The 224,635-nt window shown below is 44.8% G+C and overlaps 4 protein-coding genes across 6 annotated transcripts; 3 read left to right on the top strand and 1 right to left on the bottom strand.

The window, feature by feature from the left end:
- Nucleotides 1–23,283: 23,283 nt before the first annotated feature.
- MDM2 (MDM2 proto-oncogene) lies at nucleotides 23,284–72,321 on the bottom strand. Of its 3 annotated transcripts, none has more exons than XM_033951649.1 (11): nucleotides 72,196–72,321; nucleotides 57,951–58,035; nucleotides 57,764–57,838; nucleotides 50,765–50,898; nucleotides 50,036–50,085; nucleotides 43,681–43,742; nucleotides 42,261–42,360; nucleotides 41,396–41,556; nucleotides 40,235–40,396; nucleotides 25,365–25,442; nucleotides 23,284–24,629 (listed from the first exon to the last, which is right to left on the bottom strand). In XM_033951649.1, exons 2-11 carry the CDS (start codon nucleotides 58,014–58,016, stop codon nucleotides 24,072–24,074), a joined length of 1,446 nt encoding a protein of 481 aa, XP_033807540.1. In that variant the 5' UTR covers nucleotides 58,017–58,035; nucleotides 72,196–72,321; the 3' UTR covers nucleotides 23,284–24,071. The 3 variants fall into 3 exon arrangements, with proteins under 3 accessions (XP_033807540.1, XP_033807539.1, XP_033807541.1); XM_033951648.1 differs by lacking the exon at nucleotides 72,196–72,321 and adding an exon at nucleotides 58,246–58,391; XM_033951650.1 differs by lacking the exon at nucleotides 72,196–72,321 and adding an exon at nucleotides 58,128–58,220.
- Nucleotides 72,299–166,923, top strand: NUP107 (nucleoporin 107). Its single transcript, XM_033951647.1, has 28 exons — nucleotides 72,299–72,441; nucleotides 72,535–72,617; nucleotides 74,639–74,734; nucleotides 83,732–83,847; nucleotides 88,390–88,534; nucleotides 89,592–89,695; nucleotides 91,666–91,793; nucleotides 92,631–92,679; nucleotides 99,884–99,955; nucleotides 104,903–104,991; nucleotides 106,702–106,780; nucleotides 107,743–107,856; nucleotides 109,034–109,124; nucleotides 121,246–121,322; nucleotides 123,564–123,623; nucleotides 124,118–124,263; nucleotides 125,610–125,658; nucleotides 128,713–128,782; nucleotides 129,570–129,688; nucleotides 131,213–131,251; nucleotides 133,194–133,344; nucleotides 142,088–142,200; nucleotides 143,333–143,435; nucleotides 147,327–147,487; nucleotides 148,098–148,223; nucleotides 149,216–149,329; nucleotides 155,307–155,474; nucleotides 166,632–166,923. Exons 1-28 carry the CDS (start codon nucleotides 72,434–72,436, stop codon nucleotides 166,737–166,739), a joined length of 2,778 nt encoding a protein of 925 aa, XP_033807538.1. The 5' UTR covers nucleotides 72,299–72,433; the 3' UTR covers nucleotides 166,740–166,923.
- Nucleotides 166,924–169,443: 2,520 nt separating this feature from the next.
- LOC117363794 (solute carrier family 35 member E3-like) lies at nucleotides 169,444–184,889 on the top strand. Its single transcript, XM_033952136.1, has 5 exons — nucleotides 169,444–170,006; nucleotides 172,838–172,948; nucleotides 181,587–181,745; nucleotides 182,353–182,435; nucleotides 183,531–184,889. The coding sequence occupies exons 1-5, from the start codon at nucleotides 169,623–169,625 to the stop codon at nucleotides 183,715–183,717; spliced, it is 924 nt and encodes a 307-aa protein (XP_033808027.1). The 5' UTR covers nucleotides 169,444–169,622; the 3' UTR covers nucleotides 183,718–184,889.
- An 11,854-nt stretch (nucleotides 184,890–196,743) lies between these two features.
- Nucleotides 196,744–208,950, top strand: LOC117363793 (solute carrier family 35 member E3-like). Its single transcript, XM_033952135.1, has 5 exons — nucleotides 196,744–197,140; nucleotides 202,298–202,408; nucleotides 204,260–204,418; nucleotides 204,818–204,900; nucleotides 208,570–208,950. Exons 1-5 carry the CDS (start codon nucleotides 196,757–196,759, stop codon nucleotides 208,796–208,798), a joined length of 966 nt encoding a protein of 321 aa, XP_033808026.1. The 5' UTR covers nucleotides 196,744–196,756; the 3' UTR covers nucleotides 208,799–208,950.
- Nucleotides 208,951–224,635: the final 15,685 nt, after the last annotated feature.

The raw sequence follows: 224,635 nt of genomic DNA, 5'->3' as shown, positions 1-224,635 counted from the left end.
CCAGGACCTGGCGAAGTGGTGTATGTACTCTTATATATGCATAACTGAATGCCAAATGTGTATTTGTTATATTATGTACATTGCTGAAGGATTGTCCCCCTTAATGCCTCATTTGGAGATGCAAATTCTCCCTCTTATGTTTAATTTCATTTTATTCTCTAGATTGTTCACCTGTCCCCTTCAATAAAATTAGAAACACGTAAAGCTGTAGATGGTGTATGCTGACATAAAACAGTGAACAAATCTTTACTTGTCTGACTATGCCCAGCTTAAATCATCCCTGTAGAAAACCAGGAATGAAGTCTTGGGTTGTGTGCTGCTTCGTGGCATCCAGGTTTAATAGCTAATGTACTCCTAGGACAATTTGGTGCAATGCAGACTGTGTGGAATTTTCCAACTGTGCCGGCATTGGTGCCTGTGGCTGTCCTTAATCCCTCTCCCTTGCGTCCTCCTCTTCTGTTGTCCTAGACCCTGTTGTTCCATTGTCCAAAGGACGTGTGGTTCAAATTGTCAGTCCTAGGAGAGCACAGGAGGCAGAAGACAGTGTCCAAGTCATTTCGTTCATCTTTTCCACCTTGATTTGTGATCAGGGCAGGGTGGGAAGTGGAAAACAGACCAAACTCAGTGGGGTAAGTGCTACTGAGAAGGGGCGCTGGAGCAGGCTTCAATACTGATGAACCAGCAAACGCAGCTGCATGTGCTACTGAAGATGGAGAAGCTCGCTGGTTTGATCCATACTTAAAAAAAAAAAAAAGAATAAATATAATAATAACAACTTTATTCTTCTATACCGCCATAGTCAAATGACTTCTAGGCGGTTCACATCGAAGAAGGCTGGACAATCAGCAGATTACAGAATGCAAGAAGTGAGGGTACAACTTCTTAACACAAGAAATAGATAAAATGAAAATATACATCTTAAGTATGTTTTGGCACCTGGTACAGCTGAACCTAGATTGCAGGGGAACGATTTTGACAGGTGGAGGGTATGGAAGAAGTGGCATTACGTTAGTGATTGTGTACAGTGGATTATTGTATAAATCCATTACAAATTTTACACTAACTTCGAATGTAAGCTGTGGATTATAGACCGGGGCTGAAAAGAGGTCAGGTTTTCAGGATCACTAAACTAAACTAAACCTTGGGTTTATATACCGCACCATCTCCACGAATGCGGAGCTCGGCACGGTTTACAGGAAGAAGGATGAGAGAGGAACTACAGTGGAGAGATTAAAGAGTTAGGTGTAAAGGGGAAGGTGAGAGGCCTAAGAGGGGGGAAGTGTTACAGTTTTGAGAATAGCCAGGTTTTTAGGTGTTTGCGGAAGAGTTGGAGGGAGCTTGAGGTTCGGAGAGGGGAGGGGAGGTTATTCCAGATCTCAGTGATTCTAAAGGGGAGGGATGACCCAAGTTTGCCTGCATGGGAAATACCTTTTATGGAAGGGAAGGATAGTTTAAAAATTTGGGAGGATCTGGAGGAAGTAGGGGTTGGGGAGTTCCAGGATAGAGGGATAATGGCAGGAAGGATGCCATGTAGGATCTTGTAGGCCAGACACGCACATTTGAAGTGGATCCTGGGGATTACTGGGAGCCAATGGAGCTTAGACAGGAGTGGTGAGATGCGATCAAATTTGCTTTTCGCGAAAACAAGCTTAGCTGCGGCGTTCTGAATCCACTGAAGTCTGTGGAGGCTTTTCTTGGTTAGGCTGAGGTAGATAGAATTGCAATAATCCAATCTGGAGAGGATGATGGATCACCCTGATGAATATGCTTAAGATAGATTTACATAAAATGGAGGAATATGGAGACAGATCCATATAAATCTGCTTTGATAATACCTTTTTTTTTTTTAATAAAGCTATCCTGAAAACCTGACCTTCCAGTGCACCATTCCTCAAGCTTGGTTTACTATCAACAGTGAAAAAGCAAACAGGGCAGGGCATAGGAGGTGTCCACCTTGGGCAGCAAAGTTCAGGTGTTCAAGGCCTGCTCCTGTCCCCACTCCAAACCTACCTCTGTCCAGCTGTACCCTAAAATCCTCTAAAGCAGTAAACAGAAGGCAGATGCCTTCTCAAGCTCTGCACACACATGTGTATCCAGATGCTCCGTGCTGTACTCACCAAGGTACAGGACTTCATCGTTGGTAGGCTGGTAGGGGCAAAGGCCATGGACAGTGTGGGAGTGATGCTGGACTTGCGGGTGGGGATTGTGAAGGAGAGGCTAGTGACTTGGGGGGGGGGGGTAGTTGAGGGCTGGGTTAAGGCACAAGGTTCACCTAGGGCAGGAGTTGGCAACCTTTGTACAGCACAGAGCCAATTGATCCAAAATGTTGGACCCAAGATTTACAAAGAGCCGCAAGATGTAGCTTCTCTCCCTTCCAACCCCTTGCAAGTCTCTGCACTTCTCATCCCTCCCTCCCCCAACCGATAGCCAAAGTTTTCTTCCCCTCTCCCCTTTAATCTCCGTTCCAACCCTATGAGCCTCCTCCCCAGGCCTACCGAGATACCTGGTGGTCCAGCAGGGATTTTTGTGGCAGGAGCATGATCTTCTCGCTCCTGCCTCCTTGTGGCTGCCTTCTAAAGTGGCTGCCGCAACCTTTCGTGGTAGCTCACGCTACTACGGGAAATGCCCCGAGCAGCTGCGAGAGATCACAGCAGCTATTTTAGAAGGTAGTCACGAGGAGGCAGGCACGAGAAGGTTGTGCTCCTGCCACAAAACCCCCTGCTGGACCACCAGGTACCTTGATAGGCCTGGAAGGTGGGGGGAGAGGGATCATTGGGTTGGGAGATTAAAAGGATTGGGGCCTGGAGAGCCACAGTCAAATGCATGAAGAGCTGCATGTGGCTCGCGACCCGCAGGTTTCTGACCCCTGACCTAGGGTGTCTGGTATGCTTGTAGCTTCCTCAAGGCCATTTGCAATATTTCTTCCAAATATCTTGAAATTATCACTATAAAAGATAGCTGCTAACATGTAAAATTAAACATAACCACAAAATACATGCAAGCATTTATTTATTTAATTAAAGTATTTGTATTCCATTCAATCTCAACAATTCTCATTGGATCACAATTATTACATTAAACACATATGGTAATAAAAATCCCAAATAAATATTTGCTGCTGCTTCTCTTAGTACCATACCAGACCCTGCTAAATGCTTGACAAAATTAAAAAAGGTTTCAATTCCTTTTTCAAACAATTCCAAACTCTGAATCTCTCGCAGGCTCATTGGCAAGAGGATGTTTCATAGTTTCAGGCCTACTCTATTAAAACCAGAATGATGGTCCTCATCCCGTCTCACAACATGCAAAGGAGGAGTTTGCTCACCTCGAATGTCTTAAAACACGTTAAATTCGTTCACAAGATCATCACGTGAATCGGATCATTTGGCACCTTTACAGCGACTCATGAATTAAAAACCTCTATGCATTTCTTTCCAAAATCCAAAAGGCCATTATTTAACTCTTTGTCTCCTGCTATCGCTGTTTCAGCACATCTACTTTTAGTGAACGTTGTAAAAAGAAAGGAAAGAAAGTAATGTAGAACAGATTCAGCCTGAGGCCCAGTCTCTGCAGCACATACCTGGCCTATTAATGTTGTTTTGATTTATATTCATTTTACGTAATTTTTGTTGTCTCTTTTACATTTTTGCACATATATTCTTTTAGACAGACTCCATCACCCCTGAGGCAGGAATAAGAACAGCCTTACTGGGTTAGACCAATGGTCCATCAAGCCCAGTAGTCCGTTCTCACAGTGCCCAATCCAGGTCTCTAGTACCTGGCCAAATCCCAAAGAGTAGCAACATTCCATACAGAATCCCAAGGAATAGCAAGATTCCAGAAACAACAAAGAGTAACAAGATTCTAGAATCCTAAAGAGTAGCAAGATTCTGGAATCAACAACGAGTAGCAAGATTCTAGAATTCCAAAGAGTAGCAACATTCCATACAGAATCCCAAAGAATAGCAAGATTCTGGAATCAACAACGAGTAACAAGATTCTAGAATCCCAAAGAGTAGCAACATTCCATACAGAATCCCAAAGAATAGCAAGATTCTGGAATCAACAACAAGTAACAAGATTCTAGAATCCCAAAGAGTAGCAACATTCCGGAATCCCAAAGAGTAACAAGATTCTAGAATCCCAAAGAGTAGCAACATTCCATGCTACCGATCCAGGGCAAGCAGTGGCTTCCCCCATGTCTTTCTCAATAACAGACTATGGACTTTTCCTCCAGAAACTTGTCCAAACCTTTCTTAAAACCTGGAGGCTGAAACATGGACCGTGTCGAGTCACCAAAGACTAAGGACATTATATTTAAGTATTTATATATGTGTTCAGTTTTTAATTGAGTTTACCCTAATAGGTTGATGTGTACAGTCCCATTCCCCACTTGTTTTTCTTTTCTTGGACCCCCCCCCCCTTTTCCTCAGCGTAGTCTCCATTCCCATTTCCTTTTGTGACCTTCCAGCCAACCAGTCTCTTTAGAATCCATCACTAGGGCAGTCATTTTATTTTTAAGTTGCCCTGGTGAAAACTGTGTCGAAGGCCTTTAAGAAAATATCTGAGGTCATTCAGTGAAATAAAAATAAACTTTTGTCCAGTTTCAAGCATTCCCCAGTAAAACTACTGTCAGGAGAGACAGTAGGTGATGATTGGTGGGGGGAGCGATTGGGGCAGGGGGTCTCTGTGGCAGGAGGGAGTGGGCATCCCTCCTGCTATTTGTTTTGGGTTTTGGGGGGCAGTGGCTTGGGGGTGTTTGGCTCATGTGGGCCATGTTTGTTGGGGGTCATCGGGGAGGTCTGTCATCAGTGGTGGGAGACTTTTTTTTTTTTTTTTATGGGACAGATATTTTATGTGTGTAACAAATGCAAAATATTTGTGCCATTGAAATAAAACAAATCCAGGCAGACTTGTCGGTAATACAGTTACCGACAGGTCTAGACAAATTAAGGGGTTTATGATTGCTAAAACCCCATTTGGAATAGCCAAGCGCTGTTAGTGCATCAATTGCATGGCTATTTTGCATGGGGGTTTTAGCTAATTTGCAGGGCTGGATCGGAAAATGGGCGATTGAGGGGGAAAAGCATGTAGTGGACCATGTTGTACATCAGGTTGGTAACGATGATAGTCAATAAAGCTGTGAAACAGGTTTAGCGACAATCGTTGACTTTAGTGCATCTGGGCCTATAATGGCAGACATTGTCTGGGGAAAGCAATTTATGAACATATCAACAGGTGCTAGAACTCTGTGCATCGGAGTGAAAAGCTGTTGATGTCTGCACTGAAACTGCATGCTAGTGTAACCCCACCCTGGTCACTGATGCAAAATGCTGACAATCTTTGCCCAAATACAGAGGAAGTACAAACTAGAAATAGACTCATGCTAATACAGAGCCGGAAACCACAAGAAGTCAGACTACAGAAACAGGAATGCCTTTCCTCCCGTCCCCTGCCACATACAAAGAGATTGTTTGCCAAGGGTGACAGACAAAATCAAAGATGCCCCCAAAACAATGAGAAGTAGCTCCATTAAAGCCTAGAGGAAACAGGAGAAGCCGTAACTACGGCAGCTAGATGAAAAAGAGGTGGGATGCGGTTGCAATGTTCTTTTGTTGTCATATTTTGATTATAGAACTTAAGAACAATTCTGTAAAAAAAAAAAAAAACGCATAGTAATACACAAAGGGGAATTTCCCAAAGCTATTTACATCTGTAAATGGTTCTTTGAAAACCACCTTTGCTATTGCTAAAAGTGTGTCTGAATATACTGAGTTCTGCTGCTCTTCGCTGCCCCTACATGCTGCAGCCTCAGGCAACAGCCTAGTCTTGCCTAATGATTAAGCCAGCCCTGTAAACATAGGCCTGCTAGCTGCCCTTCTTTTGAGGGAGTGGGAAGATAAGTCAAGTTTTATTAAAAATCTGGGTGACGGGATAATCGCGTGCCAGACGCCAGCGTGCTGACAATCCAGTGCCGACAATTCAGCGTAAGACAGAAGCGCGCAGGGGAAAAATAATTTTTAAAGAGCTCCGACTGGGGGTTTGGGGTGGCAGCCCCCCCCACTTTATTGGTTAGTGTTCACGCTGCTGTTGTGGGGGGGGGGGTGCACATTATAGAGAAAGCAGAACTTTTCCCGAAAAAAAATCAGAAAAAGTTTCATTTTCTCTATAACGGAGGTTTCCAGCCCCCCCCCCCCCCCACGAACCTCCCTCCAACAGCAGCACGAACACTAACCAATAAAGTGGAGGGGTTTGCCACCCCAAACCCCCCGTCGGAGCTCTTTAAAAATTACTTTTTCTGTCTTGTGCCGAATTGTCGGCGCTGGATTGTCGGCATGCTGGCATCTTGCGCACCACTGACTATGAACCAAAATCTGTTATCCCGCCTTCTCAAAATTACAAAGCAGCTTTGCAATGAAAAGCAAAAACAGAGTAATACGGACAAGTTAAAATTAAAAGCCAATTCAAATCCCATAAAGACGAGTACAAAAACTCACAAACCAAGTGACACGAAAGGAAACGGGGAGAACTAGAATAAGTTCAAAGGAAAAAACAAGAGGTAAGGGGTACTAAATTTTTTTCCCTTTTTCTGAGCTGCTATAATTGCAACGGACATTGGGCTAATGAGCAGTTAAATTGTCCTTAAAAGGTCAATCATACTGCAAAGGCATCTTTAAAAAGCATTGTTTTTAAGCTGGTCTTGAAATTATCTAATGTGTGGGAATTCCAGAGTGTGATGGTGGTAACAGAAAATATTATTGCGCATAGTATTAATAATTTTTAATGATGGAATTGTTAGCAGATTTTGATTAAATGACCGAAGAGTACATTGAGAAGTAAGAGGTTTGCATGTTGCTAAAATGGGGGAGGACACTAAATTATCAGATATTTACCTCAAGGGACAGCTGCAGTGTTTGATGCCCAAGTCCATCCTCACCTGCTTTCTGCTGCAATGCTTTCAACTCCAGTGTAAATATTACAGATGCCTGACTTAGGTTGTGGCTTCATTTGATTTCACTGAGCAGTATTTCCAGTGGCAGAGACTTCTTCACTTTACCCAGCATGTGGTGGATACCTGGAATGCGCTTCCAGAGAGCGTAATAGGGCAGAGTACGGTACTGGGGTTCAAGAAAGGATTGGACAATTTCCTTCTGGAAAAAAGGATAGAGGGGTATAGATAGAGGATTACTGCACAGGTCCTGGACCTGTTGGGCCACCGCATGAGCAGACTGCTGGGCATGATGGACCTCAGGTCTGACCCAGCGAAGGCATTGCTTATGTTCTTATGTTCCTGTAGCAGATTCAGGAATGACGCATGGCCACATTAAGAACAGTGTGTGGTTGTGCTTGTTGTACCTTAGAGGGAACACTGGACAGTTGGCCCTTTTGTCAGCTGGGAACAGAATCCTAAAATCTACAAGTTCCGAGTTACATACAAATCCAACTTAAGAACAGCTTTAAAAACGTAACTCGTTCTTAACCCGGGAACTGCCTGTATAGGAATAATCAAGCCATTGCGACATCACTGATGAAGTTGGCTCTTAGGCATTGGTGGAATGAAGCATTATGACATCACAATAGGAGCTCTGGAATGTTGCTACTTAAGAAAGTGCTTGCGGCTTCATTTGATTTCACTGAGCCGTAGTTCCAGTGGCCGAGACTCCTACACCGATTCAGGAATGACGCATGGCCACATTAAGAACAGTGTGTGGTTGTGCTTGTTGTACCTTAGAGGGAACACTGGCGAGGGACAGTTGGCCCTTTTGTCAGCTGGGAACAGAATCCTAAAATCTACAAGTTCCGAGTTACATACAAATCCAACTTACTTTAAAAACGTAACTCGTTCTTAACCCGGGAACTGCCTGTATAGGAATAATCAAGCCATTGCGACATCACTGATGAAGTTGGCTCTTAGGCATTGGTGGAATGAAGCATTATGACATCACAATATGAGCTCTGGAATGTTGCTACTTAAGAAAGTGCTTGCGGCTTCATTTGATTTCACTGAGCCGTATTTCCAGTGGCTGAGACTCCTACACAGATTCAGGAATGACGCATGGCCACATTAAGAACAGTGTGTGGTTGTGCTTGCTGTACCTTAGAGGGAACACTGGAGTGACAGTCGGCCCTTTTGACAGCTTAAGCAGCAAGAATCTTAAAATCTACAAATTCCGAGTTACATACAAATCTGATTTAAGAACAGTTTTAAAAACGTAACTCGTTCTTAACCTGGGGACTGCCTGTACATGTTTAAGGCTTTTCAGAACAGCAGACAGAGAGCTTGTGAACACTTCAGTGTTTCCACAGCAGTGCAGCTAAATGCTAGGGCTCCTTGGCTTTTCTGAATGTCCTTCAGCTTCTGCAAAAAGCTCATTACAGCACATTTTTCTAAAGAGAGTCATTAAATGAGACAGCCTGACCCCCATCAGTAATTACAAAATATGTATTTTCCTAGAATCTTTCTATGTTATTTCAGGGGCAAGTTGAGACAAAACCCTTCCCAAAAAGCTATCTGCGTAGTTTTTAAAGTGTAGCCAGTTGGCATCAGCTGCTTGAGTGCATCTATAGTGTTCCTTCACCAGCACCAGTTGGGAGGGGGGGGAGGGGGGGCAAGGAAGACAAAGATTCTAAGCTATTGGGGAGAGGGATGTCGCTTCTGAAATTTCAAACCACCAACCAATTCCCTTGCAGCAAACAAAGGTTTTAAGTGTGGGCAGAGGGTTTTCAATGGAGGAAAAGCATTTAAAAACCCCATACAGCAAGTGGTTTATATAGTTTGTGAGGGAGCTCTATTCCTCCTCAGATCCTGGGTCTCCTGCAATCTTCTTCCAATTCCCATTTTAGGGTCTTTTTCTCCTTTTCTCCATCTCAAGTACACTTAAGAACATAAGAATTGCCACTGCTGGGTCAGACGAGTGGTCCATCATGCCCAGCAGTCCGCTCACCAGCGCCCTGAGACTAGCCCTACCAGCGTACGTCCTGTGTGCAGTTCTGGAGGCCACATTACTGCAAAGATGTGCTTAGAGTCGAGTCGGTTCAGCAGATGGCCACTAGGAATATCTCGGGGCTCAAGGGTCTCTCGTACGAAGAGAGACTGAACAAACTGCAGCTCTACACTCTGGAGGAGCGCAGGGAGAGGTGAGACATGATTGAGACGTTTAAATACATCACGGGTCGTGTCGAGGTAGAAGATGACATCTTCCTATTCAGGGGACCCTCGACCACAAGAGGGCATCCGCTCAAACTCAGAGGAGGGAAATTTAGGGGTGACATCAGGAAGTATTTCTTCACGGAAAGAGTGGTGGGGCACTGGAATAAGCTTCCGGAGCAGGTGGCCAAGGCCAACAGCGTGCTTGACTTTAAGAATAAATGGGACATCTATGTGGGATCCCTACAGAGGTCTAGTAAGGCACTCAGACTTGATGGGGTGGGTCAGTAGAGTGGGCAGACTTGGTGGGCTATAGCCCTTTTCTGCCGTCATCTTTCTATGTTTCTATGTTGTTCAGCAGGAACTTGTCTAGCTTTGTCTTGAATCCCTGGAGGGTGTTTTCCCCTATGAGACTCCAGAAGAGCGTTCCAGTTTTCTACCACTCTGGGTGAAGAACTTCCTTACATTTGTACAGAATCTATCCCCTTTCAACTTTAGAGAATGCCCTCTCGTTCTCCCTACCTTAGAGAGGGTGAACAACCTGTCCTTATCTAAGTCTATCCCCTTCAGTACCTTAAATGTCTCAATCATGTCCTCTCTCAATCTCCTCCATTCGAGGGAGGAGGCCCAGTTTCTCTAATCTTTCGCTGTACGGCAGTTCCTCCAACCCCTTAACCATCTTAGTCGCTCTTCTCTGGACCCTTTTGAGTAGTACTGTCCTTCTTCATGTACAGCGACCAGTGCTGGACGCAGTACTCCAGGTGAGGGCGCACCATGGCCCGGTACAGCGGCATGATAACCTGCTCCGATCTGTTCGTGATCCCCTTCTTTATCATTCCTAGCATTCTGTTTGCCCTTTTCGCCACTGCTGCACATTGTGTGGACGGCTTCGACTTGTCGATCAGAACTCCTAAGTTCCTTTCCTGGGAGGTCTCGCCAAGTATCGCCCCGGACATCCTGTATTCGTGCATGAGATTTTTGTTACCAACATGCATCACTTTCTCTTCAATTGATAGAACCCTCCCACTGCCCTTACCAATTTTTCACAAATCTAGTTCCTTTTTTAGACCCTTATGTCCCAGCTTCTTTTTCATTCCCAAGTATTTCCCCTCGTCCTCCATCTCATTTTCAAAACAATAGGGAGTGTTCTTTTTATGCTTTTTAAGGGTAGAAGAGGAAAAAGCTTTACTAATTGTCAAAATGAAAATCAAATTTATTGTTCAAATCTCAATTATTATGAGACACTGAAAACGGGATTCAGGGTTTTGGTTTGTATAGCATGCCTGCAGTCATTCGCTTCTTTCCCCATGTTACACTCCGAGATCTTTTTGCAGTCTTATCTCTGTGCTGCATAATTCATAAACAAAAAAGGATTGATGGCTTCAATTTGATATCTTTATACATATTCATTTCTGAGTAACCTTCAACTTTTTTTCCTCCCCTTGATGGATAAAGTTCTCACTTACAGTATCTGGCCTTTTCAATTTTCAACCCTGCCTCTTTTACCAATTCAGGACACAAATTAACCTTTTTAGACAATTTGCACAGGAAGAAAAGTCAATTACACAGGCACACTCCAGAGGAAACTTCCAAAAAACAAGCAGAACGACAAGACACCTCTTTCTTAAGTATTTATTATTATTTTTCTATGTATATTTACAAATACAGATCAGCAAAATAAAAAGTACTCAGCTTAACCTTTCTATACAGATCGACCTCTGTACAGTACATACAATGAAGCAATTACATAATATAAATTTTCTATACATATAGAAATAAACTCTCTATATATCTGTACACACTTCTCTCCAAGTTTGCTGAATGGGGAGGTAGGTACAGTAGTCAGCCACTGGGTGCCCATATTAAGAGTCTCTATGATTGCTTGTTCCCTAGTCTTGAACCTAACCAATATGTCTATCAAGTTATCTAGCGTGTTAGCTCGAGTACAAGAATGTAAGATACCATCTTAAAGTACTATGGTTTGGGCAACACAAACTTAATTCCTCTAATCAAATGGAGCTAACTTCAACATTAAGAAATTCTCTAAGGTTCTGGAGTCACTTTAGACAGCTTGTTGAGTTTTGAAGACCATGTCAACAATCTAGTCCGGAAATCTTCTTTTACACTACAAAAGCTAAGAAGGATCAGATCCTACTTTTATCAACATCACTACAGCGTGTACAGTTTTCTGGAAGCAGCTATAATGGTTTATATGGCATCAACTATTCTATCGCTACTGGACTAAAGTAATACACTGCTTTCAGGAATTTCGGTGAAATTAAAAAAACTTCTGCTAATACAGAATACCGCAGCAAGACAGCACAGTTACTTACCGTAACGAGTGTTATCTGGGGACAATAGGCAGATATTCTCACATGTTGGCGACATCATCCATGGAGCCTGGTACGGAGTGTTAAAAATGAACTGTTACTTTAAGTTTTAAGAAACTTCACGACTGCCCACACCCTTCCGGCCCATTAGCTTGCAGTTCCGTAAGCGAGCTAGGAAGCCAACTAGGAGAGGCGAGAGGGATGTGAGAATATCAGCCTGTAACTGTGCTTTATCCTAGGACAATTACAGCAGCATATTGTCACATGTGGGACTCCCTAGCTGAATGGATGGAGAGTTGGCCATTAAGAAAATAAATTCTGTAACACTGCTTGGCTGAAACGATCATCTCATCTAGAATAGAACTCTAGACAGTAGTGAGATGTGAAAGTATGGATTGAGGACCAAGTTGCTGCTTTGCAAATTTCATCAATGAGTGGAACATAAGAAAGCTCCTGATGCTGCCATAGCTTGGACTTTGTGTGCTGTTACACGACTCTCCAGCTGCAGCAGAAAGAAGTACAGGCTGCTAGCCATGTGGAAATAGTTATTTTGGTTACAGGCTTGCCCAATTTGTTAGGATGAAAGGAGATGAACAGTTGAGGTGATGTCCTGTGTGGCTTAGTCCTTTGTATGTAGTAAACCAAGGCATGTTTACAGTCAAAGGTGTGAAGAGTTTTTTCTCCAGGATGAGCAAAAGGCTTTGGGAAGAAAACTGGAAGCATAATGGATTGATTTGAGATGAAATTCCGTGACTTTTGGGAGGAATTTAAGATGGGTGTGAAGAACTACCTTATCATTTATCATGATGAAATACTGTGAACTGTGGGTCCGACACCAATGCTTGGAGCTCACTCATTCTACGGGCAGATGTGAGAGAGATTAAGAATACCACTTTCTACTTGAGGTGAGTAGAGGCCATTGGTTCAAAATGGTGGTTTAATCAAAGTGGCTAGGACTATATTAAGATCCCAGATAACGGGAGGCAGCTTGAGTGGAGGTTTGGAATGAAAAAGTGCTTTCATAAACCTGGAAACAAAAGGAGGAGAAGCCAGAGATTTATTGTTGAGAGGAACATGAAAAGCATTAATAGCACTGAGGTGAACTCTGACCGAAGCAGTTTTCAGTCAAGAATTGGAAAGATGGAGAAGATAATCCAATACTGATGATAAAGACGAAGATGGAGCATCTTATTGGTGGAGAGTACACCACGTATTGAAACGTGACCACTTCTGTTTATAACACTGCTGGGTAGAAAGTTTTTGGGAAGCAGCTATAATGGTTTGTATGGCAGCAGAGAGATTATGATCTGCTGAAATCAGGCCGAGAGGTACCAAGCTGTGAGGTACAGCGATTTCAGATTGGGATGTAATAATAGAGACCCTTGACTCTGAGTGAGAACAGATGGAAAGATTTGTAAGGGAACTGGATCTTTAACACTCAGCTGAAGTGTCTTGAGAATGAAAGGGATTGGAGGAAATGAGTGTAGGAACTTGTCTGTCCAATTCAGAAGAAAAGCATCTGCTTCCAGACGTTGAGAATACTGCTTGGAACAGAATTGAGGCAATTTGTGATTGTAGGGAGAAGCAAACAGATCTGAGGAGTTACCCATAGTGAAAAAACTGTAGCATAATACTTTGGAATTGAGTCCTCACTTGTGAGGTTGAAGAAATCTTCTAAGTTTGTAGGCTAGAGTGTTCTGAGATCCCTGCACATACACAGCCTTGAGAAATATGTTTCAAGCAATGGCCCAGTTTCAAATGTACTCGACTTCTTGACACAGTAAGAAAGAGCACGTCTCTCCTTGCTTGTTGATGTTATACATTGCTACTTGGTTGTCTGTGCAAACCAGGACGACTTGATTGGATAGGCTGCTCTGAAAAGTTTGAAGACCATATCGAACTGCTCTGCATTCTAAGAGATTGATGTGAAATATATTTTCTTGAACAGATCAACAACCTTGTGTGCAAAAACCATTCAGGTGGGCTCACTAAGCATACATGGACGCGTTTGTGGTAAGTATTTTCTGATGTGGAGGAATATGAAATAGTAGATCGCTGGAAAAATTGGTCGGTTCCATCCACCATTGAAGAGACTGATGAAGAGATGAGGTGACTGCAATCTTTTGAGAGAAGGGATCGAGAGGCTGAGACCATTGAGAGACTAGGGTCAACTGAGCTGGTCCAAGGTGGATAGAGTAGGCTCACACTTGGGAGTCAGTATGGTGAGGAGAAAGGTCAGAATCCCCTACAAGTACCATAGGTACCCTGTAGGAAGAGGAGCGCTGAGAACGACGGGATTGATAAGATGATGGCCTACGATGTCTCCAGTACCGCTCCGATGAAGAGGAACGATGAGCAGGTCTCTTCCATCCTGAAGCAGAACGATGTGAAGTAGATCGACGATGTCTCGATGCAGATCATCTGGTTGATGAAGACTGACAATGCCCTGAAGAAGTACTTCAATGTCTCTTCGCAGAACGATGATGCTTTGATGCAGAGTGTCGCTGCGATGAGGAACGATGCCCTGATGGAGAGCATCGTTGCTCACCGGAAGATCAATGCAAAGTAGATCAATGCTTTGGCAGTGATCCAGATGTGGTACCCTGTGGCCTCGACATACTATGCTTAGGCTGGGCCAGTACCAAGGGAATTGATGTAAGCAGCGGTGTTGCATATAACTTGAACATGTCACTGATCTCCCTCTTGAAAAACTAATTTAACTGCTCTTTAAAGAGTTGCACCAGTACCCTTGGCTCAATAGCCGGTATCATCGGTGCAGCAGGATGTCTACGGGTAGGGTGATCTTGAGAAGGATGCATGCCCTGGAGAGACAACCTGCAAGGATGGGGAGCGGTGATGTCGTTTTTTAGCTGCATCAAGGGACTCGATGCTGAAGAGGCTTGTGACCCAGAATGGGAAAAGGATGGCTTCCTAGCTGGCTTCCCCTACGCTGGAATCTCCTCCGATGTCGCTACCGCTGGTACCGGAGGCTCAGAATGTTGTTCCATAGCTGACATAAAGAGTTTTTCCTGTTGAATGTGACAAGCTTTCAATGAGCGCTTCTGGAATCCACCCAATGTCCAGGGCCTAGACACTGTTAACACCAGCTATGGGAGTCAGTTATGGAAATAGGCCGCTGGCACAGACAGCACTTTTTAAAACCCATCAACGGCTTCGACATGGACAGAAATATAGCGTCAGCCAAATTAAACTCAATGATTAGAATTGAAAAAACCCCAAAGGAAATATAACTGAGGCTGAACCATCAGAAAAAAAAAATCTCACATGAAGTGACCAAAGACCCACACTGGGGGAAGAGTCCGAGTGAGGAAATAAATTGGGGGAGAAAAAAAAAAAATTTTGACTTTTGTTTGTTTGTTTTAAGGAAAAAGATAACGAAAACAGAGGCCAGAGGTCAAAACCTGTAATTGAAACGTGGGTAGAAGGCATGTTAACTGGACAAAGCCCAAACACTCTGCTCTGCGGAGAACAAAGAACTGAGGAACCGCAAACTGATGTCAGGTGGGAAGGCACTCGCAAGGTTTCTTAAAATTTAAAGTGACAGTTCACTTTTAACACTGTCCGTACTGGGCTCCGTGGATGACGTCACCTACATGTGAGAATATGCAGCCTGCTTGTCCTAAGGTAAAGCAATGTTACTTACCGTAACAGTTGTTATCCAGGGACAGCAGGCAGCTATTCTCACTAGTGGGTGATGTCATCCGACAGAGCCCTGATACGGACATCTTGCAAGCATGTCTTGCTTGAAGAAACTCAGAAGTTTCGAGATGCCCGCACCGCGCATGCGCCAGTGCCTTCCCGCCCGATGGTCCGGGCGTGTCTCCTCAGTTCAGGTAGCTAGCAGAGAAGCCAACCCAGGGGAGGTGGGTGGGACGTGAGAATAGCTGCCTGCTGTCCCTGGATAACAACTGTTACGGTAAGTAACATTGCTTTATCCCAGGACAAGCAGGCAGGTATTCTCACTAGTGGGTGACCTCCAAGCTAACCTCAATGGGATGGAGGGAGAGTTGGCAACTTAGGAGAACAAATTTTGTAACACAGTTTGGCCAAACTGCCCATCCCGTCTGGAGAAAATATCCAGACAATAATGAGAGGTGAACGTATGAACCGAGGACCAAGTGGCAGCCCTACAAATCTCCTCAATCGGTGTCGATCTGAAGAAGGCTACAGAGGCTGCCATTGCTCTGACCCTATGTGCTGTGACCTTACAGGGAAGAGGTAATCCAGCCTGGGCATAGCAGAAAGAGATACAAGTCACCATCCAGTTGGAGATGGTGCGCTTCGATACAGGTCGTCCCAACTTGTTTGGATCAAAGGAGATGAAAAGTTGAGGAGCAGTTCTGTGTGGTTTGGTGCAATCCAAGTAGAAAGCCAAAGCACGTTTACAGTCCAGAGTGTGAAGAGCTGATTCTCCAGGATGAGAATGAGGCTTTGGAAAGAACACTGGAAGCACAATGGATTGGTTGAGGTGAAATTCAGAGGCCACTTTAGGCAGGAATTTCGGGTGAGTGCGGAGGACCACCTTGTCATGATGGAATACTGTGAAAGGTGGGTCCGCCACCAAGGCCTGAAGCTCACTGACCCTGCGAGCAGATGTGAGGGCCACCAGAAAAACCACTTTCCAAGTGAGAAACTTTAGTGGAGCCTTGCTCAGAGGCTCAAAAGGAGGTTTCATAAGCTGAGAAAGGACATTTAGATCCCAAACCACTGGAGGCGGTTTGAGAGGAGGATTGACATGAAAAAATCCTTTCATAAATCTGGAAACCACAGGATGAGAAGAGAGAGGTCTCCCTTGTAGAGGCTGATGGAAAGCCGCAATAGCACTCAGGTGGACTCGTATAGATGTCGACTTGAGACCAGACTGAGACAGATGTAAAAGATAGTCCAAAACAGAGGATAGGGAGGCTCGCTGAGGCTCCTTAGAATTGGAAATACACCATGAAGAAAATCTAGTCCATTTTTTGGGAGTAGCATTGACGAGTAGCAGGCTTCCTGGAAGCCTCCAAGACATCCCTCACCGCCTGGGAAAACTGGTGCGGAGTTACGTTGAGAGGAACCAAGCTGTCAGGTGGAGAGACTGCAGGTTGGAATGAAGCAGAGACCCCTGATGCTGAGTAAGCAGTGAAGGAAACACTGGAAGTAGGTACGGTTCCCTGCTGCTGAGTTGAAGTAGAAGGGAGAACCAAGGCTGCCTGGGCCACCGAGGAGCTATCAGAATCATGGTGGCATGTTCGGACTTCAGTTTGACTAGAGTCTTTTGAATGAGAGGGAATGGCAGAAACGCATACAGAAAGCGATTCCCCCAATCCAGCAGAAAAGCATCTGCCTCGAGGCGATGAGGAGCGTAGATCCTGGAGCAAAACTGAGGCAGCTTGAAATTGTGGGGAGCCGCAAAGGTCTATCTGAGGCGTTCCCCACTGAGCAAAAATCTGATGAAGGGGCTTGGAGTGGAGTGTCCATTCGTGAGGCTGGAGAAGACGACTCAGTTTGTCTGCCAAGACATTGTCCCTCCCCTGAATGTAGACAGCTTTGAGGAAGGTGTTGTGGCGAACCGCCCAATCCCAGATTCTGAGAGCTTCCTGGCAGAGGGAGGCCGAGCCCGTGCCCCCTTGCTTGTTGACATAATACATGGCGACCTGATTTTCGGTGCGAATGAGGACCACCATGTCGTGAAGCAGATGTTGAAAAGCTTGAAGAGCATTGAAGATGGCTCTGAGCTCCAGAAGATTGATTTGATGGAGTCGGTCCGCACAGGTCCAGAATCCCTGAGTGCGAAGCCCATCCAGATGCGCTCCCCAGGCATAGGTCGAGGAATCGGTTGTGAGAACCTTCTGGTGGGGAGGAGAATGAAACAGCAAACCTCTGGATAGATTCGAAGAGGTTATCCACCAGAGCAGAGACTGCCGAAGAGCAGGAGTGACTGTGATGTGTCGAGTCAACGGATCCGACACCTGAGTCCACTGAGATGCCAGGGTTCACTGAGGAATTCTGAGGTGGAGTCTGGCAAACGGCGTCACATGAACTGTAGAGGCCATGTGGCCCAGGAGGACCATCACGTGTCTCGCTGAGATGGTCTGGCGAGAAGACACAGACTGGCAGAGATGAAGAAGAGCATCCATGCGCTGAGAAGGAAGGAATGCTCTGAGACGTACGGTATCCAGGACAGCCCCGATGAAGGGAAGAGACTGGGTCGGCTGTAGATGAGACTTGGGAAAGTTGATCTTGAATCCCAAACTCTGCAGGAACAGAATCGTTGACAGGGTCGCTGAGAGGACCCCCGAGGCCGAGGGAGCCTTGATCAGCCAGTCGTCGAGGTAGGGGAATACCTGAAGACCTTGGTTCCGGAGGGCCGAGGCCACCACCACCAGACATTTGGTGAAGACTCTGGGGGACGAAGACAGGCCGAATGGAAGCACTCGATACTGCAGATGGAGATGTCCCACCCGAAATCTGAGGAACTTGCGAGAGGCCGGATGAATGGGAATATGAGTGTAGGCCTCCTTGAGATCCAGAGAGCATAACCAGTCGTTCTGCTCGAGGAGGGGGTAGAGAGAAGCAAGTGTCAGCATGCGAAACCTCTCTTTGACTAGGAATTTGTTGAGGACCCTGAGGTCCAAAATGGGTCGCAGGTCGCCCGTCTTCTTCGGAACAAGGAAGTACCGGGAGTAAAACCCCTGGTTCAGTTGGTCCGTCGGAACCGGCTCCACGGCACGAAGCCGGAGCAAAGCCTGAGCTTCCTGAAGAAGAAGGGCGGTCTGAGTCAAGTTCGAAGGATACTCTCTTGGAGGGTGGTCCGAAGGGACCCGATGGAAATGAAGAGAGTATCCTTCCTTGATGATAGTAAGGACCCAGAGGTCGGTTGTTATGGCCTCCCAGCGATGATAAAAATGATGGAGGCGCCCTCCGATGGGAAAAACAGGGGGAGGCAGAACGAGGTTGGTTATGCCCTCGACGAGACAGTCAAAAAGGCTGAGTGGTCTTAGGGACAGCAGGCGACTGAGACTTAGGCTGACCCTTCTGGGGAGGCTGACGCTTCGCCGGTTGCCTCGCAGGTGGAGTTTGCCTCGGCTGATAACGCCTCTGATAAATCAACGGCGGACGAGAAGGTAGAGACTGCTGAGGCTTAGGCTTCGGCCGAAGGATAGATTGGAAGGACTTTTCGTGGTCAGACAACTTCTTCGTGACAGTCTCGATGGATTCGTCAAAAAGATCCGCCCCAGCACACGGGACGTTCGCCAGGCGGTCCTGAAGATTCGGGTCCATATCAATGGTCCGCAACCAGGCCAACCGGCGCATCGCCACCGAGCAGGCCGCAGCTCGGGCTGAGAGCTCGAACGCATCATAGGCAGATTGCATCAACTGAAGCCGAAGTTGGGACAGCGAAGCAACCACTTCCTCAAACTCAAACCTAGCCTGGGACTCGATATATGGTGTGAACTTCCGAAGCACAGGTAGAAAAAATTCCAAGTAGGCTGCAAAGTGGAAATTGTAATTCAGGACTCGAGACGCCATCATCGAATTCTGATAGATGCGTCGACCAAACTTATCCATGGTTCTGCCCTCGCGGCCCGGAGGCAGTGAAGCATAGACCTGGCCAGGATGAGACCGCTTGAGCGAGGATTCGACCAGGAGGGACTGGTGAGAAAGCTGAGGACCCTCGAAGCCTTTATGATGCACCGTGTGGTACCGCGCATCCAATTTGCCAGGGACCGCAGGGATGGAGTAAGGAGACTCGAAGCATCGCATGAAGGTCTGGTCGAGGAGCTTGTGCAGGGGAAGCCGCAAGGACTCTGCCGGAGGACGAGGCAAGTGCATGGTATCGAGGTACTCCTTGGAATATCGAGACCCAGCATCGAGAGTAATGTCCATGTCATCTGCCTGAGGAACGATGAAAAGGACAGTTGGTCTGCCGTTGCCGGTCTGCGAGACGGACTAGAAGAAGAAGAGGCTTCAGGCTCCAGAGAGGCCTGCGAGCAACAGGACGAGTAGAAAACCTCAGGGTCCTCGAACTCCGGGCCCGGAGGAGGAGACCCAGTCGAAGCAGCATACCCCAACCGAGGCAATTTCTTCTGAGGCGAGACGGTCGAGTGCCGAGAGGAATGCTTCGAAGAATGTCTGGATCGATGCCCCTCCCAATGCCTGGAAGGGGATCGAGCCCGTCTGTGAGAAACTGGGTCAGACGCCTCCAAGGAGCAGATCGGACTCGATGCCGTCGATCGCAGAGGCGGAAGAGTCGGCGCCTCCCCCGACGACGCCCAGGTTTGATAGGGGGTTCGGAAGAACTCGTCCTGCTTCCTGCTATGCCCAGGACTGGGTGGCCCCGAAGGTGGACGCCACACTGAGTCATGGGGCGGAGTAATCGGTTCCAAGGGAGGCAGGTCACTAAACGAGGCTTTCCTCGAGGGGATGGGCTCCAAGGGAGGCATATCACTAAGGGAGGCCCTCCTCGAGGGAATCGGTTCCAAAGGAGGCACAGCACTAACGGAGGACCTCCTCGAGGACCCGGACACCGCTCGCCGCTCCTCCTCGCCGAGCAACGAGGTCGTGCGGCGAGGAGGAGGAGGAGGGGGGCGGTCCGCCCCTCGAAGCCGAAGCTGGGAGGTCACCCTGGATGGTGGCAATCAGCCGAGGCCCCATGGTCTGCATGAGCTCCACAAACTGAGCCTCCAGAAGGGACCGCAACGAAGCCGATATGGAGGGATCCGCACCAAAAGGGGGCCCTTCCGCACAGTCTCCGCGCTCCTTCGGTGCTGCGTGCTTCTGCTTGCCAGTCTTCGGCACCTTGAGCACCACCGGTGGAACTGTCGGGGTCGATACCTGCTCCGAGGAGACGGAGGAAGGCTCTGGCGCCGAAGCCGAAACCGGTGTGAACGATGCCAGTTTCAGGAGGCCCGAAGCAGCCGGGGAGGCAGAGGGCTTCGCGGAAGGAGTCGAAGCACCCGTTGATGTCAAAGCTGCAGGATCCGATGAAGCTTCCATCTTGAACATGGACTCCCACAGTAGACAGCGGCGCTTAAACGCTCTCGCCGTCAGAGTGGAGCAAGGCTGGCACGATTTCGGGAAGTGATCCGGTCCCAGACACTGTAAGCAGCGTCGATGAGGGTCCGTGAGCGAAAATCGCGTGCTGGCACTTGCTACACTTTTTAAAACCGGTAATCGGCCAGGACATAGGCCGGAAAAGCTCCGCCGCAAGGTCGAAGGCGCGGGGCCCCAGCCACGCGGCCGACCCGGTATCGGAAGGAAAATTTTTTTTTTTTTTTGAAAAAAGAAATCAAAGAAAGAAATAAATGCACAGGAGAGCCAAAAGAACTCAACCCGCGGCAAAATAGAAGGCAAAAAAGAGATTAAATGGGCGCAAATTGAAGATAGACTTCTCAGCTCTGCGGAAGAAAAAGAACTGAGGAGACACGCCCGGACCATCGGGCGGGAAGGCACTGGCGCATGCGCGGTGCGGGCATCTCGAAACTTCTGAGTTTCTTCAAGCAAGACATGCTTGCAAGATGTCCGTATCGGGGCTCTGTCGGATGACATCACCCACTAGTGAGAATACCTGCCTGCTTGTCCTGGGATAATTATACTTTACAAATCTAGATTTAACCATTTCATGTCGCTATTAATGGAACTACAGTGACTCCTGATAGAAAAGTAAGTTGAATTCAAGTTATGCTGCTTGGCATTCAAGACCTTACATAGAGACGCTCCTGATGTTTTTCCCAGATTTACTAAATTATTAGGCAGATCTGTTGATCACCGCAATTCTGACCGCTTGATTCTATCATTCCCAACAATGAAGATATAAAATATAAGACTTATCACTGCAAATAATTTAACTATCACGTTACAAAACTTGGAACTCACTTATAGAGCAAATACCTGAAAACACGGCTTTTTCAGAAGACTCTACTAGAGGTTTAATGCAATTCAGATTTTGCGTTGAATGTCTATTCTGAGTAACAATAATGCAATTTGTATCTTGCTGATTTAGAAGACTGTTAGGGTTGTAATCTGATTTTATCTCATATTGTATATATCGGTATATTTTTATGTAGCAAAAACGTTGCTTGTAATTCACCTAGAACTCTGTCTTGGCGGGATATAAGATTACATGTAACATAACATCCTGATAAAACCTGAACCACCTCTTTCGAACAAGCATCTATTTTAGTGCTATGCATCTCACCGCTTTGGATATGAGGTGACTAGAGCGCCATGTTGCTGCTTCAGTGCTTGGCAACTGGTTTCCATGTACCAGGATGGGCCAGCTTTACCTGGTGTCCTTGCTACAAAGAGGCAAGGCTGTGTTTTGACAGAGAGAAAAATGTCATGGGTTTTGTTTTTTTACCTTTTTATTATTATTATTTCACTCTGACACATTTTATAGCACAGCTTACCACTCCTTGAATTTCAAACATATTATGTGAAAGAATGTAAAGCACTCAACTTGTACACTAGTCATTTATTTTTTTAAATTACATTCAGGTCTACCTGGTGCAATACGTGTAACTCCAAGGATTAGGTGTACAAGCTTGGAAAGCCCTTTTCTCATAAAAGGCACAACACTGAACACTCTGGTTGTACTGGAAAGTCTTCTTTTAAAACCCTGCATCAAGGGCTCTTTTTACTAAACTGCAGACTGGCAAGGTAAATGCGCCGACGCTCATAGTTATTCTACGAGCGTTGGAGCATTTACCTCGTTGGCCTACAGTAGAAACCTGTACCGCAGTTTAATAAAAGCCAGTGTAAATCGGGTAAAGCATAAGAAGCAGCTGATTTTAGAGACAATTAAACTTAGCCTACACATATGTGTGGATGAAAAGATGCTATGCCAGGGACCACTCCTTATAGGACTAGCATCTGTTCACTCTTTCCCTAGGGCATGCCTGTTTATCCAATATGAATAGATATATTCAATAAATTAAAAAAGATCCACAGCCAAGCAATTATACAATTCTGTAAAGCTATAAAGAAAATAAATTAGAGAGATTTTACATATATTAAATACACGGTTATAAACCGTATCATCAGTGCGTTAAAAGTTTATGATGCTTTAATGTTGGACTTCTATACTGGAGCTATAAATAAAAGATCAGTAAACACTTTGATTTTAGCTTAGTTGCCTTAATAAAAGCAGTTCTCAAAGGCTTCCCCCCAATTATATGACGAGTATGGGCCAGAACACTTCTCTATGCTAGAAGAGCAGGACACAGACAGCCTGTGTTTTCTTCTAGCTGATACGTCGTCTTATGGTAACAGGGCAAATTGCACTTTAGTATCAATTTAATTCACCCCCACTTTGCTGGGACACTGTGAGGCTTTGCGCTCAGACACTATATGATGGATGCAGAACATCCTGCCCGAGCCCAGTTATTCACCAACAGAGATATTTGCTAATGCCCTTACCATGCATGCACTGTTTGTCACTTCCACAGCTAGCAAGTGCCCATTCTTTTTTCCCAGCTTGTGTAAAGGTGCATTCTGGACAGAATAAGCAGAAGGCATAGCTGCTTTAGCAGCTCCAGTAATTGCGCTGGATTTTGAATAGGTTACGCTACGCTAACCTTTATCCAAGAGAATGTGTCAAGGACAAGGTGTGTGACAAGGAGAGGCTGCCTTGTCTCGTAAATTCTCCCACTGCTCCAAGCTAGAAGAGCCTGCAAGAGACTGGAATCTGGAGTGTAATTCTTATGTTTAGAAAACTCAGCAACTAATGGGGAAAGCAAACTACAATTACCATAATGAGATTCACTATTCACTTTAAAGGCATTAGGAGGACTGAAATTTGAATTATAGCATTGCTTTAAATATTTATTTCACTTAGTTAATGTTTTACTTACTTTACTGAACTAACCCCTAAGGTGAAACACAACACTTCAAAATAATAGCAATTTGCCAAACAGAATTTTCAAATAACACACAGGATTTCAAAACAAATGACAATTTAACAAATTAATAAAATACATTCAAAGGCCTCATGAGATAATATATGATCGTATTATGTAGTTTTTATTATGTACTGTATTAAATGTAATGTATTTTTAATTTTTTTGTAAACCACTCTGAGTAACTTGTGTTAGGTTTGATAAGACATGGAAGCTATTAAATTATATTTCTTGTATGCTTTTCCCCCCAAATATTCACCTTTAAAATGTTTAGCATCTTGGGAAACTTTTTCCTCACACTTTTCATGCTCTTTAAATTTGTTTTTTGCTTCTCTGAACGGTAGGTATCCAGGTCACTGGATGCCTAGGCAGGGCTTCATTTGCAGACAAAAAGCAAGTGGAACTGTGCATGAAGGGGTGGGGTGGGAGGGTCAGAAACAGCAGTTTAAGAGCTGGACTAGGGGACTGTTTCTTGCTTGGCTCACCTCCTTTTCCTGCAGGTTGCCTGAAAGGAAAAGGCTGTAGTACAAACCCCTGCTGCTCTAGAGTTTAAAACGAAGTAGCAGAACTGCGTTCCAGGCTGTTCCTCCTGGGATTTTTCCAGCCTAGTGCCTCCTGCACTGAAGCATCATTATCTGCTTTTGGAAGACATATAAAAATAAAACACTCCTCTCTCCTAGCATTGCTTTCATTCTAGCTGAAGTAAGTCAGCACTATCATTTGGATCGGCTGCCTGCACACAGGACAGGGCTTGTTGTGCTTTTTCAGCTTCTTGGCACATGTGAAGCAGGCCATGAGGTGGCCAGTCCTACCGTGGACAATACAGCCATTCTTGGGCCTACTCTGACAGATGACACAAGGCTCTGTACTGCTGAGAGGAAGGCTGCACTCCACGCTCTCCTCTTTGTCCCGGGTCTCGTCTCTCTCCGTCTCTTTGCAGGAATCCTGACTACTACAAATAATGCTGCCAGATGTGGATGGCTGGGAGAAGTTCTCCGTTTCCTGGGACTCTAAGCTTAGTGCTCCTGCATCCTCATTCTCTTCAGCAATTGGCTCTTTGGTATCACTTGCCTTGGGTTTCTTACAGTCAGGAACATCAATGCCCTCTTCTGCATCTGGCTCTGCAGAATTCTTCAACTTCTGGCCACCTTTCTCCTCTGGAAGCCAGTCCTTGCGCAGTGCCCAGCATCTGGTGCAATGGGGTGGAAGAGGAGGGTTAATCTCTTCACACTCTGTACACTTCCAGTAATCCTGCAATGGGTGGTAGGAAAGAAATACAATGAATCTTTGCTTTGCTAATACATTATGTACATATATTTATTAAAACTATGTTATCAAATATCTAGCACTCAGAAAGCAAAGCAGGGCAATTCTTAAGGTCCATTAAGCTCAGTATCCTGTTTCCAACAATGGCTAACCCAGGTTACAAATACCTGGAAAGACCCTAAAATGTAAAACAGATTTTATGCTGCTTAGCTTAGGATTAATCAGTGGAATAAAGAGGACAAGCAATTGAAGGACAGGTCAGATTGTTCAGCTGTAAAACCATGCTAATTAGCAAATGGATCTTAGATCACAAGTTACAGTTTGCTTTTACTGTATCTCTAAAACATAGGTACAAGAAGGGGTTCAGTCTCACCGACAACCTTGTCCAGAAGGTTTTCAGGTTATTTTCAGAAACCTGAACTATCAGGCAGCGGGGGGATTTGACTAATTTATAGGCTTATTAAGTCTCTTTAATGGAAATATCTGTAAAATGTGCTGTTGAGTGTTATGCTCAGAGATGCATGGGTGCCTTGCTTTATAGGTTTCTAAAGCTTCAGGTATAGATTTGGATGTTATTTTAAGGTGTTTTGAGGTGTCCATCTGCTTTGAAAATGAGCACCCTTATTTCTTAATATTTCTGTATAAAAAGTAGAATGCAAATGAGATCTCTACGTGTAAGAAGCTGCCAGCAACCCAGAAAGCTTGGGAGAATTCACTTACAGCTGCTGAAATTTCAGGATCTCCATCAAAGGAATCCACATCACTGTCCTGCGCTTGGTATATAGTTACTTGGTATACCTAGTGAGAAAAGAAGAGAAGAAGTGATGACTATTCACGACAATATTTTGTTTGTAAATTTAGGATAAGTCCCTCTTTGTATTGCTATTGCTTGTTCCATTTTAAATATATGACATAATGTATTCCACCAAAATGTATAACTAAGGTTTCTCTGATTCTTCCAATTGTTGGTTATATGTTGAATGGCTAATAAAAGCTTGTTATTCTCTGATGATATTTGACTTTTTTTCCTCATCATCATGCCAAATAGCATTGTGTCAGAAGAGAGTGCCACATGATTTTCCAATAATACGTTTATTTGAGGCCATATTGCATTCCAAAATATCTTAATATAGGGACAATAATAAAGTAAATGATCTAATGTCCCAGGCTCCAGATTACAATGCCAGCATCTATTGGACTTAGGGGTCCAAAACACTCTATGTAACAAAAAGAACCAAGTTTGTCTCATAGATGCTGACACCGTACATCTCATTCTCCAAGACCATAGGGGGGAGGGTGTTGGGAACAATCTTACATAATATGTATGTTCTATAATATGTGTATATTCTGATTGAAAATATAGATGAAGGTTGGGAGGTAGGGGGGTTAAATGTATCATTAGATTTTTATGTAGTAGATATCAAAGTGCTATTGTGTAATAACTTGTTGAATTATATTATTTTGTGCACTTGTTGTCAAATTTGAAAATGAATAAAGAATTATTAAAAAAAAAAAGAGAGAAAAGAACAATTCTCAAAAAAAAAAAAAAAGAGGCTGCACACATTTTTCTTGCTATGAAAGATGGGTCTGTGGCACCTGCTGATCCTGATTTTATAACCCTCTGTTGGTTGCTGTAAGAAAGTCTGATGTATAGTCTAGTCTGGCAATTTATATTCCACTTTTTCAGTTCAAAGGATCACTCAGTGTAGTTCATAATTAATTAAATATATGCAGTAAGGAAAAAGGAGAAATTAGGTTCTTACCTGCTATTTACTTTCTTTTAAGCTTCTCCAGACCGGTATAGGTTAATCTTACAAGCGGGTATAATTCCAATCATGACCAGCAGGTGGAGACTGGAAACAAAACTGGAATAGTACATAAGAGATACCTTTCCCTATTCTTATCAGTCTGCCAAATAGCCAAGCAGAACTAAGAACTGGAAACAGAAATAAACAATACTCTGAACAGGAGTAACAACTAACATACCCATATGCTGTTGGAAAATGCAGAGGAGAGATCCCAGAAAGAAAATGTCCCCACAGCTCGCCAGCTAAGCCACAGCTCCTGTTCTTCAATTCTCCCTGGCCCTAGAAAAATACTAGAACCCGCAGAAAAAACAAAAAGTGCACACACAACAGCCAAAAGAACAATATGACAATAGACAGGGTGGGGACCAGTTTGGAGAAGCTAAAAGAAAGTAAATTAGCAGGTAAGAACCTAATTTCTCCTTCTTTAGCACTCGCCAGATCAGTATAGGCTAATCTTACAAGTGGGACGTACCAAAGCAGTCCCGATCATGGGTGGGACCCCCCGAAGGGCCGACATCAGAACACACTCACCGAACACCGCGTCCCAACACACCTGAATGTCCACATGGTAGTTAGTGTCTGACAAAGGAATGCAAGGAAGACCAAAAAACAGCCTTACAAATGTCCACCGGAGGCATTAGCGAAGACTCAGCCCAAGATGCCACCTGATCCCTAGTGGAATGAGCCTGAGGTCGGACGGACCCCCAAACAGTGCCCACCCAAGCTCAATCTGGCACATAAACGGGGACTAGCATCCCTAAACAAATTCCAACAGCCCTACCAAGGGAGATGGGTACAGCTTACTCACACCTGCTGGAGAATGAAAGAAGACTGATGGGAATAGGGGAAGGTACCTCTTATGCACTATTCCACAGTTTTGTTTGTCATGGTCATGATGAGAAATACTTACTTTTTTTTTTTTAATTCTTTATTCATTTTACATCTTACAAGTGTATCATAAAATAACATTTAAACTTAAACAATATCACTTGATTCTCTATCAATTTAACTTACATCATAATATTTAAACCCTCCCTCCCAATCCTACTAATTCATATGTAGTACATATATCATATAAAGCACAGTTACTTACCGTAACAGGTGTTATCCAGGGACAGCAGGCAGATATTCTTAACGCATGGGTGACGTCACCGACGGAGCCCCGGTACGGACATTTTAACTAGAAAGTTCTAGTTGGCCGCATTGCGCATGCGCGAGTGCCTTCCCGCCCGACGGAGGAGTGCGTGGTCCCCAGTTAAGATAAGCCAGCTAAGAAGCCAACCCGGGGAGGAGGGTGGGACGTAAGAATATCTGCCTGCTGTCCCTGGATAACACCTGTTACGGTAAGTAACTGTGCTTTATCCCAGGACAAGCAGGCAGCATATTCTTAACGCATGGGTGATCTCCAAGCTAACAGAGAGGGAGGGGGGATGGTTGGCCATAAGGAAAATAAATTGTGTAACACAGATTGGCCGAAGTGTCCATCCCGTCTGGAGAAGGTATCCAGACAGTAGTGAGTAGTGAACGTGTGAACTGAGGACCAAGTGGCAGCCTTGCAGATTTCCTCGATGGGCGTGGAACGGAGGAAAGCCACAGAAGCAGCCATAGCTCTGACCCTGTGGGCCGTGACAGCACCTTCCAGTGAGAGACTGGCCCGAGCATAACAGAACGCAATGGAGGCAGCAAGCCAGTTGGAAAGCGTCCGTTTAGAGACAGGACGACCTAGGCAGTTAGGGTCGAAGGACAAAAAGAGCTGAGGGAACGAGCGGTGGGCCCTGGTACGGTCAAGGTAGTATGCAAGGGCACGCTTACAGTCCAGCGTGTGTAACGCCTGTTCCCCAGGATGAGAATGGGGCTTAGGGAAAAAGACAGGCAACACAATGGACTGGTTGAGGTGAAATTCCGAGACCATCTTGGGAAGGAATTTAGGATGGGTACGCAGAACCACCTTGTCATGGTGAAAAACAGTGAAAGGTCGGGTCGGCAACCAGTGCTTGCAGATCACTAACCCTCCTGGCAGAGGTGATGGCAATGAGGAAAAGCACCTTCCAGGTAAGAAATTTGAGCGAAGTTATGGCAAGAGGCTCAAAAGGAGGTTTCATGAGGGCAGATAAAACCACATTCAGGTCCCAGACGACTGGAGGAGGCTTCAGAGGTGGTTTGACATTGAAGAGGCCCCTCATGAACCGGGAAACCAGGGGGTGAGCCGTGAGAGGTTTTCCGAGGACAGGCTCATGAAACGCAGTGATGGCACTGAGGTGGACTCTGATTGAGGTAGACTTGAGGCCAGCGTTGGATAGAGAGAGCAAATAGTCCAGTACAGTTTCCACCGCCAATGAGGTGGGATCGTGGTGATGTAGTAGACACCAAGAGGAGAACCGAGTCCACTTCTGATGGTAACATTGGAGGGTGGCCGGTTTCCTGGAGGCATCCAAAATACGACGGACAGGCTGAGACAGATTCTCTGGAGAGGTCAGCCCGAGAGAAACCAAGCTGTCAGGTGGAGTGAGGACAGATTGGGATGCAGTAGAGACTGATGCTGCTGTGTAAGTAGAGTAGGAAACACAGGAAGAGGAATGGGTTCTCTGGAGCTTAGCTGGAGCAGGAGGGAGAACCAGTGTTGGCGGGGCCACCGAGGGGCGATGAGAATCATGGTGGCTCTGTCCCTGCGGAGTTTGAATAACGTTCGCAACATCAGAGGTAGTGGAGGAAAGGCATAGAGGAACCGATCCGTCCAGTTGAGCAGAAATGCATCCGGAGCCAGACGATGAGGAGAGAAGAGTCTGGAACAGAACTGGGGCAGCTGATGGTTGTGAGGAGCTGCAAAGAGGTCCACCTGAGGAGTGCCCCACCGAGCAAAGATGGAGCGGAGTGTGGGAGGATCCAGAGTCCACTCGTGAGGTTGAAGGATGCGGCTGAGATTGTCGGCCAGGGAGTTCTGGTCGCCCTGGATGTAGACAGCCTTGAGGAAGAGACTATGGGCCGTGGCCCAGGTCCAGATGCGGATGGCCTCCTGACAGAGGAGGGGAGATCCGGTGCCGCCTTGCTTGTTTATGTAGTACATGGCGACTTGGTTGTCTGTGCATAGGAGAAGAACCTGAGGGTAGAGAAGGTGCTGGAAGGCCTTGAGGGCATAGAACATGGCCCTGAGTTCCAGGAAGTTGATGTGATGTTGACGCTCTTGAGGGGTCCAGAGTCCCTGGGTGCGAAGATCTCCCAGGTGAGCTCCCCACGCATAGGGGGAGGCATCTGTGGTTATGATCATGGAGTGAGGGGATAGATGAAAGAGTAGACCCCTGGAAAGATTGGAGGAGTTCAACCACCATTGAAGAGATTGCTGAAGAGACGATGTCACAGAGATGGGATGAGAAAGAGGATCCGTGGTCTGTGACCATTGGTTGGCTAGAGTCCATTGAGGTGTCCTGAGGTGGAGTCGCGCCAGAGGAAGCACATGGACGGTCGAGGCCATGTGGCCCAGGAGGACCATCATCTGCCGAGCTGGGATGGAGTGATGAAGGAGCACCTGACGACAGAGGTGGAGCAGGGTCCGTTGTCAGTCGGAGGGGAGAAACGCCCTCATCAGAGTGGTGTCGAGAACCGCACCAATGAACTGAAGTCGCTGTGTGGGAAGCAGGTGTGACTTGGGGTAGTTGATCTCGAACCCCAGGAGATGGAGGAAAGAGATGGTGTGTTGAGTGGCTTGTAGCACAAGCGGAGACGTAGGTGCTTTCACCAACCAATCGTCCAAGTAGGGGAACACCTGGAGGTTGTGAGACCTGAGGAAGGCCGCCACCACAATAAGGCACTTGGTGAACACCCTGGGTGATGATGCGAGGCCAAAGGGTAGCACTTTGTACTGGTAGTGATGGTGCTGTATCTGAAACCGGAGGTAGCGACGTGAAGTCGGATTGATTGGAATGTGAGTGTAGGCCTCTTTGAGGTCTAGGGAACATAGCCAGTCGTGTTGAGAGAGAAGAGGGTAAAGCGTGGCAAGGGAGAGCATTCTGAATTTTTCCTTGACCAGACACTTGTTGAGGTCCCGGAGATCGAGGATGGGACGGAGGTCTCCTGTCTTCTTGGGAACCAGGAAGTAGCGGGAGTAGAATCCCTGACCCCTTTGGTCTGAGGGTACGTCTTCGATGGCATTGAGAAGAAGGAGGGATTGGGAGGAGTGAGAAGCAGACTCTATGGGAAGATTGTCTGGTGGAAGAGTCTGGAAGTTGAGAGAGTAGCTGTGGCGAATGATGTTGAGGACCCATTGGTCGGATGTGATGACCTCCCAACGGCTGAGGAAGAGTTGGAGGTGTCCTCCGATAGGCTGAGGAAGAGGCAATGATGGTGGGAGACTGGCTATGCCCTGGAGAAAGGAGTCAAAAGGGTTGAGATGGTTTTGACGGAGGGAGAGGCTTGGCAGGCTGATGAGACTGGGAACGAGCCTGAGGTTGATGCTGGTGACGAGGACGGCGAGGTTGTTGCTGAGGCGGGTTGAGAGGTCTGGCCGAGAACCTGCGTTGGTAGGAGGACTGCTGTCTGTAGGGGCGAGCAGGCGGAGTCTTCTTTTTGGGTTTGACCAGAGTGTCCCACCTAGTCTCGTGTGCTGAGAGTTTCTGGGTGGTTGAGTCCAGGGATTCCCCGAAGAGTTCGTCACCAAGACAAGGTGCGTTAGCCAGGCGGTCTTGGTGGTTAATGTCGAGGTCAGAAACTCTCAGCCAGGCCAGACGCCGCATGGCAACAGCCATGGCAGATGCTCTAGAGGTCAGCTCAAATGAGTCATAAATGGAGCATACCATGAATTTCCGAAGTTGGAGCAGACTGGAAATTTGCTGTTGGAAAAGAGGGACCTTACGTTCAGGAATGTATTTTTGCAAGGAGGAGAGTTGTTGCACCAGATGCTTCATATAGAAGGAGAAGTGAAAGGTGTAATTATTTGCCCTGTTGGCCAGCATTGCATTCTGGAAAAGGCGCTTGCCAAATTTATCCATCGTTTTGTCCTCTCTGCCAGGAGGGGTGGAGGCATAGACACTGGAACCCTGAGTTTTCTTTAAGGTGGACTCCACCAGGAGAGATTCATGGGGCAATTGAGGCTTGTCAAACCCTGGGATTGGAATGACCTGGTACAAGCTATCCAGTTTGCGAGGGGCCCCGGGGACAGTGAGGGGGTTCTCCCAATTTTTGAAAAAAGTTTCCCGTAGGATGTCGTGGACGGGTAACTTAAGGAATTCTTTGGGAGGTTGCTCAAAGTCTAGGGCATCGAGAAAAGCCTGGGACTGGCATGGAGGTGTTAAGCGGTACTGAGGGTGTCGACACCAATGGGATCGTGCGAGGCTCGGACCGGTCAGCAGTGTGAGGCCAGCAGTGCCGGCAACAGTTGTTGGAGTTGTTGCTGCAGCTGCTCCTGTAATTGGGTCTGGAGTATGGCCGCGATGCGGTCGTCCAGGGGAGGCACCGGTATCGCTTTTTTCTTTTTCGGTACCATAGGTGCCGCTCTACGCTCCGGTGATGAGGAGGCCGATGACGAGGCACTCACCGATATCGGAGCGGAGCGTTTTCGGGGTCGGTGCGGTGCCGGAAGGACCGGCGTCGCAACTGTGGCAGGAGGGCGCTCAAGGGAAGTGGAAGGCTTCTTAGCCGGCTTACCTGGGGCCAGCGACCCCGAAGAAGGATCTGGCGGTGTCGAAGTAGTCGGTGCCGACTTTTGAGATGCTGTCGACGTCGCGGCAGGTTCCATGGCAGATCCGGTGCCGAAGAGAATATTTTGCTGGATCTGCCTATTTTTTAATGTGCGCTTTTTAAGAGTCGCACAGCGGGTGCAGGTGTCAGCCCGATGCTCCGGACCCAAGCACTGCAGGCACCAATTGTGCGGGTCGGTGAGAGAGATTGGGCGTGCACACCACTGGCACTTCTTAAAGCCCGGTTGAGGGGGCATGAAGGGAAACACAGCCTCCGCAAAATCGAAGCCGTAGGCCTGTTTGGTGGCAGTAGGCCCCGCCGGGGCCGGGCCGAAAAAATAAGAAAACTGGACGAGTTTTAAAAAAAAAAAAAAAATAAAAGCAAAGGGATCCGAAAGGAAAAAAAAAGAATCAAAGAACAAGAAAAAATACGCGAGCGGGAAGGCAAAAAATAGTTTTTCAACGGCCGTTGAAAACACATGCGTCTTCTTCGCTCCGCAGAAACTGGGGACCACGCACTCCTCCGTCGGGCGGGAAGGCACTCGCGCATGCGCGGTGCGGCCAACTAGAACTTTCTAGTTAAAATGTCCGTACCGGGGCTCCGTCGGAGACGTCACCCATGCGTTAAGAATATGCTGCCTGCTTGTCCTGGGATAATATATTATATATTCTGTCCTATTAATCTAATTATTTAATATCAAATCAGAAATCTCACCCCCTCATACTTTGCAATTATACCTATTAGGGAAAAATGATAGTCCAATAACTACTCATTACAATAAGAACATAAGAAGTTGCCTCCACTGGGTCAGACCAGAGGTCCATCGCGCCCCCAGTGGTCCGCTCCCGTGGGACCCATCAGGTCCATGACCTGTGAAGTGGTTCTTGACCATTTCTATAACCTACCTCTACTTCTATCTGTAACCCTCAATCCCCTTATCCTTTAGGAACCTATCTATTTAATGGCCTCCAAACCTCCTGAAAGTTATTAAAATTACCTTTCTGCAAGGCTAACATTCTTTCCATCTTGTATATATGACCAAAAACTATAATTTAATCTATTCCAATTTTTCCAATTAAATGTAATCTGCTGAATGGCAACTCCTGTCATAATAAGTAATAGCTTATTATTCTTTGCAGAAATTTGACTTTTCTTCCTCATTGACATTCCAAATAATATAGTATCATAGGATACAGCCACAGGATTTTCCAACAAATAATTTATTTGGCCCCAAATCGATTTCCAAAAAGCCAAAATGAATGGACAATAGAACAATAAATGATCGAAAGTCCCCGCTTCGAGATGACAATGCCAACATCTATTAGACTTAAAGCTATCTAGTTTTTGTAAATGAACAGGGGTCCAGAAAGCTCGGTGCAACAGAAAAAACCAAGTTTGCCTCATAGATGCCAACATTGAACAACTCATCCTCCAAGACCAAATTCGTGGCCATTGAGATGCAGTAATTTGATGCTTAATCTCAATGCTCCAAATGTCTCTAAGACCAGTTCTTGGTTTTTTATTCATAAATCCAGATATCAGTTTATACCACTGTGTGTGTAAGATTAACCTATACCAGTCTGGAGAGTGCTAAAGAATTAGGTCTTATCTGATCATTTTCTGTCCATTGTCCGACAGAACTCTGACCGACTTGGCCATTAAAAGGGAGTGGAAGGCTAACAGCGCCAGATGGACGGCTCTGGTCTCCAACACACTGATCGACCAGGATGCCTCCTCCGTGGACCAGGTGCCCTGAGCTGAGTGACCTAGACACTGAGCTCCCCAACCGTGGAGACTGGCATCCGTGAGAAGCACTGTCCACTGCGGTAGATCCAGACTCAACCCCTGAACCAGATGGGAGGTCTGGAGCCACCAACGAAGACTGCAGCGCGCCAAACCTCGCAGAGGGACAGGGACATCCAAACTGTGCCTCTGGGGCGACCACCGCCGGAGCAGAGCATACTGAAGAGGACGCATGTGGGTCAGCGCTAACCTCACTGCGTCCAGGGACGCCGCCATCGACCCCAAGAATTGGAGGAAATCCTGTGCCCAAGGACACCAGGACGCCATAAGGAGGCGAATCTGAGATTGAAATTTGCTTACCAGGGCCTCTGGAAGGAAGACCTTCCCCAAGGGGGTGTTGAATAGCACCCCAAGTTATTCCAGACACAGAACTGGGACCAACCGACTCTTGGAAAGGTTGAACACCTAGCCCAGCAACTGGAGAAAATCCACCACCTGAGCCGTAACCTGGGTGCTCTCCTGTAACGACTTCGCTCGAATCCACCAGTCGTACAGTTAGGGGTGCACCAGAATGCCCTCCGACCGCAAGACTGCCACGATGACCACCATCACTTTGGTGAACGTCCGGGGAGCCGTGGTCAGGCCAAAGGGAAGAGCTCAGAACTGACAGTGCTGACCCAAGATCGCAAAGCGAAGGAAGCGCTGATGAGAGGCCTGAATGGGAACATGCAAGTAGGCCTCCGTCAGAGCGAGAGAAGTCAGGAACTCCCCCGGCTGAACTGCCAGAATGACAGACCGCAGTGTGTCCATGCGAAAAGAGGGAATTCTGAGAGCCCTGTTACATATGAACATAAGAGTTGTCACTGCTGGGTCAGACCAGTGGTCCATCATGCCCAGCAGTCCGCTCATGCGGCGGCCTTTTTGGTCAAAGACCAGCGCCCTAACTGAGACCAGCCCTACCAGCATACGTCCTTGTTCAGTAGGAACTTGTCTAACTATGTCTTGAATCCCTGGAGGGTGTTTTCCTCTATGACAGCCTCCGGGAGAGCGTTCCAGTTTTCCACCACTCTCTGGGTGAAGAAGAATCTATCCCCTTTCAACTTTAAAAAGAGTGCCCTCTCGTTCTCCCTACCTTGGAGAGGGTGAACAACCTGTCCTTATCTATTAAGTCTATTCCCTTCAGTACCTTGAATGTTTCGATCATGTCCCCTCTCAATCTCCTCTGTTCTAGGGAACAGAGGCCCAGTTTCTCTAATCTTTCGCTGTACGGAAGCTGCTCCAACCCCTTAACCATCTTAGTTGCTCTTCTCTGGACCCTCTCGAGTAGTACCGTGTCTTTCTTCATGTACGGCGACCAGTGCTGTACGCAGTACTCCAGGTGAGGACGCACCATGGCTCAGTACAGCAGCATGATAACCTTCTCCAATCTGTTCGTGATCCCCTTCTTTATCATTCCTAGCATTCTGTTCGCCCTTTTCGCCTCCGCCGCACATTGTGTAGACGGCTTCATCGACTTATCTATCAGAACTCCCAAGTCCCTTTCCTGGGAGGTCTCTCCAAGTACCGCCCTGGACATCCTGTACTCGCGCTTGAGATTTTTGATACTGACATGCATCACTTTACACTTATCCACGTTGAACCTCATCTGCCATGTCAATGCCCATTCCTCGAGCCTGATTATGTCACGTTGCAGCTCTTCGCAATCCCCCTGCGTCTTCACTACTCTAAATAACTTTGTGTCGTCTGCAAATTTAATCACCTCGCTTGTCGTACCTATGTCCAGATCATTTATAAAGATGTTGAAGAGTACAGGTCCAAACACTGAGCCCTGCGACACCCCACTGGTGACGCTCTTCCAGTCAGAGTATTGCCCATTTACCCCCCACTTTCTGTTTCCTATGCTCCAGCCAGTTTTTAATCCATGTGAGTATTTCTCCCTTGATTCCATGGCTTGCAATTTTCCGAAGTAGTCGTTCATGCGGAATCTAGTCGAACGCCTTCTGAAAGTCCAGATATACAATGTCGACCCCTGCTGAAACCTTTCCCTGTGTTTGCAATACAGGGGGAAGGTCACCTGAGGTTGCAGACAAAATGGAGGGAACTGTCTGTCAAAATGGTGAAGATCCCGCCAAAATAACCCCTCCAGGGCCTGTAGCGGCTGGAAATCCTGAACTGTCCCAGCTGCTAAAGCAAGTAAGCCAGCATCAGCTGTTAAAGCAAGTAAGCCAGCATCAGCTGTTAAAAAATCAGCTGAGAGGGAATCCTTTTTCCCCTACCATCGGCAATTCGGGGAATCCCTCCGGAGGCAGTGAGAGAAGACCGGGCTGCCTCACTGCTTTTAGCCGACTCGCGAGACACTAAGGCCGGGGAGCTCTGGACGCCTGCAGCCGCTGCTGACGGAGCTCCACAACCCCACCGGCCCAAACTGCTGAGTTCAGGCCGGCTGCGAGTGCCTCGCAGCTGGACCAAATTGTGTCCCACTCCCCCAGAGAAGGGCACAATTGCTCCATACGTGACCTAGCTAGAAGAAAAGTGCCGGTTAGTGCAAAAATAATAACTTTATTCTTCTATAAAATATAAAATACAGTAAACTGACAGGGAAGCAACCCTGCAGACTGGCACTACCCTCAGGATTTTTTTTTTTTCATAAGACTCCACAGGCTCTCTAAGCAATATGCCTTGCTTGATTTAGGGGGCAAGGCTTACTGCTGAGCCTCCTCTAAAAAAATGTGGAGAGGTGGAGAAGTGGGGGGAGGGACCCTGCTCGAGACCCGCCAGGTTTGACACCCCAGATGTCAGACGGATCCCAAACAGGGCCCACCCAAGCTCAATCCGGCCAAAAATAGGGACTAGAAACCCCTAAACAAATTCCAACAGTCCTACCAAAGAAGATGGGTACAGCTCAGTCAACACCTGCTGAAGACTGAAAGAAGACTGATAAGAATAGGGAAAAGTATCTCTTATGTACTATTCCACAGTTTTGTTTTCAGTCTCCACCTGCTGGTCATGAATGGATATATACCCACTCTTAAAGATTAACCTCTACTGGTCTGGAGAGTGCTAAAGAATTAGGTCTTACTGATCATTTTCTGTCCATTAGTCCTTAACACTATTCCAGACCAGTGGGATATCCATCGACCAGAAGGTGGAGAAAGATCACACTTAAACAGCTGTAAGATATAGGTCCTTTCCTCCACCCCCCCCCCATTTTTTTAAAAAATTCTTTATTCATTTTTCCATCTTACAACAAGTGCACAATACTACCGTATTTTCACTCATATAACGCGCATACGCGTATAGCGCGCGGGTCCAAAGCATTTCTGTAAAAAATTTTTTATATAGCACACACACGCGTATACCGCGCAAGCTGCTATAACCTCCTCCCACTCCCGCTTACTCTTCTGGCCTGTGAGCCGGCATCCTCCCCCGCGATCCTACATCCCCCCCAGCACCGCAAAACATCTCTTACCTGATTGGGCACCGGCACTAGCACCAATGCACAGGACGTGCCAGTGCCAGTGCCCGAAGATCCTCCCTCGTTGTTGCTGGGCTGGGCGGTGCGAGGGAGATCCTCCTTCTTCCTTGTGCCGGGCTGGACTGGGCTTTGAGCATTTGCGCATGCTCAAAGCCTTCTGGTCTCGCTCTCTCCGAGATTCTCAGATTGAGAATCTCGGAGACAGCGAGACCAGAAGGCTTTGAGCATGCGCAAATGCTCAAAGCCCAGTCCAGCCCGGCACAAGGAAGAAGGAGGATCTCCCTCACACCGCCCAGCCCAGCCCAACGAGGGAGGATCTTAGGGCACTGGCACATCCTGTGCATTGGTGCTGGTGCCCAATCGAGTAAGAGATGTTTTGCGGTGCTGGGGGGGATGTAGGATCGCGGGGGAGGGGGGGTGACGCGAGCAGGGGGGAGGATGCCGGTTCGCAGGGGGGATGCCGGATCGGAATGAAAAAAAAAAGTTGTAAAACGCGTTCACACGTATAACGCGCACGGTTATGCACGGTTTGTAAAAATCGTGTATAATGTGCACGGTTTGTAAAAATCGTGTATAGCGCGCGTTATATGCGTGAAAATATGGTACATTATATTAACTTTTACATATCACTTGATATTCATACAATTATGATTTTACATACATGAATTTATTCCCCCCATCCACACTTCCCACAAGTAATTAAATTCAAAATATCATTTATATATTATATTTCAATCTATTAATCAGACCTTTAAAAGAACTATTTGCCCTCCCCCCTCCTCTACATGTAAATGTACTTTCATTAGGAAAATGATGTCTATTCATTGCAATAATTTGCTAATGGCCCCCAAATCTTTTTAAAATTATTATAATTTCCTTTTTGTATGGCAATTGATCTTTCCATTTTATAAATATGACATAATGAATTCCACCAAAATGTGTAGAAATTGGCCCCCCATTCAGTATTAATGTAGACAAGCAGAGGGAAAGGATAACCTGAGAGTCTAGCAACCCTCTCCTATCTGTGTGCTCACTTCATCCTGTGACTATCCTTTGAGCTTGCTTGGCTGCAACTGCAGACACAGTCACACTCCCAACAGAATAAGGAATCTACTGCCCAGCTGCACCACAGCTCCAGTACAGGGAGGGCCCCTGGAATAGTGTGAAGGACTATTGGCAGGAGGGATGTCCATTTCTTCCCGCTGCCCGGGTCCCTTGACCCCAGCACCTTTAAATTAAAGGATAGCAGGAGGGATGTCCACTCCCTCCTGCTGCCAGGGTCCTCTGCCCTCCCCCCAGCCCCTCTATGATAAAGACAGGCTGAAGGGATGGTTAACAAGACTAAGAATGTTATAATGCCTCTGTTCAATCTAATTCTTACTTCACATTTAGGAAATCATTAAAGACCTATTTATTTGACAAATAAGAATACTAATTTTGATATATTTAAATGAGGTCTTTTGTTTCTATTCTTATTGTCATAGTATGTTTTAATTTTTTAATATTTTTTAACATTGTACTACTTTTATTATATAATTTTAGATTGTACTTAGATAGTATGTTCTATGAAACTGTACCATGTGCTGAAATGTCTCAGTATTCTCCTGTTATGAACCGCCCAGAACAACTGGTTGGGCGGTATACAAGAAAATAAATTATTATTATTATTGCTCCATTGTCCAAGCTCACCTGGAGTATTGCTTTCAATCCTGGTCTCCTGAGCTCAAAAAAGGTTATTTTACACTGTAGCAGTTGAACTTTGATTTATATTTTCTGTAAATACACCTGAGATTGTAAACAGAGGGCAGTGTCTCCAAATGGGTTAATTTGGTACATACCATGACAGTAAGTCAAAGCATGCTGTGTATAATCTCAGTCTCTCAAAGTTTACTAAGTTGTGCTAAATGCAATTTCCTTCTGAAATTTATAGCATTAACTAACTCTATGAAGAGATTCACCCAAGGCGGTGTATATTTAGATCAAGACATTTTCACACAACTACTGTAGCCAGTAGCTAGACAATTGACCGGGTGGGATAGATGGATTCTTTCTAATTAAAAATATCAGCACAAGCATCCTTTCCACTTGGTCTAGAGCAGGGGTGTCAAAGTCCCTCCTCGAGGGCCGCAATCCAGTCGGGTTTTCAGGATTTCCCCAATGAATATGCATGAGATCTATTTGCATGCACTGCTTTCATTGTATGCTTATAGATCTCATGCATATTCATTGGGGGAATCCTGAAAATCTGACTGGATTGCGGCCCTCAAGGAGGGACTTTGACACCCCTGGTCTACAGGCTGCAGCTGTATGTAGCCTTTAAAGGTGAAAGCTGACCTGGTCTGTAAATATACTCTAGGTGGACAGGTTGAATCATGTATTAAAGGGGCTGTTTCACCTCAGGTCTAGCTCACCTAATGTTTTCCCTTCTCAGTGGAACACCTGCCATGACTGAATAAACCATATCATGAAAATATACAACTATCCAACATAAACTTCTTCTCTTGCTTTTGTAGTTATGTGATGTATTTCACCTCTCCCCACCCGGGTGAAAACTTCGTACTTAAGTGTCACTTCAACTTTGAGTAACAATTGGGTTTAGCTAAGAAAATTTATTGCTATCATTTCCCCCCCCCCTCCAAATATAGCCCTCTTATAGAAGGATCCTTGCAGCACTAGATTGAGTGACAGCAGAGAGTGGATCAGTGTGCGCTAGAAATGTTATACCACGCTTTGCTTTATTATACTGGAATATATAAACTAGGGAAATAGCATCAATTCAAAATGAAATAAGGCCTCTGCTTTCTCTCTACCCACTCTACACCGGTACAGGCTTGTACACTGCCTGGGAGCTGACCCATATGAACCCTGCACAGTGGTTAACATAACACACACACCTCATCATCTTCATCTGTCAACTCCTGCCCTTCTTCATTGTGACTGTAGTCTTCTGAGTACACAGACTCGACTTCAAACTCGACACTGAACTGGTCTGAATCAGAATCCTGGTCAAACCAAGTGTCTTCTGAATTTTCACTTACTGATGCAGTGTCTACATCCTAAAACACAAAAATGTTCACACAATGCCAACAGTTACTTTCTGAAAGCAAGCAAAAAAGAAGATATTGCCGATAATATAGCTTGCTAAAAACTCTCTCCAGGCAAATCTACCTGCTGATATAGGATTGCTACACGTCTAGCCTCAGCACCATGCTTAACCGTTGCGACATTACCATATGCTCAAAAATCAGAGGTCAAATTGCCTCAGCTGATTCAGTAAAGCTGGAAGATTTTGCATTTCATAATATGTGGAAGAGTCAGACAAGTTGTAGGTGATATTAAGTTAGTCTAGTAAAAAGGTATCGCCTACAAATCTGTCTGTAATCCCACTTGTAAGATTAACCTATGCCGGCCTGGAGAGGTGCTAAGAATGGGTTTAGAAGTCTGTCACTACTCATCTGTCAGTCCTGACGCAGGAGTAAGCACATACTAACTACCATGTGCTGAATAAATGAGATTTCTACCTAATAGACTGAATTGTGTGTCCTTTGTACAATAATCTGATGACAAAGAAATTGCAAGGCTCAGTGGTTGCTGCCTAACGTTCCTCCTCTTGGGGTGTTTCCAGAGACCCTTGGTCACCTCTCACTTCCTCAGTACGAGGAATCCTCTTGTGCTTATTCCAGACTTTCAATTATGTCCCTGTTTTTCCCTCTACTGCCTTTTTTGTGGAGGAATGATGCTTGGCTTTATTCCAAACTCTGCTTTCTCCAGTCTTCCACTATAGATCACTGTTCTAGGATGTCCTGTCTACTGTCAAATGCTTCTGCATAATGCATTATTTAGACTTTTGAAGTATCCCAATGGTTAGCTCCTGTCGCTTCAGTTCACTACGTCTATGGTTTTATTCCCAGATGACCTCTCCAGGCTCCAGCACGATTCGCCAAAGCTCAGCACTGCCCTCTACTGCACCTAATTGCAAATGCTCTCCTACAGATTGAGTTAACACATCTTCAGGCTGCTCTTATACAGTGATAATACCAGTACATTTTGCTTACAGCATTTGAGCAAGAGTCAGTTGATTCACTGCTGTTTCGGTCTCGACGTAAACCACTAATAACACACCATGAGAGGCTCTCGTCAAATGTAAGAGAAATGCTGTCTGATTTATGCCGCTTTCTTTGTTTGTCACCAGGAGAATCGGACAAAGGATTTTCTTCTATTAAAAAAAAAAAAAAAAAAATTAACAATGGAGAAGTTAACCAATCATTTAGATAGTGCTGAAAAATCATTCTGCATAACATTCCAACAACATTGAACAGCAGACATGTTTCTAGCCTTTGTCCTGACACTGCTGCTTTACTGTTAGCACCATGAGCAAGTCTGTGGCACTCAGGGCAATATTCTAGAAATGGCACCTTAAGTTAGGTGCTGGTAGTGGAAAATGCTATTTAAAAATTTTTAAAAAAAAATTCTTTATTCATTTCTAAAAACTTACAATAAGTTTAACAGCATATATAACATTTTAAACTCAGATACAACACTTATTAGTCTGTTAAAATCCATATCAGAATTTATCCCCCCTAATCAATAACAGTCTTTACATTCAAGAAAACATATAATCCCCATTCCCATATACCTTACCTTAATAATCAGACCAAAATACCCTTCCCCCTACCTTGGACATGCATATTTAAGGGGAAAAATAATATTCAATCATTACAAAATTTTGTTAATGGCTCCCAAATATACTGAAATTTTCTAAAATTCCCCTGCTGTGTGGCTATTATCCTTTCCATTTTATAGATGTGACATAAAGAGTTCCATCAGAAATTGTAAATGTTTTAAAAAAATGTAGGTGCCCACTAGTTAACTAAGATTCTACTGTATCGAGATCCACGCAGAGAATCGTATTACGTGTACCTGTTTCACTGTGAGTTCTTCTCCTAGATGAGGTGGAAGCTGCTCTTGCAGGCAAACCTACTGCAGCAAGCTTTTCTTCATGGGAATCTTGTGTGGCTTCCTGAATGAAGAAATGACAACTGAGTCACCCAGTAACTACTAAGATTATAGTGGTGGCCTATTAGTTACAAGAATAGGTTAGTGACAAGCCACTATCTCATGTTGACTCAGGTAAGCTCTATAGAGCAGGGATCTGCTGTACCTAGTTTAGGGCACTATTTAAAAATGTTTAACTAAACATATAGCAGTTCTTAGTGATCTTTCAGTCTAGAAATTTAAATGTTTTATAGGATTCTGTAGTAACACTGAAAAGTAAATAAAAGCAAGAAGAAAGGAAATCAATATAGTTCTCCGGAAAGTGGATGAAAATAATTAGAGAAAGGCCAAAATTTACAAAATACAAAGAAAGAACACAGGGAAAGATGGACAAAAATGACACAGATGAAGAAACATCTGAAAACCATTTGCAAAGGAAAAGAAGTAGGGGATATAGAGTGAAGGTACCAGGAAACAGATGTAGGAGTACCATTAGGAAATATAGTTTAATGAAATGGAGGAGAATTTCTGGAACGCCTTCCTGGAGGTGGTAATGGAATGGCATGGGTTTAACATAGTAGATGATGGCAGATAAAGACCCGAATGGCCCATCTAGTCTGCCCAACCTGATTCAATCTAAAAATTTGTTGGGGTTTTTTTTTTCCTTCTCCTCCGTAGCTATTTCTGGGCAAGAATCCAAAGCTCTGCCCAGTACTGTTCTTAGGTTCTCTCTAATGAAATCTCCGTCAAAGCTCACTCCAGTCCATCTACACCAGGGATCTCAAAGTCCCTCCTTGAGGGCCGCCATCCAGTCGGGTTTTCAGGATTTCCCCAATGGATATGCATTGAAAGCAGTGCATGCACACAGATCTCATGCATATTCATTGGGGAAATCCTGAAAACCCAACTGGATTGCGGCCCTCAAGGAGGGACTTTGAGACCCCTGATCTACACCCTCCCAGCCATTGAAGCCCCCCAAAATGGCCATATACAGAAACAGACTGTGCACGTCTGCAAAGTACTGGCCTTAGTTCAATATTTACTATTCTTTTCTGATTCTTGATACTCGGTGTTCATCCCACGCTTCTTTGAACCCTGTCACCCTTTTCCTCTCCACCACTGAAAATGATGCCAGACAGACTATGCAGCCCACTCAGTCTGCCCTTCTACATCATCTAATAAGCATTACAAGAGGCTGAAGAAGCACTGAAGTAGAAGGAAACACACACAAACGCTAGAGAGCATGGTTACATATAACTAAATAATCCAATTTGTGGATCAGTTTCTGGGCTAGCTGAAGTTACAATTTCCCAGTTGCTGTGCATATATCTGCAAACAAGTTCACCTTAAGTCCATTTTCCAGTTGATGTGGGTTCTCATTTGTAGATGTGTTTGCATCTGTAGTTTCTGAAAAGGAAACAAGATTTGAGTTCAGTGTTATTAGACACCTATCTCTATATCTAGAGACAAATGATGATGGGGCGCCAGGGAAAAATCAGGTCTAGAAGGTAAGAGACATAAACAAAACTTCAATATTGTAGAAAGCAGCAGTTCTCAACCCAGCTCCTAGCCAGTCATTTCTAGATCTACTTCATTTTTGTCCCTATATTATGGCCTTTTGGAAATCAATTTGGTCCCTGATTAATTGCTTATTAGAAAATCATGTAGCTCAACATACGATACAATTCTATTTGGAACGTCCATGAGGAAAAAAAGTCAAATTTCATCTAATAATAATACACTTTTATTAATAACGATAGGAGTTGCCATTCAGCATATTACCAGAAATTGGAAAGACTATACTAGACTTAATTACACCTTCTAGTGGAACTCATTATGCCATATATACAAAATGGAAAGGACAATTGCCATACAAAAAGGAAATTATAACAATTTCAAAAAAATTTGGGGACCTTTGATAACATATTGTAATGACTAGACACCTTTTTACACTAAGGGGGTAATAATTAAAAAAAAAAAAAAAAAAACCAACGTCTAAAAAGTGTCCTAAGTGGCTACTTGGACGATCAAAAAGCCTTTCCCCTGCCTCTAAACGCACAAAGAGAAAAGAGGTGTGTTTAGAGGAGGGGAAAGGGCGGGCAGTGGGCCTGATCGGGGGTTCTGGGGGGGGGGGCGGACGTTGAGGGGAGGGGGGGTTCGTCGAGGGCAGGAGGGCCTGGGATCCCTCCTGTCCGTAATGTAGTGGGGGGTGTCGCCTGGGCCAGGAGGGCTTGGGCTCCCTCCTGGCCCAATCGAGTCGGGGAGGGGGGGGGTCGCGGCTTCAACGGGGCAAGAGGGCTTGGGCTACCTCTTGCCCCAATGTTGTCGGGGGGGGGGGGGGGTCGCAGTTTGCCATGGCAGGAGGGCTTGGCACCCTCCTGCCTGGATGGTTGTGGGGAGGGGGGGATTCTGTAACCGGTGTTGTTTTTGACAGACACCGGTTACAGAATCCAGCTTTTAGGCGAAGGACTGGCTCCTCCTTCGCCTAAAAGCCCTTCTGTTGGACGTTTTTGGCTTAGGCGTTTTTTTGTTTCATTATGGCTTAAAAGTGTAGACGTGCTGTGGGGGTACTTTTAGACTTAGTGGAGATTATGGCCTTCCCCTGCCTAAACGCCCAATCAAAACATGGACGTTTGTTTTGGTTATGGACACTTTCCCTGCTTCTGGGTTGAACGTTTAGGGACTTAGGCCAAAAGGGGACTTAGACGCTTTTTTTGATTATGCCCCTCCACGAGTATAGTTATAATAATGGGGAAGGGGGTATATTGCTACATTATTGGTTTATTATTATTTTGAATACATTACATGTTTGATTTATATTATTTGTGAAAAGGGAGGGGGTGGGGGGATTTAAAATAAGTATTGAAATAATATTAAGAAATAACTTTCAAGTGATGTATAGGAATTAATTGATGTAATATTGTTCACTTGGTGTAAGATGAAAAAATGAATAAAGAATTGGAAAAAAAAATTAAAAACAGCCCTGCAGAAAAAAAAATAAAAAAAGATTATCTACAATGAATATCCATGAGATAGATCTGTATAGAATGGAGATAGTGCCTGTAAATTTATTATAAGCAAATTCATCTCATAGATATCCTGAAAACATGACTGGCTAAGTGTGCCCCAAGGACTGGATTGAGAACCACTGGGTTAGACAAATAAATGGAAGTCGATAGGCAGTGCACCAAAAGGAATATAAATTCTTCTCGCAAACTGAAGATTTATTCTCAGAGCTCACCAGTTGCGTCTCTTGACTCTGCTACCTCTCATGTTATTAATGGTTTTACAATATATGAACATGTCAATTATACTAGTGGGAAATGGGGACAAATATTAGGATTCTGTGTCTTAAGAAACCCTGGTTTAATCCTTTCAAATAGAATGTGAACAAAATAAAGAAAAAAATAAAAAATCCCAACTTTCAAAGTAAATCAATCCTATTGCATTTAAACGCAAATCATGTAATCATAGTTCATGTAGTCATGGGCTGATCACAGTGCTCCAAAAACTCCTGTAATTTCAACAGATCCTCGAAATTTAAAGTTTTATTTGAATAAGTGACTCGCATGATTGCCGGGTACATCAATCCATATCTGGCACCAATCGATCTTAGCTGTGGGCATAGCTCAAGTAACTTTTTGCTTTTAAAAGCCGTTGCCTTCGCAAGGTCCAGCAATATGTGAATTTTTGAATCCTGGCATCTAAGGTTCTTATTCTCTTTTGCCAGCTTAATAATTTCTATAACATGTTGGTAACGGAGCAGCTTAAAAATTAAAAGGACGCGGACCCTTTTGATTATATTTCCTTTTTGTCAGGATCCTGTGTGCCCTTTCTAGATCCAGTGGGAATTTAGTTTTAATAATACCAGATTGGTTTTTCATATGTTATATTTAACAAAAGCCATGAAAGATCCGGCCTTTTCTGTAACCCTAGATGTAAAGGCCTTTGATCGGGTGGAATGGACCTTCGTGTATCAGGCTATGAATTGGTATAGCTATGTCCAGGATTTATAAGAATGATTCAAACATTGTATAGCTCCCCTGTTGATAGACTGTATATTAATAATTTCTCAGAGCGTTTCAATTTGCAACGCTTGTCTCCTTTTTTTTTTTTTATAAATCTTTATTCATTTTCAAATATTACAACAAGTGTATAATAATCAATCTGAAAGATTTTTAACTAATCACTTGACAATCTTATTTATATTCCTCCAAATATATAAATATAAAAGAATCCCACCCACCCATATATTAATAATTAACAATTACTATCATTCATAATCCCACTCCCCCTATATCTTATCCAATACTAAGGTGTTTAAGATGTCTGATCATTAGAATAAATAATCAATGGCCCCCAAATCTTTTTAAACTTATGATAATTTCCTTGTTGCATAGCAAGCACCCTTTCCATTTTATAAATATGGCATACTGAATTCCACCAAAAAGTATAATTTAGTTTAGTGTAATCTTTCCAATTTCCTGTAATCTGCTGAATGGCAACCCCTGTCAATATCAATAGAAGTTTATTATTATTTGCAGAAATTGGGCTTTTAAATCTCATTGATGTACCAAATAATATAGTATCATATGAAAGGGCAACATGATTTTCTAACAACGAATTAATTTGGGACCAAATTAACTTCCAAAAGGCATTTATATAGGGACAGAAAAATATTAAATGGTCTAATGTCCCAGCTTCTAAACCACAATGCCAGCATCTATTGGACCTCGAACTATCCAACTTCTGTAACCGAAAAGGGTCTAAAAAGCTCTATGCAACAAAAAAAAAAACCCCAAGTCTGTCTCATAGATGCTGCCCTTGTAGTTTTTATTCTCCAAGACCAAAAACATGGCCACTGAGAGGCAGAAATTCGGTGCCCAAGCTCAATGCTCCAAATATCCATATAACAATTTATATCACTGTGCGGCTTTTTCTTTTTGATATAGTATTAGAACCCTTGTTATTAGCTATTCAGCAAGTGAAGGAGATACAGGGTATTCCGTATTCTGGTAGGGAATATAAAGTTTCTGCTTATGCAGATGATATACTGCTTCATTTGAGGAATCTTGGAATAACCATTCCATATTTGCTTGAATTGTTAGAGAAATTTGGGAAATTTTCAGGTTATAAAATAAACTGGAATAAATCAGAAGTACTTCCTCTTAATGTACATTGCACAAAAGGTTTATTTGATTCATTTCCCTTTTTATGGAGAGGAAGGAATAAAATATTTAGGTATTTGGATAAAAAACACGCTAGAAGAAACAATGAAAGTGAATGAAAAATTTTTATTACAGAAGGTAACGGAATTGTGTGAGCAATGGAAACCTTTACATCTGTCTTGGTGGGGGAGAGTCCAAACTATTAAGATGATGATTTTGCCTGTGGTTTGTTACCAAATGGGTATGATACCAGTTTTTTTTCAGGAGTCTTTTTATAAAAAATTAAGTAGTCCCCAAAACTACTACTACATATATTTACACAATGGGGGTGGTATTAGTAGTATACATTATATTTGTATTTATTAATAGTGTACTATTTGTTGAACTTTTGTTTAAATTACTAGATGACATGGAAAGATTTTCAAGTGTTTTATTGAAGTTATAATGGTTGTATTTTTGTGCACTTGTTCTATGATTTAAAATGAATACAGAATTAAAAAAAAAAAATTAAGTAGTATTCTTACAAAATTTATTTGGCTAGGTAAAATTGTTAGAATTGCCTTAGTGTCTTTACAAAAGCCAATTGCAGAGGAAGGGGTAAATTCTCCCAAGTTCTATAGGTATCATCAAGCCTATATTATGCGTCAGAGTATGTATTGGGTCCTCCCAGAGCTCATGGAAAAGCTCCCAGACTGGTTGGGGTTGGAATGGCAGCTCTTGTTTCCTCTCAGGCTCGGTCATGTTCTTAGTATCAAAATGCCTAGAGTGTATAAAGAAAACAGAATATTAATAGATACCTGGAAAACTTTACGATATGTCAATAATTTAACACCTATTCCAATTCAAAAATCTACAAATCAAACTATATGGCTGAACTCCAAGATTCAAATTGGAGGGTTTAAGATTGCCTGGAAGAATTGGATAAAAGCAGGTATACGCACACTAGATGATGTTATATCTAATGGTAAACTGCTTGATTTTTCACAGCTGCAACATAAATTTGGCCTTGATAAATCACAAAGTTATAGGTGGTTGCAACTGAAGCAGGCTATTCAGGCGGGGTTCCCTGAATGGAAAAATCTTAATAATCAATTTAGTTTAGAGTTCTTATGCTTTCAGGCAGACTTCCTGGGGCACCAGGCCGCACAGTGGTACAAATTATTATCTGGATATATGAATAAAAAACCAAAAACTGGGATTAGAGACATTTGAAGCATTGAGATTAAGCATCAAATTACTGTGTCTCAATAGCCACGAATTTGGTCTTGGAGGATGAAATGTACAATGTCTGCATCTATGAGACAAACGTGGTTCTTCCTGTTGCATAGAGCATTCTGGACCCCTGTTCGTTTATAAAAATTGGATTGCTCTAAATCTAATAGATGTTGGCAGTCATCTCGATGCGGGGACTTTAGATCATCTACTGTCCATTTATTCTGGCTTTATGGAAGTCGATTTGGGGCCAAATAAATTGCTTGCTAGAGAATCAAGTGGCATTGTCGTATGACACAGTTTTATTTGGTATGTCTATGAGAACTAAGAGCTAAATATCTTCCCAAAATAATAAACTTTTACTGATTCTTGCCATTCAGCATATAACGTATAATTGGAAAAATTGGAACAGATTGAATTATAGTTTTTGGTGGAGATCAGTGTGTCATATTTATAAAATGGTAAGAGCATTAGCTGTTCAAAAAGGATATTTTAATAAATTTCAGGATGTGCTGAGCAGATTATGTGCATGTCCTTGCGAGGATGGCTGTTGAAGTTTTTCTACGTAGGAGCAGATTTGGGACTGAACTAGTGTCAATTTTCCATTCTGTATCCCCAGCTTTCTCCAAAACTGCCAAATCCTGCACTTATATCTGAAGACATCTTTATTTTTTTTTTAATTCTTTGTTTGTTTTCAATCTTACATCACGTGCACAAACAATACAACAATACAATTAAACACATCACTTGACAATCTTTCTGATTTATCTTACAATACATAAAATTACCACCCTCCCCTCCCATCATTCCTCTATTATTTCCCCAATAAGAAAAATGTAAAATATACCTCCCCCTCCCCCTAATCATTAGACGGTGTATATTACAATAGAAAATGGTGTTTACTCATTACAATAAGAAGTTAATGGCTCCCAAATTGTATTAAATTTCTTATAGCTTCCTTGTTGTTCTTTAGAAAAAATAAACTTATGACAGACTGCAAACAATGAACTGTATTCCTGAATGATGCGTTCTCTGAGCTATGATGCCACGGGCATGAAAAATGTTGTTGTAATAGTTCCAATCCCAGTACCTCAAATAAGCCAGGTACAGCAAAACCTTACTCAGGACCTATGTTCCCTCTAAGCAGTCACGCATACATTCTAGGAGCATTGCTCACAGCTTTTACATGGTTGCTCATAAAAATACTTGTAAATCTGGAAAATTGTTGGTTTTTAGAACTCATTGCTCACACGGAAAGAATATTTTTAGACCTTATTGCTCACATTAGAAAAAATTTGCATGCACCCAGGACTAACTTACCTTGGTGTCTGACTGCCATCAAGTTTCTGGAAATCATTGCATACAGCCTCCTAGCAGTAGAGAGAATAAAGAAATATATAAACATATAAAACTACTCAAATGTAGATATGCTGCTTGTTGGATTGAGAAGCTGAACTGTAGCTAAACTGTCTTTGAATTAACAGTTAGTAAGATTCCCCTTCTTTATTTTAGTTGCTTACAATTAAACAGGGGTATTTGGCTGTGCTGAACCTCATCAAAAATAAATGCAGATAAGTAAAAACACTGAAGTTAAGTCCGGGGTGTCAAAGTCGGTCCTCGAGGGCCACAATCCAGTCGGGTTTTCAGGATTTCACCAATGAATATGCATTGAAAGCAGTATTCATTGGGGAAATCCTGAAAACCCAACTGGATTGCTTTGACACCTGTGAACTTAAGTGGATAAGTACAAAAGAGGAGCTGTAGCCACTTTAAGAAGATACATACCTTTAATTTAAAAAATAAAATAAAAAAAGCACACGTAAGACCATAAAGAAAGAAAAATCACAGAATAAAACCTTAACGTGAAAGCAAAGATCCTCAAAAGATGGATGTAGCTATTACTGTTACTTCAAACAGAGAGAATGTGGAGTTTCATTTTAGTAGCGTCACCTGGCACCATTTACTTATGAGGATCATGGACGAAGCCCATTTGGTAGTGCATATGGATCTGGCCCAGGCCAAGTAAAGGACCGCTCACAGGATCATTACCTGGGCTCTTTTACAGAAAAGCTCTGGACGCCAAAGAGTTCTCCAAGAAGATCATTAGCGCAATGCACAATATGCTGCTGTTTCTCATCATACAGCTGCTTGGTCATAATATATTGCCCAAGATAGAAAAGAACCTAAAAACACAAGTATAAACAATCAGAACCAGAAATACTTAGCATCTTGTATCAGAACATACAATGTGTCCTGCTGCAGCATCAGGATAATGATGTCCAGTATCCTGCCTTCAAGGATGGCCAATCCAGATCACATGGCAGTAGAAGGCAAATCCTAATGGAAGGTTCATTCCCTACCATTCTCTCCTGAACATAGACATGGTACTGCCCTGATTAACTGCTAGACCTGTCTAAACTTTTTAAACCCAACTATGCTGCTAGCCATGATCATATCATCCAGCAACAAATCCTACAATTACACTGTACATTGACTGAAAGGGGGGAGGGGGTGTGAAAAGACAACCCACAATTCTTAAGATTTGTGTTTATCCATAGTAGGCTCAATTTTAAATTTTGGTGGAATTCAGTTTGCCACATATACAGAATGGAAAGATCAATAGCGGTGCAAAATGGAAATTATAAAAACTTTATTAAAATTTGGGAACCATTAACGTCCTTTTGTCATGATTGATGCCATTAATACAAAAATTAGATAGTAGTAGATCTAATAGATGCTGGCATTGTAGGATAGAAGTGGGGACATTGGACCATTTACTATTCTTTTGTCTCTGCATTAATTCCTTTTGGAAATTAATTTGGCCCCAAATTAATAATTTATTAGAAAATCATGTTGGACTATCATATGATACAATATTATTTGGAACAGCAATGAGAACACAAAGTCCGATTTCAGCTAACAATAATAAACTTTTATTAATTTTAACAGGGGTCGCTATACAGCAAATTACTCAGAACTGGAAGGATTACACTAAATTGAATTACACTTTTTGGTGGAATTCAATTTGTCATATATATAAAATGGAAAAAGTATTGGCATTACAACAAGGTTATATTAAAAAATTTAATAAAATATGGGGACCATTGACGAATTATTCTATTGATCAGATATAACAACACATGTATGGAACATATAGAAGGGGTAGGGAAGGAAAACTATTGTAATATTAATATGATATAAAATTCTGATAAAGGGTTTATTTAATTCACATTGTAAGAACATTTAATAATAATTTCAAGTGTTTTTTCATAATTGAATGTATTACATGTATTTCACTTGATGTAAGAATTTAAAAAAAGAATAAAAATATTAAAAAAAAAAAAAAAAATGTAAGATAAGGGTGGGGTGGGGGGAGGGTCTCTATTATATGAAAAAATAAAAATTACTAAAGGGATTTCAGGATGGGAGAGGGAGGGTTATATTTACAACTATAAGTTATAATGATAAGATGTACAAGTGGTTAAATCTATGTTATTGTGTTGCAATTTTTGTACACTTGATGAAAGTTTTAAAATGAATAAAGAATTTATTTAAAAAAAAAAGATTTGTGTTTATCATTGTCATAATCAAACCAAATCAATAAACAGCTCATTTACATTCTGAGATGGCATCCAGTTTTAAGGGGCGCTAGAAAACCACCACCCGAAATTCAGCACTATTTAATTGGCCAGGAACAGCTCCTGTCCGGTTGAATAGCACTTAGCTGCTAAGTGCTAATATTCAGTGGAAGGTGTTCACGGAATATTAGCTCTTCGAGCTAGATGCACTAAAGTCAGCGATCATCTCTCTAAACCTGTTTTCACAGCTTTAGTGAAGATCACTATTACTAACCCGATTCATAAAACGGCTCACCGCATGTTTTTTTGCCTCAATCGCCCATTTACTGATCCGGCCATGCAAATTAGCTAAAACCCCATGCAAAGTAGCCAAGCGATTGATGCACTAACATTGCTTGGCTGTTCCAAAAAAAAACCCCCCCGACAGGTTAGACCTGTGGGTGATTGTGTTAAGGACAGGTCAGCCTGGTTTTTTTCAATGGCACAGATATTTTGCACGTGTTACACACGCAAAATATTTGTCCCATTAAAAAAAAAGCACCCCCTGGCCAATGACAGCCTTCCTTCCCCGATGACAAAACGCCGCGGCCATTTTGAAAAGCCTCGGCGGCAGATTCAAAGGCTAAGTGAGTACACTTGTTTATCTGGTGAGAATGTAGTGTTAAGTTTTTTTAGGTGATGGCTTGTTAGTGCGTAGTTTTTATTACAGTACTGACAATACTCCAACCCTGAAGAAGAATGAAACGCGTCTGTGGAGGCTGGTGCAGCAACTTTAAAAGCTAAGTTGTCTTTATTAATCTCATTAGAAAAAGAAGTAATGAAAATTAATTTTTGGAAAAAAATTACTGAGAAGTTTAGCGTATACAAAGTATCTATATATAGATATATATATAGATATAGATATATAAAAAAGAGTGGATAAAATTAGTTGTAATAATCACATATGCAGGTTTGGGGGAATCAGTGAAGAGTGCTGCCACGCTGATTATATATATTTATCAGGGTGGTGTTCTGAGAATCCCTAAATGTGAAAAAAGAAATGTTCAGCATGAGTATATAATATGGTATCATTCTCTAGGAGCATACACACATGTGTTTACACGAACAGCAACTGTATTTTGCACAGTCAGCACTCAGAGCATCATGTATGCATTGTACATGTGCTGGAATGCTACTCTGTGCATAAAGATAAGAACATAAGAATTGTCATACTGGGACAAACTGAAGGTCCATCAAGCCCATTTCCAACAGTGGCCAACCCAGATCCCAAGTAGTAGAACGGATTTTATGCTGTTTATCCGAGGAATAAGCAATGGATTTCCCCAAGTCATCTCAACAATGGCCTATGGACTTCTCTTTTAGGAAATTATCCAAACCTAAAGCTAACTGATTTCACCACATTCTCCAACAATGAATTTCAGTATTTAATTACACGATGTGTGAAAAGCACTCAATTAAAATCATCTTGAGGGTAATTCTATGAAGTGGCATCTATTTTTAGGCATCAAGAATGTGCCTATTTGGAGCCTATTCTATAAAAAATAAAAGCCTACCTTTCTTTACAGAATGCTAGGGAAACAAGTCAAATATGGTACAAGCCTATAATGCTCAGGCCATTTTATAAGCCAAATTTAAAGCTAGCCTCACACTATGGCTTCAAACAACATTAAGTGAAGGTCATTTCCCACCGGAATTAGGAGAAATCATAATTACACCTATCCTAAAAGATCCCAAAGGTCCTATAGATAATCCTGCAAACTATAGACCAATCGCTTCAATCCCACTATACATTAAAATAACAGAAGGCCTTGTCGCACAACACCTCTCCAACTACCTTGAAGACCATCACATACTACATCCATCACAATCCGGATTCAGATCCAACCATAGCACAGAAACTCTACTGGTATCACTATTAGACATTGTCCGACAACACCTCAGCAAAGGAAACAAGCTGCTTCTCATTCAACTCGATCTTTCCGCGGCATTCGACCTAGTTGACCATCACACGCTACTCCAGACATTAGACGCAATAGGAATCTCAGGTAATGTTCACAAATGGTTCCGAAGCTTCCTCAAAACACGAACATACAAAGTCAAATCAAAAGAGCACATATCCGACCCATGGTCAAACCCATGTGGAGTACCACAAGGATCACCATTATCACCCATATTATTTAACCTCTTCATAGCATCCCTAGGCATAACCCTAGACGCCCTAAACACAGTATCATTCAGCTACGCGGATGACATAACTATCCTCCTCCCCTTTAACATTCAAGACCCATTATCCACAAACCACCTGAAAATAATAATGGAAACGGTAGAAAAATGGATGTCAAGTCATAAATTAAAACTGAACTCGGAAAAAACTAAATTCCTACTACTAGAGAAGGAAAAAAAACCATCTCTCACAGAACTAGTACTAAATACAATCAAGTACCCAATGCAAAGTACACTCAAGATCCTGGGAATACAACTAGACAGAAACTGCACAATGCAGTCTCAAATCCACAAAATCATCCAAAGAGCTTTCTTCACAATACGTAACCTAAGAAAAATAAGAAAATTCTTCAACAAAGATCAATACAAGATAGTAGTACAATCCCTAGTACTAAGTATTGTAGATTACTGTAACAGCCTATACCTATCATGCCCAAACTACATGATAAAACAATTACAGACAGTTCAGAACACAGCCCTCAGAATCATCTACTCACTCGGCAAATATGACCACATCACCAAAGCATACCTAGACTCACACTGGCTACCAATAAAAGCAAGATCCCAGTTCAAATTCTATTGTCTACTATACAAAGTAATACATGGAACAGCCCCCAGCTACCTAAATAACAGACTACACCGTAACCTCTCACACAGACTAAGGAGAACTCAGAGCCTATTCACTCACCCCCCTCTCAAAGGAACACGACGAAAGAAACTATACGACAGCCTTTTAGCGACACAGGCAGCAAAGATCGATACTACCATCACCAATCTACTGACCAAATCTACAGACATTAAAGTATTCCGAAAAGAAATCAAAACTCATCTCTTCAAAAAACACTTCCCATCATCATAACCTCACAAAAGTATTAGAAAATGTTCTCACGACCACCTCCATCACCACCACCAGCAATACCCTGAACCCGAACAGTATTATCTCTATTCGTCTAAACAACCTATCACTATCCCTCCTGCTATCAATTTCTCCTGGAAAAGTCCAGACTAACAATTGTAACTGGACACACTCTTGATTACATGTACTACAATGCTACTGGAAATGTCCAGTCCTCTAACTTGTAATCCGCTTAGAACCGCAAGGCACAAGCGGAATAGAAATCACTAATGTAATGTAATGTAATGTAATAGAGCTAGTGTAAATGCTAATACCTAAACTGTTAAAGAATGGGTACAGATTATAGTATTTTACAATTTAAGCTGTTGGCAAAAGTATAGTTGTGCACAAAATGTTTTAAGGCACATACCTTATGCCCCTAATTCTAGAAAGTTGCATGCAAATTCTGGCTCATACCTTATAAAAAAATATCAACTGTGCATGTAACAATAAGTCAATAATTGGCGTTAATGAGCAAAAGGCTATAATTGGCGCTGGCACCAGTTAGCAGTTACACACAAAACTGCTTTTAATCAGCATTCTTTATAAGCTGTGCACATTCCAAAGTGCGCAGCTCAAAGTGGGGTAGCCAGGTAAGTCAGGCAGTAACGTGCTTTGGGTACAGAATACTAGCTGCTATACACTGGCCTAGTTAGACACAAGCACTTGTGCCAGACATTGAACTAACGGAATTGCTCATGCCTACACTTTGGTGTGTATGGGTGGACGTACACTAGGATTCACACTTAACGTGCATCATCTCAGCACCCATCTGTGCAGTTACCCTCATACACGTATTCTAGATTATTATTTTGTGCAAATTTGTGCATTGTTTAATCCAGCACACCTCTCCCTCGGCTTCTTATCCTGGGCCTCTTTCTTTTGCTTTTGACTCAACCCTTTAACAAAGCCAGAAAAAAGTTGTGGTTCCTTCATGTTTGCAGTAAAGAGAAGAAACAGAATAGAAAATGCTTAGTCTTTGGGTCTTTTCTATATATTATTGCATAACCAATACCTTCATTACCATGAAATTTAAATGAGAAGAGCACTATCAGCACAAGTCTTTGCACACAGCTCACAGGCAGAACTTGCTCAATTTAGGTGCCCTTGGTTACACACAAAATTATACAGAAGTCTCATTAAGCCTACTTCACTTTAATATTTCCAGCTCTTAGTCAGTATATTCCCTGTGTGCATCAATCATCATTTGTCCACATTAACCCCCCCCCCTTTACAAAACTATAGTGCGTTTTTTAGCGCTGGCCGTGGCGGTAACAGCTCCAACATTCATAGGAATTCTATGAGTGTTGGAGTTGTTACCACGGTACTGTTTTGTAAAAGGGGGGTAAATGTCATATTATTTAGATGAAAACACCTATTATGAAACACACCTTGTTTAAGAGTGGTAACAGTCAATATATAAATATATATTTGATAGAAGGGGAAAAGGGTAGGTATTATTTTTATTTATCTCATAATGTATATGAATATATCAATAGTTTCACTGTACTTGTATGTAATTATGTAACGGGAGGGGATGGGTTTTCTATTTAATAATAATTTAATAATAATTGTTTAGCTATTAGGTGTATTACATAATATTCAAGATATTATAGAATATAAATATGTAATGAAATGTTGTATTTAACGTGTTATATGAGAGTTATTCAAGTGTGTATTTATAAGTTCATATGATTTTATCTAATACACTTGTTGTAATATGCAAAAATGAATAAAGAATTAAAAAAATAAAATAAAATAAATCCCAAGCACCACATTAATTAAAGAAAGCCTGCCAATTAACAGCTCTGAGGTCTGACTGCAGACACTTGAGATTAGTTATCTCTGTGCAGAGAACATTGACTGTTACCACTCAAACAAGGTGTGTTTCATAATAGGTATTTTTGTGTTATACACATAGATTTGAAGGGGTTTTGATATTATTTAGATGCCCAAACCCCTGGTCTCATAATGTCCACCTGAAATTCCTCAGATCTCTCATGTTTTCAGCATTTTTAATAAATTAGTAGATGGCACAACAGTTGACTACTTCACTCAAGGCTCCTGTTCCAGATTATTACTGAATAAATTATATACTGGTTCCAGTACAGATGACTAGGATGCTCCACTATTTACACACTACAGAAAAAAAAACCAGACTTATTTAGTTCCACTCTATTGCTGGTGCACAAACAGGATATTGCTTCCTGTCCCATGACTAATTTCTTGAGGAATCTCCCAGGAGAAACACTGTCAACTTCCATCTGAAAATCCAGACACCCCATATTTTAATATGGTGAAAAACCTCCCACTCACAATTGTACATTTCTTAATAATATGAGGTGTGCTTACTTCCTTCATTGTAAAAGTGACTTGTTGTGCACCTGCACACTTCAACAACTTCAGCAGAAGTGGCTTTGGTTTAACCTACAAAAGAACAAAATACAGCAAGGGTTGCAATATCCTCTGATCAATTTATCAACATAGAAGAGTCTCTATCTAACATGTTGCAAATAAGAAGGTTTTGATAACCACTAACCAGTGCTTCCTGCTCTGAAGCTGTCATTTGGGAAGTGCTCAAGCGATCAGCTGCACTATTAGACATTTTTCTATTGCACAGTTTCCTGCAATAAAATAAAGAAACAAACATTAAAATCTAATGTTTTCAGCCACACATAGCTAAAGGTGAAACAAGTAGGAGACGCAGTCAGCATACTATCAAGTAGAAAGCTGTCAAATCCAGAACTGTCTTCCCAGTCTTTTGATCTGAAAATAGGATCAAACAGATGATTTGCTGCCATCGCTGCTACAAAAGAAACCTCACAAGAACTTACCTACAGTACATAATAAGTCTGTAAAGTGCTTCAGCCCAGAGTCTGTCACAAAGTACTGAAAAAGTGTGATAGGGTTGCCTATAAATAGTACACAGCAGACAAGTCAGGGCTAGCTTCTGCACTACTGCTAGCTGCAAGCAGCAAGCTTAGAGACACATCTGACATGTCTGAGCATGACCAGGCGAGAGGCGATTGCAGCTGAGTCATCCTTCAGCTCTTACAACCAAAGTCTGACTCAGAGTTAAACAGCACATCAGAGCTGCAGTTAGATCCAGAGAACTGAGCTCTGACCCAGTACAGCCTAGCCTATATTCAGACAGAAACACACTGGAGTAGCAATACTAGGGAGAAACCGAAAAGCAACTCAACTCACTGTCTCATGCTGAGATGTACAGAACCATCATCCTCTCACACTCAAAATGACAAAAAGCCAAAGCCCAATCTACCAGTGAAGCTGTAAACAGAAAAAGAGGCGCACTGCTTCACACACCAGAGACAGAAGGTCTTGAGTGACTCAGTGGCAGACATTTCCAACCTGACTCACAGGGTATGGGGACTGCACTGCTGCCCAGGCATGTCCAACAACCATGGGCAAAGGCTCAGAGATACCGAGAAAACTACAAGACATTATTTTGGAGGGAAGCAGCACCTATTCTTCCTCCTGCACCCCAACAACACAATGTAACATATTGCATAACCACCAACCCCTCCATACTGAAATACATAGTAAACATACTTCTTTACCATCCCTCTCCCACCGCTGGGGTGTGTGTGTCAAGTACTGCCATTCAGAATGATGGTGGGGCTAGACTGGGGGTGTCAATGTTCCTCTTCGAGGGCAGCAATCCAGTCAGGTTTTCAGGATTTCCCCAATGAATATGCATGAGATCTATTTGCATGCACTGCTTTCATGGTATGCTAATAGATCTCATGCATATCCATTGGGGATATCCCGAAAACCCGACTGGATTGTGGCCCTCGAGGAGGGACTTTGACACCCCTGGGTTTGATGCAAAAGTGGGCATTATCCTCCTGCCTTTTGACTTTCTAGGTGGATGACAAGGGTCTGGGGGTGTTCAGGAAGGAGAGGGATACACTAGACCAATGATTCCCAACCCTGTCCTGGAGGAACACCAGGCCAATCGGGTTTTCAGGCTAGCCCTAATGAATATGCATGAGAGAGATTTGCATATGATGGAAGTGATAGGCATGCAAATTTGCTTCATGCATATTCATTAGGGCTAGCCTGAAAACCCAATTGGCCTGGTGTTCCTCCAGGACAGGGTTGGGAACCACTGCACTAGACAAAGAGAGGGTTTTATTTTATGTCAGAGTGTGTGTGTGTGTGGGGGGGAGAGGATTGGGCTGAGACAGGGGTAGGCAATTCAGTCCTCGAGAGCCGGAGCCAGGTCAGGTTTTCAGGATATCCACAATAAATATGCATGAGATAGATTTGCATCTCAAGGAGGCAGTGCATGCAAATCCATCTCATACAGATTCATTGTGGATATCCTGAAAACCTGACCTAGCTCTGGCTCTCGAGGACTGGAATTGCCTACCCCTGGGCTGAGAGAACTGCTGGACTACCAGGAAATGTTGTTGTTTGGAAGGAGATGTAGGCAGTTTTTATAAATTGTTAAATGTCCCCCTTTTTGTAAGTGGGTGAGCCATCATCGCTCATGCACTGAGAGGAAGAGGGATATTTTTACAATATGCTGCAGATTACTGCCATGGTATGCACATTTTTTTTTTTGAGAGCAAAAGCTTTTTAAACACAGCAGTAATTTGCATGCTCACTGGTTAATGATTTGCCACAGTATATTATTGAAGTAATTTTGCTGTAAATACCAAGCTTGTGGTTCTACAGCATGCTACATCAGCTTTTAAGTTTGTATCTGAGTCAGTAGAGGGTTCAGTGATTTGCTCAAGATTACAAGGAGCTGAAGTGGGCTTCCCTGGTTCTCAACCCTTTGCTCTATTAGAACACACCTCCATATCCAGTAACCTAATGCACTTGTAGCATATTACATCATGCGTTACCTGACTGGGCTGGTGTGTAGTTTAGAGAAGGGGAAAGGGCTGGGACACAAAACTAGACAGGTCAAAAACTATATCTTCATTTATGCTGTGCAGGAGTGGTGGAAGCCCAGCAGAGAAGGAAGATGATGCCGGACGGATTTTTACAGTCTGTGTCCCCAAGATGGATTGAGGGGAGGGGGCTAGAGTTAGCTGCTAGAGAATGACACAGTGGCTGTTACCCGCGGCTAGCCATGGGTAACCCGCCAAAACGGGAAGAAAAAAAATTAAATGGTCGCCCGCGGGTACAAGGCCATTCATTGCCCCGTGAAGTGGTGAATGGCCTGTTCTGGTTTTCCCCTCCTCATCCACTCTGAACTGGCTGAGCGAATTGGCTGAAATAAACCACGCTACCCCTCCACCTTGTCTGAAGTTGCTAAGGCTTCAGATATAAAGAATGACATGGGAACACATTTGTCCCTGTACTATCCCTGCAAGCTCTGTCTTAACCTACCTGCACAAGCCTCAAATACGTATGATTTTAAAGTGTTCGAGGCTTGTGTAGATGAGGATAGAGCTTGAAGGGATGGGGCAGGTACAGAACTTGCGGGAATGGGACAGGGATGGAGACAGAGGCCGCGGGGATGAGGACAAATTTGTCCCCGTGTCATTTTCTACTTCAGGACTTAGCTTATTGAGGAACGTTTACAACCTCCTGAGTGTATGCATCTAACTGGAAGCTGTTGTAAGATCAGGTAGTAGAAATGTGCTTCAGCTTCTATGTTCCAGGGACAATTGGTGCACATTTCTGAAGCACTATTCTAAAATTATTGTAATCCATTCATAATGTCATGGGCACATAAGAATAGCCTTACTGAGTCAAATCAATAGTCCATCATGCCCAGTAGCCCGTTCTCACGGTGGCCAATCCAGGTCCCTAGTACCTGGCCAAAACCTAAGGAGTAGCAATATTCCATGCTACCAAATCAGGGAAAGCAGTGGCACAATTGAAATCAAGTCTTTCTGACTAGCAATTTATTAGATACATTAGTGATAGGAAGAAGTGCAAAAGAGGCATTGTGAGACTCAAAGGTGAAGGGGAGGAATATGTAGAAGCTGATAAATTGCTTAACAAATATTTCTGTTCTGTGTTCATGGCTGAAGCGCCGGGAGCGAGACCGCAGAAGACAAACGTGAATAGGGATGGAGGAGTAAGTATACTTTGGAGGAAAGGCAGGAGAGGGGAGATATGATAGAAATGTTTAAATACCTATGTGGCGTAAATGTGCATAAGTCGAGTCTCTTTCATTTGAAAAGAAACTCTGCAATGAGAGGGCATAAGATGAAGTTAAGAGGTGATAGGCTCCGGAGTAATCTGAGGAAATACTTTTTTACGGAAAGGGTGGTAGATGCATGAAATAGTCTCCCAGAAGAGATGGTGGAGATAGAGACTGTGTCTGAATTCAAAAGGGCCTGGGATAGGCACGTGGGATCTCGGAGAGAGAAAGAGATAATGGTTAGTGCGGATGGGCAGACTAGATGGGCCATTATCTGCCATCATGGTTCTATGTAAATCAAATCCACCATGAAGAAAAATAAATCAAGAACAATAATTCACATTATTAACCTGTCATATAATCTTACGCCACAATAAACCCCTCACTTAGCTGATATTTTAAAATTATGAAACAAAGGATTGAAAAAGATACAATCGGGTTCTTTTACAGAACTGTGATGCCAAGCCAATCGTGGTTTGTTAAACAAACCACTATATAGTTTGTGTGTCACCAAGCAGCACACACAAAACGCCAAGACGACCATAGGAATCGCAGTTTGTAAAAGGACCTGATAGTGTGTTTTTCAATCCGTTAAGTGCTCACGATCTTAGAAAACAATTAGAATTTGAAAATCTAAATCAGTACTTAACAGAGGAGCTTCAAAAAGAAGCTATCTCCAATTGTAAATACAGTATACATGATTTTAACTAAAGAAAAGCTTTCTACCCAGCTGCGTAGAACAAGTCACATCAGGAAACTGCATCTTGCTACCAAAGTTGTTGTTCAAAAAGGGTAATATCCCCACGTCGCCCTCCTTAATTTTCACCTAATATCTTTAGGCAAATACTAGCACTTAAACATTAATCTTATCAGTTTCTGATAGAAGCTACACAGTTATCTCAGGAGATGATACAGAACAAACAGCAAAATTCAAGTGACAAATTCTTACTTCCTTATCTGGGTTTCCATAGCTTCTAATTGCCTATGGAGAATGAGGACTAAACCACATGGAATGTCCCAATCTGGGAATCCATTGTTGTCATACCACTCTCCAAGCTGGAATGTCTAAAATCTGTGTCCTCCAGTTTAGAAACCACTTGATAAACAAAATCACAAAGCTGATACTGGTTGGATTTAATTTTGGTTTTATTTATGGTAGTTAGGTCTGGGGGCAGACAAATTAAGCAGTCAACCATATCTCAATTGTGGGAGAAGGATGGATGGAATATCTCAGATGAGGAGAAAAGGATGTGAGGAGCTTGTTAGAAGTGCAAGAATGGGATATGTCCTGATGAATACATGCTCTATGAATAAGGAGGAGCAATTTGATTTCGGACATGATTATAGAAAATTAGTCTTTAAGCCTGTTACATTAACGGGTGCTAGAATAGATGTCTGTCTGTCTGTGTTTCTTTATCTCTCTCTCCTTGGCCGCTGTCTGTATCCTTCTGTCTCCCCCTCCCCCCCGAGCAAAGCTGTCTGCCCCCAGCACCCACCTCCCCCCCAAATGTCTCTCCATGGCCCTCTTCTGTCTTCCCACCCCAGAGCAAAGCTGTCGGTCCCCAGCACACCTCCCCCCAAAGCAGCCCCCTTTCCCTATCTCTCCATGGCCCCTTCTGTCTCCCCCCAGCACACCCCTCCCCCCAAAGCAGCCCCCTTTCCCTCTCCCTGTCTCTCCATGGCCCCTTCTGTCTTCCCCCCCAGAGCAATGCTGTTTGCCCCAAGCACACCCCTCCCCCTAAAGCAGCCCCCTTTCCCTCTCCCGCTGACTCTCTCTCTGGCCCCCTTTCTCTGTCTGTCTTTCTGTTCTTCTCCCTGCCCCTGTGTCTTTCTTTCTTTCTGTCTCCCTCCCTCCCGCTGTCTGTCTTGTCATTTTTCCCCATTTCCCTGTGCAGCAGCATTTCCATCCCACTTCCCTATGCAGCAGCAACAGCATTTCCCTCCTATCCTCCCCCTTTCCTGTGCAGAAACAGTAGCAGCATTCCCCCCCCTTTCCCTTCTCTTCCCTGCTCCGTTCGGCCCCTCCCCCTTCTTTTACTGCCATTGTCCTGCTCCATCCGGCCTGCTCCTGACCCTCCCACCGCCGACAAACCTCGGGGCTCCAGCCGCGTAGGCAGCACTTTAAACACGCTGCTTCGCGGCCTTCTACTGCCGATTTCCTCTGCCGCGTCTGTCTCCGATGATGTCATCAGAGACGCGGCAAATCGGCAGTAGAAGGGCATGAAGCAGGGAGGTATGTGGAGGGTCAACGGCCGGAGCGGGGCTGCTGTCCACCACTCGGTTGCTGCCACTGGTGCTGCCTACGCCGTTGGAGCCGGGAGGTTAGGAGAGAGAGAGAGCACAATCGCGCGCCTCCAGCCCCCGCATGCGCCCTGAGGTTTAGAATGTTGCCACAGAAGCACACCTCAGGGCGTCAGCGCTCACGAATTTTCAAGAGCGCATGCGCCTCTAGCATTTTATTATTATTGATGTCAGGCTGTGGACTGACTCTCTATTTTTCTACAGTCCAACTCCAGCTGATATTAGGCTTTAAATTGTACCGACTCCAGCTTCAAATAAAAAATTACATCTTTATGGATTCCAGCTCCAGTAACAATTGCCTCCAAGTTATCAGCTGTTTGCTGGCCACAAGAGTTCAGGAATGGTTCTTAGACTACTGAAACTAACATCCCACTGTCTTCCAAAATAGAGGGCTTTCTACTGCTTCTCCAATTCTTTTTTTTCTCTTACCACCAGCTTCCCAAGCACTATCTTTCAACCTCTCCTCAGTCCCCCATTTCTCTACACCGTTTCTCAGCCCCACCCTAATCCATCATCTGTCCATCAAAGGTTCTCTTAACATCCATTCACTCCACATATTTTTCCCTCCTCATACCTTCTATCCAGACTCTCCTCCAAACATTCATCCCCATTATACTATTCTCTTCCTCCCCATCCAGGCACCTGTCCTCTTCTTTTCCACCTACTCCTTTTCCTTCTCTTTCTATAAGCTATCTCATCCTTTTCGTGTACTCCCCCCTCTCTTTACACCTTAACTTTAGTTTATTCCAGTTCCTAATCAATAGTACCCATATCCCCAAAGAATGTGAGGTGGTCAAACTGTGTGGAGAAGGGTTTTGAAATCTGAGGCAATTTATTTAAAGTTTCTGAAGCGTGAAGGCAGATGTTAGGCAGTTGTTGGTATAAACTGTGTATTACTGTAATTTTAGTGACAAGTTAGCACTGTTAGCAGCTAACAGCTGCATATACAGCTGTCAGTGGACACTTGGTTTAGGAGGGTGGGGTGTATGTGTGCGAGAATTTCACTGATCAGTTAAAGGGATGCAGGAACCAAAAAAGGTCAAGAACTTTTGGTTTATTCACCTAATGTCGAGTCTTGAGAACACGCAAAATCTTGCAGGTATAATGAGATGATTCTCCTGCTGCGAATTCCATGAGCGTAGGATTCCCCTCTGTATGAAGCAGTTTCAAAATAACCCCCTTTAACTTTTGTCTTAGAGCAGGATTCCTAAGAGCTCTGGTGCAGCTTGGGTGTGCTTGCGAGGCACAAGGGACTGGAGCATAGTTCCCTGTTGTCTGTACTCTGCCTTCCCTAAGGCATTCTCTGCTGTGGGTTCATGATTGCCTCCTGCAGAGATCAGCTAAGTTCAATTTACCCTGAGGCTTCAGGCTTACTCTGTCTCCTGGGACACTCTGGAGCTTCTGGGACCCTCCCCTTTCTTTAACCCTTGCTGTGTCTTTCTGCCTGCAAAGGGCTTTTGCCTGAGTGTTGGTGTTAGCTTTTTGAAAGGAATTAGAGGAAAGTGGAGAGAAACTCCTGCCTTTCTCTACAGTGTTCCCCCTTTATGTAACCAGCCTGCCCTTCTTCAGGACTGAGCACAGCAGGTTTCTCTCCTTGGGCATGCTTTCTTTTCTGGACTGATTTAAACCAGTGACAGAGGCTTCCCTGCCACAATACCTATACCACCAATAACTTCCTTCAGTGATCTGATGTTTGGAACTGGGTAGCACTTGCCACCTCTTGCCATAGTGTAGCGACACCAATGGGGAAAATGTGGCATGTATAGGAGAGCTGTAGTGAGGGAGCAGTAATAAATTTAACATGGGCAACCATCCAATGCCCCAAAAGAATTAAACACAAGGTTATTATAAACTTTAATCCAAGGAGATGGAGGGATCATAGATCTGTGGCAATCATCCATGTCCCAAAGCACTATTAATTAGTCAAAGAGAAGTGGAACTGTAGATGGGATGGTTAGACTGGAGTAGGTGGGTAAAGTAGGATTAGAATACACACCTAGGGGGGATGGGACATGCAATTTTTGTACCTGTATGCATTCATTTATTTACACTTCTAGTCCACATAACTGAACCCATTCCATGTAATTTACAACAGGATGCTAACCACTAGTCAAAGACAATTTAAACCAGGGATGTCCAACCTGCAGCCTCGTGAAGTATTTTGTGCGGCCCCGGTCGAGGGCAATGCAGTGTTTTCCTCTGCTGCTCACGGGTGTTTACCGTCGTGCCGGCTCCCTGCTCTGTCTTGCTACAGCGTTTGCGTGGCCCCAGAAACATTTTTTTCGGCCAATGCGGCTCAGGGAAGCCAAAAGGTTGGACACCCCTGATTTAAACCATGGTTTAAAGACCATTCTTGCTGGTAGGATTAAAATATCCCCAAAATGGGTCCCTTTTACGGCCTACTGCCATTATAGGTTTTCTCCTCCAAGGACAGAATATGATAAACCTCAGGCTATATACACAAAGTTCCCAAGACTTGAGTATTCTGCTCAAAAGGTTTCACTTTCATTTTTACTGCTTGCCCCTCCTACCTCACACTTTAGTTCCTTGTGCAGATGTACATCAATTTGCAAAGGAACAATGGTGCTAAGATCTTTTGAGAAAATGTTAAAAAAATGTACAGACTTGAAAAAATATTTTATAACATTTTTGCTGTGAAGAGGAAGTATGTTATCTCTGCAGGCATAAAGCTACAGTTCTGAAATGCAAAACCAAACATATATAATAATAATAATCTAGGTAGAAAAATTGTCTATGATGTTATGAATAGATTAATGGAATTCATTTACCAAAAAATTGAAATATTGCATGAATATACAGCCTCATGCTACATAATTAAAAACTAATCCTTATTTCATGATGAATAACTTTTGGACTATAACGTATCTTGAATAGAAAATCTTCAGATTGAAGAACACATTTTATTTTAAATAAATCCAATTTAAATTTTAAAAAAATCAGATTTTTTAAATTTTTAAATAAAAATCATGATTTTTATCTACCCTGATGCTAATATATCCCAATACAAATAAACCTTCAATCTTGAGCAAAAGCACATACCCACATTTTACTAAACAGCGATAGCGGTTATTAGCACAGGGAGCCGTGCTGCTCCCAACACTCATAGAGTTTCTATGAGCGTCGGGAGCAGCACAATTCCCTGTGCTAATAACCACTATCGTGGTTTAATAAAAGGGGGGATAGTTAAGTAGGCAAAGAGTGCATATGAGAAGCAGTGTATATGGGAAGACTATGGGGGAGATGGTGTATTTGAAAGTTATATGGTCGTTTTATATGTGTTTGAAGGAAGGCTAGTTGTGTGTGTGGGTACAGACTACCTCTTCCTTTTACCAAGCTGTGGTAGAGGTTTTTACAGTGGCCCTTGAGCACTAAGGCACATATTTTGTAAATGGCATCCCGAATGTAGGCAGCTGAAGGCATCCTACAGCTGTCTAACCAGCCAATCCGGATGGATTTTTTTTTTTTAAAGTTCCTTAAAGGTTGGCCAGCCAGATGGGTCTTACTAACATCTGGCCGGCAGGCCCACCTCCGTCGAAATGAGGTGGAGATGCACCGGGGACGGGCCTATGACGGGGCTTTAGGCACATGGGCCAACTGGAATCTTAGGTGGCCAATGTGCCTAAGGCCCCGCCCATAGGAGAGGCCTTTGGTGCCTGGGCCAATCAGGCTTTAGGCCCCTCCCCGGTGCATCCCACAATGCACTGGGAAGGGGCAGGTCCACCTCATTTCGACAGAGGCTTGCCTGCCAGCCGGCCAGTAGGAAGACCTGGCTGGCCAACATTTAAGTTTAGTGTGTGTGGGGGTCTGTGGAGGTTTTTTTTTTTTAAGCTGAGGTGGGGGGCCTGTGCATGGAGGGGAGGTGTTCTGGCAGGAAGGATTAAGTACCCTCCTGCCAGTGATCTTCAGAGGGGTGGGGGGGTGTTCTGGCAGGAGTGATTGAGCACCCTCCTATTGTGTTCCTTCAGGGTGGGTGGGGGGTGTTCCAGGCAGGAGGGTTTGGGTATTCCTCCTGCTGCATTCGTTGGGGGGGGGGGGGACTGGCGGCCAAAGCTGCTACTTATTGCGGCAAGGATATCCCTTGCTGTGATAAGTGTAGCCACTGCGTCTACAATAACCCAATTGTCTAACCGGCATCTGTAACAGGGACGTCGGTTACAGAATTGGGTTTATTTTAGGCAGCACTGGAGCTGTGGTAGAAACCTCTACTGTGGCTTGGTAAAAGAGGATCTATGTTCCCTCTAAGCAGAGTTCAGAAGCAATCGCTCACACATTTTACATAGTTGCTCACAAAAATATTGATCCCACCTTTAAACAAAATTAAACTATAAAAAACTATTAAACCATAAACTATATAAAATAATGCATTGCTAATACTGGGATCAAAAATTGGTTTTTAGAACTTGTTGCTCATACACACACACAAAAAAAAATTGCATGCACCTGGCCACTAGAGGGAGCATTGGATGCAGATGAAGTAAATATAGTTGTGTGTTTACATGTGTGTCCCTATGGGGTTGGGTGTCTACTGGGGGAGAATTATATGTACACAAAGGGATGGGACTGGTTCCAGTGAAAGTGGCTTACATTATTATATACAGGTACTGTATTTATTTTGTACCTGGGGCAATGGAGGATTAAGTGACTTGCCCAGAGTCACAAGGAGCTGCAGTGGGAATCAACCCAGTACCCAGGTTGCTGTACTAACCACTAGGCTATCCCTTCACTGTGCAAGATGGATGCTGTGTACTGGGGTGGCACTGATTTTGTGTTTGGGGATGGGGTAAAAATGGATTTCTGTGTATGTTTGTCTCTATGAAGTTGTATCTCTCTTTGGGGGAGTGGATTATAGGTATGCATAGGTGCTCAGTGGAGTCTATGTACTGTTAATGGAAACGGAAGACGACAATGCGTGTGGGGAGATGAGTTAAGTAGATTTCTGTGTATACACATGTCTTTATGGAGTTGTGTCTATTGGGGGGAGAACTATATATATGCATGTAAAAAGGCTGCATACTGGTATATATGTACACATGGGAGAACGAGAGGTGGTGGAAATGGAGTTCTACGGTAATCTGTGTATATTTGTTGGGGGAAAACAGGATGTACACACGAGTGTCCATAGAGAAGTTTGTGTGATGGTATATATGTCTATATGGGAGGACAGATTGTTTAAGGGGGGGAGATGGTGAAAAAGAAGGTCTGAGTTGTGAGAAATAAAACACCAGTATAAGAACTCCAGAAAGTGTTTGGTAAAGTATAAATTTATTTTCTTCCTGGCCAGAAAGGGTATCCGATTTGTACAAAAATGGCAAGGAATGGCGCACTTAGTTCAGCACATTCATTAGTTTTATAGTTAGTAGAAACTTTTCAGTCCCTTCTGTCTAGTTACCAGATTTTACTTTAGTAAAATCCGGACTACTAGACCTACTCCCAGGCCCGTCCAGTTCCACCCCCCACTTCCGGTTTTTGAAAAGCTGTCCGGACCCCCGGACATATCCTCGAAAAGGAGGCCATGTCCAGGGACATTTGGTAACGCTACTACTGCCTGTCTACTCATTGGTTAGAGCAAAGACAGTTCACAACCTATCAGATACTTTCTCTGCCTCTTCACAACCTATCACATACTTTCTCTGCCTCTTCCAATCTCTCCATCTATAATTACTTTTCCCATTACTCTTTTTCCTTAGACCTCCAAATTGGTAAAAACAAGCTTGTTCAATCGATTTGTTAACTAAGAATCTGCTCAGCTCTGCTTACTCAACCAGTAACCCTATTGAACTATATAGCTTTCATATTCCTTCATTATGTAAGATTGTATTGCTGACTTTGATTGTAACCTCTTCGCTGATTGTCCAGCGCTTCTTGCTGTAAACCGCCTCGAACTTCTACGGCTTTGGCGGTATATAAGAATAAAATTATTATTATTATATTTACAGTTGCCCATATTTGGACACTTACTCCTCCCCTCACGCGACATCCTCGGGTTATTCTTTAAACAATAGTCCTTATGGTTAGTTATGCTGAGCCTTCAGATTCTATACTTTCCTTGACTGTAGGCATTGTGTTCATACAGTATCGAATACTGTCCCAGGAATGCTCACCCCTCCCTTTTTCTGATTCAGCAATATTTCTAAATGCTATATTCATACAGTGTTAAACAAATTCCCTCTACTGGAATTATGTGTTACTTTCTGTATTTGTTGATATCTTTTATCAGAAATGAAACTTCCTGATGCAATAGGTCAGATTCCACTTGTTTTTTGCCTCTTGAAAAGCTCTCAAAGCATTTTTCTTTCAGGAAGCTTTTGCTGATTTATGAAGGACTGTGTGTATTAAAAATGCTCTGACGATGTTCAGAATAATTTTATTTGTGATTTTAGTGCTTGTTTGTTTTGATTGTTTGTAGTATTTTATTTGTTTTCCGCAGAGATAGTTGCGATTTGCAGAATATAAGTGTTTCAAATAAATAAAATAAATATTTCATTCAATTCTCACAACCACACTGAGCTGAACTTTTATTTTGCATACATCCTGCTTCCCATTCTATTTATCTTTTATTGTGATTTAATATGGTTTCTTTTTTCCCCTCATCTTTCTTGGAATTTTGTTATATAAATATATATATTTTCTTTATCTTAATAATTGTTTACACAGGTACTTTAGCTAGATTGTGAGCCTTTGGAACAGATAGGGAAGTCTTAAGTACCTGTATTTTATTGTAACCGCTTAGATCTGTAATATGCTTAAGCGGTATATCAAATATTAAACATCATTATTAATACATCCATGTGGTTAGGTATATATGTATGCTATCCTTTTTCTTAAAGAGCATGTGATCACCTTTAAAATACCTTACAATAATTAACACTGGAGTCCTTTTACTAACTGCTTCTTTTACAAAGCTGCATGGCAACGGCCCTGAAGCCCTTTAAATCTCTGTGGGCTTCGGGGCCATTAGCGCAGTACAGCCTCTAGCGTAAGACGTGCTAGCCGATTTAGCTTGCGCTAATATTAGCGTGTCCATTCTATTCTATGGACGCGTTAGCATTTAGAGTGTGCTAAAACGGCTAGCGCACCTTAGTAAAAGGGGGACTATTAGAAATCTATTAGCAATTTCATTCCTCAGAGTGTATACATGCATCTGTTGGGAAGGGTAGTTAGGTATTAGTTATGGTTTATTGAGAATTGTTTGTTTGTTTTTAAATCTATTCGTTTTCATATCTTACAACAAGTGTATAATATTAAATCAAAAATAAATTTTACAAATCACTTGACATTCTTACTTATAATCATCAAAGCATAAAAGAATCCCTCCCCACCCATTAGTAATAAACCAGTTAAAACAAATATCATATATCCCAATCCCACCCTACTTATAACCTTATATAATAAAAAAGGGGTGGTTAAGGTGTCTGATCATTAGAATATGTAATCAATGGCCCCCAAATCTTTTTAAAATTATGATAATTTCCTTGCTGTATAGCAATTGTTTTATTGTTAGAATTTTTATTATTAGAATTGTTATTGAGATGTTGATTGTTATAGTATTTTATTTTAAAAAATGACTACGTTTTTCTCTTATTCTTCCCTATATGATTCTTAATACTTTATATTAAATTTAAGTAAATGTTTTTAGTATTTTTATTTATTTGGTATTTCATGTCACCTTTCATTCTAGGGTAGGGAGAGAAATAGGAATGATGATTTAAATATATGTTAAATTGCTTGAAATTTATTTCTGTTTAATTCATTTATTATAATATAATAATATTTTTTAAAAAAATCTAAAGTATAAATGAAATAAATAGAATGAAGGGGGAGAAGGGGAAGGGGTTAAGGGTGATATAGGAAAAAAATAGATTAGGTATATTGAAATATATTTTGGAGGAATGATAAAATATGTATGCAAATGTTTTATTATGAATTTAATTGTATCATATTATTGTATATTTATTTGATTCCTTCAATAAAATGTTATAACATAAATGGGGTTCTTTTCGTAAACCGCCTGGGTCCTTTTTAGGCTGTTATGCCATATATAAAGGGCTATAGCGCGAGCTAGCCCTAAAATAACGCCTGTTTAAAAGGAGGCAGTAGCGGCTCTAACACATCTTAGTAAAAGGAGCCCAAAGTTTTGTTACCCCGTAAGGCTGAACACTATTATAAAAGTACATGGGGGGGGGGGGGAGGGGGGCATATGTGTGTGCGCGCGTGGCATTGACCGTGTACATGAGACGTTCCTACCCGTATAAACGGCGACAAAAACCCCCAACACAACGGGAGCCGCTGAAATCGCGCTTGCCGACTTCGAACGTCCCAGCCCCCCCCGTCTTACCTCCACCTTCAGCCGGGCTCCGCCGCAGTCTCGCTACGAGGCCCCGGCCGCCATCTTGTAACGGCTCCACGGACTACGAGAAGAACGCGCGCGCGCACGCGCCCCCTGCGGCTCGGAGAGGAAAAAGGTCGGCTCCCGCGCGCCGAGGGACCTAGAGCTCGATTCGCTCGGTGCTCGATTAGAGGTGGCTGCGAGGACTGCCGGGAAGGCAACGCCGTGGCGCGCGGACGGAAGAGCCATGGAGCGGTGAGCTGGTGCCCGGGGCTTTGGGGGGGGGGGGGGGGGGATGCGGTGACTGGCGCTTGGCGCTTTCTCACGGTGCTCCTCTGCTTCTTGCAGGAATATCTTCGGGGAGCTGGTGGTGAGAGATGCGGAGATGTCGAGGGCGGCCCGTCGCCAGAACTGCCAGAGGAGCGTCTCGTGTATCCTTAATTCTTGGCGCGCTCGCGCTCCTACTTTGCTGTGGAGATTTCTTAGCTTTGGGTTTTAGTAGAACTCCTTGTGACCCTAGACCCAGGCAGGTCAGGATTTCAGAATATCCACAATAAATATGCATGAGATAGATTTGCATCTCAAGGAGACAGTGCATGCAAATCCATCTCATACATATTCCTGGTGCAGATCCTTTCAACCTGACCTGGCTCCGGCTCTTGAGGATCGGAATTGCCTACCCCTGGTTTAGTAGAAAGCCAGCGAGAAGCAGGTTGCATTAGTCTAGTCCAGGGGTAGGCAATTCCGGTCCTCAAGAGCCAGGTCAGGTTTTCAGGATATCCACAATAAATATATGCATGAGATAGATTTGCATCTCAAGGAGGCAGTGCATGCAAATCCATCTCATACATATTCATGGTGGAGATCCTGAAAACCTGACCTGGCTCCGGCTCTCAAGGACCGGAATTGCCTACCCTAGACATTCCCCCTCCCCCAGACTAGTGAAAGGTGTGGCAGCCCAGTTCTTGGGGAACCCACAAACCAGTCTGGTTCCACCATGAGATAAATTTGCATATGATAAAGACAGTGACTCAGATAACGGGGCGTAGGAAGACATTTGAAAAATAATGGAGAAGAGTTAGTAATGCCGAAATTGCAGCATGGGCTGACTTGCTGTTTGCTACTTATCACTGAGAAAATGGGTGATGCGAAATGTGCACACTAGGGAAGCAAGACAAGAAGATTGACTTGGGCAAGCTTGGTTCTGGAGAGCTGCGATACAGTTGGGTTTTCAGGATTTCCCCTAATGAATATGCATGAGTTCTATGTGCATGCACTGCCTCCATTGCCTCAATTGCCCATCCCTTATTATGCATGCCATGTGCTGCCAGAAGAACTAACAAATCGATTCTGGAAGAGATCAAATGATGAAGTTACAACTGTCTTATTTTGGTCACACCATCAGAAGAGAAAGATCATTGGAGAATGACATTATGTTTGGGAAGATCGAAGGAGCCAGGCAAAGAGGGCGACCTGCAATCAGATAGCTGGACACGTTGAAAACAACCATAGGGATGATGCTGGAGGACCTTATCGGACTAGCACAAAACCAGTTTCTTTTTAGATCTGTAATTCATCAAGTCGCTAGGACTCGAACACGAGTTGATGGCACCTAACACTGCTTATCATTTTAGTGCTGCTAAACAAACGCAGAGCTATGTATTAAAACATTCAAGAGACAGTCAGTCCCTGTTCATTAGAGTTTACAATCCAATTAAACAGTCAAACAGGACAAGTAGAGGGTCAGGGAGTTTCTGTCCATTAAGACTCCAATGCTCAAAGCTTACTGTGCCAGTAAGATTCAAGTTAGACTGGTTGTGGCCATTCTAGCTTGCAAGTTATTTCAACCTCCAGTGTACAAAAGGGATCTGCATGGCTTTTACTGATTATGGTATCAGCCATTACAATGAGCTCATCAGTATTAAAATGAGCACTCCCATGTAATGCACAGAGGATTGCCTACCTTTTCTGTATAGGGTGACCTTTCATGGAGCAGTCTGTTAGCATTTTTAAAAGCTGTACATGTGTGGGATTATGGCCATGTGTGTTTGGATGCATGTGTGTCCCTTGTGTAACAGCTGTGTCTAAAATTGCTGTGTAACCCCCCTCCACCAAAAATAGTCCAGACTGCTGCCTTGGCAAGAGGCTTCAGTTACAACTCCATGACACTATTTTTTTTTGCCTTCGCTGCTGCTTTTGTCTTGTTTTGGATCTCCAGAGATAACAGCCATACACTCCACTGGGCTTGCATGCAAGACTGGAACTGGCTTTCAATGAAGAGAGCATAGTGCCCCTCTCAAAGTTCTGTCTACACAGTCTTAGGCTTTAAGTATAAACCTGGCAGTAGGGCTTCTAATGAATCAGCACTTCTGTTCTATTATATTTAATGCATGTTGTTCATTGCTGATACTTAAAAGTGAACACTAGAAATGTTTCTTAACTTTTCTACCAGTTTATACACCGGTTGATAACAGCTGGAGTGGTGCAACACCAACAGTAACAAGAGCCCAGCTGCACTCTCGAACCCCAGTCTCATTGCTACATCATTGTAAGATGATATTATTTGTAATTACAATTAATTATGTGCTAATTTTAGCTCTATTTAGGCAATAAATTCTACCCTCAGGAGCTTGATAACATGAGACCCTTGCTCCAAAGCAGGGCTTCCCAAACCTGTCTTAAGCACTTTAGTAATAAGGATTTTCAGTATATCTAAAATGAATATTCATGAGGAGTTTTGCTTACGTTGGTGACCCTATTTAAAAGCTACATCCTTGTGTATTCATTGTGGGTATACTAGAACTGGAATCACTAGTAGGAAAGTTCTAAAGTGGGTCATAATGAGGTGCCACCTGGCAGACGGAGAAGCATCACAATAAAATATATCCTGTGAAGAAATGTTACATAGATAAGGAATGTCTGTCCAGCATTTTGCAGACTTGTGAGATTGTTGCGGGAACTCATGGCAGGCATTTTTAGTAAAGAGACTGCATGGGAAGAAGAGTAGGAAGATCGCTTCTGCCCCAGCTCACTTCTGGACCACCAGGGTTGTAAGGTAGGCCCAGGGAGAGAGGCCTGTGGTAAATCTGAGGGTGTTGTGCAGAGCTGGCCAGGACACCATACCTCACTTCAGCGTGGGGAAGGGAAGGATTGCTCCTGCCCGGGCTCACCACTGGACTACCAGGGTTGTAAGGTAGATCCGGGCTGAGTGGGACTCGAATATAAACCTAGACCCCTATTTTTGGGTAATTATTTGGGCCCACAAATCTTGGTTTATATTCAAATATATGGTATTTTTTTCATACAAGAATACTTCTTGTTGACTAAAACAATCAAAATACATAGCTTTTTTGTCATTCAATAAGTTTATTTTTCTCTCATCAGGGTTTGGATTAGAATCATGTTGTGATTATAAATTGTTATAAAATGCAGATCAGCTTGGAGGGTTCACAGTTTTTTTTGGGGGGATCAAATGAACCCCATTTCCTTTCTTAGGATTTGTATATCACTTACAGCTCGGAGCAGTTCATAGTCCCTGTACCTTTTAAATCCCTCACAATCATAACCTATTCCCTTTTCTAACAATCGGTACATCTTTCTGTCTCTCCCTTCAGTTTTCCACTCCAGTCAACTCCTCTATCATAAAAGCATAAAAATTTTTACTGAAAAGCCCAGTGGATCACATCTCATTTGACCATATCTTCCTCATCTCCCACTCTTTTCTCCGATTCTATATTCTGCTTTAAATAGCTAACGTCCTCCTTTACTAACGCGTAGCGCGGGTTTTAGCGCCGGCAGTAGCGGTAACTGCTCTGATCATAGAATTCCTATGAGCGTCGGAGCAGTTACTGCCTGTGCTAAAACCCACACTATGGGCTCCTTTTACAAAGGCGCGCTAAGCGTTTTAGCGAGCGCTAAACGCTAACATGTACATGTTAGTCTATGGACGCGTTAGCGTGTGCTAAAACGGCTAACACACCTTAGTAAAGGAGGGGTTAAGTATTCTGCAGCCAGTGGAATTATAAGTAATATCTATAATAATAAAACCCTAGAGCGCTGTTCAAACTTCATGATTCCTGGCGCCGTGAGGTGTGCTTCTGTGCCAGTCCTCATGGCGCCTGCGCTAGCTGGAGGCGCGTGTGCCAGCGACTCCTTCCTCCCGGCTCAACCGTCCTCCCAAGGCGAGAAGGACAAAAAAGTTTTGTCTCTACAGGGGGATTCGGCACTCGGGATGGGCTGCATCTTCCCGCCTCGGCCTCTCAGCTGGCGTGAGCGCTGTGGCACAGCCAAGTCCACCGCTTAGTAAACATAAATAAAAGGGCTTTGCTGCCGTAACCAGGCTCCGCGTGGACAAATCAAGAGTTAACTTTGCCCAAGCGCTGCCCCCTGATGTCCCAGCCTAAAATGGCGGAGGGCTCGAGTCTCGCGCCGGTCAATCACCGAGCCGTCGATTTCTCGTTAGAGGGCGGGGTGACGCTGGAGGCAACGTCTGCTTGGGAGGAGGCGGTCAGGCGGTCAAGGGTGGCGAGTGGCAGTGGACCGGGGGGAGGAAGTATCGCCAGCAGGTAGGCCAGGCTTGGGCGCAGGATGGACGCAGGCAGGCTGGCTTCAGGGGAGGGGTGGGACAAATGCTGAAAGACAGTAAGGGGGACATAGGGAGGAAGGAAGGAGAGAGAGGCAAAGAAGGGGTGGGGGTTGTAAGCAGAAGAAACACAGAAAGGTCTGGACCAAAGGGGAAAGAGAGGAGGCAGATGCTGGACTTTGAGAGGTGCAGACAGGGGGGGGGGGGGGAGACACAGCCAGACAGCCAGACATCTCTAGCACCCGTTAATGTAACGGGCTTAAAGACTAGTAAAATAATAATAATACACTTTCCCCTCCGCATTCGTGGCGATAGGGGAAAAGCATGGCAGCAAATACTGAAAAACCGTGAATAATTTTTCGTATGTTATTCATGGTTTTTCGGTGACAAACCCCTAAAAAAAGATTTAAAAATGTGAATAACCTAACCTGATTTGCTCCAGGAGCAGCGATTTCCTGTGATGTAAATTTGGGGGCGGAGCCAGAGAATGAAAAACCGCGAATAATCGAAACCGTGAATACCGAGGGGGAAGTGTAAATCTTTATTTCTTTAGCACTCTCCAGACCAGTAGAGGTTAATCTTTACGAATGGGTATATATCCAATCATGACCAGCAGGTGGAGACTGAAAACAAAACTGTGGGACAGTATATAATATACTCCCTTCTCTATTTACATCAGTCTTCTTTCAGTCTCCAGCAGGTGTTGATGTGATCTGTACCCATCTCCCTTGGTAGGGCTGTTGGAATTTGTTTAGGGGGTTTCTAGTCCCTGTTTTTGGCCGGACAGAGCTTGGGCGGGCCCTGTTTGGGGGTCCGTCCGACCTCGAGGGTGTCAAACCTGGCGGGTCTCGAGCGGGGTCCCTCCCCCCACTTCCTCCACCTCCCCACATTTTTTTAGAGGAGCCTCAGCAGTAAGCCTTGCCCCCTAAATCAAGCAAGACATATTGCTTCGAGAGCCTGTGGAGTCTGTTCTGTAAAAAAAAAAAAATCCTGAGGTAGTGCTGGTCTGGAGGGTTGTTTCCCTTTAAGAAAACTGTATTTTTTCATCTAACCGGCACTTTTTTCTAGCTAGGTCGCGGAGGGATTCCCCGAAGGATTCCCTCTCAGCTGATTTTTTGACAGCTGATGCTGACTTGCCTGTTTTAGCGGCTGGGACTGTTCAGCCTTCTCAGCCGCTACAGGCCATGGAGGGAGCATTTTTGGCGGGAACTTCGCCATTTTCTCTGTCTGGCCCCTCCATTTTGTCTGCAACCTCAGGTGACCTTCCCCCTGTATTGCAAACACAGGGGCAGGTTTCAGCAGGGACCCCTGCTGGGGCAGGGAGTCCCTGGGGACCCAAAGGGGTTTTTTGTCCCCAATTTAATTTCTTTCTTTGTGCAGACAATTGGGGGTCCCACGTGCACCGGGGGGGTTTCGGGGGTGGTTTCCCTCCACGCCCCCTATGGCTTTGCCTCCCTCTTTTCGTTTGGCGTCCCCTCTTCCTCCTCCCTCATCCAAGCGCCCGCGGGGGGGCTTGGATTGCGAATTGGTGGTCGGAGGAGCGTGTTGGCTTGGTTGAGGACCTGGCTGCTTTGGCGGGCTTCCAGGATCCTCTAGAGGGGACGCCCGCTGGCAGCGGGGCGGCGGGTTTCCCGTCTTCCAGAGCAGATGCATCCGTGGTGCGCTTTTTATTCAGAGGGATGAGCTTTTAGACCTGATGTAGCAGGTCTCCTTGGTGCTGCATTTTTGAAGTTGCGCCACCGGAGACCCCGCGTATGGGGGCCCCTCTGCTTCAGGGGGTCTGTCCTGTTTCCCGCTCTTTTCCTGTGCGTCAGGATTTTCGGGATTTTGTGTTGGCGCAGTGGCCTATGGGAGCCGTTTCGTTTGGTGTGCGCCTTGGCTCATGGGTATCCCATCCCGGAGGGGGATAGGGCTACCTTAATTTCGCCAATGGGGGACGCGGTGGTCTCGGCACTTCCTAAGCGGCATACCGTGCCTGTTATGGACAGTTCTGCTCTTAGGGTCTCTGAGGAGCGTACGTTAGAGATACTTCTTAAGTATAATTTTGATGTCTCTGCCTTGGGGGTCCCGGCAGCTATTTGTGTGGGGCTGGTGGCTCGCACCGTGTTTCGGTGGTCTGAGCATGTCCTGGATCGTGAGTCTGATGACTGGTCCTTAGTGGATCAGGAGGTTGTGAAGTTTGAGATGACTACCTCGTTCCTCTCGGTTGTTCTTTGTGACTTGGTGCTGCTAAGTCTGGGTCTTTTGGTGGCCGCACGCTGTACCTTGTGGCTTCGCGCTTGGTCGGCGGTTGCCGCGTCCAAAACTGAACTTCCCAAAATTTCCCTTTCGGGGGTTGTTTTTTGTTTAGAGAGGACTTAGATCCGGTGGTTCAGACTCTGACGGACTCTGAGGTGCCCCGTCTGCCTGAGGACCGTGCCCGCCCGGCTTCTCGGGTTGGCATTGCCCGGGGGCGTCTGCGGGAATTTCACAAGTTTCGCCTGGGGCATGGGACTGCTTCTTTCCAGGCTTCCGGTTTTTCCCCGGGGTCGGTTGGCTTAGCGCATGCAGTCTTTTCAGGGGGCCCGTCGGGGGGCTGGGAGTTCCCCCCCGGTTCCCCTGCTGCCCGTCCTGCGTGATGTCTCTTTGCCGGCGCCCCCTTTGGTTCCCGTGGGTGCCCGGCTTCGCAACTTGTTTCCAAAGTGGGCCAAGATCACGTCCGATCAGTGGGTCCTGGTGGTGGTGCGGGACGGTTATGTACTTGAATTTTGCCCGCTCTCTGCCGGATCATATCTAGCCTTTCCATGTCAGGTGGCATGGGAGACGCTAGCCTTTCGCCAGACCCTTCAGCGCTTGCTAGATCTCAAAGCAGTTGTCCAGTGTCCCCTCAGGAGTGCAGTATCGGCTGGTACGCCATTTCCTTTATGGGGCCCTAAAGGGAGGGGACCTTTCGGCCCATCCTTGGTTTAAACTGAGGTCAACAGGACTCTCAGAATTCCCTTTTATTCGCATGGACACACTGCAGTCTGTCCTTCTGGCGGTTCAGCCGGGGGAGTTCCTGACTTCTCTCGCTCTGGCGGAGGCCTACTTGCCTGTTTCCATTTGGGCCGCTCCTCAGCTCTTTCTTTGCTTTGCGATATTGGGTCTGCACTATCAGTTCTGTGTGCTTCCCTTGGGCCTGGCCACGACTCCCCGGACGTTCGCCAAGTTGATGGTGGTCGTCACGGTGGGCATTCAGTCAGAGGGCATTCTGGTGCACCCCTTCTGGGATGACTGGTTGTTTCGGGCGAAGTCGTTGCAGGAGAGCGCCCGAGTTATGGCTCGGGTGGTTGAGTTTCTCCGGTCACTGGGCTGGGTGGTCAACCTTTCCAAGAGTCGGTTGGTCCCCGCTCAGTATCTGGAGTACCTTGGAGTTCTGTTCGACACCTCCTTGGGGAAGGTCTTCCTTCCAGAGGCCCGGGTAAGCAAATTGCAATCTCAGATTCGCCTTCTTTTGGCGTCCCGGTGTCCTCGGGCGCAGGATTTCCTCCAAGTCTTGGGGTCGATGGCAGCGTTCCTGGATGTTGTGAGGTGGGCGCGGGCCCACATGTCTCTTCAGTATGCTCTGCTCCATATATGGTCACCCCAGAGGCTCAGTTTGGAGGTCCCTGTCCCTCTGTGAGGCTTGGCGCGCTGCAGTCTTCTTTGGTGGCTCCAGACCTCTCATCTGGTCCAGAGGATGAGTCTGGATCTATCGCAGTGGACGGTGCTTCTCACGGATGCCAGTCTCCTCGGTTGGGGGGGGCTCAGTGTCTAGGTCACTCAGCTCAGGGCACCTGGTCCATGGAGGAGGCGTCCTGGTCAATCAACATGTTGGAGACCAGAGCCATCCCTCTGGCGCTGTTAGCCTTCCGCTCCCTCTTGATGGGCAAGTCGGTCAGAGTCCGGTCTGACAATGCCACAGCGGTGGCTTATGTCAATCGTTGAGGCACCAAGAGCGCTCAGGTGGCGGAGGAGGCGGCTCGGCTCATGCTTTGGGGCGGAGTCACGCCTTCTGGACCTCTCGGCCTCTCACATGGCCGGGGTGGAGATTGTTCAGGCGAACTTCCTCAGTCACATCTTAGATCACAGAGAGTGGTGTCTCAGCCCTGTGGCTTTTCAGTTGATAATGCCAGCTTGGGGTCAGTCCCTGATGGACCTGTCGGCCACGAGTGGCAAGGCCGAGGTGTTCCGCTTCTTCAGTCGTCGCAGGGATGGACTGGCCGAGGGTCTGGATGCTCTGGTTCAACCATGGCCAACAGAGGGGCTGTTGTGCATGTTCCCTCCGTGGCCATTAGTGGGCAGAGTTCTTCTCCGCATTGTTCGCCATCCGGGTCTGGTGGTTCTGGTGGCTCCAGATTGGCCTCGACATCCGTGATACGCAGATCTGGTGACACTCTGGTGGCGGATCCTCTTCCTCTGCCTCCCTTGGACAACCTTCTGACGCAGGGTCCCATTCCCATGTTCGACCCGTCTCCCTTCTGTCTTACGGCTTGGCTTTTGAAAGGGGTCGCCTTGGTAAGAAGGGGTATTCAGATAGGGTGATTTCTACACTCTTGGGGTCCTGGAGGCTTTCTACCTCTCAGGCTTCTGTGTGGATTTGGCACTTCTTTGAGGGGTGGTGCCAGGTGCGGGGAGTGGTCTCTCTTCACGTTTCTGTGCCTAACTTCCTAGAGTTCTTGCAAGATGGCATGGATAGAGGCCTGGCTTCGGCTTCTCTCCGGGTTCAGCTTGTGGCCTTGTCAGCCTTTCGGGGGTTTGTGACGGGTCAGCGTTTGACAGCCATTCCTGATGTGATTCGCTTTTTGCGGGCGGCCAAGGTGCTCAGGCCTCCCGTGCGGTCCTCTATTCCCTCTTGGAATCTCAGTCTGGTTCTCTCTATTCTGATGCACCCGCCCTTCGAACCGTTGGGCGGCTGCTCTTTGAAGGACCTTCCTCTGAAGACGGTCTTTTTGGTGGACATTTCTTCCGCTAGGCGTGTTTCTGAGCTACAGGCTTTCTCTTGTAGGGCTCCCTTCTTGGAGTTTTCTAGGGAGCAGGTTGTCTTGAGGCCTGTTCCTTCCTTTTCTGCTAAAAGTAGTTTTTCCTTTTCATGTCAATCAATCTGTGGTCCTCCCGGTCTTGGGTAGTTGGGAGGGCTCTTCTGAGCAAAGACAGCTGAGCAAGTTGGATGTTGGTCGGGTCCTTCGCTCTTATGTGCAACGGACCCAGGAGATCAGGAAATAAAATCATCTCTTTGTCCTTCTGACTGGTCCTCTTAGGGGGGCTGGCGCTTCTAGGGCTACTATTGCATGCTAGATCAAGGAGACTATTGCTTCCGCTTCTCTTCTGGGGCAGCAGTCCGTTCCGGAGTTTCTCAAAGCTCATTCTACTCGGGGTCAGGCGGCTTCTTGGGCTGAGTCGTCGCTCGTGCCTCCAGTGGACATTTGTAAGGCTGCGGTTTGGTCTTCCTTGTATTCCTTTGTCAGACTCTTTCGGGTAGATGTTCTGGCGCGTCAGGAAGCGGTGTTCGGTGTGTGTGTTCTGGTGTCGGCCCTTCGGGGGTCCCGCCCGTGTGAGGGACTGCTTTGGTACGTCCCATTCGTAAAGATTAACCTCTACTGGTCTGGAGAGTGCTAAAGAAGGAGAAATTAGGTTCTTACCTGCTAATTTACTTTCTTTTAGCTTCTCCAGACCAGTAGAGGTCCCCACCCTGTCTGTTGTTGTTGTTGTTGGGGCTGTTTCGCGGGCAGTTTTTGTTTTTTGCTGCGGGTTCTAGTATTTTTCTAGGGCCAGGGAGAATTAAAGAACAGCGGCTGTGGCTCAGCTGGCTTAGCTGGCGAGCTGTGGGGACATTTTCCTTCTGGTATTTCTCCTCTGCATTTTCCAACAGCATTTGGGTATGTTATTTGTTACTCCTGTTCGGAGTATTGTTTTCTTTCTGTTTTCCAGTTCTTAGTTCTGCTTGGCTATTCGGCAGACTGATGTAAATAGAGAAGGGAGTATATTATATACTGTCCCACAGTTTTGTTTTCAGTCTCCACCTGCTGGTCATGATTATAGATATATACCCATTCGTAAAGATTAACCTCTACTGGTCTGGAGAAGCTAAAAGAAAGTAAATTAGCAGGTAAGAACCTAATTTCTCCTTTTATACCACAACACCTCTGAGTTCTATGTGGTTTACAATAAAGAAAAGATGTGATACAATACAAAATCGATAAAAATATCAGACAAATCAGATAGAAATGTTTTTATATTTTTCCTAATATCTTGATAGGCATTAGAAGCTGCAATTAAACCACTTAAAATTTTACTCCATTTGCCTGCTTGATAAAATAAAGTTCTTTCAAAAAATATTTTATATATACGGTAAAACCTTGGTTTGCGAGCAAAATTCGTTCCAGAAGCATGCTTGTAATCCAAAGCACTCGTATATCAAAGCAAATTTTCCCATAGGAAATAATGGAAACTCAGACGATTCATTCCACAACCCAAAAACTTCAATACAAAATATTGTTCGTACTTGTATTGAAAGATCTCGCTCATTTAGAACAGTCACTACACTCCCGCAGCGTCCGAGAGACGAACCACCGGCTCAGTTGTGATGATGTGACGCGTGTATATTTTATGTACTCATATTGCAAGACATTGTTTATATATCAAGTTAAAATTTAATAAAATGTTTTGCTTGTCTTGCAAAACACTTGCAAACCAAGTTACTTGCAATCCAAGGTTTTACTGTACATCCTTTTAAGGATGGAAAAGAGAATAAAAAACCACGAGTGCAGCGATCAGTTTCTGAAAGTCTAAAATGTTTCATCATGTAGCACAGTGCATAACCAAACAATCCCCCTCTTTTACTAAGGCACATGCTAAATGCTAACGCGTCCATAGAATATATTCTGGGATTGTTAATCCCACTAACATCCTTAAACACTGGTTTTAAACTGCTGTCCCTTACCTAGAAATATTATTCTGTTGCAGTGACTCCACAGAATCTCAGCGGTATGAGGCAGCCGGATGTGTCTGCAATTCTGGGTACAGTGGGGACATCTCCTCGCATTCTGCAAACTCCAGGACGCCTGGGAAACATGTCAATGGTACAGAGAGTTCTGCTTTTTAGAAAACGTGCAGGGAAAGGTTGTAGTAAGATATCAAACTCTGGTTTCCAGAAATATTTTCTAAAAGTGTTTGTTTTTATAATAAGAGTCACAAACTTAAGTCCTTTTCTACTGCAGGGGGCGGTTCTATGAAGTGATGCCTAGAGGTTGGCATCACTTACACGTGCTAAAGGTACCATGTAAATTGAAGAAGGATGTAAATTAAAGAAGTAAGGCCGGCATTGGATAGGTTTGCATGGTCTTTGTCCCATATGGGGGTGATTTGGTGTAGGATGGGCTGGGGGGGGCACAATGGGAACTCCACTAACTTGGAACATGAGGACATTATTGGCCAGACTTTTCTAGAGGGCGCTCATCTTTTAAGTACCGGTTTTTGAGCGCTGTTTACTGAATCATTGTACTATTGGGTCATTTCCATGGCAAGTGGTCTAATGGTCACCCCCCAAAACGCTTCTCAAAAATAATTCCTTCAGCGAAGACTTTATTCTCCAAGAATTTCTCCAACTAGACAAAACATCCTTGCAATACTCGTATTCTTCAGGACTTTAGAGGTGAGAGTATTGGAGTGAAGTTTTTTGGGTTTTAAAAAAATTTTTATTAGGTGTTTATATACCGCCTATCAAGGTTATCTAAGCGGTTTTACAATCAGGTACTCAAGCATTTTCCCTATCTGTCCCGGTGGGCCCACAATCTATCCATCATACTTAGGGCTATGGAGGACTGAGTGATTTGCCCAGAGTCACAAGGATTTGAATCCACAACCCCACGGTGCTGAGGCTGTAGCTCCAACTACCGTGCCACATGCTCCCCCCAAATCGCCATATTCATCAGTCCACTTAACTTGTTTTATACTTTTTCACATACTTTTCCAATCTTTTTTTACATATAGCCAGTAATTGAAGCTCAATAATTCACTTTCCAACGTTCTTTTGTTTTTTTTTTTAATATTCAAACAGTTTTATTGAGAAGATACAACACAGAGACAATACACTCAGAAGAACAGATTTGCTGAAAGTACAATAAAGCTCTGCTAGACTACAAGATACAATAAGCACAAAGCAATAATATCTTAATAGAACCCCCAAAGCCTTCCCACCCCAAAACCAGCCAACAGTTCACAGTAATGCAGGAATAACCAAAGCATAACACATATAAGGATTCCCAAAAGGGTGAAAATCCAGGGCCTGGTGTCTTATGATCCTGGGGCACCCAGTCATCCCTAGCCATCCCACCAAGAATAGATGTCCCCTCTCCCTTTTGTTCCAGTGCCCAAAGAGAAGTCAACATCCTAAACTACGAAGGTATTCTTTAATTCCGTTGGGGAAGAAATTCATTGTCGTCACAAATTCATATTTCACCATCCAGCCTGCTTCCCCTTTAAGTTACCATTTCTGCAAATTCAGTTCATAATGGTCCCCAGAGTGTGACTCTGTACAGCGCTGCGTATCTCTGGTAGCGCTATAGAAATATTTAATAGTAGTAGTAGATTTTGTTCAAAATTTGCACATAGAATAGTCACGGTACTAAGAGAATTTTCCTAAGATTTTAGATTCCTAACTGCAATAGACCCACTTGTGTGGCTGGATGTTGGCAGCATTGTGCACAATGATAAATAAAGTGTCATTTTTAGCTGCTTGTAAAATTGGGAATAATTGGTCAAGAGTGCTAATTTTTGGTAGTCCGGCATAACTTTTTGTGCTAGTGGCACAGTGGTTAACGCTACAGCCTCAGCACCCTGAGGTTGTGGGTTCAAAGCCACGCTGCTCCTTGTGACCCTGGGCAAGTCACTTAGTCCCCTCATTGCCCCAGGTACATTAGATAGATTGTGAGCCCACCGGGACAGATAGGGAAAATGCTTGAGGGCCTGAATAAATTCATGTAAACTGTTCCGAGTTCCCCTGGGAGAACAGTATGGAAAATTGACTACTTAAAGTGTGAAAAGTTTCAGCCTCTGATAACCAGAGCTGGTATTGTGACATCATAATGCCTCATTCCACCAATAAGAGCCAATCTCATCAGTGATGTCACAATGGCTTCATTGCCCTTTACTTGGCTCACTTTTGCTACATTTTGATTTCTAGAGTGGTGCAGTGGTTAGAGCTACAGCCTCAGCACCCTGAGGTTCTGGGTTCAAACCCACGCTTATCCTTATGACCCTGGGCAAGTCATTTAATCCCCCCATTGCCCCAGGTACATTAGATAGATTGTGAGCCCACCAGGACAGATAGGGAAAAATGCTTGAGTACCTGAATAAATTCATGTAAACTACTCTGAGCTCCCCTGGGAGAACGGTATAGAAAATTGAATAAATAAATAAATGAGCATCTTGGAAACAAAAGCCCGCCTGGAAACTTTACTCAAAAGTGTGCCCAAAAATTAGTTGCAACAGATTTTGACCAGTTTATCAGCTACTATAGCTCCAGAGCAAATAGATTATCCTTGCATTGGACAAACTGGCAGCAATTCTGAATGTATAGCTGCAGAATAACATTCCTTCAAATTTTGCATCTTTGCCACAGGGGCTGATAATGGTGGGGAGCTTTTATTCATTTTAGACCACTTGGTGTGGAATGACCATAACATACCCCCCCCCCCCCAGGCATTGGGTGCTATGCAGCAAATGCTCTGACACCCGTTGAATCCCTATGAACATAAGAATAGCCTTACTGGGTCAGACCAATGGTCCATCAAGCCCAGTAGTCCATTCTCACGGTGGCCCATCCAGGTCACTAGTAGCTGGCCAAAACCCAAAGAGCAGCAACATTCTATGCTACCGATCCAGGGCAAGCCGCCGCCCGCCATGATAATTGCCTTCGTAAAAGGGGGCCATAGTGCAGTTACCCTGTTAATCTGCTTTAAAGGTAATAATAGAAATAAAACAAAGGAAAATAAAGTGATCTTATTTTTTATTGGACTAGCTGTGCATTTTTGACAAGCTTTGAAAGGCAGTTATGAGCAAAAGATGACTTATCAAAACATGTATGTGAAACATGAAAAGCATTCCATTCTGCAGGTTGGGGGGAGCAGAGAAACACGGAGAGGTCAATGGATGAAAAATCAGATGGTAACAAGGCAGTGTAATTTTATGGTTTATAATGTGATAGAAAACCCAGATTCTTCTCAAGTTCGGTCAAGTGGGTTTCAAAATGTTTCATCATTCTAACTTTAAAGCAATCCAGGAATTTAAGATCGCTGAAGTTATTACCGCTTAGTATTCTGACCACAAGATCATTGGTACTGATCCCAAGTTCTGAAAAACGCTCGTCCTCAGAGATGTCATCTTTTGTGGTGGTTGGAGCTTGTGTGAATTGATTCTTGTTTTTAACATCCGTTCCGTCTTTCCCAATGTAGCACCTGTCCAATTTTTTTTTTTAATGGAATGACATAACATAACAATGTGCTTATTAACCGCGTAACCGTAAGTTCAACACGGTGTACAAAAAGTTATTTATTTATTTATTTTTTTTGTGTCTGTACGTTTAAATGATTTTTATTATTCCAGCAGTAAGAAGCAAATACATACAGTAGTACCAGTCAGGAATTAACATTTTCAACAATATAATCAGCTCCCCTCCCCTCCCCAAGAATCCATGGCCAGTCCAACAGCTGAGAGTGGGAATAAAATCTTAAAGATTCAAAAGTCTACTGCGAGCACACGGTGTGAGGTCCTGCCAGAAGTGCTCCCACACCTGACAAAATTTGCGACCCGGGCCAAGAGTCAAGTCTACAAAAAGTTATTAACAGTGAACATAATCTAGGAAAAAGAAATAGATTAGTTAACCCAGGTATTTAGAAAAAAGATAGGTCTTCCACAGCAACAATGATCGAAATTCTTTGTCGTAAGAAGCTGCCTGGAATGCTAAAGAGTGATTGAGAAGTTTCTTAATTTTGCAACCTTGTACGGGGGGAAACTAAATGTACGTAATATTGGAAGAAGAGCATAATGAATCCCTTTATGTGGAATTTCTTTTTCTCATGTGGGATCCTATGATATGTGCTGGTAAAATTTGCAGTTTACTATATTGCAAGGACTTGTGTTGGGATTTTGTTTTTGCATTTTATTTTATTTTTTTGTTTGTTTGCTTTTCACGAACGTTTGCTTCAGATTTGGTGGCTGCAATTTATCCTCCCGGAATAGTGGTTGGAGATCTTATATGATTTTCCTTTCATTAGTTTTATTTCTCTATATTGCACTTCTATAAATCCATATAATACACTTATAGAATGGTGTGTGTCAGGGGTTCAAATATTCTTGTCATTTTGCTTCTGTGTAATAGAATCCATTCTCTTTTGGCATTTGGTCCTCTCTAGGCTTCTTCATGTACGCCTATGATTTTTTTTTTTCCAGATAAAAAGTAGGATCAGATTTGGATAGAGACTACAGGGAGCGTTAGGCTGCTCCTGACTCTACCTTTTTAACTGTCCTGATCTTCAGAAGGAATTACCAGGTGACATTTATCCTGCTTATGTTTTCACTGATTGCATATGTGTGTGTGGCTTTTTTTTCCCCCCCCCCCTTAGATTTCTGGTGTGGATGAGAGCAATTTGCTGGCCTCCTTTTCCCCTCAGCGAATAGGAATGTTTTATAACCTTGACTCTCCCGGAATAACCGAGGATACCACGCTCAGTGCAGTTCTACTACGTGAAGAAGATCCTGGGGAAGCAGGTCAATGGACATTTTTTTTAAATCTATTGTAGCTTGAATTTTTTTTTTTTTTTTACTGATTTGATTTTTAAACCATTGTTTCTGGTAGACTGGTATAGTCCTTACGAATGGTCATGATGAGATATATACCCATGTGTAAGGACTATACCAGTCTACAGGCTAACAGAAAGAAAATTAGCAGGTAAGAACCTAATTTCTCCTTGTTGTTTTGGGAGGACTGGACAGTATTTTTATCTAACAAAGAAAAACTGCAAGAGTTGTGTTATATGTCAAAGGTGTTCCGTTATACAGCTGCACTTTGTGGTTGTGTCTAGGAACTGATCTGCCACATATGGGAAATTAAAAATGTTATATGGGAAGAAAGCTGCTGGTTAACTCCCTCCCTTTTACGAAACTGCGTTAAGACTTTTTTTATCACCTTCCGCGGTGGTAAAAGCTTCAACGCTCATAGAATTCCACTTCCTATTGTTTTTGACCTTAATTGTCTTTCTTTTTATTAATCAGATTGTATTTCTTTCCTATTCTTTCCTTGTGTTTTATTATGTTTGCAAAGTTGGTTTTTATTATGTTTCGTAGATTTAGTCTTTTTTGTTAGTCTCCCCTAACTTTGTAATTTTATCGATGTGTTCATCGCTTAGAATTTGGAATAAGCGATTAATCAAATTTTATAATAAACTTGAAACTTGAATTCCTATGAGCGTCGGAGCTAATACCGCCGTGGCCAGCAATAAAAATTCTTAACGCGGCTTCGTAAAAGTCTGCGTGACAAGAATGCACCTTAGGCCCTCTTCTATCAAACTGTGGTAGCAGTTTTTAGCATGCTGAATGGCCTGCGCTGCTTCCAACGCTCATTGAGTTCCTATGAGCGGTGGGAGCCGCGCGGGCCATTCAACTCGGCTCTCCGCGCTAAAAACGGCTATCACAGTTTGATAGAAGAGGGCCTTAGTGTTTTTAAATTGGTTCCAGAAGGTTAATTGTCCTGTGTTATAGCATGTGGCAGCTCACGTTTATTCCCAGATTGGCTATTTAAGTTATTCTTTTTATGTTACTATTATAGCTACCGTGAGTATGTATCCAAACTTCCTGCACTCCTTTCTGAACTGCTCTTCAAGTGAAGTGTTTGAACTGGTGTCAAAATATGAGGATATTTGCACGGAACAGGTATTATTTTCTTTAGTGAGGGTAAGGTGGGTGATCTCGCCTACGTTGGGGGTTTCCTCATACAGCCTTTACTTGTTGGTGGCCTTCTTTCATTTCCGCTCTAAGGTTTCAACGAGCTGCTTTGCCACTGTCCGACCAGTACTGGTTTCATCCTGTGCTGGGGGCTTTGCATACTGTGTCTTAAGTGTTGCCAGCCAGGGCTTTTACTTCAGACTGCTTGGCACTTATCCATCTAACCTAATCTAAATCTTAGATTTATATATTGGGTCATCCCTAAAGATATAGAGCTCAACTCGGTTTACGGTAAAAAAGATGTTTACAAAGATCATTAGGAGTTACATTCTTTTTTTTTTATGTTTAAATCTTTTATTGATTTTTCAATTTAAATTTCAAGTATTACACTTGTACAGAAAGCAATAATAGAATAGATATCAATTACACAGTACTATTTATGCTCAAGGAGTTACATTCTAAAAAATGTTGGGACATCGTAGTTTTTAAAATTTTACGGAAAACCTGAAAAGAAATATATGATCATATCTGAACGGGAAGGTCATTCCTTAGTGCAGTCAAAAGGAAGGGAAAAGGTTGAGCAATTTTGCCGGTTGATTGAGAACCTTTGACCGAATAGTTCTACAACCCAAAATGTTTGAGGAGTATGTTATTATGGGTTTAAATGCTATGAGCATGTGAAACCTGTGTGAAAGAATTTACATCAGCTTTCTGTCATATAGTGCAGAGTTGTCCTTTGTCCATTCTTGAGGGCCGCAATCCAGTTGGGTTTTCAGGATTTCCCCAATGAATTTGCATGCGATCTATTTGCATGCACTGCTTCCATTGTATGGAAATAAGTCTCATGCATATTCATTGGGGAAATCCTGAAAACTGATCAGACGACGGCTGAAGTTGGATGCCCCTCATAGTGTCGGCTGAGGTTGGATACCCCTCATATAGTGTATCTAATTTAAAATGTTGATGTTGATTCATAAGGCTCTGTGCAATGAAACACCCTTATGTATTGCATCTTCCTTGCATAATTAAACCATCTCATCAGTTATGATTAATCAGTAAGGGTTTTTTTTGAGGTCCTGTCTTTTTGACAAGTTGCATGCACATTCACGTGCCAGGGTTTTTATTCTGTACAAAAACCTTTTTAAAGACGCGTTCAATCTTTAGCCTTCTTCTTTAGATACAAATATTAGGGCTCAGATTTATTACCCCTTCCCATTGTTTCATCCCTTATTTTCTCTCTTCTCTTAAGCTATGAAGATGTAACTTTACCCCTTTATCCTTACGTTTCGTGTACGTCTTAAAATTGTTAGTTCCAAGACTTTTGTTTGTTGTTTACTTATTGTAACCCGTTTTATGAAGCTGTAAATCGCTTAGTAATTTGAATAAGCGATCCATCAAATATAAATAAAAACCTGATTGTGCATTCTATTCCTCAAGAATTAGGAGTAATTATATTGCAATCAGTATCTCAAAAGAATTATAAGGTTTACTTGTTCAAACAGGTACTCTCTGAATAGAGGTTAGTAATCTCTTGTATGACGCTAAGTGGAGGCAATTTTATTAAATTTATTTAAGAGCTAAGGCGGGCTTTTACAAAGGTGCGCTGCCGAGCAGTCCATAGGAATAGACTGGGCAGCTGGGCTGCACTTTGTAAAAGGATCTGTAAGCTAAGGCACTTTTGAATATTTGTCTTCTGGTAACTCACCTCCCCTCCCCCACTTTTATGAAGCCGCATTAGTGTTTCTTATCACCGGCCGCGGCAGTAAAAGTTCCAACGCTCATAGGAATTCTATGAGCATTGGAGCTTTTACTGCCAAGGCCAGTGATTTAAAAATGCTAATACGGCCTCATAAAAAAAGGCGCGGGGGGGTTAGACTTAGGTAGTGTGGGATATACATTTTGCAAATAAATAACTTAATAAAATGACAAATATTTATCATTTTTCACTCTTACCTCAGGTGAATATATTAAAGAAAATAGTCAGCCGCGTAACTCCTGGACAGCAGAAGTTTTCAAAGACAGCTAGTGTTCTGTGGCTTTTACAGCAAGAGCTTGTGTCGTGGAGATTGCTAACATCACTTTACAGGTAATGTCATTAGGAAAATGAAAGATTAGTGCATCTGTAGCACTGGGGAACATTTGCTAATGGATATACTCTAGGTTTCACCAAATATAGCAAACTCTATTAAGTTGCAAATAAGGAGGTGCCCGGCAGAGGGAAGGCCGCAATGGCAACATCAGTTGGCTCGCTGCTCTTTAAGGTATATGCCAGCAGCAAGGAGGGAAGGAAGTTGGCTGGATCCATGAGGGAGAGGAGGCTGGACCCACTGGACCTGCAGGAGGGGGGGGAGCTGGAGCCGTTGGCAAAGCAGATGCTGGGGCAAGAGGAAAGGGCACAGGAGGGGGAGCTGAAGCTGGAGGGAAGGGCACAGGAGGGGGAGCTGGAGCTGGAGGGAAGGGAGAGAGCTACAGGACCTACCCAAAATAGAAATACCGGGTAAAATGACTACTTTTCTGTATAATATTACATTACATTACGGATTTCTATTCCGCCATTACCTTGCGGTTCAAGGCAGATTACAAAAGAGTTAAATAAGGTGGAATATAAAAAGATATTTGGATATTTTCCATGGGAGATGGAAAGAGTAACAGTAGATCAGGTTTGTTTTTGTTTTTTGTTTTTTTCTAGTGGTCGGGGAGGTGGTGGTAGGAAAGACGAAAGCTTGTGGAGTTAAGTCTTTTTCAGGGATTTTTTGAAGAGTATAGTCTTTAATTCTTTTCTGAATGTTCTCCTCTAGCTGTGAGATATACTACCAGCTGCGGGTATAAAGCTGATTGTTGGTTGTCAAAATTTAATAGTCCACAGATCTCCGATATGTCCTCGGTGCTAACCATTCTGTCTTCTGTCGTGTCTGATTTCTAGGGATAGAATACAGTCTGCTTTAGAAGATGAGAGCATGTCTGATGTTCCCGTAAGTGATGTGTTCGTCTTAAAATAAATGCTTTCCGGTTTTAATTGCAGAAAATCTCAAAAGCTGTTCAGTGTCCCAGTTGACATTTGCAGGGTAGCAGAAACAATATGGTATGGAAATAGAAAGTGGGGATGGAACTGTACACATCAACCAGAGATAGTGATAAGTGTTCATTAAACCAATAAGATAGTCTCTATTATGTATTTGATTGGTTTCAGTACATAACAGAGACTGTTTTATTGGTTTCAATAAACACTTTTGGCTCCTTTTACGAAGGCGCGCTAGCGGTTTTGGTGCACGCTAAAATGTCGTGTGCACGAGCCGCTACGGCCTCCTCTTGAGTAGGTGGTAATTTTTCGGTTAGCTAAAAACGCTAGCAAGCCTTTGTAAAAGGAGTCCTTAGTTTATCTCTGGTTGAGGTGTGCAGTTCCATCCCCACTTTGTAGTTCTGTTAGTTTTCGGTGGGGTTTTATTTCCTTGTTCTTGGTCTGCAGCGTCTAATGCAGTGGTGTCCAACTCCAACCCTTTGCAGGGCCGCAGAAAAAAATAGTTAATGTCTTAGTAAAGAAATGACAATTTTGCATTCTGAGGTAAAACTCTTTATAGTTTATAAATCTTTCCTTTTGGCTAAGTCTTAATAATAATATTATTGTAATTTATAGCTAAAGAGACGTATGATCAAGAAACTGTTTTATTTTACTTTTGTGATAATGATAAACAAACCGAGGGCCTCAAAATAGTACCTGGCGGTCATGTGGCTCCCAGGCCGCGAGTTTTAGACCACTGGTCTAATGGAAACGCAAGCTATAATTACTACAAGTAACATTTATCTTGTAGCACTTTTTCAAACTTCTAATTTACCAATTTGGTTGATGACCTTATAGTTTATTTAAAATTTGATAAAACGCTTTACAATTTATTTCAAAGTGTTGTACAATTAAAATCAAAAATAAATAATGGGTAAAGACAATACAAGGACAGACATACTAAGGTGGGAAGGAAAAACAAAAGGGAAGTGTGGAAGAAAAGTACAATTTTTTTTTTAAAATTAAAAACAGAGGGAAGAAGCCTTCTCCCCCATCCCCCACCCCTTACATTTTGCTTCAGAAGGTCCCTGTGGAGGGAAGATTTTAGAATTATTTTCTGTGCTTAATATGGGGATTGCTTTCGCCTCAACTCATTGAAAACTTGGCCCCCACAATATGAATAATTGAATATATTACCATGTTGAAGGCTAAAAACAAGGCAATGCTGTTTATCCCAGGACAAGCAGGCATGATATTCTCACATGTGGGTGACGTCATCTACGGAGCCCCGATGCGGAAGCATTTTCAAGCAAACTTGATTGAAGATTTAAGTTTGCTCTGCTGCTCCACGCATGCGTGCCTTCCTGCTCCACTAGGGGGTGCATCCCCTCGTGGTCTCCAGTTCAAAATTTTCCGCGAGCCTAGAAGACGTGTTTTTCAGGCTCTGCCCCAACTGCCTTCTAGCACCGCGATTTTTTCTTGTTTTTTCACGATTAAGTCGCTGTGCGCGAATTCCTTACCTTTTTACTTGATTCCTGCTTCGTTTTCAACGACCCGGAGGCTTCCGGGTCCCCGTGGCCGCGTGGCTAATCGAGCCGCGGCTACTTTCGATTTAATGTCCCGGCCTTTGACCGGCTTTAAAAAGTGCACCCGGTGCGAGCGGCTTCTTTCTCTCACAGACCCGCATCGCCGGTGCATCCTTTGTCTGGGGGCGACTCATCCAACCGACTCCTGCCCCCAGTGCGCTATTTTCCAAAACCGGGCCCTCCGCCGAAGAAAAGCCCGCATGGCGGATCTCTTCACCCCGGACCAACCCTCCACTTCGGCCTCGAGGTCGGCCCTGGCCTCGGCCCCGGCCTTGACCTCGGCCCCGGAAACCTCGGCATCGCCTCGAGACTCGACCCCGAAGCCCTCGGGACAACAGAAAGCCTCGGCTCCGGGTAAGTCCCCTCTTCCCTCTTCAGGTTCTGTAACAGCGAAGAAGCCAGCCTCGGGGACAACGGCGACGCATGGCGGAAGCCCCATGCTTACAGCCCCGTCTAAGCCCTCCAAGCCTTCGGGCCGTGCCTCCACCACACGGGAATACTCTGATACGAGGTCGCCCCCGGTGGAGCGCACAGAGGCAGGGGACATGCCTTCGATGCTGTCCGTGCCCGTCTTCCAGGACCTACTCCGAGCGATGATCACGTCGGAGCTGTCCGCTGCAATGGCCCAGTTTCAATCGGCCTCGACCTCGAATGTGCCAGACCAACCTGAGCCTCACACCGAACAACCTCGAGGAAAGGTGCGCAATCCTCGCCGCATCCCATCCTCCTCGGACTCCTCGCCGAGACGCCCGAGACGTTCCCCCTCTGCGGACCGCCGAGGGGCAAAACGTCGGGCTAGAACGACAGAAACCTCGAACCGCCGTACCTCCAAGAAGGCCCGAGGTTCACCAACCCTACGAGGCCGTTCTCCCACACCTCGTACAGGACCACTAAGGGTGGCTGAGTTATCACTCTCCAACCCGCGTATCCTCCGAACTCCCCCTCGGACGCATTCTCCGAGGGAGTCCGGATCGAGGTCACCAATCCGACATCGATCGGTACCCCTAACCCCGGCATCGTCTCCGAGGGGCTCCTCGAGACGCCGAAGATCGACAACCCCGGAACACTCTCACAGTGCTTCCCCAACCTCGGAGCATGGATCAGAGCATGAACCTCGATACTCGAGGGAAGCCTCCTTATCCTTCTCCACCCGACGAAGGTCTCGTTCCCTGACCCCGCACGGGGCTCCGGGGACATCTCGCCCATCCTTCACTCGCTTTGTCCAAGACATGGGCCACGCATTGGACTTAGATCTCCAGTCCGACTCCAGATACTCTAAGGAGTACCTGGCGGAGCTGGATATGCCATCACTGCCCAGAGAGTCCCTTCGCTTACCACCTAACCCGGTACTCCAACAGGCCTTCTTCAGGAACCTGGAGACCCCCTACATGGTCACGGCCGTACCCTCCAAAATGGAGGCCAAGTACCGCACAGTACCTTATCCGGGATTCGAGCAACCACAGCTCTCCCACCAATCGCTGCTAGTGGAATCCTCCTTGAAAAAGGCTCACCCGCCCCGGGTCTCAGCAGCGGTACCCCCAGGCCGGGAAGGCCGAACCCTGGACAAGTTCGGCAGGAGACTATACCAAAACGCAATGATGGCCTCTAGGGTGCAAAGCTACACTTTCACCTTCACATCATACCTCAAACACCTCATTGGACTATTGAGAGCCTTTGAGACTGACCTACCGGCCTCCCGGCAGGAAACGTTCGGCCTGCTTTTAGAGTCCCTCTCCAACCTGCGCCTTCATCTATTCCACGCGGCCTACGATGGCTTCGAACTCTCCTCCAGAGAAGCAGCCTTCGCTATCGCCATGCGCCGACTAGCTTGGCTGCGCCTGGTCGACATGGACCCCAACTTACAGGACCGGTTAGCTAACCTCCCCTGCGTGGGAAAGGAATTGTTCGATGACACTATCGAGGCGGCGACAAAACGCCTCTCCGAGCATGAACGCTCATTTGCCTCCCTTGTCCGGCAAAAGCCCAAACCGCCAGCGCCCAGGCCATACAGGGCCCCTCCGCGCCGCTACCCACAAAAGTCCACCCCTGCTTTCTCGCGGCCCCCACCCAGACGTCCGCAAGCCCATCACAGGGCCATGCCCAAGTCCCAACCGCCCGCGACCACCAAACCATCCCCGTCCTTTTGACGGGACACGCGGAAGGGGGCGGGCCCCCTCCGCCATAGTCCCAGGCCGCCTTCCCATCGGAGGTCGACTCAAAGCCTTTTACCCTCGCTGGGAACAACTCACGACGGACGCATGGGTCCTTGGCGTGATCTCATCAGGGTACTCTCTCAACTTTCGGGCCATTCCCCCGGACAACCCCCCAAGGAATTGCCCTCCCAACAGGACTCAGCTACCTCTACTCCTCTCCGAAGCTCGAGACCTGCTTCGCCTGAGAGCAGTGGAGAAGGTCCCCCCCGACCAACGGGGGAAGGGCTTCTACTCCCGTTACTTTCTGGTACCGAAAAAAACGGGAGACCTACGCCCAATACTAGACTTGAGACGCCTCAACAAATTCCTGGTACGGGAAAAGTTTCGGATGCTCTCACTACCAACACTCTATCCCCTGATCGACGAGGGCGACTGGCTCTGCTCCCTCGATCTCAAGGAGGCGTACACACATGTCCCAGTGCACCCCGCTCACCGCAAGTTTTTGCGTTTCCAAGTAGGGGACTGGCACCTACAATACCGAGTCCTCCCCTTCGGACTAGCATCATCACCTCGAGTCTTCACCAAGTGCCTCGTGGTGGTAGCAGCAACCTTACGCTCCCAGGGCCTCCAGGTATTCCCCTACCTGGACGACTGGCTAATCAAAGCCCCGTCCAAAGAAGGGGCTATCTCAGCGACCCAACAGACTATTACCTATCTACAAAGTCTGGGGTTCGAAATAAACTTCCCAAAATCGCAACTACGCCCCTCACAATCCCTACAGTTCATCGGGGCCACGCTGGACACGGTTCACCTCCGTTCCTTCCTCCCCCCTCCGCGCCTGGAGGCGTTAGTAAGTCTGAGCCGAAGGATCTCTCGGCTGACCTCAGTATCAGCCCGACAGATGATGACCCTCCTGGGCCACATGGCCTCCACCGTCCATGTCACACCCTTCGCCCGCCTCCATCTGAGAATCCCTCAATGGACCCTGGCGTCTCAATGGCGTCAAGACCGGGACCCGATCGACCACTCCATGACAGTGACTCCTTCATTGCAACGATCGCTCCGCTGGTGGGCCGACTCTTCAAATCTTTCCAAAGGTTTGCTCTTCCTCACCCCACCCCACAGCAAGGTACTCACCACGGACTCGTCGGAGTACGCTTGGGGAGCCCATCTGGACGGCCTGCGCACCCAAGGAATGTGGTCAGCACAAGACCGCCGTTGCCACATCAACGTGCTAGAACTTCGGGCCATCTACCTCGCAGCAGTAGCCTTCCAACATCTGCTCCGCGACCGAGTGGTTCTCATCCGAACCGACAATCAAGTAGCGATGTACTACGTAAACAAACAAGGGGGCACAGGATCTTGGCCCCTTTGCCGGGAAGCCCTACGCCTCTGGAAATGGGCAATCTCCAACAACACCTTCCTTCGGGCGGTGTACATACAAGGAGAACAAAACTGCCTGGCGGACAGACTCAGCCGCCTCCTCCAGCCACACGAGTGGTCACTACACTCTCAGGCCCTACGAGGAGTGTTCGAACGGTGGGGGACGCCTCAAATAGACCTGTTCGCGTCCCCTCACAATCACAAGCTGCCTCTCTTCTGCTCCCGGATATATTCCCCGGACCGGCTCGAGGCCGACGCCTTCCTCCTCGATTGGGAGGGAAGGTTCCTGTACGCGTTCCCGCCGTTCCCTCTGATACTGCGGACGCTTGTCCACCTGAAAACAGTACAAGCCACCCTGATCCTGATTGCCCCTCGCTGGCCACGCCAGCCGTGGTTTTCCCTTCTACTTCAACTCAGTGTCAGAGATCCACTGCCTCTGCCTCTGTTTCCCTCTCTACTGTCACAGGGTCAGGGTTCACTGTTACATCCCAATCTTCAATCTCTTCATCTGAATGCTTGGTTTCTCTCCCCCTGACTGCTCTCCCCGTGTCTCAATCAGTCAAGGAGATATTGGAGGCCTCTAGAAAAACCTCGACGAGAACCTGCTACTCCCAAAAGTGGACCAGATTCTCAACCTGGTGCTCCTCCCACAGCCAGGACCCGGTGTCGGTCCCCGTCCCCCTGGTCCTTGACTATCTACTTCAACTATCTCATTCCGGCCTAAAGACCAACTCCATTCGAGTACACCTCAGTGCGATTGCGGCCTTTCATCAGCCCCTGGAAGGGAAAGCCCTCTCACTCCATCCCTTAGTCACTCGCTTCATGAAGGGCCTGCTGAACGTCCACCCCCCTCTCAAACCTCCCCCGGTGGTTTGGGACCTTAACGTGGTTCTAGCTCAACTAATGAAACCTCCATTTGAGCCCCTAGACAAATGCCATCCAAAATTCCTCACTTGGAAGGTAATTTTCCTACTTGCACTCACGTCCGCACGGCGGGTTAGTGAGCTACAAGCTCTGGTAGCGGACCCACCCTTCACGGTATTCCATCACGACAAGGTGGTACTCCGCACCCATCCAAAGTTCCTACCTAAAGTAGTGTCTGATTTCCATCTCAATCAGTCCATTGTCTTACCTGTGTTTTTTCCCAAGCCCCACTCTCACCCCGGAGAAGTGGCGCTCCACACTCTTGACTGCAAAAGAGCGTTGGCCTTTTACCTCCAACGCACTCAGCCACACCGGAAAGTCCCACAACTGTTTTTGTCCTTCGACCCAAACCGGTTAGGTCACCCAGTTTCCAAACGCACCTTGTCCAACTGGTTGGCCGATTGCATCTCCTTTTGCTACGCTCAGGCTGGTCTCGCGCTGCATGGTCGAGTAACGGGACACAAAGTCCGAGCGATGGCAGCCTCCGTAGCCTTCCTCAGGTCAACACCTATTGAGGAAATCTGCAAGGCTGCCACATGGTCTTCGGTTCATACCTTCACCTCCCACTACTGTCTGGACTCCCTGTCCAGAAGCGATGGCCGGTTCGGCCAATCGGTGTTGCGAAATCTATTTGCTTAAATTGCCAACTTCCCTCCATCCCTCTTCAGTAAGCTTGGAGGTCACCCACATGTGAGAATATCATGCCTGCTTGTCCTGGGATAAAGCACAGTTACTTACCGTAACAGGTGTTATCCAGGGACAGCAGGCATATATTCTCACAACCCACCCACCTCCCCGAGGTTGGCTTCTTGGCTAGTTAAGTGAACTGGAGACCACGAGGGGATGCACCCCCTAGTGGAGCAGGAAGGCACGCATGCGTGGAGCAGCAGAGCAAACTTAAATCTTCAATCAAGTTTGCTTGAAAATGCTTCCGCATCGGGGCTCCGTAGATGACGTCACCCACATGTGAGAATATATGCCTGCTGTCCCTGGATAACACCTGTTACGGTAAGTAACTGTGCTTTTTGTCAGAAGAAACTTGTACAGTAGCTTTATGTACACGGCTGGATTTCTGTCTCCAAAATGTGACTTCGGTCATTTATAGACCATGTGCATTTTCTGTGTCTGATAGATTCCAAATGCCAGTGAAAAAACTGTTATGGAAAAACTGTTCCAGAGAGATCAACTGGTTCGTCAAAGCCAGGTAGAGTATTAGAAAACTTATTTTAACCAGTTAGGAAACATTGAGCCTTATATAGGTTCAGTGTTGTGGCCTAGAGAATGACACGGTGACAAAATTCATCTATGGATAACCGCGGGAAACCATCTCCATGTCATACTTTAAGGAGCGAGGGAAGAATCAGAGAATGAATGGGTCCAGCCACTGAGCTTCAAGCCTTGCATTGAAGAATGCTGGTATAGAAGGACTGAGGTTGAGATAGACACTAAAGAATGACACGGGATGGTTTCCAGCCACTGACCCTCAAGCCTTGCATTGAAGAATGCTGGTGTAGAAGGACCGAGATTGAGATAGACACTAAAGAATGACAAGGGATGGTTTCCAGCCACTGACCCTCAAGCTTGGCATTGAAGAATGCTGGTGTAGAAGGACCGAGGTTGAGATAGACACTAAAGAATGACACGGGATGGTTTCCAGCCACTGACCCTCAAGCCTTGCATTGAAGAATGCTGGTGTAGAAGGACCGAGATTGAGATAGACACTAAAGAATGACAAGGGATGGTTTCCAGCCACTGACCCTCAAGCCTTGCATTGAAGAATGCTGGTATAGAAGGACTGAGGTTGAGATAGACACTAAAGAATGACACGGGATGGTTTCCAGCCACTGACCCTCAAGCCTTGCATTGAAGAATGCTGGTATAGAAGGACTGAGGTTGAGATAGACACTAAAGAATGACACGGGATGGTTTCCAGCCACTGACCCTCAAGCTTGGCATTGAAGAATGCTGGTGTAGAAGGACCGAGGTTGAGATAGACACTAAAGAATGACACGGGATGGTTTCCAGCCCATGACCCTCAAGCCTTGCATTGAAGAATGCTGGTGTAGAAGGACCGAGGTTGAGATAGACACTAAAGAACGAAGTGGGATGTTTCCCGCGGTTGTCTGCGGGGACGGGAACAGTGATGAATTTAGTCACTGTATCATTCTCTACTCTGGCCTGCTTGAATTAATGTAAATTTTAGGAGCTGAAGATAAAACCCTTCTGCTTTTTTCTCACTGTGATGTCTATGAATTGAATTTTTTTTTTTTTTGGGGGGGGGGGGGGTTGTTGTTTTAAATTTTTGGAATGTATGCACTGATGAGTGTTGTGTTAACCATGGCCTGAAGCGAGGCTGAATTTTTCTGGCTTCCAAGCCAAAGGAGATAATGGGGCCATGTTGGCTTCGTGAGGAGTAAGGAAAAGCAACTTACAGGGGGGGTATAGTGGGGAGTATTCAGAGCAGCCAGACATGGTCTCCTTACTGAGATATTACGAGTAGAAAGATGTCATGTATTTAGTTTTCTTCCCTGATGCTGTCAAGGTTTTAATATAGTGTTGTCATCCCAGAGCAAAATAAAATGGACACGTCTGAGAGCAGTTTTCATCCCTGGACCTACTTTTACTGATTTCCCAATTAATAGAAGTGAAATGGTGTGGCAGCCGTGTTAATCCACTCTTCAAAGTAGCATGTAGAAATAAAACAAAAACATAAAGAAAAAAAAATACCTTTTTTAATTGGACTAATTTAATGTAGCTTTCAAAGGTAACCCCCTTCTTCCTCAGATCAGAAGAAAGGGTTACCTTGAAAAGCTAATCATAAACTGCATTAAGGGCTCCTCTTACTAAGCGGAATAGCGCGCGCTAGACGCTAATGCCAGCATTGAGCTGGTGTTAGTTCTAGCTGCGTAGCGCGGGGTTAGCGCGCGCTAATAATAAGACTTACTTTATTTTCTTGTATACCGCCCCACCAGCAGTTCTAGGCGGTTCACAACAAAAGAACTGAAACATTTCAGTTAAAAAAATACAATTTCAACAAACACAACTATTTTAATTTTTTTATTTATTGAATTTTCTATACCGTTCTCCCAGGAGAGCTCAGAACGGTTTACATGAATTTATTCAGGTACTCAAGCATTTTTCCCTGTCTGTCCGGGTGGGCTCACAATCTACCTAATGTACCTGGGGCAATGGGGGGGATTAAGTAACTTGTCCAGGGTCACAAGGAGCAGAGTGGGATTCGAACCCACAACCTTAGGGTGCTGAGGCTGTAGCTTTAACCATTGAGCCACTCTAGAATCAAAATGCATTAGAAGTGAGCCAAGTAAAGGGCAGTCAAGCCATTGTGACATCACTGATGAGGTTGGCTCTTATTGGTGGAATGAGGCATTATGATGTCACAATACCTGCTCTGCTTATCAGAGGCTGAAACTTTTCACACTATTCATTCAATTTTTTTATACTGTTCTCCTAGGGGAGCTCAGAGTGGTTTACACATGAATTTATTCAGGTACTCACGCATTTTTCCCTGTCTGTCCTGGTGGGCTCACAATCTATCTAATGTACCTGGAACAATGGGGGGGATTAAGTGGCTTGCCCAGGGTCAAGGAGCAGAGTGGGATTCGAGGCTGAGGCTATAGCTTTAACCATTGAGCCACTCTAGAATCAAAATGCATTAGAAGTGAGCCAAGTAAAGGACAGTCAAGTCATTGTGACATCACTGATGAGGTTGGCTCTTATTGGTGGAATGAGGCATTGTGACATCACAGTATCAGCTCTGGTTACCAGGAACTTTTCAGACTATTCAATTTCTATACCGTTCTCCCAGGGGAGCTCAGAACGGTTTACATGCATTTATTCAAGTACTCAAAGCATTTTTCCCTGTCTGTCCTGGTGGGCTCCCAATCTATCTAATGTACCTGGGGCAATGGGGGGATTAAGTGACTTGCCCAGGATCACAGTAGAGAGTTGCGCGGGGACAGAAATCCCACCCGTCCCCACCCGTCCCCGCCAAAGTCCCACCCGTCCCCACCCGTCCCCGTGAAGACTCCCACCCGTCCCCACCCGTCCCCGCGAGGAATCCCCTCCGTCCCCGCCCGTCCCTGCAAGGAATCCCCTACGTCCCCGCCTGTCCCTATAAACTACAGAAATAGTTATTTCATTTAATTATGCTACTGAATTAAAGGCTCTGGTAGAAACCCATTTAAAAATAAGCAAAAAGACTTTATTAATTTGGAAATATTAATTGGGAAGAATACATACTTTGTAAACGGGTTTCTACCAGAGCCTCTAATGTTTATAAATTTTTATCAACACAACTAATATACTACTTTATCCTTAAGCAAAAAAAAAAAAAAAAAGAATTTTTTTCCTACCTTTATTGCCTGGTTTCTGCTTTCTTCATGTTCTCATTCAATTCCTTCCATCCACTGCCTCTCTTCTCTCTGTGTCTTCCATTTGCTCTGTTACTGTGCCTCTCCCTTTCTCCCCTCTCCCAAATTGGTCTGGCACCCATCTTTTTCCCTCCGCTCCCCCCATAGTCTGGCACCTCTGTCTTCTTCCCTGCCAGCGTCTTCTTCCCATTCCCTCTTCCCCATTTCCTTTCAGTGTCCTTCTCCCCCACCATCTTCCCCATGTCCTGTCTCCCCCCTCTGCTTTCCCCATGTCCTTTCAGCGGCCTTCTCCCCCCTCTGTCTTCCCCATGTCCTTTCAGCGGCCTTCTCCCCCATCTGTCTTCCCCATGTCCTTTCAGTGGCATTCTCCACCCCTTTGTCTTCCCCAGTGCTTTCAGGGTCCTTGCCCCCCCTTCCTCCCGTTTACCCCCATGTCCTTTCAGCGTTCTTTTCCACCCCTTTGTCTTCCCCAGTGCTTTCAGCGGCCTTCTCCCCCCTTAAGCGTCTTTTCTTCTCCACTCCACCTTTCCTCCCTCCCTGCCTCCACCTTTGTGGCGCTTTTGCACCGGACCGACAACAGAACAGGCCCGGTCGGACAAATCTCTCTGTCCTGTAGCCGCGAATCTAAATTACCTTCTTACAGCAGCTGGAGTAGTGAAGCTGCTGTAAGAGGTAATTTAGATTCGCGGCTACAGGGCAGGGAGATTTGTCGGCCGGGCCTGTTGTCGGTCGATCGGGGGACCTGACCGGCTGTGCACATTCTTCGGGGCGGACCGCCCCCTCCCCCCTCTTTCGTTCGCCATTGCCTTCTCCCTACCTGCCCTGCCGCACACAACCGACCGGAAGTCTTCCTGATGTCAGCGCTGACGTCGGAGGAAGGGAGGGCTTTGCTTAAGCCCTCCCTCCGACGTCAGCGCTGACATCGGGAAGATTTCCGTTCGGCTGTGTGCTGCGATAGGGCAGGTAAGGAGAAGGAGACTACCCTCGCGGCTCGAGTGCACTGCGATCCAACCCCGCAGGAACCCCGCGACCCTCGGAGGCGTCCCCACGGGATCCCCGCGACCCTAGGGGGCGTCCCCACGGGATCCCCGTGACCCAAAGGGGGAACCCGCGGGATCCCCGCGGGTCCCGCGGGATTCCCGTCATCCCCGTTCCCGTGCAGCTCTCTAGATCACAGTATGGGTTTGAACCCACAACCTCAGGGTGCTGAGGCTGTAGCTTTAACCACTGCGCCATACTCTCCCCCAAACTACTCAATCCATTAAATACAGCATCAGATAAAAAGTACATCTAAAATAGAGAGCCTAATAAAAAAAATACCTTCTTAAATATCAACCTTCTTGTTTATGAAATAGGTGAGTTTTCAATAATTTCCTAAATGTAAGATAAGAATAGGCTTGAACAATCAGCGGACTCATCCCGGAGTTCAACTTCCCAGCCTGATATTCCAGTGTCTTGTCCAAAAAAGTCTTATAGCGACAGGCCCTTGGGGTAGGGAAGAGGAACAGACCTGAATTTCTGGTACATTTGAATGAATTAAACAGTTTCAGGTAAGATACCAGATAGGAAGGTAATAATCTGCTGCATGCTCTAAAAACGCTAGCCCTAAGTTAGTCCAATAAAAAAAAAGGTACGAGTGTTCATTTTTTCTAATTGATAGAACATTTTATAATACTGTGCTGTGAAGCTGAAAGAATGAACGGCAAGGTCCCTGCCTAAAACGACGCCTAATGGGCTAATAAGGTTGCTTCTGTTTTCAGTTGGTGGTGGACTGGTTGGAGAGCATCGCCAAGGATGAAATCGTAGATTTTTCGGATAACATTGAGTTTTATGCCAAATCTGTTTACTGGTAAGATAATGCCATGGGAACATTCTGTACTTAAAAATAAAGTGATTATATTTTCTTTTTCATATATCTTAGGGATTATGTGAAACCTCTCTCTCCCTTTGTTTGTGTATATATTTTGAAAGCTACAAGCACCACACTTGTTCAAAAATAAGCGAATAGTAAAATTTTACAATTGATATCCACATGGTTTTAAGGAAAATGCAAAAGTTCTTCTTAGACCTCCCAAAAAAGGAGGGGGAGGGGGTTTACTTAGTAACAAAAAGTCCTGTCTCTTCCTTATAATTCTGCTTTTTTTATGTTGATTAGCTGTGATGGCATTTGAAGTTCGGCTTCATTTCTGCTGTTTTCCCAAAGTGGGGTTAGAAACCGACGTGATTTGATAAGGTCATAGTACTTGGGGGTCTGTAAAGTTGCAAGATTCTGTCCTGAAAGTAATATGGTCTAGTTTTAGCTTTTGGAGACTCCTTGTGTATTCTGTGGGGTAAAACCTTAAAAGTGAAGGGGGAGGACTAGTAATTTTGATTTATTTATTTATATACCACTTTTAACCTTAATACCGCTAGCTCCTTCCCGATTCCCCAAAGCAACCTCATCTACTCTTTATCTCCTCTAGAAATTACCAGATAACTTCTTCTTGTAATACGTTGTTTGTAATTCTTTTGTAATCCGCCTTGAACCGCAAGGCAGTGGTGGAATAGAAATCTCTAATGTAAAGTAACCTAAGTGGTGTACATTCAGGTACTCAAGCATTTTTCCCTATCTGTCTGGCAGGCTCACACTCTACACATCTCCCTCGTTCTTCACGGGGGATAGGGGCAGAGCCGGACCGCGAATAGGGAAATAAACATAGAAACATAGAAATAGACGACAGATAAGGGCCACGGCCCATCTAGTCTGCCCACCCTAATGACCCTCCCCTACCTTTGCCTAATGAATAGAACCCACGTGTCGATCCCATTTGGCCTTAAAATCAGGCACGCTGCTGGCCTCAATCACCTGCAGTGGAAGACTATTCCAACGATCAACCACCCTTTCAGTGAAAAAGAATTTCCTGGTGTCACCTCGTAGTTTCCCGCCTCTGATTTTCCACGGATGCCCTCTTGTTGCCGTGGGTCCCTTGAAAAAGAAGATATCTTCCTCCGCTTCGATGCGGCCCGTGAGATACTTGAACGTCTCGATCATGTCCCCCCTCTCTCTGCGCTCCTTGAGCGAGTATAGCTGCAGTTTGTCTAACCGTTCTTCGTACGGGAGATCTTTGAGTCCCGAGACCATCCGGGTGGCCATTCTCTGAACCGACTCCAATCTCAGCATATCTTTGCGATAATGTGGCCTCCAAAATTGCACACAGTATTCCAGGTGGGGCATTGCACACAGTATATCCGGCTCTGACCCACCCCCGCCTCTCTCCTGCCTTCCCCCAGCATTCTGGCCTTACCTGGTGGTCTAGCAAGACTACGGCGGGAGCTCACGGCAGCCATTTCCTATTGGCGATCTACACAGGGCAGGAGCGTAGGAAGATTGCTCCTGCCCCGAAAGCCCTGCTTGTGTCTCTTCTAGGTGTGTGGTACTGTGCCTGCCTCCCCCTTACCACAACCTCGGTGCTGAGGCTGTGGCTCTAACCACTGCACCACACACTCTAACTTTCTGGATTATGTATTCTTTCACTCATTTCTATGATAGCCATCTTTTTTTTTTTTCTGCATCCTGCAGGGAAAATACATTACACACACTGAAGCAGCGAAGTTTGCCTTCATTTGTTGGAAGCAGTCGACCACTGGTATCGGAACTAGTAAGTGTCTTTGAAACCAGAATCCACATTCTTGTATGTGATAAATCGTGACAGGACTGACACATTTGGAGAAATTTGTGTCTTACCTGATGATGATTTTCTTTCCCTTAGCCCTGCCAGATGAGTCCAGAACCTGTGGGTTATGTCTACCAATATGCTGAATTACCATGACTTACCTGCAGTGGACCACTTCCCTTTTTTTCTACATATACTAGGAGCAAGTGGAAGGAGGGGGGAGTGTTATCATTTGAGACTCCTTGACCAAGTCTAAATCAGACATAGCATCATAGGACACCGGGAAGAATTCTGGGGAAGAGGCTGTATTGAAAGCTATTTTTTAAACTTCACTGTCTCTCTAAGGATAGAAGGAGACTAGTGATAATAGTTCCTGCTGTTGGACCCAGCACTGTTACAAAGTTGCTGAATGTCTCCTGGTATAGAGCCCATTGGTTCAGAACTAGCTCCAGCTGTCGGTTCCCAAGGGTGGAGGGAAATCACCTGAAAGACTGTTGTCCAGAGCATCCCCCACTGTGCTCCACTGTGAATATTGGGCCTACAGCCTTCCTGGAGTTGGCCTACTTGAAACTTCTGCACCAGGCTACATCTGTCCATTTGCTGGAGACAGAGAAATACTGAGGAGCCAAAGTCAGCTCTGTCTCCATCTGCTGGCAGGGATGTATAATTCACCCTTTACGTCTCTTCAAGATATTTGAAGAGTTTTATCTCTTCTCCTGTATGGCTGCAGTAATTCTTCATGTTACCAAATATTTTGGGTGTGAAACCATGGGTAGACATTGTCTATAGGATTGACATGGTAGTATGTGAGCGTTTGAAAAGTGATAATCTATGTAGGAGCCCATTAAAAAAATACTTTGAATGCAGCAGATATTTTTATTTGTTCCCTTTTCATGTTTGGTGTTGAAAAAGAACAAATGCAAACTCAAGTTTTTTTTTCCATTTAGGATCCTGATGCCCCAATTAGGCAGAAAATGCCACTTGAAGACTTGGATCGGGAAGATGACATCAGATTACTGAAATACCTTTTCACCCTCATTCGAGCTGGGATGACAGATGAGGTGAGGCGACACAAACACTTTATCATGTTTTATTAGTAGGTTCCAAATTTAGCACTGCTGATATATATTAAAATTCTTCCCATGGTGTTGCTTCTGCACCAAGAGGTTGTGAGATCAAATCCTGGTGCTGCTCCTTGTGACCCTGGGCAAGTCAATTAATCTTCCAGTGCCCACCGCTTTGAATGTCAGCTTTGAAATGCCAAAGCCACAAAAAGGCGATACAAAAGTCCCTATTCCCTTTCATCAAGCCCAGTATCCTGTTTCCAACAATGGCCAACGCAGGTCACAAGTACCTGTTAGAAACTCAAAGAGTAGCAACATTCCAGAGCGGAGATTGTGATGTCATAATGCCTCATTCCGCCAATGCCTAAGAGCCAACCTCAGCAGTGATGTCACAATGGCTTGTTTCCAACAGTGACCAACGCAGGTCACAAGTACCTGTCAGAAACCCAAACAGTAGCAACATTCCAGAGCGGAGATTGTGATGTCATAATGCCTCATTCCACCAATGCCTAAGAGCCAAACTCATCAGTGATGTCACAATGGCTTGACTGTCCTATACTCGGCTAATATAAGAATTGCCATTCTGGGACAGAGCCCAGTATCCTATTTCCAACAGTGACCAACCCAGGTCCCAAGTACCTAGCTAGATGCCAAGTAGTAAATCAGATTGTATGCTGCTTATCCTAGAAATAATGGCCTATGGATGTCCCTTTTAGGAAGTTATCCAAACCTTTTTTAAACCCCACTAAGCTAACTGATTTCACCACATTCTCCGGCAACAAATTTTAGAGTTTAATTGCACGTTGTGTGAAGAAATATTTTCTCTGGTTTGTTTTCAATCTACTACTTAGTAGCTTCATCACATATCCCCTAGTCCTAGGATTTTTGGAAAGAGTGAACAAGTGATTCACATCAACCCTTTCATTATTTTATAGACCTTTGCATTGCATATACCTCCACTGCTCTCCTTTCCTATCCTTCACCTTCCTTAGTAAGTTTTAAACATAACTTTTTCTCTGCATACCAGGAGAAAATACTTTGAATCCGTTAACTGGATCAGTTCTCCTGTGGTTTATGGATGAAGAGAAGAGTATTAAATGCTAATCTGTTGACCATTCTGCTTATGAGAAAAATCGGAGAGAGATGGTGATAACTTACTCTGCTCTCTCTGCAGGCACAGCGTCTGTGTAAGCGATGTGGCCAGGCCTGGAGAGCTGCAACTCTGGAAGGCTGGAAACTGTACCATGATCCCAACATTAATGGAGGTACCATATCACTTTAGAACGTGGAGTATGGGGCCCAGTTCCAAGCATCAGAAGGCAACAGATGCTGGCAAATGGCATAAAGAAATAATTATGTCTTCATAAACTGAGATTCTGAATGCTTTTTTGGGTATAAAATTACAGTAGACTGTCGGTTAACCGGCACCCATGGAGATTGATAGATGCCAGATAAATGTAGCTTCTGGTTTCTTGAGTGTTACTATTAAAAATAGGCCTAACTAATACTATACCCCATACTGTGCCATACCATAAACTGTTCCAGACAAACTAACAAACATGTGGTAGGCAAAGCATGGGCATACTCAGGTGTGGCGTGCCAAGTTTACACTTAAATTTCTGCCAGAAATTGATTGTATTTTTCCATAGCAAAGCAGCAGATGAATCCAGACTAGTGGGTATAGCTCACATCGACCAGCAGGTGGAGATAGAGAACTGATTAACAGTTGGCCTTAAAGCCTGGTGTTCTTTCTGTTGATTCAGTTTTGCTCTATCTCCCAGCATGGACTGAGCTAGCCCTCTAGCTCTTGGATTCTGGATGCTGCCGGAGATATTGGTGTTCAGTGGCCTTCCTCTGTTGAGACTATGTCTCTTCAGTAGGATAGGGGTGCCTGGCTGAGTGGTGCCGGCTTTAGGAGTTACACCTGGGCCCCCCCAGGTCCCTACTCCACCCTCCCCTCCGGGTGATTGAGGGGTTGTTGGTCCTGCAGGAGTCGTCTTTCTTCATTCCAGTAAAAAAAAAAAAAAAAAAAAAAAGAATCGACTTCCTGTTCATGCTGAGCTTGGCAATTTGTGCTTTTGCTTGCAGTACACTTACCAGCTGTGTCCTGGCGTCTAGGATCGCGGGAGCAGAGGGGTGAGTGTTTTCCCTGCCTCGGGGCTTGGGTGTCGCGTTCCCGACTGTAGGGGCGGTTGGGGGCGGAGTCGGGAGTCGGCGGCGTTTGCCGCGTGTGAAAAAAAAAAAAAAAAAGAAACAGCAGCCGCGCTGAAACGCGGCATGGCAACGGAGGCCGGTCAGAGGTGTTCGCGCTGTGGGGCGCGCAGGGCACCGTCGGGCCTTTGCTCGGCCGAGTGTGAGCTGGCCCTGGCTGAAGGGGCTTTGTTGCAGGCTTGTGAGCTGGCGATTTCCCGGGTAACAGAGGCACGGGACATGTCCCCGGCATGCAAGGGTGAGTCAGAGCTGCGAGGCTCTTCCTTAGCAGGGGGGAGTTCAGCGGCGGTGGGGGAGGCGGGAGCAATGGCGGAAGTCGCGGCCCCGCTCCCCGGCCCGGAGCAGGGCGGTTCAGCGGCCCTTCAGTGGGGTTCTTTTTCGCCGGAATTTGTGATGCTGCTGCACAGGGCATTTTTGTTACAGGGTGCGCAGCCCGCCCCGCCGGTGCCAGTGGTCGAGGTGTCCCTTCCGGTGCCCTCAACGTCGGCGGTGGTGCCTGGGGAGACAGGCAAACCTGCTGAGGGCACTGTGGGGTCGCCAGCGAGGGCGCTGGGTGCAAAGAAGCGCAGGCTCGCGACCGTGGAAACCGAGGATATTCTGGCTAGATCCCCTTTTTCTCTTCCAGAATCGTTGGAGGAGGGGGAGGTCCTGGATTGGGATGCAGGGGATCCCCCGGGTCAAGAAGTGGATGACCCGTCCGCTCTACGGTTATTTCATAGGGAAGAATTGTCTTCCTTAATTTCAAAGGCTTTACAGGGGCTGAATATTTCTCAGGCTGATACTGCAGTATCAGGTAATCCCCTGATGGCGGGCACACGGAGACCACCTAAGGCTTTTCCGGTGCATGAAGCCATGCAGGAGCTGATCTCGGCGCAATGGGATACGCCGGAAGCCAGTTTAAGGGTGGCAAAAGCCATGCGGCTCTTGTATCCGGTGGACCCGGCTGAACTGGATAAGTTTAGATTGCCCAGGGTGGATGCTTTGGTGGCCGCGGTAACCAAACGGACTACCTTACCGGTGGAGGGGGGAGTGACGTTGAAGGATGCGCAGGATAGGAAGATTGAATCTTCCTTAAAAATGTCCTTTGAGGTCGCGGCACTGACCTTGCAGGCCGCCATATGCAGTTCTTATGCGGCACGAGCATGTCTGCAGTGGTCGCAAGTGGTGGCAGATAATTTAACGGAGCCTGGAGGTTCTGTCCATGCGGAACTGGCAGATTTGGAGTCCGGCTTGGCTTATTTGGCAGACTCCTTATATGATATTGTTAGGGCGTCTGCGAAGCAGATGTCTCTTTCAGTGGTATCTCGCAGATCCCTATGGCTACGGCATTGGGCGGCCGATGCTGCTTCTAAGCTTCGGCTGGTACGGCTCCCTTTTAAAGGGGGTTTCTTGTTTGGAGAAGATTTAGATAAACTGGTGAAGGATTTTGGGGATACCAAAACTCAGCGTTTACCGGAGGATAGGGCTAGGCCCCCGGTGAGGCCCTCATCGTCGAGACCGCGCTTCAGGGATGTTCGGAGATCCAGGTCTGGTAAGCCTTTCTTCAGATCGGCTGCTGGTTCGTCCTCTGCTTCGAGGCCAAGGTTTCAGCAGAGGGGTTCCTTTCGTACGACGAGACCCTCTTCGGGGCAGTCCACGCGTACCCCAGCCACTCGCACTCCACAATGACGGGGGCGTGGCTCCCTCCGCCTTTCCCTTAGGGGGCCGGCTTTCGGAGTTCCGGGCGGAGTGGGCCACGATCACGTCAGATCAGTGGGTGTTGGACATTGTTCAAGAAGGGTACAAGTTAGAGTTCGCCTCTCCCGTCGTAGATTCTTTCTTGGTGTCCCCGTGCAATGGGGCGGCCAAGGGAGACGCGGTCCGGATGACTCTTCAGGGACTGCTCGAGCTAGGGGCTGTGGTACCGGTGCCCCCGGAAGAAGTAGGCACCGGTATATATTCCCTTTACTTCATTGTGCCAAAGAAGGGGGGATCCTTCAGGCCGGTGCTGGATCTCAAAAGAGTCAACAGATTTCTCAGTGTTCGCCATTTCCGGATGGAGACGGTGCGCTCGGTTATTGCGGCAGTACGACCGGGAGAGTTCCTCACGTCCCTCGATCTCAAGGAGGCATACCTCCATATTCTGATCTGGCCTCCGCATCAGCGGTATCTGCGGTTTGCGATTCTCGGCCAGCATTATCAGTTTCGGGCAATGCCCTTTGGCTTGGCAACGGCCCCCCGCACCTTTTCCAAGGTCATGGTGGTGGTAGCCACCTTCCTCCGCAAGGAGGGGATTCGGGTACACCCTTACCTAGACGACTGGTTAATCCGCGCCTCGTCCAGCCAGGAGAGTGTGGCGGTTACTCAGCGAGTGATTTCGCTCCTACAGTCGTTGGGGTGGATTGTCAACTTTCCCAAGAGTTTTCTGTCCTCGTCGCAGTCGTTGGTGCATCTGGGGGTGCGGTTCGACACGGCTCTGGGGAAGGTGTTTCTACCCCGAGACCGGGGGGAGAAATTGCAGGCTCAAATTCGCCTACTTCTCGGGACGGCCAGACCGCGAGTTTGGGATTATGTACAAGTGCTGGGTTCCATGGTGGCGACTCTGGAGGTGGTCCCCTGGGCGCGGAGCCACATGAGGCCCTTACAACAGTCTCTGCTCTCTCGCTGGTCCCCAGCTTCTCTGAACTACAATGTGCGTCTCCCATGGAGTCGTCGAGCAGCTCACAGCATGCAGTGGTGGCTCCACGAGTTGCATCTGTGGAAGGGCATGCCGTTGGCCACGCCAGACTGGGTAGTGGTCACCACGGATGCCAGTCTGCGGGGTTGGGGGGCCCAGTGCCTGCAGGCGTCAGTGCAGGGGATGTGGTCCTTCCAGGAGGCCCAGTGGCCCATCAATTTGTTGGAATTAAAGGCAGTCAGGCTGGCGCTGTTGGCTTTTCAGTCACTGATTCAGGACAAGCCGACCAGAGTCTTTTCGGACAGTGTCACGGCGGTCGCCTATGTCAATCGGCAGGGGGGCACCCGGAGTCCGCAGTTAGCAGAAGAGGCGAGAAATTTGTTTCAATGGGCGGAGAGGCATGTGCCGCTTCTCTCGGCGGCATACATTGCAGGTCACGAAAACGTGCAAGCGGACTTTCTCAGCAGAAATCTTCTGGACCCAGGAGAGTGGGAGTTGTCTCCTCGAGAGTTCGGCCGGCTAGTCAGTCGGTGGGGCTTGCCGGAGATGGATCTCATGGCCTCGTCCCGCAATGCGAAGTTGCCTCGGTTCTTCAGCAGACGCAAGGAAGAGGGTTCGGAGGGGGTGGACGCGTTAGCTCTCCCATGGCCTCCGAATTCCCTTCTGTATGTGTTCCCGCCGTGGCCCATGATAGGGCGAGTGTTGCAGCGCATCTCTCGCTTTCGCGGCAGAGTCATCCTGGTGGCTCCGGATTGGCCGCGTCGGCCGTGGTACGCAGATCTGATTCAGCTGTCGGTGGGCGAGCGGGTGACGTTCCAGGTAACGCCGGACTTACTGACGCAGGGTCCGATATGGATAGAAGATCCGGGCCGCTTTGGTCTTACGGCCTGGCTATTGAGCGGTCAAGGCTAAGAAAGAAGGGCTATTCAGAGAGGGTGATCGCCACTCTGCTTAAGGCCAAGAAGCTTTCGACGTCAGCCTCCTATGCGAGAGTCTGGAGGATTTTTGAGGCATGGTGCGGTCGCCAGGGAGTGGCGCCCTTCAAAGCTTCTCTGCCGGCTATTCTTGCTTTCCTGCAGGAGGGCGTCGAAAAAGGGTTAGCCTATAACTCTTTAAAGGTTCAGGTGGCGGCCATTGCCTGTTACAGGGGCCCAGTGGATCGATCGGCTCTCGCGTCACAGCCGGACGTGGTCCGTTTCCTCAGGGGGGTGAACCATCTCCGCCCGCCGGTCAAGCGTATTTGTCCAACGTGGAATCTTAAGCTCGTCCTTGGGAAGTTGCAGGGGGCACCTTTTGAGCCTCTGTCAGCGGCCACGTTAAAAGATGTCACACTGAAAACAGTTTTTTTGGTGGCAATGGCTTCAGCGAGGCGAGTATCGGAGCTGCAGGCGCTTTCTTGCAGAGAACCCTTTTTGCGTTTTTCGGAGACTGGGGTGTCGGTGCGTACGGTGCCGTCCTTCCTGCCGAAGGTTATTTCTGCCTTTCATGTGAACCAGGATTTGTTCCTTCCGTCCTTTCGGAGGGAGGATTGGGGGACACGATTTTTGTCTTTACGGCTGCTAGATGTACGCCGTGTGCTTCTCCATTATTTGGAAGTGACGAATGACTTTCGTCGGTCGGACCATCTCTTTGTCGCTTTCGCGGGGAAAAACAAAGGGATGGCGGCGTCTAAGGCGTCCATTGCGCGTTGGGTCAAGGACACTATTGCTTCAGCGTATGTGCTGTCAGGGAAGAAAGTACCGGAGCACCTTCATGCTCATTCCACTCGGGCTTTGGCAACCTCTTGGGCGGAGTCCGGGGGGATGTCTTTAGAGGAGATTTGCCGAGCGGCCACTTGGTCGTCGACAAATACTTTTTCACGGCATTATCGTTTAGATGTGGCGGCCCGTTCAGAGGCGAGTTTTGGCGCGGCAGTGCTGGCAGAGGCGGCATTGGCGTCCCACCCAGTTTGAGTTTGCTTTGCTACATCCCACTAGTCTGGATTCATCTGCTGCTTTGCTATGGAAGGTAAAATTATGGTCTTACCTGTTAATTTTCTTTCCTTTAGAAGCAGCAGATGAATCCAGAGCCCCTCCCCAAAAGGCACTGGTTGTGTGTATGGTGTTTAGTTGATTGGGTTAGTTGGGGCTATGGTTGGTAAGTGTATTATTTCATTGCTGAAAAAAAAAAAAAAAAAAAAATTTTTTTGGTACAAAAGAGAGACATAGGCTAATTTCAAGAAGAGAAAGACACATTTTCTACTGGAATGGAGTTTTGTTGCGGCTCATTCTCCTTTCGGGATGCTTGGGCAGAGTGCATAACTGAATCAACAGAAAGAACACCAGGCTTTAAGGCCAACTGTTAATCAGTTCTCTATCTCCACCTGCTGGTCGATGTGAGCTATACCCACTAGTCTGGATTCATCTGCTGCTTCTAAAGGAAAGAAAATTAACAGGTAAGACCATAATTTTACCTTATTTAAAGTATTACAGTACAGTGGTGCCTCGCACAGCGAACGCCTCGCACAGCGAACGCTGCGCACAACGAACTTTATGTCTTAATTCGTACAACGGACTTCGTTTCACACAACGAAGTCCGGGGTTCCTGCGGGGTTGGATCGCAGCGGGGTTGGTCGAGCCGCGAGGGTAGTCTCCTTCTCCTTACCTGCCCTGTCGCAGCACACAGCCGAACGGAAATCTTCCCGATGTCAGCGCTGACGTCGGAGGGAGGGCTTAAGCAAAGCCCTCCCTTCCTCCGACGTCAGCGCTGACATCAGGAAGACTTCCGTTCGGCTGTGTGCGGCTGCGGCAGGGCAGGTAGGAAGAAGGCAATGGCGAACGAAAGAGGGGGGAGGGGGCGGTCCGCCCCGAAGAATGTGCACAGCTGGTCAGGTCCCCCGATCGACCGACAACAGGCCCGGCCGACAAACCTCCCTGCCCTGTAGCCGTGAATCTAAATTACCTCTTACAGCAGCTTCAATAATCCAGCTGCTGTAAGAAGGTAATTTAGATTCGCGGCTACAGGACAGGGAGATTTGTCCGACCGGGCCTGTTCTGTTGTCGGTCGGGTGCAAAAGCGCCACAAAGGTGGAGGCAGGGAGGGAGGAAAGGTGGAGTGGAGAAGAAAAGACGCTTAAGGGGGGAGAAGGCCGCTGAAAGCACATGTTGGAGCAGGGGATGAGAGGGAGGGAGAGAAGGGGAAATATTGGACAAGGGCAGAAGGGATGCTAAATCATAGGGTGACAGGCAGAGAGAACAACAGGAAAAAGAGTGGAAGCAATCTTGAACCCTGAGGGTGAGGGCAGAGAGAGGTGGTGAGATGATTGATCATGGGGAGAGGGACAAAAGGGAATAGAGATGGGATAGGAAGATAGTGGAAGTAAAAGGACAGGGAGATGTATGTTTTTAGATGTATCTAAATAAAAATAATAACAAAAAATTTATCTTTTTTATGTCATCTTAGCATATTTTATGCTGCAGAACGAATTATTTTTTTTTACATGTATGGGAAAACGCGTTTCACATAACGAACGTTTCACATAACAAACTTGCTCCTGGAACCAATTAAGTTCGTTGTGTGAGGCACCACTGTATTTCCTTTTTTTTTTTTTTTTTGCTGGTTGCTTGAGTTCCTGTTAACAGAGAGTCTACTGTATTATTTATTTATTTTCAAGTTTAAAGTTTATTAAAATATTTGTTTGACCGCTTAATCTAATTTCTAAGCGGTTAACATAATAAAATTACATAAAAACAAGTGAAACAGTTACATTGAGACGTATATTAAAACGGGGAAAACACTTGACTTGCACAGACATACGGCAACAAAGGGACGGATGGGGAAGAACTACAATTGATATAGGATAGGCAAAACATAAATGGCTAAAACAATAGGCTAGGTAAAAAGATTTAATTATAAACTTGGTCCTTAAAAGGGCATTTTAACCAAAAGCGTCTCGGAATAAAAATGTCTTTAATCCTGTTTTAAATTGTTTTATATCTGATTCGTTACGAAGATATATAGGCAATAAATTCCAGAGAGAAGGAGCAGTAACAGCAAAATTGTTGGTGCGTAAAGTATTAATTGATTTTAAAGAAGGTATTTTGAGAAGTTGAGCAGAGGGATTTTGACGTAACATACGGGATTAACAGGCTATTAATAAAATCAGGTTGGCTATTCAGTCTGGTTGTAAATGTTAAAAGTGAAATTTTATAGTTAATCCTATGTTCGATTGGCAACCAATGGGCGTTGATTAGGAGAGGGGAGACGTGATCATATTTCTTTGCCCCGCTAATGATCTTAATAGCGGTATTTTGGACAATCTGTAGTCTGATCTCCTTTTTTGTAATGTCCTTATAAAATTTTCTTTTCCGCCTGCAACCTAGGTGGATTTCAATAAAACAAACATTGACTATTTCACATAATTTTCATAACCAAACAAACTGCACCAAGTAACCCTCTTCTGAAATTTCAAACATAAAATCTCACAAAGACATTTTCAATCCAAAAGGAATATTTCACACCATTTCGCTCTTGGAAAAAGCTTGTACAAGTAAAATCTTTTAACAAGGAACTGAAAACTTACTTAACTCCCGACATAAATAATCTCAAATAACCTGGCAACTGATACCACAATCGTGGGACCTGCAACTGAAATTGTGTCCCCAACTGACTCGATCGACAATCGCAACGCTGTTTCAGATCTTAAAGAACGTGTTGGCAGGTACTTCCTCAGTGCAATTGTCAGAACTTTATATTTAGTCCTAAACGCCATCGGTAGCCAGTATAGTTGTTTTGGAGCGGCTGGGGCACGGGCAGTGTGTCTGAGAATGAATACATGGATAGGAGACCATCGCAGGGGAGGAGACATAAGCATCCTGGGACTGTCAGCCAAGTCTCTTCCCTGAAGAAGCCTTTTCTGGGAACGTCAATCGCTCCTCCTAAACTTATTTGTTCCACTTCTTCACTGACGCTGAAACCGTGGATTGAAGACAAAGTTTTATATTATTTTTCTTTCCAGCTTATGATTTATCTTTAATCTTATCTATTGTTTTGCCTTTTGTCTTTGTTCTGTTCTATTTCTATCATTTAAATTTCTCCAGAATTCTACTGTTCAACGGTTCCCCCTTCTGCATCTATTCCTTTCTCTCCTCTCTTCTACCTTCCAAAGTATTTAGATCAATGCTGTCTTGTTAAAATGTTTATTTTTATTTTTTATTTTTCCTCTATCTCTACTTTTCACTTCTCTATTACCCTCCAGGTACTTTAGTTAGATTGTGAGCCTTCGGGACAGTAAGGGAATTTTTCAAGTACCTTTCTTATTTCTAATCTTAATGTATATTTTCTGTAAACCGCTTAGAACCTAACGGATGTAGCGGTATATAAGAAATAAGAAAAATAAATTACATTACATTAATTCTGGCGAAATATGCTCATATCTAGGTACCCCAGAAATCAATCGCATTATAGTATTTTTCACAACCTGCAGAGCTTTCACTCGGGGCTCCTTTTACGAAGGTGCGATAAGCGTTTTAGCGTGCGCACCGGATATACTGCGCGCTAGCCGAAAATCTACCGCCCGCTCAAAAGGAGGCGGGTAGCGGCTAGCGCCCGCTATTCCACATGTTAAGGCCCTAGCGTGGCTTTGTAAAAGGAGCCCGCTATATTTTACGATGCCTAAAAGCAGTGCCTTACAGAAATCGCGTTTTGTAATCACCAGACGTTGTATCGCTGTCCGAAAATCGGACCCAGCCATCATAGATTTTAATCTTGACAGTACTCGTAGCTGAAAAAAGTCCCCTAAATCACTTGCAATATAGGGACCTGCATAGTAAGTCTCGCATCCAACAATACCCCCAAGATTCTCATATGTGGTAAAATTGGAAATTTCACATCAGTCACTTTGAACTTCCTTTGCATTCAGGAGTACACCATCATTCCCTAAAAACATCACTTCAGTCTTTTGCAAATTCAAATTTAACTGATTATCCCTCATCCAGTTTTGTATATTTTCCAAACATGTGGTCAGTTTATTTTTAACATTATCAAGCTTGTTACTTACTGGGAAGAAAAAGTGTATATCATCGCATAAATGCGGTAATGAACCCCCAACTCCTCGAGCACCCGCCCTATCGAAGCAATATAGATAACATAACATCAAATTTTATTTGTATACTGCAATACAGTACTCACCCAAAATTTGTGAGGGTTCTGTTCCAGGAGCACCTGCGAATTTAAAAAAAAACCTCAAATGCGGTTTAGGAGCGGATCGGAGGCAGATGAGGGCTGCAGGGGCGGCGATGGGTGCTGAAAATTGGGTGCGGTATCGTTCTTAGTATTTTCTGACCGCCTCTTCCGGGAACTAAAGTCAGGAAATGCTTTGACACGTTATCTGGTGTGTCAAAGCAGCTCCTGATTGGTGTAGCCTGACTTTAGTTCCCGGAAGAGGCGGTCAGAAAAAACCCACGAAAGACTGAGTCTGCGATTTGCGAACCGCGAATTTGTGGGGGTTCGATGCGGTTAACAGGCTTTAAGTAGAAGACCGTACATAAGAGGTGAAGGGTACAAGTAACATAAGAACATGACAAGGTCAGAGTCAAATCCACTAACGATAAGGTATGAGAAGAGCTCAAGTAGATGCAACAGCTATTGAATTTCGATACGGAGTTCCAAAAGAAGGAGGCGGGAGAAAGTCAGGTCTAGAGTTGAATGAGTCTGTGCATAGAGCTTTTTCCATTATCTTGAGGAGCGTGTGAGACATGCAGAGAGGGTACAGAGTTTTAAAACCAGGGCCAATAAGGCAGATCCCTTTGGGATTCTTTTATTTTCATCGTCACCACTGATGACTTACCCTTCCCACATTTTATTACAAATTTCCAATTCATCAAAAAACAGCGGAACCAGCTCAAAACTGTTGCTCCCACACCATTCTTCTGCAGTTTACCTAACAACAGTACAGGATCCACCGTGTCAAAAGCAGCCGATGTGTCCAGAGACAACATACAAAACATCAGTCCTTTATCTAATCCTCTTAGCAAAGGTAGACACCATCAGTGTCTCAATACCATGACCTCTCCTATCATTCAGTATCCAATGTACAGTAGAATTCCGATTATCCAGACTATCTTCGGCAGACGGTAGTCCAGATAATCAAATATCGGGATAATTGGACATTAATTTTTGGTCTTATTTTTAATTGAAAAAATACCTTCAGTGCAACCCCCCCTCCCGACAAGAAAAGGCAGCATTCCCCCTTCCTCCCTGAATAGGCATTAACAACCCCCTCTCGGACCCACAGGAAAGACCCCAGGCCTACCTGGTTTCCCTGAAGGTCTAGCGGCAGCGCTAGGGCAGGAGCGATCCTACTCACTCCTGTCCATGCTCTGTCAAGTGACAAAAATAGCTGCCGAGACTTCCAGGGAAACAAGGTAGGCCTTTCCTCTGGGTCCGGGAGGGGGTTGGTGGTGCCTGTTTAGGGAGGGAGGGAGGGGGGAATGCTGCCTTTTCTTGTTGGGGGGAGTGCACTGAAAGTAATTTTTTTCTTTTGTTTTTAATAAAAAATAGTTTCCAAGTTTATTTATAATTTGATATACTGACCGTCGACAAGTATCTGGTCGGTTTACAATGCCAAAATTTAAGTTATAAAATAGGGCAAAATGTGGACAGGACAAGGACAGAAACATCGAACAAGATAGATACCAGAGGTGCTAGGGGAGGGGAAGATTTTAAATTACATCAAAAAATAAAAATTAAAAGGCGGTAAGAGGGGAAGGGAGAAAACAGAGAGGGAAGGGAAGTCACTTCTTAAAAGCGGTTCTCAGAAAGGATCTTGTCAGGTATTTTGGAAAGGTTTTAAGTTTGGTTTTAAATTTGACGAAGAGAGGAGGAATGTTGCCTTTTCTTGTCAAGGTGCGCTGAAGGTAATTTTTTCTTTTGTTTTTAGTAAAAAAAAACCAAAAACCCAGACATCCAATCATTACAGGGGGCGTGCTGATGGTGTGGGAAAGTCTCCCATTTCAGGGGGGGGGGCTGGGCCGTTGGCAGAGGTGGCAGAAGCAGAGAAGGAGCACTAGTGGATGAGTGATAGGAATTGTACTTTGGGGGAACTCAAATATAAACCGAGACACCCCTCCCAAAGCAATCCAGATAATTGGAGTTCAGATAATCGGCGTTCCACTGTGTATTAGGCGTTTTCTGCAAGACTATGCATCCTGTCCATCTATTGCTTAGTGCTTTTCAGACACTTGTGTTTGTAAGGTTCACATGCATGGCAAGGAACAAGGAGGGATCTAGGAGGGATAGTAGGAGAAACAGTCCAAAGCAAACTCGCTTATCCCTATCTGTTTTCACTCTCTACCGTCCCCAGTCCCACTGTTAAAGTTCATTCTCTTGGTGTATCTCTCCTGTTGAGTTGGCTGTGCAAATGTTTAACAGCTTTAAGCCCAGGGGAGAGGAGGAGGGGGGGGGGGACGCTCATGATGTGCACCTTTGATACGTGCTTCTCAAAGCCACTTTCTGATTTAATATTTTGCTTTCATATTCAGGAATAGAGCTGGCACCGGTAGAAGGAAATCCGCACAGATACGTCTGGAAAACTTGCTGTTGGCGAATGGCAGAGGATGTAAGACAAATATTAAGGGAGTTCATTGAGTTTATAAAATGTCAATGTTTAAGGAGCACTTAGACTTTCAGCACCATTCCAAACATCTTTTAAATTTGGAGGCGCTGTATGGGGAAGGCAGTGTTGGGGTGTTCTAGAGCAGGGATATGAACCACAGAGATCAGGATTCAAATCCCGCTAACACTCCCTATGGCCAAGGATAAGTCATTTTCCTCTTCGTTGTCTTGGGTACAAACTATGCTAAATAACGGCAGATGCATACATGTAGCAGGGGTGTCCAATCTTGGCCCTCGCCAGGTTGGGGTTTGAGGATTTCCCAAGTGAATATGCATGAGATCTATTTGCATACAATGGAAGCACTGAATGCAAATAGATCTCATGCAAATTCATTGGGGAAATGCTGAAAACCTGACTGGATTGCAGCCCTCGTGGGCCGACGTTGGACAATCCGGATGGCTTGGAGGTGGAAAAACCGGTTATTATCTGGGATATCTGAGCCAAACGTTCAACTATAACACTGATATTTGGGTGTTTACACAGCTTCTACATGGAAACTCATGGTGCTTTTACATATAATTAAACAATACGTGGTTAGGGAACAATCTTCAAAGTTGAGGGAATATAATGCAATAGCTGGAAAATAAATAAATAATCCCTCTATGTAGCTCCAACTTTTTATCTTATTAATCAGATTCATACGTAGTTATTATTATTATCTTCATCATAAGCTCAGAGACATAAAGTTCCTGGGAAACGAGCCCCTATTAAGGAACTTGCCACCCAGTCATTGCATATGACCACGCATAGAATATGCCTTTATAAAGTGTGTTATTAATGACTCAAAGTTGTCAAAATTGGCACTTATCTTGAAAGATGTTTTAATGACCCTAGTATCATTCGTGTTTCAACAGGATGTGAACTCTGTTTTTAGGATGTTCTTTAGAAAATCCCAGTTAACATTTTATGGGGGAAAAAGTCTGGATGTTTGCAGACGTTATCAGACAAACTCAAGAACGAAGGAAGTTATTTCTTGCCGTGAGACCCAAGGTGGTTTCTTTGGGTGCTTCATTTCTGCTTTCTTATCCCTGTAAATGCATGATAAGATACTTGGGGGTTAAATATATGTTTTTTTTTCCCCCTGGAACAACTAAGGGCATTTATTGATATGAAGAAATTGGTTACTGGAAATGTTTAGTGTTACTGAACAGTTAAAATTGAATGTGGGATAACTGTTAAGCCATTCCTTAATATTTGTTTTCTAGATATAATAATCTCCTCTTTAGTTTCACTTGGATTTTTTTTTTGACTCTTGGTCTAATTGAAGTCTAAGGAAGATTGTATTTTTCTTTATTTCTTTGTTTAAATGATTCTTTCTGTATTTTCCAAACAAGTATGTACTTGATTATAATTTTCAAATATCAATAGAAATAAAATAAAATAAAAAAAACACCTCGCAGGGACGGGCTGGGGAAATTGAGTTCCTGTGGGGACGGGGAAAAATTTGTCTCCATGTCATTCTCCAATGTAGATCCAAATATATTTGCATATCTCATGGGAGGCGTGGCCTAGTGCTTAGAGCTGCTGCCTCGGCATCCTGAGGTTGTGAGTTAGATCCTAGCCTGCTGCTTGTGACTCTGGGCCAGTCACTTAACCCTCCATTTCCCCAAGTATAGTTAAATTGTGAACCTGCCGGGACAGATAGAGAAAATACGTAGAGTACTTGATTTACTATTCAATGTATTATAAACCGCTTTGGGTAAATCTCTTCATGAAAAAGACAGTTAATAGAGCCCAATAATTAAAAAAAGTGCTGAAAATTGATATGGAGAATAATAATAGGCGGTTCACAACAAATAAAAACTGATCATACAGCAAAGAATGCAATTTAAAATGGAAATACATCAGATAATAAAACATAAGAAATGCATAAAATTTTAAAAAGACGACAGAATACAAATTAGGATATACCAATTATCAGGGAGTGGGGATGTCTTACCAGACATGTTGATCTCATTGGCTTCCTTCCTCTTGGAAGCACACTGAGAAGGAGGAACTGTTGGTTGGCTGGAAGGCTTTTGTCCAGCCCCAGTGTTTCTGATAATAAACTCATGCATTGGTCTTGCCATGCGATGTACTCGGAAGTGTGAAAATTTTAAAATCAACACCAGTCTAGTGAATATTGTTGAAATGCTAAAGACACAAAGAGAGTTAAATTGTTTATTTGTCCATAAACGTTTCTAGGAGCAGTTCAATCGATACGAAAGAGCGATCTATGCAACTCTCAGTGGGAATCTCAGACAGGTGAGTGGTGGTGGGGGTTTTCTGTGTGTTTTTACACCATGGCATTGCTGGGCTTGTATTTCCCTCATTGGAAGGTAGAAGGGAACAGATTCAGCTTTTCCGTGCTTTTGTCTGTTTAACTAGCAAGCTTTTAGGATAAAATAATTTTGCTCTTTTTGGGCTAATTTTGTCTTGTATGTGCTATTTCTGTGGTTTTCCATCCTGCTGCCTCTTTATTTTGGGATTGTGCTGAGGGTGCCTTTTAATTATTATTATTTTTTTAATGCTACTAATTAATTGTGCTTTCTTGTGATGGTCTTTGTGGATCTCTTCATTTTTCTTGTGCAGTTTTTTGTATAGGTTTAATGCTTGATGTATGATCATAAATGGAAATTTAAAACAATATGATAACATTGTTTACACGGTGGACTTTTACTCTTTATGAATAAAGCTGGAACCAGTAGAAGCTCCTTGTCAGACACTTTTACCACAGCATTGTTCATTTTGTTGCAAAGCTTCTTCCAGTGTGTGACACTTGGGAGGACACCGTCTGGGCACACTTCAGGGTCATGGTGGACAGCCTCGTTGAGCAGGAGATTCGTGCATCAGTGATGAGCGTATATGAGACTGAAGAGCTGCCCAGAGAGTACCTGGAAGCCAAGTAAGATGCCATATACTGAGAATGTGTGCATGTTTGTGTGTGTTGAGCTCAAGATTTCTAAACCCTGGAAAGTTTCAGCGTTGAACTGTTCTTTCTTTATCGTCCTTCCAGACCGGCACAGAAACTGATGGGTAATAGCTCACCACGACCAGCAGATGGAGACTGAGACACAAACTTTTGGCTGTAGTACAAGTGGGCTGTACAGTCCCAAGTACAATCAGTCTGCTCTCAGTCTCCAGCAGGTGGAGGTGGTAAGCCTGTGCAGTCTTTCCATGGTTTAGTGTAGGGCTGTTGGATTTTGTTTAACTTGACCTTCTTGTCCCCGTTTGTGGTGCCAGATTGAGCTTGGGGGACCCTTTCAGGAGTCTGTCACTCGACGGGTCGAATCCCTCCCTCCATTTCCCCCACCTCCCCCCAATTTTTTTCTATAGAGGTTCCTCAGCTGTAAGCCTTTCCACCGCTATCGGCAAGACATATAGCTTAGAGAGCCAGTGGGGTCTGTTCTATTGAAAAAAAAAAAAGTCCTGAGGCAGTGCTGGTCTGAAGGGAAGCCTTCAATTAAGGTAAATTGATTTTTATTGCCAACCGGTACTTTTTCTTTTTCCTTATAGTGGTTTTTGCATTGTGTTCCAGGTGCGTCGTTGATGTGACCGGCGTGTGCACAAAATGCACCGGCCATCGCGAAGGGGAATCCTCATTTTAACCGTTCTTTTTAACTGCTCCTCTCCCGTCTCTATGGTGAAAAGGGGGATTTTATGTGCACTGGAGGTCCTTGGATTGCCTAGAGACCTATGTTCTTTCTCCAGTAAGACCTCTATTCCCTGGTGACAGGCAGGTGGCGGCCTAACATCTGTTGTGCTTTCAACAGATGAACCAAAGTGAGGCTTGGAATGAGTACTTGCAGGGACAATTACAAGCTTTGTCCAATTACTAATCCTGAATTATCAGATAAATGCTACATAGCTGTCGTCAGATTACAGCACACAGTGGTCTGTGAGTATAATTGTGTTTTCAGTTTAGGTTACTTTGCCGCATTTCTTTAGAAAAAGATCATGCTTTATACAATGCTATTCTTAGACTTTCAAATTAAAGAGCATATTATGCGGATCTCTAGCCAAAGTAAAACCACAGCCTTGCACGATCTTTTGGCAGCGGGCCTCCAGGGAAGCAAGAGGGGGCTGAGTCTTCAGCCCTACACATGGCACTGGGTTTACTTTGATACATACCAGACAGTACTGAGGGGGGAGGGTGGAAGTATCAGGGGAGAACAAATTCCATTGCAGATTTGCATGTGGATCTCGTTCTTTCGTTTAATGCATTTTCCTTTTTGTTTTTTCACCCTCAAGCTGGACTTTAGAAAAAGTGTTTGAAGAACTTCAGGCCACGGATAAAAAGGTATATATTTAAAAGGCACCCTTTCTTTGGAGATTTTTCTTTTCTCTCTTTTTCGTGTTTCCTACAGTAATTCCCATCCTCCCGCGTTGGCATGAAGAAACCACCAAAGTCTAAAATAGACAAAATGCCTTTCCTGATGGAGTTTTTTTTACATTGTTCCAGTTCGTACTGGCTCTTCTAAAGGAGTGTGCTTAAAGGTGTCGGGTCAAAAGCGCGCTGGGACAAAGGTGTGTGCAGACAATTGAGCGCAGTGCGGAGGTGCGCGCCGCAGAAAATTACTATTTTTACTGCTCCGACGGGGGGGGGGGCGGCGTGGGGGGGAACCCCCTCACTTTACTTAATAGAGATCGCGCCGCATTGTGGGGGCGTTGTGGGGGGTGTGGGGGGTTGTAACCCCCCACATTTTACTGAAAACTTCACTTTTTCCCTGTTTTTAGGGAAAAAGTTAAGTTTACAGTAAAATGTGGAGGGTTACAACCCCCCAAACCCCCCACAACGCCGGTGCGATCTCTATTAAGTAAACTGGGGGGCTCCCCAACAAAACCCCCCGTCGGAGCCCCTAAAAACTAATTTTCTTCGGCGTGCGCCTCCGTCTTGCGCTCAGTTGTCGACGCACGCCTTTGTCTTTCGCGGGGTTGTCTATGAACCGTGCTTGAAATATTATTTTTAGTCAATACTGATGCTGTTACCCAAACTGTTTAGCTAAATTTGGATAGGTTTACATAATATTAAAGTAGAATCTAACATTTGAGATGATGGCAGATTCTGTAGCCATGTTTGCAGCTGCTGTGTAAATGGAGGAAACTTTATCAGGAAGCAGCTGCTGTAACTTCGGTTTTTACAGAGCAGCTGGGAAGAGGCAGAGGCCAAGAACACATCTTCTTTTCTCTTGTGTATGACTCCAGCTTGTTGTGTATTTATTTACTGAAATGTCGCAGCATTTACAGCGAACAAACATTGCAAAAGCAATCGAGCGTTTCCTTAGCATCCTTCCAGACTAGTCTCTACCCTAATGCACAAACTTCAAATGATTTGGAACACTGGCTACCTACAAACGCAAGAATTATATTCAAGCTATCTTGTATCGTGCTCCACACATTACACGCTAACACAACAGAACAAATAATTCACCTTTTCTCCAACACCTAGCATCAATAGCACATGCCAACTGATCATTCCCTCATCCAAAGAAGTCAAATGCATTTAGCCACAAGAACCTGGATATGGCCTTCCTTCAAACATAAAGACCGAGGGCTCGATGCACACATTCATGGTGGGAGCAATGTTCTTTTTTTTTTTTCAAGTCCGTTTTTTTCTTGAAGTCCGTTTGGATACTTGATTCATGGGTTCCTGAGGAAGGGATTTTGTTTCCGAAACCAGGCTTGGTTGAACCTGGTTTTGCGGTGTTTCATCTACGTTGTTCCCGCACCCCTGGACGTTGAATGAAGACTCTTCAAGCTAAGTTGCTTTTTTGATTTTTTTGCTGGGAGTTGGCTGGGGGGTTCCCTGAGTGATTGCAGTTTGTGAATCCATTTTTTTTTTGTGTTCATTGTGCACTTGTTTGGGATTGTGCTATTTAATTTCAAAACACACTATAGGTACCCCATGATGGTGTGTAGGTGGGGGCTTTCTAGCCTCTACCTCTTCGCTTGAAGCGTTGGAGTTTTTCTCCCGTCGCTTATCCTGCGCACTGAGGGTACCTTACATTGTCACACTCTTATTATTATTTTAGTATACATATTCCTTTGTATGTTGGCGGTTTTGCTGTTCTGCAATCACTCACGGAACCTTTTGACCATTTTTTGCCTCATCGTTGGATTCTTTTAAGTTTCGTTGGCAATTCTTTTTTTGGAGTCAGTTGTCTTTTTTTTTTCAAGAGCATTGCTCAGCACGAATAGCTTGCAAATTATATGCATGCTATTCGTGTGGAGCAGCTTGGTAAAAGGGGGGAGTTGCTGAATTTAGAATGAAATGGTGTGGAAGAAGAAGTAGAATCACTCGACTACCAAAATCAAAGGGACTGTGAATTTCTGAGCACCATCCTGGTTTGAAAGTTTCATACACTTTCACAATCTCTTTGTTTTTGGTAGTCAAGTGATTCTGGGGATTTTTGTTTACTTTCACCCAGTACTTTGATTGTGGAAGAAGAAGTGACATCGGAGAGGGTGGGCTGGCAGCTGCGGGTATACAGTATATGGGAAGATGCTACAGCTGGTCTCTTCAGGAAAGCAGCAGCGGCAGAAGGTGGGAGAGTGGCATGTGAGGGAGGTATTGCCCCCGACCCCACCAGCTGCGCATCTTAGAGGGAACATTGGTGTCACTGGTTCCGTAAACCTGGAAATTCAGTGCCGGAGCCTGGACGTGGGTCGACGTTGATTTGACAGGCAGTGGCGTAGTAAGGAGGGGGTGGGGGGCAGTACGTCCTGGGCGCCGTCTTGATGGGGGTGCTGGCACCTGTCCTCCTCTTCCCCCCCACAACTACTGCACGCGCCCCTTCCCTTCCCCTGTACCCCTTTCACATTCCCGACGCAAGCAGCAACCCCCAACCCGCTGCTCCCGCCAGCGTCTGCTCTTTTCTCTGATGTCACTTCCTAGACCCACGCATAGGAAGTGATGTCGGAGGAAGTGACGCTGGCGGGAGCAGCAGGTTGGGGGTTGCTGCTTGCATCGGGAATGTTAGAGGTACGGGGGAACGGGTGTGTGCGGCAGGAGGGGGCAGAGAAGGAGCAGGTCGGGGGGCACCACCCCCCGGACGCCTTGGGAGGGGGCACCACCACCCAGGGTGCCTCGGGGGAGGGGGGGAGCACCACCACCCCAGCTGCCTTGGGGGGGCTCCACCCTGGATGCCTCTCTCCCTAGCTATGCCACTGTTGCCAAGTATAACGCTGGCAATGGTCAGTCAAATGCCGATGAACGCTGACTGAATATTGGGCCTGATGTTTTTAGGAAAATGTGACTTGGCAGCTCAGAAATCTAGCGTAAGTTCTGGTGGTCTGCTGAAGCCTAGTCATGTGTTTTGGAGGGATGACACTTTGTTTTTCTATTACCTTTCAGAGAGTGTTAGAAGAAAACAAAGAACACTACCATGTTATTCAAAAGTTCATCATCCTTGGAGGTGTGGATGGTAAGATTCGGTGCTTCACAGTTTTGAAAGATCTTTACCAGAATTGTTCCTTTTGCTCCATTGGCGGGTGTAAAAATAGAGAGGGGAGTCGAGTGAGCTACACTGTAGCAGCCATGACTTGACATGCCTTTCAAGTGTTAAGTAAGGTGCTAAACACTCAGCTTTATGTTTTGAAACTGAACTCCCAGCATACAACTGCTTTGGAGTGGGGGAGTGGCCTAGTGGTTAGAGCAGCTCCGTCAGCACCCTGAGGTCGTGAGTTTGAGTCCCTGGGCAGTTCACTTAACGCTTCATTGCCCCCTGTACAAAATAAGAACCTGTCTAAAATATGTAAACCACTTTGATTGCAACCACACAGAAAAAGCAGTATAGCAAATCCTTTACCCTTTACAATCAAGCTATTGTGACATCATTGATGAGGTTGGCTCTTATTGGTGGAATGATGCACTATGACATCACAAGCTCAGCTCTGGTTAGCTGAGACTGAAACTCTACGTAGTTAGCAACATAGGCCACTGGGAGTGGGGGAATGGCCTAGTGGTTAGAGCAGCTGCCTCAGCACCCTGAGGATGCGAGTTCGATTCCCACTGCAGCTCTGTGTGATTCTGGGCAAGTCACTTAACACTTCATAGCCCAGGTAAAAAATAAGTACCTGTCTAAAAATATGTAAACCGTTTTGCTTATGTAAACCACACAGAAGAGGCGGTATACAAGTCTCATCCCCTTTATCTATTAATGGTGAATGTCTCTACCTCGGGGCTAGTAACTCTGTGTTGGTGATTTATAGGTTTAATGGATGAATTCAGTGAGTGGCTTTCAAGGGGACGGATTCCGCTACCGGGGCACCTCCTCCGTTTCATGACTCACCTCATTCTTTTCTTCCGAACGTTGGGCTTGGAGACAAAGGTAATTGTGTCACTTTTTACCTTCAGGTCCCAGGAGAGCAAATGAAAGCTCTGTGCTAAGCTAGTACCATTTCTACAGGTGAATCTGAGTTTAGACCAGTTCCTTCACTTAAGGGAGAGAGGGGGCACTGCTCCAACAGCTGTCTTTCCAATAAGATAGGATTTGGTAGTTTTGGTGCTGATTTTTATTAACTGGTTATGATGTGTTTTTGCTTAATAACTTTATTTTTTTTTTCCAAATCTTTATTCATTTTAACAAATACATCAAGTGTACATTAAATATAAATTATCATAATACATTATCACTTGAAAATTCCATCACAATATGTAACTAAAAGATTTATATCCCACCCCCCTCCCATAACCATACACAAATAATAAAATTCTTATGTATATTAATCATATAAAACTATGCAAATATATATATATGCAAATCTCCATAACTCACCCCCCCTTTCTTCAATTATCACATAAGGAAAAAGAATAACAAATTAACATTAATCATTATAATAATTTATTATTGGCCCCCACATATCCTGAAATCTAGTAAAATGACCATTTTGTACTGCAATTAACCTTTCCATTTTGTACAGATGACACACTGAGTTCCACCAGAAGCTGTAATTTAGTCTAGAACAATTCTTCCAATTAAACGTTATTTTTTTGTATCCCCACACCTGTAAGGATCATCAAAAGCTTATTATTTGCTGCAGATATTTGGCTTTTAGCTCTCATACACATTCCAAATAGAACCGTATCATATGACAATGCCACATGATTTTCCATTAAAAGATTAACTTGATCCCAGATTGAATAACTTGATTTTTATATACTGCAATACCACAAACAGTTCAGAGAGGTTTACAGACAGCGATATTACAAAAAACTTTCAAAATTAGGCACTGAGGGACATTATCCTCAATGTGACTTAGCTATTAAAATCACTCAAAGCTTAATTAACATTCTTATACACAAGCTTGCACTTCTCCCTCCGTATACACGAGGGTTAGGGGCAGAGCCGGCCCACGAATAACTTTTATGGCCGACTCTGACCTACCCCCGCCTCACTCCAGCCTTCTGAACCTCTCCTCCGCCTCCCGGACCTTACCTGGTGGTCTAGCAGTGAAGCGGGGCAGGAGCAATCTTCCTATGCTCCTGCCCCGTGCAGAGCCGTCATCAAAAATGGCTGCCGTGAGTTCCCGTTGTAGTCTCCTGAGACCACGGGAACTCACGGCAGCCATTTTTTATGACAGTTGTGCATGGGGCAGGAGCGTAGGAAGATCGCTTTTTGCCCTGCGTCACCGCTAGACCACCAGGTAAGGTCTGGGGAGGTCCGGGACGCAGGATGGAGGTGGGGAATGGATCGGAGGAAAAGCCCACGAATAACCAAATTCGCGAGTAATAACCCCTGTATACGGAGGGAGAAGTGTATTATCTTATAGTAATACAAAATAAACCAAAATATAACTGTGTGTATGACTCTTGAGTCTTTCCTCCGTCACTAACAATTTTTGTTCCCTGTCAGGAAGAAGTTTCTGTTGAAGTTTTAAAGACCTACATTCAGGTACAATTTCTGAACTATTGCAAAGTAAAAGATTGTTGGTTTTTTTAGGGGGTGGGGGTGGATTACAGGTGGTCAGGGCAAGAGCTGGATCAAATGGTCCCCAGGCAAGGGTAACTTTCAGCACTTCAATGTTATCCCTTGCAAGCTTGTGGCTTTGCACATTCACAAGCTGACTTTGAGAGTGATGTGGCACCCAGGCCCATCCTTTGCAAAGGCCCTACCGGTGGTAGTTTAAACCAAAAGTGAACACTTAACCCAAGGAAGGTTTGTGCAAAGGCAGAGTGATGTGGGAATCGGTGATGAGCAGTTCCCTAGCAGAGGGGTTCAGAAGACCGATTGACATTTGAAAGTTGCAAAAAGGCCCAAGAGATGATCACAAGGTTGAATCATAAAGCAGTGTTTAAGACTTAACTATTTGTGACATTATTGATTATTCTATGATAATGACCAAGAATTTGATATCGCACAGTACATATTTAAAATTATTCAGATATCTTTGACCAGGGAACTTGCACCAGATTGGTTTCTTAATTAATTTATTTTTTCTTTAAAAATGTATACACTTCTCCCTCCATATTCGCGGTGATAGGGGATTAACAGACCCACAAATAACTTTTTCATATGTTATTCACTGTTTTCCATTAAAAAACATCGTGAATATGGTGAAACCGTGAATAACATGGTGGGAAACCTGGCCTGTTCCTGAAGGAGAGGCAAAACACGGTGAAGAAAGTGCTGGGAATCAGCGATTTCTCTATGCAAGCTGACGTAATTTGAGGGGAGGAGCCAGCAAGCTAAAAACCGCGATTGCTGAAACTACGAATATGGAGAGAGAAGTGTACCGTATATTGCCTATACAGTTTATATATTAACAGGCATAAAATATTAAACAAACATACATAATTCAGTTGTTAAAAAGAACACTCCTAAAAATGGTCAATAAGCATCAAAAAATGTCAAATCCAGTTTGAATGTAAAATTTCAACTCAAAAAAGCCTTCACATACAGTGGGGTTTTAACATTGTCTTAAAATTCAATCCAGCATCACACAAACGCAAAATTCCTGGCAAGGTATTCCACAGCTTTAAAGACAGCATAGTGGCACCAATCTTACATTACATTAGTGATTTCTATTGCGCCATTACCTTGCGGTTAAAGGCGGATTACATTCAAACTAAAAACAAGAATTACATTCAAAATTTGAAAGAATAGAATAAGCGATGATATAAAATTTTTAAGGTAATAAAAAAAAAAAAAAAAAAAGTTGAGTAAAGAGTTACCAACTGGAAGTAGAAGTCTTTCGGAGATAAGAATGGGGTGAATTATGTGGTTTTAGATAACATTAGGTAAATAGAAGAATATTAGAGAGTCCTAAGGGTATAGAGAGTGTTGGATGTTGGGTTGGGATTGGTCGTGCTGGATAGGTTTTATGTGTTTTTTTGAAGAGTATGGTTTTAGTATCTCTCTTGAAGGTGTTGTAGTTTGTAGTTGAAGATAACAGGGTGGTGATTTGTCTGTCCAGTTTAGCTGCTTTGGAGGCTATTAGGTTGTCATAAAGTTTTTTTCGTTTGACATTTTTGGATGTGGGAGATCAACATCTTACCTTCCAAACATAATTTCATACTGTTTTCTGATCTCAAACTTCTTTTAGGCTGATAGATTAAACAAAAAACAGACCTCTTGGAAAACAGCAGGAGAGACTTGGTACAAAGTTTGATGAATTATGGAAAGAATTTTGAATTGGACTCTTTGTTGTTTTGTAACCAGTGCAACTGTTTCAATACTGGTGTTTAAATGAGTCTTTCTAAAAGTAGCTGTAATCAATCTAGTTCATACGGTCAGCTAATGAATACGTAAAATATGCTTATATAATATGTACGGATATCTATTTGTGGGTGTCTGTATGTCTGTGTTAAACGTGTGTTTGTTTTTCATTCTGCAGCTTTTGATAAATGAGAAGCACACGGATCTAATTGCTTTCTACATCAGCCACTTGCCTCAGGAGTTTGCTATTACGCAATACGCTATGTTTTTGGAAGGTGTGACGGACTCTGAACAGCGTCAGCATTGTCTGGAACTGGCCAAGGAGGCAGGTGAGAGCTCTACACTGTGTGCCTCGAGGTGCTGGCTGACTGCCTACAGGATGTGTCTCTCGCAGCGAGAGGCACGTCCTGTAGGCAATCAGCCTGCGCCAACCCCTCTCCTTCTCTCAATGCGTCTTCCCTACCGGCAAACCCCCCCCTCCCCACTGGCGGCTCAGGGCCCATCTGGAGGATCTTCATGCATGCATGGACATCGGGTCATCGCGTCGATGTCCGTGCACTTCTGGATGCCTCGAGCTGCGGCCACTACATTTAGTGTGCCGCGGCTCGACCACAGTTTGCGGGACACTGCTCTACGCATACTACAAGGGGGAAGCAAAGATCTGGCCTACTGCTTTTCACTGAAGATTGAAATGGGATGAGTGACCTGGCCTGCATCTGTTTTCAAACCAGTATGCTGCATCTCCACAAGCAAAAATACTGTTTGTATGTTTGTTTTATTTTATCAAGTTGAGCTTGGACACTCAGATTTCATCTGTGGCTAGCTCATTTTTTTATACATCCAATTTGACACGAGTCAGATTTATTTTTTAGCTTACTATGGAAATGTTACTTCCAACCTAAACCATTTTCATAATTGTTCCATAAAGTTTCAAAATTCCATGCTGTTTGAGAGGGTGAAGAGCTCTGTGTAATTTCAAAGGATATAGCCGCTCAGGTCCTAAAGTTTATCAGAATTTATATACCGTATTTTTCGGTCTATAAGACGCACCCCTCTGTAGAGGAGGAAAAACCAGGGGAAAAAATTTCCTCTTCTACAGGGGGGTGCGTCTGGTGGTCTGCTGCTAAGCAGCCTGAAGCAGCCTGCCCGCAGCCTGAAGCAGCCTGCCCGCAGCCCGAAGCAGCCTGCCCGCAGCCCGAAGCAGCCCACCCACAGCCAGAATCCGCCTGCACCCAAAGCTGCCAGCAGCCGAAGCAGCCCGCCCATAGTCAGAAGCCGACCATAGCGAAAGAGCCTGCCTACAGCCCGAAGCTGCCCGCATCCGAAGCCACAGCAGCAGAAGCAGCCCGCCCATATACACAGCCCACATACACAGCGCTGTACATCAAAACATAGAAGGGACACTCCCTGCTCAAAAGAGCTTACAATCTAGTCAGGACAGACAACTTGGGCAAGAAGATGCATCAATACATAGTGCTCTCAGGTGGGGGAATCGTATAGAGCTGCATTATGATGTCATCAAGAATTCTGGGCATGACCCAGATGCATTGTGATGTCACTGAGTGTTCAGACAGCTTCTACTATACAGAAGAGACGGTCCCTGCTCAAAAGAGCTTACAATCTAGTCAAGACAGACAAACTGGACAAGAAGATGCATCAATACACAGTGCTCAGATGGGGGAATTAGAGGGAATGATAAAAACATATTGGTGCTTAGCAGGAGGGTTGAAGTTTGGAATTGAAGCAGCTTCAAAGAAATGGGCTTTGAGTCTGGATTTGAACAGGGCTGTGGAGTCGGTAGATAAATCCTTTGATTCCGACTCTTCAGTTTCTGGTACTCCAGTACCCAAAATTGTCTCCGACTCCAACTCCACAGCCCTGGATTTGAATACCGCCAGAGACAGAGCAGGTTCCTTTACTGAAGCTATAATTGTTTTTCTTGAACTGAGCAGAGACACAAATTAGGTGAAAAACTACAGACCAATATCACCTATTAACTATGATTGTAAAATGTGTGCAAAATTGCTTGACAGATAGGTTGGCCGTACTGATGTCTCAATTAATGGGTAACTCGCAGAGCGGCTTTGTTAGAAGTTGAATGGCGATGGACAATGTTCGTCTTGTCATCCTATGTGTGTTATGTCATTAGACACAGAGAAAGGGTTGTTGTTGTTTTTTTATTTATGTTGAATGGAAAGAAAATGAACAGGTAAGCATAATTTGTCCTTATCTAGGACTATTAATAAAACCACACATTGACTCGGCACATCCAAAACACAGCAGCAAGGTTTCTCTCTGGATGTCCAAGTCACAGCATGCAAGTTCCTTTACTGAAGCTATGATTGTTTTTCAGGGGAGTGTGTGGCGCAGTGGTTAAAGCTACAGCCTCAGCCCCCCTGGGGTTGTGGGTTCAAACCCACGCTGCTCCTTGTGACCCTGGGCAAGTCACTTAATCCCCCCATTGCCCCAGGTACATTAGATAGATTGTGAGCCCGCCGGGACAGACAGGGAAAAATGCTTGAGTACCTGAATAAATTCATGTAAACCGTTCTGAACTGCCCTGGGAGAACGGTATAGAAAAATTGAATTTAAAAAAAAAAAAAAAATTGAGCGATTTTAACAATGATGTATGTGATGAGATTTTTGTTTAAATGGTTTCTCTGCTGGGGGCTACTGGGCTTCATAAATTACGAGCTCCTGACAGAAAATAAATAGAGGGGGGATAGAGAAAAGCAGCTTTTATTACTATTATTATTTTTTATTTATCCAGTTTTCTATACCGTTCTCCCAGGGGAGCTGAGAACGGTTTACATGAATTTATTCAGGTACGCAAGCATTTTTCCTTGTCTGTCCCGGTGGGCTCCCAATCTATCTAATGTACCTGGGGCAATGGGGGGATTAAGTGACTTGCCCAGGGTCACAAGGAGCAGCGTGGGTTTGAATCCACATCCTTAGGGTGCTGAGGCTATAGCTTTAACCCCGCTGCGCCACACTTTCCACTTTTGCCTGCCTAGTTCATTTATATTGAACTATTACTGCATTGAAACTAATTCGATCCACTTTCCCTTGATTCGCTGAGTTTAACGTGTCTGATACTTCTCTGTGCACAGACAGTATACTCCTAGACATAAATTTGTATTCTTTAGCACTCTCCAGACCAGTAGAGGTTAACTTTACGATTGGGTATATATCTAATCATGACCAGCAGGTGGAGACTGAAAACAAAACTTTGGGACAGTATATCCTAGCCCCTCCTCTCTATTTCCCTCAGTCTTCTTTCAGTCTCCAGCAGGTGTTGAGTGATCTGTACCCATCTCCCTTGGTAGGGCTGTTGGAATTTGTTTAGGGGGTTTATTGTCCCTGTTTTTAGCCGGACGGAGCTTGGGCGGACTCTGTTTGGGGGTTCGTCCGACCTCGGGGGTGTCAAACCCGGCGGGTCACGAGCGGGGTCCCTCCCCCCACTTCCTCCACCTCCCCACATTTTTTTAGAGGAGCCTCAGCAGTAAGCCTTGCCCCCTAAATCAAGCAAGGCATATTGCTTCGAGAGCCTGTGGAGTCTGTTCTGTAAAAAAAAAAAAAATAAATAAATAAAAAAATCCTGAGGTAGTGCTGGTCTGAAGGGTTGTTTCCCTTTAAGAAAACTGTATTTTACTGTATTTTTTCATGTAACCAGCACTTTTTTATAGCTAGGTCGCGTATGGAGCAATTGTGCCCTTCTCCGGGGGAGTAGGCCACAATTTTAGTCCAGCCGCGAGGCATTCGCGGCCGGCCTGAACTCGGCGGTTTGGGTCGGTGAGGTGGTGGAGCTCCGTCGGCAGCGGCTGCAGGCGCCCAGAGCTCCCCGCCGATGGTGCCTCGCGAGTCGGCTTGGAGCAGTGGGGAAGCCCGGTCTTCCACAACCGCCCACGGAGGGATTCCCCGAAGGTTTCCCTCTCAGCTGATTTTTTGACAGCTGATGCCGGCTTGCCTGCTTTAGCGGCTGAGACTATTCAGGTTTCTCAGCCGCTTCAGGCTATGGAGGGAGCTTTTTTGGCGGGAAAACCGCCATCTTCTCTGTCTGGCCCCTCCATTTTGTCTTCCACCTCAGGTGACCTTCCCCCTGTTTTGGCTAAGCAGGGGCAGGTTTCTGCTGGGTCCCCTGCTGTGGCAGGGAGTCCCTTGGGACCCTCGGGGGGTTTTTCCCCTGATTTTTTCTTTTCATTATGCAAAGCCTATTTTCAGGCGGCTGGGGGTCCCGGTTGCGCCCAGGGGGTCTCGGGGGGTGGGGTTTCCTCCGCGCTCCCTGCGGCTTTGCCTCTCTCGTCTGACGTGACGTCCCCTCCGCCGCCTCTCTTGTCCAAGCGTCCGCGGGTGTCGTGGGACGAGGATTTGTGGTCGGAGGAACGTGTCGGTCTGGAGGAGGACCTGGACCCTTCTGAGGAATTCCAGGACCCTCTGGAGGGGACGGAAGCTGGCGGCGGGTTGTCGGGTTTCCCGTTCTCCAGTGACGAGGCGTCCGTGGTGCGCCTTTTTCAGAGAGATGAGCTGCCTGACCTTATTCAACAGGTTTCTTCGGCTTTGCGTTTTGAGGACGCGCCGCCGGAGACTCCGCGTGTGGGGGACCCTCTGTTACGAGGGATCCGTTCCGTTTCCCGCTCTTTTCCTATGCATCAGGATATTCGGGATATTATTCTTGAGCAGTGGAAAACGCCGGAGACGCCGTTTCGGCTGGCGCGCAGCATGGCTCGCCTGTATCCCATTCCTGAAGGGGATCGGGCTACGTTAGCTTCGCCAGTCGTGGATGCGGTGGTCTCGGCTATTTCCAAGCGGCATACCGTGCCTGTTGAGGGCGGTTCTGCCTTGCGGGACTCTGAGGAGCGCAAATTGGAGACCATCCTTAAGCAAAATTTTCAAGTCTCTGCCTTTGGGGTCCAGGCGGCTATTTGTGGGGGACTGGTCGCTCGCGCCGTGTTTCGGTGGGCGGAGCGGGTCTTGGATCGAGAGTCTGACGACTGGTCTCTGGTGGATCAGGAGGTAGCGAAGATTGAGATGGCTGCCTCATTCCTCTCGGATGCTCTGTATGACTTGGTGCGGATCTCGGCTAAGTCCATGGCTTTTGGCGTGGCCGCAAGGCGTGTGTTGTGGCTGCGCGCTTGGGCGGCGGATGCTGCGTCCAAAGCTAAGCTTACTAAATTTCCCTTTCGGGGGTCATTTTTATTTGGAGAGGACTTGGATAAGTTGATTCAGACTCTGTCGGACTCGAAAGTTCCCCGTTTGCCGGAGGACCGTGCCCGCCCGGCGTCTCGGGGTGGTGCGGCCCGGGGGCGTTTGCGGGAATTTCGCAAGTATCGCCCTGGGCGTGGGGCTGCTTCTTTCCAGTCTCCGGGGTTTTCCCGGGGTCGGTTCTTCCAGCGCATGCAGCCCTTTCGGGGGGCCCGTCGGGGGGCAGGGAATCCCTCCGCCGGTTCCCCCGCTTCCCGTCCTGCACAATGACGCCTTGCCGGCGCCCCCCTTGGTTCCGGTGGGGGCCCGGCTGCGCGACTTTTTTCCCAAATGGGCCGAGATCACGTCCGATCAGTGGGTCCTGGAGGTGGTGCGGGACGGTTATGCCCTGGAGTTCGCCCGCTCTCTGCCGGATTTTTTCCTCGCTTCTCCGTGTCAGACTCCTGGGAAGACGCTGGCGTTTCGCCAGACCCTTCAGCGCTTGCTAGATCTCAGGGCAGTAGTTCCAGTGCCCCCCCCGGAGTGGGGCACGGGCAGGTACTCCATTTACTTTGTGGTGCCCAAGAAGGAGGGGACTTTTCGGCCCATCCTCGATTTGAAAGGGGTCAACAGGGCTCTCAAGGTTCCCTCTTTCCGTATGGAAACGCTGCGGTCGGTCATTCTGGCGGTTCAGCCGGGGGAGTTTCTCACTTCTCTCGATCTGACGGAGGCCTACTTGCATGTTCCTATTCGGACCTCTCATCAGCGTTTCCTGCGCTTTGCGATCTTGGGTCGGCACTATCAGTTCTGTGCGCTTCCCTTTGGGCTGGCCACGGCTCCCCGGACGTTCACCAAGGTGATGGTGGTCGTCGCGGCAGCCTTGCGGTCGGAGGGCATCCTGGTACACCCTTACCTGGACGACTGGTTAATTCGGGCCAAGTCGTTGCAGGAAAGCTCCCGGGTTACGGCTCGGGTGGTGGAGTTTCTCCGGTCGCTGGGCTGGGTGGTCAACCTTTCCAAGAGTCGGTTGGTTCCGGCTCAGCGTCTGGAGTACCTCGGGGTGCTGTTCGACACCTCCTTGGGGAAGGTCTTCCTCCCAGAGGCCCGGGTGAGCAAATTGCAGTCTCAGATTCGCCTGCTTTTGGCGTCCCGGTGTCCTCGGGCGCGAGATTTCCTCCAGGTCCTGGGGTCGATGGCGGCGTCCCTGGACGTGGTGAGGTGGGCGCGGGCCCACATGCGTCCTCTCCAGTATGCTCTGCTCCGGAGGTGGTCTCCCCAGAGGCACGGGATGGATGTTCCGGTTCCCCTGCGAGGCTTGGCGCGCTGCAGTCTGCGTTGGTGGCTCCGGACCCCTCACCTAGTTCAGGGGGTGGGTCTGGATCTTCCGCAGTGGACGGTGCTCCTTACGGATGCGAGTCTCCTGGGTTGGGGGGCCCAGTGTCTGGGTCACTCAGCTCAGGGAACCTGGTCCACGGAGGAGGCCTCCTGGTCGATCAACGTGTTGGAGACCAGGGCGGTCCGGCTGGCGCTGTTGGCTTTCCACTCCCTTTTGTTGGGCAAGTCGGTCAGAGTCCTGTCGGACAATGCCACGGCGGTGGCTTATGTCAATCGTCAGGGGGGCACCAAGAGCACTCTGGTGGCGCAGGAGGCGGCTCGGCTCATGGTTTGGGCGGAGTCGCATCTTCTGGACCTCTCGGCCTCTCACATTGCCGGGGTAGAAAACGTTCAGGCGGACTTCCTCAGTCGTCACTTCTTGGATCCGGGAGAGTGGTGTCTCGGCGCCGAGGCGTTTCAGTTGCTAGTGCGTGCTTGGGGGCAGCCCCTGATGGATCTGATGGCTACAAGTGGCAACGCCAAAGTACCCCGCTTCTTCAGTCGTCGCAGGGACGGTCTGGCCGAGGGTCTGGATGCTCTGGTCCAACCGTGGCCAACGGAGGGGCTGTTGTATGTGTTCCCTCCTTGGCCATTAGTGGGCAGAGTACTGCTTCGCATTGTTCGCCATCCGGGGCTGGTGGTCTTGGTGGCTCCGGATTGGCCTCGTCGTCCGTGGTATGCGGATCTGGTGAGGCATCTGGTGGCGGATCCTCTTCCTCTGCCTCTCGAGTGCGATCTTCTGACGCAGGGTCCCATTCCCATGTTCGACCCGTCTCCCTTTTGTCTTACGGCTTGGCTCTTGAAAGGGGCCGCCTGAGTAAGAAGGGATATTCCGACAAGGTGATCTCTACACTTTTGGGGTCCCGGAGGCTTTCTACCTCTCGGGCTTATGTACGGGTTTGGCGTCTTTTTGAGGAATGGTGCCGAGCGCGGGGAGTGGTCTCCTTTCGCGCTTCTCTGCCTAACATTCTAGAGTTTTTGCAGGATGGCCTGGATAGGGGCCTGGCCTGGTCTTCTCTTCGGGTTCATCTGGCGGCCCTGTCGGCTTTTCGGGGGCTGGTGACAGGTCAGCGTTGGTCAGCCATTCCTGATGTGATTCGCTTTCTTAGGGCGGCCAAGTTGATCAGGCCTCCCATAAGGCCCTCGATTCCCTCTTGGGATCTCAATCTGGTTCTCTCTGTTCTAGTGCGCCCTCCTTTCGAGCCGTTGGATGGCTGTTCGTTGAAGGACCTTACGCTGAAGTCGGTCTTTTTGGTGGCCATTACTTCTGCTAGACGGGTGTCTGAGCTACAGGCTTTCTCTTGTAGGGCTCCCTTCTTGGAGTTTTCGAAGGAGCGGGTTGTTTTGCGGCCTGTTCCTTCCTTTCTGCCGAAGGTAGTTTCTCCTTTTCATGTCAATCAATCGGTGGTCCTCCCGGTCTTGGGTAGTCGGGAGGGTTCTTCTGAGCAACGACAGCTGCGCAAGTTGGATGTCGGTCGGGTCCTCCATGCTTATGTGCAGCGGACCCGGGATTTTCGGAGCTCCGATCATCTCTTTGTGCTTCTGGCGGGTCCTCGTCGGGGGGCTGGCGCTTCTAAGGCTACTATTGCGCGTTGGATCAAGGAGATGATTGCTTCCGCTTATCTTCTGAGTCAGAAGCCGGTTCCGGAGTTTCTCAAGGCTCATTCCACTAGGGGTCAGGCGGCTTCTTGGGCTGAGTCGTCGCTCGTGCCTCCGGTGGATATTTGTAAGGCTGCGGTTTGGTCCTCCTTGCATTCATTTGTTCGGCATTATCGGGTAGATGTTCAGGCGCGTCGGGACGCGGTGTTCGGTGAGCGTGTTCTGGTATCGGCCCTTCGGGGGTCCCGCCCGTGAGAGGGACTGCTTTGGTACGTCCCAATCGTAAAGTTAACCTCTACTGGTCTGGAGAGTGCTAAAGAAGGAGAAATTAGGTTCTTACCTGCTAATTTACTTTCTTTTAGCTTCTCCAGACCAGTAGAGGTCCCCACCCTGTCTGTTGTTGTTGTTGTTGGGGCTGTTGCGCGGGCAGTTTTTGGTTTTTGCTGCGGGTTCTAGTATTTTTCTAGGGCCGGGGAGAATTAAAGAACAGCGGCTGTGGCTCGGCTGGCTTAGCTGGCGAGCTGTGGGGACCTTCTTCCTTCGGGAATTTCTCCTCTGCATTTTCCAACAGCATTTTTGGGTATGTTATTTGTTACTCCTTTCGGAGTATTGTTTTTTCTCTCTGTTGTTTTCCAGTTCTTGGTTCTGCTTGGCTATTCGGCAGACTGAGGGAAATAGAGAGGAGGGGCTAGGATATACTGTCCCAAAGTTTTGTTTTCAGTCTCCACCTGCTGGTCATGATTAGATATATACCCAATCGTAAAGTTAACCTCTACTGGTCTGGAGAAGCTAAAAGAAAGTAAATTAGCAGGTAAGAACCTAATTTCTCCTTATGCTGTTCATTGGAGGGGGTTCCTACTGCCAGACTTTGGATGTAGAAATATTTAGTATAATATACATTCATATAACTTTTTATAGGACTTGATGTGGCAACAATAACAAAAACAGTTGTGGAAAACATTCGTAGGAAAGATACCGGTGAATTTACTCACCATGACATTGTGCCAGCCCTGGATTCCGGTACCACAGAGGTAAGGCAAAAAAAAGTATATTTGCTTACAGTGGAAGCAATACTTGCAAATTAATGCCATGTATATTCATTTGGAAAATCTTGACAACCCGAATAGGTTATGGCCTTCAAGGATCATGGAGCCCACCCCTATATTACAGAATAGGTTCCTGCATCCTCAGGGTGTCTAAATGGAGGGTCCCATTTGTAGAAACCTGATGACAGATAAAGGCCAAATGGCCCATCCGCAGCATCCACTATCTCCTCCTCTCCCTTTAGGCTAAAGCACTTAACACTTGCATTGTGAGGTCATAGAGCTTTATGGTTATAGAAACATGATGGCAGATAAAGGCCAAATGGCCCATCCACAGCATCCACTATCTCCTCCTCTCCCTATTGGCTAAGGCTCTTAAATTTGCATCTCCTCTTCCTATAGGCTAAGGCTCTTTAGACCTGCATTGTGAGGTCATAGAGCTTTATGGTTATAGAAACATGATGGCAGATAAAGGCCAAATGGCTCATCCATTTTGCCCATCCGCAGCATCCGCTACCACCTCCTCCTCTCCCTAAGAGATCCCACGTGCCTGTCCCACGCTTTCTTGAATTCAAACACAGTTTTTCTCTCCACCACCTCTACTGGGAGACTATTCCACGCATCTACCTCCCTTTCTGTAAAAAGTATTTCTTTAGATTACTCTTGAGCCTGTCAACTCTTAACTTCATCCTATGCCCTCTCCTTCTGGAGCTTCCTTTCAAATGAAAGAGACTTGCCTTGTGCACAGGTATTTAAAGGTCTCTTATCATATCTACCCTCTCCTGCCTTTCCTCCAAAGTATACTGTGATAATGTGTGGGAGCAAGGCCTTCATAAGCCACAGACAAATGATACAAAGTGCAACAAAACCCTTTATTAACCGTGGCTGGTGATATAAAAGCGTAATGCAGCTTCATCAAAGGGGACTTAATAAAGATACTTTCAAATAAGTAGATGGGACAATATTTTTTTAGCTGTTTAATAAAGATCATGAAAGGCCATTTGATGCCTTCTGTGAACTTTCTCCTTAGCAGATTTAATATGTCAGACAGATTTTTCTTTTTTGTGCTTTTGGTTTACCTGAATCATTCCAATTGCATGGCATCTTTTTTGGATTTTAGGAGGATCGTTTGAAGATTGATGTGATTGACTGGCTCGTCTTTGATCCTGCACAGAGGGCCGAAGCACTTAAACAAAGCAATGCCATTATCAGGAAATTCTTAGGTATAAAGCTTGCTTCGTCGGTTTCAAAGATGTATGAGAAATATTAGCTTCTTACTGTGGGCCGGTGAGGTAAATGCTCAGACGCTCATTCAAGTCCTATGAACAGTTACTTTAATTGGCCCTTATCTTGGGAAATCGGGATCTTAGGGGCCCTTTACTGAACTGTGTTATATGATAATGGTACTTAACGCAACAAAAATAGCATTCCACATTAGTTGTGGCATCTGTGTGCAATAAGTGTACGATTGATTTTTTTTTTTTTTTTGGGGGGGGGATGTTTCATGTACATTAAGGCTGGAGTAAGTCTTAACAGAGATTTCGGCAGTTGGAACCCAAGCACAGTACTGGGTAGAGCTTTGGATTCTTGCCCAGAAATAGCTAAGAGAAAAAATTTAAATTGAATCAGGTTGGGCAGACTGGATGGACTCATTCGGGTCTTTACCTGCCGTCATCTACTATGTTATTATGTAATGTTACATTGCTGCATACGGTTAACACAGGAGTTCTTACCACCTCTTAGAAAGTGCTCCTGCAGTAATTTTTTTTTTTTTTTAATCGCCATATATTAATGCTAACATTGGTGTACAGCCATAGGAACATAAGAATAATCACACTGGGTCAGACCAGAGGTCCACCCAGCCCAGTATCCTGTTTCTTCAGTGGCCATTCCAGGTCACAAGTACCTGGTAGCAACATTCCATGCAGAATCCCAAAAGAGCCACAACATTCCATGCTACTGATCCCAGTGGCTTCCCCCATGTCTGTCTCAACAGTAGACTATGAACTTTTCCTCCAGGAACTTGTCCAATCCTTTTTTTAAACCCAGCTACGCTAACCGCTGTTACCACATCCTCCAGCATCAAGTTCCAGAGCTTAACTATTCTGTAAGTGAAAAAAATATTTCCTCCTATTTGTTTTAAAGGTATTTCAAGTCACTTCATCGAGTGCCTCCCCTAGTCTTTGTAATTTTTGAAAGAATAAAAAATTAATTCACCACTAAGGATTTTATAGACCTCAATTCATATCTCCCTTCAGCCGTCTCTTTTCCAAGTTGGAGAACTCTATCTTCTTTAGTCTTTTCTCATTTGAGAGGTGTTCCATCTCCATTATCATTCCGGTCCCTCTTCTTTGAACCTTTTCTAATTCTGTATCTTTTTTGAGCTATGGGAACCAGAATTGAACTCAGTATTCAGTGAAGTTGCACAGTGAAGTGATACAGAGGCATTATAATATTCTTAGTCTTTTTTACCATCCCTTTCTTAATGATCCCTAGCATCCTGTTTGCTTTTTTTGGGGGGGAGGGAGGGAGGGGGGCCACCATTGCACATTGGTTTCAATGTATTGTCTACAATGACACATAGATCTTTTTTCTTGGGTGCTGACTTTTAAGCATCTGGTAACTTTGAAACACTGGAAAACAAAATAAAGCCTTTTTTGCTGCTAAAAATGGGCTTGGTGTAAGAGAGACCGGGGCATTATAATATTCTTGGTCTTATTTACCATCCCTTTGTTAATGATCCCTAGCATCCTGTTTTCTTTTTTTTTTTTTTTGGCCACCTCTGCACATTGGGCAGATGGTTTCAACGTATTGTCTACGATGCCACCTAGATCTTTTTCTTGGGTGCTGATCTTTAAGCATCTGATAACTTTGAAACACTGGAAAAACAAAATTAAGCCTCTTTCGCTGCCATGCTAAAAATGGGCTTGGCATAAGAGAGACCTGCCTAATGGCATGCTAAGCCCATTTGTTAGCATAGCTTAGTAAAAGGACCTTCAATTGTCTCTTGCTGGGAAGTTTCAAGTTTATTAATTCTTTTGATTAATCGCTTAATCATAGTTCTAAGCGATGAACAATTTAAAATACATTCAAAGGGGAACAATACAATATAATACAATACAAACTTAAAACAATACAATAGGTTAAAAATTAACTCATCATATTCATAACATAAGGTAAAAAAGGGGTAATGAAATACAATTTAATATAGGAAACCAGAACAAAAAAGGAAAGGTACATGAGGGAACAAAAAATAAAAGCATATTAATAGAATAAAATCAATGACCTGGGTATTAAGAAATTAAATATCAAAGGCATCTTTAAAAAGAAATGTTTTTAAATTACTTTTGAATCTTCCCAGGTCCTGCTCCTTTCGTAAATAAATTGGAAGAGCATTCCAGGTCTGTGGCGCGGTTACTGAAAAAATAAATTGGCGTCTTGTATTTATAATCTTAAGTGAAGGGATAGTTAATAAATTTTGTTCATTTGATCTTAAAGCTCTGACAGGATTATATGGAATTAGGCATTTATATATGAAAGCTGGTGTTTTATTGAAAAGGGATTTGAAGGTAAGCAAACAAAGTTTATATGTTATCCTTTGGATAACTGGAAGCCAATGTGCATTTTTTAAAAGGGGTGTAACATGATCAACTTTCGAGAATTGGTAATAAGTTTAATGGAAATATTCTGAATAATCTGAAGGCGTTTAATTTCATTTAATGATATTCCCTTAAAAAGTGCGTTACGGTAGTCTATTTTAGAGATCACCAAAGAGTGAATTAGAATATTTAATGACGTTAGACATAAGAATTTGGAGATTGAACGAATTTTACGTAATCTATAGAATGTTGTTTTAACGATATTGCTGATGTGATTGTGGAAATTTAGTTATATAAGAGAGATAGAAGGTACAAAGGATGGAGAGGAAAACGGGGGATCAGGAGAGGGAAGAACAGCCCATTTGGTTAGGGGAACCAGCTTTGATTTCCACTTCGAAGTCATCTAACCCCTCGTCGTCCCAGGTACAAAAGCACTTTAGACCAGGGTGTTAAAGTCCTTCCTCGAGGGCCGCAACCCAGTCGGGTTTTCAGGATTTCCCCAATGAATATGCATGAGATCCATTAGCATACAATGAAAGCAGTGCATGCAAATAGATCTCATGCATATTCATTGGGGAAATCCTGAAAACTCGACTGGATTGCGGCCCTTGAGGAGGGATTTTGACACCCCTGCCTTAGACTGTAAACCCATTAGGGGAGACAGAAATTACATATAAAACCATTTTGGTTGTACCACAGAAAGATGGCATGTCAAATCCTTTCCATTTCCTTTCCATTCGCACTATTTCTTCCCAAGCCAATCCCTTTCACTTTACGCTTGCTTTCCCCGCTCCCTTGACAGAAGGAGGAGGCAACATGGTCCCAGCTAAAACTAAACTAAGACTTAGTTTTATACACCGGGTCATCAACCAGTTTGGAGCTCGACTCGGTTAACATTAAGAACAGAGTAATACAAAAGAACTGTACAAAAGAAATCTAATTTGGAAAAAGTTGAATAATTAATTTACAAAATGTTTGGCGAACAAGACTTGTCTTCAGAGCCTTTCTGAAAGATAAGAAGGGGCTTAAGCTTCTCAGCAAGAGTGGCAAGTTATCCTAAAGCTCAGTTAGTTTGTATGTTGTTCTTTGCATTTCTCTCACTACTTCGGGAGCTGCAGATCTATATTTCAAAGCAGACATGATGGGAACAAGCTGTGAGATTTGACATCTTGAAGTATAGTTTTTTTCCTGTTCTTCGTAGCATCCAGAATAGCACCAAGTAGGGAGAGGAACAGCCTCTGCTACAAGTGCCGATGCTCCTGTTCTTGGTCTCTTGGGAATCCCATAAGATGGGCTGCGTTTGATGGCCCTTCCTGCAGCCCTAGAATTGCAGGAGATTGGGGGCCCTTGCTTTATGGTATCAGAGGGTTAAGAAACCTCTAGGATGGGATCTTAAATCCAGTCTGGAGCCATCGGAGAGTTGCAAATCATTTTCCATTTGTGGCTGATCCCGTTCTATACTCTGCCCTTTGCTGCAGCTGAAAAAAAAGTTACTTTAAATCTTATGTTTTGCAGCATCCAAGAAACACGAGGCAGCAAAGGAGGTGTTTGTGAAGATTCCTCAAGACTCCATAGCAGAGATATACAGTCAGTGGGAGGAACAGGGAATGGACAGCCCACTCCCAGCTGATGATGACAATGCTGTCCGAGAACATTTGTGTATCAGAGCATATCTGGTAAGAAGGGGCTCAGTGTTCAAGGCCCACCTCTTTGAGAGTGCTTTCAACTAGAGAATGACACGTGACAAAATTCATCACTGTTCCCGTCCCCACGGATAACTGCAGGAAACCATCCCAGTGTCATTATTTAAGGAGTATGAATGGGCCCAGACGCTGAGCCTCAAGCCTTGAATTGAAGAATGCTGGTGTAGAAGGACTGAGCTTGAGATAGACGCTAAAGAATGACATGGGATGGTTAGAACATAAGACCATAAGCGTTGCTATACTGGAAGGTCCATCAAGCTCAGTTTCCAGCAGTGGCCAATTCAGGTCATAAGTACCTGGCAGAAACCCAAAGTGTAGTAACGTTCCAGAGCTGAGATTGTGATGTCATAATGCCTCAATCCACCAATGCCTAAAAGCTTATCAGTGATGTCACAATAGCTTCATTGTCCTATAACTAGGCTCACATAAGAATCAGAGTCTGAATGGGCCCAGCCACTGACCCTCAAGCCTTGCATTGAAGAATGCTGGTATAGAAGGACTGAGGTTGAGATGGACACTAAAGAATGACATGGGATTGTGATAAAAATATGCTGATACACCTCCTTTCCTTCTTGTAATTTAGGAGGCCCATGAAACCTTCAATGAGTGGTTTAAACACATGAACATGGCCCCACAGAAGCCGGTTCTGGTGAGAGAAGCATCCTTCACCGAGAGGGTGGCCCACGAACATAAAGAAAAACAATATGAGGTATGGTTTTTAATGTGCAGATGAGTGTGAAAAGCTACCTGTCAGGGTGGGGGGAGGAGAGAAAGAATTGGGGTGGAGGTGAGGAAAGGAGAGAAGAGATAGAAAGAGGTGAGAGGGATAAATCCTGCATATAGTGAAGGGAAGGGAGACATGCATGGAGAAGAGCGAGGGAGAAATGTTGGACATAGCGTGAAGGGCAGGGAGAGATGGTGCATGGGAAGAGAGATAGAAATGTTGCACATCATAATGGAGGGGAGGAAGGGAGAGATGCTGCATGGAGGCGAATAGAGCAGTTTGACTCTGCACAAGGCAGAGAGAGAGAAAACAAATGTTGGATATGACAGTGGAAGGTAGAAGAAAATTAATTTTATTTCCTATTTTGTGATTACAATATGTCAGATTTGAAATGTGTATCCTGCCAGAGCTGGTGTTAGACCGCGAGTGTGAGCTAGGACCTAACAGAGCGAGGAAAAGTCTTTTGTTTATTTTGTTTACACCACAGTGCCAGCATGGGGTTGGAGAGGGAAAAGAGGGGTGGGTGGGTGGAAAGGCTGCAAAATAAACCCACCAGGACGTTTGAAAAAAACAAACAAAAAAAACGCCCAATTGGACATGAAAATCGAATTGAAAAATCAATTCAATAGGCCAAATCGAACTGAAACTTTTTTCTTTGAATCGGGCAGCATTCGTCTGCAGTACAACATTCTGGACATCTTGGAGAATACAAAGATCTTAGTTATAATTTTTTTACCCATTTCTAAGCACGCTTACATTTTTAATAGTAATGTGCAGAATGAATATGTAAAGTGTTGTACAATTTCCACTTAACCCTCTGTCTCTCCCCCTCTCACTTTCAATAAACATAACAAATAATGTGGGTAGTGCCAGTCTGATTTTCTGTGGGTTTTTTCGTTACCCATTTAGTTATAAATAGGATACAAATATTATGAATAAACAGTCTTATGCCTAACACTAAACATTTTCTCCTACAGATGGATTTCGGTATATGGAAGGGGCATTTGGATGCCTTAACAGCTGATGTGAAAGAGAAAATTTACAATGTCCTACTCTTTGTGGACGGAGGATGGATGGTTGATGTCAGAGAGGTAAACTGAAGAACCTTTCTTAAACTTTAATCAGTAAATGCCCTTCATCAACTATCAGGTGTCAAAGTTGGAAACAAATGTTTACTGTACAGTACACACAAACGCAGAAGGACTGTCAAGATTACCCCAGAATAGAAAACCCCTTCTGTTGCGGGAACTCTGTTATTAGAAGCATTAATTTACATAGAAACATAGAACATGATGGCAGAAAAGGGCCACGGCCCATCTAGTCTGCCCACCCTAATGGCCCACCCCCTAACTACCTCCATGAAGAGATCCCACATGCCAATCCCATCTTTTCTTAAAATCTGGCACGCTGCTTGCCTCAATTACCTGTTGTGGAAGATTATTCCAGCGGTCAACCACCCTTTCGGTGAAGAAATATTTTCTGGTGTCGCCATGAAATTTCCCACCCCTGAGTTTCAACGGATGCCCTCTTGTTGCCGTGGGTCCTTTAAGGAAAAAGAGATCCTCTTCCACCTCGATACGGCCCATGACATATTTGAACGTCTCGATCTTGTCTCCCCTCTCTCTGCGTTCCTCGAGTGAGTACAGCTGCAACTTACCCAGTTGTTCCTCATACGGGAGATCCTTGAGTCCTGAGACCATCCTGGTGGCCATTCGCTGAACCAACTCAACTCTCTGCACATCTTTTTGATAATGCGGCCTCCAGAATTATACACAGTATTCCAGATGGGGTCTCACCATAGAATACTGTGTACAATTCTGGAGGTACTTAACTTAATTAGTAAATTGGCTTCAATTGTGAGCTTTTTACAAAAAAAATTAACTGGGTGAGTAGTGCCTGTCGTCTTAGGTGCGATCCTGCAAAAGATAGGTGCCTAACTCTAAAGTAGGCGTGTTTAGGCCTTTAAAACCCTGGCCTATATTCCAGGCGCTTGAGTTAGGTGTGATTCTATAATAGGTGCGTAAACGTGATTGATTGAGGTAGGCACATATAGTGTATTATCCCAGGACAAGCAGGCATGATATTCTCACATGTGGGTGACGTCCTCTACGGAGCCCCAGCGCGGACAGCTTTTCAAGCAAACTTGATTGAAGTTTCAAGTTTGCTACACTGCACCACGCATGTGCATGCCTTCTTGCCCACTAGAGGGCGCATCCCCACCTCGTGGTCCTCAGTTCAGTTTTTTCCGCGGAGCCAGAAGCCCTGTGGAAATTGAGCTCTGATAGCTTGCCTTCTGTCACCGCGTCTGGGTCTATTTCGCTCGGTCGCTGTGCTTTACTTTCTTTTCTTTGTTAAAAAAAAAAAATCTTTCTCCGACTTTGTTTTTTTCTTTTTCTCGGTTCGGCTCCGGGGGCCCCCGTGAGCTGCGGCCGCGGGCTGTGCTCGTTCCGGCAGTGTCGGTTTTCATGTCCCGTCCCTTGACGGGTTTTAAGATAGGTGCCTAACTCTAAAGTAGGCGTGTTTAGGCCTTTAAAACCCTGGCCTATATTCCAGGCGCTTGAGTTAGGTGTGATTCTATAATAGGTGCGTAAACGTGATTGATTGAGGTAGGCACATATAGTATATTATAGGCGCCTATCTTTTTAGACGCCATTTACGTAATCCCCCCCCCCTAAATGCCCACCACGATTCTCAGCTTGCAGAAATACGAGTACAAACCAGATAGTACTGACAATCAGAGGAGAAAAGGACATTTGAAATTCTTCACGTCTACATGGGATCTAATTAACTGTTTTATCAGTGTAGTTGGAGTAGTGCGAAGGGCGTTCCAGAGTTTAGAATGAAATGGTTAGTCCACTCTTCAAGGTAATATATAGAAATAAAAGAAAAACATAAAGGAAAAAAAAAATTCCCTTTTTATTGGACTAACTTAAATGTAGTTTATGATTAGCTTTCAAAGGTACACTTCTCCCTCCATATTTGCTGTGATAGGGGATTAACAGAACCGCAAATAACTTTTTCATATGTTATTCACTGTTTTCTATTAAAAACCATCGTGAATATGGTGAAACCGCGAATAACATGGGAGATCTGGCCTGTTCCTGAAGAAAAGGCAAAACACGGTGAAGAAAGTGCTTGGAATTAGCGATTTCTCTATGCAAGCTGATGTAATTTGGGGGGAGGAGCCAGCAAGCTAAAAACCGTGAATAATCTAAACCATGAAGGCTGAAACCACGAATATGGAGGGAGAAGTGTAGAAGGAAGAAAGGATTACCTTGGACTGCTAATCATAAACTACCCAGAAAGGAGTCGAATTTTTAAATTTAATTGAAGGACTGAAGGTTCCTGATCATATAAAAGAAAAGTTAGAAAAACCAATTTCGATAAATGAATTGCAGATAGCTTTGAAGTCCTTTAGAGCTGGATCCGCTCCAGGTGGTGATGGTTTTACAGTTGAGTTTTATAAATCATTCCAAATTACCCTGTTGCCATATTTGCTAAATTTATGTCAGTCTCAACTAAATAAAGATTGTATTACAGGTACCATGGCAGAATCGTTAACCATAGTTTTGCCTAAGCCAAATAAAGATCCTACAGTGGTTACAAACTACAGGCCTATTTCTTTAATTAATGTTGATGGAAAACTATTAGCTAAAATTTTGGCTATACGTTTGACTAAAGCTCTCCCTTTTATTATTGGTTTGCACCAAACAGGATTCGTTGCTCAAAGGCATTCTTTTAACAACACTAGGCTTGCATGTCATATGCTGAATTTGTCAAAAGCCTTAAATGATCCGTTTTTTTCTGTATCTCTTGATGCAGAGAAGGCCTTTGATCGTGTTGAATGGACCTTTATGTACCAAACGTTGGCATGGTTTGGTATTGGCCCAGGATTTATACAAATGGTTCAAGCATTGAATAGTTCCCCTGTTGCTAAATTGTATATTAATAATAATTTTTCAGAAGGATTTAGGTTGCAACGGGGGGTTAGACAAGGTTGTCCCTTATCTCCTTTGCTTTTTGATATTGTTTTGGAACCCTTGTTATTAGCTATTCAGCAAGCGGAGGAGATTCAGGGTATTCCTCATAAGGATCGAGAATATAAGATCTCGGCTTATGCGGATGATATTTTGCTCTATTTAAGGAATCCTGAGACATCCATTCCATGTTTACTTAAAATGATTGAGAATTTTGGGAAATTTTCAGGCTATAAGATAAATTAGTTTAAATCAGAAATTCTTCCACTCAATGTACACTGTACAAAAGGTTTGTTTGATTAATTTCCTTTTCTTTGGAAGGAAGATGGAATAAAATATTTAGGCATATGGATTAAAAATACATTGGATGAAACAATGAAAATAAATGAAAAATCGTTGTTGCAGAAGGTTACAGAAATGTGTGAGCAATGGAATCCTTTACACCTTTCTTGGTGGGGGAGAGTCCAAACTATTAAGATGATGATCTTGCCTGTGGTTTGTTACCAGTTGGCTATGTTACTGGTATATTTTCAAGGGTCCTTTTATAAAAAATTAAATAGCATTCTGTTAAAATTTATTTGGCTGGGTAAAACTCCTAGAGTGGCTTTGGTATCCTTACAAAAATCAATTTCAGAGGGAGGGGTAAATTTTCCAAATTTTTATAGGTATCATCAAGCCTATATTTTGCGCCATGGTATGTATTGGATCCTCCCAGAACTCATAGGAAAACTCCCAGACTGGTTTTGGATAGAATGGCAACTCATGTCTTCATTGCGTCTGTGCCATGTGCTCAGTATCAAAATGCCTAGCTACAGTAAGGACAACAGAATACTAGCCGATAAATGGAAAACTTTACGGTATGTAAGCAATTTAACAACTATTCCAATTTACAAATCTACAAGTCAATCTATATGGGTAAACTCCAAGATTCAAATTGGCGGAGAAAGGCTAGTCTGGAAGCATTGGATGATAGCAGGAATACTTATATTGGATGATGTTATTTCTAATGGTACTATGCTTGAATTTTCACAGTTGCAGCATAAGTTTGGACTTAATAAATCAGAAAATTTTAGATGGTTGCAACTGAAGCATGCCATTCAGGCGGGGTTCCCTGATTGGAAAAACCTTAATAATTATAGTATGGAGTTTCTTTGTTTTCAGACCAGACTTCTTGGGCCGCCCAGTGGTATAAAATATTAAGTGGATTTACTAAAAAGAAATTAAAAACTGGTTTAAGAGATATTTGGAGCATTGAGATTAAGCATGAAATTACTGCATCTCAATGGCCACAAATTTGGTCTTGGAGGATGAAATGTATGGTGTCTGCATCTATGAGACAAACTTGGTTTTTTCTGTTACATAGAGCGTTATGGACCCCTGTTAGGTTGCAAAAATTAGATAGTTCTTTGTCTAATAGATGCTGGCATTGTCATCTAGAAGTAGGAACTTTAGATCATTTATTGTTTCATTGACCATATATTATGAATTTTTGGAAATCAATTTGGGACCAAATTAATAATTTATTAGATAACCCAGTGGCATTATCTTATGATACTGTGATATTTGGTATGGAAATGAGAGCAAAAAGTCAGATTTCTGCTAACAACAATAAATTACTACTAATAATGACTGGGGTTGCCATTCAGCAAATTACATATAATTGGAAGGATTGGAGGAGATTAAATTATAACTTTTGGTGGAATTCTTTATGCCATATCTATAAAATGGAAAGATTTATTGCTTTACAAAGGGGATACTTTAAGAAGTTTCAGGATGTGTGGAAACCATTAACAAAATATTGTAAGGATTAAGTAAAATTATTTCCCTTTTAATTATCAGTTCAGGATATAGGGAGGGGGGGTATTTTTATTATTACATATATTATATAATAATGGAAGATATGGATGGGAGGGATGGAAAAGGGGAAGGGATAAAAATTTATATAATGTACCAATGATTGTTTATAAGTAATATATTTATTGTTACTGTGAATGAATATATTTTACACTTAATGTAATTTTGAAAATGAATAAAGAATATTAAAAAAAATAATAATAAACTACTCAGAATTTGGAAAAGAGGTCCCAGGAATCTGACATCGACCATGGCATCTTTAGAGGTATTGGTAAGGATGGGACAAATGTCAATGCAAGCCTCAAAATCTGATAGAATGAGAAAGCTAGATCTAGAGGGGGCTGGAACTGCACGTGGAACGATTACAGGCAGTACTGCAATGAAGGCCTCCAAGCCTAAGAAAAAGGCTGGCAAACAAGAGCCAAGTGATTCAGACTGTTGCCTCCCAAAAGTCTGGGGGAAGATCTGCACAGTGCAGCCATAACAACCATAAATGCAGTGATAGAGTAATCTGAGAAAGTACTTTTTTACAGAAAGGGTGGTAGATGCGTGGAACAGTCTCCTGGAAGAGGTGGTGGAGTCAGAGATTGTCTGAATTCAATAAAGCCTGGAATAGGCACATGGGATCTCTTGGAGAGAGGAAGGTTACTGCGGATGGGCAGATTTGATGGGCCATTTGGCCTTTATCTGCCATCTATGTAAAGAAAGCACGAGGGTTAACAAGCCTCAGAAAAAGTATCAGAGTACCCATAGTGGGATGGATTCGGGTCATGCATGGCACACACACATGGGATGGAAATTTCAGATGGAAGACGGGAGCAAAGAAAGGGGGTGTTGGTGCTGGGTTGTGTTTAGAGATTAGTTGCAGGTTTACCAAGAGGACAGATCTCCACTGGGCAAACCACCTCAGTCTTGGAACACGGAGACACTGTGCTGTGACTTGTGGCAACGTGCAGATTAAAAACAGTTTGGAGGAAATACTGGAGGATGTGATTAATGTGACTAATGTATCTACTTGTTGTCTTAGCACAGGACTGTATGCAAACACGTTCCTGGAGGAAAAATCCATTAGCGACTAGCTGGGTAGATTGGTCATCACTTATCCCTGGAAATAAGCTATAAGAAATAGATTTTCTTTTTCAGATCTATGGAGTAGTTGACTCACTCGGGCCACTGGCTGATGCAGGACATGGGGCTCGTGGACCCGGCTGTGACTAACATGGCTTCTCTTATTTAGGATGTGCATGAAGACCCTGAACGTGCCCATCAGATGATTTCGCTGCGCAAGCTCTGCTTGCCAATGATGTGCTTTCTGTTGCACACGGTTCTGCACAGCACGAGTCAGTACCCGGAATGCCTGCGAATCGCTGATCTGGTTTCTTCTGAGCGCCAGAAGCTCTATACAGTGAGTCTTACTAAGCCCAGCAGTCAAATTTGAGGGGTTGATATCCTGTCCAGTTGACGAGTGAGGCTCTTTCCTGTCCTGTTGTGTGCAAAAGTAGAATACACAATAACAACAACAAAAAAAAAAAAAATCAAACGTGCTGTTAGTAAGTATTGCCGAGTCTCTCTCATTCACATACATATAACTCGGACGTGAATATGCTCAAAGACGAGTTGGAAAAACAGATCTCAATACTTTAGCTTTGAACATAAAAAGTGTCAAAAAAAGCCTATACCATCATAGGTTCTGGTTAAAAAAACACACAACTCCACTAAACATCAAAATTGATAGTAATAATCTTTCAAGCAAATATTTATAACTAGTCTTTAAGCCCGTTACATTAACGTGTGCTAGAATAGATGTGTGTGTCTATCTTTTTTTCTTTCTCTCTCTCTCTTGGCCGCTTTCTGTCTCTCTGTCTTTCTTTCTGTCTCTTTTTTTCCTAGGCTGTCCACCACCACCTTCCCTGCTCCCCCTATCCAGCAGCAGCCCTTCTCCCTTCGTTTTAGGTCTCCTCTGTCCAGCAGCACCCCTTCACTGCTCCCCCTGTCCATCAGCAGCCTTTCTCCCTTTGTTTGACCTCCCCCCAGTCCAGCAGTACCTCTTCCCTGCTCCCCCGGTCCAGCAGTAGACGTTCTCCCTTCCTTTTACCTCCCCTCCTGTCCAGCAGCAGGCCTCTTCCTTGCTCCCCCTGTCTAGCAGTAGGCCTCCCTTCCTGTTACCTCCCCCCTTGTCCAGCAGCACCTCTTCCCTGCTCCCCCTATCCAGCAGCACCCCTTACCTGCTCGCCCTGTCCAGCATCTGGCTTCCTGGACCGTTCGCGTCTGCCCTCCTCTTCAAAGCAGCCTGAGGTTCACAGCCAGCTTTAGCGAACCTCGCAGGTCGCTCTGCACGTCAGTAGCATGTTCCTTCTGACGTGATCCCGTGCGTCAGAGGGAACGTGCTATGGAGGTGCAGAGCGGCCTGCGAGGTTCGCTTCAGCCAGCCGTGAACCTCAGAAGGCTGCTTTGAAGAGGAGCAGCGGTTTGTGAGTAAGGGTGGGAGGGGGGAGTCGCCGGCATGTTCCCTGCCTCTGTGTTCGAAAATGGAATTCGGCACGGAGGGACACAGCATGCTGTCGGGGAACACACCGTCAGGATTTTATTATAGAGGATTGTAATTCTTCAATGTATGTGAAAAACTGTGAAAAATCTACAGCAATAAACTTGAAACAACTGCACTGAGCATTCATATAGATGTTAATTGTAATGTGGTAAGTTGTAAGTCAGTTGTACAGCTCTGTCCCCCAACAAAAAAGGAACAAAACCACTTATCTCATAGCGTCCAATAGGGCGGGACAGGCATGTAACAAACCCTCCACTTTAGTTCACTCCCGACAGCCTGTATCATTGCTTCTTTAGCACTCTCCAGACCAGTAGAGGTTAACTTTACGATTGGGTATATATCTAATCATGACCAGCAGGTGGAGACTGAAAACAAAACTTTGGGACAGTATATCCTAGCCCCTCCTCTCTATTTCCCTCAGTCTTCTTTCAGTCTCCAGCAGGTGTTGAGTGATCTGTACCCATCTCCCTTGGTAGGGCTGTTGGAATTTGTTTAGAGGTTTATTGTCCCTGTTTTTAGCCGGACGGAGCTTGGACGGACTCTGTTTGGGGGTTCGTCCGACCTCGGGGGTGTCAAACCCGGCGGGTCACGAGCGGGGTCCCTCCCCCCACTTCCTCCACCTCCCCACATTTTTTTAGAGGAGCCTCAGCAGTAAGCCTTGCCCCCTAAATCAAGCAAGGCATATTGCTTCGAGAGCCTGTGGAGTCTGTTCTGTAAAAAAAAAAAAAAATCCTGAGGTAGTGCTGGTCTGGAGGGTTGTATCCCTTTAAGAAAACTGTATTTTACTGTATTTTTTCAACTAACCGGCACTTTTTTTTACAGCTAGGTCGCGTATGGAGCAATGAGCACTTCTAAAGGGAAAAAGTGCTCATTGTGCTCCAGACGCGAGGCACTCGCGGCCGGCCTGTGCAAGCGGTGTTCAGGCCGGTGCGGTGGAGGAGCTCCGTCGGCAGCGGCTGCAGGCGCCCAGAGCTCCCCGCCGATGGTGCCTCGCGAGTCGGCAGGGAACGGTGGAGAAGCCCGGTCTTCTCCGTCCGCCCACGGAGGGATTCCCCGAGCCGCCGACGGTCGGGTTTTAGAGGATTCCCTCTCAGCTGATATTTTGACAGCTGATGCCGGCTTGCCTGTTTTAGCGGCTGAGACTATTCAGGTCTCTCAGCCGCTGCAGGCTATGGAGGGAGCTGTTTTGGCGGGAAAGACGCCATCTTCTCTGTCTGGCCCCTCCATTTTGTCTTCCACCTCAGGTGACCTTCCCCCTGTTTTGGCTAAGCAGGGGCAGGTTTCTGCTGGGTCCCCTGCTGTGGCAGGGAGTCCCTTGGGACCCTCGGGGGGTTTTTCCCCTGATTTTTTCTTTTCATTATGCAAAGCCTATTTTCAGGCGGCTGGGGGTCCCGGTTGCGCCCAGGGGGTCTCGGGGGGTGGGGTTTCCTCCGCGCTCCCTGCGGCTTTGCCTCTCTCGTCTGACGTGACGTCCCCTCCGCCGCCTCTCTTGTCCAAGCGTCCGCGGGTGTCGTGGGACGAGGATTTGTGGTCGGAGGAACGTGTCGGTCTGGAGGAGGACCTGGACCCTTCTGAGGAATTCCAGGACCCTCTGGAGGGGACGGAAGCTGGCGGCGGGTTGTCGGGTTTCCCGTTCTCCAGTGACGAGGCGTCCGTGGTGCGCCTTTTTCAGAGAGATGAGCTGCCTGACCTTATTCAACAGGTTTCTTCGGCTTTGCGTTTTGAGGACGCGCCGCCGGAGACTCCGCGTGTGGGGGACCCTCTGTTACGAGGGATCCGTTCCGTTTCCCGCTCTTTTCCTATGCATCAGGATATTCGGGATATTATTCTTGAGCAGTGGAAAACGCCGGAGACGCCGTTTCGGCTGGCGCGCAGCATGGCTCGCCTGTATCCCATTCCTGAAGGGGATCGGGCTACGTTAGCTTCGCCAGTCGTGGATGCGGTGGTCTCGGCTATTTCCAAGCGGCATACCGTGCCTGTTGAGGGCGGTTCTGCCTTGCGGGACTCTGAGGAGCGCAAATTGGAGACCATCCTTAAGCAAAATTTTCAAGTCTCTGCCTTTGGGGTCCAGGCGGCTATTTGTGGGGGACTGGTCGCTCGCGCCGTGTTTCGGTGGGCGGAGCGGGTCTTGGATCGAGAGTCTGACGACTGGTCTCTGGTGGATCAGGAGGTAGCGAAGATTGAGATGGCTGCCTCATTCCTCTCGGATGCTCTGTATGACTTGGTGCGGATCTCGGCTAAGTCCATGGCTTTTGGCGTGGCCGCAAGGCGTGTGTTGTGGCTGCGCGCTTGGGCGGCGGATGCTGCGTCCAAAGCTAAGCTTACTAAATTTCCCTTTCGGGGGTCGTTTTTATTTGGAGAGGACTTGGATAAGTTGATTCAGACTCTGTCGGACTCGAAAGTTCCCCGTTTGCCGGAGGACCGTGCCTGCCCGGCGTCTCGGGGTGGTGCGGCCCGGGGGCGTTTGCGGGAATTTCGCAAGTATCGCCCTGGGCGTGGGGCTGCTTCTTTCCAGTCTCCGGGGTTTTCCCGGGGTCGGTTCTTCCAGCGCATGCAGCCCTTTCGGGGGGCCCGTCGGGGGGCAGGGAATCCCTCCGCCGGTTCCCCCGCTTCCCGTCCTGCACAATGACGCCTTGCCGGCGCCCCCCTTGGTTCCGGTGGGGGCCCGGCTGCGCGACTTTTTTCCCAAATGGGCCGAGATCACGTCCGATCAGTGGGTCCTGGAGGTGGTGCGGGACGGTTATGCCCTGGAGTTCGCCCGCTCTCTGCCGGATTTTTTTCCTCGCTTCTCCGTGTCAGACTCCTGGGAAGACGCTGGCGTTTCGCCAGACCCTTCAGCGCTTGCTAGATCTCAGGGCAGTAGTTCCAGTGCCCCCCCCGGAGTGGGGCACGGGCAGGTACTCCATTTACTTTGTGGTGCCCAAGAAGGAGGGGACTTTTCGGCCCATCCTCGATTTGAAAGGGGTCAACAGGGCTCTCAAGGTTCCCTCTTTCCGTATGGAAACGCTGCGGTCGGTCATTCTGGCGGTTCAGCCGGGGGAGTTTCTCACTTCTCTCGATCTGACGGAGGCCTACTTGCATGTTCCTATTCGAACCTCTCATCAGCGTTTCCTGCGCTTTGCGATCTTGGGTCGGCACTATCAGTTCTGTGCGCTTCCCTTTGGGCTGGCCACGGCTCCCCGGACGTTCACCAAGGTGATGGTGGTCGTCGCGGCAGCCTTGCGGTCGGAGGGCATCCTGGTACACCCCTACCTGGACGACTGGTTAATTCGGGCCAAGTCGTTGCAGGAAAGCTCCCGGGTTACGGCTCGGGTGGTGGAGTTTCTCCGGTCGCTGGGCTGGGTGGTCAACCTTTCCAAGAGTCGGTTGGTCCCGGCTCAGCGTCTGGAGTACCTCGGGGTGCTGTTCGACACCTCCTTGGGGAAGGTCTTCCTCCCAGAGGCCCGGGTGAGCAAATTGCAGTCTCAGATTCGCCTGCTTTTGGCGTCCCGGTGTCCTCGGGCGCGAGATTTCCTCCAGGTCCTGGGGTCGATGGCGGCGTCCCTGGACGTGGTGAGGTGGGCGCGGGCCCACATGCGTCCTCTCCAGTATGCTCTGCTCCGGAGGTGGTCTCCCCAGAGGCACGGGATGGATGTTCCGGTTCCCCTGCGAGGCTTGGCGCGCTGCAGTCTGCGTTGGTGGCTCCGGACCCCTCACCTAGTTCAGGGGGTGGGTCTGGATCTTCCGCAGTGGACGGTGCTCCTTACGGATGCGAGTCTCATGGGTTGGGGGGCCCAGTGTCTGGGTCACTCAGCTCAGGGAACCTGGTCCACGGAGGAGGCCTCCTGGTCGATCAACGTGTTGGAGACCAGGGCGGTCCGGCTAGCGCTGTTGGCTTTCCACTCCCTTTTGTTGGGCAAGTCGGTCAGAGTCCTGTCGGACAATGCCACGGCGGTGGCTTATGTCAATCGTCAGGGGGGCACCAAGAGCACTCTGGTGGCGCAGGAGGCGGCTCGGCTCATGGTTTGGGCGGAGTCGCATCTTCTGGACCTCTCGGCCTCTCACATTGCCGGGGTAGAAAACGTTCAGGCGGACTTCCTCAGTCGTCACTTCTTGGATCCGGGAGAGTGGTGTCTCGGCGCCGAGGCGTTTCAGTTGCTAGTGCGTGCTTGGGGGCAGCCCCTGATGGATCTGATGGCTACAAGTGGCAACGCCAAAGTACCCCGCTTCTTCAGTCGTCGCAGGGACGGTCTGGCCGAGGGTCTGGATGCTCTGGTCCAACCGTGGCCAACGGAGGGGCTGTTGTATGTGTTCCCTCCTTGGCCATTAGTAGGCAGAGTACTGCTTCGCATTGTTCGCCATCCGGGGCTGGTGGTCTTGGTGGCTCCGGATTGGCCTCGTCGTCCGTGGTATGCGGATCTGGTGCGGCATCTGGTGGCGGATCCTCTTCCTCTGCCTCTCGAGTGCGATCTTCTGACGCAGGGTCCCATTCCCATGTTCGACCCGTCTCCCTTTTGTCTTACGGCTTGGCTCTTGAAAGGGGCCGCCTGAGTAAGAAGGGATATTCCGACAAGGTGATCTCTACACTTTTGGGGTCCCGGAGGCTTTCTACCTCTCGGGCTTATGTACGGGTTTGGCGTCTTTTTGAGGAATGGTGCCGAGCGCGGGGAGTGGTCTCCTTTCGCGCTTCTCTGCCTAACATTCTAGAGTTTTTGCAGGATGGCCTGGATAGGGGCCTGGCCTGGTCTTCTCTTCGGGTTCATCTGGCGGCCCTGTCGGCTTTTCGGGGGCTGGTGACAGGTCAGCGTTTGTCAGCCATTCCTGATGTGATTCGCTTTCTTAGGGCGGCCAAGTTGATCAGGCCTCCCATAAGGCCCTCGATTCCCTCTTGGGATCTCAATCTGGTTCTCTCTGTTCTAGTGCGCCCTCCTTTCGAGCCGTTGGATGGCTGTTCGTTGAAGGACCTTACGCTGAAGTCGGTCTTTTTGGTGGCCATTACTTCCGCTAGACGGGTGTCTGAGCTACAGGCTTTCTCTTGTAGGGCTCCCTTCCTGGAGTTTTCGAAGGAGCGGGTTGTTTTGCGGCCTGTTCCTTCCTTTCTGCCGAAGGTAGTTTCTCCTTTTCATGTCAATCAATCGGTGGTCCTCCCGGTCTTGGGTAGTCGGGAGGGTTCTTCTGAGCAACGACAGCTGCGCAAGTTGGATGTTGGTCGGGTCCTCCATGCTTATGTGCAGCGGACCCGGGATTTTCGGAGCTCCGATCATCTCTTTGTGCTTCTGGCGGGTCCTCGTCGGGGGGCTGGCGCTTCTAAGGCTACTATTGCGCGTTGGATCAAGGAGATGATTGCTTCCGCTTATCTTCTGAGTCAGAAGCCGGTTCCGGAGTTTCTCAAGGCTCATTCCACTAGGGGTCAGGCGGCTTCTTGGGCTGAGTCGTCGCTCGTGCCTCCGGTGGATATTTGTAAGGCTGCGGTTTGGTCCTCCTTGCATTCATTTGTTCGGCATTATCGGGTAGATGTTCAGGCGCGTCGGGACGCGGTGTTCGGTGAGCGTGTTCTGGTATCGGCCCTTCGGGGGTCCCGCCCGTGAGAGGGACTGCTTTGGTACGTCCCAATCGTAAAGTTAACCTCTACTGGTCTGGAGAGTGCTAAAGAAGGAGAAATTAGGTTCTTACCTGCTAATTTACTTTCTTTTAGCTTCTCCAGACCAGTAGAGGTCCCCACCCTGTCTGTTGTTGTTGTTGTTGGGGCTGTTGCGCGGGCAGTTTTTGGTTTTTGCTGCGGGTTCTAGTATTTTTCTAGGGCCGGGGAGAATTGAAGAACAGCGGCTGTGGCTCGGCTGGCTTAGCTGGCGAGCTGTGGGGACCTTCTTCCTTCGGGAATTTCTCCTCTGCATTTTCCAACAGCATTTTTGGGTATGTTATTTGTTACTCCTTTCGGAGTATTGTTTTTTCTCTCTGTTGTTTTCCAGTTCTTGGTTCTGCTTGGCTATTCGGCAGACTGAGGGAAATAGAGAGGAGGGGCTAGGATATACTGTCCCAAAGTTTTGTTTTCAGTCTCCACCTGCTGGTCATGATTAGATATATACCCAATCGTAAAGTTAACCTCTACTGGTCTGGAGAAGCTAAAAGAAAGTAAATTAGCAGGTAAGAACCTAATTTCTCCTTTCTAGCGCTACCTCGGGAGAAAAACGTATTCTTCATCCAAATCTCGCTGATGAACTGTAAGTCCGGTTATCAATGATGGCCGCCACAAAACTAGCCCATTTGGAGACATTATCTTCTGAGTGAAAAAAAGATAGCCAGGAAATCTTGCTTGGGATATTTCTCTTTTATTCTCTGGGCTATATGAATGTCGGTTTAGATAGGTTCCTAAAGGATAAGGGGATTGAAGGGTACAGATAGAAGTAGAGGTAGGTTATAGGAATAGTCAGGGACCACTTCACAGGTCATAGGCCTGATGGGCCACCGCGGGAGTGGACCGCTGGGCGCGATGGACCTCTGGTCTGACCCACTGGAGACAACTTCTTATGTTCTTTCCTTTTTTCTCCTCTTTTTTGTGTTACCTACCAAATGTGTTCCCCGCTAAATGTTATTTTTCTCTCTTTAAAGATTGTAGTTCATCTCTTTCATCTTCCGTACCAGTTATGTATTAGAATGGATAGAATTTGATTGTAATTATGTTAGAGAGTTTTGTTCTACCCCCCATTTTTAAAATGTTATACGCTTTGAAGCTTTTGATATTGTGTACATAACAAAAATTTAATAAACTTGATATGCTAACTCAAACTCAGTGGCGTAGTAAGGGGGGACTACCCCAGGCGCCATGTTTGGAGGGGCGCTGACACCGCCTCCTCTCTGTCCTCCCGTGTACCTTTATAAATGTTTGCAGGTGCGAGCAGCATCTTCTGCTTGCAGTTCACGCCTTGGCTCCCTTCTGATGTCACATCCTGGTTAGAGGTCTGCACGGGAACGGGGATCGCGGGGATCCCGCGGGTTCCCCCCCTGGCCCACGGGACTCCCACGGGGACGCCCCCTGGCCCACGGGACTCCCACGGGGATGCCCCCTGACCCACGGGACTCCCACGGGGACGCCCCCTTGCCCACGGGACTCCCACGGGGATGAAAACAACCTACCTAAATTCTGGCGATGCAAGCATGCAGCTTACAAGTCTGGCGTCGCGTCGGGAAATAGCCATGTTGAGCAGTGAGCTCAGCACGTACACAGATGAAAGCCTTGCTTGCTGATTGGTCCGGCGGCCCCGCCCCACCGTGCCGCCGGACCAATCAGCAAGCAAGGCTTTCATCTGTGTACGTGCTGAGCTCACTGCTCAGCATGGCTATTTCCCGACGCGGGCATTAGGCTGTTTTTTGTCATTTCGGGTGGGGGATGGCAGCGGCAGCAGCAGCCTGAAAAAGAAATCATCCTGGCCGGGTTCGGTGTCATGCTCCGGAGCTTCTACAGCCTTCCTATCTCCCTCTCCCTTCTACCTGCGGCTCTCTTCGGCAACTCAGCAGCAACGATCGACACAAGCTTCTGGCGTCGGGGCCTACCCTCTGCGAGTCCCGCTTGTTTCAACTTCCTTTTTCCACAAAGGTGGGACTCGTAGAGGGAAGGCCTCGATGTCGGCAGCTTGTCTTGATCACCGCTGCTGACGAGTTGCTTAAGAGAGCCGCGGAGCAGGGGGGTGTTGCCAGGTGCAGGTAGAAGGGAGAGGGCCAGATGCAGGACTCGTGGGTGAGGGAGGAGAAGAGAGAGGGGAGAGAAACAAAAGGAAATATTTCATACTGGGCTGGGCCGGAGTGGAGAGAGGGTGGAAAGATTCTGGCTACAGGGTGCAGTAACAAAGGAAAAGGGGGGAAAGCTGAAAATGGAGATAGTGACACAAAGAAGAGAAAGGGTAAGCAGGACCTACAGAATAAGGATAGAGATACAGAGGGGACATGAAGAGGAGGTGAAATAGAGACATAGAAGTAATGCTGAAAAAGTGTGTGTGGGGGGGGGGAGATAAAGACATTGAAAGGGCAAATGGTGAATATGGGGTAAAGACAAGGACAGAGACAAATGAAGATTCTGAAAAAGTGGTGAGATAGGGATATAGGTGAGATGGACACAAAGAAGGGTGATGCTGGAAAATAGGTGGAATGGTAATTCTGACAGACACAGAAGGGAAATGCTGGATCAAGGAGAGATGGGGCTCAGGCTGGATGGAATGAGGAGAAATGCCTTGTTGGCCCGGAACTTCCTCTCCTACGTCAGAATTGACGTCAGGGAGCGGAATGCTGGTCAGCGCGACGCTTCTGCAGGGAAAGCTTGGGACAGCGGTGGCTTGGGGACTATTCCCCGATGGCGGTGGCAGCAAACCGAGTGGCTTGGGGGAGGGCACGGAGAAAGAAAGAAAGGGGGCAGACAGAGAGACAGAAAGAAGGGGGAACAGGGAGACAGAAAGAAAAAGTTGGGGGAGAGAATGAGGTCTGGAGGAGAGGAAACATACAGGAGGCTGAAAGAAAGGAAGAAAGATTGGATGCACAGTCAGAAGAAGAAAGTGCAACCAGAGACTCATGAAATCACCAAACAGCAAAGATAGGAAAAATGATTTTATTTTCAATTTAGTGATCAAAATGTGTCTGTTTTGAGAATTTATATCTGCTGTCTATATTTTGCACTATGGCTCCCTTTTACTAAACCGCAATATTGTTTTTTAGCGCAGGGAGCCTATGAGCATTGAGAGCAGCGCGAGGCATTCAGCGTAACTCCCTGTGCTAAAACCTACTATTGTGGTTTAGTAAAAAGGGAGGGGGTGTATTTGTCTATTTTTGTATTTTGTTACCGAGGTGACATTGCATAGAGTCATCTGCCTTGGGAAATGTATATGGCAGATATCTTTGTTTTGTGTTCAAAAGAAAAGGAAATGCATTTCTGGTTTTATTTCTACAGTGTTGAAGTACTTGTTGGCCCTTGCTGTGACTGGTGGGGATCCCCAAGCACCGCCAGCAGAGGACCTCCTCTAGAGATGGTCAGAACTCCCCTCCACCAAGCGCAGCAGTCGCTGGCAGCATCCATGAGCCACTGAGGTGCCAGCATCTGTGACTCAGGGACGCTACTGCTGCCTGCCAAGCTTGGCAAAAGGGACCCCAGGCCAACTGCAAAGGAAGTCCTCAGCTGACAGTTTGTGGGTTCTCATCAGCTGAGTATTTATATTTTATATTTACATTAGAGGTTCTGGTAGAAACCCATTTACAAAGTATGTATTCTTCCCAATTAATATTTCCAAATTAATAGTCTCTTTGCTTATTTGTAAATGGGTCTCTACCAGAGCCTTTAATTCAGTAGCATAATTAAATAAAATAACTATTTCTGAAGTTTATAGGGAAGGATGGTGACGGAGGGGATTCCTCGCGGGGACGGGTGGGGACGGAGGGGATTCCTCGCGGGGACGGGTGGGGATGGAGGGGATTCCTCGCGGGGACGGGTGGGGACGGAGGGATTCCTCACGGGGACGGGTGGGGACGGAGGGATTCCTCACGGGGACGGGTGGGGATGGGTGGGATTTTGGCGGGGACGGGTGGGGACGGGTGGGATTTCTGTCCCCGCGCAACTCTCTAATCCTGGTCGCTTTCAACTCCTAACTCCTCTCACCTTGGGTTCTGCATCCCCGACCCTATATGTCATGCCTGTCTGTCCAAGTTAGATTGTAAGCTCTTTCGAGCAGGGACCGTCTATTAAATGTCAAAATGTACAGCGCTGCGTATATGGTAAACAGTGGGAGTAGTAAGTGAGCCGAGGCTGGCACAAGCAGCAGATGGAAGATGCCGTTTGTGCCAGCGAACATTTCAAGAACACGGGAGGTGGCGCAAGGCGTGGTGATGCCGGGCGCCACTGCCCCATCTGCCAACCTCCCTCACTAAGCCACTGCTCAAACTTGAACATTCTGGCATACCAAAAGCAAGAACATGCAGGATTATAATTTCTCTTCCCCTATCACCGAGTCTTACCTAGAGTAAATGAGATCATTTTTTTCTCCTTTGTTGCTTTAGGTATTCTCTAAAGAAGAGTTGAGGAAATTACTACAGAAAATGAGAGACTCCTCCCTTATGCTGTTAGACCAAGACTTGGATCCACTGGGCTATGAGATTCAGTCATAAGTTGTCCCATTTTCTATACTGCCTTTGAAACACTTCAGTTGCTCTGATTTGTACAATTAAAGAACCAAATGTCAAATTTTTTATTTTTATATTTATCAGATAACCTTTTTTTGTTGGTGTTTTACATTTAGCACCTTATTTCATAATACAAGTTTTCATGAATAAAAAAGAAAATGTCCTTGAAGTAGAAATATTTGTTTCATTCATGATTACTGTATTTAAGAAGAGCAAGATTAGGTTGTCCATTCTGCTTTGGGGTCCAGATCCTGGGTTCATAATGTCACCTCTGTTGCTTCTTAGATTATGCTAGGGTTGCATATGATGGCAAATACACCAAAACAGTTCATCCAGTCTGCTCATTAGCAATTAAGTAGATGGACATACAAATTCCCATATAAACTCTGATATTTGCATGCCCCTCCTCTGTGTCCCTCACGTAACCAACTAAGAAGTACAATTACCATTTTAGAACATAAGAATAGCCTTAGTGGGTCAGACCAATGGTCCATCAAGCCCAGTAGCCCATTCTCACGGTGGCCAATCCTGGCCAAAACCAAGGAGTAGCAACATTCCATGCTACCAATTCAGGGCAAGCAGTGGCTTCCCCCATGTCTGTCTCAATAACAGTCTTTGGACTGCTACTGTTGCTCTATGCAGGTTATCCGCTTGCTGTGTTGCTGTTTTGGGTTTTAACTAGTGCTCTTTGAAGGGCACCCCAGAGTTTCATTTCCATTTTCTTGCCACCAGAGATCCTTGGAAAGAGAGGTAGCAACTGGAGGGAGGGGAGAGGAGCAGAGCACGCTCAGATGTAGCCAAAATGAGCACTGAGAGGATAGCAATCTGGCCGGCAGCAAGGAGAGAACAGAGGGCAACAAAATGGCACATAAACAGCTCATGTTGCCTCTAGCTTCTCTCTGCTCATTGTTCATTTAGGGATGTTCTTTTGCCATAATGCCGCTCCCTGAAGAGGGCTGCCTGAGGTCTCCACCTCAGTTGCCCTAATTATAGGGCCATCCCTCAGTAGAATGTTTCACTTTTGAATTCTATATAAATAAATACAAATACTCAGTAGATACAATTTATTTTGGCTTTTTTGGATCTCAGCGATGTCATTCGGTAGCGAATCTACATTTGATCACGCTAAAGAGTTGCATGTCAAATCTTCACTGATCCTCTTATCTTTGCAATTCTATATTTCATTTATTATCAAGCTGTTAAACATTAAAGCAAATATTTTATATCAAACAAAAATTAATAACAGCTTTATTTTTTTCTAGTCCTGCTGTCTCGAGGTAAATTCTCCCACTCCACAGTCATTCCTCAGCTTAATTTCATTGTTGTTTTGAAGTAATGATTCTTAACTTTTTCAGTTAGGACACATCAGAGAGGTGATGCTTATATATGTGAAACACTGCATATACAACCCTCCTGGATATTTGGTCTGACAATATAGCATTTCTTATGAGTTGAAGGTGTAAGAAACGTAATCACAGTGAAATGCCAGAAGTCTTTTTGGTAAAGCAGAAAATCTTTTATTTCTTCTTGGCCAGAAAGGGTTCAATTTGCATCGAAAGAATGACAAAGTAGGCACACATGGTTAATCCAAACATTTCTTAGCCCCTCCTCCCTGCCTGCTCTTTGAATGGAGTGATGGCAATTCACACCTATCAGATACTTTCTTGATTACTTCCTGTCTCTCTGTCCATAATTCTCCCATTCTTCTTACTCCCCAGACCTCCGCCAGTATTTATAATTGCTGATATTTGGGCATTTGCTCTTTCCCTCACATGCTTGCTTCAGGTTACGTATTTGGGCTGATTATGGTTACTTATGCTGAGACATCTGATTCCATGTTCAGTTGACAGTAGGCATTGTGTTCAATGCCCCCCCCCCTATCTTCTAATTCAGCAATATTTCTTATTGCTCTATGCACACAGTGTTAACCTGTAATTTCCAGTAGAGGGAATCCAGTAGATGGAATTTATAGGTTATTACATTGTAACAATATCAATTATAACCTTATTAATAATTATTCTGCTATTTCTGACTTCATTTTTCTCAAAGGTAAACATGCTCTCTCCATCCATAAAGTCCAACTTCTCTACCCAAGAAGTGTAGATCATAAGTAGGACATTTCTCCATGAAAATCAATTATTCTGTCATCGGAGCAATAACATCAGTCTCTCTATCAGGCACAACTGTGCAATGCAAAACCTAAAAAGAATACTATGCTATTATTCAAACAGCAAAATAATGTTGGCAGTCCAATGCACAATATTTTGTTCTTATGTTCTTATTTTAAAATTCTGCATCTTTATTTGTAATTTCCCCAATCTGAAAGGGGTATGGGCAGGAGGGGGGTTTGAGGAAGGAAGGAGAAAGGGGGGGTGAGGGAATGTGTCAGATATAACAAGCAGGTAGGGTGGCGGCCTACGGCAAGATCCTGCATCCCCAAAAAGAGGAAGAGGTTAAAAACAGGATCCTAAAGCGGCTGGATCCGCCTCTTGCGGACACAGCAACCGATCCGTGGGATCCTGTTTTTACCCTCACCCATCCAGGGCAGCCCTTGTAGTGGGCTAGCAAGCGTCAGACAGTACGCCGGCTTATTTGATTGGTCGGGCCGGACCCAGTTACAGCGATTGGGGGCCTCGCGCCAGCTAGCGGGCGATGGCCCGCCCCGGACGTAATGGGATCAATACGCTAACGCGACGCCTCGGCCGACTGCTTCGATTGGTTGGGCCGAACCCAGTTACAGCGATTGGGGGTCTCGCGCCAGCTAGCGGGCGCTGACCCGCCCCGGACGTAATAGGATCACTACGCTGACGCTAACGCGAGTCCCAGCGACGGCGCCGAGGAGGGGCCTCGCGCCGGCTCGCGGGGGCGATGGCGGCGCAGAAGGGGCGCATCGCGGCGGCGATGGCGGTCAACCTGCTCTCGTCTATCTGCATCGTCTTCCTGAACAAATGGCTCTACGTGCGCTACGCCTTCCCCAGCATGACGCTGACGCTCGTGCACTTCGTGGTGACGTGGCTGGGGCTGTGCGCGTGCCTCCACTTTCGCGCCTTCGCTCCCAAGAGCCTGCGGCTCGCGCAGATGCTGCCGCTCGCGCTCAGCTTCTGCGGCTTCGTCGTCTTCACCAACCTGTCGCTGCAGAGCAACACCGTGGGCACCTACCAGCTGGCCAAGAGCATGACCACGCCGGTCATCCTGGTCATCCAGAGCCTCTTCTACGGCAAGAGCTTCTCGCTGCGGATCAAGTGCACGCTGGTCAGCGCTGGGGTGGGATGGGGGCGGGATTTGCAAACTTTTCACAGCCTCGGGTGCTCCCCTTTCTTAGAGGGTGCGCTGACTTTTAAAAAAAAATTTATAACATTTTATTGAAGAAATGCAACAAATACATAATAATATAATACAGTAAAATAGTCATTACATTTAAATTTAACTTCTAATAAATGTTTATCATTCCTTCAAAATAAACATTTCAAATTACCTAATACATCTCTCAGTATATTCCCTCAATTTCCAACACTCTACCCCCCATATTCCCCCCATTGTTTTATTATTACATTATAATAAATGAATTAAATAGAAATACAGTTCAAGTAATTTAGCATATATTAAAATCATCCTTCCTATTTCCCCCCTACTCTAGAATGTGCGCCGACTTTAAAAAAAGTTAATGACTATTTTACTGTGTTATATTATGTATTTATTGTAAAATGTTATAAAGTTAAAAAAAAATAAAATAATTTATTGAGCTCAGAACGGATTACAAAAGTACATTCACAATATAGACAGGACATGACTTAAACGATAATGCAGCACAACAAAGAAAAATGGGGAGACCCAATAATCCAGTGAAAGCAATCCACCGATAAAAACAAAAAACTGTGGATACAGATGTTCTGGAGATAATTTATTATACACTGACATATAGAAACATGAAAATTTAATTTAAAAAGTACAATGATAAAAAAAACAGTGATAAATATCCAACTGGACTCTACACGGTCCGTGTTTCGGCGAACACGCCTTCCTCAGGGGTCCAATGGTTTGCAAACTCACATACAAAGAATTGGACTGAAAACAGTCTATTGTCTTTAAACATGTCAGTGTATAATAAATTATCTCGAGAACATCTGTATCCACAGTTTTTTGTTTTTGCAGCATTTCAAATACAGGTACATAAAGGTAGTACAGCGTTACAACTCCAAACATGGTTGATAGTGTTAATGTTCATTTTAAATGCGCCTGCCTAGCTTTTAAGATCCTAGACGGCATCCTCCCTCCCCTAATCCCACTATCTCGGAACTCCTCGAGTCCTGACACCACCAGGTCCACCAAAAAACTTAAACTATCCTTCCCCTCGCTAAAAGGTATCCTTTATGCGGGAAAATTGGGACAATCTCTCTACTTCAGAATCACAGGACTTTGGAATAATCTTACTGCCCCACTACGGAATCGGGGCTCCTTCCAACTATTCCGTAAGCACCTGAAAACTAGGCTTTTCACAAAAATGTAATGCTCTCCTCCCCCCTGTACTCAACCTCCAAACCCAATATGTTATTCCTTCCTATATTAAGCTCTTGTAAACCGTGCTGAGCTCTCTAATTATGGAGAAGATGCGGTATTTAAACTTAAGGTTTGGTTTAACGTTTGCGTTCCCATGGGGACACAATGAAGTTACACCGGGAGTGACATTTATGTAGATAGCACATTTTCCTCTTGCATTGGGAGGGAGAATCTCGAGGAAGCCACACGGCTTCAGCATAGTGCACGGCCCTGCATTGGACACTGAGTGACATTGTTTTTCAAGTTATCTTAGACTTATCTGGCATCATGCTTGTTGCAGTTTTTTGGGTCTCGCTGCATCCGAGTGGGTACAGTTTCAGCTGTTTGGCTCTCACAACTGAAACGTCGGCTCTACCTATCCAGAGCGGTCACCTCATCGGCAAAAAACCCTTCATCAAATTGAGAAAACTCTGTGCTGTGCTGTAGAAAACTCAAAAAGATAGATACACCGACGGTGGCCAGCGTTTCACAAATCTGCTGCCTCAGGGTGTAACACAACCGATCAGACTAGAACCAAGACAAAAATAACATAGTTATAAAGGTTTCTTAATGTTCCAGTCATTATCTTCAATAGCTCAAATAAAGCCCACAAGACATACCTTTGAAATGGGACGCTAAACGCGTCTCCTGCATCCTAAGAGAGTTCCTCACAAACTCACACTGAATTTGAACACTCCTGGTGTAATGACATCATAGCCGGAAGTGGCAACGCGTCGTTATTAAGATGCTATTGCTTCCACCTGATTTGCTAACAGACTGGCAATCAAAGGAGTACAAATGTATTTAAACCCATGAAAAAAGTGCTAAACCAGTGCAATATTAAAACGGTTTTTCACTTTTTTTAAACAATATGAAATGCTTTTTGATACCCTTTTTCTATTGCACTTATGCAGCGCTTTAATACTGCACTCTCTTAGGATGCAGGAGACGCGTTTAATGTCCCATTTCAAAGATATGTCTTGTGGGCTTTATTTGAGCTATTGAAGATAATGATGAACATTAAGAAACCTTTTTAACAATATGTTGTTTTTGTTTTGGTTCTAGTCTGATCGGTCATGTTACACCCTGAGGCAGCAGATTTGTGAAATGCTGGCCACCCGTCAGTGTACCGATCAGTTGACGATAAATTGAACAACTTTTCATCTATCTTTTTGAGTTTTCTACAGCACAGCACAGAGTTTTCTCAATTTTGATGAAGGTTTTTTGCCGATGAGGTGAAAGCTCAACCACCTTTAATAAACCACATTTTGTGGAGGTGGGAGGGCCCTTATCTGAGGCTTTTTCCTTCTACTTAACTTGTGGAGCCTGTGCTGTTCTGGCATCACACAATTTGACATCATGCATTAATCTATGTGACAGTGTTACTATTTACTGTTATTTCTCTTGAAACATTCTTCTTCTTTGAGCCCTTGACCTGTTTTACCAGCGTAAGAACTTTTTGTCTCGTATTCCTGCTTCTTAGCAGTGCACGTCGCTAAAGCAGTATTTTATCATTTCTAACACTTTTCTTTTCTTTTTCTTTACAGATTCCTATCACTTTAGGAGTCGTCTTAAATTCTTACTACGATGTTAAGTTTAATGTCCTTGGAACAGTGTTTGCTGCTCTTGGTGTTGTCGTTACAGCTTTATATCAAGTGGTTGGTATTGTGTTTGATAACAAGATGCTGTAGCTTATTTTTATGTAGTTACTAATTAGTTTTGTATAGTGCTATAAGTGATGTCCCTGTCCAGAGAATATAGTGTAGTACGCATTGTTACATTTCCAGTTGTAGTAGTAATACTTTCACAGTATCGTGTAAGATACCATTTAACTTTGTGTCTTGCCAACTGCAGTGCCTTTGTAACCTTTTGGAGCCAGTCTAGTCTGCCTCTGTTCCTGATAACAGTGCCAAAGAGCTTACGGACTTCAACCTTTAGCCTCACTTCTTGCATACACAGATCCTTTCTGTAGTTATTCCTTGACACCTTGAGTTTTGATACTGTTTTGATTTCCACAATTTCCACTGGGGAAACTGTTCCATAAATCCACCAAGCTTTATGGAAAAAACAAACAAACCCCCAAAAACCCAACAACACCTTGAATCTGTTAGCTTTTGAACATTTCTCATGATCTTTTGTGGAACGGTGGGGGTAAGGGACTGTCGCTGAAACATCGTGAGGCACTTTCTACACTTTAGAAAGTGAGAGACAAGGGTCTACAGCAGACATGGGCAACTCCGGTCCTTGAGGGCCGGAACCAAAATGGGTTTTCAGGATTTCCTCAATGAATACGCTTGAGATCAATTTGCATGCGCTGCTTTCAATGCATATTCATTGGGGAATCCTGAAAACCCGACTGGATTATGGCCCTCGAGGACCGGAGTTGCCCACGTCTGGTCTACTGTTTTCAGACCAGTGGTGCAGTAAAGGTGGGGGGGGGAGGTCCACCCTGGGCACCATCTTGGTGAGGGCACCGGCACACTTCTTCCTCTCCACCCCTCCCCTAAACTCCTTCTCCACGAGTGCACGTGCCCTTCCCTTCCCCCTTATTTCTTTAATGTTCCCAGCACGAGCAGCAACCCCCAAACTGTTCCTTTGATGTCACTTCATGGACCCATGCCTAGGAAGTAATGTCGGAGGGAGAGCCGATACTGGCGCCAGCAGCAGGTTGAGGTTGCTGCTCTTGCCGGGAACGTTAAAAGAGGTAAGGGGGTAGGGAAGGAGTGGGGGCATGTGCAAAGGGAGGCGTGGGGAAAGGGAGGTGCGCCCCTCACCCTCACTACGCCACTGGTTCAGACACAACCATAGTGTAATTAGGTAGCTGATAATGACTCGCAGACCTTTGGAAATAGCCTAATGGTTGGCATAGTGGACTGGGAACCAGGGAATTGAATTCAGTTCCCACTGCAGGCCTTGTGACCGTAGGCACCTTTCATAGCCCCAGGCACAAACTAATAAGTCAGTGCAAGACTAAGAAATACAATTCACTTTTATTTAGATTTAGTTCACTTCTGCATAGCTCACGGTGGCAGACATTCAGGTACATTAGGTAATACCCCCTCCCACTCCTTCTCCATTACCGCAAGTGCCCTTCCCTTCCCCCATACCTCTTTAATGTTCCCGGCACGAGCAGCAACCCTAACCTGCCGCTTGTGCCAGCATTGGCTCTTCCTCTGATGTCACTTCCTGGATCTGTGCCGAGGGAGAGCTGACGCTGGGGGAGTAAGCGCTTGCCCAGGATCTTAAGGACCATGTGGGATTTGAACCCTGGCTTCTAGTGGCTCTCCAACCACCAGGCTGCTTCTCCACTAAATATTCTGGTTGCATCAGTGGGGTGATGATACTAGTTTGCATCTAGTTGCCCAGAATGAATCGGGTAACGAAAGGTGGCATTTCTTCCAGTATCCGCATGTTATGTTTTGGACCTGATAAGATGGCTGATCAGCAAAGCCTGTATTAAAGACCCGTCTCGTGCCGACTGGGACACTTTGTGTAGTCAATGCTATAAGATTTGGATTTTCATTTCTCTAGGATAATGGCAGCAGTCTGAAAAGGTAATTGGCAAATTCAGACAGTGTCATAGTTCTGCTCTGTAACTATATACATGTCAGTGGAGATGCTGAATCTGACAGCATTGCTGAAAAAGGACATTGGGGGGGGGTGCTGGGCAGTCACAGCATCGCAGCACTGCTCCGTTCTACATCTGGTTGTAAATGCAGCTGGTGATGCTGCATCTTTGCAGGCTTCAAGAGCACCTTGAAAGCTGGAGACCTGTTTAAATTCCTCTTTTCGTGATTTGTCTGCTTGCCCATTTCTTACCATGTATTGGTATGTTTTTGAGTTAATATTGCCTCGGCATTTCTTCAGGCTACTACTGCCTTCAGATAAGTGCCATTTTTTTGAAATTAAAGGCTGTTTTTCTAAAAATAATCTTAAAGTCACTTTTCTCAGTGTCATGGATTAGTGCGCTGAAATTGAAGAAAAGATAAAAAGACAGAATACATATAGGAGATATTTTTAGCCTTAAGAGGGGTTGTTGGTTTAAAAAAAGCCATGAAAAATAAAATAATAAAAATTTAAAAAAATGTTTTATAAAAAAGTTTGTTGTTGAGTTTTAATAAATAAGTTTAACAGGTTTTTGGCCAATGATTGGAGCAAGGAGCTGAGAAGCTACGCTGATTCATTCAGTCTATGACTGTGCGTAGGCTCCATCTCTGAGGCCTCTTCCTGGATTAGTTTGCAGTCTTTGCACTTTTCCTATTGAGTGGAGTTAATCACTTAAATTTGGTATTGTCTTTATCCCAGGACAAGCAGGCATGATATTCTCACATGTGGGTGACGTCATCTACGGAGCCCCAGCGCGGACAGCTTTTCAAGCAAACTTGCTAGAAGTTTCAAGTTTGCACACTGCACCACGCATGTGCCTGCTTCCTCGCCCACTAGAGGGCGCGTTCCACCTCGTGGTCCTCAGTTCATTTTTTTCCGCGGAGCCAGTAAGCCCTGTGGATTGTGAGCTCCAAAAACTTTTTTGTCGCCTGCTTCCTGACACCACGTCTGATTTCTTAGGCGCTGTGCTTTTCGATTTTCTGTGTCGTTTCTTTATTCTTTTCTTTTCAAAAAAAAAAAAATATATTTTTTTCTTCTCGTTGGGCTCCGGGGGCTCCCGGAAGCCGTGGCCGCGGGACGTCGATCGTTCCCGGCCAGTTTCGTCGTTGATGTCCCGTCCTGTGCCGGGTTTCAAAAAGTGCAGCCGGTGCGAGAGGCTGCTCTCCATTACAGACCCCCACCGGTGGTGCATCATTTGTCTGGGCCCGGAACACCCTACCACCTCGTGCGATCGCTGTTCCACCTTTCAGCCCAGGGCTCTCCGTCGCAGGAGGGCCAGACTGGCAGAGTTATTTGTGGCGGACCCCGTGGTGAAGGCCTCGACGTCGGCCTCGGCTTCGGCCCCGGCCTCGACCTCGGCCTCGACGACCTCGGGGCCCTCTGCCTCTCCTCGCCCTTCGGCTTCCAAGTCGACCTCGGGAACGAAGACTACCTCGGGTAAGTCCTCCTTTCCATCCCCTACAGGGTCTGCAAAGAAGCCGTCCTCTGCTTCGACCAAGGCGGGTGGGTCGTCCTCGGCCCCGCCTCGGGCTCCACCCGCGCACGCCCCGAGGGAACACTCGAGACCGAGGTCGCCCTCCAGGGAGCATGCCCCGGATTCGGACCTCCCGACTTTCGTCGGGATCCCGGCTTTCCAGGACCTCCTCAGAGCGCTCATTTCATCGGAGCTGTCGGGGGCCCTGGAACAGCTGCAACGGGCTTCGACCCCGGCGGCTGTTGCCTCGGTGGCCTCGGCCTCGGCGACCTCGGCCTCGGGTGCCGGGGCTCCCTCGACCTCGGGGACCGGGGCTCCTCCGACCTTGGTCTCGGCTGTCGAGGCTCCGCCCGCCTCGGCCTCGGTCTTACCATCGACCTCGGGGGATCCGCCGGAGCGTAGCGTGCGGCCCCGGGACAGGATACGTCGGGTACGCCGCATTTCCTCGTCGTCTTCCTCGAGGTCCTCCCGGGGGACTTCGCCCTCGACTCGGACTCGGTCGAGGCGCCGGCCGAGGAAGCCGAAGCGCTCACGGGGTTCTCCTCGAGGGCGCGGTCGGTCTTCCCCGATCGGGGGCGAGGCGTTGCGGGTGTCGGAGTTGCGCATGGACAATCCGAAGCTTCTCCGCTCCCCGGCGCGAGGGGTGTCCCGTTCTTCCTCGCCGAGGAAACGGGAGGGGGCTCTCGTCCCCCGGACCCCGGGGTCCTCGCCCCGGGCCTCGTCGAGGCGGACGCATTCTCCTACCCCCTCGAGGCCTGTGGAGAAGACATCGTGGGGCTCGGGGTCAGGGAGAGATCCCTTGTATTATTCGCACGAGGCCTCTCCTGTTTCCTCGGCGAGAAAGTCGAGATCTCCTTCCCCGCCTGCTAGACCGTCCTCATTTTCGGTTTTTGTGCAGGACATGGCCAAGGCTCTCGGGTTGGACCTCTCGGTGGGATCCCAGTATTCCAAGGAGTTCCTTGAGGAGCAGGACCTTCCAACTCCGCCTAGGGAGGCTCCTCGGCTCCCATACAATAGGGTCCTCCTGCAGACTTGGTTAAAAAATTTGTCAAACCCTCTTACAGTCACGTCCGTCCCGTCCAAGATGGAAGGCAAATACAGGACGGTGCCGGCTAAGGGGTTCGACAAGGCGCAGCTCTCTCACCAGTCTTTGCTGGTGGAATCTGCCCTTAAGAAGTCACAACCTTCCCGGGTTTCTGCGGCGGTTCCACCTGGTAGGGAGGGCCGGACCCTGGACAAGTTTGGCCGTCGCCTTTATTCCAATTCCCTGATGGCCACCAGGGTGTTAAATTATGCCTTCACTTTTTCCTCCTATCTCCGGGGTATGGTGAAGGACCTCCCTCAGTTTCGTGACTCCCTACCGGACTCCCAGAGGGCAGGTTTTGATACATTCATGTCCAACCTGTCTCAACTGCGGTTGTACCTGTTTCACGCCTTGTACGACGCATTTGAGCTGGTTTCGAGGGTGTCGGCCTTCGCGGTGGCCATGCGCCGTCTGGCCTGGCTTCGCACCCTCGACATGGACCCAAACCTGCAGGACCGCCTTGCAGATTTGCCTTGTGTGGGGTCCGAATTGTTTGACGAGTCATTAGAGGCGGCGACCAAGAGGTTGTCTGAGCAGGAACGCTCGTTGGCCTCCTTGGTCCGGCCCAAGCCTAGACCCCCGCCGCAGAAACCCTTCCGCCCTCCCCCGAGGCGGTACCCCCAAAAGTCTACTCCGGCTTTTTCCAGACCGCCACCTAGACGCCAGGCTCAGAGGGGCAGAGGGGGACAAACGCAAGCCCCGGCGCAGGGCCCTTCCAAGCCCGCGCCTTCTTTTTGACGGGCTGGGCGGATGGGGCAGGTCCCCCTCCGCGACCGCTCAGGAATCCCTGCCTATAGGGGGGCGTCTTCGGTCCTTTTACCCAGCCTGGACCGAAATAACATCAGACGCCTGGGTGCTCCGGATCGTCTCCGAGGGCTACTCTCTCAATTTGTTGTCTGTGCCACCGGATATGCCTCCGGGACCTTCCACTTGCAATCGGGGCCAGCTTCCCATCCTGCTGGCCGAGGCCCGGGCCCTGTTGAAGCTTCGGGCGGTCGAACCGGTTCCCGCAGATCAGCGGGGGACTGGGTTTTACTCCCGCTACTTTCTGGTCCCGAAAAAAACCGGGGAACTGCGCCCTATTCTGGACCTCAGGAAGCTCAACAAATTCCTGGTCCGGGAGAAGTTTCGAATGCTGTCTCTCCCGGTTCTATACCCTCTCTTGGAGGAAGGGGACTGGATGTGCTCCCTCGACCTGAAGGAGGCATATACTCATGTTCCGGTGCATCCTGCCTTCCGGAAGTTTTTGAGGTTCCAGGTGGGGGACTTGCACCTTCAGTACAGGGTCCTGCCTTTCGGCCTAGCCTCGTCCCCTCGAGTCTTCACGAAGTGCATGGTCATGGTCGCGGCGGCCCTGAGAAATCGTGGGCTTCAAGTTTTCCCCTACCTGGACGATTGGCTAATCAAAAGCACGACCAAGGAGGGGGTTATCTCAGCGACCCGACAGTCTATCGCCTTCCTTCAACGACTGGGATTCGAGGTGAATTTCCCCAAGTCACAGTTACAGCCGGCCCAGTCCCTTCAATTTATAGGCGCAGTGCTGGACACTGTGCGCCGGCGTGCGTACCTCCCGCAGCCTCGCTTGGCGGCCTTGGTTCGGCTGGGGCGGTGGGTCTCGCAGCTTCAGGTGGTATCGGCCCAGCGCATGATGATGCTTCTGGGCCACATGGCATCGACGGTCCACGTCACCCCGTTTGCCAGACTGCACCTGAGAATCTCTCAGTGGACCCTGGCCTCCCAGTGGCGTCAGGATTGCGATCCGGTGTCCCGTCTCATTACGGTCACTCCTTCTTTGAAACGATCGCTCCGTTGGTGGACCGACTGTTCCAATCTTTCCGGGGGGTTGCTGTTTCTGGCCCCTCCCTTTCACATGGTCCTGACCACGGACTCTTCGGAGTATGCGTGGGGGGCCCATCTGGACGGGCTACGGACCCAAGGTCTGTGGTCGTCGGAGGACCGTCGATGTCACATCAATGTGCTGGAACTTCGAGCCATTTACATGGCGGTTCGTGCATTCGACCACCTCCTTCGCGATCAGGTAGTCCTAGTTCGCACGGACAACCAGGTAGCGATGTACTATGTCAACAAGCAAGGTGGGACGGGCTCTTGGCCCCTCTGCAGGGAGGCACTTCGCCTTTGGGAGTGGGCAATCTCCCGAAACATCTTCCTATAGGCGGTCTATATCCAGGGAGACCAAAACTGCTTGGCAGACAAGCTCAGTCGGCTTCTTCAGCCGCACGAGTGGACTCTCCACTCCAGAGTCCTGCGCGAGGTCTTCGACCGCTGGGGGACTCCGCAAGTGGACCTGTTTGCCTCCTCGGAGACTCGCAAACTACCCCTATATTGTTCACGGATGTACTCCCCGGACCGTCTGGAGGCGGATGCCTTCCTCCTGGACTGGGGGGGGAGGTTCCTGTATGCGTTTCCTCCTTTTCCCTTGATCATGAGAACGTTGGTGCGTCTCAAGTCATCCACGGCCACGATGATTCTCATTGCGCCTCGGTGGCCTCGTCAGCATTGGTTCTCCCTGCTTCTTCAACTCAGTGTCAGGGAACCTCTGCTTCTGCCTGTGTTTCCCTCTCTGCTATCTCAGAGTCGGGGTTCGCTGTTGCATCCCAATCTTCAGTCCTTGCACCTGACTGCTTGGTTCCTTTCCCCTTAACTTCGATCCAGGTTTCTCAGCCGGTGAGGGAAGTTTTGGAAGCCTCGCACAAGGTTTCGACCAGGCTTTGTTATTCCCAGAAGTGGACCAGATTTTCATCTTGGTGTTCCTCGCGTCATCTGCATCCTGATTCGGTCCCGCTGTCTTCGGTTTTAGACTACTTGTTACATTTGTCTAATTCAGGTCTGAAGACGACATCTGTCCGGGTACATCTCAGTGCCATTTCAGCTTTTCACCGGCACTTGGATGGTCGTGCTCTTTCGCTTCATCCTATGGTGCAAAGGTTCATGAAGGGGCTAATCAATGTTTGTCCCCCTCTGAAGCCTCCTCCTGTTGTTTGGGATTTGAATGTTGTCTTGGCTCAACTGATGAAACCTCCCTTTGAGCCTATGGACATGTCTCTTCTCAAATTCCTTACTTGGAAGGTGGTTTTTCTGATTGCTCTCACATCGGCTCGGAGAGTTAGTGAGTTGCAAGCTTTGGTTGCGGATCCACCTTTCACGGTCTTTCATCATGACAAGGTGGTTTTGCGCACGAATCCGAAATTTTTGCCAAAGATTGTATCGGATTTCCACTTGAACCAGTCCATTGTCCTTCCTGTGTTTTTTCCTAAGCCCCACTCCCATCCTGGCGAGACGGCGCTCCATTCTCTTGACTGTAAGAGGGCGTTGGCTTTTTATCTCCAACGTACCAAGTCTCATCGGAAGGTTCCTCAATTATTTTTGTCCTTTGATCCTAATCGTCTGGGACATCCGGTTTCCAAGCGCACCTTGTCCAACTGGGTGGCTGCTTGCATTTCTTTTTGCTACGCTCAGGCTGGTCTACCGCTCTCGGGGCGTGTTACGGGGCATAGGGTCAGAGCGATGGCAGCTTCGATTGCTTTCCTCCGATCTACTCCTATGGAGGACATTTGTAAAGCTGCCACTTGGTCTTCGGTTCATACGTTCACCTCCCACTATTGCCTGGACACTTTGTCCAGAAGCGATGGCCGGTTTGGCCAGTCGGTGTTACGTAATCTGTTTTCATAAATTGCCATCCTCCCACCTGCCCTTTTTTTGGTTGGCTTGGAGGTCACCCACATGTGAGAATATCATGCCTGCTTGTCCTGGGATAAAGCACAGTTACTTACCGTAACAGGTGTTATCCAGGGACAGCAGGCATATATTCTCACAACCCACCCGCCTCCCCGGGGATGGCTTCTTTGCTAGTGATGGAACTGAGGACCACGAGGTGGAACGCGCCCTCTAGTGGGCGAGGAAGCAGGCACATGCGTGGTGCAGTGTGCAAACTTGAAACTTCTAGCAAGTTTGCTTGAAAAGCTGTCCGCGCTGGGGCTCCGTAGATGACGTCACCCACATGTGAGAATATATGCCTGCTGTCCCTGGATAACACCTGTTACGGTAAGTAACTGTGCTTTATGTATTGCCCAGGAAATGGTTGCTTTCTCTTACGTTTAATGTGTCTTTTCAGTGGGTTGGAGCCAAACAGCAGGACCTGCAGGTGAACTCCATGCAACTACTGTATTACCAGGCTCCCATGTCTTCTCTTATGCTACTCTGTATTGTGCCCGTCTTTGAGCCAGTGTTTGGAGAAGGTGGACTGTTTGGGCCTTGGTCTCTTTCTGCTATTGTAAGTTATCTGTTTTACAGTGAGTTTCTCTAACATGCCAATGAGGAATTTTAACATTCCTTTTTATAAATGACTATTTCAGAATCTCATTGCATGTTCACAGTCTTTATAAAGTATCTAGACAACTGATCCTCTCTTCTCTCTCCCCTCTATAGCGATTAACTTGTTCTATTGATCATTCTCTCCTCAAAAATGGATTTCCTGTCCTATTAACCCTCTTTCTTCCTCCCCTCTTAAAGTCAATCAATTTGTACCTTTGCTTAATCTTTGTAAACCGCATAGAACTTCACGGTATTGCGGTATATAAGCTGTTATTATTATTATAGCTTATTTACTGCAGATATGTGCTATAACGAATTCTTCCTAGAAAGAGTTGTTTGTTCTTTAAGACTTCAGCTGTGTGCCCTGTAAGATAAATCTTTCTTTATTATTGATCAAGCGAATCAAGGTCAAAACTGCACGAAAGCAAAAGGTTTTCTAGACTGCATGATGATTTTGCTCTCCTGGACTTTGTGTTTATAAGGAGCCAAAAGCTTCTGATGGTCCTTTTCTCTGCTGTTAGCTGGGAAACGACCTCTGCTCTCATGATGTTTTTGCTTCCCTGCAGATCATGTTGCTTGGGTCTGGTGTAGTAGCCTTTCTCGTAAACTTGTCCATTTACTGGGTCATCGGCAATACCTCCCCGGTCACGTATCCTTTCAGTGCTGTTTATTCCTGCCGGTCTGTGTCAAGCCATTTCCATAGCAGGTAGAGAATGTGAAATGGAGGAACAGGGCCACCACTGTCACATTTTTTAGGTCGGGGACAGTCATAAGGACCTCCACTGGGGATGTAACTTGCTGCAAACGCTACCCGTCTTGTGTATTCGCACAAAGGGGATCTTTCTTTAGAAGCATTAGATTCATCAGACTAGTAATACAATGTTGCATGGTTTCCAAAATTGGCTTCTTGTGAACGGGAATCCATTAGACTGTAGGGAAGATCCACTTCTGCGCACACACAAGAGTCGGTCCAAAAAGAGCGGAGCAGTCCAGGTCTTCAGACCAAAGGGAATTTAATAACAATCATGCATATAAAACAAGTGCACTGTCGTATTTTTTTTATCAACTTGAGTTCGCCGCGGTTTGTCATCTTTTTTTTTTTTTTTTTTTTTTGTCGATGGCATAGCATTTTAAAAGATTTTTGGCAAAGATTTTCTATAGCAGTGGAGTTTTGTTTACTTTCTAAAAAACTTTTATACATATCTCGGTTGCTTTTATCTGTCATACATTCATCTGATTAGTTACATGATCTATTTTTATATATTTGCACTGGGCACAATTACCAAATATAAATTGAGAAATTTTTCCTTCATTGGTTTCTTATGTTGGTTTAGTGTTTTATTGCTATGTATGAGTTGATTCTGCTTATTTGGTACGTCTTTAGCTTTCTTTTTAATGTTGGCATCTTACAACATTTCTGTATTTTGATTTTTAGTGATTGACATATTTATAACATTTTATTATAAACTCTAGGACACTCCAGGCAGGCTTTTTAGTCGAAACACAGCCCGGGTTGAGTCGCAACGTTGTTTTATATGCATGATTGTTATTAAAATTCCTTTTGCTTTGAAGACCTGGACCGTTCTTCTTTTTTGGATTGATTTCTTGTGAACGGAACCAGAGTTGTTGTCGATGAGAAATCCGGAGGGAGGGAGGGCACGTTTGTATATGTTGTAGTTTTTTGTCAGTGTTCAGATTTTGTTGTTCTACCATGTGTGTGTCATCCTTGACAAAAAATGCTCAGATATAACATGTTTGGGCATTTTAAGTTCTGTATCACGTTGCTTGGAGGATACGTTTTATTCAAGGACCCACTTTCCATTAACCAGGGACTTGGCATTCTCTGCACACTGCTGGGTATTTTAGCCTATACACACTTCAAGCTGAGTGAACAGGAAACCAGTAGGAGTAAACTGGCACAGCGTCCGTGAGAAGGCCAAGAACATCGCAAAGAAGCGAGAGAGGGTTTAAAAAAAAAAAAAAATAGAATAGAATAAAATAAAGTGATGAGTGGGTCTTTGCAACATAAAAGCAAATATATGAAGGATGTAAAGTACTTTGACGACCACAGGGCTTATTATCATGAACTTTATTCTACTCTCTCCCCTTTTTTGGGAGGCACTTTTTGTGGGAAATAGGCAGGAGGGGTTAAAACTGGTTTGTTTTTTTAGAACTGGCAGTAGAGTGACTTTAAGCTTTGTTTAAGATTTTTTTTCTGTGTGTAACGAACAAACCGCAGAACCTTGAGTATGGCTGCATGGCATTGTGCAGCTGTGAATATGTACAAAGCTACCAGGTTTTGCTGAATATTGAAACGCTAGTCAGCTGCAACAGCTGGAGGCCATGCGCTGATGCAGTGGATCCACAGCTGCTGACGCATGGACACTCTGCCTTTAGTTGTGAATGAGCCCTGTCCTGTTGGAGATGCTGCTGTCGCCACCAAGGGTCTGAGAGTCACCAAGTGTTGCTGCAGTGTGATGCACGGACTCTAGCACCTGCAGCTGGTGTAGTACTGTGAACTTGCTAAATTCTGCAGTGACATGCTGGACGTTCTGCAGCTGGGTGTTAACTGTGCTAACCTGACTGAAATCTAGTGCCTGTCTATGCAAGTGCACTGCTGCCGCTGGCTGGTAGGGTGCCAGGACTGATTAAATCTTAAATCTGCTGCCGCCGGCTGGAAGTGCACTGTTAGATGTTAATGCTTGTTGCTGTCAGTATTTTTTTTCTACCTGGTGTTTGAGAACTTTTGCATATGTACAGCATTTAAAGTATTGACAAGTGTTTTTCTTACAAATATTTGAGAGTACAGCTCTATGAGTTTGTGCTATGCACAGGTTATCATGCTGGAGGTACAAATGCTGAGCGAACTGGACACTTGTGTATGATGGCATCACCGAGGTAAACAGGAGCTTAAAAGGCCTATTTAATGTGTTATCCATGAGAGGACTTGCAAAGAACCACCAAAATACTTTATATAAAAGAAACCGAGATAAGGTTTTTGTTCAGAGAGTATGAACTATAGATGAGCTGTGGGATTTCCTCTTCTCAGGCACTTCACATTTTGGTGGCTTGTCATGTTCGATGAATAAATTAATCTCCAGCATTCTGGCCTCCTTGGTTTTTTATTTCCTGAATGGTGGACAGCAGCAAGACCCAGACAAAGAGTATTTGAAACTGCAACAAGGATTAACCCGCAGTCAGCTTGCACGTAAAGAGAAATATTCAGAACACTGAAACAGTTCTAAATTTGTTCTTTCTTATTCAGCTAGTTCTAGAGCAGTGTGTCTCAGACTTTTTTTTAGCTCTGGCCCACTAAACGGAGCAAATGTTTTTCACAATACTTTATAATTGAAATTATAAAATTGCAAATCCAACAAAAAATTAAATTTGGGAATTATTTATTTAGTTTTTAAGCAATGGTGAAACTAAAGTAGATAGAATAGAATTGCTAAGCAGTGCGATGGATGTGCTTGTTTTTGTGCAAATTAACTCAAAATGCAGCTTGATAGTCAACAAGCAAAAACACATTTCATCATCCACTATCTGCTGTTCTCTTTTTTTCAATTTATTTTGTCAGAGCTGAAAATCCAAGTTCGCATAGATAAGAAGATCCAAATGGTGGTAAAGCTTTGATTGCATTGTTGCTCAAGTTAGGATAAGAAATAAAACTAAAATTCTGTATTGCTTGATACACTGGTATAGTCCTTACGAATGGGTTATATGCCTCACTGCTACCAGCAGGTGGAGACTGAGCACAAACTTGTATATCAGGCTAGAATTTCCCTAGCAACACGGTCTTCCTCAGTCTCCATTAGCAGGTGGTACGATTAATTTGGCTCCCCTCTTAGTACTGTTAGAATTTTGTTTTGGACTCCTGGGTTCCCCTTTTGTGCCAGAGAGAGCTTGGACGGGTCCTGTTTAGGGATCCATCCGACCTCTGGGGTGTTAAATTCGGCGGGTCTCATGCTAGGTCTCTCCCCCTACCTTCCCCCACCTCCCCCATATTTTTGTAGAGGTGCCTCAGCCGGTGGCCTGGCCCCCTGGTTGGTCAGCCCTCCAGCTTTGAGAGCCGTGGAGTCTGTTCTGTTAAAAAAAAACCCAAAATCCTGAGAGATGCCAGTCTAAAGGACCCATTTCCCTTTAAAACTGCCTTTTTACTGTATTTTCTCATCTAACCGACACTTTTCTTTCAGCTAGGGTGGTTATCAGCACAATGAGCACTTTTTATGTCCTTCCCTCATTTATTGAATTTACCTGTAAACCGTGCCGAGCTCTACCGAGATGATGCAGTATACAAACTTAAGGTTTGGTTTAGTTTAGAAAAAAATGCTCACTGTGCTCCAGACGTGAGGTACTCGCGGCTAGCCTGTGCAAGCGTTGTGCAGGCTGGAGCGATGGGGTAGCCTCATTGGCAGTGGATGCCAGCGGCCAGGGCACCCCGCTGCATGTACCTTGCGAGTTGGCTTTGGATCGCGGGGAAGCCTGGGCTTCCCCCAACGCCCACGCGGAGGGTTCCCTAGCCGATGACGGTCGGGGAGAAAAGGATTCCCTGCCGCTGGAATGGCCGAGGAGTTCTTTTCGCGTCGGAAAGTTCCTCGGCCTCAGCATCGGGAAAGTCCCAGGCTTTTCAGACACGGCAGGCCATAGGAGCTCCGATTTTGGCGGTTTCATGTCCAATTTCGGCGGGAACCTCCACCTTCATCTCGGTTACCTCAGGTGACCTTCCCCCTGTTCTGGAAATACAGGGGCAAGGTATGGCAGGGTCCCCTGCTGGGACAGGGAGTCCCTTGGGGCTGCCGGGGGTTTTTCCCCCTGAATGTATGTTAGTATTTATAAAGCTTATGTGCTGGCGGCTGGAGGTTCCATGTCCACTGGGTGGGGGGTGGGGTGGGGGTTGCCCTCGATATGTTCCCCTCGACGTGTACCCGGTACGGCCCTACAGCGATGGTTTTGGCCCCTCTACTTCTCTCTCATCCAAACGCCTGAGGATCTCTTGGGATGAGGATTTTTGCCCAAAGGAGCAAGATGTTATTGATGAGGATCTGGACCCTCCAGCTGGTGAAAATGCATCTGTAGTGCGCATTTTTCAGCGGGAAGAGCTTCATGAGTTAATTCTTCAGGTCTACTTGGTTTTGCACTTTGAGGACACCGTGTCAGAGCCCTCGCGTACGGTGGACCCCCTTGCTTAACGGATCCGTTTTGCTTCCCACTCCTTTCCTATGCATCAGGATATTCTGGATATTATGCTCACACAGTGGCAGGTGCCGGAAGCTCCCTTTTGTTTTGTGCGCTCCATGGCCCACATGTATCCCATTCCTGAAGGGGATAGGAACACTCTGAAGTCACCTGTAGTGGACACGGTGGTCTCGGCCATCTCTAAAAGGCATATAACCTGCCTGTTGAGGGCGGTGCGGCCTTGAAGGACCCGGAGGAGCATAAGTTGGAGTCCCTCCTTAAATAGAGTTTTGATGTGACAGCTCTGGCAGTCCAAGCGGTGATGTGTGGTGGGCTGGTGGCTTGTGCGTGTTTTCACTGGGCCGAGCATGTCCTCAATTGTAAAACAGGATTGGGAATTGCTCAAGCAGGATGGGGCAAAGATTTGAATTGGGTGCTTCTTATTTTGCGAGCTTCTGCTAAGTCGTTGACATTTCCAGTGGCAGCTCACTATGCTTTGTGGCTTTGCACTTGGTCGGCAGACTCGGCGTCCAAAGCTAAGTTGACAGTTTCCTTTTAAAGGATTTTTCTTGTTTGGTGAGGACATGGACAGGTTGGTTCAGACTCTCACTGATTCTAAAGTGCCTCGTTTGCCTGAGGATAGGCCTAGGCCTCTGGCTCGAGGTGGCGCTGCTCATGGGTGTGATTTCTGCCGTTTCTGCCCTGGTCGAGGGGCTGACTTTTCAGTCCCCTGGGCTCTCTAGAGGCAGGTTCTTCCAGCGCATGCAGTCTTTCGTGGGGCCTGCCGGGGTGCAGGTAGTGCCCCTGCCGGGTCCCCTGTTACCCATCCTTCCCAATGACTCCTTGCTGGCTCCCGTCTTGGTTCTGCTGGGTGCCCAGCTGAGGGATTTTTATCCAAAGTGGGCATACATCACGTTCTGAAGGTGTTTCAGGACGGTTATGTTCTGGAGTTTGCCTGTTCCTTTCCAGATCGTTTTCTCGCTTCTTCTTCACAGGTGGCGTGGAAGTAGCTGGCCTTTCGCCAGACCCTTCAAAGATTGTTGGATCTCCACAGAGTGGTTCCAGTTCCCCTGCAGGAGTGGGGCATAGGTTGGTACTCGATTACTTTGTGGTGCCAAAGAAAGAAGGGACCTGGATTTGAAGGGGGTCAACAGGGCTCTTCACATGCCTTCTTTCCACATGAAACTCTGTGGTCTGTGATTCTGGCAGTTTTGCTGGGGGAGTTTCTGACCTCTCTAGATTTGACTGAGACCTACTTGCACATTCCTATTCGGGTTTCCCATCATCGCTTCCTGCACTTTGCGATCTTGGAGTAACATTATCAGTTCTGTGCACTTCCCTTGATCTGGCCACGTCTCCGCGGACGTTCACTAAGGTAATGGTGGTCGTCGTGGCGGCTTTGCGCAAAGAGGGCATTCTAGTTCATCCCTACCTGGACAACTGGTTGATTTGAGTGAAATCGTTACAGGAGAACACCCAGGTCATGGCTCGGGTGGTGGAGTTTTTGCAGTCGCTGGTTTAAGGTTTAGCCCCCCAAATGTAAGGTTTGGAGAGGTAATGTTGAGGCGGCTTTACAATTCGCCAGGTCCCGGGTTCAATTAAACCCTCGCAGAAGATTCATTAGGAAGTAAAATCAAATGACAAGCACAGCCAGAAGTGATTACATAAAGAATATACATATTGTGCAGAAATAAGCTTAATATTACAGAAAAGAAAGATTTATAAAGATACATCAAGCATTACAATTGTAGAAATAAGTTTTACAAATACAGAGACTGCTTCTGTGCTCTTGTGAATGAGAGAAAAGTCAGCTTCCTGATTAGGGGCTGTGAGGAAAAAGAGAGAGGTAGAGAGAGAGGGGGTGTGATGTTTCAGAGAGGGAGGAGTTCTAATCTCCCATATTTCTACCTTTGAGGCTTGTTCTAAAAATAGAATCTATTGAAATTAAGTACCCCTATCTTTTGTAAACTGCTTGAAACAATGGTGAGTGAGGTGTGAGAGACTGGAGAAGAATAGAGGGAGAACATGTCCCTTACAGACGAGTCAAATGTAATTTCCAGTATGCCTCTGACAATGGTTTCTGCTAGCTCATTCACCTGGACTTATTGTATATCTTAAGCTGTCCATCTTAAGCATTAGATATTAACATATCTTACCACCTCTTTGCTGTAAGTTCCTTTGATACCTTTAAGCACTGATTTAATTTAGGCTGGCTATGGCTGTTTTCCATGACATGCCCTAAGGTCAGACATGAATGATATGATCTCCCATAGGCCTTTGCTGACATTGGTTAGGCCAACCGAAAATGCTGAGGCTATCATCTCCTATACTTTTTTTTTATTCTTTGAAATGAAGGCAAGCTTGTGGGACCCTTCTATATGGCATGCACTTCAGCAACCGTTTTGTAAACAGCCAGTTTGCCTCTCTTACCTCCAACATTATATCAGCATGTCCCCTTGTCTCCAAGCTATGAAGATAAACAGTTCCCATTATGAGTTCAAACCTCTGTCTTAAGTTGTACAGTTATCTGGGCTGGGAAAACCAATATGCTATATCTTACCCATCGTTGAGCGAATGAACCGTGCATAAGGGATGCAGGAAGCTTTCTCCGGAGATTCAGGCATAAAGGTACCAAGATGCCATGAGTATGAGAGTATGCAATATGAGATCATATATTATGTCTGATCCTGGTATGCAATGCAATAGGCCATGCCAAATCAACCAGATTAGAACCAAATTAGCAAGTGTCAGAGATGATACTGGAAATTCATGTATAACTGTCTTAAAAGCTAGGAGGAACTTTGTAGGATATGCATTGTAAAGAAATGTACATGTGTTTCATTTTACAGCAAAGGAAAATCATAACAATACATAGCAAAATATGTACAATAATTAAGATAACGATAGGGTAAATTAAAACATCAAAGACATGATTTGCAGTGGGCGAATACCCAAAGAGAATTTCCCAAACAGACATGAGCTTCTTGTAGCAAATTTGAAACAGTTTGTGCAATCTGTCCATTTTCAAAAGTGATGGTATGATTCACTTCTTTGGAGGTTTTCTTAAGTTGTTCAGTAAAATTCAGCAGCTTGTGAAATGTCTCGTTCCCCATACCAAGAGGTAGTGGATGCCCAGCATATGAAATAGAATCATTAGTTACCAGAGGTGTGGAGTAGGTTGTCCCATTAATGGTGATGGATGACAGAGGTGAATGACTACACCAGGTATTCAGTAAATAGGTTGAACTGTACAGCAAAGCATTTTTAGGAAGGTGGCTGTCATGAATCTGGGGATCCAACAAACAGGAAACATTGTGTACAGCATGTGTGAGGAAGTAGGAGATCAGGGTGCAGGAAGATGAATTAGTCCAGTAGGAGCTGACAGTCTCTTTAAACAGGTGAGATGCATACTTGGGATGAAATGATGTCTGTACAGGTTCTGTCAGTCACTGGAAACTGGTAAAGTTCACCCTTGGGATGAAATGATGTCTGTGCATACAGGGAGGAATACACTGGCTTGAAAGAAGTCCAGATATCAGTCATAGGCTGTACTCCAGTGTGATCCAATTAAGAGAGAGAGAAACAATGTTGCCTGTACTGAGTGTGGCAACATGAGACAATATTAATGCATTTAAACAGGTATAGGTATGGCAAGAGAGAGACAATGTTCAGGTACTTAAGGTTCTTAATCGGACATTCCAAAAAGATATGTTTTTGTGTGCTGCATACAACTATTATGGCACTTCAGAGAGACCATAATTCTGTACTGATTGTATTTAAAAAGAAATTGTCAGAAATGCGTACTAAATCTAATGAGCACCCTAGAATAAACACTGTATAAAACCTTTTCTTAAAAATATAACTCCTAACTAAGCTACATTTAGGATAAGAAAGCTATAACTTAAAAGAACATTGTGCAATTGGGCTAGTAAAAAGTGGGGAAAAAAGCTCTAGGAATGGCCAATGTTATATTTTCCTGGAGTACCCCCTAAACTAAAACAAGTAGACAAAACACAGACCACATGGCACAGACAAAACAGAAAATGCAAAGTTTTAGGCTTGAAACTATTCTTCCATCTATCATGTGTTCAGGACTGAACTTAACTGCAACTAAACACATTATTATAGAAAAACAAAACAAAGATGAATACATGAGTAAAGTATATGTACAAATAATGCATAGCATAACCATCTCATAAAGCTAATGTCTCTTTGGAGCGCCTTTATCTCTGCAGTGATAAAGAGGATCCTTGGAATACATTAAAAATATCTCTGTGCCAAAACTGGTCTGGGATGGCTATGTATATATCCGAACTGCTGCTCTGAGCTCATAGAAAGGAATGTAAGTGGAGGAATTTCTGTAATTACCTCTATCAGGCCCTCTGTTTCCTATGTGTGGTGTTTCTTGTATTGGGGTGATCCTTCAGCCCACTACCTCCTAGCTTCTGATACTGAAATAATTTGAGCTGACTGGGTCATCCATAAAGACCTAATCTGGAGCACTAAAGTGTCAAAAGGGGGTTGCTTTAGAGTCCTCCGAAAACAACAGAAGGTGTTTAGTAATCTCGGGGGATAATAATTCTAATAGAAATTCTTTATGCTCTCTCTGATCATAATCTGATGAACTGGGCCGGTGTTCATGCTCTTTAAGTACAGCGTGTGTTACCCACACCCAATATGCAAACTGTTCTAGTGTATCACTTGGCAGGGGTGAAAGGGTTCTTGCAGAGAAATAGTTGTTGGATGAATGAGATCCAAATTTATAGTCAAATAATTTTTATTGGAGTAACACAAAAACTGAGACATCCAGAAAAGAAACACTCCAAGTTAATTATAAGAAGAAACGCCCTCCACCCACCCCCCACCCCCCAATCCAGAGTTCCCCACACAATATACAAAAGAAATAAAATAGCAAGTTATACATTCAGCAATTCAAAAGACGACTTCTGGCCACCGAGGTCAATGTATTCCAAAAAGGCTCCCACACTGTTGTAAATCGCTGTCCCCGTAAAGATGAAAAGTCAGTAATGTCTCTACGTTCCCAGGATAATACAAGAATCATCTGTGTACGCCATAAAGAAAGATCCGGCGCTTCCAAATCCAACCACCGCAGGAGAATACACTTCAACGCCATCAAAGCAGACCAGCGAAGAAAAGCACTCAATCCTGGCAACCTAGGATGATGAGAGGGAACCACTCCAAAAAGCACTGTAGGTGACACTCTGATTGATGCTCTCCAAAGGTTCCCAATATATACAAAAAGGCTGGTCCAAAAGACCTGAACAGCGGAACAGTGCCATAACATGTGTCCCAATGTAGCAGGTCCCTGGCCACATTTGTCACATAAGTCAGTAGGACGAAATTTTGCACAAAATGCCCTATGGGGCGACACATACACCCGAAATATCAATTTGTATTGCATCTCCCAAAAATACATATATTTCCGTAACATTACCAGTCTGGCTACAGCACGAGAAAGAAAGTCTTCTGAGAACACCATCGCCAAATCTTGGGACCATGACGTCTGAAGACCCTCATATCCAGGCAGGGGGGTTGCATCCTGTAAATGCCTATGATGGATTCGAAGAGGAACCTTCAATTGAGAATCAAAGGTATAGGCCTCAGATAATAAATCATATCTGACACGACATAAATTAGCCCGGGTCAAAGAGTGCACATAATGTTTAATTTGCAAATAGGCAAAACGATCTGCAAGCACCAGACCATGATCCTGACACAGTTGGTCAAACGAGTGTATCGAACCATCATCCAACAGTAATTGAAATAGAAATTGCAACCCCCGTGCCTCCCACCTCGCAAACCAGGACCCTTTAGTACCGGGTAAAAAATTATTATTCCAACGGATAGGAAGAAAAGGAGACTCTCTATTATTGATATTATGAAATTTACATACCCATTTCCACACTCGACGTAGGGGGAGGCCAAACACCCGGATCCTTAAATCCGAAGAAAGAGTAGAGGGGACTGAATGTTGAGATCCAAATTTATAATAATGTGGACCTAGGGCTAGGTGCATAAGCTTATCAAAATCTGCATTGTTCCTTTTGTATTTCCCTAGACCCCAGTGAATTAGTATGTCAGTAGCCCATTTGCACTATTCATTTATGTTAAAAGGCATAGGGCCCACTTTCTCCACTATTCTTTCATTGTCACTGTCTTTCATATGTCCCTGCAGCACTACTGTTACTGGTGCTTATAGGGGTACTATTGGTATTGCTCTGGCATGGTAATGAATTTTCCTCATCTTCATTTGTCGGTTCTTCTTCCTGTTCTGCATCGGCAGCTAGTTTACCTTTTCTCTGGCCTGTGGGTTTTAGAATTTTTCTAGGGCCGGGGAGAAGTAAGAACAGCGGCTATGGATCTGCTGGTGAGCTATGGGGATGTTTTCTATACCAGGATTAAGTTGTACACATGTTCTAACAGTAGTTTATATGTATTTATTTTTTCCACTTCTGTTGGGCTTGTGTTATACTGTTTTCAGTTGAAGTCTTTCCTAAGTTCTGCTTGGCTATTCGGCAGACTGAGTTGCTAGGTGAGTGCTAGGGAAATTCTAGCCTGATATACAAGTTTGTGCTGAATCTCCACCTGCTGGTGGCAGTGAGGCATTTAACCATTCGTAAGAACTATACCGGTCTACAAGCTAACAGAAAGAAAATTAGCAGGTAAGAACCTAATTTCTTCTTTTCTCCTACTCCACAATCAATCCTCAGCTTAATTTCATTGTTTTTTTGAAGCAATAATTCTTAACTGTTTTTCAGTTAGGACACATCAGCAAGGTGATGCTTATATATGTGAAACACCATCCGGGATCTTTGGTCTGACATATAGCATTTCTTATGAGTTGAAGGTGTAAGAAATGTAATCACTAAATAAAAAAAAACCCACAAAGCACATTGTACACACAGAAATGTTAATTATGATTTATATTTGGGGGGGTTTCAAAGAGGGCAAGGCAGATAACTTTAAAATATGCAATCAGTAACACCTATAGAAAAAAAATAAAGAGCAAAATAAAGACAGCAGATATGAATTCTCAAAACTGGCAATAGGTTAATCACTAAATTGAAAATAAAATCATTTTTCCTACTTTTGGAGATTTAATGAGTCTCTGGTTGCACTTCTGACTGCATCCAATATTTCTTTCTTTCTGTCTCTTGCATGCTTCCTCTCCTCCAAACCTCATTCCATTCCTCAACCAACATCTCTGTCCCACAATGAGTTCAACTTTTTCTTCCTCTCTCCCTGCCTCCCTCCCGAAGCCACCGCTGCCAATTTCTCCTTGCCTCCCTGCCCCCTCCTGTCGCAGTGACTGCATCGGGTCAGCCCACAAGCCTTCCCCCTTCCCCGATATCAATTCTGACCGAGAGAAGGTTCCAGGCCTGTCAGGCAGCGATTGGCTGGCCCGGAACCCTCTCTTCAGAATTGACATTGGGGGGGGGGGGGGGAGGCTTGCTGGCTGCATGCAGTTGCTGCCTGTGCCTGGACTGTACCGTACCGTCCCTGTTGTTGGTACTGCTGCTGCGGTGGTGGGGGGGTGGTTGATTGGGAATGGAGCATGTTGGGTGACAGGGTCAGCTTTGGGGTTCGGATGGGGCATTGAGGAATTGGTGGCAGTGGCATCAGTAGGGGGGGGGCAACGAGAGCCCCTAAGCCAGGGATCTCAAAGTCCCTCCTCGAGGGCTGCAATCCAGTTGGGTTTTCAGGATTTCCCCAAAGCAGTACATGCACATAGATCTCATGCATATTCATTGGGGAAATCCTGAAAACCTGACTGGATTGCGGCCCTCGAGGAGGGACTTTGAGACCCCTGCCCTAAGCAGTGGGTGGTCCTGTACTGCAGGTTGAGAAACATTGGTGTAGAATAGATCAGTGGTTCCCAACCCTAGAGGACCACCAGGCCAGTTGGGTTTTTGGGATAGCCCTAATGAATATGCATGGAGCAGATTTGCATGCCTGTCACCTCCATTATATGCAAATCTCTCTCGTGCATATTCATTAGGGCTATCCCAAAAACCCGACTGGCCTGGTAGTTCTCCAGGACAGGGTTGGGAACCATTGGAATAGGACATTTCTCCATGAGATCACAATTATTCTGTCATCAGAGCAATAACAATATTACATTACATTACATTACATTACATTACATTAGGGATTTCTATTCCGCCATTACCTTGCGGTTCAAGGCGGATTACAAAAGGTTAGTTTAAGGACAGGATTACAATGAATTACAGAATTACAGAATTAGAGAATTACAGAATTACAGAATTACCTAATTACATGAATTATAATGAATAGCTAGATAGGTAAGATGTAGATCTTAAGGGCTTTTAGAGGTCGTGTTGTTATTGCTGTTTTAGGAATTTCTTGAAAAGTGTGGTTTTTATTTCTTTTCTGAACGTCTTATAGTCTGGGGTTGTCATCAGAAGGTTGGATATCTGGTTGTCCAGTCTTGCAGCTTGTGTGGCTAGGAGGCCGTCATGTTGTTTTGTTCTTTTTACTTCTTTGGATGGGGGGGGGTATGAATGGGGAGTGCGTTTTTCTGTGTCTGGTGTTGGTTGCTTGGATGAGGCGATTGTTCAGGTATGATGGGCTGTCTCCGTGTAGGGTTTTAAATAATATGCAGTAGAATTTGAATTGGATTCTTTCTTGGATTGGGAGCCAGTGTGAGTTGATGAAGGCCTCAGTGATGTGGTCGTGTTTTTTCAATGAATAGACGAGTCTTAAGGCTGTATTTTGGATTGTTTGGAGTTGTCTTATCGTAGTTGCTGGACATGGGAGGAAGAGTATGTTACAGTAGTCCAATATGCCTAGTATTAGGGATTGTACTATAAGTAGGAATTGTGTACTTTCAAAGAATTTTCGGACTTGTCTCAGGTTTCTCATGATTGCGAATGATTTTTGAGTTGTTTTGTTTATTTGCGGTTGCATTGTGCAGCATCTGTCTATGGTCATGCCTAGTAGTTTTATGGTTGTTTGGATGGGATATTTGGTTGCGTTTATGTCTAGTATGGTTGTGGTTTGGATCTTGTCGTTTTCTAGGAGGATGAATTTGGTTTTGTCTTGGTTGAGTTTAAGTTTGTGATTTTCCATCCAGGTTGTGACTGCTTCCAGTGTTTGGTGAAGTTCGTCTGTCATGGTTGGTTTGGAGTGATCGTATGGGATGAGGATGGTGATGTCATCCGCATAGCTATAGGATGTTATGCCTAGATTATCCAGATGAGTTCCTAGAGAGGCCGTGTATAGATTGAAGAGGGTGGGGGATAGTGGAGATCCTTGTGGTACGCCGCAGGGGTTTGACCAGGATTCTGATTTTTCTTTGTTTGATTTTACACTGTAGGTTCTGAGTTTTAGGAATCCTTCGAACCAGGCGTATACTTTATCTGAGATGCCTATTGCATCTAAGATCTGTAGAAGGATGTTGTGGATGATCTCTAGCAGGCCCATTGCAATGCAAAACTTAAAAAGAATCCACAACATATGCTATGCTATTATTCAAACAGTAAGAAGCCTGCACAAATAAATGTTGAAAACCCAAAGCACAATATTTAAAAATTCTGCATCATTATTTGTAATTTCCCCAGGTGAAACCCAGGATCCCAAAGCGGCTGTGGCGTGGGGTCGGCACGGATCCGTGGGATCCAGTTTTTACCCGCAACCATTCCAGGGCTGCCTCTGACGTAACGGCATCCCTACGCTGATTGGTCGGGCGGGAGCCGAGTTCCATCCTCGCGCCGGCTCGCGAGGCGCTGGGTTCTGCCAGAGCTCGCGCGGGCGATGGCGGCGCAGAAGGGGCGCATCGCGGCGGCGCTGGCGGTCAACCTGCTCTCGTCCCTCTGCATCGTCTTCCTGAACAAATGGCTCTACGTGCGCTACGCCTTCCCCAACTTGACGCTGACGCTCGTGCACTTCGCGGTCACCTGGCTGGGGCTGTGCGCGTGCCTGCTCCTCGGCGCCTTCGCCCCCAAGAGCCTGCGGCTCGCGCAGATGCTGCCGCTCGCGCTCAGCTTCTGCGGCTTCGTCGTCTTCACCAACCTGTCGCTGCAGAGCAACACCGTGGGCACCTACCAGCTGGCCAAGAGCATGACCACGCCGGTCATCCTGGTCATCCAGAGCCTCTTCTACGGCAAGAGCTTCTCGCTGCGGATCAAGTGCACGCTGGTCAGCGCTGGGGTGGGATGGGGGCGGGATTTGCAAACTTTTGCTCCCCCAGGACGGGTTCCAAGAGACCATGCCAAGTTTGGATGATCCTCAGCAACGTCAATGGGCCTCATTGCTCTAAGCTTATAATAATAATAATAATAATTTTATTTCTTATATACCGCTATACCATAAGTTCGAAGCGGTTTACAAAGAAGGTCGTGCAGTGTTTACAGCAGGAGACATATGTTTACAACAAGATACATATGTTTGGAACAGGAAATAAGCTAGGAATTGGAACCAGGGATTTGAGATACATAAGCTTTGTGGAAGAGTGTGCATAATAAGTCGGAATTACAATGAAAAATATACAGGGAATTACAATGTGCATGAGATAATGGGGGAGGTTTATAGTGAGAAGAGGATATTACAAAGTGAGCAGGAACAGGAGAAGTTTACAATACAATACAGGTTAGGGAGGTTTACCATAAGATAAAGTAAATTACAGAGTGGACCAGTACAGGATGTTAATAGTATACAGAATATTACCATTTGAACAGGTTACAAGAGTTAAACGCTGAATAACGGGAGGAAATATACAATGTGAGTAAGAGAGGAACCCAGCCATAAGCGTTGGAGGGGGAAGGAAGGGTAGGGTGGGCATTTGGAGGGGATATAGCTGGATGAGGGGGAGAAACTTAGGTGGTGTTGAAGAGACGGGTCTTCAGAGACTTTCTGAAGTCAGTGTATGATGTGGCCTCGAGTATTGGTTTTGCTAGCCATGTGTTCAGTTTGGCTGCTTGGAATGAAAGCATTCTGTCTAGGTACTTCATGTAGTGACATGATTTCAGGGATGGGTAAGTGAAGAGGTTAGTTCTGCGGGAGATCTTTTGTGGGCAGTTGGTGAGGATTTGGGAAGCTAGGTAAGTTGGAAGCATTCCGAAGATCGCTTTGAAACTGATGCAGGCGAACTTGAAAAGTATTCTGGATTCTACTGGCAGCCAGTGAAGAATTTGGAGATATGGGGAGATATGTTCCCATTTTTTTAGCCCGAAGATGAGGCGGACTGCTGTGTTCTGGATTAGTCTTAGCTTGTGGAGTGACTTTTTGTAAGCTCCCAAAAATATGATGTTGCAGTATTCCAGAGTACTCAGGATGGAGGCTTGTACTAGTAGACGAAAGGATGACTCGTCAAAGAATTTTTTGATAGTGCAGAGTTTCCAAAGAGTAGAGATGCATTTTTTGAACAGTAGATCAGTGTGTTTTTCTAGTGTTAGATGTCTGTCAAGGGTAATCCCTAGTATTTTAATAGATTGGGCAATTTCGTAATTATTGCCGTTCATTTGGATCATGTTGTCTTTAATCTGCTCGTTGGGAGAGGCTAGGAAAAATTTGGTTTTTTCTGTGTTCAGTTTGAGTTTGAAGGCCTTCATCCAGAGTTCTATTTGGTTTAGGATATTGGCTAGGTGAATGATGAAATTTGGCGAGATATCGGATAGTGGGAGAACGACGGTGATGTCGTCAGCATAAATTTAGTTCATTTTATACTCTTAGAGAGTTGAATAAATAGAATCGTTTTTTACTCTTTCCTATAATATACTTAGCTTAATTCGTGTGCTCAAAATCGGGGACATGTTTCCCTGATAAGCTTTTTCAAGGTGAAGTCCCTTAAAAATGAAGAGAACTAATCCATTAGCTAGTTATTCTACACACCATCAAAATCCAGAATAGGTAGATAGCCCAATTTCATAGACCACTTTATTCAGGAAAATGGCGGCAGCGTTCTTTAATAATAATAATAATAATCATTTATTCTTGTATACCGCCATTCAGGGAAAGTTCAAAGTGGTTCACAAAAAATAGAGCTAAAACATACAATGCAGATAAAAATACATCAGGTTAATTTATAACATTTTTATTGAAGGAATCAAATAAATATACAATAATAAAATACAAAGAGATATTCATTGCAATTAAATTAATAATAATAATATTTGCATACATATTTTTATCATTCCTCCAAAATATATTTTTTTATACCTAATCCATTCTTTTCTATATCCCCATGATCCCTCCCCTTTCCGCCTCCCCTTCATTCTATTTATTTCATTTATAACATTTTAAAGAATTACTTTAGATTGTTTTTTTAAATATTATTATAGCATTATAATAAATGGATTAAACAGAAATACAGTTCAAGTAATTTAACATATATTAAAATCATTAAAAACATTGTTTAATTGTGCTCAAAAATGTTATAAATTAATTGTGCTCAATCAAAACTCCTATAATTCTAAACAACATCTATGAATAAGTCCTGTTTAAAAATTTATTATTATTATTAAAATTATTATTGAAGGAATGATAAATATTTATTAGAAGTTAATATGGTCAATTTAAATGTAATGACTATTTTACTGTGTTATATTATTATGTATTTATTGCATTTCTTCAATAAAATGTTATAAAAAAAAATAATAATCTTTCCTATTTCCCCCCTACCCTAGAATGAAAGGTGACATGAAATACTAAATATATTAAAAACAAACAAACAAAGAACATTTACTTAAATTTAATATAAAATATTAAGAATCATACTTCTTGCTTTCGAGGATAATTTTTGTATATAAGGGTCCCAAATTTTTTAAAATAAACGTGTTCTAGGAATTTATGAACCTCGCAAACCTCAAATAAAATTAAAGATGGAATTGATTCCTCCAATGCCAATAACTAGGAGGATCTTTTTGTAACCAATATTGCAATATGCCTTTTGAAATAGAATACATGTCATCTTATTAAATCTTTCTGGTCTGCCATTCTATTATTTTTAAGTTCATTATGGAATTGTCAATTGGTTGAATCTCCAAAAGGAGTGTTATTCGGTAAAGCAGCAGCTTGTGGGGATTTTGGACAGGATAGATATATTCTATTTCAAAAGGCATGTATGATTGGTCATAAATGCATATTACAATATTGGTTACAAAAAGTTATTGGCATTGGAGGAATCAATTCCATCTTTAATTTTATTTGAGGTTTGCAAGGTTCATAAATTTCCTAGAACACGTTTATTTTTAAAAATTTGGGATCCTTATATACAAAATTATCCTCGAAAGCAAGAAATATGATTCTTAATACTTTATATGAAATTTAAGTAAATGTTCTTTGTGTTATTTTTTTAAATATATTTGGTATTTCATGTCATTCTAGGGTAGGGGGGAAATAGGAAAGATGATTTTAATATATGTTAAATTACTTGAATTTCTGTTTAATTCATTTATTATAATGTTATAATAATATTAAAAAAAAAATTTAAAGTAATTTTTTAAAATGTTATAAATGAAATAAATAGAATGAAGGGGGAGAAGGGAAGGGATCATAGGGGATATAGAAAAAAATGGATTAGGTATATAGAAATATATTTTGGAGGAATGATAAAAATATATATGCAAATATTATTATTAATTTAATTGCAATGAATATCTCTTTATATCTTATTATTGTATATTTATTTGATTCCTTCAATAAAAATGTTATAAATTAATAAGATGACATTTCCAAAATGCATGAGATAAAGTATTACAATCTTTCTCACATTTGATACAAATAGAATTAACTAATCCTGCATGAAAAATATGCCCTATGCAAAACTCTATATGTACATTCTCTCCAAACATATCCTGTAATAATTTTTGGCAAACGATGAATAGCTTGACTGAAATCTTGAAGTGATAATTGAATTCACAATTCATCACGCCATTTTTGTATAATATTCTCATATGTTCTATTTGGAATCAAGCACCACCACAATTTATGTAGCAAAGATACATCAGGTTAAAATAAGAAAAAACTTTTAAAAGTTAAAACGGGATGCATTAAGATACCAACCTATCAAATAGTTGTGTCTTTAACAATTTTCTAAAATCAAAATAGGAAGAAGCCTCTAACATAATTTTTCCAAGCCATACATTCAGTTTAGCAGCCTGAAATGAGAGATATGGAAACATACATTCCGCCTGTGTTCTTGTTAGAGAGATTCAAAGAAAAGTGAGGAACAAGATACCCAGGTGACATACCAAAAACTGATTTATAACAAATACAAGAGAATTTAAACCAAATTCTAGACTGTATCGGTAACCGATGAAGTTTCTGATAAAAAGGAGTGATATGCTCCTATTTTTTTTCTTATTTAGAACTGTTTAAATCTTCCCCGACTGCAGGAAGAACGGGGAGAAACTGCTGAGGATCATTCAGACTTTACAAGGGTGTTATCTTAGAGGGGTCTGTGAAGTTTGCGTTCCTGTGGGGACACACTGAAGTTATACCGGCAGTGACATTTAATTAGATAGCTCATTTTCCTCTTGCACTGGGAAGGAGAATCTCAGCATAGTGCATAGGACAGTGTGTGACATCCTTTTTTGAAGTTATCTTAGACTTACCTGGCATTGTGCTTGTTGCAGTTTTGGGGGTCGCGCTGCATCTAAGTACGTAGAGCCAAAGTTTTAGCCGTTCGGCTCTGACAACTGACACGTCAGCGCTACCTACCCAGATGTGACCAGAACTGGAAAGTAAACTGCAACAAGGACCCCCTTTTTTTTTTTTTTAATTGACGAGTTTTCTTTGCTTTGAGTTAGTTCAGCCACACCACCGCAAAATGCCTTGTAAGAGCCCCCCTCCCAAAATGCAGCAAAGTAACAGGAGGAGGAGGGGTAGGGATGTGGCTAGTGAGGGTGTAGTGGTTTCTCACATCACCTACTTTGTGATCCACCACCTGCCATTCTTCGGTGGTTCTGATTCTTTTATTTAGATTCTGGATCTGACAGAAAATCTCTCCCCTGTCCCAGGAAAACTCATATTAGGGGTCTGCAAATAGTGTAGTTGCGGGCAGGGGCCCAGGTGTACCAGAATGTGAAGGACACCTAGTCTGCTATTGGGTTTTTCGAGCCCCCTCCTAAATTTCTGCCTTGAGTCCCAGCATGTTGAACAACGGCCCTGCCTCTAATACCTTTCTTCTGCTGCATGGTGTGTGTTATTTCTCTTGAAACATTCTTTTTCTTTGAGCCCTTGACCTGTTTTACCAACGTAAGAACTTTTTGTCTCATATTCCTGCTTCTTAGCAGTGCACGTCGCTAAAGCAGTATTTTATCATTTCTAACACTTTTCTTTTCTTTTTCTTTACAGATTCCTATCACTTTAGGAGTCGTCTTAAATTCTTACTACGATGTTAAGTTTAATGTCCTTGGAACAGTGTTTGCTGCTCTTGGTGTTGTCGTTACAGCTTTATATCAAGTGGTTGGTATTGTGTTTGATAACGAGATGCAGTAGCTTATTTTTATGTAGTTACTAATTAGTTTTGTATAGTGCCATTAGTGATGTCTCTGTCCAGATGAGAATATAGTGTAGTGTGCATTGTTACATTTCCAGTTGTAGTAGTAATACCTTCACGGTATCGTGTAAGATACTATTTAACTTTGTGTCTTTATGTATTAAAAAAAATCCCGACACCTTGAATCTGCTAGCTTTTGAACATTTCTCATGATCTTTTGTGGAACGGTGGGGGTAAGGGACTGTCGCTGAAACATCGTGAGGCACTTTCTACACTTTAGAAAGTGAGAGACAAGGGTCTACAGCAGACATGGGCAACTCCGGTCCTTGAGGGCCGGAACCAAGTCGGGTTTTCAGGATTTCCTCAATGAATACACATGAGATCAATTTGCATGCGCTGCTTTCAATGCATATTCATTGGGGAATCCTGAAAACCCGACTGGATTGCGGCCCTTGAGGAGGGACTTTGACACCCCTGGTCTAGTAAGGATGGGGTCCACCCCAGGCGCCATATTGATGGGTGCACTGGCATCCCGCCCCCATCCCGCTCCTTCTCCATTACCGCACGTGCCCTTCCCTTCCCCCATATCTCTTTAATGTTCCCGGCACGAGCAGCAACCCTAACCTGCCGCTTGTGCCAGCATTGGCTCTTCCTCTGATGTCACTTCCTGGATCTGTGCCGAGGAAGAGCTGACGCTGGGGGAGTAAGCGCTTGCCCAGGATCTTAACCACCAGACTGCTTCTCCACTAAATATTCTGGTTGCATCAGTGGAGTGATGATACTAGTTTGCATCTAGCTGCCCAGAATGAATCGGGTAACGAAAGATGGCATTTCTTCCAGTATCCGCATGTTAAGTTTTGGACCTGGTAAGATGGCTGAACAGCAAAGCCTGTACTAAAGACCTGTCTCATGCCGACATTGGGACACTTTGTGTAGTCAATGCTATAAGATTTGGATTTTCATTTCTCTAGGATAATGCCAGCAGTCTGAAAAGGTAATTGGCAAATTCAGACAGTGTCATAGTTCTGCTCTGTAACTGTATACATGATAGTGGAGATGCTGAATCTGACAGCATTGCTGAAAAAGGACACTGGGGGGGGGGGGTGCTGGACAGTCACAGCATCGCAGCACTGCTCTGTTCTACATCTGGTTGTAAATGCAGCTGGTGATGCTGCATCTTTGCAGGCTTCAAGAGCACCTTGAAAGCCGGAGACCTGTTTAAATTCCTCTTTTCGTGATTTGTCTGCTTGCCCATTTTTTACCATGCTGTCTCTATGTATTGGCATGTTTTTGAGTTAATATTGCCCCGGCATTTCTTCAGGCTACTACCGCCTTCAGATAAGTGGCATTTTTTTGAAATTAAAGGCTGTTTTTCTAAAAATAATCTTAAAGTCACTTTTCTCAGTGTCATGGATTAGTGCGCTGAAATTGAAGAAAAGATAAAAAGACAGAATACATATAGGAGATATTTTTAGCCTTAAGAGGGGTTGTTGGTTTAAAAAAAAGCCATGAAAAATAAAATAATAAAAATTTAAAAAAATCTTTAAAAAATGTTTTATAAAAAAGTTTGTTGTTGAGTTTCAATAAATAAGTTTAACAGGTTTTTGGCCAATGATTGGAGCAAGGAGCTGAGAAGCTACGCTGATTCATTCAGTCTATGACTGTGCGTAGGCTCCATCTCTTAGGCCTCTTCCTGGATTAGTTTGCAGTCTTTGCACTTTTCCTATTGAGTGGAGTTAATCACTTAAATTTGGTATTGTCTTTATGTATTGCCCAGGAAATGGTTGCTTTCTCTTACGTTTAATGTGTCTTTTCAGTGGATTGGAGCCAAACAGCAGGACCTGCAGGTGAACTCCATGCAACTACTGTATTACCAGGCTCCCATGTCTTCTCTTATGCTACTCTGTATTGTGCCTGTCTTTGAGCCAGTGTTTGGAGAAGGTGGACTGTTTGGGCCTTGGTCCCTTTCTGTTATTGTAAGTTATCTGTTTTTTTACAGTGAGTTTCTCTAACATACCAATGAGGAATTTTAACATTCCTTTTTATAAATGACTATTTCAGAATCTCATTGCATGTTCATAGTCTTTATAGCTTATTTACTGCAGATATGTGCTATAATGAATACTTCCTAGAAAGAGTTGTTTGGCCTTTAAGACTTCGGCTGCGAGCCCTGTAAGATAAATCTTTCTTTATTATTGATCAAGCGAATCAAGGTCAAAACTGCACGAAAGCAAAAGGTTTTCTAGACTGCATGATGATTTTGCTCTCCTGGACTTTGTGTTTATAAGGAGCCAAAAGCTTCTGATGGTCCTTTTCACTGCTGTTAGCTGGGAAACGTTGACCTCTGCTCCCATGATGTTTTTGCTTCCCTGCAGATCATGTTGCTTGGGTCTGGTGTAGTAGCCTTTCTTGTAAACTTGTCCATTTACTGGGTCATTGGCAATACCTCCCCGGTCACGTATCCTTTCAGTGCTGTTTAGTCCTGTCACGGGGAACCCCCGGTCTGTGTCAAACCATTTCCATAGCAGGTAGAGAATGTGAAATGGAGGAACAGGGCTGCCACCGTCACATTTTTCAGGTAGGGGACAGTCATAAGCACCTCCACTGGGGATGTAACTTGCATTCGCACAAAGGGGATCTTGGTTCAGGTATGAACACTTTCTTTAGAAGCATTAGATTCATCAGACTAGTAATACAATTCGCCCAGTGTTGATGGTCAACTGTTATTACCTCAAACTGTTTGCATAATTTGATAACTTTTTGTAGCATATATGATTGTTTATAAGCTGTGTTTCTCATCTCGGTCCTAAACTAAACTAAACCTTAGGTTTGTATACCGCATCTTCTCCACGATCGTGGAGCTCAGCACGGTTTACAGGATTAAGATAGAATGGAACTCCAAAGGATGGTTGTGGATTAAGAGTAAGGAGGAATAGAGGATTTTAGGGTATCAGAGAGGGGGGAGGTGTTATATTTTTGAGAAAAGCCAAGTTTTCAGATGTTTTCGGAAGAGTTGGAGGGAACTCTAATTTCGGAGAGGGAATGTAAGGTTGTTCTAAAGGGGAGGGATGTCCCTAGTTTTCCAGCATGGGATATACCTTTTATAGATGGGAAGGAAAGTTTTAATTTTTGGGAGGATCTGGTGGAATTGGGATTAGAGGAATTCCAAGATAGTGGAATAACGGGAGGAAGAATGCCGTGAAGGATCTTGAAGGTTAGGCAGGCACATATGAAGTGGACCCTGGAGATTATTGGAAGCCAGTGAAGCTTGGACAGAAGTGGTGAGACGTGAACAAATTTACTTTTTGCGAAAATAAGCTTAGCCGCAGCATTCTGAATCTGCTGGAGTCTGAGGAGGCTTTTCTTAGTTAGGCTTAAGTAGATAGAGTTGCAATAGTCTAATCTGGAGAGTATGATGGATTGTACAAGGATGGCGAAGTGTTTTTTTTTTTTGGAAACAGGATCTCACTTTCCTCAGCATATGAAGGCTAAAGAAGCATTTTTTTACCAGGGAGTGGAGGTGGTCATTGAAGGATAGTGAGGAGTCCACGATGATGCCCAGAACTTTGTTTGAGAACTCAAGCTGTAGTGTGGGGCCGGAGGACAGTGGGATGGAGGTGGGTAAATGGTCTAATATTGGACCGAGCCAAAGTAGTTTTGTTTTGGACTCGTTTAGTTTCATTTGTACAGTGAGGGCCCAGTTTTGGAGGTTCGATATACATGAGGATATGTTCTCGGAGAGGTTAATGAGGTTTGAGTCAGGTTTTCAGGATATCCACAATGAATACGCATGAAAGAAATTTGCATACACTGCCTTCATTATATGCAAATTTCTTTCATGCATATTCATTGTGGATAGCCTAAAAACCTGACTGGCAAGGGGGTATTCCAGGACCGAGTTGAGAAACACTTGTTTATAGAATGTATAATTGTTTGCCACACAGAATTCTGTAGAGTTAAATGTTTTATAATATGCTGCTTGTAACGTGCCTAGAACTTTAATTAATGAGGATTCGTTAGGCTATAAGATTGCACGTTGATTTCAAGTTATGAAGGTGGATTTAATTTAATTTCTTGGGAACTGGGCTTTTAAAATTCTTCCAGGACTTGCCAACTATAGGCGCAACTTATTTGCCCTTGAACTACTGCCCCTCCATTCCCAGCATATCCTCCCTGATAATTTGATTGTGGACTGGTGAGTGCGGCCCTTTCGTCCTCCTCGTCCACTCTATACTCCCACCCAGGAGCAGCCTCTGTCGCCCTCTTCTTTTTCCCTGCTTTCTGCAGACATCTCGTGCTTTCGCCTCTCCTCTCTTTGTTTCTCACTCTTCCCTTTCCTTCCAGGGTTGACCATACTTTTGCTGTCTCTTTCCATGTAGCATGCCAAACTTATATTTGTCCCAGGCAAGCAGTATTTTTGAAACCCTGCTAAAGAGAGAGGTGTGTTCTAGTTTTGACTATCCCTCTGCTATAATCTATAACAGCTTGGTGCTATATCAAGTTTTAATATACTTAACCCCATCTTCTTTTCGCTCTGAGAAGGGTCAGCAGAGTAGATGTAAGAGGATGATCGGAGACGTATTATTTGTTATTGCATGGTGCTTATTTACTCAGATCTCATTTCAAGATTCTTTTGAACATCTTTTGTGAAGGAAAAAAAAGATCTCTTTGCCCCGCTCCCTCTCCCTCCCCCTCCCTGCCAGTAACCTTTGTGTTTAGAATCCTTACTATGGGTAGTGGTTCAAGGATATGGTGTATGCGTTTCCTAAAAAATAGCTCCCTTAATTCACCAGTAGAGCAATACAGCCTGGCAGCACGTATGGCATGGACAGCCTCGTTTCTATGATTGCTGCATTATTAGCTAGAACAGTGTGTTGCAAACTGTGCTGTGGCGAGATTATGGGTGCGAGGAGGAGATGCCCATGCTGGCTGACTGCCTACAGGATGTGCCTCTCCTCCCCCCCCCAACTGGTGTAGTAATAGCAAGCTCAGGGCCCCTTCTAGAGGGCCGCCACATATGTACAGAAGTCGATGTGATGTCATCACACATACGTGTGATGTCTTCGCGTTGACGTCCGTGCCCTCCAGATGTTGCCCCGAGTTTAGTGGGTCGCGGCTCCAAAACGTTTGCGAGACACTGAGTTAGAAAGTACCTTGGGGAAGGGAAATAGCATTCTAGTAGCTGGAGATACGGGCAGACTGGATTGGCCAGCGTTTTCTCTTTTCTGCCTTTGTCCTTTATAATGATGGTGTGATGTTGTATTCTAATGTTGCATGGTTTCCAAAATTGGCTTCTTGTAAACGGGAATCCATTAGACTGTAGGGAAGATCCACTTCTGCGCACACACAAGAGTCGGTCCAAAAAGAGCGGAGCAGTCCAGGTCTTCAGACCAAAGGGAATTTAATAACAATCATGCATATAAAACAAGTGCACTGTCATATTTTTTTTATCAACTTGAGTTCGCCGTGGTTTGTCATCTTTTTTTTTTTTTTTTTGTCGATGGCATAGCATTTAAAAATATTTTTGGCAAAGATTTTCTATAGCAGTGGAGTTTTGTTTACTTTCTAAAAAACTTTTATACATATCTCGGTTGCTTTTATCTGTCATACATTCATCTGATTAGTTACATGATCTATTTTTATATATTTGCACTGGGCACAATTACCAAATATAAATTGAGAAATTTTTCCTTCATTGGTTTCTTATGTTGTTTTAGTGTTTTATTGCTATGTATGAGTTGATTCTGCTTATTTGGTACGTCTTTAGCTTTCTTTTTAATGTTGGCATCTTACAACATTTATGTATTTTGATTTTTAGTGATTGACATATTTATAACATTTTATTATAAACTCTAGGACACTCCAGGCAGGCTTTTTAGTCGAAACACAGCCCGGGTTGAGTCACAACGTTGTTTTATATGCATGATTGTTATTAAAATTCCTTTTGCTTTGAAGACCTGGACCGTTCTGCTTTTTTGGATTGATTTCTTGTGAACGGAACCAGAGTTGTTGTCGATGAGAAATCCGGAGGGAGGGAGGGCACGTTTGTATATGTTGTAGTTTTTTGTCAGTGTTCAGATTTTGTTGTTCTACCATGTGTGTGTCATCCTTGACAAAAAATGCTAAGATATAACATGTTTGGGCATTTTAAGTTCTGTATCACGTTGCTTGGAGGATACGTTTTATTCAAGGACCCACTTTCCATTAACCAGGGACTTGGCATTCTCTGCACACTGCTGGGTATTTTAGCCTATACACACTTCAAGCTGAGTGAACAGGAAACCAGTAGGAGTGAACTGGCCAAGGAAGAAGAGGAGGGAGTGCTGATTGGTCCGATAGCTCTTCCTGCAGTTTAAAGTACAGGCTGTTAGGGGTTTTACATCATTGTCTCCTGGGCTGATATAATAATAATAATAATAATTTATTTCTTATATACCGCTATACCGCGAAGTTCGAAGCGGTTTACAATAAAGATACATTTGACAGTACATGGGATAGAAACGGTTTACAATAAAGATACATTTAGTCAGTACATGGGATGCAAGTGGGTTACTTTAGTCAGTACATGGGATGCAAGTGGGTTACATTAAAGATTCATTTTGTCAGTACATGGGATACAAGTTACAGTAAAGGTATATTTTGTCAGTACATGGGATGCAAGTGGGTTACAATACAAGTGGTTTACTATCAAGGTGCATTTTGTCAGTGTATGGGATACAGGTGGGTTACCATAAAGATACATTTAGTCAGTACATGGGTTACAATAAAGATACGTTTTGTTAGTACATGGGGTACAGGTGGGTTACAATAAAGATACATTATGTCAGTACATGAGATTCAAGGTGGAAAGTATAATTAGTTTTGGGCCTTGGAATTAGGGGGGCGAGGTGGAAAGGTCATGGTGAGGAAGAGTTGGGTATGGGAATTTAGAATTTGTTAAACAGTCGAGTTTTCAGGGATTTTCTAAAGTCTGTGTATGTAGTGGCCTCTGCTTGGATCTTTATTTCCTAATTTTGTGGACTAAATAATGTATATTTCTTCTATTTTTCCTTACATTACTGTTGTGAGTAGTTTATTCATTTTCTTGGTTTTTATTGCAAATCTGTATTCAATTTTGAAAAACAGAATAAATTTTAAAAAAATTTGGAACATAAAAGCAAACATATGAAGGATGTAAAGGACTTTGACTTGACCACTGGGGATCATTAACATAATAGATGATGGCAGATAAAGACCCGAATGGTCCATCTAGTCTACCCAACCTGATTCAATCTAAAAATTTTGTTTTATTTTTTTTCTTTTCTTCTTCACTATTTCTGGGCAAGAATCCAAAGCTCTACCCGGTACTGTGCTTGGGCTCCAAAGCTCACTCCAGTCCATCTACACCCTCTCAGCCATTGAAGCCCTCCCCAGCCCATTTTCCACCAAACAGCCATATACAGACACATACAGTACAAGTCTGCCTAGTACTGGCCTTAGTTCTTCAATATTTACTATTCTTTTCTGATTCTAGATCCTCTATGTTCATCCCACACTTTTTTGAACTCTGTCACTGTTTTCCTCTCCGTCACCTCTCTCGGGAGCACATTCCAGGCATCCACTACCCTCTCCATAAAGAAGAATTTCCTTACATTGCTCTTGAGTCAACCTCAAATTATGTCCTCTGGTTTTACCGTTTTCCTTTCTCTGGAAAAGATTTTGTTCTACATTAATACCTGTCAAGTATTTGAACATCTGAATCGTATCTCCCCTGTTCCTCCTTTCCTCTAAGGCAGTGGTCTCAAATTCAAACCCTTTGCAGGGCTACATTTTGGATTGGTAGGTACTTGGAGGCCTCAGAAAAAAATGACAATTTTGCATGAGGTAAAACTCTTTATAGTTTTATAAATCTTTCCTTTTGGCTAAGTCTTAATAATAATATTGTCATTTATAGCTAGCAGCAGCCACCGCCTTGTCACACTGTTTTTTTGCCTTTAGATCTTCAGACACTATCACCCCAGGGTCCCTCTCTCCATCCGTGCATATCAGCCTCTCGCCTCCCAGCATATATGGCTCCTTCTGATTGTTAATCTCCAAATGCATTACTCTGCATTTCTTTGCATTGAATTTTAGTTGCCAGACATTAGACCATTCCTCTAACTATTTTAGATCCTTTTTCATGTTTTCCACTATTTCCTCAGTGTCTACTCTGTTATAAATCTTTGTATCATCAGCAAAAAGGCAAACCTTTCCTTCTAACCCTTCAGCAATGTCACTCATAAACATATTGAACAGGATCTGCTCCATCACCGAACTCTGAGGGACTCCACTACTCACCTTTCCTTCCACTGAGCAACTTCCATTAACCACCACCCTCTGGCGTCTGTCCGTCAACCAGTTTCTAATCCACTTCTCCACTTTGGTTCCTAACTTCAGCCCTTCAAGTTTGTTTAACAGCCTCCTATGAGGAACCGTGTCAAAGGCTTTGCTGAAATCTAAATAAATTACATCTAGCATATGTCCTCAATCCAGCTCTCTGGTCACCCAATCAAAAAAATTCAATCTTTAGTAAAGCCATGTTGTCTCGGATCCTGTAACCCATTAGATTCTAGGAAGTTCACTATCCTTTCTTTTAGCAACACTTCCATTATTTTTTCAACAACCAAAGTGAGGCTTATCAGCCTGTAGTTTCCCGCTTCATCCCTGTGACCACTCTTGTGAATAAGAACCACATCTGCTCTCCTCCAATCCCCAGGAGCCACTCCTGTCTCCAGAGATTTGTTGAACAAGTCTTTAATATGACCCGCCAGAACCTCTCTGAGCTCCCTCAGTATCCTGGGATGGATCCCGTGTGGTCCCATCGTTTTGCCCACCTTCAGTTTTTCAAGTTGTTCATAAAAGTGAATCTACTCCATTTTCCCATGTAACTTTGCCAGACAATCTTGGTCCTTCTCCAGGATTTTCGTCCGTGAAAATAGAGCAGATTTGTTTAGCACGTTTGCTTTTTCCTCATCACTCTCCACATATTGGTTCCCAGCATCTTTTAGTTTAGCAATTCCATTTTTCATCTTCCTCCTTTCGCTGATACTATATATCTGAAAAAAAAATTTTGTCTCCCTTTTTTACATTTTTAGCCATTTGCGCTTTCACCAGACGTATCTCCCTCTTGGCTTCTTTGTTTCACCCAGTTGTCCTTTCTATAGTCTTCTTCTTGGATTTTTTATATTTCAGGAACGCAAACTCTTTTGCCTTTATTTTCTCTGCCACTAGTTTGGAGAACCATATTGGCTTCCTTTTTCTCTTGTTTTTATTTATTTTCTTCACATAAGGTTCTGTAGCCATTTTTATCGCTCCTTTCAGCTTGGACCACTGTTTTTCCACTTCTCTTATGTCCTCCCATCCTAACAGCTCTTTCTTCGGGTACTTTCCCATTCATTCTCACAAACTTTATTCTACTCTCTCCCCTTTTCTGGAAGGCACTTTTTGTAGGAAATAGACAGGAGGGGTTAAAGCTGGTTTGTTTTTTTAGAACTGGCAGTAGAGTGACTTTAAGCTTTGTTTAGGATTTTTTTTTCTGTGTGTAATGAACAAAGCGCAGGCCCTTATGCTGCATGGCATTGTGCAGCTGTGAATATGTACAAAGCTACCAGGTTTTGCTGAATATTGAAACACTAGTCAGCTGCAACAGCTGGAGGCCATGCGCTGATGCAGTGGATCCACAGCTGCTGACGCATGGACACTCTGCCTTTAGTTGTGAATGAGCCCTGTCCTGTTGGAGATGCTGCTGTCGCCACCAAGGGTCTGAGAGTCACCAAGTGTTGCTGCAGTGTGATGCACGGACTCTAGCACCTGCAGCTGGTGTAGTACTGTGAACTTGCTAAATTCTGCAGTGACATGCTGGACGTTCTGCAGCTGGGTGTTAACTGTGCTAACCTGACTGAAATCTAGTGCCTGTCTATGCAAGTGCACTGCTGCCGCTGGCTGGTAGGGTGCCAGGACTGAGTAAATCTTAAATCTGCTGCCGCCGGCTGGAAGTGCACTGTTAGATGTTAATACTTGTTGCTGTCAGTATATTTTTTCTACCTGGTGTTTGAGAATTTTTGCATATGTACAGCATTTAAAGTATTGGCAAGTGTTTTTCTTACAAATATTTGAGAGTACAGCTCTATGAGTTTGTGCTATGCACAGGTTATCATGCTGGGGGTACAAATGCTGAGCGAACTGGACACTTGTGTATGATGGCATCACCGAGGTAAACAGGAGCTTAAAAGGCCTATTTAATGTATTATCCATGAGAGGACTTGCAAAGAACCACCAAAATGCTTTATATAAAAGAAACAGAGATAAGGTTTTTGTTCAGAGAGAATGAACTATAGATGAGCTGTGGGATTTCCTCTTTTCAGGCACTTCACATTTTGGTGGTTTGTCATGTTCGATGAATAAATTAATCTCCAGCATTCTGGCCTCCTTGGTTTTTTATTTCCTGAATGGTGAAGGTTTTAGAGGTGTTTAAATGTGTTGTTGTGGACAGCAGCAAGACCCAGACAAAGAGTATTTGAAACTGCTTAGGGCTTATCGGGCAACAAGGATTAACCCGCAGTCAGCTCACATGGAAAGAGAAATGTTCAGAACATTGAAACTGTTCTAAATTTATTTTTTCTTATTCAACTAGTTCTAGAGCAGTGTGTCAGACTTTTTTTTAGCTCTGGCCCACTAAACGGAGCAAATGTTTTTCTCGATACTTTATAATTGAAATTATAAAATTGCAAAAGCAACAAAAAATTAAATTTGGGAATTATTTATTTAAAGTTTTTAAGCAATGGTGAAACTAAAGTAGATAGAATAGAATTGCTAAGCAATGCGATGGATGTGCTTGTTTTTGTGTAAATTAACTCAAACTGCAGCTTGATAGTCAACAAGCAAAAACACACATTTCATCATCCACTGTCTGCTGTTCTCTTTTTTTCAATTTAATTTGTCAGAGCTGAAAATCCAAGTTCGTATAGATAAGAAGTAGTGCTGCCTGATTCGAATCGGTTCACCGATTCACTTCGGGTGAATCGGTTCCAAAAAAAAAACAAAAAACGGCTTCTTGATTCGCCTGACCCTCTCCCCTCGCCCCCTAAAGCAGGAGCACACCTGCTTTAGAAGGCGAGGGGGAGGGTCAGTCGGGAAGTGCTGTCGGCTTCCCCCCCCCGGCGTCCACCCCCTTCCACTCCCCCCCGGCCTCCCCGCACTGTTTACCTTCCAGCCGGAACAGCCTGCAAACAAGATCGCGGTGTTAGCGATCTTAGTACCACTTCGGAGCTGGTTCCTCCGTTGCGGTCCCGCCCCTCCTCTGATGTCAGGAGGAGGGGTGGGATCGCGACGGAGGAACCAGCTCCGAAGCGGTACTAAGATCACTAACACCATGATCTTGTTTGCAGGTTGTTCCAGCTGGAAGGTAAACAGTGCGGGGAGGCCGGGAGGGAGCGGAAGGGCGTGGGAGCCAGAAGGCGGGGGGGGGGGGGGAGCAGTCCTTCAGGGTGGGACAGGCAGGCAGGCCTTCAGAGGTGGGATAGGCTTTCAAGGGGGAACAAGCCTTCAAGGAGGGGAGGAAGGCCTTCAAGGGGGGACAAGCCTTCAAGGGGGGGAGGCAGGCCTTCAAAGGGGGACAGGTCTTCAAGGGGGGGGGACAGGCAGACCTTCAGGGGTGGGATAGGCTTTCAAGGGGGGACAAGCCTTCAAGGGGAGGAGGGGCCCTGGTATAGAAGTACATGAAGGGAGGGAAGGGGGGGTTCAAAGAGATGTGCATATGTCAGACTTTGAGGAGGAAGAAATGGGTCTGAAAATAGAGGAGAGGGAGAGAGATGATGGACAATGGGATTCAGGGAGGGAAGGAACAGAAAGGGAGAGAAGTTGGACGCAAGGGATGGTGTGGAGGGGGGGATAGATATACTGGATAGGAGGGTAGTTGGGAAAAGAAAGGGAGAGATGGTGAACCCTGGAGTGGTGGGGAAGGAAGGAGTGATGCTGGATGAAAGGGTAGTTAAGAAAAGGTGGATCTGTGGAGGGAGATGAAAAAAAGGAAAGATGCCAGACCTCCTGGGGAGGGAAGAGAAACGGAAGGGGAGGACAGAGATGGAAGATGGATGGTTAGCAGGGTGAAAGAAGAAAGTAGGAGACCCTGGCAAGCAAGTTATCAGAAGACAACCAGAGCCTGAGACCAACAAAATTTGAATAATGACCAGACAACAAAAGATAGAAAATCTAATTTTATTTTCTGTTTTGTGATTACAATATGTCAGATTTGAAATGTGTATCCTGCCAGAGCTGGTGTTAGACCGCAAATGTGAGCTAGGATTTAACAGAAAGAGAAAAAGTCTTTTTTGTTTGTTTACACCACAGCGCCAGTGTGGTTAGGAGAAGGCAAAGGGGGTGAAGAGGCTGTAAAATAAACCCACCAGGATGTTTGAAAAAAACAAAAACAAAAACCCACCCAATTGGGCAGGAAAATCGAATCATAAAACCAATTCAGTAGGCTGAATCGAATCAAATTTTTTTTTCCTGAATTGGGCAGCACTAATAAAATCCAAATCGTAACAAAGCTTTGATTGCATTGTTGCTCAAGTTAGGATAACTACTGCATAAAAAATTAAACTAAAATTACTTGCCCTTAGTTTTCACATGAAAAAATGATGCTTGTCTGGGCAGTTGTATCCTTACGTACACAGATACTCATAACATTGATAAACTCTTGTGTACGTGAAATATATGTCATCTAGTCTAGTGTATATTTATGAAGGGAATTTTTAAAAATAAAGTAAAATTCTGGAATATCTCGTGGCACACTGTTCTAGAGGCTTATTTTGGTCCCCTGTATATAATTATTTTGTGACTCCCAACTAACATCTGCTATTATTATTCTAGAGCACAGAATTGTAGTTAACATATTATTCCACTTTGATACATGGATGCAAGAGTCATCAAACAAAATTGTATGTGAGACCACTTTTTGCTTTTTTTTTTTTTTTTTTCCAATTTTTAATTATTTCAAAGTATTTGGAATTAAAGGATAACCAGTAGGACACTATTATAGTAGGGTGTAAATGTAATCACATGATAGGGTGGATCAAATTGTTTGGGAGGTGGCACTATATATCAAAGAAGGAATTGGAGTCAAACAATAAAATTTCTGCAGTAAACAGTGTAGTGTGGAAGCCTTATAGACTGTAGGGACAAAGAGATGTTCTTACGCAGTGAAGCCTTATTGAGAGACATTTCATATATGAAATGAAAAAAGTAATGGTATAGTACCATCTGCCTGGCCAGAATGGACAGACAAAGGATGAAATTAAAGACATCAATCTTCTGGAATGGTCAGGTCTTCCCTATTGACCATTCCATAAAAATTCTGGGAGTGACTCTGGACCACCACCTCACTCTAAACGCTCACACAGATTTATTGGTTAGAAAATGCTTCTCAATACTATGGAAACTCAGAACCATCAGAAAATACTTTGATGCAGCATCATTTCGCCTATTGGTTCAATCTTCCAGCTTGAGCATGCTCGACTATTGCAACATCATTTACTTAGGATCCTTCAAAAAAAACATTCTAAGACTCAGAGTTATTCAGAATTCAGCAGTTCGATTGATTTTTGGGCTGAAGAAATGGGAACATATTAGTCCCTATTATCAAAAACTTCATTGGCTGCCCCTAGAAGCAAGAGTTCTGTTTAAATTTTTCTGTCTTTGTTACAAATCAATATTTGGTCTGGCCCCCATATACCTGGTTCCCCAATTTAATCTAGATAGTTCTATTAGGCTCACACGTAGAATTCATCTGTTCACCTATCCGACAATTAAGGCCTGCCTTCCAGGCAGGCAAATGGAACGATTGGCTGGGTAAAATTATCACACATTTCTCATCCTACCTCAATTTTAGAAAATCTGTAAAAACGAATGTTTAATCAAATTGTAACCTAAGAATTTTCATAAACTTTCCTTTTCTTCCTTTCTGTAAGCTTGTATGCGATGTCTTTGTATTGTGATCAACAAACGATGTGGATCACTCGATTATTACATATAATGTAAATTTAAAAGAGAGAAAAAAAGACCTCAAAAAACCCCTGGACTATAATCAAACAGACCATAACCAATTGGGGTTGGTTTTCATCACTGGTCGAAAAACCCCTGTGTGATTTTTTTTAATTTTTTATGTGATGTTGAATTTCTTTTTATCAAATATGTGCTATATTTATATAATGATAGAATATCAAAATTTTCATATCAAACTCTCTCTTATTTGTGATTGAGCTTAAAAGAACCAGCAGTTCAAAAGTTTTCATCCAACGCAGCTACATTACGGAATATGTGAGCAATATAAAAAATTTTTGCACCGGCATCACACAAGCTCTATTAATACCCCCGAAGAAGCCCGTTGGAGCAAAACGGATGGGACCTCCGTCAGGTTATTAAGATAAGTGCTTGATATTTAGAAGCAATGTGCTTTCTCAACATTGAATTTTCACATAGAGCTGCTGGTTCTTTTAAGCTCAATCACAAATAAGAGAGATTTTGATATGAAAATTTTGATATTCTATCATTATATAACTATAGCACATATTTGATAAAAAGAAATTCAACATCACATAAAAAACATTCCATGCTGCTGATCCAGGGCAAGCAGTGGCTTCCCTCATGTTTGCTACCTCTGCAATAATGAAAGATTACAATTATCCCTAATCGTGACTGGATAAATGTGAGACACTGACAAGTTATGTTATTGATGATCTTATATTCTGCCAAATCCTCTGAGGTGGAGTTTGAGGCGGGTTAGAACATCAATTAATGCATCACTAACATTACGATAAAAATACATTGTCCTTCTTGGTGGGTCCAGAACGAGTAGTAATATTGGCTCCTCTGAATTCCTCCTACTGGTTGGTCAGAGGTAGCAGGTATACAAATAACTAAATGCATAAATAAAGCTAAGTCAGAGCAAGGATAGCCAAATATATTTGAATATTCAGTGAGCCCTTAAGAAATAGTTATGACGCCAAGCCATCAGCCTCACATCGAAGGGAGATTATCAGCCTATTTGGAGGAACAAGTGGAGATTTACACAGATCACGCGGTGCTGGATATAATACAGGAAGCTCAAGTTTTTGTCCCTTCCCAGATCTTTTTATAGATTCCCCTACAGCAGCAGTCTCAAACTCGAGGCCTGTGGGTCACATGTGGCTCTCCAGGTGCTATTTTGAGGTCTGGATATGATGATCGACTGCTCCCTTGCTGCAGTTGGTTGTTCTGTTCAAAGCTGTGGCCGGTGGCAGCTCCTTGCGCCATCCATACCAGCATTTCTTTTCCCCCTTCCCTTCCTTGTGGAGCAGCAGCATTTCTGGCCAGCTCCCTTGCTGCAGTCAATCGATCAGTTCAAAGATGTGGGTGGCAGCTCCTCACGCCATCCACACCTGTGTCGGAAGCCTCTCTGATGTCATGACATCAGAGAGAAGGCTTTGACACAGGCACGGATCATGTGAACGTTTATCACTATACTCCTGAAACAAAACATCGGCTGGGAAGGTGATGGCGACTGTTGTTGGGATTTCCACAGGATAATTTTTATTAACTATCTGCAAAAGGGAAAAAACAATGGCAAATACTATGCTGACTTATCACAACATCATTATTTGGCCAAGAAGAAAGACTTCACACAACATCTGAGTGCTAAAATCAAGACAAAACATCGTTATTTGGCCAAGAAGAAAGTACTTTTCCACCAGGACAATGCACTGGCTCACACAACGACAATTGTGATGATGAAATTGCATGAACTACAGTTTGAATTAAATTCCCTATCTACCGTATTTCTCCAGATTTGGCACCACGCAACTTTTTCAAACCTGAAAAAATAGTTGGCAGGGAAGAAATTTTCTTTGGATTCTGTGGTCATACATGCATTAAATAGCTATTTTTCCAGTTTAAATGTTTCATATTTTACTGAAGGAATGAAAGGTCTGGGAAAATGTTGGAGCAAATGTATTGAGTTAAAAGGAGACTTGAAAAATAAATTTCTCTTTTCCCCAAGAAATATTTTCTTGATTAGGCTAGGAAACTTTTTAAATGACCCTTGTATGTGTGTCAATTTGGAGACTCTATTATAAAGAGGCACTTTTGATATTTCACAGAGAAAATAACCCTTTATACATATGTCTTCTGTTGGATATCTCCTGCATGACAACTTTTGTTTAAATCCATTAAAGTAGAAATTTCACAACACATCTCTATTTTCAGTCTTAAAACAGTGAAATAATTCAAAAAGTAAATCAAGCACAAGAAACCAAACCGTTTATGCAAATCTTTATACCCCTTGACTGTTGAGTAGTAACAGCCATGAATTATGAAGCATAAATGTCTATCAACTCTGTACAGCAAAACAGTTTTGGCCCATTACTGCTGGCAGATCAGGCCACCTGAGGGCATTCAAATGCTTCTTGCCAAACCTTAGCCTCCTGAAAGGTGAATCTTCTCTCCCGTTTCAGGTCTATGGCAGTCTGGAATATGCCATACTTTGCTCCATCCATTCCCCCCCCCCCCCCCCAAACAACAAATGAACTCTACAATGCTGCCACTACAACCATGCTTCAGTGTAGAGTTGGTAGCAACAGGGGCATGTGCTGGGTTTTATGCCACTAATTTGGCACCAAGTTGCATTTTGATTGTAGACCACAAATCCTTCCTCCTGCTGTGCAGTATCCAAGTGTACTTTGGCAAAACAAACATTTTCTTCAGCAGTTGCTTCAAGCCTCCCTCCTTTATAGGTCACATAGCTTTGAAACAATCAAGACTTTTGCAGTTTACTCTTAAGCCTCGCATGGAATGTCCTCAGCAGTTTTCTTGTTCTCAGCATACTTATCATTTCTATAGCGCTGCAAGGTGTACGCAGTGCTGTACATAGACAGTTCCTGCTCAAAAGAGCTAACAGTCTAATTTGACAGACAGGACATCTCAAGGTTGGGGAGATTATGGTAGAGGAAATGATATAGTGGGTGAAGGTATCTGACAGCAGTGAGTGGGAGTGGGCTTTTAGCTTGGATTTGAACACTGCTAGGGATGCAGAACATTGTGCAGAATTCAGTGCAAATCTTCCAAGTCTCCCATACTCCTAAGCCAAGCCTTTTGTTCTCCTGCTCCTGACCCTACCCGCAGGCCCTCCAAGGCAGCAACAGCGGCTGACCAGCAAAGGCAGTGCATGCAGCTGGGCCCCCGCCAGAGCCTTTCCTTTTGCTGCGTCATTTGTCTAATGTCACTTCCTGTAGAGCAGCGGTTTCAAACACACGGGCCGCATGTGGCTCTCCAGGTTTTATTTGCGGCCCGCGGTCTGGAGGCGATCATTCTCTTCCTTTTGGAGCAGCAGCCGGCTCGTTCGTTCAAAGCCGCGGGTTGGCGGCTCCTTGCACTATCCACTCCTGCATCGGAAGCCTCTCTGATGTCACAACATCAGAGAGGCTTCAGACGTAGGCAAGGATCTCGCAAGGAGCCACCACCCGCAGCTTTGAACGAACGAGCCGGCCAGACACGCTGCTGCTCCAGTGGCATACCAAGGGGGGGAGGGGTCCACTGTTCTCCCTAGAGTGCGGCTCGTCTAGAGAAGTGGTGCCCAACCTGCTTCCCTTCCCTTCTCACTGCTGCCATCGGTGATCAGGCTGGCATCATGTTCTTTGATCTCCCTGCTTCTCTTCCCTGCGGGGCCGACCAACTCTCGCGGCCCAACGTCAATTCTGACTTCGAGAGGACGTTCTGTCTAGCCAATCGCTGCCTGGCTGCCCGGAACGTCCTTTCCAACGTTAGAATTGACGTCGGGCAGCGAGAGTTGGTCGGCCCCGTGCAGAAGAGAAGCAGGGAGATCTCGGCCTGTTCCCAATAGCAGCAGCAGCCTATTCCACGGCGGCGGTGGCATAGGGGAGGGCAGGAAGGAAGGAAGAAAGAAAGAAAGAAGGTGGGGTGGGGACAGGGAGCCAGAAAAAAAAGCAAAAAATGGGGCACGGAGGAAGAAAGAAAGAAAGGAGGGGGGACAGGGAACCAGAAACAAAGCAAAAAATGGGGCACGGAATCAGAGAAAGAGACATAGAGAAAGAAAGAGAAAGTTGGGGGAGGGAATGAGGTCTGGAGGAGAGGAAGCATACAGGAGGCTGAAAGAAGGGAAGAAGTATTGGATGCACAGTCAGAAGAATAAAGTGCAACCAGAGACTGGTGAAATTACCAAACAAAGGTAGAAAAATGATTTTATTTTCAATTTAGTGATTGAAATGTGCCAGTTTTGAGAAAGAAAAGATATTGAACTTTAAATGTGGGTGCTGCAGAAAAAAATAGAGTACTTGGAGGGCCGCAGAAAAAATAGTTAATGTCTTATTAAAGAAATGACAATTTTGCATGAGGTAAAACTCTTTATAGTTTATATATCTTTCCTTTTAACTGTTAAAGGAAAGTTTTATAAACTATAAAGAGTTTTACCTCATGCAAAATTGTCATTTCTTTAATAATGAAAACACTCAATGCTATATAATGGCTACCAATCTAATGATTCTGGAAACAGACAAAATATCTAGATTGGATAATCAAAATGTTTTTGTCTTGTGGAGCTCTCAGATACCTACACCGTTAAATCATTAAAGATTGTTCAAACGGCTATGTAGGCATAAGTATCAATCATTGAGCTCCACTGTTATTATTGTAAAGTGCACATAAACTCAAAAATGACTTAAATAAGGCACTTATCTTTTTGTGATGGTTTTTGTATTATGCCAAGCTCGCTTAATGTATACTCTGTGCCCAACGGGACCCGTTTCGCCCAAATATTGGCTTCTTCAGGGGTCTCAGGTTTCTGCAAACACAGAGAATAATATGTTATTTTCATTCTAAACATTTCTAAAGCATTTAAAGGAATGAGTCTACTCACTGTATTTTCTTGTAGCGTCTTTGACAAAATGACGTTAGCGAAAATTGAACGCCAGCGCATGCGCTATATAGATGCTTCAATTAAGCTACTCTCATGTGTCTTAAAGAGACATGCATCAAGTCGGCATCATGACTTAGAAAAAAGCACTCCAATCCATATTGGAATTCAAACCTGTCGGTTTTAATGTGCCTAAGTTGAAAATCCAACGAGATTCTTTTTGTAATAAATTTCGTTGTCTATCTCCACCTCGTGGATTTGATGTCACCCGATCAATTGCAAAACATTTTAATTCTTTGAAACTATGTAGTAACAGATTGCAATGTTCTACTAAAGGTGCTGTTGTTCTCATGCATTTAATGTTGGATTTATGTTCAATAATCCGCGTCTTCAATGGTCTAATAGATTTACCTACATACCATTTTTTGCATGGACATATGATTACATACACAATGTAATCGGTAGAACAGGTGAGAAAATGATTAATGGAATATATCTTTCCGTCTTTCTGGCTGGTGAACTCCTTAAGTTGGACCATATTATCACAAACGCTGCATTTACCACATCTAAAAAAACCTTTTGGTAACTGGTTGTCATCTCTTAATTTAGTTTTGAAATCAGCTGGAGAGAGTATTTCTTTTAGGTTTCTATCTCGGGTAAATGCTACGCGTAATTCTGTCTCATGAAATGTGGAATTGGTTCTCATGATTTTCCAATTGTTCTTCAATATTTTTGCGATGCTGTTGCCATGTGCTGAAAATTTAAGTACACAAGTCATTATTTCTTCTTCTATTGATTGTTCTTTTTTTGTGCTTTTATTTACTAGCCAATCTCTATTATAATATTTCGCTCTTTACCAAAAGGTTTTTTTAGATGTGGTAAATGCAGCGTTTGTGATAATATGGTCCAACTTAAGGAGTTCACCAGCCAGAAAGACGGAAAGATATATTCCATTAATCATTTTCTCACCTGTTCTACCGATTACATAGTGTATGTAATCATATGTCCATGCAAAAAATGGTATGTAGGTAAATCTATTAGACCATTGAAGACGCGGATTATTGAACATAAATCCAACATTAAATGCATGAGAACAACAGCACCTTTAGTAGAACATTGCAATCTGTTACTACATAGTTTCAAAGAATTAAAATGTTTTGCAATTGATCGGGTGACATCAAATCCACGAGGTGGAGATAGACAACGAAATTTATTACAAAAAGAATCTCGTTGGATTTTCAACTTAGGCACATTAAAACCGACAGGTTTGAATTCCAATATGGATTGGAGTGCTTTTTTCTAAGTCATGATGCCGACTTGATGCATGTCTCTTTAAGACACATGAGAGTAGCTTAATTGAAGCATCTATATAGCGCATGCGCTGGCGTTCAATTTTCGCTAACGCCATTTTGTCAAAGACGCTACAAGAAAATACAGTGAGTAGACTCATTCCTTTAAATGCTTTAGAAATGTTTAGAATGAAAACAACATATTATTCTCTGTGTTTGCAGAAACCTGAGACCCCTGAAGAAGCCAATATTTGGGCGAAACGGGTTCCGTTGGGCACAGAGTATACATTAAGCGAGCTTGGCATAATACAAAAACCATCACAAAAAGATAAGTGCCTTATTTAAGTCATTTTTGAGTTTATGTGCACTTTACAATAATAACAGTGGAGCTCAATGATTGATACTTATGCCTACATAGCCGTTTGAACAATCTTTAATGATTTAACGGTGTAGGTATCTGAGAGCTCCACAAGACAAAAACATTTTGATTATCCAATCTAGATATTTTGTCCATTTCTTTAATAAGACATTAACTTTTTTCTGTGGCCCTCCAAGTACCTACAAATCCAAAATGTGGCCCTGCAAAGGGTTTGAGTTTGAGACCACTGCTGTAGATGGACAACACAGCCCACAGGGGAAAGGGGTGAATCTGCAAGTAGAAGAGTGACTCAGACCAGAAAGAGGGGTTGGAAGGGAGGAAGAGATGCTTGGCCAGTGGAGAAAGAGATGCTAGACCATGGAGAGCAGGGAGGGGATTCAGGGTGCGAGTGAGACAGGTGTGGCATTTAGAGGGAGACAAAACTGCAGTTGCAGTGAGGGGGGGGGAACTGAGGAGATTGGGAGCCTGAGAAAGGAAAAGGCCTGAAGGAATTTCAGGCCTTAGGATGGGGGAATTCTATGTAAAACAGTACAAATAAACTATGAATAACTTTGAAATATTGTGCAAAGTTTTGAAAATTTTGCACAGAATTCATTGTAAGAGCAGATCCTGAAAATAGAGCTGATTTGAGTGTGCTATGACAAAGGATATGAACGCCTTTGAAATAAAGACATTTTGTTTTATTTTTAATTACTTTGAGTATTTCTATCATTTTTTTCACACTAAATAAAGCAAGTTTTTCTGTAGATCAGTGATGAGACCTACTACTACTGCATTTTGAATTATATATTTTTTAGACAGCAGAATATAAAACACATACAAAAATGTGAAGATGTTTGCAATGCTATTTTCCTGTAAATATCATACCGGTCATTCCTTCAAAAAAAGATATTCAAGATGCAACAAAAATTTAAAATAGAACTTGAAAGGCAATAAAATAAGGATCAACTTTTTTAAACTAGCTGATAGATTTTGTTGTGGGGCTTATATTTGTCCCTTCAATTAAGATACTGACATTTGGAATACTATATCAATTAACTTTTTTCTTACATCATAAGAATAGCCTTACTGGGTCAGACCAGTGGTCCATCTAAGCCCAGTATCCAGTCTTCATTGTAGCCAATCCAAGTCACAAGCACCTGACAAAACCTAAATAATAGCAACATTCCATGTTACCGATCCAGGGCAAGCAATGCCTTCCCCATATGTCTCAATAACAGACTATGGTCTTTTCCTCTAGGAAATTGTCTAAAACCTTTTTAAAACCAGTTACGTTAATCACATCCTCTGGAAATGTATTCCAGAGCTTAACTATTATCTGAGTGAAAAAATATTTCCTCCTATTGATTTTAAAAGTATTTCCCTGTAACTTCATCGAGTGTCCCCTAGTCTTTGTAATTTTTGACAGAGTGAAAAATCGATCCACTTGTACCCGTTCTACTCCACTCAGGATTTTGTAGACTTCAATCATATCTCCTCTCAGCTGTCTTTTTCCAGCTGAAGAGCCCTGACCTCTTTAGTCTTTCCTCATACGAGAGGAGTTCCATCCTTTCCATCTACAGTCATGGGAGCCAGCTCTGTGGGTACACAAGTAACCATAGTATTG

This window comes from Geotrypetes seraphini, chromosome 7 (assembly GCF_902459505.1).
Source record: "Geotrypetes seraphini chromosome 7, aGeoSer1.1, whole genome shotgun sequence".
In the NCBI taxonomy this organism is placed as follows: Eukaryota; Metazoa; Chordata; class Amphibia; order Gymnophiona; family Dermophiidae; genus Geotrypetes; species Geotrypetes seraphini.
Note: the sequence above shows the minus strand (reverse complement) of the source record. Positions and strands in the feature narration are given on the sequence as shown.

Bases quoted from the DNA above. Each gene is read 5' to 3' on its own strand.
- MDM2 (XM_033951648.1), bottom strand. The intron at 43,743-50,035 runs GTAAGTTAGTCC...TTTCCTTTTCAG, and splicing joins GATGGCAGTCAGACACCAAG to AAACTACAGATGCAAACACA. The intron at 40,397-41,395 runs GTAAGCAAAATG...TTTGTGTTTTAG, and splicing joins CTGACTCTTGCTCAAATGCT to GATGTAGACACTGCATCAGT.
- NUP107 (XM_033951647.1), top strand. The intron at 104,992-106,701 runs GTAAGATAATGC...TGCATCCTGCAG, and splicing joins TATGCCAAATCTGTTTACTG to GGAAAATACATTACACACAC. The intron at 107,857-109,033 runs GTGAGGCGACAC...CTCTCTCTGCAG, and splicing joins GAGCTGGGATGACAGATGAG to GCACAGCGTCTGTGTAAGCG.
- LOC117363794 (XM_033952136.1), top strand. From the start codon at position 169,623: ATGGCGGCGCAGAAGGGGCGCATCGCGGCGGCGATGGCGGTCAACCTG. The intron at 172,949-181,586 runs GTTGGTATTGTG...GTGTCTTTTCAG, and splicing joins TTACAGCTTTATATCAAGTG to TGGGTTGGAGCCAAACAGCA. The intron at 182,436-183,530 runs GTATCCTTTCAG...AAAAATGCTCAG, and splicing joins GGCAATACCTCCCCGGTCAC to ATATAACATGTTTGGGCATT.
- LOC117363793 (XM_033952135.1), top strand. From the start codon at position 196,757: ATGGCGGCGCAGAAGGGGCGCATCGCGGCGGCGCTGGCGGTCAACCTG. The intron at 197,141-202,297 runs GTCAGCGCTGGG...TTTTCTTTACAG, and splicing joins TGCGGATCAAGTGCACGCTG to ATTCCTATCACTTTAGGAGT. The intron at 204,419-204,817 runs GTAAGTTATCTG...GCTTCCCTGCAG, and splicing joins CTTGGTCCCTTTCTGTTATT to ATCATGTTGCTTGGGTCTGG.